Source organism: Pleurodeles waltl, chromosome 4_1 (assembly GCF_031143425.1).
Source record: "Pleurodeles waltl isolate 20211129_DDA chromosome 4_1, aPleWal1.hap1.20221129, whole genome shotgun sequence".
Taxonomy (NCBI): domain Eukaryota; kingdom Metazoa; phylum Chordata; class Amphibia; order Caudata; family Salamandridae; genus Pleurodeles; species Pleurodeles waltl.
The window spans coordinates 468,881,800-469,170,157 of record NC_090442.1 but is presented as its reverse complement, the minus strand read 5'-3'; positions in this window follow the sequence as shown (position 1 = coordinate 469,170,157).

The following is a 288,358-nucleotide window of genomic DNA, read 5'->3' as shown; positions in this document are numbered from 1 at the left end:
AAAGTATCTCAGTGAATACCCTCAGTATGAGGATAAGTTATATACACAAGATATATGTACACAAACCAAACTTAGGTAAGTAATAGCAAGAAAAGTAATGCAAACAGTGTAGAATTACAGTAGATTGCAATAGGAGCACATAGGTATAGGGGCAACACAAACCATATACTCCAAAAGTGGAATGCGAACCACGAATGGACCCCAAACCTATGTGGGCTTGAAGAGGGTTGCTGGGACTGTAAGAAAACAGTGAGGGTTAGAAAAATAGCCCACCCGAAGCCCCTGAAAGGTAGGTGTAAATTGCACCTACTACCCCCAGAGAGCACAGAATCTGTGATAGAGGGATTCTGCAGGAAGAACAAACACCAGCAATGCAAGAACAGTGGATTTCCAGACCTGAGTGCCTGTAAGACAAGGGGACCAAGTCCAATAGTCGCGACAGTGTCGAGAGTGGGCAGGGGCCCAGGAAATGCCAGCTGAGGGTGCAAGGAAGCTGCCACTGGTTGGAAGAAGCTTGGAGTTCTGCAAGAAAGAAGAGAGATGGATTTGGAAGACGGATGTCCCATGTCGCGATGAAGCTTGCAGAGGTGTTTCCACGCAGAAAGACCGCAAACAAGCCTTGCTAGCTGCAAGGGTCGCGGTGGAGGTTTTTCGGTTCTGCTGTAACCCAGGAGGGACCAGGATGTCGCCACTTGGAGGAGGAGACAGAGGGGGCACCCAGAAACTCAGGGAGCTCTCACAGAAACAGGCAGCACCCGCAAAAGTACCTGAACTAGCACTTGGAAGGAAAGTGAACCAGATTCCACGCAAAGTCACAAAAGGGAGTCCCATGACGCCGGAGGACAACTCAGCAGGTTGTGCACTGCAGGATAGAGTGTTGGGGATCCAGGCTTGGCTGTGCATGAAGGAAATCCTGGAAGAGTGCACAGGAGCCGTAGCAGCTGCAAATCAATCGGTACCCAGCAATGCAGTCTAGCGTGGGGAGACAAGGACTTACCGCCACCAAACTTGGACTGAAGAGTCACTGGACTGTGGGAGTTACTTGGACAGAGTTGCTGTGTTCCAGGGACCACGCTCGTCAGGATGAGAGGGGACCCAGAGGACCAGTGATGCAGTCTTTTGGTGCCTGCGTTAGCAGGGGGAAGATTCTGTCGACCCACTGGAGATTTCTTCAGAGCTCCTGGTGCAGGAGGAAGCAGGCTACTCCCAGAGCATGCACCACCTGGAAACAGTTGAGAAAGCCGGCAGGATGAAGCGATACAAGGTTGCTAGTAGTCGTCTTGCTACTTTGTTGCGGTTTTGCAGGCGTCCTGGGCAGTCACCGGTCGATCCTTTGGCAGAAGGTGAAGAGGGAGATGCAGAGGAACTCTGGTGAGCTCTTGCATTCGTTATCTAAAGAATTATCCAAAGCAGAGACCCTAAATAGCCATAAAAGGAGGTTTGGCTACCTAGGAAGGAGGATTGGCTACCAAGAGAGGTAAGAGCCTATCAGAAGGAGCCTCTGACGTCACCTGCTGGCACTGGCCACTCACAGCAGTCCAGTGTGCCCCCAACACCTCCGTTTCCAAGATGGCAGAGGTCTGGGATACACTGGAGGAGCTCTGGGCACGTCCCCTGGGAAGTGCAGGTCAGGGGAGTGGTCACTCCCCTTTCCTTTGTCCAGTTTCACGCCAGAGCAGGGCTGGGGGATCCCTGAACAGGTGTAGACTGGCTTATGCAGAGATGGGCACCATCTGTGCCCATCAAGGCATTTCCAGAGGCTGAGGGAGGCTACTCCTCCCCAGCCCTTCACACCTAATTCCAAAGGGAGAGGGTGTAACACCCTCTCTCAGAGGAAATCCTTTGTTCTGCCTTCCTGGGCCAGGGCTGCCGGAGGGCAGAAACCTGTCTGAGAGGTTGGCAGCAGCAGCAGTTGCAGTGGAGACCCCGGAAAGGCAGTTTGGCAGTACCCGGGTACTGTGCTAGAGACCCGGGGGATCATGGAATTGTCCCCCCAATACCAGAATGGTATTGGGTGACAATTCCATGATCTTAGACATGTTACATGGCCATGTTCGGAGTTACCATTGTGACGCTATACATAGGTAGTGACCTATGTATAGTGCACGCGTGTAATGGTGTCCCCACACTCACAAAGTCTGGGGAATTTGCCCTGAACGATGTGGGGGCACCTTGGCTAGTGCCAGGGTGCCCTCACACTAAGTAACTTTGCACCCAACCTTCACCAGGTGAAGGTTAGACATATAGGTGACTTATAAGTTACTTAAGTGCAGTGGTAAATGGCTGTGAAATAACGTGGATGTTATTTCACGCAGGCTGCACTGGCAGGCCTGTGTAAGAATTGTCAGAGCTCCCTATGGGTGGCAAAAGAAATGCTGCAGCCCATAGGGATCTCCTGGAACCCCAATACCCTGGGTACCTCAGTACCATATACTAGGGAATTATATGGGTGTACCAGTATGCCAATGTGAATTGGTGAATTTAGTCACTAGCCTGTTAGTGACAAATTTGGAAAGCAGAGAGAGCATAACCACTGAGGTTCTAGTTAGCAGAGCCTTAGAGAGACAGTTAGGCATCACGGAGGGAACACATATAGGCCACAAACTTATGAGCACTGGGGTCCTGGCTAGCAGGGTCCCAGTGACACATAACAAACATACTGACAACATAGGGTTTTCACTATGAGCATTGGGCCCTGGCTAGCAGGATCCCAGTGAGACAGCGAAAACACCCTGACATATACTCACAAACAGGCCAAAATTGGGGGTAACAAGGCTTGAAAGAGGCTACTTTCTCACACCTCCCATCAGAGGAGGAGTCCGTATCGCTGGTCTCAGCTCCTGTCCCCGCCGTGGAGCTCCCCTCGCCCTCCGTCCCACTGGTGAATTCAGACTCCGTTGTGTCGCCCTACAGGGCCATGTGGGATGCAGCTCCCTTCTGCTCCGGTGCCACTGTCCTCCGCCTGATGATGCTAATGCACACAAGAACAGGGAGACCAAAAAAAGGGGGGGGGGAGACAGAAGAAAGACATCTTGAGTGCATGCAATACCGCTACTGTTGGCGGATACTACAGACACAGAAGCCCCCTGCACTACGCCGTGCACTTGGAGTTCCCTAATCAATCCCAGGGACATGGGTTACAAGGCTGTGCCCGATTGCTGCAAACATGGATGTCACAGGAGCCTGACTAGGTGTAGTTGGCACTGTACACAGGTGGGGTGGGGTGCCACAGGGCCAGCCTTAAGAAGGGACCTTGCCTACTAAACTCGCCCTGGCCTAGGGGAACCCACAGCCCACCTCCCCCACCCAGACACCTACAATGCACACTGAATCAGCAGAATAAGAGTGTACTCACCCCCTTGTGGCTGCTGTGATGCCCTCAAGCGCCCATCCAACTCCGGGTATGCCACCGCCAGGATCCTGAACATCAGGGGGGGTCATTGTGCGACGGGCACCCCTCCCACGTTGGGAGGCCATCCCCAGCTGGGCCTCCGCCGTCTTCTTGCTCCAGCGGCGAATATCCTCCCATCTTTTCCAGCAGTGGGTGCTCCGTCTGTTGTAGACCCCCAGGGTCCGGACTTCCTTGGCGAAGACATCATTTATAGACTACATGAATGAAGATTACTTAATGAATGTTTACTCTAGACTAATACAAGAATACACTGAAAGTTATTGATATTAAGATTTGCTACATTTGTGTACACATGCCATCTTAAGCAGATGAACATGTTTCATATCACCATATTCCACTTTCCTCTGCTATTTCATCTAATATATTTCTTTGTTTAGTTTATTGACAACCACATTTTGAATATTATTACTCAAACTTTGACATGGTGGTTTCTAAAGGTCCGCAATGAAGAGTATGAATCTACTCACACAAGCTAGAGAAATTGATACTGAATGGCATTACCTTAGACTATTTCTATCTGTTAACACTGTTAAAGCACATGAGAAAAAACAAACATGCCTAATGAACTCACAAGAAAAGGCTTTTATTTATAAAAGAGAAATGAACAATTTGCAAAAGGTGTATATAAGAAACCAGATGTTCAAAACAAGGTATGCAAACAAGAAGAGGATGAATTTAGAAGAAAGATGTCTGTTCCTAAGCTTAAATTAGACACAAGGCACCAATGGAAAGTATGTGTGTTTAAGAGAAGAATCAGTGGAAGAAAGATGCAAGTGGGAAACAGTAAGTGTACACAGAAGATATGCTCGTAGTGAGAATAAGGGAACACAACTAGTGGGAGACATATTTGGAGTGATTATACTAAAAATATCTCTGATATTAAATTCGATCTTGAACCTTTAGAACTACAAGTATAATTCAAAGCTTTGCAAAAGGGTTTTCTTTAACAGCTACTTGGTTTAAGGCAGTAGGAGGAGAAATTCTCAAAGCTGTCTTAGTTCCTGTATTAGTAGTGATAGCATGTTTACATTAGCAATATATAAAGCAATACAAATAATACTAATAAAGAGAATGGCAAACGGTCAGGAATAAAAGAATGAATAAAGATTTAGAATTCAGTGACAGAGTGAATGAATAATACAAGAGATCCAAAGAAAGAGAAAAACTAAAACAAACAAGCATTTGCAATGCAGCGGGTCTCACAGTTGCTCGAGTTAGAGCTATTAGTGTTGTAAACTCCTAACCAGACTCTTTTTGCCACATAAATTACAAGAAACCACAGCGCAATAGCACCATGTAAAATGCAGTGTGATCGTGCTGAAATTGAAAATGAAAAAACGAGCGCAATTGCGCTATGTAAACCCCAGCGCCATCACGCTGCTTGGGAAATAAAAAGATAAAGTAGTCCGTAAACCATGCTAAAAACATCGAGCCTCAAATGGTTTCAGTTGTTTACTGGTGCTGTGTAGGTGGGCTAAACACCGGGAAAGGCATGACGTATGCATGCCTTTCACAAATAAAAGCAAGCGGATTTTAAAAGGCAAGCCCACGAACCAATGAAAGTGACTGATGTGACATGGTAGTGGTTAGAAGCCCAAAGAGAGATTACAGCATGGGTGGAGCGCTTTCCGCTCGCCCATAAAAAGGGGAGATATTGTGATGGTTCCAAACGATTGGATGGTGGAAATTGCTATAGATTAAATTAAAAAGTACAATTTGCAATTAATAACTTGTGTGAGTTGAGTATAGACCTAACTAGATGCTGCATTTTAAATTTGCATTTTCCTTTCTAAACTCTGCTTCACCCGCATTTGCTTGACTTCTTCAATTGCTAACGTTAACAAATTCCAAACTGCTTTAGGTCAACATAGATGTTTCTATTGTTACTTTTGCACGGCCTTTTGCATGAAGAACCTTTCCATGCTAACAAAGAAAGCAATATTGTTATATTCTTTTTTATACGTGACCTACATTGGCAGCTCGAAATTTAGTAAACTAATCTTAAACTTGATTCTTTATGAACAGGCTCCTAACATCAAAATGTATGAGAGTAGAGGTGATTTCATGCCAATATACGCAGAACTTACATGAGTGTTTTATCTTTCACAGACCAAGTCAAATGAGAAAACTCTGTAATGCTCCACTTTATTCAGAACTTTTATAAATTGTATCTTATGTTAGAACTCTGTCTAAACTTACCCTCTGAACGGAAACTGTTCTTGTCTCATGATGTTCTTACCCATTCATTGGTCAATTGTACAACTTATTTGGAACATTTGTTACAATTTTATTTTCATTGAATTCTGTTATAAAAAGTGTCCCAGGGATATGACACATTTTATACCTTTTAGAAAATCAAGGCTGGTTTTTCAAGTGAGCGAGACTCAGAATGTCTTTTTCGACTTTCAGACAGATTTTACTCTCTGCCTAGACTATTATCTACCAGAGTCTGATACAGTATTCTTTATGAGTACTGAGGCTTATCCTTTTTGCTATAATTCACTAAAATGATTTATTTCTGCTAAACCTCATATGTTCTTTATGAGGAAGCTTTACAGAAGTGATTTAATTTTGAATATACTTACTGATTTGAAATATTTCAATAGTGATTAGATTATGGGGCACAGTTTGTGCAATGTTCTCTTACTTATGCTTGACTAATAAAGAAGAGGTTTAAAACTTATGGTAAATAAAACTATTAAAACTCCAACTCCAACTGTCATTATTGACTCCTGAGAATTTACTAAGGTTATGAAAAATATGTACTTACGTTAGAATCTTAGTATCATTTCTCCTGCTCCATTCCAAGACCCTCTAGTAGGTGTCTAAGATTTGTGGAGTGTTTATAAAATTAGGGCTCTCCATGCCCCCAAATACTATAAAAGTGTAGTGTAAATATTGAGCAAGATTTGTGTGAAAAGCTTGTGACTCTTATGTTCTGTAAGAAATATAAAAGTATTGAATTACGATAATTCATAGATTGATGTTATCCTTCCGATCAGTGGCACATACAGATTTTGTGGAAGCATGCCCAAGCCAGAATTCAAGTACATAAATCTCTGCAGGTACACATGTATGAATTCAATTTTCTGTCTATGGATATCATCTGTGATTCTTTATTAAAACATGAAAATCTTCTCCCAGTACAGAAGAGGTATTAGGAAATGTTGTACAGATGCATGGTGGAAAACCAGTGGTGGACTTATCACTCCTTTCCAGAAGAACGTCTGGCCATCAACAATCATGATATTTTCCATAAACCTTCTGGTAGCAACATGCCATCCGTTATTTGCAGACCAATTACTGTTAATACTAAAGTATTACTCACTATTGCCCAGAACATAGCCACTGGACATGACTAGAGAAAACTGTAAAAAATGTTGAATTGACTTCATCAGTTTTATTCCCGCTCCCCATAGCCAATATCTGTGGTATGCATACCGATGTATTTATGCATCTGTGGGAGTGAAATAAGGGTGGAGAAATGATATAGAAGGTTGGGAGTCTCGACCTGGTCTATTAATATCCATATTTGACAATGTTCAGGTGTCCATTGCTACACTATGGCTATTGGAATATGGGGCCCATCTTTGACATATTGTGGGCATCCAAAATCACATTTTGACTATTCCTTGCACAATAGGGCTTTATCCCAGACATATTGTGAACATTGATGTCAACCTGGTGATTAACCTTCACATAACAGCAGCACACCTTTAACATAATGTGGCCATTCTTGTTAAAATTTTATGTTCCCTTGACATAACAAGGGACCATTCTTTAGATAATATCGGCACTCATGATGACATCGAACCCATCATCTAACTGTGCCCCATTCTTTTATCTGTCCCATTAATGTAGTGGCTGATTCTAACTATAATTTGAGCAATCTTGGTAACATTCTGACTACCCTTGACATAATAGCAGCCTATGCTTCACGTATTGTGGGCATTCAAGATGAAATCCACACTATTATTGGTATAACAGTGGTTCTTCCTCAGCATATAACTGGCAAAGATGAAGAAATTCTGGCTTTCCTTGGACTAGTGAAAATCATATATATTTGACATATTGAGGACATTTGTTATAATTTTATGGATATTGCTGGCACATTAGTGGCACCTTGTTTAAATAATGAGGAACTCTTGATAGCATTAAGGGTATCTCTGGCATAATTTATCCCATCTCTGAAATACTGTGACCATTCTTGGCTATTCAAGGCATAATGACACCCATTATTGACACTGTGTTGTATGACACAAATGTTGCTGTATGTGCATTGTATTGCATGGCAGTTTCCCTAGCACTACGGTGCTCACCCTTAACGTATTCTGGTCATACTTGACATATTATAGTATCTAACTCGTATGCTGGTGATGAAAGTTACTGCCATGCAGTGAATGACCAACATCTGCACTTGTATGATAGTAGTACAGTTGAGTGCTTGGTGAAAATAGCAGAAATGTTTGCAGACCAAACATTTGAAAAAAACGTAAATATTTTTTTCATGAAAATAAATGCTTCTGTGTTGGACAATCAGCCTATTTATGTAAAATAAAAAGCTGAATTCAGTGCAAAAGGGGATTTATTTACAGAAACTGGCAAGCTGATATTACAAACAAGATGGTTGCATTTTTAAAATACACTCAAAAATTAGAAAGCATATAGCCCCATCCTTTGGGCTTTAAATTGGAGCTCATGGGTCAGAGACTATAGCTTCCACCATCCTGGTGGATGATCATCTGTCCTAACTTTATTCTACGTAGCAGCAGCTTCTTCCACAGCACTGTAGGTTTGCCAATGGGATCCATGCTTAAAGCACCTGCTCAGTAATGTTTTTGTAATAAGACAATAAACTCCCAAAGTGGGAGTATCTTTTCCTAATACAGACAACAAATGGACGCAAGATGCAGGGAGTTTTCTCCCTGCACACGTTGGCCATTCTGCCTTTTCCTTGCCTGAGACCACTATGGATTAATCAATCAATCAAGCAATCAGTAATTTGTTAAATGCTCTACTCACCCAGTAGGGTCTCAAAGCGCTGGTTGGGGGGAGAGCTACTGCTCAAAGAGCCAGGTCTTGAGGCGCTTCCTGAAGGTCAGGAGGTCCTGGGTCAGACGTAGGTTGACGGGGAGGGACTTCCAGGTTTTGGCGGCAAGGTGGGAGAAGGATCTGTTGCTGGCTGTGGTACGGGGGACGGTGGCGAGGGCGAGGTTGGTGGAGCAGAGCTGACGTGTCGGGGTGTGGAAGTTAAAACGCTCATTGAGGTAGGCAGGTACGGCATTGTGGAGAGCTTTGTGAGCGTGGGTTAGGAGTTTTAAGATGATCCTTTTGTTGACGGGGAGCCAGTGGAGATCTCTGAGGTGGGCTGAGATGTGTTCGTGGCGAGGGAGGTTGAGGATGAGTCGTGCAGAGGCATTCTGGATGCGCTGAATTTTTTCTGGAGCTTGCCCGTTGTTCCCGCGTAGAGAGCGTTACCGTAGTCCAGTCTGCTGCTGATGAGGGTGTGGGTGACCGTTCTTCTGGTTTCAATGGAGATCCATATGAAGGTCTTGCAAAGCATGCAAAGGGTGTTAAAACATGAGGATGAGATGGCGTTGACTTGCTGGGTCATAGTGAGCGTTGAGTCCAGTATGAAGCTGAGGTTGCATGCATGGGTGGTGGTTGTTGGGGTGACTCCCAGAGTGGCAGGCCACCAGGAGTCGTCCCATGTTGCCTTGTTGGAGCCGAAGATGATGATCTCGGTCTTCTCCAAGTTCAGTTTGCGGTGGCTTGCCTCCATCCAGTTGGCAATGGCGTGAAGTCCGGTGTGGAAGTTGGTCTTGGCGGCTGCAGGGTCCTTTGTGAGAGAGAGGATCAGCTGAGTGTCGTCCGAGTAGGAGATGATGTTGAGGCCATGGGATCGGATGATGTTTGCGAGCTGTGCCATGTAGACATTGAAGAGGGTGGGGCTGAGTGAGGATCCCTGGGGGACTCCACAGATGGTCTTGGTGGCTTTTGACAGGAACGGGGGAGGCGGACTCTTTGGGTTCTGGCAGAGAGGAAGGATGTGATCCAGTCCAGGGCTTTGTGGCAGATTCCAGCATCGTGGAGGCATGTGCAAAGTGTGTGGTGACAGACGGTGTTGAAGGCTGTGGAGAGGTCGAGGAGGATGAGGGCACCGGTTTCCCCTTTGTCATGCCTGCTCCTGATGTCGTTGGTGGCAGTGATAAGGGCGGTCTCGGTGCTGTGGTTTTTGCGGATGCCGGACTGGGAGATGTCGAGAAGGCTGTTGTGTTCTAGGAAGCAAGATAGTTGGCTGTTGACTATCTTCCAGATGACCTTCGCAGGGAAGGCGAGTAGGGAGATGGGCCAGTAGTTTTTGAGGCCTTTGTGGTCGGCTTTGGGTTTTTTAAGCAGGGCTCTCTGAGAAGATGGCAGTCTCGAAGGAGCTGTTGATGATGGTCCGGAGCTTGGGAGCGATGATTTGGCTGGCTTTATTGAAGGCAGAGGTCGGCGGGTAAACCGGAGTGGATGGTGCTCATGTTCTTGGTGGTTTCCTCCCTGTTGGTGTGGGTCCAGGCACTCAGGATGTTGGTGTGGATGGGTCCGTTGGGGCCAGTGTTGGCAGTGGTGGTAGTGGGGGACGGTGGTGCGAAGATGCCATGGATGTCTGTGATCTTGCAGTGAAAAAAGGTGGCGAGGGAGTCACAGAGGTCTTGCGAGTGTGGGGGGTCGGCAGAGCAGGACTTGGGGTTGGTGAGTTCCTTAATGATGCTAAAGAGCTCCTTGCTGTTGTGTGTGTTGTTGTCGATTCATTCTTTGTAGAAAGATCTGTTGGTGATCCTAATGAGCTGGTGATGTTTGCGGATGGCGGATTTGAGGGGGGTGTGGTTGCTTTCTGTTTGTTCTTGGTGCCAGATCTTCTCGGCTTTCCGGCACTCCCGCTTGGAGGCCTGAAGGTCTGCAGTGAACCAGGGAGCTTTCTTGCTGGTGCGGGTGTTGGTGGTTTTCCTAAGTGTAGCGAGGGAGTTGGCGCAGTCGTCGAGCCATTACTTGAGGTTGAGGGTGGTGGGTTTGGGGTCGCTGCTGTTGGGTGGCAGGGCATGGGCGAGCGTGGAGATCAGTTAGTCCATGGAGATCTTGTTCCACTTGCGGTGAGGGGTCTGATGCTGTTGGTGCTGGGCGGTGGGTCAGGAAGGAGAAATGGACACAGCGGTGGTCGGTCCAGTGGAGTTCAATGGTGTGGGTGAAGGTGATGTGGCTGCTGGTGGAGAAGATGGCATTGAGTATGTGGCCGGCTGAGTGGGTGGGCATTGCAACGAGTTGCTTGAGGCCGAGGTTGGCGAGGTTGTCCAGTAGGGCTGCGGAGTTGCTGTCACCAGTGTTTTCCAGGTGAAAATTCAGGTCACCGAGGAGCATGTAGTCCGTGGAGGCAGGGGAGTGTGTGCTGATTGTATCGGCGTTGGTGTTGCAGAATTGTGGGCGGGGTCAGGGGTCTGTAGACGAGGGTTCCTCTCAGGGTGGTGTTGGCATTGACGTAAATCTGGAAGTGCAGGTGTTCAGCGGCATCTAGGGCGTTGTGGGTGTCGGTTGAGATCCTGATGGAGCTCCTGTGGACTATGGCGATTCCTCCTCCTGGTTTGTTGGTGCAGTCTCTTCGTGTGATGGCTAAGGCGATGTCAGGTTTCGAGGAGGGATTCATCCAGGTTTCGGTGAGGAAGGCGATGTCTGGGGAGGTAGATGTGAGCAGGTCCCAGAGTTCGACAGCATGCTTATGGATGGAGCGGGTGTTGAGGAGGATGCAGCTGAGGTGGTTGTGGTGGGTGGCGTTGTTGTGGTGCTTTGCTTGGTGGCTTGAGCGCAGGTGAAGTTGCACATCCGGCATGAGAAGGGTCCATGGATGTGCCTAGGGGAGGTCTGGATGCAGGCAGTGGGGTGGCCGGAGTTGAGCGCGTGGAGATTTTCTGTGGTGTAGCGGCATCTGGTGGCATGGGGCTATGAGGGGTAGGAGGACTGGCGCTTGGCGGTGGGCAAATGGCACCGCAAGGGTGCGGGGCTGCAGGGGAAGCAGCAGCAGGAACGGGGGAGTGGGACGAGACGAAAATCAGTGGAAAATGGGTCAAAAAAAGACGAGGAGAAAAAGGCACAGAAAGCAGAGTCAGAGAACGGAAAGGCACAAAAAGGCACAACAAGAGGAAAAACGGCACAAATAACACACAATTACAGGACAGACACACAATACTTACGGCAACCACTAGACACCAGGGAAGAGGCGCAGGCAGGTGTCTGAGGATGGTGGAGGGCCTCAAACTCACAGCAGCAGTGAGGGCGGGGTCAGGGGCACAGAGGCAGACAGTTGGAGCTGCACAGTGTGTTGAGTGAAACCTGGCCTTAAAACAGGGGTTACTCTCTGCACCGCGCAGCGTCCGCCATTAAGAAGGGTAGGTGGGAGGGAAGAGCAGCTGGGAGGCGGGGAGCGGTGGTCAAATGGGGGCATAAGGGGGCGGGCCACAGGGGAAGCAGCGGCGAGAACGGGGGAGCGGGACGAACCGAACATCGGCAAAAAAAGGTAAAACAAAGACGAGGAAGGCAAAAAAAGACGGGGAAAGTCACAAAATAGAGCCAAAGAGCAGAAAAGGCACAGAAAGCAGAGTCAGAGAACGGAAAGGCACAAAAAGGCACAACAAGAGGAAAAACTGCACAAATAACACACAGACAATTACAGGACAGACACACAATACTTACGGCAACCACTAGGCACCAGGGATGAGGTGCAGACGGGTCCTGTGGGTTTTGGAGGGCCTCAAACTCACAGCAGCAGCGAGGGAGGGGTCTGGGGCATGGAGGCAGACAGGTGGAACTGCGAAGCATGTTGAGTGAAACCTGGCTTTAAAATAGGTGTCACTCTGCACCGCACAGCAGGCACCATTAAGAAGGGGAGGTGGGAGGGAAGAGCAGCTGGGAGGTGGGAGGTGGGGAGCGGTGGGCAAATGGGGGCCTGAGGGGGCGGGGCCACAGGGGAAGCAGCGGTGGTAATGGGGGCACGGGACGAGCTGAACATAAGCAAAAAACAGGCAAAAAAAAACGAGGAAGGCAACAAAGACTAGAACAGTAAAAAAACTCAAAGAATAGAATGTCATGTCTATAATAGTAACTTGACGGCTCTTTGGTAGATGGGTGGATATGTCACTGATTTACACTGCGAATCCAGAGGGGAATCCACTGGTGTAAACCTGGCACTTCCCTCTACTTTAAATAGAGCAGGAAAACCATTAGTTTGGTGGGGCAGGAGTACGGCCAATTTACATGTGTGCTTCGCAATGCCAATCTTCAACATGGCCTTCAATCCTTACCCACTCACTCATACCATCCCGTCACCTCATAATTCTTTTATCATATATTTCAGAAACAGTGAATGAATGAATAACTTTGTTGTTTAGTTAATTGAAACAATTAAAACACATTAAAAGAAAAAAGCGCAATCAATGGACTGTAAAAAACCCACAACAAAAAAACACCACATTCTTTCTGCGTTTGTCTCATTAGTGCCCAAGCCCATGTCCCCGCCAACAACTTTTGTCTTAAGATATTCTTACTTTTGTTGCATGAAAGTGTGTTTTGCATGCCAAGCTACAAAACAAGGAAGAAAAAAAAGCGGAGTACAATAATTAACAGTAAAGTGCCCAAGCCTGTGTCCCTGTCAATGCCATTTATCTTAGACTGTTCTTACTTTTGATGCATGAGAGTGTCTAGTGTGTGATCACATAATGGTAAGAGGGTAGCCATAGACAGGGTGCAAGCAACTAGCAGTAAATATTGCACTTGTGTTAACAGAGGCTAACTAGATAAGGCGACAATTGCAATTGCAGATGCCTCAGTAACTAGTTAATTTAACCTAAATGCTGTAGGGTATGCAAAAGAGTGCTGATTGCTTTTGCATATTACATTGTAAATTGGCTAAGATAACCAAAGTGCAGTCAGTGCATTAGCGAAATAAATGTATGTCCTGTCACTATTGCAAAGTGCAGTCAGTGCATTAACAGGTAAAGTTAAAGTTCTAATTGTTTTTACAGGTTACAAGATACATGGGGAAAGATAAGAAAAGTGCAAACAGCGCATTAGCAATAAAAGTTATATTCTATCACTGTAGGACTTGTTTAATCAATTTTGTTTCTGTCAGTAACAAAAATGTCAACAATTTCCTGCAGAGCACTAAATCCTCTCCTTGTAACAAGATATTACTTCTGATAGGCACATGCAGATTCCATTACTCACGAAGTGATGTTTCAAAAGTCTCTTTTGCTCTGCCTTCAGTGCTGGGCAAATACAAACAATGTGCCAGATGTCTTCCTTTGCATTTTGGCATAGCTGGCATGTGGTCATGGTGGTTTGTCTCAGCCAGGTGAGGGAGTTACATAATGTGGTAAAGCAGCCCAGCAGATAGCTCAGCAGCTTCAGTTTTGGCCTTAATCCGAATTGTTCACCTAAATATGGCTGTGGCTTGAGGTGGTTATATGAGCCTATTGTCATCCATGCATGTCATTGTTTTGACAGCAAGGCTTCATCAGTGAGGGAAAACAACTTCTTGGCTGCTGAATTGATGGCTGTTGAAGGCAGCTTGAGTGAGAGAGAAGGCCCAGGGTGACTCAGCCTGCAATGTTGTTAAAGCTAGAGGCATATAATCACTTGCCTTGGTGCTATCGGGATAGACTATAACACACCACACAGTACTGCTTAGTGTGCCTGCCAACTCATTTTTCAATATGGAGCTAGTTTGTAAGCAAGAACCAGAGCTAATTAGGTTCTGCCACTGCAGCCTAAATTCAATCCTTACTTGTGCAAGGGAAATATACCCTAGGAGACTGAACACCCAGCGATAGATGCAACTGTTGCATTTCCAATAACTTTATCTGTTTTCCCCCACAGAGCTTCCACTTCTTATGCTATTGAGGTTTAGAATATTGCAGCCATGACTTGCGGTAATGGTTGAAGAGACAAGCACTTCAGGATGCTTTTGCGCAATGAGGAAGCTGACATTAGGGACATTAGGGAATTACTTTTCCTTTGGATAGAGCACCAAGGGATAGCAAAAGTGCCACTTGAGTCAAAAATTACCCCCAAATACTTATATTCTGTCACTGACTCCAAGGATGAGCCTTCTAGATGAAATGTTGGTGGTGGACATTGCCTTGTGTCGACTAACAAAGTTTTTGTTTTATTAAGGTTCACTTTCAGCCATGCGTTGCCGCAGAACTACATCTTCAGTGTACAGCATATGTGAGGCATTAAACCTGGACAGTGTCGGGGTATGCAAGTTAAATTTGTTAAGAGATGTATTCAGCTCAGCAAAGTGCAGGATGAACAGGAATAGGGAAAGTACACATCCTTGCTTCATGTCGTTGCTCGTGTAAATTTTCCTTGATATGGTTGACCTAGTGCCCAGTCTTATTCGTGTCCATTGGTTGGTATATGGCAATTGGATGGCTCTGAAGAGAGTCAGAAAAACTCCCCAGCCCAAGAGCATCTGCCAGAGAATGTTGTGCCGTACCATGTCAAAGGCAGAGCCAAAATTCACAAAACATAGGTGAACATTTTTAAAGGGAGACCTAGCTTTGTCAATTAGTAAGGAATGCATTAAGATGTTTGTGATTGTTCCTTTGTTTTTGACAAAGCCAGATTGGTTCACTGGGGCCAGCAAATTTTGAGCTGCCCAGTCACTTAATTCAGGCAGCAAAATTTTGATTAAGTATTTTTCCTCTCCATCTAACATGGCTATTAGTAGTTGGATGGAAGTTACTTTCCTGTTTTGTGGATTGGGGCAAATATCGATCCCACCAACCTTCAGGTACAGCCTGGTGAAGGACATAGTTATAAAGGTGGCACAGGTCTTCAGCCAAGTATTGTGGCTTTTCTTTGAAAGTGGTCTGTGGTAGGCAGTTGGGGCCAGGGGCTCCAACATGCTGCCCTGATGTGATTACTTTCATGACTTCCTCTGACAAGAAGGGATCATGTAGTCTGTTGTCCATCAAGTTTGTAGGGTTTTTTCAGTGTTAGGCAAAATGGTCTCACTGCCCACAAATATTTCCTGAACGTGAGCAATTCACGCTTCTGCCGCAATGTTAGAGAATGGACGGGGAGGTCAGGCTCCTGTAGCATGATTCACCAGTTTCCAAAATTCTCTGCTATCCTTTCTTCTAGTAGCTATGAGGAGCTTATGCCAAAACTGGTCTGTATTCAACTCCCATGTTGCTTTTTTAGGGGGATCTCAACTTGAATAAAGCTGACCACCGAGTTGTAGAGCTTGGGGCATTTCGAAAGAGTATAATTTAGTTTCTTTTTGCGATAATAAGTAGAGCTGTGGTCCTCCTATGGCATTCCCCTGGTAGAGGGTTTTGTTTTTTCAAGGGGTACCCTTGATCAGCCAGAAGGAGGACTGAGAGCTGAGCCCATAGCTCCAGCAGGTCAGTTGGAAGGTTCAATATGGACTCCCATTGAGTCGTAGCCTTGGCTTCCAGACAGGGGACAGAGTTTGCTGTCTAATTTAGTCTCAGGTAGTTGATAGCTAAGACTGTGTCCAAGTTTGGTTGAATTTGTCGTGGGTGGTACAGTGTAGGTTTGATGGGATCTTTTGGGGTTGATGGTCACTTTCCAGGTGAGCTCCAATCTCATAGAGATACATGCCCCCTGAGCTAGCTTTTGTGCTTGAAAGAACATTTATAATTTTACTGGCTAACCTATGTAAAATGTTAAAAAGTGCATTCTAAACCTAGGTAGGTCTCGCTGTAGGAAGGTCCACAGTGGCATATCAATGAGAGAAATACTATTTGTAACATTTATGGCCAGATTTAGGAAAAGTGGCAGTATATTACATGTAGCACCACTTTTCTTGCGGCCCTTGCACCCCCCTTCTACTATCATGTGTGCACCGTATTTAAAATACGGTGCACCATTGCACAGGGTAGGGGACAATAACATCAGTATATGAGAGACAAGATATTGTATAATATTGGCAATCTAGTTGTAAAAAGAGAAACTGCTGAATACTGGCATTCTCCGGAAATGCCCACACTGGCCAAATTGCTGCACACATTGACTGTTGTACACTAGCAGACGCCACGGTGCATAAAAGCTGTTGTGGCCCCAGTTAAAACTGAAACCTATGGGACAAATGGACAGAACACTTCCATGATGTATTACCAGGAACTCATTGTTGATGTACCCCAAGAACTGTGGGTGTCATCCTGTTGTATAATCTGATCTTTATTCATACTGCTTGATTTTAACACTGTAGCACACAGAGACACTCCTAGATACCTTGGTACCCACATTTGCTGTTGTTTTTTTTCCTTCTGAATCTGAAAACTGAAATAAAAAGAGATTTAAAAAAGAATGCAGTATTTTTAGAAGTGCAACATGTTCAAGCCTGAATCCTGATGATTTTGGAGGCTCAATGTGTACATAATTGCGATCCCATAGCTGAAAAAAACATTCCTTACATCCTTTCCCATATAATTATCTTTACCACAAGATTGCAATTGTGCAAGTCTGCTTAATTTTACGGTGTGTGGATCTATGCTATCTAGGCGGATCTTGAGGTACGTCTTACATTTAGATGCTGTCAGAATAGTTCCCTGGGACTTTTGTGACTCAGGCAAGGAATTCCAAATATAAAAAGCCGTTCTCTGCCAGGTTAATGGAGGCAATGGACTCTCTTGTCCTGGCCGGCTGGAGGCCACCCACCAGGGTCTATTTGACCCACGTTTTGACCGTTTGACTTCACTACCCTCTGAATTCCTCAAAGGGTGTTGCTTAGCAATTCACTGATCTTGCAGTAGTACCAGTTTCCTGGTGTCCAAGGACAATGAAAACACCTATTACAAGGTTTTCCTAAACACTGAGTCACAAAGATCATAGGGAACTAATCCGACAGCATCTAAATGTAAGACATACCTCAAGCTTCGCCTAGATAGCATAGATCCACACACCTTAAATTAAGTAGACTTGCACAGTTGCAATCTTGTGGTAGACTGCTTATCAAAGGGACAACTTGCCTGCTCATCTACACAGTGAATTCAGCATGCTTGCCTTGCAATACGGAGTTTAGACGTACTCAGGATGCTGAGACTGCTAGGTGCTGGCTGTGCTCCACGTGCCCATGTGCAGCCCCATCAACCCTGCAGCAAAGAACAGCAAAACCAGACTGATATTTTATTTTAATGATTTGAACACTAACAGGCTGGTGCTGTGCTTGGATATTGACTTAGTATTATCAAAGGAATAGTAAACTTTGTTCATGTGAATTAGTTTGGAACATAGTTAAGCTGCAGAGCCACATAGAATTCACAGTCAGAAGTCATTGTTGGTGCCATGAACACCTATTACAGTTAGTAGGCACAATTTTTTGTTATCATAATAGAAGTCCTCTATCATTTAGGAATTACATCCTTTGGAATCCTACTTATTTTACAATCATTTTCTGATGGTTCAGCTGGCAAAAGCCGCTGACCTGATGGCCCATCCTCCACATGGGAGTGAGGTAAAATTGATGGTAGTCCGACCTGTGTTATGGTGGGTGATTGTGACTTGTTTTCCATACTTGGGACTGCTGTGAGACATATGACAGCACTGTGATGTGAAAATACAAAATGGCACCCAGGAGCATGGAGAAACCTCCCTGTGTGTCAGGACCACTGTTTTTTGTCAAGCAACAACTTCCAGCAAGTTTGTTTCAGAAAATTAACAAACACTGCTGAATGGGTACAATAAACATGATGCCCCTTCAACAAGGTTGGGTGCCTTCAGTAAGGCAGCTTCAACTCTGTGACATCTGCCTACTGCATCTCACACAGGAAACTCGAGTTACGTTAACACATTTATAAATGGTGTAGATCGGATCTTCTGTCCCAAAGTGACCTAATCTTGGGATATGATTGCAGATGTTGGGTATTCTGAAGCTCCTCTTAGTATTTGGAGCATCGCCTTTTGACTAGTCTCCTCAAGTCCCTTTGTGGGTAAATTTGGGATCACATAGCCAGCTCTGTAAGGTATGGAGGTTAAATTAAACTAACATTTGCTGTTTTTCTAGATAGCAGGTGTGTAGGAACATTTCCAGGTAAACAAGAAAGAGTTGTTTAATTTTGTGGCAATCTGTCCATTTCCATACAGACCCATATCAATCTCTAGGCCCATGTTTAATATGCTCGATTAGTTCATAAGATTTACCTAGCCAGGGAAACCTCCTACTGGCTCACATGTCTATATCAAGTTAAATTTGGTTCAGTTAAAACATGGTCCTTAATTGCTTATCAATCACACAGCATCCACACTCTGAGCAGCAAGGGGACACTACTGGCTGAAGTGCCTTCTTTGTAGGTTCCACATTATTCATGGTTCTCTCTTGGTGAGGCATCTCTTAGTCTTTCAGAATTTCCAGTTTAATCATATTTAGCTTTGGATTCTGGTAACAGTTGTGGTTCACCTGTGATCAAACAATGGTTGCATATGTGGGTTTGAAAGTTGACTGTCTTGGTTTCTGATTCTAACGCCTTCCCTGTGTCCCAGAACTGGCTTGGGTTGATTGGACAAAGAATGAAGGGCAAGTTATTTTCACTCACTAAGTTGATCTGGCTGTGATATGAGGCTGAACACAAGTCTTCCATTGAAAAAAATTGAGATTTGTTACAATGTCAGTGCACTTAAATATGCAGTGGAAACAATTTTCTATAAACCAATCTTTGATAAAGCAAAACATAGAAAAATGTTCAATGCAGTACCTAGGAGGATGAATAGGAAAATGAGTGTACCAAAAACAGAGGAAAAAATAAGGAAATATAGAAAGAAAAACAATGATTATGAGCAACAAGCTAAATAAAAGATGTACAAAAATACTAAGGGGGTCATTACAACCCTGGCGGACGGTGTTAAAGGTGCGGCAATACCGCAAACAGGCCGGCGGACAAAAAAAGGGAATTATGACCCTGGCGGAAACCGCCAACAAAGACAGCCACTTTAAAACACCGCCCGCCACGGTGGTACAGACAAGCAGCGCGGCGGTCACCGCCAACAGACAGGTGGAAGACAATGTACCGCCCATAGTATCACAACCCGCCAATCCGCCACCTTTTCCGGGGCGGATTCACCGTGGATAAAAACACGGTGGAAACAGTTACTGCAATGGGAAAACGCTCACCTCAACACATCCCACGAGGAACGAGGACTCCATGGAGCCCGAATTACACATTCTTCCGGCCCTTGTATTCCTACTCATCTACAAAGACCAACAGCGGCGCGCCCGAAGACTACGGTGAGTACAGCACCTACGACATGGGGGAGGGGGGAGGCAAAAGTTAGAGGGACACCCACGAAACACTCCCACCCCCACCCCCACCCTCACAGATTACAACATACACACCAATGCATCCAAAAAGATCACAGTAACAACCCACAATCCCACCGGAAGAATGCAAAGACAAAGCGAAATCTGTTCAAACATTGTAATGTATCAATATACATGTCTGTCAAAAATATACAGATATATAAGAAAATCTGCCAGAAATATGTACATTACGAGAAGTAGTGCAGATATGCACATAGCAATGTCCGTGCACCACTAGTCCAAAAAAGCATGGGCGAGGCCCACAAAAGATACCTGTCCTCAATCGGAGAGAACACTGCCGGGGCATCAGATAAAAATACTACAGGCACCTCAGGGGGAAGCGAAGGGGGGCACCTCAGCCGGATGACTGCAAAGCCAGATCCACTACGGGGCTCCATGCCCATTGATGTATCCTGGGGAGTGCAAAGCCACAGTCTCTCAAGTCTCTACACTGGGTGGGTTGCCCACTGTACCATCCTGAGGAGTGCAAAGGCACAGTCTCTCAAGTCTCTACAGTGGGTGGGTTGCCCACTGCCATATCCTGGGGAGTGCAAAGCCACAGTCTCTCAAGTCTCTACAGTGGGTGGGTTGCCCACTGCCATATCCTGGGGAGTGCAAAGCCACAGTCTCTCAAGTAGATAACATCCGCCAGTGGCTCTGGAGGGGGACTGGTGGCCCTAGCGCACCGGGGCTGTGGCAAATGGGTCCCTCCTGGGCACTGACTCCGGCGGTTGTCTCCTGACCAGTGACGATATTTGGGCCCTCCTGGGCACTGACTCCGGCGGTGGCGGTGGTCTCCTGACCAGTGACGATACTTGGGCCCTCCTGGGCACTGACTCCGGCGGTGGCGGTGGTCTCCGGACCAGTGACGATACTTGGGCCCTCCTGGGCACTGACTCCGGCGGTGGCGGTGGTCTCCTGACCAGTGACGATACTTGGGCCCTCCTGGGCAATGACTCCGGTGGTGGTCTCCTGACCAGTGACAATACTTGGACCCTCCTGGGCACTGACTCCGGCGGTGGTCTCCTGACCAGTGACGACGGTACTGGCGGTGGCGTCTCGACCGCCGGGAATGATGCCGCCCTTCTCCGCCGTGAGACTCACAACAGGCTGGGCAGACTTCTTCTGGCCCTTCCCCACCTTTGGTGGAGTCACAGCTGACTCTGCAATCCCCTTGGGACCCCTGTGAGTTTTTTTCCCACCAGGAGTCTTCACACGGTCCTGTCGTCCACTTTCCAATTTCAGAGCCTTTACAGGGAGTGGGCTGCCAGTGCCTTGGCTCCGGGTCATACTGCCTGCCCTGGTGGCCGGTGCACTCCACATACCTTGAACAGGCACCACTGGTATTGGAGGCTTTTTGGCTGAGGCGCTACGACGGGACTGATGAATTGGAGGGGGGGTGGGGGCAAAAAGGTCAACTTTACAAAAGGGACAGTTTCTGACGAACACTGGGATGGGTAGTTGGAGGGGGTCTGGGAGTGGAGGAAGAGGAGGTGGTTGTAGGAGGTGTCACTTTAGGTGTTTTGGGTGCAGGTGCAGGTACTGGAGGCTGTCGTGAAGTGGATGGATGTTGGGTGTGTGGGTGCCCGGCGTTTGTGTACTTTGGGAGGGGGCGTCACAGACACACTGGGAGAGGACACAGGGGACGTGTAAATGGCAGTGGAGGTGGTGAGTGCAGGTGAGCGGCTTGTGGTGCTGGGTGTCCTGGTGCGATTCCTGGTGCCTGTAGATGTGGTGCATGCAGGTGTGTGTGTAGACGAGACTGGGAGGGAGGAGGGAGAAGAGGAGGAGGGGGACACAGTGGAGGCAGTGGATGTTGCTGTGTCTGTATGTGGGTGAGGCTTGCGTGAGTGCCTGTGGGTTGTGTGGTGCCTATGTTTGCTTGAGCTACTTGTGTTTGCTGACTTGTGTGCATGCTGGTCTGTAGGTGTGCTTGGGATGGGCTGGGGTACAGGGGATTGGGTCTGGGTGGAGGAGGTTGGAGGGGGGAGGCTAGACACAGGGACAATGGCTGCCATCAGTGCTGAGGCCAGAGATTGCAGGGTTCGCTGAAGGACAGCCTGACCAGAATGAATGCTCTCCAGGAATGCATTACCGTGTTGCAACTCTCGTTCTACACCCTGGATGGTATTCACAATGGTAGACTGCCCAACAGTGAGTGACCTGAGGAGGTCAATGGCCTCCTCACTGTGGGCAGCAGGGGTGACTGGGGCAGGGCCTGAGATGCCTGGGGCGAAGGTGATGCCCACCCTCCTGGGTGAGCGGGCACGAGGCGAACGCTGAGGGGCTGCTGGGAGGGCGATGCTGGTAGGGGAGGTGGCAGCTGTACCTGTAGAAGTGGGGCGCACAGATGGTGCCGCCACCACAAGGGAGACCCCATCGGCGGACAAGTCCGTGTCGCTGCTTGGTGATCCGGTGGCCGACGTGAAGCTCCCCTCGCCCTCCATCCCACTGGTGCATTCTGAGTCCGTGGTGTGGCCCTCCATGGCCATGTGGGATGCAGCTCCCTCGTGCTCCGGTGCCACTGTACCTCCGCCTGATGATGCTGATGCACAAAAGAACAGGGAGAGCACAAAAAGGGGGGGGGAGACAGAAGAAGAACAGGTTGAGTGCATGGCATACCGCTACCGTTGGCGGACAAGACAGACACAGCAGCCCCCTGCATTACGCCGTGCTCCTGGCCTCTGCATATGCAATTCCTGGGATATGGCCTACATCGCTATGGTGGACATCTGCACACATGGATGCCACAGGGGCAACTATACCTGTACTTGGCACTCTACTGAGGTGGGATAGAGTGCCACAGGGGCTGCATTACAGAGGGGCCTAGTGTACGCATTTCTGCCTGGCCTAGGTACACCCACAACCCTCCTCTCCCACCCAGACCCCTCTACTACGCGCACAGTCTGCAGAATGAGGTTGTACTCACCCCCTTCTGTCTACTGTGATGCCCTCAAGCGCCCATCCAACTCTGGTTAGGCCACCGTCAGGATCCGGAACATCAGGGTGGTCATAGTGCGACGGGCACCCCTCCAACGTTGGGACGCCATCCGCAGCTGAGCCTCCGCCGTTTTCTTGCTGCAGCGGCGAATGTCCTCCCATCTTTTACGGCAGTGGGTGCCCCGTCTCTGGTGGGCCCCCAGGGTCTGGACGTCCTTGGCGATGGCACGCCAAATGTCCCTCTTCTGGTGGGCGCTGACCTACATGACATGCACAAGGGAAGAAGAGAAGTCATTACCAACTGCACCGTCGATGTGAGTGGCCCCCCTCCCTACTCTAGCCATGTGGCCCATTCATTGACATGCATTCATGTTCCCTGAACTCTGCCCCCTTCCCTCTTCCACCCAGCCCTCTCCACCCAGGCCTAGCCCATTCAACGTGCTCCCTGTGTACTAACCTGTTGGTCTGGAGGACCGTAGAGTAGCGTGTACTGGGGGAGGACCCCGTCTACCAGTTTCTCCAACTCCTGAGCAGTGAAGGCAGGGGCCCTTTCCCCAGACGCAGCAGCCATCGTCCCTTCCAGACCGAGGTCACAGCAGCACTTGCAGTGTAGGTCCTCTCCTGTCGAAGGTCAGGTATCTAGTGATTGAACAGATAGAAAATGGCGGTGACGTCCGCAGCGGTGATGTCCACGGCGGTGTGTATCATCACCGCCGGTGCACCTGTTCATTGGCTCCTGTGACCCATAGGGTCCTATGTGAACCAATGCAGCATTGCGCCGCGGTCTACGACCGCCTACCGCGACGGCCAGCGCAGTTACCCCACAATCCCATTGTCCCAGTGTAGAGGTCAGGCAGCTGCCATTTCAGGGGCCCACATGGCTTCATTTGATACTGCTAGCTAGGCCTACACTCAACACACATACAGGAAGAGTTTTGTTTGTGGTGTTGTGTTCTGTGTAACTGTGGGTACATACCTGGATGAAAATTGACTTTATCGTCGCTCTTGTCCTTTGTAGGCGCCGTCAGCTGGGACATGTGAGAAGGTGGCGGAATCCTCCGGTGTACCGACCGCTGGTGGACCTGTTGACAATGGAAGAGCAACATGTCATCGTCACCTACAGGTTTGACCGTGCCACAAGCCAGGAACTATGTACCCAGTTGGAGCCAGACCTGATGTCACCGATCCGCCATCCCACTGGAATTCCCCCTGACGTGCAGGTGCTGTCAGTGCTCCATTTCCTTGCAAGTGGCTCTTTTCAGACAACAGTGGCCATGGCATCAGGGATGTCCCAGCCTATGTTTTCCAACGTCTTGTCCAGAGTCTTGTCTGCCCTGCTGAAACACGTAAGGAGACACATCATTTTCCCTGAGGTGGAGGATTTGCCTACAGTTAAAGGTGACTTCTATGCCCTTGGACATATCCCCAACGTCATAGGTGCCCTTGATGGGACCCATGTAGCTCTGGTCCCCCCCTACAGGAGTGAACAGGTGTACAGAAACAGGAAGAGTTATCATTCTATGAATGTACAGATGGTATGTTTGGCAGACCAGTACATCTCCCAGGTTAATGCTATGTTCCCTGGCTCTGTGCATGACGCCTACATCCTGCGGAATAGCAGCATCCCTGATATGATGGGTCAACTCCAGAGGCACCGTGTATGGCTATTAGGGGACTCTGGTTACCCCAACCTTTCCTGGCTACTGACCCCAGTGAGGAATCCCAGGACCAGGGCAGAGGAATGCTACAATGAGGCACATGGGCGGACTAGGAGGGTGATCGAACGCACCTTCGGCCTCCTTAAGGCCAGGTTCAGGTGCCTCCATATGACAGGTGCTTCCCTATTCTACTCACCGAAGAAGATGTGCCAGATCATCATCGCCTGCTCAATGCTTCATAGTTTGGCTTTACGACGCCAGGTGCCTTTTCTGCAGGAGGATGGTCCAGATGACGGTATTGCGGCAGCTGTGGAGCCTGTGGAGCGTGGGGACAGTGATGAGGAGGAAGCTGAGGAAGAAGACAACGACAACAGGGAGTCAGTCATACAGCAATATTTCCAGTGACACACAGGTGACAACATTTTCAGATTTTACATTACTTTCACTGTCACACGTCTTCCTCTATCATATGTGTAATTACTTGGGATTATTTGTTAATTGAGTTGTTTCTTTCCATTACGGTTTCACAGGTGTGGTTACCAACGTGTGTCATCTACTTGCATCCTTCAAGGACTTTTGATGTGTGACATTGGTGTGTTGCTTTTACATCTCACAAAGCATTTTCACACTGTCATTGATATTACATTTTAACAAATCATAGACTGACTCCAGATTGTTTTGTGTTTCAAGGGTGTTTATTGCAGGCTCAGAATTGGGAGGGGGTTGTTACATGGTGATGGGTAATGGCGGAGGAATGTCCATGGCAGAGTCCAGTCTATTAGTCTCACAGGTGCACTGCCCATCTGGGCATAGGAAGAGGAGCTGGGGCAGTTAAAGTATGGACAGGGTAACAAAGTGGGGCAGTGGGGGACAATCAGGGTGGTCTCATTTCCTGGCCGGGGTCTTGCCATCTTGCTCTGTCCTGTGCCTGGATCTCAGGGACCGCTTTGCGGGGGTGGTTATCTGTCTGCAGGGGGTGGGGTGCTGGTGTGGTGGTCCTGTGGCGGGGCGTCCTGTCCACTAGCGCCGGCGGAGGTGATGGGCAGTTCATCATCCTGGCTAGTGTCAGGGGCCCCTTGGAGTGCCACGGTGTCCCTCAGGGTCTGCTGTATGTCCTTCAGCACCCCTACGATGGTGCCTAGGGCATAGCTGATGGTCCTGAGCTCCTCCCTGAACGCCAAATACTGGTCCTCCTGCAGGCGCTGGGTCTCCTGAAACTTGACCAGGACCGCGGCCATCGTCTCCTGGGAGTGGTGGTATGCTCCCATGATGGAGGGCCTCGTGGAGAGTGGGTTCCCTTGGCCTGTCCGCCCCCTGTGGCACAGCAGCCCTCCCAGTTCCCCTGTGTTCCTGTGCCTCCGTCCCCTGGACCGTGTGCCCACTACCACTGCCCCCTGTTGTTGTTGGGGTGGTGGGTTAGCCTGGGTTCCCTGTAGTGGTGGACACACCGCTGATTGACCTGTCCTGGGTAGGGAGGTTTGGGCCCGCTGGGTGGGTGCTGTGCTGGTGTTACCAGAGGGTGGAAGGTCAGTCATGGGCTGTGCCTGTGCAAGGGGAACCGACTGTCCTGAGGCCCACGATGGTCCGGGCTGGTCATCAGGCTCCAGTAGGGCAGAGCTGCTATCGTCACTGTGGGCCTCTTCTGGGGGTGGAGTGGTGTTTTCTGGACGCTCTGGTGTGGTGACGGTCCTTCGTGTTCCTGCAGGGGCATAAGAGCATGATTATTGTATGTGTGTGTGTCATGGTGTGCAATGGGTGGGTGACCGTGTACCCCAGTGCTAGCATTCCTGTGTGGGGGCTTGTGTGATGATGGTTAGGGGGTTGTTCTGGGTATGTGCAGTGGGCATGCTTAGGTGATAGGTGTCCATGCTTCATTGTGTCATGCAGAGCTTGGTGTTGGGATGTGTAGTTTGTGTTATTAGTACATTAGTGAGGATTTGGGGTGATAGGGGAGGGTGTGAGGGTGGGGGTGTGTGATATCATGCAGGTAGGGTGGGCGATATGTTAGTTAAGATTTGACTTACCAGTGTCCCATCCTCCACCGACTCCTCCGAGGCCCTCTGGATGCATGATGGTCAAGACTTGCTCCTCCCATGTTGTTAGTTGTGGGGGAGGAGGTGGGGGTCCGCCGCCAGTCCGCTGAACCGTGATGTTGTGCCTGGAGACCGTTGAACGCACTTTCCCCCGTAGGTCATTCCACCTCTTCCTGATGTCCTCCCTATTTCTTGGGTGCTGTCCCACAGCGTTGACCCTGTCCACTATTCTTCGCCATAGCTCCATCTTCCTGGCTATTGATGTGTGCTGTACCTGTGAGCCAAATAGCTGTGGCTCTATCCGGACAATTTCCTCCACCATGTCCCTGAGCTCCTCCTCAGAAAAGCGGGGGTGTCTTTGGCGTGCCATGGGGTGGTGTGTGTGATGTGTGGGGCGGTGTGAGTGTTGATGTGTGTGGTGATGTGTCGTGGTGTGTGGTGTTTTGTGCGTGGATGTTGTGTTGGTGATGGTGTTGTGTGCCTCTGCATGGTGGGATTGTCTGATCTGTGCTGTGTCTCTGGCCTTCGTGATAAATATTTGGTCGTAGGGGTTTGTGGGTGATGTGGGTGTGTGTTTTATATTGCGTTGGGTGTGTGGGAGTGTTGTTTGTATGTGTGTCAGGTGTGTGTATTTTGAATTGTCCAATGTGGCGGTGTTTTGGAGATGTGTGTGTATTTTGAGCGCGGCGTTGTGTACCGCCAATGGAATACCGCGGTTGAAAGACCGCCATGTGGATTCGTGGGTCGTATTAGCATTGGCGTGTTTCTGTTGGCGTGGAGGTGAAGGTTTTGTTATCGTCAGTTTATCACTGACCTTTGGTGTGGCGGACTTGTGTGGGTGTCTGAATTTCGGCGGTTTCCGAGATGTGTGTCATAATTGCTGTGGCGGAATTCCACCGACGCGGCGGTGTATTGGCGGTCTTCTGCACGGTGGTAAGCGCCTTTTACCGCCAATGTTTTAATGACCCCCTGTGTGTTAGTGCTTAGATTCTTGAGAAGGTCATTCTGGTACAAGAAAAAAAACAAGGTCACCATCTGTAGTACCAGATGCAATACATTTACAAGGAATGCTATTATGCCATCAGGGAACACAGAAATATATAAATACACCTAAAGGACACTAAAATCACACATTACTTTTCTATATCTATATTCATTTGCACACAAAAGTTGCCATGCCTTATGTATGGAAATATGTACTAAGGCTTACTTGCATAGTAGTATCAATGAACTCGAGGGTGTCCACAAACTATGATCACAACTTTTAAGATGGGAATGAGTCCCATAGGTTGAGAGACAGAGAGTCATCACATAGTGGGGACAGCTCATAGTCAGGCTATATTGATATTTAGAAATAGTATCCTTATAAGGTAATGTTTTAGGCAATACCATAACTTTTGTTTTCCTGTGTCCCATCCTCTGTCTTCTGATTAAGAGGACTTATATCACCTTTGTTTGCTCTTCCTTGTGCTGCAGTTCATCTAGAATCCTTTTGTTGTTGGTTGTTTTCTGGTTTCATTGTATATGTAATCAATTTATACCACAGAATACTTGAAAAAGGGAGGAGGTGAATACAGAGATAACAGGCTGAATCAATATAGTTATACCAGTCCAAAGGCCTAGTAGAGGAGCTGGGTATTCAGATATTTACGAAATGTTCAGACATTTGCATCAAGTAAAAGAGGCAAAACAAGTACTGGGCCTGATTCACAAAGGTATTCTGAGATACTTTTGGTCTAGGTTTACCATTGTGAATAAGATACTTAAGCCCTCATTATGACCCTGGTGGTCTTCTGACCGCCAGGGCCACGGTGGAGGTTTCACCGCCAACAGGCTGGTGGTGAAGACCGCCACATTCTGAATGCGGCAGGTTGGCCTGTGCCAACCCCCCATGTCCCCACTCATACCCACCAGGATGGTGTGACCCGCTGGGCAGAGATGAGCATCTCCGACCCGGCGGTCCACAGAAGACCACCAGCAGTTTTAGGAGCCCCCTTTCCACCAGGGTTTCCGCAGTGGTAGCACCCCCACAAAAACACTGACAGAAAGGCTACCTGTGACAGGAAATTTCTTCCCTGTCACTGGCAGATGACCCCTCCACTCTCCCCCCAGCAAGCACATTACCCCCCACACCACCTCCAGTTACAGTGCCACCCTACCAGGTATAGCGACCCTCTCCCCATCCCCCTCCACGCATACATGCACACGCACACAGACGTGCACGTACCCCTATACACACATTCACTAACATGCATCCATACATGCATTCACTTCGACACCCATACTCATATTCACCACAACATTCATACACACATACACACTTATATTCATAGACGCACTCACATATGTATACACACATACATACGCATACACATTTACCTGCACACATGCAGACAACACCCACACACACACAACACCCCTCACCCTCCTATCCCCCTCCCCTGTTGGACACTTTACTTACCTTGTCCGGCAAGGAGATCATCCGGTAGGGAATAGGAAGGGGTGCCCAGCCATCAGGATATCACTAGACCGTATTACAGGTTGTAATAGGGTGGGCTGAGTCCTTTTGGTGTGACAGTGTCGATGGTGGTACCACCCCAGCGCCTCCACCCGTCAGCATGACTACTGATGGATTTCTGCCCAAAAATGTGGTAGAAATCCAGAAGTACTTGTAATATGGTGTGTGGAAGACTGCCAGCACTGGCGGTCTTCTGGCGCCCCCGTGGCTTTGGCGTGTCTTGCAAAAAGACTGCCAAAAACATAATGAGGCCTTAGACTTTCGATCTAAACTTAGACTTCAGGTCTAAGTTTATGTTTATGAATCAGGCCTCTTGAGTGTGCAGAGACCACCTTCCAAACACTTGCATCTAGAAGGGAAATTGCAAAAACTGTGGTGAAAAATATGATCCGCTCTGCCTGTTTCGGTAAGCCAGATAGACAGTGATCTTAGAAAGAAAAAAAGAGACACTTTCTTGCTGTCAAGTCAAGGGCATGTCTCCTAAATGACAGCTGAGGTGAATAAAGGGTCAGCCACTTCCTGATGCAATTAGAAGTGAAGCACATGGGGACGGCAGGCACTAGCCAAGATGGCCACACATTAACCGAGCTCCGCGGTCGACAGCATCGTAACCCCCACAATTTGTACATATGTCCGTCTATACCGAGGCAGCATGGCCCGCAGAGAGGGCTCATACAGCCAGTGAGAAGAAGAAGGATTGTGGTGTGTGCCCCCGGCGGTATATCCTGTGTAGTTGCCAGCCTTGTGAGGCTGCAGGCCATAAAATCTGGCCCTCTGCAGCAGCGGAGAGGGAAGCCAATGTGAGCTGTTCCTTACCGGCTCCAGACTAAAATGGCGCACCGGAGGACTGAGTCATGGCTGCAGCACACCCTGCCCTACACTCCAATTGACTGAAGGCACACCCTCCCTTTTCTTCCCTCCTTAGGAAACCAGTAAAAACCGGAGCAGGGCAATGCAGAAACCTGGCCCCAGGCAGTGAGACTCCTGCAGCAAACATAACATAACAGACATAACTTGGACCCCGACAGGGGGAGGTATAAAAGAAGCCAGCAACAGGCACCCGGTGGTGGCAGCTTGGGACTGCGAGTCCCCGGACAACAAGTAAGCCCAGATCCCCGTGCCTAAACAGCAGCTAAGTGGTCACAGAAGCAGTGGGGAGTGCTGAAATATCCCAGAAAGCCAGTGGTATTATCGCAGTACAGGAAACACAGTTGTTCCTTTGATGCCCCCTATTTCCACCCTTACTGATGAGGCTTCATAGGTGAACCGGCTTCACTGCGGCCTATTATTCTTCATTCCCACCTCCATCTCTCCCACTCTCCCCCAATAGAGACCATTAGAAGTTGAAGAAGGGACACATATTGGGGGAACTGGGGCACGAATCTTGTGCACAACACAGTCAGCACCTAACAAAAAGAGACTGTATCCATAGATCAGGAGGCTGAGGCCTACAAATGCACCCCGACCCAGTAATAGGCATGAGATTGCAATCAAAAGACCCCATGGGGGAGGCAGAACCGAGCACAACTAAGTGGCCCTGAGTGGGCAGAACCAGGCTGAACATTGAAGGGACAGATAGGACCTGGCTGGATTATACCGGTTGGGGTCCTTAGAGGACAAATACTGTGGGGCCCCTGGAGTGAGGGGCCAATGCTCCAAGTGGGACTGCAGGAGGTCCTCTAGAGTACAGTGGGGAGACTGGCCCAAATATGGCCTCTATTGGGTGGATGGTGATCGACCGATTTCCAGGGGGGGCTTCAGAGGCTGGAACTTTGGACAGGGGTGAGACAGACCCTGGGAGATCATTGCGGAGGGCTTTGGTGAGGAACAAGGGGCAGATGCCTCTACCAACCCACAAAATGGACAAGTATGCAGTGGCTAAGGTGCCCCCCCCATGGCCGCTGCGCCAGAGGCAACTCATCAAGGGGTAACAGAGCCCTCCCTGAGTGAAATCATGGCTGCCGTATGGGACCTTGAGGGCACCATTGAACCTAAGCTGGATGCCCTGACTGTTGATGTCACTCTCATTAGGGCTGACTTTAGAAAGATCTCTGAACAGGTGACAACAGCCAAATCCCATATAAATTCCCAGCAGTCTACTACTAATAAACTGGAGAAACAAATATGGTACCTAACAAAACAAAATGCTCTCATTGCTGCCAAATTCAGACAGTGAAGAACTGGTACTGAGGAAAAATATTGGTGTCATGATGGTCCTCGAGGGGGCTGAGGGTCCCAGGGCGGAACTATTCTTGGACGACTTCATCATTAACACCCTCCGACTCAAGCACTTCTCAAACTTTTTCACTAGTGAACAGGAGCACAGAGTACTGGTAGCCCCACCAAGACCAGGTGCCCGTCCACAAACAATAATTTAACTATTGTGACGGGGTCTTGCAAGCGGCCTACACACATGGCAACCTCAAATATGAAAATGTCACAATACACTTTATCCCAGACTTCACTCTAAAAGTACAGCATCAACGACGTAGCTTTGATTAAGTAATAAAGGTACACAAGACGAAGGAACTCAAATACATAATGATGTACCCAACAAGGCTGCTTGTGGTTGGAGGGAAGTCCTGGTACTTTATTACACTGGAGGAAGTCTGGGATTGGTTGGAGGGCAGACGTACTTCTGGCCAACGAAACCAGTGAGAAGAAGGGGCACATTAGCGGAAAGCCTGACAAAGATTGCGCCAATCATGGAGAGGCACAGCCAAGGGACCGCTCCCCTGGGGAACCATGAACAATGACCTTCACTGGCTCTTAGCCAAGGACCTGCACCATATTCAACAGAGGGTACTGTAAGTTGCACTAGCAATGAAGGACATAAGTATGGAAACTTTGGGCTGGGTCTTCCTTAAATACGTCAAACTTTCCTGTGGTGGGGCCACTGTTTGCTCAGGAAGGGAGGGACAGAATCATTCATGATGGCTTGCAATGCACAGGTATGGCAATGTTAAACTATAGTAAAGGGGTGCAGTCTAATGTTTATACTTGGAACAATTTGGCCACAGCACACAGAATGTATTGTCCAATAATATGACAAGGATGAATATCCCTGATGGTGTGTTGTAGGTTGGAGGAAGTATGAGGTTGAAGAAAAGTCTTGAGTCTTGTTAGTAGATGATGCCTTTATTCGTGGGTGTTAGAGATCATTGTGCCATCATAGATATACAGCCAATGTTTATACTTGCCCTGCTCATTGTGGCAGTGCCTGTCAACCCTGATATTCTACAATACACCGATCGTGGGACTGGCACTCTACATGTTGGCGAGGTGGGAAGTTTTCAGCCTTTGGTACTGGGTAGCTGGGAGGGGGATGCTTCATTGTTGGGTAAAGCATTTTACTGTTCTATAGTTGTTTCTTTGTTTAACAGTTGTTCAGTAGCGTTACACAGCTACAAATCGGGTCATAGGACAAGCAAGTGGGGCGCGTCTGTGGTCCCTATGGTCACATGGACAGCCTCACTCACACCACACCACTTGGTGAGAGCTCCAACACAACTGACATGGAAGGTCCTGACATGAAGCGTCTATCAACTGGGCAGTAAAATCAAGCACACTATAGTGCTTAAGTATCTTTGTTGACATGCCCCAGATCTAGTCCTCCTCTGGAGACTCATCCTAAGGGCAACCAATGTGAGGGGCTGGACCAATTTGGGTACCCCCTTTTGACACATACAGGATTAGTACGACAGACTCTAGAAAGTTAAGCATTCTTGTTACGAAACTGGTGCCCTCTATTCCCCTTAGAACCTGGAACGACCCACTTGTATGTTTGTGACGCTAACTGGGAGGGCCATACACTTAACATTTGTTCTGTATTTGTGCAGCCGAGGCTCCATGCAGAGACATTCCCACCGCTTGGCACCATGCTGCTAGAGATACCACTGGGGATACTCATACTGAGGGGCCAGTAAGGACAGGGATACCCAATTATCTAAAGCAGACGAGTAAGGCTCCCTACGAGCTTTCACTGACACAATGGGACTGGTAGACTTATAGCATGAGCATAACCCAAAGACAAGCCAGTTCACCTTGCATGGGAGCTACTCCCACCTCAATTACATCTTTACTCAGCACCTGCACGCTGGCAATTTTAGGGATGTGGCACGTAAACCAAGCAACATCTCAGACCACTCCCCAGTGGAGGTGATGCTCTTGGATACTGTATTGTATCCAAGAATAGACCACGGCAATTAAAGGACAGAACCTTCAGGGACAAATTGAAGGAACGGGCTAACCAATATTTCCAGTAAAACAAGGACACCGTTGACTCGTCCAGTGTATTCTGGGAAGCCGGTAAGGCTGTTATTTGCAGTCATGCACACGCTCTGATTGGGGGAAGAGGACATTTTTGAGAATAAAATGTGAGGTGAATGAGCATGAAATTGACTCTTTAGAAACCTGGGTCCTGGCAGGGGGAGCAGACAACCTCCAGTTTCATCAACAGTTAAGACTTAAGCAGCATAAGCTGTGGGAGCTGGCAGAGAATAGGGTGCCCGCCTATGCATTGGCTAATCAATGCTGTTTATATGATGTAGGTGACAAGGCCAACAAACTTTTGGCATGGTTGGACAAGAGGAAAAGGAGATGAAATTTGGTCCTTGAGATCTGAGGTAGTGAGGGAATGCTGCAGAGTGCAAGTGCAAGGGGATACACATCTCCATAACTTCCTGGTCTGGGGTGGACTATGCCGACTTTCTAAAAGATTTGACCCTCCCAACACTCTCAGACATGGGCACAGACACCCTGGAGCAAGACTTGATGGTGGAGAATTTAGCCAGGGCCATCTGGGACCTGCAGTCATGGATGGTGGCAGGGCCTGATGGCCTACCAGTAGAATTGTACAAATGCCTTATAGATAAAGTGGCCAAACATATGTTAAACATGTTCAAGAAGGTCCAAGGTGAGGGATGCCTGCTAAAAGATTAGGGGACCGCCACTATTGTGGTCATTTCTGAAAAAGGCAAACCAGTTGCAGAGTGCAGCTCGTAGAGGCCCAAATCACTGCTTACCTTGGAAGCTGAGGAATTGGCAAAGGTGCTGACAACCAGTTGCAGGGGATGATTATTGCTGTGGTCCTCCCAGATCAATCAGGCTTTATGACACATAGGGGAACCTCACTCAGTCTGTAGCACCTCTAAAGGGTGCTAAACAAAACTGCAGTGCCAAACGTTTGGCATTTGGCTGCAGCAAATGGAACTATCTTCTCACAACTCTTGACAGGATGGGATTTGGCCCCAGATTCTGTGGCTGGGTCAGACTCCTATATTAGGGCATGCTGATGAGAGCACAGGTCAACAATGCTCTGTCCTGAGTCTTTGCCCTGAAAAGGGGCATGGGGCAGTGCTGTCATTTATCCCCTATGTAATATTATAAAAGAGGCCCAGCTAAAATAACTACCACAGGATAGATAGTAAAAAGGATTTTTCTGTTAGAGAAACCCTCACCCACCAGTCAAACAAGAAGTGGCACCAGGGAGTCAACCTTGGTCCTGAAGAGGAGCATACGGGTAAGGCTCTGAAACATGTAGACTAGGAAGTCAGGTACATTACATTCCCCACTTCCGCAGCCCCTTTTTAATCATACCGCCTCCAAGAGATATATTAAATCATTGGAGTTACTAGGAGACAGGTATTTTTAACTCACCCAAGACCCCACCACTCCTATCCCTCCTGTGATTCACATTGACAAGACTACATCAGTGCTCCCACGTATCCCATAGGTTGTGGCACGCCCGCTCCGTAGCGGAACAGGAAGGAACCCAATGACGAAGCATGCCACCAAGGGGTAACCCTGGTGGGTGAGGGTTTTTCTAACAGGAAAATCCTTTTTCTTATCCATCCTGTGGTAGTTTTTTAGCCGGGCCTCTTTTGCAATGTTATATAGACTATAAGGAGGACAGACCCAGCCCCATAACCTTCTTCTCCCTCTTTGTTTTTTGTTTCTCTATCCCCTATGACCTTTCTGCTGGTGCTTGAACTCTTAGCGGTCTGGATTTGGCAAGGCCCCCTTATAAGAGGAGTGAGTGTGAATGGAGAGTGGGGGGAGCTGATCTCCCTTTACACGGACATCTTACTCTATGACATGCAGCCCCTCCTTACATTAGATAGACTACTACATATCCTTCAAGTTCCTTGGACTACTCCAGATATCACAACCCTTGTATTTCCTTTGCTGGGAGGGACCGCTAGGCTTCCATCAAGCTGCACAGCATCAGTTGAATATAATGGGTTTAAATATCTTGAAACATACGTTATGCGTAATCCAGGAGAAGTTCTTCAATCCTAACTATTCTCACAATTGAATCACCTCCGTAGAGACGATGTGCATTGGCAGATGCTTCCAGTGTCCTTGATGGTTAGAGCAGCCGTCTTTAAAATGATGACTCTCCCCACCTGCTGTATGTCCTGCAGAACACTCCTTACAAAGTCACACTGGATATTTTCAGAAAGAGTGACCATGAGTTATGACAGCTACTGTGGAACGAGGGCAGCTCGAGAATAGCGTTTTGTAAACTCCAGAGAGGGATCTATTGAGGGGTGCTGGAAGTCCTTGACTTTCTCAAATAGTATTGGACTGCGCAATTAGTGGTAGTTAATGACTGGGTGTTTGCTGACTGCTCAGAGTCCGTGTATCATGTAGACCGGGACAGTATGGGAAGCAGAGCTTACCTGCAGACTCTACCAGAGGAGGCGGGGTGCGCCCAATTGACACATACTCAGACAGTGGTGAGGGTGTTGTATAAATCCACCAAATATTTATGATGGGAGGGTAGGCTGACGGACAGGACCCCCTTCAGGGACTGCAACCTATTGCGAGAGGTCAGGAACCTTGAGGGTTTTTCCAAATGGGTACTGCTGGATATCAAACATTAGGGTGATGTATGGAGAGGTCAGGCGCTTGAGGTCCTGCAACAAGAATATGAGGTGGCAGAGTCAGAACATTTCAGGAATCTGTATCAGAGACACGGCATCCAAAGACACATCTTAGAGGGTCATAGCTACCTGGGCATAACCACTAGAAGACCATCTGTTACTGGAATCGAAGACAGCCATTTCTATGATGTACAAAAAAGATAATGAATAAATCCCCTGACCCACGAAAGGCCTTGAGAGAAACATGGGAAAGAGATATTGGGCAGATTGAGGGTAGTGCTTGGTTTGAGGCAGTGCAGAGACCTATGGAAGTGGCAATATTGGCCAGTTTTCGCATGACTAACCACAGAACACTCCTGCACTGACTGGGAAGCTGTGGAAAGGCCTTGGCTTTGGGGCTGCGGACAGGAAGGAACATTTTTTGTCATAAAATGGGACTGCCCTGAAATTCATCACTACTGGGAGGGAGTGGTGCAGCTATTGACCCAGAACACTTGTCTGACTGTCCCTCTGGAGGTTAGGTGGCATCTCCTGAGTATACCTGGTGAGATGGTCTGGCCTGCCTGCAAAACTATTTGGTGGGTGGTGACTGCAGTGGTAGCTAAGCATAATATAGTATGGGCTGAGGTGTAGGCACGCCTCCTCGTGTTGAGGACCGGTTGATGGACTGGTGCAGATGGGCAGAACAACCAGTCTACAAAAGTAGGGGCTGCCCTAACAAATGAGAAAAGTTCTGAAATGGTTGGCGTATATACAGGTGCTATTAACCACAGTGGAACTGGTATGAGAAGAGAGGAGGGTCCTGTCTCATTGCTTTTACCTCTAATGAGGTGGGTATCAACACACATGTGCATTGGGAAGCTTCCATACATGACAACTAATGCTTTTACATATGTAACTTCATCTGCTCCACTTCCTGCATAGACTGTATGAACAATCCAGCAACTGTATCTGCTGTATGCCGAGCAACTGTTTAGTAAAAAGTGTTTAAAGAAAATGAAGTGAAGCACAATGGAAGATAAGAAAACTGCATGCAAAAATAAAACCTTCCACCAGACAGGAAAAAAAGATGAATATGAAGGAAAACCAGCAAGTACAATGAGTCAACAATAGGTCACATTTGTATAGCCCAAAACCAGTATATTTTTATAGCCCAAAACAGGAGGTAACCCTGGGGGATAAGCCACTATCTTACTCTGTTGTATTTCAAAAACTAAGGTGGGGCATTAGGTGTTTGGTGGATGGCAACATCTGTCCATCAAACTCCAGACGAGGAGACCACCCACCAGCCCCTTTAAAATACTCCCACTGGGCTTAGCGGTGAAAAACAAGGTTTCTGCCAGTCATCCCAGTGGGAAAGGTGCGGCAGCATTGTTCCTGGCTTACAATTAAGCCGGCAGCAATGCTTCTGCACGCAGGGTGCACCAGCACTCTTGAAATGCACACTGTCTTCACAGCAGAAGTGTGCATTTCAAGGGTGCGGGCAGGGGGACCCCTGCACTGCCCATGCCATGAAAAGGCTGGAGGAGAACAAGGTTGTAATCAGCAAGGTGGCACTTCAGCGTCACTGACTTACAACCACGATCATCATGTTAGGATCTCTGATCCTGGTGGAGATGGTGGACTTTTGGTTGTCTGACTGCCAAACTCTTAATTTGACGGTCGGATCGTCAAAGTCGCCAGACTCATAATTAGGCCCTAAATACCTCCAGGATGAGGACATTTTATTATTGACTACTAAATTATTAAACTCTAATATTGCATGCTTGCAGTTTTACAGAGACACTGCAGGTAAAAACAATTTCATGGCATGCAATTCAAATAAAACGCTGTCATGAGGAAGCAAATTCTCCCAGGAAACACACTACAAAGAGATGTGTGACTTCACACCAGCAGCAATCCCCTGCTAAACACAAAGCACTGGTGCTTTTGATGATGTCGGAAGTGGCAAACTATGTCCCCAGGTAAGCCGGGAGCTAACACTTGCAAAGCATTAATTTTGTAAACTTGTTACATTTTGACTATTTTTACAGACCGATCAAGGGTCACCTCTAGTACCTTTACAATAAAAAATTGTTTGGGGAAAAAATACACAAATTTAGCCCGGATATTTTTTGGCAAACAATATGGTGGTTTATGCACAACTGCCCCAAATGTAAAAAAAGAGCTTAACACTGTGGGGCAGTGGAGTGGTCAAGCTCTCCACAAATGGTTTCTCGCTTTCAGTTGCATGAATAGAATGGCACAAGACTCACTTCAAGTTTTGAAAAAAGGCTTTTTTAATGCAGAATCTGAATATTTGTATGGCCACATAATTAGAATAAAATGCTTCCCAAAGTCTTTATATGTTAGTTGACCCTTGCTGTCCGTTTTACTTTCAAAAGCCTTGGTTTGTATGTTCTTTATTTAGCCAGCATTATTCTATTTATTCAAAATTTAAGACATTTCCAACTCTATCAAATGTTTTTAAGGGAGCATAACTTTCATGTCAGTACCTGCCTTAACATTACAGCATTACCAGCACTGCCAATTGGTCCTAATTCACTGCTGCTTTTAGTGATGGAGATACCTTACAGTAGTTTTCATCTGATATTATTCCCAGGGTCATGGTCCTCAACAATGTACACCTCACCTTTAGCTCAGTGTCTGTTGAGTAGAATATTGGTATTGTTACTCTAATGGTGCAGAAAGACAGTCTGGGCACTGCTATGCTAGAAAACACTCTCCCTATCATTTTAAAGCCTGTCTTGGGTAAAATCAATGGAACATAGTAGCTAAGTAACTATCCATGTGTTTAAAAAATGTGTCTTTTTAAGACCTTTGACAGTTCTGACTCAGGAGAGGTGCTTAAACATGATTGGACCTTGCGGTAGAAGAACATGTTTATCTATGCTTTTGACATAGTGGATCAGGAAAACCTATTGAACAGACTGAAGACTGAAGAAAGGGAATATTCTACCCTTCAAAGCATGGTTTAGCTCATTTGTTTTGGACCAAACTCAAAAATTCAGTCTATTGCTGTTGGGATGGAAACATCCTCTGCATGGTAAGAGATGTGTACCTATGCCCTGTGTTCCACACTATACTGTTGTCTGAAACCCTAATGCTGATTTCTTTTGTCATAGAAGAACACAGATCATGCTTGTGCGCCATAACATAGGCCTGTCTCACAGATGATGGTATTGCTGCTATGGGTGGTTGGCCACCCAAGCAGGGTTCTGTGCCTGGCACAGGATTGGCTGCCTGTGGTGGCTGAGTGCAGGGCCTGGCAGAAAGCCGTGCATTGTGCTGGGTAGGCCTACTTAGGAATGGTAATAGAATATTACTTTCCATTCAAAAAAACACCCTAGAAGGTCTCTGAATGAAAAAAATATTAAAGTGATGTTATAGTTAGGTAAAAACTATAAAATCCACTGATATCCACCAGTTAACTCAAGGATTTACAACGTTCCCCTTCGCCATGCATTGCACAAACCAGTATAGCCTTTGAAATAAGTACTAAATGGCACAGATGATCAGGATTTGTGTACAGGGTTTGAATGCATATACTTTTTCATCATAAAGGGCTTGAAAATTCCTTTTAGTTTAATTTTGTGATCTTTATTTTTGAAGCATTATGAGCATTATATGAAGTTCTACGATAGTACCCTGCACATCATGTTGGATTAAAGCTTGTACATTTCCAGCAGGCATTCCTGGGTGAGTGTCTTTCATTTCAGTTCCTGCCGGATATCTATCTATCTATCTATCTATCTATCTATCTATCTATCTATCTATCTATCTATCTATCTATCTATGAAAATATATAGAGAGAGAGGAGAGAAAGAGAGAAATTCTTTTAAAAAAGGTTACAGGGATCTTATAGTTTGGCTCTAAAATTACTCCCACAAAACGAGAGAATTTCTGCAGTTATAGTTAGAGTTATTTCAAAAGACTATAACTCGTGGCCTAAGTTAACTATAACTCATGACTGCTAAGGTTTCATTGATATTTTTATTGATGTTATAAAAGTTGTCATGAGTGCTGTAATATCTGGAGTAATTAGCAGTGCATGGTGAGGGCAAGGGTTATAGTTACCTCAGGCTACAAGTAATAGTTACTTGAGATAACTGACTATAACTGCTGAATTTCAGTAAATTCAGAACCTAACTATAATGTCCCTGTAACCTTTGTTTTTTTTAGTGAATTTCTATGTTTTTTCATTGTTTTTCCTATCCCGTCCCTGTAACCTTCGTGTTTTTTCAGGGAATTTCTATATTTTTGTAACATAAAGTAATATTCATTACTATGTGATAATCCAATCACCACAGTGCACGGCCTTCGGCCATTCACTGCAGCCAATGCCCATGGCCTCTCGACCCTACTCTGCACACGGCCCTCAGCTATGCATGGCGAGAGTTGGCTAAAGAGTGTGAGGGGAGGTCTCTGTCAGTGGGTGTCAAGTGTCTGTGTGGGTCTGTGAATGGGTGCATGAGAGTCAGAGTGGGTCTGTGAATAGGTGCGTGGATGTCTGAGTGGGTCTATCAGTGGGTGCAAGAGTGTCTGGGTCTGTGAGTGGGTATGTCAGTGTCTGCATGAGTCTGTGAGTGGGTACATGAGTGTCTGAGTGGGTCTGTAAGTGGGTTCATCAGTGTCTGAGTGGGTCTGTGAGTGGGTGCGTGAGGGTCCAAGTGGGTCCGTGAGTGTATATGTGATGGTCTGAGTGGATCTGTGAGTAGGTACCTGAATGTCTGAGAGGGTCTGTGAGTGGGTGTATGAGGTGTCTGAGTGGCCTGTGAGTGGGTGCATGAGTATCTAAGTGGGTCTGTGAGTTGGTGTATGAGTGTCTGAGTGAGGCAGTGAGTGGGTGCATCAGTGTCTGAGTGGCTCTGTGAGTGTGTGCATCAGTGTCTGAGTGGGTCATTGAATGAGTGCATAAGTGACTGAGTGGGTCTGTGTGAGGGTGCATCAGTGTCTGATTGGGTCTGTGAGTAGGTGCATAAGTGTCTGAATAGGTCTGTGAATGGGTGTGTGAGTGTCTGAGTCAATCTGTGAGTGGGTGTGCGAGGCGCTGAATGGGTCTGTGACTGGATGTGTGATGGTCTGAGTAGGTGTGTAAGTGGATGCATGAATGTCTGAGTGGGTCTGTGACTGGATGCGTGATGGTCTGAGTGGCTCTTTGAGTGGCTGCATCAGTGTCTGAGAGGGTCTGTGATTGGGTGGATGAGTGTCTAAGTGCTACTATAAGTGAAAGATTTAGTGCATGTGTGAGTCTGTTTTTAAACTTTTTACACCGATATGCATGAATTAATTGCAACCTTGCATGGGAGGTCACACTGAGTGTCACAACATATTTGTGAATATCGAATGTGATGAAAATAATAATTTTTAGCTCATACTTTGACCCTTAAAGACCCCCATGTTACAACCCTGAGGTCAGGGACCTCCACACTGACCCCTTATACCACTTTTTTTTTCACAGCCCAGGGTATGTGTCCAGTAACCTAAACTGGTGGCTGCATCTTTCTGGTCAGGTTGCGGCCAGCCAATCAGAGCATTCCTGTTGGCACACATATTTGAGAATTCACCACAATAATGATGAAAACATCACAATGGATCAGCGGCCTTAAAAAGACAAATGTTTTTTCCATTTAATATTTAAAATATACTGATTGTATTTGAAACAAATGGCTAAACACACAATCAGTGGAAAATAATCTAGCTTTCTGACAAATTTGGTTTAAATCCAACGGTCCAGAAGGGTTGGGCTGTAATCATGTTCAAAACCCCTGTGGGGATTAACATGGGAAACACACTTTTTTTTACTCCCCCACTCTTTTTCTTGGGCCCTGATTTGTCGATCACCCTAAAACTTTTTATGTGCAACAAGAATCACCGGCGAAGGCTTCTGGGTAAATTTCATGAAGACTAGTCAAATGGTGCCAGGGATATAGGCAAGTCAAAAATGCTTTTCTTATGGAAACATTGTCCTAACTATAACTACCTACTGGTGACTGCCAGTGTACCTACTGTTTAGCTATTTGCTTCAAATCCATTCATTATTTTTTAATACATGTGGACTTACCCTCTAGTTATAGACCTATAAGTTTATTGGACAACTCTCAAAAAATCTTTTGTAGACAGGTCTTGGCAAAGCTGCAGACCTGTATCTCGGACAACCACATGCTTGAGGATGTTGAGGTGGGATTTAGGAGTAAAGTTAGTAATCTTGACCAGGTCTTTCACTTTCAGCTGTTATGTCAGAAGTATGTTACCCTGAAAAGTGATCATTTGTATATTGCCTTCATAGATCTTAGGTCGGCTTTCGACCTGGTCCTGAGGGACAGTTTGTGGAGGGTATTGAAAGCTTATGGGATATCTGGTGATCTCTTGTGGATCATAAGAGCTCTCCATACAAACACATATGCAAAGGTGAGGTAGAATAAGGGTGGAGATTTGACTGACACTATCCCTGCCAGGAGAGGAGTAAAGCAAGGCTGCATACTGGCCCCAACACTCTCCAGTCTTTGTATTATTGGAGCAGAAAGGTGGCTGTCTGATTGTACGCATGATGCTCTTAAGTTGGCTAGTGCTTCTCTTCCAATACTAATGTTTGCGGATGATACTCTGCTTGTTTCCAGAACTCCCATGGGTCTCCAGGTAGAACTGGACTTTTTTTGGGCCTTCTGTAATTCAAGGGGCCTTGTAATGAATCCACTGAATACCAAATTCATGGGGATCATCACTCATAAGTCCTCTATAGGTAAAATGACAATTCATGGTTTCCTGACCAAACAGGTTAGACATTTTGATTATTTAGGGGTTCGACTGTTAGATACATTGACTTGGGCTCATCAGCTGGGAAGAGTAAATTAGTTCTTAAACAGAGAGCTTACCAAATCAGCAGGAAGCATAAAGTAACTGGTGGAGGGGCAGTGTCCTCGGTTCTCAATATATATAGAACTACGGTATTATCTGTAGCCTCCTGTGGAGGAGAGATTAGGGGTATGCTGACACTTCTGTCCTCAAAGTAGTCAAGAATAATTGTAATAAGCGTCTTGCTTAACCTGTCCATGGATATACCCCTGGTCCCACTGAGGTTTGATTTAGCATCAAATCCTATAAATTTGGTGGTGACATTAAAAACCTTTACTGTAAGGGTGAGGCTATGGACAACTATGAAGCTGTTGCCTTACAGGAATTCCTTAACTGAATTATCTCATGTGACTCACGGGTGGTCTCCCCGGGCTGAAACATGTTAAGATGCAATGCGAGAAGTTGGGGATGGCATAGCTCTGGAACTCACCATCAGTAGCAGCTAAGGGAATCAGACAGAAAGTGAAAAGAACACATTGGAAGAATGCCCTGCAGCAGATCTGTATGAACTATGACAATGAGAGTCACACAGGGCAGTTTTTATGTGTTAAATGCTCATTGAATTTCTAAGTTTATTTGAAGAACATCTACAGGCCTATTGCAAAGCGACTGTATGTTCTGTTTAGGCTGGGTATGTTGCCGCTAAGATCGATAACAGCTAAATGGAATAAACAAGGTGGAGTTTCAACATTTTATCCCAATTGCCCAGTAGTAAAAGAAACAGAAGAAAATGTTATATTCTTCTGCACCCAGAACTCACAGGAAATGGATAATTGCTGTTTGTAAGCTTGTGGGGGTAAGGCATTATTGGGATATTTTAAGAATTATGAAAAGTGATACAAAGGCAACAATAGGTTTTGCAGTAGCAACATTTCTAGAGTATGCTTGGTAGATTAGACAGAAGGGGCTGCCCTTAGAGAAGACATCATTTAAAAATGATGGTAGAGCGTACAAATCTTGATCTATATATTTTTTAGGGCAACTTCCTTCTTAGAAGCAGTAGATTCTTTTGACTTTTAAAAGTCTTTTAATTAATTTAGGACAGTGTTATGGTGCCCTTTTCTGTAAATGCGGTGATGCGTATCCTTTGGCTAGGCAAACATCATAATTATTATTTTTCTCTCCTTCGTAAGCCTGAAGAAAACACCCAGAATGCACTCATGGAGGAGCACTTGGTAAATTTTTATTTCATCAAAGACCAAGAAAACCCGATGCATTTCGGTCTCACAACCTTGATCACAGGATTGTTTTTCTAGTTGTTGCATCTTTATGCTGTATATGTTAAGCAAATGTCCTTTTTCTATTTCACTACTTTGTGTTACCTATTAACTTAACCAAACTTGAATAAAATGTATCTCCCCTATGTCTTTTGCTGTGAGAAAAAGTAGAATCACTGTTTTGCATGTTATCAATGTGTGTCCTGACAAAGGAATTTTTTTACATTATTGAAAAACAGATTCAGAACCACAGTGCTAATTGTATGTAACAACTTATAGTCCCCTCAAGGTCGTGAGACCAAAACGCGTCAAGTTTTCATTGTCTTTGATCAAATAAAAAATTATCTAGTACTCTACCGTGAGTGTGTTCTTGGTGTTTTCTTCAGTCACACAAAGAAAAGAAATAGTGTGTATGTATATATATATATATACATATATATATATATACACACACACACACACACATATATGTATACATATTCATATTCACTGAAAAAAACAAAGGCTAGAGGGGTGTTATAGTTAGGCTCACATTTCAAACCGACAAAACCATAGAAAATCAGTAGACATAGTTATCTTAACTATAACTTGCGCTCCCCTAATGAACTGCCTATGAGATCACATAACTCATGACATGCTCAATGACATCACTGATGACATCATCCAGTGACTGGAACTGATTGGAACTGATTGTATCCCTCTATTTCTTTAGAGATATGCCCCAGGGAGTGGCCGCCTTTTTTTCTTTTTTTTTTATATTTGCCCTAAGAATGGTGGTCCCCAGGGCTGTATTTCATTTTCTAAATGCCCCGGGGAGGTGGCCAGAAGGCCTCCCCAACAGTTCTAAAGAGATGCTCCCTGGACTTGGCCCACCCGGGGGCTTCAGGATAACGAAGCACAGTAGCCTGTGGATCCGTCCGTAAAATTTTAAAAAAATACTTTTTAGCCTTGGGCAGTCTTTTTGGGACCCCACCACCAGAGCTCAGGGGTCAGGGTGTATTTTTTTATTATTTAATAAAAAAAAATCTCGGACTCAGCTGAAGCCAATCCCAAGATGGCTGACTACACTTCTGGTATTGAAGTGTTATCAGCCAATCAGATCTCTGCATGAGACACTTCGCAAATCCATCGCATAGAAATTTGGATTTCTTTAATTTTCTTGAAAACTACTGAATGGATTTACACCAAATAACAAAAAAGGCTCTTTCCGGACAAAGAGATATCATTCTGCCAAAATTGGTGCAATTCCGTCCAGTGGATTTTGCGCTATAGCTGTTAATTTTTTCCTAAGGGAATTACCATTGGGAAAGCTCTAAATTTCACTCCCCCTTTATCTCGGCCCCCGCTTGATAGATAACCCCAAACGTTTTCAGACAGCAGCTCATGTGACTGTCAAACTTTTGGGAAACTTTTGTGAAGATTCGTCAAGTGGCGCCAAAGATATAGGCAAGCAAAAAAACAACTTTTTCTATAGAAAATAGGTCCTAACCATACGTAGTGCTGTCCGACACTACATAATATATATAGGTATATATATATATATATATATATATATATATATATATATGTATGTATATATATATAAAGTCTATTTATCTATCTATCTCTCTCTCTCTCTCTCTCTATGTTGGAAAATGGGTTGCTGTTAAGGGCAGGCAGGTACCTACACCTAGCAACAAGCCACTAACCTCCACTTAGGTCCAGTTAGGTCTCAGTAAATTAACCCCAGCTCAACCCTTGGTAGCTTGGCAACGAGCGTCAAGGCTTAACTTAGGAGACAGTGTGTAAAGCATTCAAATATCACAAAACAGTAATTAAATAAAACACAGGAAACAGTTTAAAAAACCAAAACCAATTTATAAAAATAGTTTATATTTTTATCTTTAAAATGACACAAAAACGACCGGAGATATGAATTTTTAAAGAATTATTATTTTTCTAGCGCTTAGAAACAAAAAGCGCCAATCGGGTCATCTGGTTGCACCTCGACCGGGGCAAAGTCAAAGTTTCAGGCCGACCGCGATGGAGCCCTGCTCGGCTACAGGTCGCGGGAGGCCTCGGTTAAAAGTTTACCTTCACACTTAGTCTTTATTTTGAAGATTTTCTTCAGCGGGACGAACCTGCCAGTCCTATCCCACCTCCTGGAGCCCTTCTCCGGATACGCGATGCTGGAATCCTCGGTGGAGATTTTTACCTTCGGACTTAGTCGATTTTTCGAGGTGAAAATCCTTCGACCGGGGTAAACCTGAATCTTGATCCGACGTCCATGGAGCCCTTCTCGGATACGATGGCAGGGAGGTCCCGGTCAACTTTTTACCTTCGGACTTAGGGGGTGATTCTGATTCTGGCGGGCGGCGGAGGCCGCCCGCCAGAATTCCGCCCCCATTATACCGCTCCGCGGTCAGAAGACCGCGGAGGGTATTATGAGTTTTTCCCTGGGCTGGCGGGCGGTCTCCAAAAGACCGCCCGCCAGCCCAGGGAAAAACTCCCTTCCCACGAGGATGCCGGCTCGTAATCGAGCCGGCGGAGTGGGAAGGTGCGACGGGTGCAGTGGCACCCGTCGTGTATTTCAGTGTCTGCAAGGCAGACACTGAAATACTTTGCGGGGCCCTCTTACGGGGGCCCCTGCCGTGCCCATGCCATATATTAAATCCAACAACTGGAAGTTGTGGGATTTATTACAACAATTAATTTGATACCAAATTCTTGGTATGCATCTTTTAAGGAGACTTTAAAATGTAAAACAAAGTCTCCCCATTCTAGCCTATGAAGGCCATTTACTACAAGGAGGGGAAAACGAATTTGGCTGTTTTTACCTCACCAGGGCTTATAAAACTATTTTTATAAAGTCCCTGCTTATAGTTACATGGCACCCAGCCCTAGGGGCACATAGGGCACACCTTAGGGGTGACTTATATGTAAAAATAAGGTAGTTTAAGACTTTGGAACTACTTTTAATTCCAAAGTCGAATTTGCATATAACTTTAATTTAAAAGCAGCCAGCAAGGCAGGCCTGCCTTTAACATGACACTGGGCACCTCAGCAGTGCACCTTTGGGTGCACTACCTAGGCTGTGGTCCCTAAACCTACATGCCCTACCATATACTAGGGACTTATAGGTAGGTTAACTTAGCCAATTATAATTAGCCTAATTTGCATATCCATTTTACACAGAGCACTGGCCCTGGGACTGGTAAGCAGTACCCAGGGCACAGCCAAGAGTCAGTAACCACCAGTACCTGTCCAAAAAGTGTGGGGGTGATCAGGGCAAAAAGGAGGACTTTCCTACACTCTATATATATATATATTTATATATATCTATATATCTATATATATATATATATATATATATATATATATATATATATATATATATATATATAAAGTCTATCCATCTATCTCTCTCTCTCTCTCTCTCTATATATATACGTACAGATATATATATTCAGTAAAAAAAACAAAGGTTACAGAGACATTATTGTTAGGTTCAGATTTTCCACTGCAAAAAACCATAGAAACTCAGCTGTTACAGTTATTTCAAGTAACTATAACTCGTGCCCTAAGGTCCTTGTGATTCTTTGAAAATCACTTAATCTCCCCATGCCCAAATCCAAAATGAATGTGCCATTGTGTAATGTTACTGACGCTCATATAAAGCACTCCCATACCTTCGGTGAAGTCTGTGCTATATAAAACTGCAAAAAAATGATGAAATTAAGGGTTATATTTACAAGGAACTGTGTCTCCCTGTGTCTCTCTAACAATACCATGGTAGCATTGTATTTACAATACAGTGTACCATGGCAAACTTTAGCACAATAGCGTCAAAATCTTTGATGCTCTTGTGGCGCTTTGCTGGACTAGCACCAAAAATGTTGACACTCTTCCAGCAAAGCACAGGGTAGAACTAGCGTCAATTTAACGCCTGCCCTGGGCAGGGATTAAATAATTATGTTAGAATGGAGCAGTGAAATCTTGTACATTTCACTGCACCATTATTTTGAGCCTCCCTGGATAGGAACACCTCCCCCACATACATTATACCTGGCTAGCATTGCACCACTTTGTAAATATGGGGCAAGGTGAGGGCCTGTTTAGTGCTGCTGTAGGATGAAAAAATGATACTTGGGCGGCAGTAAGGGGCGAAAGGGGCTTGTAAATATGCCCCTAAGTGTTTTGCACACTTGTGTCATTGGGCTATGCTTGGGCTACATTTGGGTTACATAACCTCTATAGATTTTAAGAATTGTGATGTGTTTTAAGTGTTTTTACCCTTTGAAAAAGCATTCTGCTGGGATTTCATGAATTATATTTAAGAGTAAACTGCTTTCTAATGATTTTCCCATAGAAAATCATGAGAACAACATTTACCTAGCAATCGTTAGCAAGCATTACACTTATCCTGCCATCTTTACAATGCATATACCTTTATATGTAAATATAGGGAGGTTTTTGTTCTAAAATGTTTATGTGTAGCTATATTTCTATGATAGATTTATAACTAAAGACGTAACCAAGGCTGCTGTGTCAGTCGAAACCCGTTGTGTTTGGATTAAAATTAACTTTGCTTTTCGTTGAATCCTGAGTGTGCGAGTTGCATTTGTTTAATTTTGATTTTTTATATATATGATTTGTAAATCAGCTTTTAAATAAGAATATAAAGTTTTAGAGGTGGGCGGGGAAGTGTATTAATTGTCAGGTATTAATTTTAATGTCTGAGTACTAGTTTTTAACTCATATTTATAATATTAATATACCTTTCAAAAAATCATTAAAAAAAATACAAAATAAAGTTTTAGAGGCAGAATGCAAGGTATATAGAGGTATTGGTGGGGGAGTGTAGCAATATTCAGGTACTGATTTTAATACCTGAATGTGATACCAGGTATGATACAGGTAGGGTGAGTTTTCCTAGGGAACTGTTGAATTAATTATGCCAGCCCTCCATGGCATTGTTTGTTTTTGCATTTCCTGCTGAGCACTGCTAAGCAGGTCAAGTAACAGTTCCACCAGTCAATGGGAAACCTTGGCTTGTTTCTGCAACCCAACCTGCTCAAGGGGCCTATCCAAGAGTCTTCGAAATTATTTGGAAGTGGAGCCAATTTTGGGTAAAGTTGTCCTCCACACATTCAGGAGGTACAAAACACAAAGCTGATAATTTTTTTAATTTGTATTCCAGTTTACTATTTGACATGTAATCCTCAGCGAAGGATATTTTTAAAAAAATTCTCTTATATGCCTAGGAAAAGTGAAACAATATCCTTGAATTTGTGTGACCGGATACATTTTAATAATTGTATTAATCCTCTGTAAATCGAAGTCACTTTTCCTAGGACATTTATTCTTTGTTTTGGATTTCTTTACGGATAAACATTTAGGGGTTGATTATGAGTTTGCTAGACAGAGAACTCCATCCACCAAGCTCCCGATAAGATGGACACCTCCAAAGCAGTGACCACCCCGCTGGAGTTATTATTGATTTCCTGCTAGGTCGGCGGGCAGAAACTTAGCAAGAAACAGGCAACAGCATTGTCCCTGACACGTAATCAAGCCAGGCTTAATGCTGCAAAGCAGACAGTGAACATTGTGATGGGACTGGCCAGGGGGGCCACTGCACTGCACCTGTTCCCCGCCAGCCTTAGCACTGCCATGAAACCGCCTGTGGAGAACGAGGTTGTAATCCCCAGTGCAGCTCTGCTTGCAGTGCTTCCCTGGAGGATTAGGACCTCAGCCAGAATGTCAGGATCCAAGATCCTGGCAGAGCTGGCAGTTACCTGGTGGTCCGACCATTAAAGTTGTAATGTGGCAGTTGGACCGCCAGATTGGCAGCGGTCCAGACCACCAAAACGAGTGTGGCAGTCTACAGACCGCCACACTCATTATGAGCCCCTTAGTGTAACTTAAAGATTGCTTGCCAAGGGGTAAGCTGTGCACTTACGGGCTGGTAGTGTTATTAATGTTGGCATGAATAGTGTAAAGTTGGGTGAATGGATAGGAAGTTGAGTTAAAAGTTCCATCCATCATCCACATTTCAGTAATCTCCAGGGTAAGTAAGTTAAGGACTGTACTAAAGAGTAATGTTTGAAATGGTGCTTCTTGACACACAGTAGGAAAGGTTTGTTAGTGAAAGAAATAGTCAGTTCAGGGGGTGTTAATGTCTGAGTAGGATTGTGGTGTTAATTGTTGGGGATAACTCACTGTTTTTGCCTATGAACCATTCTTCTCAAATAAGGAACTCTGGGCATACTGCTTGCAATGTGCATGGGGATGTTTTGGGCTGCCTTCTTCAAAGGTGAGCCTCAGGGTTCATTGGAGATGATTACCAGTAATTTTATTTGCTAGATATTTTATCTAACTTCACTTTCCATTGCAGAGGCAAAACTGTTATGCTTTGTTGTTCTTTCCACACTGTCACCCAGAGTAACAGCTCAGTCTTTGCAATGGGATGAAAAAGATTCAACACATAACCAGTGACTCCTGGGCTCAGTTAATCTCTCCTCACAATAAATGTAGCCATCAAACAATAACATCCTTTTCCTTGCTTGTTTGCAATTCTCTAAGCTTCACTGATCTGTTGGAAAAAATGAGAAAAGAAATTATGAATGCATTGTGCTAACTATATGCTTTATTTATGTCATGGAAAATCAATCTGTAAGAAACACAAATGCATGGTAATTTGATGCAGTCTTTTGAAGGTGAAAAGTGTTTCGTAATCCTTATGAAAAAAGAGAAAATGAAAGGTCTGGTTACAAACTTGGCAGTCTCATGACTTTACAACCGTGGCAGCTGCGACGTGGTCAGACTGCCATCAGCACCAGGATTAGTCGTCTGGTGGTCTGGCAGTCATGGCAGTCCTAATCTGCCAGTGGATTACGACTTTGTTCTCCATCAGCAATTCCATGGGGCTACTGGAGCCAGGGGGAGAACGGGTGCAGGAGGCCTCAGGGGGGGCCCCTGAACTGCCTATGCACTTGGCATGGGCAGTGCAGGGGCTCACCTGCCCAGCACCGTTGCAATGTTCACTGTCTGCTTTGCAGACAATAAACATTGCAAGGGTGCTGGTATACCCTGCAAGCTACAGCACTGCTGCTGGCTCGATCACAACGCCATTTCCTGCTGGGTTAGCTGGTGAAAACTGAGGTTTGTGCCCGCTGACCCAGCAGGAAACTCGTAATAGACCTGGCGAGGAGGCAGCCACAATGGCTTTCGGCAGACGGTCTTTTCTGTCTGCCAAAATTTTAATTATGCCCTAAGTGTTTGTTAGTGTTGAATTTTCTGGGAATAAAGTTGTTAGGATTGTAATTTACATTTATTGAAACACATATTACCTATGTGGACAAAAAAAGTCTGAGTGGAATTGCAGGGGTTTTCTTCCTTCTTGCATATCTATTATAGATTAGAAAGAAAATGGTAAAATATTTGCTGGTTTTTTTAGTTTCAGTTTTCTTTGTATTTAGCATTTTTTTATTTACTTACTCATGTTCTGTAGATTTCCTTTGAGTTATGACTTTTGCTTTTACAGGGTTTTTGTATTTTTTATAGTAATTCTTTCCTCTTTGAAGGTGTATTCTTTGATGTTTTATGCTGCAGGGTAAAGAAAAAGAGGTAAGTACTTGGCCAAGTTCGAATAGTAATTTTGTCCCTAAACTGTCCAGCATCTTCCCTGAGGTAAGTATTCGGTGGAGTTAGAATAGTAATTTGCCCCCCCTGACACTGCCCAGCACCTTCACTGAGTTAAGTAATCAGCAGAGTTAGAATACAAATTTTGCACCCAGGTCACTGTTCAGCTCTTGCCCTACGTAAGTACTTAACAGAGGTAGAACAGTAACTTTTCCCCCTCAGTCACAGTCAAGCACCTTCAGCAGAGTTAGAATGGTAATTTTGCCCCCAGTCATTGTCCAGCACCTTTCCTGAGGTAAGTACTTGGTGGAGTTAGAATATTAATTTTGTCCTCAGTTGCTGTCCAGCTTCTTCCCTGAAGTAACTACTTGATGGTAGTGGATTAGTAAATTTGTCACCCCATTGCTGCCCGGAACCCTTCCTGAGTAGTTCATATATTTTGATTTAATTAAGTATTGCTATCAATGTTTTTTTTTTTTAAAGGCTGAATTTTAACCTACTTTGTTGTAATAGTTGAAAATATACTCAAACTGTGTGTTGGAGATTATCTTGACAATGTCTGAAAAATGTAAAACTTTTATACATAATTGCTGCTATGATATTGTTAGTAATTTTATAGGGTGTTAAATATCAAGGTTATACTTACTTGCTTAGATAGCTAGCAGTGTTTGAATAAGGCTGTGCTCTACTCTCCTGGAGTGTGTTGTGCATGTGGTCATGTCATATGGCAGTGTACCACTGAATACAAAATGGTGGATGGCTGCTTTTTATGTTCTAGGTTTTATCTATAATTCTGAATAAAAAATATTTTTTTCTGAGACTTAAGTTATGACGAATGGTATAATTATTTCATTTGTGAAAGATTATGGCCCTCATTATGACATTGACGGTAAATCCTGCTTACCGCTGCAGTGACGGCCGCCAACATACTGCGATGGTGGCGGATATCCATTCTCATATTATGATGCACACACACCAATCCGACAGAATACTGCCACATGCACAAATCCGCCAGCCCAAAGGTCAGTGCTAAAGTGGCGGTACCAAAACCCATACCATGACGCCAACAAAACAACACCCACCACATTAAGGACCAGATGTATCAAAGGGTTTTTCCCCATTCTGTGTCTATGGGAAAACGCTTTAGTACATATGGCCCTATGTCCCACGAATCACCACAGCAGACATTCAACGGTGGTAAACCATTGGCGGTACACAGTGATGCGCTCAGAATGGACACCCAAATACAAAACAACACTACATTGGCCAAAACCAAAATCACACTCCCGACACTCATACACACACCACACACACGAATGTAAAGATTTTACGAAATTCGGGCAGTGAAATGCATGATGGGGCTCTGCCTGGGAGCCCCTGCACTGCCTATGCCAAGTGCATGGTGCAGTGCAGGGGCCCCCAGGGGCACCCCAAGTCCCCCTTACCACCAGCCTTTCCATGGTGGTGTTTACCGGCGTGGACAAGCTGGCGGTTGGGGATTATGACTGCCAGGCATAAGCCTGGCGGTATGTTGGAGGGGCCAGCGGTATGGCCGTGGCTATTGCGCCATGGTCATAAAAGCTAGCGGAACACTGCCAGCCTGTTGGCGATTTTACTGCAGGCTTACCGCCGGCCAGCAGGCTCATAATGAGGCCCATTGTGTCTCTCTTGATGCCTGCTTGTGCCTGCTGCAGTTAACTGTGGGGAGCTGGGAAAAAAGTGATAGACGCACCAGGAATGGCCATCAGCTTTCAAACCTGGTCTCCAAGGGCTCCAGGCCACCTGGGAAAAGTCAGGTGAAATAAAAGGCATGTTAGTTTCTATTGGCCCCTCTGTATTTTGCCCATCTTTCTGGTCTACGTTGACACTTTTCTGGACCACCTTCTTAAGCACACATATATTGCATGGCGAAAAAATTATCAGACAGGAGATTAACATTCTATTATTACATGTTACCTGAGACTCCTTTACAGGCACACAAATTCACCTTGGTATTTAGCAGGCTCGAAATATACACAACTAAAACCTAATTTAACTCCTTCCATCTATATTCTTTCGAGTAGAAGCAAATGTTGTTCTGTCAATGTTTACCTAAATATATTTAACAGATATATGACTTACATTTACAACTTAAATAAACGTGTGCTGTTTGGGTGCGCTTTAATGATATGTAGGTGTAGTGAGTCAACCAATCAATTTACTGCAGTACAGTGTTTTAACATATGTTCTTTATTTTGTTACGATCCATCTCTTAAATTCTGCTCCCTTGACTTTTTTAATTTGCCTGAATATCCATCTCATCTTTGAAACAGAAATTTTTTCTTGGCGAGGACATTTTATCCTCTGTAGTTTTTTCTCTGTGTTCTACTCCTCCTATATAGTGGTGTTCATATTGAGATATTCGGACAAGTTTCCATCATAGGCTATCCCTTCTGCATTCTGTCTGATGGAAGTTTCTGTGGTCCGTTTGCATTTTATCTAAATCATTCTCACCGGGTAACGGCCTATGCTAGGTCGCTGCATGACTTCTGCTTGACCCTCAGAAAGTACACCCACAACATGAACACAAGCTGCTCTGCTTGAATTCTAGCAGCAACTGACAAACCACTCACTGCCGGAACCCTGTCATGATCACATTCTGAATGGAATTCATACACTGGAATTCATGTTCCCACAATACTACAACACCTTCCCCTTTACACAAAACAAATAAAAACTTATAACAAAAACAAAATGAAATAATAATGATAAACAGCGATATGGGCAAAAATCACTGAATGTAACTTATCTAAGCTAAAATAAGGTCACACAATGTGATAATTTCTAAGCTTATATGTACAAATACAATTCAATACACTGAATAGTCTTCAATTTTGCATGACATTTTCACCACCAATGACCCCAACAGGGGTGGTTTCTTTATTAGGACATGGGGGCTTTGCCCCCGTTTGTTTTGTTGCTCCCAGGGTCAGGCTCCATGAATGTTTTGAATCAGTTTTCAGACCAGCCGGAGTGTACTGCTTTTATCCCAGCACTCCCAGATGAGCTTGCCTTCTACATGAGTGAGGGCAGATATGGGTTGGGGGAAGGGCTTACTTGATTGCAGGGGTGTCTCCTTCACAATGGCGAAAGAGCATTGCCACACTGGCTGAGAGCCAGCAGCTAGAAAAATAAAACAATATTTTGTTTCATTTTTCAGCTGCTGGCTCAACAGAGCCAGTGATTGAAGGGAAGGGTGGGCTCGGCTATGGGAGAGGGTATGGAGGAGGCGGAGAGAGTGCACTAAGTGCACATGTTATTGTGGTCAGCTGTCTTAGGCCGGCCAAACTGACATGTGTGCTTAGGTTTCTCCAACACCGTTATGTTACACAGCCGGGTTCGAGAAACTGCGCAGACTCCAGTGCACTATCTGAGTGGCAGACCAAGCTGCTCAGACCAATCCTAGCACTGCTCTCAAACTAGGTATAGCATGAGAACAGCACCAAGATTGCGTGGGGAGCCTGTGCTGGTGCTCCAGGGAATGCTGGGACACCATCAGAAGAGGAGCGCGAGGCGGCTCGCGGTCAGGGGCGTCAAGAAAGGTAAGGTTTTTTTAATTGCTGTTATTCTTTTTTAATTATTGTTTATTGCTACCCGTCAACACCCCTGCCCACCCACCTCTACCTTTGAGGGTTGCAGCAGGATTGATTGACAGTGACACAGGTTCAGCTGGGCCTTGGAGTGAAGTGGGCATGTCGGGTTGGACGGGTGCCTTGATGTGTCCAGCCTGACATGCGCACTTGAACCCTCTACTATCTGTGCAGAGTTAGGAGCCTTAGGGATTTCAGCCACAGCCCCCAGGTTTCCTAAGCAGCTCTGGGTTTGCCTGACTGAGCCAATCATCATGCTGCTTTCATGCTGTTTACTAACTTAAACAGCAAGGGAACAGCATGTAAAGTGGCTCAGGGGACAAAGGGGTAGGGCCAGAGGTCAGAGCTCTACAATGACGAGCATGGTCACAACAACTTCTATTAACAATGCATGCCTCACTCAAAGGCTGCTCATGAGTTCAGAGCAAATCACTAAATCAAGTAAGTCTTGCAACAGCCCATCTCCTAAGGAAACAGACTAGTTCTCAAATTGGCAATTTGATTACTTCGGGAAATATGCTGTTAATCCAGCCAGACCAGCTACCCCAATTAGGTAACTTGCGACGCTCCGGGACCGGGTAATGGGTTAATTATGAACCCAGGCCGCAGGACGAGAATGGTTGTATGCCTGTCTCAGAGAGATATGCAGAGTGAGTGGTGCCTATAAATAATGCCTTGAGTCGTTCCAGGGAGGATTCCTGTTCAGGGTAAGTCCTTCCCCTTATCATGGAAACGTATACTTTATATAATATGAGCACTGCTCTGCCCACTATGTACTATTGCACTTTAAAGAACAATTACCACCAGGTCAGGGTGCACACAGAGCTGTGCACTTTAACAAACAGGGAGAAAAAAACGGGACAAAGCGTCTTTGCTTGGAATGGCGCTCAGTCATACAGTAAGGGCCATTGCGTCCCTTGGTGTCTGCCCTGGTGCAAAAGAGTTAAGGGACAAAACATGCCTCAGGTTCAAGTAAAAACATCAAAATTAACCAGGCACTGACTAACAATACTACATAAATCATTTGTGGGTGCGGCTCCATCTCGCTGGAACTTGCTATCTGAGATCAGATTCACACCATCAGACATAAAGAAAAGCTGAGCAGCTTCAGAAAAAAAATGAAAGCATTTATTTTCAAACAACACCTGAGTGAACGACAGGCATGCTGTTTAGTTTTGTTGACGCAGATCTGCTAATTAGGAATTATTACTAAATTTTTTGTAGAGTTACATTAATGTGCATGTTTGAAAATGTGCCCACGGGGTGTGTCAGCCACTTATATGAACTTGTACTAAAAGAACTAAAAATATGTGAAATAATGAAAATGTATAATAATAATGTAGTAATATGTCATATTGAGATGTATAACCTATGTTTTGCATTATATTGTAGCATTAACTTAGCCTAAGTCGTGGCTTAGTTTTACCAAGCCTCATGCAGAAGTTGAAGTATTAGAACATGCTGGAGAGAAGTTGAGAGAGTAGACTGATCTTGAACCACCCAGTGTTAAAGTTGCCTAGCTAGAATTTTCTGCAGTGTACCACCGGACGGGAGATGATGGAATCAAATTTAAACAATTCAGTGAAGAGTAGACGAGATGTACTTTCCCAGGACTCGAACAATAGAAGCACTGACAGGAGAAGAAGGTGCAACATTTTCGATACCTGATGAGCCGGATGATGAGGGCATCGCACAGCAAACCAATCAACTAATTGGGGATGGAGAAATATTAGAACTCATAGATTTGTAAAATTAATTTTATAGGTCAGAGTCATATCTGCTGATTGACTGACCAATTAGGAATTAGAGGGATGGACTGAAAAACTATAATAAAAAGTCATGACATGCGGCTAAAACTTCAGATGCGAGGGCAGAAATACTGATGCCAGAAGATGTGATTCGAGATTCTGTTATTGGGCTCATGCTCTTGGCAGCCTGATGCATTGCTGGTCGACTGATGACCGGAAGACGAAGACTGACTTTGTTGCTGATCCATTTCGTGGATAGGTAGCTATGACAATGTGACTGATTAACTTTTTTGCCTTTCTTTCTAGGTTCCAACTGCGCTGTTTTATAATTCTTTTCTCTTAGCTAGATGTTTTCCAAAGTCACGTTTTCTAAATTGTTTTGCATGAAGTCCCACATGCTAAATGCTAATCCTTGTTAGCTTATGCTGAAGCATTCGAGCATATGTTTTCTCAAGTTCTGATTATATTATGTTATTGGTGGTCATTAATGAACTAATTCTGAGTTGATTGAATAACGTTTGATCTAACCTGATAACTTAGGCCCTCATTACAACCCTGGCGGTCGGTGTTAAAGCAGCGGTAATACCGCCAACAGGCCGGCGGTAACACAAATGGAATCATGACCACGGCGGAAACCGCCAACACAGACAGCTACTTTAACACTCCGACTGCCACGGCGGTAGCAACATACACCGCAGCGGTAACTGCCAACAGTCCACCCCATTACAACCTGCCCATCCGCCAGCTTTACTGGGGCGGTACTAACGCCATCAAAAGCACGGCGGAAGCAGTACTTTGAAGGGAAACCACTCACCTCTCGACACTCAAGGAAGAACCAGGACACCATGGAGCCCGAGCTGCAGGTCTTCCCCATGCTGGTGTTTCTGCTCATATGCCAGGAGTACCAACGGCGGCTGTGACGATCACAGTGAGTACTGCACCTAGCACATAGGGGAGGGGGGAGAAAAAAGAGAGTAACACACACACAACACGCAACACCCCCACCCCCACCCCCACCTTTACCCCTAACACCATACACACAAACACATGCAACAACATTACATATACACCCCGTAACCCTCTGGAATAATGCAAGGACAAAAGTAATTGAGTCAAATGAGTGTTATATTAGAAATAGTCAGAAATATGTTTAGAATTCAGAAACAGTACTTACAAAATATACAATATTTACAAAAGGCGGGACAATGTCCGCTCAAAATGTCCGTGGCCCACTGGGCCAAAACACATAGGCCAAGCCCACACTTGACTCCTGCCTCAATACGGAGAGAACACTGCAGGGGCATCAGGTCAAAAACACAAAGGCACCTCAGGGGGACAGGGAAAGGGAAGGGGAGCCACCTCAGCCGGAAGATGGTACAACGCCACTGCTCCTGGAGGGGGCTCCATGCCCACAGTCTCTCTATTGGGTGCCAGTTTTCCACTGGTTCTGGAGGGGGCTTGGTGCCCAGTGTGCTTCATCCTGGCAAGGATAGGGTGAGTGGATGCCTTCTTCCACTGGTTCTGGAGGGGGCTTGGTGCCCAGTGTGCTTCATCATGCCAAGGATAGGGTGAGTGGATGCCTTCTTCCACTGGTTCTGGAGGGGGCTTGGTGTCCAGTGTGCTTCATCCTACCATGGACAGGATGAGTGGATGCCTCCTTCCACTGGTTCTGGAGGGAGCTTGGTACCCAGTGTGCTTCAACCCGCCATGGATAGGGTGAGTGGATGCCTTCTTCCACTGGTTCTGGAGGGGCCTTGGTGCCCAGTGATGCATCACATGGGGTGTGCAAGGTCACAGTCACTCACCTGGGTGTCAGATCCACACGATTTTCTGTGGGCAGGATGTATGAAAATCCATGGATGCATGACTACAGTCCATCCGCCGACGGGGACGGCTGTACAGTGGTTGCAGTGCAGGTGGAGGTGCTGCCAGTGGTGGGGGAGGCTCCAGCCCTTCCCCTGCAGCTTCGGACCGCTGCCCACTGGGGTTGCTGCTTCTGGTGGCGGTGCTGCTTGCGACGGTGCTTATGACGGTGCATGTGGTCGTGCTGGCTGCAGTGCATCTGGCGGTGGTCACCACGGTGCAGCTGGCGGTGCTGCCAGTGGAGGAGGGAGGCTCCAGCCCTTCCCCTGCAGCCTCGAACGTCTGCCCACTGGGGCTGCTGCTGCTGGTGGCGGTGCTGCTGTCTGCGGTGCAGGTGGCGGTGCTGGCCGTGGGGCAGCTGGCGGTGGTGGCTGCGGTGCAGGTAGCGGTGCTGCCCGCAGTGCAGGTGGAAGTGCTGCCAGTGGAGGGGGGAGGCTCCAGCCCTTCCCCTGCAGCCTTGGATGGCTGAAGTGCACTGGCTGGTGTTTTGTGCCCCTTCCTGCCCTTGGCAGATGGTAGTGTCTCCTTGCTTCTGCCAGCTGGAGTCTTTGCCTTGGCCTTGCTGGCTGGTTGTGCCTCCTTCTCCTTACTGGATGCTCTCCCCTTTTTGCCCTTTTCTGGTTGCGGAACCTTCTTGTCCTTGGCAGGTGTTGGTGGCACACTGGCTGGGCTGACGGATGCCTCCTTAGAGCCTCTCAGAGCTCCAGAAACCACAGCGGACGTGGACTTGGTGGCTGAGGTGCTGGGCTGGGTTCTGGCCACCCTAGCCCGAGGTGAAGGACGTGGGGGGAGGGGTAGGGAATAGGTCAAGGGTGGTGAGGAAAATCTTCTTAGGGACACTGGGGCGGGAAGAGGGTGAAGGTTTGGGAGTGGAGGAAGAGGGAGTGGTTGTAGGAGGTGTCAGTCTGCTGTGTTTGGGTGAAGGTGCATGAGCTGGATGCTGTTGTGAGGTGGATGGCTGTTGGGTGGGTGTGTGTTTACGTTTGTGTACTTTGGGAGGAGGGGTCACAGACACAGTGGGAGAGGAGACAGGGGACCTGTGCCTGGATGTGGGGGTGGTGATTGTCAGTGAGGGGCATGTAGCGATAGGCGTGCTGGTGATGGAGGTAGTGGATGAGGATGCAGTGCATGCAGGTGTGAGTGGAGACGCTACTGGGAGGGAGGGGGACGACGAGGAGGAGGGGGACTCAGTGGAGGCAGTGGATGTTGGAGTGTCTGCTTCTGGATGGTGCTTGTGTGAGTGCCTGTGGGATGATATGTGGTGTTTGTGTTTGCCTAAGCCACTTCTCTGTATTGATTTGGGTGAATGCTAGTCTGAAGGTGTGCTTAGGATAAGTTGGGGTTGAGGGGATTGGGACTGGGTAGAGGAAGTTGGAGGGGGGAGGCTGGCGACAGGGACAATGGCTGCCATCAGTGCTGATGCCAGAGCCTGAAATGCTCTCTGTTGGGCCACCATGCCAGAGTGAATGCCCTCCAGGTATGCATTTGTTTGTTGCAAATGCCTCTTGACACCCTGGATGGCATTCAGAATGGTTGACTGCCCAACAGTGAGGGATCTCAGGAGGTCAATAGGCTCCTCACTCAGGGCAGCAGGACTGACTGGGGCAGGGCCTGAGGTGCCTGGGGCAAAGGAGATGCCCACCCTCCTGGGTCAGTGGGCACGGGAAACACGCTGAGGGGCTGCTGGGAGGGCAGTGCTGGTAGGGGGGTTGGCCGCTGTACCTGTTGTTGGGGTGGACACAGGGGTGTCCGCCACTGCCAGGGAGCTTCCATCAGAGGAGGAGTCACTGTCTGTAGTGTCCCCTCCTGTATCCGTTGTGGTGCTCCCCTCACCCTCCATCCCACTGGTGCCCTCACCGTCAGTGGATTCGGCCTCCAGGCCCAAGTGGGATGCAGCTCCCTCTGTCGCTGTGCCTCTGCTCCTCCTCCAGATGATGCTAATGCACACAATGCACACAAGGACAGGGTGACAAAACAAAAAGAGGGGAAAGAGACATAGGATACACTTGGTCAATGCCAGAAACACCACTACCATTGGTGTACACAACAAACAGGGAGCTGCCCTATGCACTAGGCCATGCACTACCAGTTACACAGCTAGTCACCACCCCATGGGGTACAATGCCTAATGCCATGAGCTGCACACCTGAAACCCACAGTACCCTGCCCAGTAGTAGATGCCCACTAACAATATTGGGGTTGGAGTGCTTCAGAGCCTGTCCAACAAGGGACCTACCCTGCCAGTTCACCCTAGCCTAGGGGCACCCACAGCCCACATCCCCCACCCAGGTAAAACCTTAACACACGCAAAGTCATGATTCTGAATCTGTACTCACCCCGGATAGGCCACCGCCAGGATGCGGAACATCAGAGGGGGTCAGGGTACGACGGGCACCCCTTCCTCGTTGGGAGGCCCCAGCTGGGCCTCTGCCATCTTCCTTGCCATAGTGGTGCAGGTCCTCCCACCACTTGCGGCAGTGGGTGCTTTGCCTGTCAAAGACCCCCAGGGTCAGCACCTTCTTGGTGATGGCATGCAAAATACCCTTTTTCTGATGGGCGCTGACCTGCAGGGAAATATGCATAGAAAAAAGGGATTAGTAATACCGTCTGGACTGTTACACTCAAGTCCCAAAATATCCCTCCCATCCCCTTACACACAGACATTGACCACAAGACATGCAGCACTCTACCCAGGACCCCTCAGCCCCACTACATGAGGCATACACACACAGCACTCCATACATTCATGGCCCACACATCATGCTCACAGTGTACTCACCTGTTTGTCTTTGGGACCATAGAGTGAACAATACTGGGGTTGGACCCGATCCACCAGTCTCTCCAACTCCTCCGAAGTGAAGGCAGAGGCCTTTTCCCCAGACACTCGATCTATTGTCACTTCTGGACAGAGGTCACAGCAGCACTTGCACTATAGGTCCTCTCCAGTTGGAGGTCAGGTAGCAAGTGATTGAACAGTTAGAAAATGGCGGTCACGTCTGCGGCGGTATGTACCGTCACTGCCGGCGTACATCGCCATTGGCTCCTGGAACCCATACGGCTCAATGATAACCAATGCGAAGTTGCGTGGCGATCATCGACCGCCGATCGCAACGGCACACAACGCCAGCGGAATTACCTCATTTCCACTTGTCTCTCCTCTGAGGTCAGGCAGCCGCCATTTCAGGGGGGCACAGGTCATGCGTCACAGCAGACATTGGCACATCAACTGATTTTCAAATTCACATACTGTTTCTGTAAAGGAAGAAATGCATTTTTATTGCAACATATGTGTGAATATGACCCTCGGCACACTGTTTTCCACCCTAGAGTTCTACCGCTGAGGATGAATAGGAGATGGAGACATCCCCGTGTACAGACCCCTTGTGGACCTGGCGACTATGGAGGACAGGCACATAACTGTTACCTACAGACTTGATCAGGCCGCAATCCAAGAACTGTGTGCCCAATTGGATCCAGACCTGATTTCAGCTATCGCCCACCCCACAGGTATCCCCCTTTAGTGCAGGTCCTGTCAGTGCTCCATTTCCTGGCAAGTGGTTCCTTCCAAACAACAGTGGCCAAGGCATCAGGGATGTCTCAGCCAATGTTCTCCAACATGTTGACCAGAGTGTTGTCTGCCCTGCTAAAACACATGTGCAGCTACATCGTATTCCCCCCAGGTGGAGGATTTGGCCACAGTGAAAGCTGACTTTTATGCCCTGGGACATATCCCCAACATCATTGGTGCCATTGATGGTACACATGTAGCATTTGTCCCCCCCCCCCGGAGAAATGAACAAGTGTTCAGGAATAGAAAAAGCTATCACTGTCTGAATGTGCAGATGGTGTGTTTGGCGTACCAGTACATCTCCCATGTGAATGCCAAGTATCCTGGCTCTGTGCATGATGCTTTTATGTTGAGGAATAGCAGCATCCCATACGTGATGGCTCAACTCCAGAGGCACTGGGTGTGGCTAATAGGTGAGCCCAAGGTCCCCACCCAGTATATGATGGTGTATGGGTATGGGGTTGTCACTAAGGGTTAGTGTGTGTCTAACAGTTGTCCCTCGATATTTGCAGGTGACTCTGGTTACCCCAACCTCTCATGGCTACTGACCCCATTGAGGAATGCCAGGGCAAGGGCAGAGGAATGTTACAATGAGACACATGGGTGAACAAGGAGGATAATTGAGAGAACCTTCGGCCTCCTGAAGGCCAGGTTCAGGTGTCTTCATCTGACAGGTGGATCCCTGTACTACTCACCCAAGAAGGTGTGCCAGATCATCGCTGCATGTTGCATGTAGCAGAACCTGGCCTTGAGATGCCAGGTGCCTTTTTTGCAGGAGGATGAGCCTGGAGATGGTCTTGTGACAGCGGTGGAGCCTGTGGACAGTGAGGAAGAGGAGGCAGAGGATGAAGATGTGGACAACAGAAGTTCTCTCATACAGCAGTAGTTCCAGTGACACACAGGTAAGACACTGTAACTTCACTCTACATTGCAGTTTTCTGTTGGACATTGGAAATGGCAGCATGATTTCCCTATGTCTATGGCCACTTACTGCACCCTTTGGCATCTCTATTTTCAGATCTCTGTGCCCCACTCTGGTTCCTGGTATGTTTACTGCTGCCCACTACAGGTTATACCAATGTATATATAACTGTACATATGAATTGCAATGTTTACAGATTGTTGAACTAATACATATTTCATTCAACTGACAGACTCCAGACTTGTATTTGTTCCAAGGGTATTTATTTAAGTGCTAAGAGGTTAAGAGGGATGTGCAATGGGCTGGGGTGATGGTGGAGGAATGTCCAGTTAGAGTCCAGTCTCTTTGTATCACAGGTGCACTGTCCAATGGGGCATAGGAAGGGGAGCGATGGCAGTTCAAGGTGGACAGGGTAACAGAGTGGGACAGAAGGGTGACAATCAGGAGAGTCTTATTTCCTGGCAGGGGTCTTGGCAATGTTCTCTGGCTTCTGCTTGGATTGCAGGGACCATTTGTGGTGTGGTTATCCTTCTGCAGGGGGTGGGCTGCTGGTGGCCTGTTGTTCCAGTGGCAGGGCCTCCTGTCCACTAGCGCCGGCGGAGGTGGAGGGCTGTTCTTTGGTGTGGCTAGTGTCAGGGGCCGTTGGTGTGCCACTGCCTCCCGCATGGTGTTGGACATGTCAGCCAGCACCCCTGCAATGGTGACCAGGATGGTGGGATGTGTTTGAGGTCCTCCCTGATGCCCAGGTACTGTCCCTCCTACAGCCGCTAGGTCTCCTGCAACTTGGCCAGTATCTGGCCCAAGGTCTCCTGGGAATGGTGGTATGCTCCCAGGATCCCTGCAAGTGCCTTGTGGAGAGTGGGTTCCCTGGGCCTGTCCTCCCCTTGGCACACAGCAGCCCTCCCAGCTTCCCTGTTGTCCTGTGCCTCAGTCCCCTGAACCGTGTGCCCACTGACCCCAAGTCCCTGATTGACTTGGGTTTGTGGGGTTGCCTGGGGTCTCAGTAGTGGTGGACACACTGCAGATTGACATGTACTGGGGACAGTGGTATGGGCCCGCTAGGTGGGTGCTGTGCTGGTGTTTCCTGAGGGGCGAAGGTCTGTGGTGGTATGGGACTGTGGCAGGGTAACCGACTGTCCAGAGGTCCCTGATGGGCCAGGTTGGTCATCGTGATCCAGGCATGCAGAGCTGCTGTCATCACTGTGGGCCTCTTCTGTGGGGGACTGGATTTTATGGCACCTGCTCTCCGGTGACGTTGAGTGGGGGTCCTGTGGGGATGTAAATGCAGTGTTATTGTATCTGTGTGTGCCATCTTGTGCATGAGTGTGTTTCCCTGTATGGTTGTTATTGCCCTGTCAGCTTTGCCTTGTGTGTGTGGTGATTTTTTGGGCTAAGTGATTCTCTCTACTGGGCATGCTTTAGTGATGGGTGTCCATGCAGGTCTGTGATGGGTGTCCATGCATTGGTGTTGCATGCAGGGCTTGGTATTGGGATGGGTGGGTTGTGATAGTGGGGTGTATGTGAGGTGGTGGAGTTATGGGGGTGAGGGTAGGGGGTAGGAGTTTGTGATGGCATGCAGGTAGGGTGGGGGATATAGTAGTAAAGATTTGACTTACCAGAGTCCACTCCTCCTGCTACTCCTGCGAGGCCCTCAGGATGCATAATCGCGAAGACTTGCTCCTCCCATTTTGTTAGTTGTGGGGGAGGAGGTGGGGGTACACCGCCAGTCCTCTGTATGGCTACCTGGTGTCTTGCAACCACGTAAGGCACCTTTCCCCATTCTGGGGTGCTGTCCCACGGCGTTGACCCTGTCCACCACTCTCCGCTATAGCTCCATCTTCCTTGCAATGGACGTCTGCTGCACCTGTGATCCGAATAGCTGTGGCACTACCCGGATGATTTCCTCCACCATCACCCTTAGCTCCCCCTCTGAAAACCTGGGGTGTCTTTGGGGTGCCATGGATGTGGTGTGAGTGGTATGTGTGAGGATGTGTGGGGTTGTCGCGTTGGCTCTCATTATCCTAAATGAGACTACTGGATTTCTAGGCAGCAGGATCGTTCACGGTGTGGGGGACTGTGTCTGACCCACTTGTAAGGACCTCTGTCACCCTAAATCCGGTTTTGCTCCGGCTAACTAGCAGTGCCTCATCTCTCCCAAGGGGAAGGGATGATTGGGCAACCGAGCGCATGACATCTTTGGAACTTCTCAGGGAAGTCGTGGTCGCTCAGATCCAAACCAGCTCTCTCATTTACAGTATGATCTCATATACAAATGACAAAGGCAGTTGAAGTTTTATATATTGTTTTAATAAAACGACTACATTTTAGATATTAAGGCGTGAGCCGCAATAACCAGAACCATACAACACAGTAGGATTGAAATAGTCATGAGGAGAGTGAAACCTAAGAATAATGCTATCATGGTGTTAACAATTTCTACTCTCTCTCAGCAAGTTCTATTTCGGACACAGCATGTTAAACTTGTAACTTGCCTTTCAGATTCCCTGGGAAGCCATCAACCCTCATACCTCAGCAAAGGCCTGTGATCTGGTTCAGCATCTGCAACGAGTCAGTCAGCGTCTAGTTGTGGTTCCCTGGTCGGAATCTCCCTCTCTCGTGTATTGGGACAAGGAAGTGTTTTTATAACTAACATGTCAGTGTGATCACAGAATGTCCCTACGCAAGAATGCCAAAGACTAAACTCCTACCACGTCTATCGGTAATGTACCAGACTGTATCCTTGACTGAAGCACAGAGTGAACAAGAATGTGTTATTGAGAACTCTAGTGCTGAAGTAGGCTAAACAGTGTGATATAAAAAATAAAGCAAGACCGTAGAACTGATTATTTTGAAAAATAACGGTACGAAGCCAAATAAAAAGCATTTAGAGCAAAGTGCACAGAGGCTCTAAGCTGCGAGCAAAGGAATAAAATACATCCAGGGCAAAGTGCACAAAGGCCTAAAGCCTGAAGCTAACGCGCAAAGGATACATAAAACTGACCACACTACACCCTCCCCTTGTCGGTAGCAAGTGGTTCTAAGAATATAAAAATATGCCCCAGATACAAAAAATACATCAAATATATTTCGACAAGTTCAGAGAACAGCAAAGCAGAAAACTAATTTAAATTGGGAAGCATGTGACGTTAAAGCCAAATTCGATACAATGTCAATTTTAGCAACAAAAAAAAATCCAATTTCTAGACAGAAGCCATGGAAAGCAGGAGATCCTCCACTTCGACAGATGTCAATATCGGAAAATCCACGCCAAAAACTATAATGGAGCAGGTGTGTTCCAAAGCCCCAGAACCATCCAGGGCGGCACCCCATGCATGGCCTATGAATGAGACAATACTATCTTCCTCCAGGAAGGGAATCTCATCAATTGCCTCACGAAGCAAACGCAACCATAGTGCACAAGTCTGGGAATGAGCCCTAATCGGGAACATCAACAGATCAGTATCGACCACTGGGGGGCGCTGCAGTGAGAGACAGAGAGCCAGTGCATGTTCAAATGGCACCGAAACACGGGTTGCACACAATCCAAAACCGGTCGCAATGACAGAGACCAGTCACACTCCAATTGTCCCAGGAGTGTTGCTCCAAAATGCTGCATCATGCGTTCACGACACAGCTGCGCTGATGGGAGCGCCAATATGGGATCTCGTCGCGGTGGGACAGCCATTGCGGAAGAACAACAGCAACAGCAAAACACCAGCCAACAAAGCCAAAGTAATCGGAAATCCCCCAAAAATGCTTCTGAAAATAGAATGAATAGCCGAAGGTATTAAACCGAATATGGAAGAGAAGGTATGAGCAAAACCAAGACCAACGGCTTTGAAAAAATGTGCAATTCCAGCAGTGCTTGACGCATTAAATATACGTCCCACGAGTTCACCAAGTGACTCGGAAAGTTAGTATTCAAAAGGGACTGTATTTCCGCTGATGACCTTGCTACCTGAAGTGCGTAGGTCTCGCTAGCAGATGTAGGGGCCACATGCTTTTGAAACAATAGAGCTTTCAGTCGACTCAACTTGTTGAAATTCACCTTGGAAGTAGCAATATGAGGCCAGATGTCCGCTACCTCCCTAATTTGAGTGGGGGGAAACAACACATTCCCGCAGCATGTAACGTCCTTGGTGACAATGACCATGTAAACTATTCCGGCACGCATGCCACAACAGGGTTCACTGTTAAGAAGGACGTAGCTGCTGTTTGAAAGCACCTGGAAAGTGTTTTTAATTACCGGGACTGGAACTCCCTTAAGATAACAAGCTAAGTTAGCAATCGAGGCATTACACGCCCCATGCAAAGACAGCTGCTTACAAACCATCGAATGTCTGACAGAAGTTTCGCATTCGCTACCGCTAAGAAAAATCTCCCTCATACCATTAAGCCATCTATATAGAAAGGGAAGCTTCCACACCTCATGTATGTAACTGTCTCCCATCCGTTCATATCTACCCACCGGAATGTGCATTAAACAAGAAGTAAATTGCAGAGTGGAGATAGGCAAATTAATAACCCTGTGAATCAACCACTCAGCTGACGGAATCTCAGCCACAGTAAAAGGCAATTTCTCCAACTTTTCAATATTTAACATAACATATGTTGCTTCCTTCTTAGCCATCAGCTGTTGTTGGCGTGTCAAATTAAAGGAAATAAATATCTCCCTGGCACGAATGTGCTGCCACGGAACGTGACCTGCCTTCAAGGTGTGTAGAGTCCAACCCAACTGCATGATGGACCGCGTTTGACTCTGCCCATGATATAAAGAAGACATATCAGATTTAATAAAGTCTATACCAGAGGAAACAATGTTGTCAATTGTGTATACGCAATCTGAAAGAGTATGCATCCCATTATCCACAACAGACAAAGCCTGTATCAAATTTTCCTGATCAATTTGCCTCAACCGGGCCGCTGCCTCTTGTTGTGAAAGCTTCCAAATCTCATTATATACTTCATACAAAAAACGTTTCTTCCGTGGTATTCTTGGTCCTGACAAGAAATCTTGCAAGTCAGTATCATTAGACAGTAACGTGAGATGTGTCTTAACTGCATCCAGCGTGGATGACTTCAACCATTGTTGACAAAGTTTCCCCACGCTGCATGTAGTAATGATATCAGCATGTTCTGGTGATATGTAGCGAGGGTCTGCCCTACTAGTCCTGAACCCCCCCGAAGAGGTGACAAAACGCTGATGACACCCATTAGTGTCTATGGGCCACAATAACCACCCGCCCGGACGTATCAATAAAGTGTTAAGCGTACCATTCTGGACCCAGTATGTAAGCTCACTAAACGTGGCATTAAGATATTGCTGCCAATTTTTCAATTTGGAAGGGACAGGTATGCTAGGCAAATTCAAGTCTCTAATTGTTGCTAACCCCAAACAGCTAGTCTGTTGTACAGTGTCATTCAGGAAAATCATTTGGACAGGAATAATACATGCCCTAAACAATGTGTCCCTACCCCGCATTTGCCAATTTTTCGTTCCCCAGACACTTTTCAAATCAACAGTTTTGGACCAGTATTCATACCCCTCAACTGAAAGTGTGGACACAAACAAATTTGAATACAGTAATTTAGTATCAGTCAATAACATTTGCTTATTAGCATGCGGAGTAACTCTAAAATAGTAAGACTTAGCACTCTGTTGATTATGCCCAGAAAAATATGCAAATTTATCAGAATCTTTTTAGAGCTCCCCTGTGGAGGAGTCGGGCAATGTTCCCATTGCATATATTCAAATATCGATTAAGGGCTACTAGCTTTATGAATAAAGTAGTGTCCAAAATAATTTTAGCAAAACATGTCACCATAATTATCTCTAAATAGGTAAGCATCTTCATTTTCATAGACAGTATAATATTGCAATTCCGTCAACACAGAATCCACTGTCTTTACATCCCAATCATCAGAAACAATGTCTGGTATAACGATATCATTCATTGATAATTTGAGTGGGACCATATATATCAAACATCACTCTGTCCCACACAATCCCATCCGGAATTGGCACTGCAGAAATGTTCACAAAGGACAAGTCCCTTCGAACCATATGTGACGAAAAATGTGGTTTCAACACCGTCTCCACGTGCTCAATGTCAGATCGTTCAGGAAGAAAATGACCATGTATCACCAGAAAAAAGGTAACTACAAACCCCAGCCATAAGAAAAGAGTCATCACAGTCATAAAAAGCCACAGATAGTTCCAAGGAACAATAAAATACGTGTTTCTGACCCAACACAGCAGCCGACATTGACCCAAGGCTGGTGTTGAAGAGGACGAGGAGTCCGTCACGGTATCATCAGTGGTGCTGAAGCAGCCAGAGGCAGTTCTCGCAAAAGGTGCAACGGTAAACAAAGAAGTGGATGGTGGCTCTCGCCTTGGCACGCTATAAACCACATGTTCAGTAATATCAGTAGAACTTACAGCAGCTTGATCAAAAGATTCCAAAGCATTCGCCATCAGTGGAACAATCGCAAGATCAGCTTCCACCCTCCCCAAGCTCGGAGAGGAAATAGCGTTGGTGCAAATCACCTGCAGCGGGACTTCTCCCCCAGTAGTGAGAGGGATTCCGGAACTACTGGGTGTCCCTCTTTGTCTGCTGTGCAGAATCGGCCACATGTTGAAACTTTACATTGTCAATGGAAACAAAGCAATTTCCTTTGGCCCCTTGCAACGGTGGCAATATTACAGTTCTTGTGCCTTGGATCCCTAGCACAGGGACAGGCACCCGATAGGAAGGACCAAACTCTTTTTTCACTGCAACCTTTTCACGCACAAGATCCCCAATCCTGGGAATCCAACCAGTAGGCGTTACTGGTTCATCCTTAATTCCTGTGGAGGCAGCACTGGCAGAAAAGTTATCTTCACGGAATTGTTGTAAATCCTGCAAAACAGTGACACGATCATTTATGTCAAAGGGCGTAACTGCCGTCTCCACACCAGGACCATCTAGATCAGGAACATACATTTGTGTTCCAAACAGGCACTCATATGAAGTACGACCCCCCAGGGACCTTCTAGGCAAGTTATTAAGGGCCATATTTATACTTTTTGACGCAAAATTGCGCTAACGCAATTTTGCGTCAAAAAAATTTGCGCCGTCTAATGCCATTTGGATGCGCCATGCGGGCGTCAAATTTATACTTTGACATACGGCGGCGCAACCAACAGGTGGGAGTCATTATTTCGTGACGCAGACAGCGTCGGTCTGTCGTAAAGGAAACCAACGTAAATGCGACGCACATCACTGTGGGTCGATTTACGACAGCGCAATCGTGAAAACGCTGTTTTTTTTCACGCAATTGCATCACATTTTTGCGCGAAAACTGCCCTTTCAGGAGAGGAGACCCAAAATGGATCCTAGATGCCCCAACAGACCGCAGGAGGATGAGAGCAGACCAGGAACCAGCCAGGAGGAAGCATACAGGAGCCCCGACATTTAAAAAAAAAAAGAAAGTGTCGCTTCAGTGCAGAGGAGCAGGAAATCCTGGTGAAAGAGGTGACGGAACACCAGCACCAACTTTTCATCACCTCCAAATTGCCACTCAGTAGGAGAGAGGCCATCTGGAAACAAATTGTGGACAAGATTAACAGTGTGGCTGAAGAACGCCGGACAGTCACCGAGTGTAAGAAATGCTGGCATGACTGCAAACGTAGGACCAAAGAGAAAATGGCCAGGAACAGGAAGGCAGCAATGCAGACTGGAGGGGGGAGTCCAGCACTACAGGAGGCCCTGGACCACATGGAGGAGATGGTCGCAGCCGTCATCCCGGAGGAGATCGTCACAGGGATTCAAGGACTGGACAGCGCAGACTACCACGACACTACGCACATGCAGGGTAAGTCGCATGGGGAATCCTAATACAATAATGGGGACTGTAAGCAGGGGGGGATACCTACTACACAATGCATGTAAGTCAGCACATATATAAAGTGGCATGGGGAAAGGGGCACGGCAGGGGGGCATGCCCAGTACTGACCGAAGCTGGGGCACGACAAAATACAGCAACCACAACAGTCCCACGGGGACATCCTGTAATTACAACAAGAGAGCCAAGGGAAAGCAGTGACAGGTGGGAAGGACACTACCTCAAATCCACATCCAGGCACTTGTATTGCAAAATCTATTCTACATCAACTAGGTCCCTATCTGTAATGCAGTAGCAAATACAACAACTGTAACTTAACTGCAAACACAGTTGACAATAACACCTCTCATCTCTGTGCAGCTATAGTACCAAATGGCAGAAACCCCACCATGGAACATACATACCTAAATTAGGGGGTGAGGGTGACATCTGCAATTACTCCTAGAAATAAGACAAAGGTACCAGTACACTCAAATGCCGAATGTCCATAACTGACACATACATAAGCCTAAGTAAACAGCAATAGGAGCCACACAGCACTAACGATACACACATGCTGCATACGTCAGGGTCCCTCACGTGCCTGGCTAACAAGGCTACATCACTAATGTCATACTGCTCAGACAACAACATTGAGGAGGGGACACAGGCAACTGGTCACTGAAACACACCTGCAAAGTCGGACAAACAAATAGGACCTTCATACGATAAACAGGCCAATCCAATTCAAAACACATCACCCAACATCATCTCAAAACATCAAGAATGTTTACATCCATACCACATCCTAACATTGACATGCATAGGTAATGCCACGTTACATGTACAGATCATGCAATGTGACTAAAAAGTGTATGGGGCAGGGCCTGAGAGGCAAGTGTGCTGGCAAGGCAGTCACAACACCCACAGTCAGTCAAAGTGTAGTGTGGCAAGTGAAACATATACTTTGCGCATTAGCCTCAGGCTGGAGGCCTTTGTGCATCTTACCCTGAATGTACTTATACTCATTTGCTCACATCTAAGTGCCTCAGAGCAATTTGCACTAAATGATTCTCATTGCCCTTCCTATCAGTTAATGTAGCAAATAGTCAGTCCTAAGGTGTTGTCAATTAGTCAAATCACACTGTTTTGCCTACTTCTGCACTGGAGTTTGCCAGAACATATTCACTCTGTGCCCCAGTCAAGGATACCGTCTGGTACGTTGCTGATAGATGTGGTAGGGGTCAAGGTTTGGCATTCCTGCTTAGGGAAACTTTGTCATCACCATGACATATGTCTTTTACATTCACTCCCTTGTCCCAAGACACGCATGGGGGAGTTTCCAAACAGAAAATAACAACTAGATGCTGCCTGCCTTGCTGCTGATGCACAACCAGATCCTAGCCCATTCCTCTGATATGAGGGATGATGTCTCCCCTGTGATTCTGACAGGCAACCTCGAAACTTAACAAGCTGTGCTATACATAGAACATGCAGGGGGAGAGTAGAAACAGTTAGGCACCATGAAAGCTGTGTACTAATGTATTACTCTCCTGCGGACTATTTCAATTCTAACAGTGTGTATTGTTTGTGTAAATGGGGCTCACACCTAAATTCCTACAAGTCAATTGTACAATGAAACTTCATATCAAACTAATACTGTCTATGTCATTTGTGTATGGGAACCTACCGGAAAAGATACAAATGTGTAGGACCTGAGTGACCACCACTTCCCTGAGAAGTTCCAAAGATGTCATGCGCTCGGATGTCTAAACATTCCTTTGATGTGGGAGACCAGAGGCACTGCTAGTTAGTCTTAGCTAAATTGAATATCTGGGTGACAGAGTAATTTTCAAGTGGGTCAAACTTAGTCCCCCACACCATTAGCTATCCTGCTGCCTAGAAAGCCAAGAATCACATGTTGGATAATGAGAGCCCACCCTACAAAATGTCCCTCCATAACAATAGTGAAACACCGAGTGAGGAGTAGGAGAAAAAAACGCCTATTCCTAAATAATTACAAAGCAACACCTAGAGGCGACCTGGCAGACATTTCTGAAAGATCCATATCAAACATGTGACACACAGGTGGGCCATAGGCCTACAACAATGCCCTATGACGGACAGCAGATACCTAGACAAACACAGAGTACAATGTTAAGGCATCCAAAGGCTTGTATCTTACTGCAAAATTGTCACAACACAGACACACTAATTGTACCCTGTTTCATTGCAGAGGAACACGGATCTCCTGCTGATCTGCCTGTCCATGAGTTCCCTGATGACATGGATGACGACACCATCAACCTCCCACAAGAGACCATTGACATGGTCCTTGAAAGCCTCCAAACCCCACCTTCAGTCACAAGGAGGAGCACAGAAGAAGCAGCCACCACAGTAGAACCACCCGCCACCCCAATTGTAAGACCTGCCAGCTCCAACACAGCTGAGGACTCTGACGACACTGGCACCAGCTTCGAAAGAACTGTCGTTGGGGTCCAGCGGGAGCTGGCCAAGGAGGTGCGGGTGGGGATGCAAAATATGGCAGCCAGCCTTGATGGGGTGCGTTCGTGCATGTTGTCAACTGCTGATCAGGCAGCTGCAATGCAAGCCAGAAATGTTCTCTTGGAGGACATTTCAAAAACACTGAAGGAAATTGGCACAGCTGTCATCCAGTTGACACAACAACTCAAACTGCAAGCCACTCAACGTGTGCACGAATGCAACATAGAACCCCTCAGGGCCGACCTGGCTGCCTACCATCGGGATGTGGCTGCCATTCTGAAAAACCAGCAGGCCCTCCTTGCTGCAGTACTGCCCTTCCTTACTCAACAGGGATCAGCCCCCGGGATGTCTGCCTCCATGTCTTCTAACACTGAGGTGTGTGTTGCCCCTTCACAACCAACAACAACAAGGACACACCAGGCAACACACACATCAGAAGAAGAAGACATGGAACAGATAACATTCACACGCAAGAGTACCCGGAAGCCCTAGTCCCTGCACCATGCCCTACTCTGACCAAGGTCCTACGTTTTGACACATGCCAGTCTCACTACAACTAACCTCAATGACTGTTCGGCAATCCACTGTCTGACTTGTCCACCTTGGCAGTGAATGTTTCTCTCCTACCATTTGGCATTTCATGTTCCTCTGCACTGTCTGTGACATCACCCCAGCATGTCAGGAGCATCATCCACACCCCTTCTGTAGGATCACCATGTAATAATGCACCAGAAAGGAGTCAGCAAACATGGTGAATGGACATTTTGCACAACACCACTTATGAATAAATATCACTTGCACACCTATTGTGTCTCTGTGTCATTTCAAAATTCAACTGTGCAGTAGATAACTCCAAAGTGGCTGTGTGGAAACCATGTCGATTCTCTATACTACTGTCCTGATTTCATGTATACTGAATCATCTGTGCAGTGGCCAGGATTGCATCATAGCTTTACTATACTGAGGAAAATAACTGATGAAGGGACTAAGCACACACAATCATGCTGTGTTGGACAGAATGATGCACCATCTATAGCTATTCTACACAACTAATGGTGGCAGAGAAATGTAGGCACCATGCAATACTAAAATTTGAAATTATGCTGTAGAATGAAAGGAATGATAAACAAATTACACTGCATCAATCACCCTTACGGCGTATACTTCCATGAAGGAAAGTCATGCTGAATCAGTACACACATGATGTAGGTCAGCAATGATAGCAACAAGACAAGAGTGTGAACAAATCATCATCTATAAAGCTTTCCCTGAACTTCACAATGCTGTCCGACCTATCTATTTACCTACAATAACAAGTCTGGAAGCACTCTTTGTGAAGTAGGATACATACCAACCCCAAACCTTGATGATCAATGCACACTACCAATGGTGGCTCTCCAACATGGTGGATACTTACCAAGTTAGCACACGGGTAGCTGGCATGTTAAACCTCATAAGCCTGGGGATAGGGAGCATGGAACACAAATGTCATACTTAACATTTCTGCTACACTGATGTCAAGGCCATGAAAAGGTAGCACCTAACGCATCAGGTAAAGGGTTAACAATATTTTTATTTAAAAGTAGTAATAAAAGAGGCAACTAAGGGAAAGGTAAACCTACACTAATCTAACCTGACTACTACTAACCCACAACTGTCCCTAACTAACCTAAGCTAAACTTACTCTACACATGTAACGAAACGATCTAAACATCAACCCCCCACCCACCATTAAGAGACAAGACACATGCAGGACAACACTTACTAACCTACACACATACTATACTATCCTAAAGAAACATATATTTTTTTGTATTTTTTATTTTTTATATATATATTTTTTTTTTTATTAAACAGGAATCCCAACATTGCCCCCCACCCACCCACCCACACAAAAATATTAGATAGAAAGTATAAGGACCCCCACCCTCTTACCTAACACTAACTAAGCTAATTACCTATACTTATCCTATATCTAACCCCCCAAACCCAACTAACAGTATGAAAAGAGGAAAGAGGGGAGAGGGGAGGGGTAAAAGTTCAGGAGGGCAAAATAACTAAAGATTTGCCCTCTGAAGTGTGCGCCGGATGGAGCGCACCTTCTTTTTAACCTCCGCCATGTCCTCCGTCAGGTTGTCCACCTTTTGAATTAACGTGTCCAGTTTCCTAGACAATGCCTGGAAGGCTGCAGGGTCAATTGGAGGGTTACTGCTGGTCTGCGTGCCGGTGGAGGAGGAGATTGTCGCTGGAGTGGAGTGGCCACGGGACAGCCCTGCTCCCAACACACGGCTGGGTCCAGGTCTTGAGGAAGATGGCTGGTCCGTCGCTGGGTCCCCTTGGGCAGACCTGGTGGTTGTAGGTGGCACCGTTGGTGGAGCCTGTGGTGTGGCATACCACGCCCCGGAGGCCCGATCGGAATTGTATCTGCGGGCCATCCTCCGATACCCACACTGCACCTGCAGGATGTGCCTGTACCTCATTGCCCTGTGCTCAAAATGGTTGCGCTCTGCGGCACTCAGGTTTGCAGCTGTGAAGAGAAAAGGGAAATATTGAGCATTGAATTTACAGTGGGTTGAATCCCACAATGGCTCATTTGTCCATTACTAGAAATATATTGTATGCAGCAATTGTTACAACATAGTTCACGGAAATGCTCAGAGGAAGTACATGTGAATCATGCATCCCTAAGGTCATATCACACCTAGCATATCCATGTCTCTACATGATGGATGACATCACCCTAAACTACTCATCCAAATCATACCTAAGGCATTTGACATTATGGCACCAGCTCTTCCGCATACTGACTTCAGTACATATGTCATTCTATGTGATTACACTCACACTCCTCACTCAAAAGCATTTTTAATTAGTTGTGTGCTAAGATTGAACCCCTGGCCCAGAATCATGTGTCCACACTAGGTGTCAGATGTAGGAATTTAGGAAAATCAACTAGCAAATTGCAAAGCAGAACGGTGTCTCTGACACCGTCTGCGAGTCGCTATTTGGTCCCTAAAACCCACCTCATGAACATCAATGATGTGGGTTCCAAGTTGCCCCACCTTAGCAACATGGGCACTCACGGGGATGGTGGCCTGCTGGGACCAGCAGAACTCCATAGACGTGACTGTTTTTAAATTAAGCAAGTTATTTCTCCCCAAGTGTAGGCCGTTTACCGGAAAGAAAAATGAGCTGCAATTATTTTTAAATCACAACAATTGTACTTGGAATTTTTCACGGTAATTATTGGTCCCTTAGACCACTGGCTTTTTTGCGCAGGATTTTTTTAGTCCACTCACAAAGGCTGAAGCTTTACAATGAGGACCCCTTCCAGTCAGCAAGGTGGTTACCATCCACTTCAAGTGGATGATAACAGCTACTCACTTTGCAACCACGTACTCGGTTGCAAATGGGATTGCCTACCACTGTGATTTGCAAGTAGGTCTGGTAAAACCCTTCATTATATCAATTTTGAAAAGCATTTTACTCATATGTACATGACCACCAAAGACATTTTGGATTAGGAAACAGACGTTTGCAAATCCCACACAGATATTTATGCCATTTGCAACGTGTAGACATTTTTCTCACTCTGGCCCAAGGTACTAACTCAAGTCACAAAAGGTGTTAAGTACGTGTAACATACTGGTTGCTACAGTCCTAGGTACCCTGTTTCACAGTAACATCCCAGTCTTTGTGGGTGGTGTGGGAAGAACAACCAACAATCCCATGTTCAATGCACACCCAGGAGTGTACAGAAAGTGCAACAATTATGTGCCTTCCCACACAACACCTATGAAGGGCTAGCAACACGTTATAGTCAGCCCAACCTTGTCACATCCCAGGTCCACACATGTCAAAATGTTATGACTTAGCCCAACATAACATACTATTAGTGAGGCATGTTTAACAACACACACAGGGGAGGTAGTACACCCATTCACATGATTCAACTGAACACCTAGGGCATTGCACTCAAGTCACACACACTTCGAGTTCACCTTGTGGAAGTACATGCCCATGGAAGATCCAACCTACAGTGTACACAGTCCATCCTCAACTAGGAAGAAGCACTTGTCATCAATGCCATGTGCCTAAGCTATCTGGGAGACTGTCAGTCTGATATGCAGACTCAGTTCATGGCAAGTCCCTGACCAAGTCTAACATTGACCAGTCTATTCGAAATGAGTCATACCATTCCCAATTGCCGCCATAATTGAATGGGCTACAGCCCCTCAATCTGAGAGATGACTACGTATTGCTTTGCAGAAACATAATTCTAATTTGATATCACACTAAAAGAACAAAGCCAATGAACGGCCAGCACATCAAATCATGAATTCTCTTGAACACACAGTAATCCATCATGCGTCATTACCAAACAATGTAAATAGCACTCAGGCGACACTCACTGTAGGTATCGGGGTCGTCAAAATGGGCCACCTCTCCCACGGTGTACGGGGCTGGTCCACCTGTAAAGCATGAAACAAAGATTATACTCAGACTGGGTGAACGGACAAAAGATTTCTGTTACAATGACACTGTGTGAAAATGACATGGTAATGATAGACTTTCACACATGCTCATCCTGCATGGATCACTTTGTATTCAACATTAACATTGGATGAGTCTCCTGCTCCAGTGTCACACCCTACTACACTCATGCAGTGGTCAGGACAGTCAGGTGTCGTCCAAGTTAATCCTCCATTAGTATGCCCCAACAATAATGTTATCCATACATCTCAGCATGTGCATCCCCGAGAGACATTCCAAAACTGGTTCCATGAGGACTGCATGACCACTCACAATTAAACAGGCTATTTGGACAGGGTCAACAGACAGCAAACAGACACACATGTGACATATGTGTGAACAACATGACTAACTTCATGTGACGTGACGGCAACACACATGTATAGCATCATCATGTGTTTCCAATTTTCTGTCTAGCTATGGTGTCTGCATATGTAGGTATGTTGTTTCTACATGACGTACTCACTGGCCATTATGACCAGTGGAGTACAAATGGAGCCGTTTACGTGTTGCTTTTCTGACACAAAGGCAACACTACATTACATGCAGCTACAGGCATCTGGTATGTGTTGCAAAAATGATCCATCGGACTGGTAGCATAGGTCTTCATACACATTCTGCAACAAATACACATTAGGACACATATGTATACCTTTGTAGCGCAGCATTTGAAACATTTTGGGACGCAGAGAGGGGGCGACTTAGCATAATACAAATAGATGTTGAATTTATAAAGCTGTCATTGCGTGTACATGTGTTGCAAGAATGGGGATTAATGTGTATAACCATGGGCCTAGGTTTCCCTGGCATTACACACACTCAGATACTTATTTTGCAGATTCGCTAACAATCATCACATGTTCACACACCGATTTCTGTCATTCCCATGTAATTGTTTTTTACTCAGCAACATGGCCACCAATCTGAAGTCCCAGGTGGTCCAGCAGGTCCTGTTCCCTGGTGATCAGATCTGCCCAGCGGTGCTTGAGTTGGTGTACATTCCTGAGACTCCCATAGACCCGGACCAGGTGATGGCGCACCTTCTCCCACCGGATTTTCCTGGCCTCCGTGTGATACCCCTGTATCACACGGCCCCCAGCTTCCAGCATTAGTGGGAGGAAATGGCTTACGAGCCATATGAACCCCCCCAATTCGTCTTCCCCCATCCTGGACAGGCGAGGCCTACCTGACATATTGAGAGGGATAAGAATGTACCAACAAAATATAAAATATAAAGGGGGAAATGGGGAAAGGTAGAGGTGTGAAAGAAAAAGGAGAAGTAGAAAAATAGCCCAACTAACCCCCCAAACTATGCTACCCACAACAGACTCCCACAGACAATACAAACTATCACAGGTATAGACAAAATAACACTAAACAGACTGAGACAATGTGATACAACAATAATAGATTGACACTAAGACAAAATACAAGGCACACAGGACACTAGAGCAGTAAAACACACGACAACACCTTTCACACAACCACACAGTCTAGAGAAATCTGAGACTGCAAAGTGAAAGTGAAAGTTACCTCCCAGTACAGATTTTGTAAACAGGATATCCTATTACATCACTTCCTGCATAAAATGGCCGCCGTTTTTATTTTCCCGTTATGCGTCATATTGTCACGCATACACAGTTGTGCGTCAATTTTTTATGACGCATTACAGTGCACATGATGCGGAGTGAAAAAATATGATATGAATATTAATAATTAATACTGTACATGAAATGACCAACATATTGTGCATGTAGCGTCAATTTCACCACGCATACATCATGGGCGTGTTTTTTTTTACACGTACAGTGGTGCACATGATGCGGAGTGAAAAAATATGATATGAATATTAATAATTAATACTGTACATGAAATGACCAATATATTGTGCATGTAGCGTCAATTTCACCACGCATACATCATGGGCGTCGTTTTTTTAACACGTACAGTGGTGCACATGATGCGGAGTGAAAAAATATGATATGAATATTAATAATTAATACTGTACATGAAATGACCAATATATTGTGCATGTAGCGTCAATTTCACCACGCATACATCATGGGCGTCGTTTTTTTTACACGTACAGTGGTGCACATGATGCGGAGTGAAAAAATATGATATGAATATTAATAATTAATACTGTACATGAAATGACCAATATATTGTGCATGTAGCGTCAATTTCACCAGGCATACATCATGGGCGTCGTTTTTTTTACACGTACAGTGGTGCACATGATGCGGAGTGAAAAAATATGATATGAATATTAATAATTAATACTGTACATGAAATGACCAATATATTGTGCATGTAGCGTCAATTTCACCACGCATACATCATGGGCGTCGTTTTTTTTACACGTACAGTGGTGCACATGATGCGGAGTGAAAAAATATGATATGAATATTAATATTTAATACTGTACATGAAATGACCAACATATTGTCCATGTAGCGTCAAATTCACCACGCATACATCATGGGCGTGTTTTGTTTTACACGTACAGTAGTGCACATGATGCAGAGTCAAAAATATTGTGGATGTAAATAATATTTTGAAGGCGAAATATCAAGACACTTTTGGATACATTTGTATCTGACTCTGCATTGTGTGCACTCATGTACGTGAACAAATTATGACGGCCATGCTGTATGCGTAGAATATGGAGCAAATTTATCCAAATGTCTTCATGTGTTTAGCTTTGGAAAGGTGATTTGTCATGGTCAAACGGTGCGATGTGAGACACATTTGTGTTTGTATATGACAAATGTCCGTACTTTTATGTATAGACGGCCTTCACACTGTGATGTTTGGGATACGTTAACTAATGTATTGACCATATTTGACAACATATGTGGTGTAATTGCTGATGGATATTTTGAAATGATGTTTTTGATACCATTATGTATTCCGTCTCCAAAATGTGCCCACCTTTATGATGGGGATGCTTTTATCTGTAGTCCTAACAGGGAGTGGGAGAGTCACTTTCAGTTTTTATGGGGCTGACCATGTCCCATTATGATTTTGTGTTTCTTATTTGTGTAGGACTTGTGACATGGAGGCCACACATGTGCCTTATGCATGTGTTTAGTTCACAAGTACATGATTCTTGTATGTTTTGGGGGTGGTAGAGGTGGAGTTAGGCCCCCAGCACCCTAGGATTTGACCATCCAGAATAGCTACTGTATCCATGGAGTAGTTTTATCATATCATGGCAAACCTGCAGCAGCGGGCGAATGTAAGGCCATATGGTATGAATGACTGTTGACCATTCATTCATCTCATTAGCCCATTTGACGTTTGCAGTAATGATGATTTGGAGCTAAGTTGCATACCATTTTCATATGACTAAGTTTGCAAGACTCTCAGCGTTCACGATGTGATAATGCGAAGATTTTTTTGCTTGTCTGTGTCCCTTTCTGCATAAACTGGTTTAGTGTCATGTTACAATCTTCCTGCTAGGTTCAAACTGGGACACAACTGTGATGGTCTACTTTCAAATATTAGGTTGGTTGTATGACATATGAGTACATGTGTGTGTGAATGTGGATCCAGTATGACCTGTCTGTGTGTATGTTGTCACTGTAACTTCAAGGTCTCCTCCTGAGTTAGTGGCAGCTGATGTTGTTGCAATTGTGTATTGCTCACATCATACACTTGAGAGAAGCCATTGATGACATGTTCACGTACACATGAATGGTCCCACCCTGTCTCTGAACACGTGTGATGTGACTTTCAAATGATCTCCAATTTTGGGCTGGATGAGAGACTGTTTCAGTTGTTTGGATCCGGCATGTGTAATTGTCACATTTGTACTCTTGTTGGGCTCTGTGTATGGTAATGTAACATGTCACATCCTACCCTCTGTGCATACAGTTGTGATGTTTATTTTTGGTGTGATGAATTTTAATGGCATTCATGATCAATGAGACGACATTCATCTTCAGCTATTTCAAACTAAAGGTGGTCAGAAATGAATAGGCCAAAGCATGATGTGGTGTTTGTTATCTGTGTTTATTTACAAGTGTAGAATACAAGTGATTATAATAACTTAAGTAAAAAAAATGTTCACAAGCTGTTGGCGCCTACGCACTCCTGCTGCGGTGTTAGGTTGTTCCCCCTCCTGTTGCAGGCCAGCATCCTCCTCATCATCATCCTCAGGCATGTCTGGGTCCGGTTCAAGGAGGGGAATGTTCCTTTTTACACAAATATTGTGTAATATGGCACAAGTGAGTATGATCTTGCAGACCATCTCTGGGGAGTATAGTAGGCTTCCGCCAGTGATGTCAAGGCAGCGGAACCTTGACTTTAGGATCCCAAAGGTCCTCTCCACAATGCTGCGTGTCCTCTTGTGGGCGTCATTGTATGCCCGCTCAGCAGCAGTATTTGGGTTCCCATATGGTGTCATTAGCCAAGGCTGGATGCCATACCCCTGATCAGCTGAAAGAGAAACACAGAATGGTATCAATTAGATGTAGGAGGCACTGTTGTACGTATCTTTGATGGCAGTAGTTGTGTTGTGTTGTCTGTGACTATTTTGTGTACTAATGTGACAACCTATGGTTGTTGGTGGAAACTTTGGCATTGTTTTTTTTCCTTGGCTGAGCAAGTGTTTGTTGTCTAACTGTTTGTCAGCAGGATGTATTGGTTTCTCAAGTACAGTGTGCCCTCCCTTGCATTGTGACTTGTGACACAGGTGTCCGTGTGTCCTCACTGGGGGTGTGATGATAGTTCCATGCAGAGTTGAAACATGAAAGGGTATTAGAAACGTTCATATGAACATACCCAGGCCATCCCATCCCTTAAAAGTTATGCATTGTATTAGTGTACAGGTTATTGTGAGACTTCCAATTTGCAAGGTGACATTTAGGCAACCACAGTCATGAATGTCTTCACACTAAGCTGTGGAGTAAATTCAAATGTGTGAGAGGTTCAATGGTGACTTGTGACACATGGCTAGTGATGTGAGTACCTCAGTGTGTTCCTGTCTAGGTGTTGCTATTGTGGTGTATGTGTTGTTTATCCTAGAGGGTTTCTGTGCAGTGAGTATATAAGTAGATTTTTGTCCTTACCAACAAGTAGTCCATTGCCATACCGTCCATCCTGGAAGTGTTGGTTGATGGTGGAGTGACGGAAGATGAATGCGTCATGTACACTCCCAGGATATTTAGCCACAATGTTGCTGATCAGTCCTTGGTGATCGACTATGGCCTGCACGTTGATGGAATGTGTGTGCTTCCTGTTGCGGTAGAGGTGTTCACTCGCAGCAGGTGGCACAAGGCGTACGTGTGTGCAGTCGATTGCACCAAGGACGTGCGGAAAGCCACTGATGGCGTAGAACCCCTGTTTTGTTTCCTGCTGCTTCTGCACTGTGTTAGGGAAGCAGATGTGGCGGGGTGTCAGTCCAATGATGGCATCCAGTACTTTAGGCAGGAATGCGGAGAAAGATGGTTGTGAGATTCCACCAACCAGGGCACCAGTTGTCTGAAACGAGCCACTTGCCAGCAGGTGAAGTACGGCAAGCAGCTTTGTTTCGGTTGGGATAGTGCGTGGAGTCACTAAAGTGGGGGCCAATTGCTGTTCAATATTTGTCAGCAGCTGCTGAATGGCCTGCCAGTTCAACCGGTACCTCTGGATGATGTCTCGTTCCCTGAGGCCATGCAGGGTTGTTCTTGGGCGGAATATCCTCTCCTGCTTTCTGCACTGTCTTTGGGGTCCCTGCTGTTGTTGTTGTGGCTGCTGTTGTTGCTGCAGGGCTCTGCGTCTACGTGCACGTTGAAGAAAAAGCACCTCCATGTCTCCCTGTTGCTGCTCTGCTGCTCTGCTGCTCTGTTGTTTGTTCTGTGTGTTCTGATTAAGTACAGGTGTGTTTGCCCCATTTTAACGCCTGCCCTGACCCAGGCGTTAAAATTTCACGACATTCGTGTTTTGCAACATTTTTTTGCGCCGCCTGCCGCGCGGGAGTGATTTTTGCCCTGGAGCATAAATACCACGCACCGCTATGTGCGTCTGTTTTTGGACGGGAACGCCTACCCTGCATGTCATTAACGCAGGGCGGGGTGCCGCTTCCAAAAACTGGCGCACATAGCGCCATTTTCCTGGTGCGCCGGATCGGGCGTCAGGGTTTAAATATGGGGCAACGTTTGCGCTGAAAGTGCGTCAAAATTTTTGACGCACATTCGGCGCAAACGGAGTATATATATGCCCCTAAGTGCTCTCTGTACTCCATATAGGTGGGCTAGCCAACTACGACCCGTACCTATAACTCTGGCCGTTAAGGATTGCTTTAAATCGCGATTTAAACGCTCCACGACAGAATTTCCCTCGGGATGAAATGGAGACGAGAACTGGAGCTGGACCCTCAACGAAACCATGGTGTCCCAGAACGCCTTAGAGGCAAAAGCAGGGCCCTGGTCCGAAAGAAAAGCCGCAACTGCATATGTATCGACAAAGATGCGCAGATCTTTAATAACAGTTTGAGCGTCAGCCGAGCGCTGTGGCCAGACCCACACAAATCTGGAGCACGAATCTACAGCAACCAATATATATTTGTATGCACTATCAGGTGTTAGCGGACCACAATGATCCAAGTACACACACTGCAAAGGTTTATTTGATATTAGAAGGGGCGTCTGCTGCGGGCGTCTAGCCGTGGAAACTTTAATTTGCTGGCAGACATCACAACAAAGGACATACTGCTTCGTCTCTTTATAGAGACCAGGCCACCAATAACGAGCCTGTAACAGTGAAATGGTGGCAGCCACGCCGGCATGTGCAGATGCCGCCCCCTCATGTGCTGCAGAAATCAATCGAGGTCGTTCAATTTTATTGGGCATTTCACGTACACCAACGCCTTGTATGTTAACTACAGCATTTAGCATACCACCCATGCAGTAACTATATTTTGAAGGAAATCCTTTCGGAAATGGCGTGCCATCAGCCGTAGCCTTTATGGCAGCCAAAATCGCTGTGTCTGGTTTGGAACTCGAACGAGTTACTGCAGACACAGTGGCAACTGCCACTGCCGATTTTGCAGCTTCATCAGCCAAAGTTTTACCAGCAACGTGTATTCCAACACGCTGGTGTCCAAGTGTATGTACAACATGGACTCTAGGAAGCGTCTCCTTCAGATCCGCAACCTTCCCCCACAGCAATTTGTGCTTAATGGTGTTACCTTTGGAATCTCTAAACCCATTCAACCTCCAGTAATGTAAATATTCATTGAAAGACTGAACACAGTACTAGGAATCACAAACCAGCAATGTAAATATTGCCGGATCCGCATGTTCCAACGCTTATAACAGAGCTTTCAGCTCAGCCAACTGTGCCGTACAGTCTCCCAAGGTCTGTGTATAAGTATGTTGGAGGCAGAACTTCTCCCCCTCCATATAGCCGCTCACCACCGCACATGCAGCAGAATACTGTTGTTTAGTCCCAACCGCTGGTTGCGCAGAGCCATCGGTATACATGACTACCTGATATTGGTGAATAGGCAATGTGCCAGCGGGAACTGGGTACTCCATTTCATATTGAAGAAATTCTTGAGTCTGCAGTTTAGGGTCAAATATGTAATCTACATCAGTGGCTGTCAAAGACGTTGCCCATTGTATCCATCGCGGGTGCAAAGCTTTTGAATTAGGAACACTCGCTTTTGTAACAGCCTCTAAGGCTGGAATCGGGGAAACGACAATGATGCGTTGGCCCTGGGCAAGAGGTCGTTCTTTAATCACAGCCATCTGTACAGCAGTGAGAATTTTCTCAGTTTGTGCAAAACGTTGTTCTGCAGCAGAATACAAGTGCGACTTGTATGCTATCGGGACTGTCTCACCCTCATTAAAGGTGACATATGTAAACCCAACGGCACCAGGTATAACCCTGATGACCAGATGCGTTTTATTGTCCCGAGTGTGTAAATGCTTTACTGCTAAGAGATCAGTTTGCAAATCTCGAAGAATATGTGTATGCTCATTCGTCCAAAATCTACTAGAAAAATTCGGGCGAATCAACTCGTATAATGGTTTTACACGTGTAGCGTAATCAGGAATGTAAGCTCTGCCAAAATTTAGGAACCCCAATAACGACTGGAGTTTCCGAACCGTATTAGGAGGTTGCAACTGAGCACATTTTTCCAAAAAGTGTGGCGCTAAGCTCTTGCCCTCATTCGACAACTCATAACCCAGGAAAATGACGCTGAGGAAGGCAATCTTCGATTTTTTTAAATTAAATTTGTAGCCTATTTCAGCAAATCCCACAACAATGCGCGCTACCCGCCTTAAATGTTGCAGTAACTCGTCGTCTGTCAGATAGATATCATCAACATATGATAAAGCTTCAGGGTCCAACTCGTGCAGAATTTCAGTTACACAAGCCGAAAATAGTCCTGGGCTATTCTTATACCCCTGAGGCAGACGACAACACTTTTTTTGAGAGCCAAACGCACTAAAGCTCATATTGTCCCTACTTTCGGGTGCTATATTTTGGCAGAAGAATCCATTCGAGATATCTAATGTGGTTTTGTATTTCTTACGCACTATATTATTCATGAGCGCTGCGCTGTGTGAATTTTGTATTGCATACGTGCGTGTATGTCCATTTAAATGTCTGTAATCCACTACTATCCTATAAGAATGGTCCGGTTTAGCTACTGGAAATAAGGGATTATTCATCGGCGAGACACAGGATTCAATTACTCCCTGGTACTCCAATTGTGTAAGTATTTTCCTTACCGATGCCCTCGCTTCAAATTTTATAGGATATTGCGGTTGCGGCTGAGGTTTGCCCTTTATCGGAATTACATGATAAAGTGAATCCCTATCCCACCCCACATTATTTCTATATAAGGCGGGTGCCTGTGCCAGAGCCCATGTTTTACTATAGGACTCTGCTAGTTCTCCCGGAACAAGTGGTGAGAATGAAGGCGTAATAACCTCCTCCCCTACTGGACAGTCACGAACAAAGTCAGGGAGCCAATCCTGTTCGGCCAGCAGAATGTCATACAATTTGACAACACGGTCCCAAAAGATGGCGTTTATAGTGCGCTCAATGTCCCCTTCTAATTGTAAAGTTACTGTATATACTCTATCGGGATCAGAGACACGCATATCTGCTGTTTCGACTTGTATGAAGTCATCAGTTGCTTTCACCTCCAGATGCTCTAGAAGATTCCGGCGAACTATTGTGACCTCTGCCGCGCTGTCTAACAGTGCTAACGCCCATGTCTTGTTCTTCAAGAGAACTCTCTTCTTGAGTGGCATGTCTAACTGAGACTGCCACCACCTTCTTCTTTTTAAACTGCTGTTTTTGTTGGATCGGTTTCTCTTCTTTCTTGACAGAAACCTCTGTTGAGCGTTGTGATTCCTGTCTCGGTTTCACGTACTCTGTTCTCCGCTCTGACTGCCCACCTCTCTCATTTCTCTTTTCCAATGAGTCCTGAAAGGAACAAGATTGGCGTGTATCAGTATATTGATATCTATCAGGCGTCTTCAAATTATCCCTATTCCTGAGGTAGCGGAGATTGTCCCCTCACTTTTTTAGGTGTCTGTTGTTTTTTCTCCCAGCACTTTTTAGTACCCTCAGGTTGCTGTTGTTTAGTAGTATCTTTACTATTCTTACCCTGTAACTTTGGTTTTTGCGGTCTAGCCCCTAGGCTATCACGACCGATACTCGAATATGTTTCCGCTATTATTCTCGGCAGCTCCCGCTCTTGATTAAGCTGCGGGACGTCTCGAAGACGCATACGCACCGCTAGTGCCACTGCCTCCCCTTTGAGATTACTCAATATAATAGAAGAAACTGCGGCAAAATTGCCCATCAGCTGCATCCCTAAATCTAAGACTGGGGCAGCCCCATATTCATCTTGAATTTGTTTTAGCACTTCCGGTAGATTAGCCAATGTTGGTGTACAGTGTGCTGTAGTGTAGAGTGCGGCAAACACCGTGCCCCAGGTATTACAATGGTCCACAGTAGGAACCATTCCATACGGTAAACACATAGTCAATATTCTATGTTTATCCTGAGGTCCCGTATGGGGAAATACTGCTTCCAGCGTATTCATTTTTGGCTCCAGCCAAAATTGAGTTTCCTCTCGTTTTGCCGGTACTTTACCCATAACTGAGTGTACAGTGGCCGGATTGATACCCGGAACCACCGCATGTGGTTGCGCCGGAGCAGCACGCGCTGCGTTTGTATTTAGTGTCTGCATTACAAACTGAACTAATCTTCTATATGTAGTCGCTAAGTCTGTATATAAACGACGAACTTCAGCCACTGCCAAGTTAGCAACCGCAGGATATGGTGTGTATGTAGTCAACAAAGGCCAGGTAGGACCATCATTACTCAGTGGACCTAACCTAACTTGTGCTACTGTGTGTGGGAGGGCGCCATCAAGCCAATTATGGTGTTCTTGATAAGATAAAGGTATCTCTAAGTATGCATTGTCCAGGGACATTCGCAATAGTGTAATCATGAAAAGTGTTAGTACCCCCATCAACTGCTGGAAATACGACCCAAGAATAAAAAGCTCTGTTCTATAAGCTGCATGGGCGTCCACCACAAACGTGACCGGACCCCCCTGGTTCGTCAGACCATGTGCTATCAGATGTCCTGTGAGCGGTTGTCGCATATTAAGCGCTATATTCACTACATTAGGATTTGCCATTTTAAAAACAGCATCAGGTCAGAGAAGGCACACCAATATCGGAGTTTTCCTTTCAAAGTTCAAGCTTGAACAACTGACCACAAAATAATAGGACGTACCTATATTGTGGTGGCGGAAACCCTCAGCGCCACGGACGTCTCCGTTAACGGAACCGAGGAGTCAATATATATATGAGACCGAGAGAGTCAGCCGGACCCGAAAATTAGAGCCAGACCAATCGTTGGCGGCGCCATGTCGCGTTGGCTCTCATTATCCTAAATGAGACTTCTGGATTTCTAGGTAGCAGGATCGTTCACGGTGTGGGGGACTGAGTCTGACCCACTTGTAAGGACCTCTGTCACCCTAAATCTTGTTTTTCTCCGGCTAACTAGCAGTGCCTCATCTCTCCCAAGGGGAAGGGATGATTGGACAGCTGAGCACATGACATCTTTGGAACTTCTCAGGGAAGTCATGGTCGCTCAGATCCAAACCAGCTCTCTCATTTGCAGTATGATCTCATATACAAATGACAAAGGCAGTTGAAGTTTTATATATTGTTTTAATAAAACAACTGCATTTTAGATATTAAGGCGTGAGCAGCAATAACCAGAACCATACAACACAGTAGGATTGAAATAGTCATGAGGAGAGTGAAACATAAGAATAACGCTATCATGGTGTTAACAATTTCTACTCTCTCTCAGCAAGTTCTATTTCGAGAACAGCATGTTAAACTTCTAACTTGCCTTTCAGATTCCCTGGGAAGCCATCAACCCTCATACCTGAGCAAAGGCCTGTAATCTGGTTCAGCATCTGCAACGAGTCAGTCAGTGTCTAGTTGTGGTTCCCTGGTCGGAATCTCCCTCTCTCGTGTATTGGGACAAGGAAGTGTTTTTATAACTAACATGTCAGTGTGATCACAGAATGTCCCTACGCAAGAATGCCAAAGACTAAACTTCTACCATGTCTATCGGCAATGTACCAGACTGTGCGGGTCATTCTGACCCTGGCGGTCCATGACTGCCAGGGCCGAGGACCGCGGAAGCATCGCCAACAGGCTGGCCGTGCTTCCTGGGCCATTCTGACCGCCGCGGTCAGAAAAGGGCAACCGCCGGTTTACCCCTGGCCCAGGGAATCCTCCATGGCGGCGCTGCTTGCAGCGCCGCCATGGGGATTCCGACCCCCTTCCCGCCATCCTGTTCCTGGCGGTCTTTACCGCCAGGAACAGGATGGCGGGATGGGTGTTGTGGGGCCCCTGGGGGCCCCTGCACTGCCCATGCCACTGGCATGGGCAGTGCAGGGGCCCCCTAACAGGGCCCCATAATGATTTTCAGTGTCTGCTTTGCAGACAATGAAAATCGCGACGGGTGCCACTGCACCCGTCGCACCCCTACAACTCCGCCGGCTCCATTCGGAGCCGGCTTCATTGTTGAGGGGGGTTTCCAGCTGGGCCGGCGGGCGGCCTTCTGGCAGTCGCCCGCCGGCCCAGCGGGAAAGCCAGAATGGCCGCCGTGGTCTTTTGACCGCGGTGCGGTCATTCAGCGGTTCCCTCCAGGCGGGCGGCTCCCGCCGCCCGCCGGGGTCAGAATGACCCCCTGTATCCTTGACTGAAGCACAGAGTGAACAAGAATGTGTTATTGAGAACTCCAGTGCTGAAGTAGGCTAAACAGTGTGATATAAAAAATAAAACAAGACCGTAGAACTGGTTATTTTGAAAAATAACAGTACGAAGCCGAATAAAAAGCATTTAGGGCAAAGTGCACAGAGGCTCTAAGCTGCGAGCAAAGGAATAAAAGACATCCAGGGCAAAGTGCACAACGGCCTAAAGCCTGAAGCTAACGCGCAAAGGATACATAAAACTGACCACACTACAGGGTGATGTGTTGTGGTGTGTGCTGTGAGGTGTGTGGATGGTGTATGGGTGATGGTGTTCTGTGTCTCAGATTGAGTGGGTACTCCTGGCTTGGCTCTCTCTGTTAGCAATCTTTTTCTTCATTGAAAGGGTTGTGGGTAATGTGGGTGGGTGTTTTATAATGGTTTGGGTGTGGTGTGTGTATGTGTGTCAGGTGTGTGAAGTTTGAATTTTCCAATGTGGTGTAGTTTTGTAAGTGTGTGTGTATTTTGAGAGCAGTGGTGTGTACCGCCAATGGTTTACTGCGTTTGAAAGACTGCCACGGTGATACTGTGGGTGTATTTCTGTCGGCGCAATGGTGTGGGTTTTGGTACCGCCAGTTTATCACTGACCTTTGGGCTGGCGGACTTGTGTGGGTGTCTGTATAGTGGCGGATTTCTCTGTGTGGGTCATAATACCCATAACGGTATACCACCGCGGTCACGGTATGTTGGCGGCTGTCAGCACGGTGGTAGGCGGCATTTACTGCCAATGTTGTAATGAGGGCCTTAGTATTGTAACTAATAGGGAAATAAAATTGATAAAACGTATAACTGAGTTGTGGTTATTCATGAAATGTTGATATATTGTCTCATGCTTAATGATTCTCTTAGTGGTAGTTGATTGATTACATTGCTAATTGATGTTCATCAATTACTACATAGCTAGGATACTCCATGCGATCCAAAATGTTCATCGGCCTATACGCGTCCCCTTGTAAGTTTACTTACTAAGGACCAGGCGCGGTTGCAGTTTTTGGTAGCAACTTGATGGTTAGTGTCCTTGGAGATCTAGTTATGTGGTGACCGATGGTTATGGTGGTAGTTTAAGTTAGGGTTTGTTGTTCATTTTTATGAGGTTTGAATTTTGTTTTTCTGAAATGGCAATTGTAGCAAAGATGATGTCCCCTTAAGCCCAGAAATGACTTTCCCAGATCCTGGATCCCGCTAGTAAAGTTGGGTATGTTCTCGGCATATTTGTGATAGTATGAAAGTGGTAGGTTGCACTTGCAAAGGCTTATGTGAATCGCAGGTGAATTGGGATGTATGTGAGGAAAGTAGGGAGTTTGTGTACTCCAGTTGAGGTTTAGTAGGAGTGTGCGTACTCCTCATTATGAGAGTATGGAAGTCGTCAAACTTCATATGTGTGTGGTGCTTTGTGCTAAAAAATTGTGCACGTGGTTGTTGGCGATGTATGGATCCTGCGTGGTCTAAGACTCCGGAGTATATTGACAAGTGTAGGAGACACTTGGTTATATGTTATAATCTGTCTGGTTTAGTAGGTTGATCGGGCGTGGTAAACAAGTCGGTGTGTGAATTAAGAGAGTAAGAGAAATTTTCGACTGAGATTTGGCGAGTCCTATGTGCACAGTACAGACCCATTGATCAATTGAGAGTAAAATTCACGGGTCGAATTTTTCTTGTGAATGTGGGAGACGGAGAAAGAGGAATAGCTACATGAGAGAAGGGCCATTAGTGAAAATCCATAAGGTCTCTGAAGCAATTGTGTACTTTTCCTGTAGTAAACACGCTGATTTGTTTTTGGTTATTGGTATAAGGTTAGTGCTCGCAACGGTTTTGTATTAGTTCCATGTGAGTTGAAGTTTAGGAGGACAAGCCGCAAGACTTTGTCAGCCGCAGTGTGTGAATGTGATGTCAGAGTGAGCCACGCTGGGATAGGTTGGTTAGTGAGAAGAGTCACAAGTGGATTGGCAGCCGTCTGTAAGAGACAATTGGTAGAGTAAGCGGGTGAAAGGAATCTTGGGAGTAAAATTCATTTGTTTATTAAATCAAATACACAAAAGATAGCAAAATTAAGTTTTTCAAAGCGTTCAGAAGTGCCATGAAGGGTGATTCTTACATTAACCCCTTCTGTGCCTTGGACGAGGTGACCTCGTCCAAGGCTACAGTTCCCGTGTTCTGAGGCGCCAGGGCAAATTTTTTTTGGTGTTTTTTTTTTTGTTTGTTTGGTTTTTTAGAGATGGGTAGCGACCCATCAGGCAAGGGTCTCTGCCCTGGGAGGCAAATTGTATTTAGACCATTTCTGCCCCCCTTAGGGGCAGATTGGCCGATTTTAGGTAGAAACCACTAGGCACCGGGGATTTGTTTTTTGGCGCCAATGTCACGCAGGGGGAGCGACCCCGTAGGCAAGGGTCGCTCCCGGGGGGGGGGGGTTTGAGGGGGCAAATTTATTTTAGGCCATTTCTGCCCCCAGGGGGGGCAGAAACCTCCAGGCGCCAGGGCAAATTTTTGTTTGTGTGGTTTTTTTTGTTTGTTTGTTTGTTTGCTTTTTTAGAGATGGGGAGCGACCCATCAGGTAAGGGTCTCTCCCCTGGGGGGCAAATTGTACTTAGACCATTTCTGCCCCCCTTGGTTGCAGATTGGCCGATTTTAGGTCAATCTGCCCCCAAGGGGGCAGAAACCACTAGGCACCGGGGATTTGTTTTTTGGTGCCAATGTCACACAGGGGGAGCGACCCCGTAGGCAAGGGTCGCTCCCTGGGGGGGGTGGGGGTTGGGGGGTAATTTATTTTAGGCCATTTCTGCCCCCCCTGTGGGCAGATAGGCCTATTATTAGGCCGATCTGCCCCCAGGGGGGCAGAAACCTCTAGGCACCAGGGCAAATTTTTTTTGTGTGTTTTTTTTTTTGTTTGTTTTTTTAGAGATGGGGAGCGACCCATCAGGCAAGGGTCGCTCCCCTGGGGGGCAAATTGTATTTAGACCATTTCTGCCCCCTTGGGGGCAGATTGGCCGATTTTAGGTCAATCTGCCCCCAAGGGGGCAGAAACCACTAGGCACCGGGGATTTGTTTTTTGGCGCCAATGTCACGCAGGGGAAGCGACCCCGTAGGCAACGGTCGCTCCCAGGCAGGGGAGGTTTGGGGGGGGTGGGGGCTCAAATTTATTTTAGGGCATTTCTGCCCCCCCTGGGGCCGGCTGAGCTAGAGGCCAAAATCCACAGGTAGGCACTTTGCAAAAAACACCTCTGTTTTCTGTGAAAAAATATGTTGTGTCCACGTTGTGTTTTGGGCCATTTCCTTTCGTGGGCGCTAGGCCTACCCACAGAAGTGAGGTACCATTTTTATCGAGAGACTTGGGGGAACGCTGGGTGGAAGGAAATTTGTGCCTCCTCTCAGATTCCAGAACTTTCTGCCACAGAAATATGAGGAACATGTGTTTTTTTAGCCAAATGTTGAGGTTTGCAAAGGATTCTGGGTAACATAACCTGGTCAGAGCCCCACAAGTCACCCCATCTTGGATTCCCCTAGGTCTCTAGTTTTAAAAAATGCACAGGTTTGGTAGGTTTCCCTAGGTGCCGGCTGAGCTAGAGGCCAAAATCTACAGGTAGGCACTTTGCAAAAAACACCTCTGTTTTCTTTCAAAAAATCGGATGTGTCCACGTTTTGTTTTGGGGCACTTCCTTTCGCGGGCGCTAGGCCTACACACACAAGTGAGGTATCATTTTTATCGGGAGATTTGGGGGAACGCTGGGTGGAAGGAAATTTGTGCCTCCTCTCAGATACCAGAACTTTCTGCCACAGAAATGTGAGGAACATGTGTTTGTTTAGCCAACTTTTGAGGTTTGCAAAGGATTCTGGGTAACAGAACCTGGTCAGAGCCCCACAAGTCACCCCATCTTGGATTCCACTAGGTCTCTAGTTTTCAGAAATGCACAGGTTTGGTAGGTTTCCCTAGGTGCCGGCTGAGCCAGAGGCCAAAATCTACAGGTAGGCACTTTGCAAAAAACACCTCTGTTTTCTGTCAAAAAATGGGATGTGTCCACGTTGTGCTTTGGGGCATTTCCTGTCGCAGGCGCTAGGCCTACCCACACAAGTGAGGTATCATTTTTATCGGGAGACTTGGGGGAACGCTGGGTGGAAGGAAATTTGTGCCTCCTCTCAGATTCCAGAACTTTCTACCACAGAAATATGAGGAACATGTGTTTTTTTAGCCAAATTTTGAGGTTTGCAAAGGATTCTGGGTAACATAACCTGGTCAGAGCCCCACAAGTCACCCCATCTTGGATTCCCCTAGGTCTCTAGTTTTCAAAAATGCACAGGTTTGGTAGGTTTCCCTACGTGCCGGCTGAGCTAGAGGCCAAAATCTACAGGTAGGCACTTTGCAAAAAACACCTCTGTTTTCTTTAAAAAAATGGGATGTGTCCAAGTTTTGTTTTGGGGCATTTCCTTTTGCGGGCGCTAGGCCTACACACACAAGTGAGGTATCATTTTTATCGGGAGATTTGGGGGAACGCTGGGTGGAAGGAAATTTGTGCCTCCTCTCAGATACCAGAACTTTCTGCCACAGAAATGTGAGGAACATGTGTTTGTTTAGCCAACTTTTGAGGTTTGCAAAGGATTCTGGGTAACAGAACCTGGTCAGAGCCCCACAAGTCACCCCATCTTGGATTCCACTAGGTCTCTAGTTTTCAGAAATGCACAGGTTTGGTAGGTTTCCCTAGGTGCTGGCTGAGCTAGAGGCCAAAATCTACAGGTAGGCACTTTGCAAAAAACACCTCTGTTTTCTTTCAGAAAATGGGATGTGTCCACGTTGCGTTTTGGGGCATTTCCTGTTGCGGGCGCTAGGCCTACCCACACAAGTGAGGTATCATTTTTATCGGAAGACTTGGGGGAACGCTGGGTGGAAGGACATTTGTGGTTCCTCTCAGATTCCAGAACTTTCTGCCACAGAAATGTGAGGAACATGTGTTTTTTTAGCCAAATTTTGAGGTTTGCAGAGGATTCTGGGTAACAGAACCTGGTCACAGCCCCACAAGTTACCCCATCTTGGATTCCCCTAGGTGTCTAGTTTTCAAAAATGCACAGGTTTGGTAGGTTTCCCTAGGTGCCGGCTGAGCTAGAGGCCAAAATCTATAGATAGGCACTTTACAAAAAACACCTCTATTTTCTTTCAAAAAATGGGATGTGTCCACGTTTCGTTTTGGGGCATTTCCTGTCGCGGGCGCTAGGCCTACCCACACAAGTGAGGTATCACTTTTATCGGGAGACTTGGGGGAACGCTGAGTGGAAGGAAATTTGTTGCTCCTCTCAGATTCCAGAACTTTCTGCCACAGAAATGTGAGGAAAATGTGTTTTTTGAGCCAAATTTTGAGGTTTGCAAAGGATTCTGGGTAACAGAACCTGGTCAGAGCCCCACAAGTCACCCCATCTTGGATTGCCCTAGGTCTCTAGTTTTCAAAAATGCACAGGTTTGGTAGGTTTCCCTATGTGCCGGCTGAGCTAGAGGCCAAAATCTACAGGTAGATACTTTGCAAAAAACAGCTCTGTTTTCTGTCAAAAAATGGGATGTGTCCACATTGTGCTTTGGGGTATTTCCTGTTGCGTGCGCTTCGCCTACCCACACAAGTGAGGTATCATTTTTATCGGGAGACTTGGGGGAACATAGATTAGCAAAACAAGTGTTATTGCCCCTTGTCTTTCTCTACATTTTTTCCTTCCAAATATAGGAGAGTGTGTAAAAAAGACATCAATTTGAGAAATGCCCTGTAATTCACATGCTAGTATGGTCACCCCGGAATTCAGAGATGTGCAAATAACCACTGCTCCTCAACACCTTATCTTGTGTCCTTTTTGGAAATACAAAGGTTTTCTTGATAGCTATTTTTTACTCTTTATATTTCAGCAAATGAATTGCTGTATACCCGGTATAGAATGAAAACACACTGCAGGGTGCAGCTCTTTTATTGGCTCTGGGTACCTAGGGTTCTTGATGAACCCACAAGCCCTATATATCCCTGCAACCAGAGGAGTCCAGCAGACGTAACGGTATATTGCTTTCGATAATCTGACATTGCAGGAAAAAGTTACAGAGTAAAACGTAGAGAAAATTTGATTTTGTTTTACCTCAATTTCAATATTTTTCTTTTTCAGTTGTTATTTTCAGTAGGAAACCCTTGTAGGATCTACACAAATTACCGCTTGCTGAATTCAGAATTGTGTCTACATTTCAGAAATGTTGTGGTTTCTGGGATCCAGCATTGGTTTCATGCCCATTTCTGTCACTGACTGGAAGGAGGCTGAAAGCACAAAAAATAGCAAAAATGGGGTATGTCCCAGTAAAATGCCAAAATTGTGTTGAAAATTTGGGTTTTCTGATTCAAGTCTGCCTGTTCCTGAAAGCTGGGATGCTTCTGAGTTTAGCACCGCAAACCCTTTGTTGATGCTATTTTCCGGGGAAAAACCACAAGCCTTCTTCTGCAGCCACTTTTTCCCATTTTTTAAAAGAAACAAACTTTTCACTGTATTTTGGCTAATTTCTTGGCCTCCTTCAGGGGATCCCACAAAGTCTGGGTACCTCTAGAATCCCTAGGATGTTGGAAAAAAAGGACGCAAATTTGGCTTGGTTAGCTTATGTGGAAAAAAAGTTATGAGGGCCTAAGCGCGAACTGCCCCAAATAGGCAAAAAAAGGCCTGGCACAGGAGGGGGAAAAGGCCTGGCAGCGAAGGGGTTAAGGTGACAGTTGGGGAGCCGACCCCAACGGAAAAGTCTCTGGTATTTATTGTGATATAGGAGTGAGGTGTCGCGCCATGTCTTTGATTAAAACAGTGGTCCAAATTGACAGAGATACAGGGAGCTTTAACGTTTCCAGAGCATGGAACGTATAATTTGAGAATTTTGGATCAGTTGCGAATGACATTATATGAGACAAAGCCACTTCCAAGACCCGCACAGTTTGAGGCTTTAGCTGTTTGGGAGCTCGTAGCCAGACAGCAGCAAGGGATGAAGATCCAAAGGAGAATAAGGAAGGTAGAGAACTCCTTGGCAGAAGCAAGGTGGGATTGGGAACAGAAGAAGTGGAGAATGACAACGTTACAGTGTGTTAGGTTGTTTCCTGCTATTGTAGAGAAAGATGAGTCAGATGAAAAAGAGGATGATGACAAGAGTGAAAAGGGATCAAGAGATAAGAAGAAGGAAAATACTTATGTAGACAAAGAAGACTCAGATGTTGAGGATGTTATTAACCAGATATTGAGCGATTGACCTCCGCCATATGCGGTGCATGAAGGCGGTCCAAGTACTAGTTCTGTTCCGACTGCTCCAGCACAAGTGACAGGAACAGTGGGACCACTGCAGACAGATAATGGACAGATTCAAGAGGTAGTGTAGAGTACTCCTAATGCAGTGACTACTTTGGTGGTCCAAGCGCAGATGCCCCCACCATTGATACAGAGAATTTATCCAGATGTACCAGTTCTTGAGGCAACTTCGAACTTAGTAGTGCTGTCGGATTAAGTGGTCCTGAGACCAATGCTAGTTCAGACTGAGCCAACTCCAATGTTGATGCCTCAGACACAGGTTTTGCCCAAGTTCACACCAATGACAGGGACACCGTCAGATGTGACACCAGTGATGAATCAGACTGTGGGAGTAGCCTTTCCACAAAATGTGAGTGTCAGAGCGGCACCAGATGCAATATCGCTACCGATCACTGTTGGTCCAGCGGTACCATTATTTGCATAAAAGAAGCTCATTGCAGGAAAACAGGGTAAAATGTCACAGAGCCTCGTGAGGGGGGGGGTGAGTGATCATGTGCAGGTGGTGTTGTCTATGGGTCAGACCTTTGATGGATCTAGACCATTGATGGATCTTAGTCCACTTGTTGCACTTCCAGATGCCGTAAATGGCCCGAGTGCAAGTCAGAGTCTGAAGCTTTTGACACCGCAGACTCCAGGTGCAGTGGTACAACAGGTACCATTGCCGAATGCGAGTAATATCTCATTACAGGGATTGACAGCACAGTAATTGAATGAGTGGTTGGATAGTTTGAATACTCCTCGAAACACTTCCAAGGGTGAAGAGCAGAGAAGAAGAGCTGAGATATTTGTGTCCGAAGATTACGAGAGAAGTGGGCAAGATACACCAGAAATTGGCAGACCTAGCAGATAAACATGACATAGAAATTGAGAAAACAAAGCATTTAAAACAAAGCTACAGGTTAGACTTCAAGGCAAAGGATTTTAAGCATATGAGGTCAGCAGGAATGAAGGTGCACCTAAAAGAATTACTGCAGAGTGCTCAGATTTGGGGAGCATTAGAAAAGTGGGAAGGGGATGGGCATAGAAGAAGGATAAGCAAAAATGAGATTCACAATGTTGGAAAATGGGTTATTGGTAGGGCAGGTAGGTACCTACACCTAGCAACAAGCCACAAACCTCCACAAAAGTACAGTTAGGTCTCAGTAAATTAATCCCAGCTCTACCCTTGGTAGCTTGGCATCGAGCGTCAAGGCTTAACTTAGGAGACAAAGGTGGTCATTCTGACCCTGGCGGTCTTTGACCGCCAGGGCGGAGGACCGCGGGAGCACCGCCGACAGGCCGGCGGTGCTCCAATGGGGATTCCGACCGCGGCGGTAAAGCCGCGGTCGGACCGGTACCACTGGCGGGGTCCCGCCAGTGTACCGCGGCCCCATTGAATCCTCCGCGGCGGCGCAGCTTGCTGCACCGCCGCGGGGATTCCGACCCCCCCTACCGCCATCCAGATCCCGGCGGTCGGACCGCCGAGATCCGGATGGCGGTAGGGGGGGTCGCGGGGCCCCTGGGGGCCCCTGCAGTGCCCATGCCACTGGCATGGGCATTGCAGGGGCCCCCGTAAGAGGGCCCCTACATGTATTTCACTGTCTGCTGCGCAGACAGTGAAATACGCGACGGGTGCAACTGCACCCGTCGCACAGCTTCCACTCCGCCGGCTCGATTCCGAGCCGGCTTCATCGTGGAAGCCTCTTTCCCGCTGGGCTGGCTGGCGGTCTGAAGGCGACCGCCCGCCAGCCCAGCGGGAAAGTCAGAATTACCGCCGCGGTCTTTCGACCGCGGAACGGTAACCTGACGGCGGGACTTTGGCGGGCGGCCTCCGCCGCCCGCCAAGGTCAGAATGAGGGCCAAAGTGTAAAGCATTCAAATATCACAAAACAGTAATTAAATAAAACACAGGAAACAGTTTAAAAATCCAAAACCAATTTATAAAAATAGCTTATATTTTTATCTTTAAAATGACACAAAAACGATTAAAAACGGTTCAGGGGAACCGGAGATATGAATTTTTAAAGTATTATTATTTTCTAGCGCTTAGAAACAAAAAGCGCCAATCGGGTCATCTGGTTGCACCAGGACCGGGGCAAAGTCAAACTTTCAGGCCGACCGCGATGGAGCCCTGCTCGGCTACAAGTCGCGGGAGGCCTCGGTTAAAAAGTTACCTTCTGACTTAGTCTCTTTTTTGATGTTTTTCTTCCCCGGGACGAACCTGCCAGTTGGATCCGACCTCCTGGAGCCCTTGTCCGGATACGCGAAGTCGGTTTCCTCGGTGGTGATTTTTACCTTCGGACTTAGTCGTTTTTTCGAGATGAAAATCCTTCGACCGGGGTAAACCTGGATCTTGATCCGACGTCCGTGGAGCCCTTCTCGGATACGATGGCTGGAAGGTCCCGGTCAACTTTTTACGTTCGGACTTAGTCTCTTTTTTGGATGTTTTTCTTTACCGGGACGAACCACGAAGTCAGGCCGGGTCGCGGTTGAGGCAAGCCGGCTAGAATTTCCGCGTCGGGTCGGTCACTTTATGGAGCTTTTTTCCAAAAATTCTCCAATCTTTTCCAAACTTCTGGGGCTTCACCCAGATGTTCTTTTAAGGTTCTTTTGGGGTCCACAGCTCACCCCAAGGGTCCAGAAGTTCTGTGATGGTCCTTGGGAAGTGCGGACTTCAACTCCCAGAATACACCTGGCGCAAACTCCTTTTTGGCCACTGGACAGTGGTCAGCTGGTCACTTTTTCAGGAGTTGGTGCAGGGGACTCTGGTTAGCAATTTTTCACCTGTAGCAAACAGGGAGTCCCTCCTTGAACCAGTGGAAGCCAGGCAAAGTCCTTCTTGTGGTGAAGCCCAAGTGTGCAGCTGGTGCAGTCTTTCTGAGTGCAGGGTCCAGGTGCAGGCCAGGGGTCCAGCAGGGCAGTCCTTCTTCTCCTTTAGTTCTTTTCTTCTTGAAATCTGGCAGGGATCTGAGGCGTGGGTGCAGGTCTGCCAGTTTTATCCTTGCTCCTGGGTAAAAAGCAGGGGGGCCCTGGTCCTCCAATCAGGGACAGGGTCGTCCCCCTGTGATGACCACTTCCTGGGAAGTGTGGCAAAAATCCATCCCAGAAGGCAACAGTCTCTAAAAATCCAAAATGGATGAATCTGATTTTTGGAGGAGAGATCTGGCTGAGCCCACCCACTGGTGTGGCTAAAAATCATAAACACACCCCTCTCCTGCCCTCTCCTAATCTAATCAAGGGGGCACCTAGCTGTATGGGGTTGCAGGATGTGGAGGTGTTGCTGGGTGCTCCAGGTGTCCTTCTCTGCCTTTGAAGACCAGTTTGGCAGCCCTCCCCCTTCCTGCCTCACCATCTGCTGAGGGGAGATTCTCTCCCCCAAGCACATTCCTTTGTGTGAAGTCAGGCCACTTCACACCTCATTAAAGTAGCCTGGCAGAAGCTGCTGCAGGCTGGCCAATCAGAGCACAGCAGCAAAAACAATGCAGAGCTGAAATTGGCAACTTTTTAGGTAAAGTCTAAACTTTTTACCTGCACTAGTTATATTAAATCCAACAACTGGAAGTTGTGGGATTTATTATAACAATCAATTTGATACCAAATTCTTGGTATGTAACAATTAAGGAGACTTTAAAATTTTAAATAAAGTCTGCCCATTCTAGCCTATGAAGGCCATTTACTTCAATGAGGGAAAAACGAATTTGGCTGTTTTTACCTCACCAGGGCTTATAAATCTATTTTTATAAAGTCCCTGCTTATAGTTACATGGCACCCAGCCCTAGGGGCACATAGGGCACACCTTAGGGGTGACTTATATGTAAAAATAAGGTAGTTTAAGACTTTGGAAGTACCTTTAATTCCAAAGTCGAATTTGCATATAACTTTAATTTAAAAGCAGCCAGCAAGGCAGGCTTGCTTTTAAAATGACACTGGGCACCTCAGCAATGCACCTAGGTGTGCACCACCTATGCTGTGGTCCCTAAACCTACATGCCCTACCATATACTAGGGACTTATAGGTAGGTTAACTTAGCCAATTATAATTAGCCTAATTTGCATATCCATTTTACACAGAGCACAGGCCCTGGGACTGGTTAGCAGTACCCAGGGCACCATCAGAGTCAGGAAAACACCAGCATAAAGTGGAAAATGGGGGCAAAAAGTTATGGGGCCTCTGCAATCAGCCCCAGTTTCTCACACAACCCCCCCCCCAGCCCACACGCCCAGGAGACTCAGCCCAACCCTGGGAGAGTCTTCCTGGCTTGTTAGGCGAGGAAGACAGTGAAGAAAACTGGCTGTCCCTTTGCAGGGCCTACTCTGCCTTATATCCTCCTGTCAGGGTCACTCCCTCTGGGTAGTGAAGCCATCCCAACAGTAAAAGGACCCAACTCAAACTGAAACTTCCCTCTAGGGGGGTCTTCCTCCTCTCTCTCTGCCAACTTGGGTAGTGAGGTGCCCACCTCCCCTACTCCTAACTTTGCTAGGGCAACACCTAGCTTACCCAAAGAAGTCACCCAACACTTGAGCAACCCCACCATGACCAATAGGGTCAGGGGGCCTACTTTGCTATTGGCCCTGGGGTCTGCCTCCCAGGCCAAGTACAGTGCTGCCAGGAAGGCTAGCACCCAGCAGAGGCTACTGACAGCTGTCAGTACCCAGAACCACACCCTAAGCTCTCCACTGACAGGTGGCTGAGCTGCTTTAGGGGCAACTTTGGGGTCCTGGCACCCCTCTTGCTGTCTAGAGTGGGGGGCTACCACCTCCTGTGGCAGACACCCTCCTTCCACTCTCCCTTCTGTCAGTGCAGGGGCAACACCTTGCATCTGGACAGCTGCCTGACTACTCAGGACTTCCTTGGGGTCAGGTGAGGCCTCACCAGTGCCAACTCTGGGCTCCCCCCTTACTGGGGCAGAAGGCCTTTGGCTCCCTGGAACTCTCTTTAAGAGTGGCCTACCCTTCCTTTTCTTCTTTCCTTTTCTTGGGGACCCCTGTCTCCTAACTGTAGGGACTGACTCCCCAGGACTTTGGGTTGGGGGGGCGCCCTGGGCGACCACCCCATCTGTGACCAGACTCTCCTCTGGGAGGTCATTGCCCAGGATACAATCTAGGGGGAGGTCAGCACTGACTACCACCCTAATCCAGTCAAGGATACCCTCCTTCTCTAGGGGCACTATGGCTACAGGTTTGGAGGTGACCTCCCCTGTGGCTATCCTGACTTTCTTTGTCTTTCCTGGGACATACATGTCTGGGGTCACTAACCGGTCACTCACTATAGTGTGACTGGCACCGGTGTCTCTCAGGCCAGTGGTAGGGATCCCATTCACTTGAATGTGGTGGAAGTGCCTACTCCCACCCTCAGGGATCACCAGCTTACCATCTGGTCCTGTCTCCCAGCACAATGCTAGGAGGACTTCATCATCTGAGGAATCCTCCTCTATGGCTACACTGGACAGCCCAGTGCTAACCACCTTCTTTGGACAGGCTGCATCTCCTCTGAAGTGACCTGTCTGCTGACAGTCAAAGCAAGCCCTACTGTCCAAGAGCTTTTTTAACCCTGGGTCTCCCTGTCTCTGCATGTCAGAGTGGGAGTGGGATTTACTCTCCTCCTTCTTAGGGTTCTGGGGTACAGAGGGAGTCTCTGTGGTGGGCTTACCACCTCCCTCCTTAGGTTTTTGGGGACCTGTCCCCCCCTTCTTGGAGTCTCCCCCCTGGGACTTGACAACCACCCTGGTTCTCAACCACTCATCAGCTGCCTCCCCTAGCTCTCTAGGGTTGGTCTGCTTAGAGTCCACTAGATGCTGGCGTAACCTTTCTTGGATACAATTGGTCAAGATGTGCTCTCTCATGATCAGATTGTATAACCCCTCATAAGTATTTACTTTGTTGCCAATAATCCAGCCCTCTAGTGCCTTTAGTGAGGTGTCCACAAAGTCAACCCAAGACTGGGTACTGACCTTCTGGGTGTCCCTGAACTTCATTCTATATTGCTCTGGGGTCAGACCAAACTTCTTGACTAAGCACCTCTTCATACTAGGGTATGAATCTGCCTCCTCCCCCCTTAAGGTCAGAAGCCTATCCCTCCCTGAGTTGGGGACCAACTCCCACAAAAGGGAACCCCAGTATTGAGGCCTAACCCTTCTCATTTGGAGTGCCCTCTCAAAGGCCCCTAGCCACTTATCTATGTCATCCCCCTCTACATAAGCAGGAACCACCCCCTTGGGTAATCTGGGGCAAACTCCCCCACCTATGGACACCTCAGCTTCTTTATCGCTGCTTCCATCTCTTTTCTCTTTGTATGCCCACTTTTTCTTTTCTAGGGCCAGCTTCTCTGCTTCCAAAGCTATGTAGGCTAGCTGGGCTTCCAGCTCTCTTTCCCTGATGGATGGGTTCTCTCCTCCTGAAAGGACCCTCTTCCTACCACTAGCTTTGGGTCTGCCCCTAGTGACTGTATCCAGTGAGGACCGTTCCTCCTCTTCCTCACTTGGGGTCTGATGCCTTCCCTCCCCTGAGTGGTTAGAGTTAGCATCTTCCTCTTTTTCTTCCCCCTCTGGAGCTTCCTCTGTGCCTAGCCCTTGGGCCTCAGCCCATGCTGTCAGGGATTTAATCAGGATTTGCTTCCTGAGATCAGTGGTTGCAGGCAACCCTCTCTCAATACACAACCTCCTAAGCTGGACTACTGTCAGTGTGGGTAGGCTAGCCAGATCAAGCTCCATGGTTCCCTAGTTTTGTGTCAACAAACACTTTTTGCAAAAATTGGAAACAAGAATTTAGAAAAAATTACAAAAATTCAATAATTGAAATTAATCCAAATTAATAAAAAAAAAAAAATTAAAATTAAAAATTAAAAACAATTTTTGCACTAGGACAATTTAAAGGATTTTTAATTTGTTTTATCTAAAACTGTAACGTGATATTGAACACAAGTACAGGATCCCGTCGCTGCTTCCAATTATGTTGGAAAATGGGTTATTGGTAGGGCAGGTAGGTACCTACACCTAGCAACAAGCCACAAACCTCCACAAAAGTACAGTTAGGTCTCAGTAAATTAATCCCAGCTCTACCCTTGGTAGCTTGGCATCGAGCGTCAAGGCTTAACTTAGGAGACAAAGTGTAAAGCATTCAAATATCACAAAACAGTAATTAAATAAAACACAGGAAACAGTTTAAAAATCCAAAACCAATTTATAAAAATAGCTTATATTTTTATCTTTAAAATGACACAAAAACGATTAAAATCGGTTCAGGGGAACCGGAGATATGAATTTTTAAAGTATTATTATTTTCTAGCGCTTAGAAACAAAAAGCGCCAATCGGGTCATCTGGTTGCACCAGGACCGGGGCAAAGTCAAACTTTCAGGCCGACCGCGATGGAGCCCTGCTCGGCTACAAGTCGCGGGAGGCCTCGGTTAAAAAGTTACCTTCTGACTTAGTCTCTTTTTTGATGTTTTTCTTCCCCGGGACGAACCTGCCAGTTGGATCCGACCTCCTGGAGCCCTTGTCCGGATACGCGAAGTCGGTTTCCTCGGTGGTGATTTTTACCTTCGGACTTAGTCGTTTTTTCGAGATGAAAATCCTTCGACCGGGGTAAACCTGGATCTTGATCCGACGTCCGTGGAGCCCTTCTCGGATACGATGGCTGGAAGGTCCCGGTCAACTTTTTACGTTCGGATTTAGTCTCTTTTTTTGATGTTTTTCTTTACCGGGACGAACCACGAAGTCAGGCCGGGTCGCGGTTGAGGCAAGCCGGCTAGAATTTCCGCGTCGGGTCGGTCACTTTATGGAGCTTTTTTCCAAAAATTCTCCAATCTTTTCCAAACTTCTGGGGCTTCACCCAGATGTTCTTTTAAGGTTCTTTTGGGGTCCACAGCTCACCCCAAGGGTCCAGAAGTTCTGTGATGGTCCTTGGGAAGTGCGGACTTCAACTCCCAGAATACACCTGGCGCAAACTCCTTTTTGGCCACTGGACAGTGGTCAGCTGGTCACTTTTTCAGGAGTTGGTGCAGGGGACTCTGGTTAGCAATTTTTCACCTGTAGCAAACAGGGAGTCCCTCCTTGAACCAGTGGAAGCCAGGCAAAGTCCTTCTTGTGGTGAAGCCCAAGTGTGCAGCTGGTGCAGTCTTTCAGAGTGCAGGGTCCAGGTGCAGGCCAGGGGTCCAGCAGGGCAGTCCTTCTTCTCCTTTAGTTCTTTTCTTCTTGAAATCTGGCAGGGATCTGAGGCGTGGGTGCAGGTCTGCCAGTTTTATCCTTGCTCCTGGGTGAAAAGCAGGGGGGCCCTGGTCCTCCAATCAGGGACAGGGTCGTCCCCCTGTGATGACCACTTCCTGGGAAGTGTGGCAAAAATCCATCCCAGAAGGCAACAGTCTCTAAAAATCCAAAATGGATGAATCTGATTTTTGGAGGAGAGATCTGGCTGAGCCCACCCACTGGTGTGGCTAAAAATCATAAACACACCCCTCTCCTGCCCTCTCCTAATCTAATCAAGGGGGCACCTAGCTGTCTGGGGTTGCAGGATGTGGGGGTGTTGCTGGGTGCTCCAGATGTCCTTCTCTGCCTTTGAAGACCAGTTTGGCAGCCCTCCCCCTTCCTGCCTCACCATCTGCTGAGGGGAGATTCTCTCCCCCAAGCACATTCCTTTGTGTGAAGTCAGGCCACTTCACACCTCATTAAAGTAGCCTGGCAGAAGCTGCTGCAGGCTGGCCAATCAGAGCACAGCAGCAAAAACAATGCAGAGCTGAAATTGGCAACTTTTTAGGTAAAGTCTAAACTTTTTACCTGCACTAGTTATATTAAATCCAACAACTGGAAGTTGTGGGATTTATTATAACAATCAATTTGATACCAAATTCTTGGTATGTAACACTTAAGGAGACTTTAAAATTTTAAATAAAGTCTGCCCATTCTAGCCTATGAAGGCCATTTACTTCAATGAGGGAAAAACGAATTTGGCTGTTTTTACCTCACCAGGGCTTATAAATCTATTTTTATAAAGTCCCTGCTTATAGTTACATGGCACCCAGCCCTAGGGGCACATAGGGCACACCTTAGGGGTGACTTATATGTAAAAATAAGGTAGTTTAAGACTTTGGAAGTACCTTTAATTCCAAAGTCGAATTTGCATATAACTTTAATTTAAAAGCAGCCAGCAAGGCAGGCTTGCTTTTAAAATGACACTGGGCACCTCAGCAATGCACCTAGGTGTGCACCACCTATGCTGTGGTCCCTAAACCTACATGCCCTACCATATACTAGGGACTTATAGGAAGGTTAACTTAGCCAATTATAATTAGCCTAATTTGCATATCCATTTTACACAGAGCACAGGCCCTGGGACTGGTTAGCAGTACCCAGGGCACCATCAGAGTCAGGAAAACACCAGCATAAAGTGGAAAATGGGGGCAAAAAGTTATGGGGCCTCTGCAATCAGCCCCAGTTTCTCACACACAAGAAGGGTCTGAAAGTACTCAGAAAGAAAAGGATCCAGTAAAAAATGTACCGATGAGGGAAATTCCAGGAGGGCAGTTTGTTCATGTTCCATGGCACAGGAGTGATATTCTGTCATTCACAAATTATTATCCAAAATTGAGAGAGAAACCAGTTGAGTGTTATGGGAAGACCTGAATACCTTGTTGGAAGTAGTGGTTCCAGTGGATTTGTGGGTAGAATGTAAGAGAGCAGTGGATTGGCCGATTAGTGAACCGGAAAGGGATAGAGTTACAGGTGCACCATCACCTGAAGTGATAAAACATTACTATAAGGTGATTGAGTTCCTGAAGACGAGAATCTTGCTAAGAATATTGACTGGCAGAGGATTGATAGGACAGTGCATGTGGCGAAAGAGTCAATATATACCTATTATGAGAGATTGCTGAAAGTGTTCAAAGAGTACAAGGGTAAAGAAGCAATTGAGCCGAAAGACATGTTGTACTTTGTGTTCAGGTGCGTTGAAGGATTGAGACCAGAAATAGGGCAGATGATTAAAAGTCATTTGATTTGCTGGCAAGCGAAGCCAATTGATGAGGTGTTGCAGTATGCAAAATACTGTAGTGATGAGATTGAGTTGAAGCAGAAAAAGCTGAAGGAGAAAGCGATGGTGATGCAAATTAAGGCAGCTCAGACAGGAGTGCAGGGAGCTTTAGTGCAACAGATACCGCAGCAGCAGAGAACTGTCATGTTCCAACCTCAGGTGAGAGGTAGAGGTCGTGGAGTCAACATGAATCACGGTCCGGATTTGAATACTGTAGTGGTTCAAAATTATGTGCAAGGGATGGAAAAGAAGTTACCGTGTCATCTGTGTGGAAACGTGGGACACTGGAAGCGGAAGTGTCCATTGATGGTGCAGGATGGTGTTGTTCGACAAGGTGGTGATGTCAATACATTTCAAACTGTGAAAGCCCCTAGAATGAGAGGACTTAATCTGAATGTGCAGAACCAAGAGCAGAACTTTCAACCCATGCAGCAGGTGCAAGTGCCACGTGCACAAGTAACACAATTACACCCAATGCAGCAGCAGGTTCCTATGGCACCTAGACAGCAAATGCAGATACCTCAAGCCCCGATGGAACAGCAACAGGTGATGCTTACTCCGCAGGTCACAGGTCACAGACAAGACAGAAATAATGACACAGTGCACCAATTCCTGTTACATAGTGAGAATGAAATAAACGATGAATGGATGAGTTTTCGTTCGGATGAAGAGCCATGTTGTATGCTTGCAGCGTCCTTAGAAGTAGATCAGAGAGGACCTTTCGTGAAGGGAAAGGTGATGGGTCACAGAGTCTCATTCTTAGTGGACACAGGAGCTACACGCTCAACAGTGAGAAGTGCAGAAGTTCCGAACTTACCTCTTTCAGGCAGAACAGTTCAAGTTGTGGAAGTAGCAAACAGACAGTTGACAAATCCAATCACAGATCCAATACAGGTTGAGATTGGCAACTTCCAGGGACTGCATACGTTTGTAGTCTGTGACTCAAGTCCGGTATCCCTAGTGGGGAGGGACTTACTGTGTAAGACTAAGGCGGTCATTACAACATTGGCGGTAAAAGCCGCTTACCGCCGTGCAGAAGACCGCCAACACACCGCCACGGCCGTGGAATTCTGCAACACAGCTATTATGACCCACATATGGAATCTGCCAATATTCAGACACCCACACAAGTCTGCCACACCAAAGGTCAGTGATAACCTGGCAATAACAAAACCTCCACTGTCACGCCAACAGAAATACGCCAACACTATCACGACCCACGAATCCATGCAACGGTCTTTCAACCGCGGTATTCCATTGGCGGTACACACTGCCGCGCTCAAAATACACACACTTTTACAAAACTCAACCACATTGGACAATTCGAAATACACACACCTGATACACATACACACACCACTCCCACACACCCAATACAATATAAAACACACACCCACAAACCCCTATGACCACAATTGAGAAAGAAGCACAGAGAGAGACACCACCATCAACAATACTAGCATCGACAGGCACACAAGACCATCACCCACATAACTTCCACGCACCTCACACAACACCCCACTACATATCAGCACACTTATCACCCCACACACCACCACACCATCGCACGGCAAAGACACCCCAGGTTCTCGGAGGAGGAGCTCAGGGTCATGGTGGAGGAAATCGTCCGGGTAGAGCCACAGCTATTCGGATCACAGGTGCAGCACACCTCCATTGCAAGGAAGATGGAGCTATGGCGAAGGATAGTGGACAGGGTCAACGCAGTGGGACAGCACCCAAGAAATCGGGATGACATCAGAAAGAGGAGGGAAGGTGCGTCCCGTGGTCTCAAGACACCACCTTGCAGTTCAGCGGACTGGCGGCGGACCCCCACCTCTTCCCCCACAACTAACAACATGGAAGGAGCAGGTCTTGGCGATTCTGCATCCTGAGGGCCTCGCAGGAGTAGCTGGAGGAATGGATTCTGGTAAGTCAAATCTTAACTATTACATCCCCCCCCCTACCTGCATGCCATCACATACCCCCACCCTCACCCCCATCACTCTACCTCCTCACAAATGTCCCAACATCACAAACCACACATCCTAACACCAAGCCCTACATGCAACAACAAAGCATGGACACCCATCACTAAAGCATGTCCACTGCACATACCCATACACACCCCTAAACCATCATCACACAAGGTCCTACACAGGAATGCAAGCACCGGGGTACATGGTCACCCACCCATTGCACACCATGCCACACACAGATGTAATAAACATCCTTTTATACCCCTGCAGGACCCGTACCCAACGTCACCGGACAGTAGGGTCCACACATGTCCACACCACCAACAGAAGAGGCCCACAGTGATGACAGCACCTCTGTCCAACTGGATCTAGATGACCAGCCCGGCCCATCGGGGACCTCGGGACAGTCGGTTCCCATCACACAGTCACAGGCCACTACAGAGCTTCCACCCTCTGAAAACACCAGCACAGCACCCACCCAGCGGGCCCATACCTCCGTCCCCAGGACACGTCAATCATCAGTGTGTCCACCACTACAGGGAACCCAGGCTAACCCACCACCCCAACAACAACAGGGACCTGGGGGCAGTGGCTGTGGGCACACGGTCCAGGGAACGGAGGCCCAGGAACACAGGGGAGCTGGGAGGGCTGCTGTGCGACAGGGGGAGGACAGGCCAAGGGAACCCACTCTCCAAGAGGCCCTCTCCAACATCATGGGAGCCTACCACCACTCCCAGGAGACAATGGCAACAGTACTGGCCAAGTTTCAGGAGACCCAGCGCCTGCAGGAGGAAGAGTATATGGGCTTCAGGGAGGAACTCAGAGCCATCAATTTCACCCTTGGCACCATCGTAGGGGTGCTGAAGGAAGTACTCAACATCAGGAGGGACACTGTGGCACTGCAAGGGGCCCCTGACACTAGCCTGGATGATGAACTGCCCACCACCTCCGCCAGCGCTAGTGGACAGGAGGTACCGCCACAGGACCACAACACCAGCACCCCACCCCCTGCAGAGGGAGAACCACCTCGCAAACGGTCCCTGAGACACCAAGACCCCTGCCAAGAAATGAGACCACCCTGAATGTCATCCTTCTGTCCCACTTTGTCACCCTGTCCATCCTTACCCTGCCCCAGCTCCACTTCCTATGCCCATTTGGGCAATGCACCTGTGAGACTAATAGACTGGACTCTGCCATGGACATTCTTCCGCCATCACCCCTCACCATTTTGCTACCCCCTCCAATATTGAGCACCAAAATAAACACCCTTAAAGCACAAAACAATCTGGAGTCAGTCTGTGATTTCGGAATAGTGTATTAGCAATTACAGTGTCAAAAAGCTCTTTCATTTGTAATGTCAACATACCTATGTCACACAGCTCTAGTCCATGAGGAATCAAAGCAGAAGTCACACTGTGGGACACACATCTGTGAAATCGGAAGGGAAAGTGACAACTCAGTGGCCATACACTGGGTGAAAACGACAGACAATAGAGAGGCAGTAGTGTCAAAGTACATGTAGTAGGCAGGTTTGTATTCTTACCTGTGTCTCACTGGAAATATTGCTGGATCACTGAGTCCCTGTTGTCCATGTCTTCTTCTTCTGCTTCCTCGTCTTCAGTGTCCACAGGCTCCACAGCTGCAACAACACCGCCATCTGGACCATCCTCCTACAGAAAAGGCACCTGTCGTAGCAAAGCCAAGTTGTGAAGCATACAGCAGGCCACGATGATCTGGCACACCTTCTTTGGTGAGTAGAATAGCGATCCACCTGTCATATGGAGGCACCTGAACCTGGCCTTCAGGAGGCCGAAGGTCCGCTCGATTATCCGCCGTGTACGCCCATGTGCCTCATTGTAGCGTTCCTCTGCCCTTGTCCTGGGATTCCTCACTGGGGTCAGTAGCCATGACAGGTTGGGGTAACCAGAGTCACCTGCAAATGGCGAGGGACAACTGTTAGACACACACTAACCTGTAGGGATATCCCCAGACCCAGACAACCATTCCCACTGTCTTGCTTCCAGGTGCTCACCTAATAGCCACACACAGTGCCTCTGGAGTTGACCCATCACATAAGGGATGCTGCTATTCCGCAGGATGTAGGAGTCATGCACTGAGTCAGGGAACTTGGCATTAACATGGGAGATGTACTGGTCTGCCAAACATACCATCTGTACATTCATGGAATGGTAACTCATTCAGTTTCCATACACCTGTTCACTCCTGCGGGGTGGGGACCAAAGCCACATGGGTCCCATCAATGGCACCTATGATGTTGGGGATATGTCCCAGGGCATAGAAATCACCTTTCACTGTAGGCAAATCCTCCACCTGAGGGAAAATGATGTAGCTCCGCATGTGTTTCAGCAGGGCAGACAGCACTCTGGACAACACGTTGGAAAACATAGGCTGGGACATCCCTGATGCTAATGCCACAGTTGTTTGAAATAACCCACTTGCAAGGAAATGGAGCACTGACAGCACCTGCACTTGAGGGGGGATTCCTGTGGGATGGCGGATAGCTTACATCAAGTCTGGCTCCAGCTGGGTACACAGTTCCTGGATTGTGGCACGGTCAAGCCTGTAGGTCTTTCCTCCATTGTCGACAGGTCCACCAACGGTCGGTACACCGGAGGATGCTGCCATCTCCTCACATGTCCCAGCAGTCGGTGAGTCAACCAACTCAGAGGTATGTACCCACAGCTTACAAAAAACACAAATCATAATCCGATATTTGGCCTGTATGTGTGTTGAGTCTAGGCCTAGGTATGTGTGACGCAGTTAAAAATGAAGCCATGAGGGCCCCTGAAATGGCAGCTGCCTGACCTCTAAAGTGGGACAATGGGATGTGAGGTAAATGCGCTGGCATTGTACACCGTCGCGGTAGGCGGTTGAAGACCGTGGCGCAATGCTGCATTGGTTAACATTGGACCCTGAGGGTCAATGACGATGTACGCTGGCGGTGACGGTACGCACCACCGCGGACGTGACCGCCATTTTCTATCTGTTCAATCACTCGATACCTGATCTTCGACAGGAGAGGACCTACACTGCAAGTGCTGCTGTGACCTCTGTCTGGAGGAGACAATGGCTCGAGTGCCTGGGGAAAGGGCCCCTGCCTTCACATCGGAGGAGTTAGAGAAACTCGTGGACGGGGTCCTCCCCCAGTACACGCTACTCTACGGTCCTCCAGACAAACAGGTAAGTACACTGGGAGCATGCTGTATGGGCTATGCCTGTGTGGAGTGGGGTCGATGTAAGAAGGGGGGGGAGATTGCGGCATGCATGAAACGACGGTGAGTGCATGTGCCACATGGCAAGGGTAGGGATGGGGGCCAATGACTGTGACGGTGCAGTTGGTAATCAGTTTCTCTTCCCCCTGTACAATTCATGTAGGTCAGCGCCCACCAGAAAAAATATATTTGGCGTGTCATCGCCAAGGGCGTCAGGACCCTGGGGGGTCTACCAGAGACAGAGCACCCACTGCCGGAAAAGATGGGAGGGCATTCGCCGCTGGAGCAAGAAGCCGGCAGAGGCTCAGCTGGGGATGGCCTCCCAACGTGGGAGGGTGCCCGTCGCACCATGACCCCCCTGATGTTCAGGATCCTGGCGGTGGAGTACCCGGAGTTGGATGGGCGCTTGAGGGCATCACAGCAGCCACAAGGGGGTGAGTACACTCTCATCCTGCTGATTTTGTGCGCAGTGGAGGTGTCTGGGTGGGGGAGGTGGGCTGTGGGTTTCCCTAGACCAGGGCGAGTTCCATAGGCAAGGTCCCTCCGTAAGGCAGGCCATGTGGAACCCCACCCCACCTCTGTAGAGTGCCAAGTACACCTAGTCATGCCCCTGTGTCATCCATGTGTGCAGATGTCGTCCATAGCCTAGTAGGCCATTTCCCAGGAATTGAACAGTGGAGCCCAAGAGCGCAGCGTAGTTCAGGGGGCTTCTGTGTCTGTCGTGTCCGCCAACGGTAGCGGTAATGCATGCACTCAACATGTCCTTCTTCTGTCGTCCCCCCCTTTTTGTGGTCTCCCTGTTCTTGTGTGCATTAGCATCATCAAGCGGAGGAGCAGTGGCACCGGAGCACGAGGGGGCTGCATCCCACATGGCCATGGAGGGCCACACTACGGACTCGGACTTCACCAGGGGGATGGAGGGCGAGGGGAGCTCCATGGCGGGGACAGGAGCTGAGACCAAAGACACAGACTTGTCCTCTGATGGGAGCTCCCTTGTGGTGGCGGCAACATCTGTGCCACCCCCCATCTACAGGTAGAGCCACCACCCCCCCTACCAGCACCGCCCTCCCAGCAGCCCCTCAGCCTTTGCCCGTGCCCACTCACCTGGGAGTGTGGGCATCACCTTCGCCCCAGGCACCTCAGCCCCTGCCCCAGTCACCCCAGCTGCCCTCAGTGAGGAGGCCATTGACGTTCTCAGGTCCCTTACTGTTGGGCAGTCTACCATTTTGAATGCCATCCAGGGTGTCGAAAGGCAGTTGCAACAAACCAATGCATTCCTGGAGGGCATTCATTCTGGTCAGGCGGCCCTTCAGCGAGCTTTTCAGTCTCTGCCCTCAGCACTGATGGAAGCCATTGTCCCTGTCTCTAGCCTCCCCCCTCCAACTTCCTCCACCCAGACCCAATCCCCTGTACCCCGGCCTATCACAAGCACACCTACAGACCAGCATGCACACACATCAACACACAAGGGAAGCTCTGGCAAACATAAGCACCACACATCCCACAGGCACTCACACAACCATCAGACACATGCAGACACACCAACATCCACTGCCTCCACTGTGTCCCCCTCCTCCTCGTCTCCCTCCTCCCTTCCAGTCTCGGCTACACTCACACCTGCATGCACTGCATCTACAGCCACTAGTGCCATCACCAGCACACCCACCACCACACCCTGCTCACGTGCAGTCACCACCCCCACTACCCCTGTGTCCCCTGTGTCCTCTCCCAGTGTGTATGTGACGCCACCTCCCAAGATACACAAACGCAGGCACACACCCACCCAACCGCCATCCACCTCACGACAGCCTCCAGCGCTTGCACCTTCACTCAAAGTCAGCAAACGAACACCTCCTACAACCACAACCTCTTCCTCCACTCCCAAACCCCCTCCAGCTACCTGTCCCAGTGTCTCCAAAAAACTTTTCCTGTCCAACCTTGACCTCTTTCCCACACCTCCCCCACCCCGTCTGTCTCCTAGGTCCTGAACTAGCACCTCAGCCACAACATCTACGGGACCAGTGGTGCCTGTAGTCACCGGAATCTGGAGTGCACCGGCCACCAGGGCAGCCAGTGTGGCACGGAGCCACAGCACGGACAGTCCCCCACCTGTCAAGCATCAAAAGTTGCCCAGTGCCCGGCGGGAGAGGGGGAGAACTCCAGCCACCAAAGCCGCTCCCAGGGGTCCCAATGGGAGTGTGGAGTCAGCTGCGACACCTTCCAAGGTGGGGAAGGGCCACAAGAAACCCGGAAAGTCTGGGAAGAGCAGCACGGTGGAGGAGACCGCCATCATCCCCGCTGCCCAGGAGGCCACAGCCGTCATCCCCGCTGGCCAGGAGGCCACCGCCATCATCCCCGCTGCCCAGGAGGCCACCGCCATCATCCCCGCTGGGCCAGAGAGGACCGCCAGCACAAGCCCCGCTAGGCTAGAGAGGACCGTCAGCACAAGCCCCGCTGGACTAGAGAGGACCGTCAGCACAAGCCCCACTGGGCTAGAGAGGACCGTCAGCACAAGCCCCGCTGGGACAGAGACGACCGCCAGCACAAGCCCCGCTGGGCTAGAGAGTACCGCCAGCATAAGCCCCGCTGGGCTAGAGAGGACCGCCAGCACAAGCCCCGCTGGGACAGAGAGGACCGCCAGCGCAAGCCCCGCTGGGACAGAGAGGACCGCCAGCAGTTGAGTCATTGCAAAGGACCCCGCCGCTCCAAGCACCACTGAACAGGGCACCGCCGCCTCAAGCACCGCTGAACAGGGCACCGCTGACTCAAGCACCGCTGAACAGGGCACCGCCGCCTCAAGCACCACTGAAAAGGGCACCGCTGAACAGGGCACCGCCGCCTCAAGCACCGCTGAACAGGGCACCGCCACCTCAAGCACCGCTGAACAGGGCACCGCCACCTCAAGCACCGCTGAACAGGGCACCACCACCTCAAGCACTGCTGAACACGGCACCGCCGCCTCAAGCACCGCTGAACAGGGCACCGCCGCCTCAAGCACCGCTGAACAGGGCACCGCCACTCCAAGCACCGCTGAACAGGGCACCGCCGCCTCAAGCACCGCTGGCCCATGAGCGTCAAGGGCACTGACGCTACTGAGTCCTTCACGAGCAGGATGAAGCACTCTGGGCACAAGGCCCCCTCCAGAATCAGTGGAGAGATACATCCACTACCTCTGTCCTTAGCAGGATGAAGCACTCTGGGCACAATGCCCCCTCCAAAACCATTGGAGAGATACATCCACTACCTCTGTCCTTAGCAGGATGAAGCACTCTGGGCACAATGCCCCCTCCAGAACCAGTGGAGAGATACATCCACTACCTCTGTCCTTAGCAGGATTAAGCACTCTGGGCACAATGCCCCCCCCAGAACCAGTGGAGAGATACATCTACTACCTCTGTCCTTAGCAGGATGAAGCACTCTGGGCACAATGCCCCCTCCAGAACCAGTGGAGAGATACTTCCACTACCTCTGCTTTAGCAGGATGAAGCACTCTGGGCACAGAGCCCCCTCCAGAACCAGTGGAGAAAGGCATCCACTTGAGAGACTGTGGCTTTGCACTCCCCAGGATTGAACAGTGGGCAACCCACCGAATGTAGAGACTTGAGAGACTGTGGCTTTGCACTCCCCAGGATTGAACAGTGGGCAACCCACCCACTGTAGAAACTTGAGAGACTGTGGCTTTGCACTCCCCAGGATTGAACAGTCGGCAACCCTACCCACTGTATGGACTTGAGAGACTGTGGCTTTGCACTCCCCAGGATTGAACAGTGGGCAACCCACCCACTGTATGGACATGAGAGACTGTGGCTTTGCACTCCCCAGGATTGAACAGTGGGCATGTGGCCCTCTCGTGGATTTGGCATTGTGCACTCAACCGGCTGAGGTGCCCCACCTTTCCCTCCCCCTGAGGTGCCTGTTTTCTTGCTCTCTGATGCCCCTGCAGTGTTCTCTCCTTCATGGTAGGGGTCTTGTGTGGGCCTCGCCCATACCGTGTGGACCCAGTGTTCCACGGACTTAATTGGAGCACTTCCTGGACTACTATGCTTGGTGTATATTTTGTTTATGGTGTATATATATATTTTTGCGTACTTGATTTTGATATATTACAATGGTTACACTCATTTTCTTTTGTCTTTGTATTCTTCCAGGGGGGTTAGGGGGTGTAACTATCATGTATAAATATGTATTAGTGTGTGTGTTGTAGTAGTGGGTGAGGGTGGGGGTGGGGGTGCTGCGTGTGTGTTTCCCTGTTTTTTCCCTCCCCCCTCCCCTGTGTCATAGGTGCAGTACTCACCGTGGTCTTCGACGCAGGCATTTGTGCTCCTGGTAAAGGAGCAGGAAGACTATTGCAGGGAGAATTTTGAGTTTCGGCTCCATGGTGTCCGGATTCCTCGTGGGGTGTGTCGAGGTGAGCGTTTTCCCTTCGAAGTCCTGTTTCTGCTGTGTTTTTGTCTGCGGTGAATCCGCCCTGGAAATGGTGGCGGATTGGTAGGTTATGATACTGTGGGCGGTACTTTGTCTTCCGCCTGTCTGTTGGCGGTGACCGGCAAGCTGTTTGTTTGTACCGCCTTGGCGGTTGGAGTGTTAAAGTGGCTGTCTTTGTTGGCGGTTTCCGCCACGGTCGTAATTGCTAATTTTTTTACCGCTGGCCTGTTGGCAGTCTTACCGCCGCTTTAACACCGACCGCCAGGGTTGTAATGACCACCTAAATGTTGAATTAGTTGTTCAGCTGCTGGGATAGAGGTTCAGACAAATAGGCATGATGAGGAAGAACAGGCACCTGAAACTGAGACTGAAAGTGTTAACGAAGAGTACCCATTGGTTGAGTTTTTCCAGATGTTTACAGTGAAAGAGTTGCATGCAGACTTGCAGGGAACAGTGCAGGAAAATGTGTGGGACCTGACAGGTAAAGAAGTGGGCTTAATCAAGGGAGTGGAACCGATTAAGATTACTTTGAAGCCGAATATAATGTTTCTGCAGCTTCCAAAGTATAACATGGCACAAGATGTTCTGCTGAAAGTGGCGCAGATAATTGGAGGTTTTCTGAAACAAGGAGTTTTGAAAGAATTGTTGAGTAGTCCATGTAATTCATCGATAATGGGCTTAAAGAAGCCGTGTGGGAAAGTGCACATTGTGCAGGACTTGCGAAAAGTGAACAACGTGGTGGTCAAGTGTTGTCCTGTAGTGCCAAACTCAGCAGTGATACTGTTTCAGATTCCTTGCGATGCTGCGCGGTTCACAGTGGTTGACTTGTCATAAGCTTTCTTTTCTGTGCCTCTTCATGAGGATAGTCAGTTTCTTTTTAGTTTCAAATTCCTAGACAGATTCTACAGCTGGGGCAGGCTTCCACAAGGGTATACGGAGTCACCGTGTCTGTTCAATCAGATCCTGAAAAATAATTTGGAGTCGTTGGAACTCCTGTACCAATCGACTCTAGTGAAGTACATTGATGATTTGCTGATTGCATCCAGGACAAGGGACGAGTGTAAGTATTACTCGATTGCCCTGTTAAATCATTTGGGAAAATTTGGACATAAGGTGTCACCTTTGAAATTGCAGTACTGTCAGAAGTCAGTGAAATACTTGGGACACCATTGAGAAAGGATCAAGGAGAATCTCCAGAGAGAGGATTACAATGATACTGCAGAGAAGTCCTCTGAATTCACAGAGAGATGCCAGAATGTTTCTGGGAACGGTAGGTGATTGTCGACAGTGGAGTCCAAATTTTGCTGAGATTGCCAAACCGTTGCAACAGCTGACACACAAAGATGGTATAGATCCCATAACTTTAGATGAGGGTCAGTTCACTGAGTTGAGGGAGAGTTTGTGCAGAGCTCCAGTGTTGGGAATGCCTGACTACACGAAGCCATTCACATTGTTTTGTCATGAACGTGATGCGTGTTCTTTGTCTGTTTTGACACAGGTCCATGGAGGTGCTTATCGCCCAGTAGTTTATTTTTCAGCTGCCTTGGACCCAGTCACAGTAGCTTTACCAGGCTGTTTGCGGGCAGTTGCTGTAGTTGGTCAAAGCCTTTCTCAATGTGAGGGAGTAGTGATGGGATACCCTTTGACGGTAATGGTTCCTCACTATGTTGAGATTTTACTGAAAAGGACGAAAACACAGTACTTGACTGGTGCAAGATTGACAAGGTATGAGACGAGCATACTACTTGCTCCAAATGTAACATTGAAAAGAGGCACAGTGTTGAACCCGGCAACATTACTTCTGAGTGTTACTGAGCATGATTGTCTTGAGGTAACTGAACTGTGTACGAAAACCAAGGCCTGATATCAGAGATACTCGATTGGAAGAAAATGACCAAATTGTCTTTGTTGATGGCTCATGTCTCATAGATGGTACAGGGACATTGAGAGCAGGATATGCTGTATGCACAATCACAGGTACATTAGAAGCTTCCTGGCTTCGAGGTGTATATTCTGCACAAGTAGCAGAATTGGTAGCTCTTACTAGAGCATGCCATGTTTCTGCAAGACTGAGAGCAAAATCTAAACTGACAGCCAATATGGATTTGGAATTGTTCATGATTTTGGTCAATTGTGGTCGCAAAGATGTTTCCTGACCTCTACTGGTACACCAGTAAGAAATGGCGACAAGATGAAGGAGTTGTTGTATGCGATACAGTTACCTGAAGAAATTGCTGTGGTGAAATGCAGTGCACATCAAAAGGCACAGGATTACATCACACTGGAAAATGGATATGCAGATCAAGTCGCAAGGTTTTGAGCGCTGAACTGTATATAGTTCAAAGACAAGTGGGAACTGATGTCAGAAGAAGACAGTACGTGCACAAGTTTTGCATTGAAAGTGACTGATACTCTGGAAGAGTTGAAGACATTGCAAAGTAATGTTGACTAGGAAGAAACATGCCTTTGGGCTAAATTGAAATGTGTTCAACAACCTGATGATATTTGGATTCCTGAAGAGGTTCAGATGGTCCTGCCAAATAGTTTATTGTCTCAAATGGCCAGGTATTCAAAATTGACTGGTTTAACCCTAAATTCAGGCAGGCAACAGAGGCAGTATGTCATCGCTGTATAATTTGTCAGCAACTAAATGTGGGAAAAGGGACAGTGGTGAATTTCGAGCCACATTGGAAGAACAGGGGGTCCATTCAGCAGAATGCAATTGGATTTCATTTAGATGCCTGTGTGTGGAGGTTTGAAATACGTGAAATACGTGTTGGTGATTGTGTGTGTTTTCAGTCACTGGATTGAAGCATACCCTACCAGAAGAAATGACAATCTCACAGTAGCAAAAGTTGCATTGTAGTTACCGCCCTGGAGCATCAGGACTGGTGGAACAGATGAATGGTACTTTGAAATCAAGAATTGCAAAGATGTGTGCAGCTACAAATCTGAAATGGCCAGATGCATTGCCTTTGGTGTTGATGTCAATGAGAAACACCCCTGATAGGAAGACAGGGCTGTCGCCCCATGAAATCCTCATAGGCAGAGCAATGAGATTACCAGCAGTTCCAGCCAATGCACTTGTAAACATTACAGATGATATGGTGTTGGACTACTGCAAGGGTTTGGCTGATGTGGTTCGCTCTTTCACTCAGCAGGTGTAGGCCACCACCCTGCCACCCATCCACGATCTAGGGCACAACCTGAGAGCCGGTGACTGGGTCGTTGTCAGAAAGCATGTTCACAAGACCTGTTTGGAACCACATTGGAGGGGTCCTAACCAGGTGGTGTTAATACTACGACAGCTGTGAAGTGTGCAGGACTTCCAAACTGGATACACGCGAGCCATACAAAGAGAGTGGTATGTTCACGAGATCATGAAGAAGCGTTGTTGAAAGCACCAACAACAGTGAAACAGGTCACCGCACCTGAGCCATAAAAGTGGCCAATAGAGCCTGAAATCGAACCAGAGCTCGTGGAAGATAGTGGTATAACCCCTGTAAGAGACAAAAGTGAAGAATTACAGGAGGGTGTGCAAGAAACAATCTCAACAGATACAGCAGGAGACCCTAGCTCAGAAGAGGTTCTCCCGGAAGCAGACAGTGCTGAAAAGCAGACAGAGCAAGTGCCAGATTAAGAGGGTGAAAGAGTTGAGACAGATTAAAGACAAAGTGATCCAACTCCTCCTGAGCCTGTTGCAGGTCCATCAAGAGAAAACACCATAGAAAAAGAGAAGGAGAAGAGTCCAATCCTGAGAAGAATATTAACAGAAGGCGCAAGAAAAGGAGATAATGGGCCTGAATCGCCGAAAGGGAAGAAAAAGGAACTGGTCATAAATGAAACAATAGAGGAAGAAGTGGATACTACGAGAAAAGGAGAAATGATTGAAGGAGAACTAAGTGGTGATCAAAGGTTGAAAAGAAAGAGAATAGCAAGTCGACGGTATGCAGCTCCTGAATGGGCGTATGCAACTACCAATGAATGGCAACTCAAGTTTATGTCTTTTTGTTTTGATAGAGAAGTTCTGAGTCAGTACTTTGTAACCTGAAGGAGATCAAGGAAGCTGAATTGTTGAGCTAATCTGAAAAATCCTAAAAGAGACTGTTGAAAATAATACTGGAAGAGACATTGATAACCTGATTTGACATAAACCTGGATGTGACAAGCTGCTAATTAATTTTGACAAAGGAAAAGGGTTCCTGGATGTGAAACGGAACTGTGAGAGAAGACGTTTTGATTTTTACTGCATTTTATATGAGTTACTTCTGCTTTCTGATTCTTTACAGATCATGGCTGAGCTAAATAATCAAGATAGAATTGCTAGGCGCTGTAGGTACAAGAGTTTTAGATTGGCAGTTATGTGTTGAATCCTGTTGATAATAATGATTGTGGGAATGTCTGTTCATGATATGAAAAGACCTACTTTTATTTCTGCCTCTGAAACTACTACACTAACAGCTTTAGAGAGGTTTAAGCTAGATGAGAAATAGTTGCATGATTATACTATTGCACAAGGAGAGCTTTCGTCTAACGTTTTCTAACGCTTATGGAGTGAGTATGTTGAAACAATGGATGTGAGGAATAGTCTTATGTGTACGCAAATTCCTTTGTCAGTAGAAGAGGGAGTTATGTACCATAGTCTTCCGCTAACATATGGAATAAGCTGCAGCTTGCTACTAACATGATTTTATAACCAAGAGTATATACAGTATTTTTATTCCAATCATGATGTCGTGTTTTCGTTTGTTCCCATCATTAGATATCTGAGTAAAGTAGCTAGAGAACATGATATAGTACTAGTTAGAGGATTCTTTGAGCCAACACTAACAATTGGGACAGCATATGCACATTGCAATAACCTTACATGCTTGCTTACACCTTTAGAAAAGAGCTTCATAGGGCACACTGATGATAGGAGAAAAGCATTAAAAGAAAAATTAGAAAAGGTTTTAGAGAAAGGGACTTATAAAAATGATTATGCTTGCACTGCAATTAAAATGCAAGGGAAATTAGCCTTAGACGTACTACATGTAGGGAAGCTTTGTATATATAGGCCAACATCACTCACTGACACTCCATTTGTGGGAACAAGTGAATGTATGCATCTGTTTTTGTTTCAGAGTAAGTGGATGTTTATGTTGAATGGTCAGGACCCTGCTATTCCTGGGATCTACTATATTTGTGGACTTAATGTTTATTACTGTCTTCCAAGAGGATGTACGGGACATGTTATTTGAGAGTAGTTTTCCCTAAAATTAACCAGATAGATGACTTAAAGAAGTTTCCAAAATTGACTGAATTTCATCATGAGCGACAGAGGAGGGAAACCTCTTCTGCATTTGTAGGAGATATCTTTGGTGCAGTGATTCCTTCAGTGGGAGTCATTCTGAATTCGATCAAGATACAAAAGTTGTCTACTATTGTGGATAACATGCTGACAAATTTTACGGGGCAATACTCCTGATAGATACTGAATTAACTGCAAATAGAGTTATGACGCTTCAAAATAGGCTTGCTTTAGACATTCTTTTAGCGATTGATGACGGAGTTTGTAAGATGATTAATGCTAGGCATTGATGCTCATTCATTCCAAATAATGATATGGAGATAAGAGACTTGCTCACTAATCTGACTAACTCAAGTGAGTATCTTAAAGAATTGAAGGAACTAGGTGTTTGGGAAAAGGTTGGAAAAGGATTTGCTTCAGTGAGAAATTGGCTTAGTCAAATTTGGAATGGGGTATTATTAAAAATCATAAAAGGAATATTAATTGTGATTGCTTGCATAGTAGGATTATGGGGTTCATGTAAATTATGTCAAAAGATAAAATTGTAAAGATCAAAAAATAATCGGATGAGGGAATAACGAAACAGGGAAAGAATTTATAGGGAAGATTTGAGAAGAAGACAAAATACAAATGAAACAGAACTGTGAAATGATGGGAAAAAAAGGTGTGATGACATATTTAGTCATCAGAGGAGGGACTGTTGATGCAGATATGCTAATTAGAAATTATTAATAAATGCTTATATATTATGGTTTATAAAAGTTCATAGAGAAATTAATCGTAGAGAAAAATTAATCTGCATGTTTGAAAATGTGCCCACGGAGTATGTCAGCCACTTATACGAACTTGTACTAAAAGAACAAAAAATATGTGAAATAATGAAAATGTATAATAATAATGTAGTAATATGTCATGTTGAGATGTATAACCTATGTTTTGCATTATGTTGTAGAATTAACTTAGCCGAAGTCGTGGTTTAGTTTTACCAGGCTTCATGCAGAAGCTGAAGTATTAGAGCATGCTGGAGAAAAGTTGAGAGAGTAGACTGACCTTGAACCACCCAGTGTTAAAGTTGCTTAGCTAGAATTTTCTGCAATGTACCGAATACAGGAGATGATGGAAAACAAATTGAAACAATTATGAGAAGAGTAGATGAGATGTACTTTCCCAGGACTCGAACAATAGAAGCACTGACTGGAGAAGAAGATGCAACATTTTCGATACCTGATGAGCCGGATGATGAGGGCATTGTGCAGTGAACCAATCAACTAATTGGGGATGGAGAAATATTAGAACTCATAGATTTGCCAAATTAATATTATAGGTTAGAGTCATATCTGCTGATTGACTGACCAATTAGGAATTAGGGGGATAGACTGAAAAACTCTATTAAAAATTCATGAGATGGGGCTAAAACTTCAGATGTAAGGGGAGAAATGCTGATGCCAGAAGACGTGATTCGAGATTCTGTTTTTGGACTCATGCTCTTGGGAGCCTGATGCATTGCTGATTGATTGATGACCTGAAGATGAAGACTAACTTTGTTGCTGATCCATTTCATGGATAGGTAGCTATGACAATGTGACTGATTAACTTTTTTGCCTTTCTTTCTAGGTACCAACTGTGCTGTTTTATAGTTTTTTTCTCTTAGCTAGATGTTTTACAAATTCACATTTTCTAAATTGTTTTGCATGAAGTCCAACATGCTAAATGCTAATCTGGGCTAGGTAAGGGTTCTTTGGGTGACTTTGACAGTGATAAATGATTGACGGACTGATTGCTGAACTCTGCTATTAATGCTGTTATATTCATCCTTGTTGGCTTATGCTGAAGCATTTGAGCATGTGTTTTCTCAAGTTCTGATTAGATTATGTTATTGGTGGTCATTAATGAACTAATTCTGAGTTGATTGAATAAAGTTTGATCTAACCTGATGACTTAGTATTGTAACTAATAGGGAAATAAAATTGATAAAACGTATAATTGAGTTGTGGTTATTCATGAAATGTTGATATATTGTCTCATGCTTAATGATTCTCTTAGTGGTAGTTGATTGATTACATTGATAATTAATGTTAATTGATAACTAAATAGCTAGGATACTCCATGCGATCCAAAAAGTTAATCGGCCTATACGTGTCCCCTTGTAAGTTTACCTACTAAGGACCAGGCGCGCTTTCAGTTTCACCATCCACCCTGTCCTGGACATCTCTCCCCACTTCATCACCACCTCCCACACCCATTCGAATCAAGTGTTGCTTAACATAAACGGACATTGTTTTGTTGTGTTTAACATAACTGTGCGCCACACACTTTAACAGTTATGTTAAACACAAGGCAACATCCATTTATCTTAAGCAATATTTGATTCCCTCTCTAATCAAATGCTGCTTAAGATAGACGTTGTTTTTGTTCTGTACAAATTATTTATCACAACTCAATTAAAATCACGGTAGTTAGATACTTTTAGTGACTGAAAGAAACATGACATTGTTGGAAGGGTAGGATTAGGCCCATTACGTAAGGTCCAGCAATGGTTTTGAAAATGAGATTTGTGCATATCGTCAAAGTATGGATGTTTTGACTACATGTAGCGCAGACAGAACAAATGAAATGGACAACTTGGGTGGGGGTTACTTGTGCAATGAACTAGTTTGCTTTGTGGTACTAACGCTCTCCTGTGCGGGCTCTTGCATCACCATTATGAGGGAGGTAAACTGTGCTAACTGTATGTTACTGCTGAGGGACGACTGCTGCATCTTCAGCCAGTCGATTATGTAGCAAACATGGTGTCTGCTGTGATAGAGTGGATTGCTGCAAATGCCTGACGTTAACTCTGCAGCCACTCGAGGGTCCGTTTCCTTTGTCACTTTGTGCTTTGAAGACAGTCTCAGTGGCTTCTCACATTCATCAGCTTTAATCTGCATCTCTGCATGTGTTAAAAAGTTACTTGTGTTTCTGTTTTATTTGTCTGGTTGTATCTTTTCTGCTATGTTGCTGTGCCTTTAACTCCAGACTATTTCACCTGCACCATCTATACTATTGGCAGAAGTACGTTTGTGTTTGCCGTCCAAATCACTGACACTACTTGTTTTAGCTTCCTACATCACTTACAGTACTCCTGTGTTTTGTAATTATATTACTGGCAGTAGTAATGAGTTTACTATCTAGATTAATTTCATTACGAATGTCTTTACTATTTAGATCAGTGACAGAACTCGTGTTTACTACTTTGATCATTACCAGAACTCCTGTCCATACTCAAGTGCTTAGCATCTACACCAGTGGTTCCCTACCTGTGGTCCAGGGACCAATGGGGATCTGCAAAACCTCCTCAGGGGGTCTGTGATTGCTTAGAAAATTAACTAATATTAACACATTAATAAAGTGTATATAAATAAAGTGACTAAGTTTACAGTTTAAATTTTTAAAATGTACTGTAATTGTCAAGGAATTTGAAACTGAAGGCTAAAAATTTAATTAGTATCATCAGATTGATTCATGGGAACAGTGCATGTGCATCAAACAGAATATGAGATGGACAATGTGTGCCTTCATTTGAAATTAGATTCAAATCATCAACAATATTTAGGCCTGGGTCCCTGGCTTCCAGTAATGACTCAATGAGGGTCCCCGGATTCCAATATTGATTCAGTGGGGGTCCCCGGGTTCCAGTAATGATAACTGATCTACACTGTTGATAGTGCTGCTACAGTTTTCATCTACCAAAGGCCACCCATCTCTATTGATTAACAGGAAGATATCTAGAGATGTGACACGTTCTGGTAGTTAACTTAATTCTACTTTGATGATTCAACCTGCTGTGGCTTTATTATTTACCAGCACGCACCAACTTCCATTCATTACTTTTACCGTCAACTCTTTTCTTTTCAGACCTCATGCTGTTATTGGTTTCCTTATTATTTATGTAGTCTTTTGTCATTATATTGTACTGTCTCATTAAATGTTGCAAAGTACGTTAGTATAAAAGTGCTTATAGAAGTCCAACATGCAAATACATAAAATAAATCAACTCTCCTGTCCCCTTTTGCAGAAGGGCCTTCCTTCAACAAAGATGTTCAGACAAGCAAGGAGCACTTGTGGAGACTACTCTCTGTCATCAGATGACTCTAAATGTGTAGTGAACATATGCATCCCCCATTTAAATGTAGAGCAGATGTGCAGCTTCCATTTTGGGCCTGAGGTGAGGTGTTTGCAAGTGCCACTTACCATCAGTACCCTTGGGCCCAGTTCCAGAATGTGCATGGGCAGGCATTAGGTGTAGAAAATGCAACATTAGCCCATTCTTTTTTCGAAATTTTCTCGGGAAGAAACAATCCTCCCACCCCCAAGCCACTGTTTTGTGGATCGGGCTTGCTCACTCGCCATAGGGCACTCATCACAATCCTTTACGCCCTACCACTTTAAAATTTCACCAGCTGCCACTAGACCACACTTTTCTTGTCAAACCTGATGAACCTAAAACTTCACTATTAGATTCCTCACTTACTGGAGCATGCACATCAGAACGATGATCATTTCTACTATTTTCTGATACTTGATTGGTCTCCGTTTGGTACACCGATCGGATTCCACATCCATACCGCTCCTTTGTCTAATAATACTTGCTTGTTCAGGTGACAGTTTGACTAGTTATCTCCTATTCCACCACCCTTTTCCCTCTATTAAAACAGCTCTATTGGTGCTTTTGGTAACTCTAACTGGACTAGAAAACCTAGATTAACTTTTTCTGATCTTTCTCTGATTTATTTTTTTATCATAACCCAATCTCCAGTGGAAAAATTACGTTTATGAGAATCATATTTCTCATCAAATTGTATCTTCATGGTTTGTTCATGTTAGCCTGCTTCAGTGCTACAGTATAAGGTTCAATTCCACTAATATGTTCCACATTTTCCTTCTCTGCTTTTTCTCTTATCCATTCAGGGTACAAAATAGTATGAACGTTTCGTCCCCGTAACCACATAAATGAGGCTTCTTTCATTTTACTATGTGGACTGATATTGTAGTTCCAAATTATTTCCCTCTAAAATTTAGAAAACATCCTGACTAGACGTCAAAGCTGTTTGGCTACCTTCCTTCATTATTCTGTTAGCTTTTTCCACTAAGCCATTAGAACTGAAAAAATACAATGCTACTTTTAGATGGTGTACACCATGCTGCTTGAAAAGTGAACATATTCTTTCATAAACAAGATGAGTGTCGCTATCTGTGACCACAACTCCAGCCAACCCTTCCAAAGTAAATACTTTCTCTAAATATGTTAAATCTGTACTGCGCAACCGAATAAACCAGAAATAAATCCATTTGGAATAATAGTCAATTAAGACAATTAGCTTTCTAATTTTAGCACATTTTCTGACCCTCAAAAGGCTATTTCTCAGACGTGCTCTACAAATACAAAAATCAAATCAAATTAAATCAAGGTCATAATTTCAGGAATGAAGCAGTCCAAGAGCCGCTTCAATTATCCTACCTAACAGTGGCCCTTAGTATGTCACTGACTGGTTTGTAATGTAAGGGCTTTGCAGTCAGGTGTCAACGTCAACTTAGAGAAACCGTAGTAATACTTCCTCCTTCTCAGTGGTTTCGTATTTTCAGTCTTAGTTGTTCATTCCTACCCATTGTGGATAGCTTATTCTTACCACACCAGTCCTTTCTGTGTAATTCGCATCGCCTCTCTTCAGTGTTAGCCACTCCTGACCTCAACTTACACCATCAAGCAAAGCATACATCTGGAAATGCTTGAATGTTCCACAAAATATCACAGCCTAGAAATGTTATTTTAGAACTAGTATTTTACATTTGGGTTACGTTTTGACAGAATAACCTGTACTAGGTGAGTTCAAAGAATGAACATAAAAAAATGGCGTACTTGTGACTTGAAGAGGTGTTCCCTTAATTCGCTGTCTCCTTCCTCCTATATCCCAGTTCAATCGCCCCAGGCTCGGTAAGTAGGCCTCCATGCAGCACGTGGCACCTAATAAATCACGAATAAATGCATAAAATATACATGTTATATTAATAGGCGCACAGATATAGTAATGTACAATAGTTCTGCCACTTAAACTACACGTTAGTCGGACCTTGTAGCGGAGATACCAGAGGGCCGGAATGAAGCTTTCCTGCAGGTACCACTGATGCAAAGTTCGGCCACTATGAGTTGTTTCCCGGAAATTAACAATAATTGGTCGGACTCGGAGTAGGTTTTTAAAACTTTATTGAAAAACATACAGCCATTTTCTGCCTGCTCTTAACAGGTGTAAAACGTCAGTGGTGCTGCTGGAGAGGGCCTTGAATGGAAGGGGCCAAGGTGAAGGGCTAGCTTTTACCTGTCCCAGGAGAGCATTACCTGCTCCCATACGACTGCCTGTCACAGCACCAGCCCCTGCAGCTTCTCTGAGAAGTCCGGGAATATCGGTTCAGAGATTTTGGGTCTGATACTTCCACTCAAGAAACCCCATAGTTGTGAACTGCATTATCTCTCCTGGTGATAACAGATGAAATAACACAACTTGAACTGAGTGCCAAAGTGGTTTTGTCATAGCACCATGGGACACGTGCACAGCTTGCTTTGCGAGCCTCTAAAATATGTATCTTAATATAACTGTATGGAAAGGAAAACGCATAAGGCAAAATCAGTGCCAGGGCGTAATTTTCACATCATATTGACATAGTTCAGTTTTACTGTAAAAAAGTCACAATTTATTGAGGGGAATGAAACTGTCATTCGATCTCCTCGGTTCATTGCAGAACTTTGCCAATTATTATAAATCCAAACTGTTGTTGGCATAAGCTTGATAGATAACCAAATAGCTCATAAAACCCTTGGGAGATCGTTAAAGCACCATTAGTACAGTGGTCACAAGCGAACGTGAAGAAATGGCAGACAATGCGCAAGCACATAAAACAATCAGCTGGTGGAGACAAATGGCCTGATTGGTCTCAAGAAGTAAAAGTGTTCTCTTCTCATCGGAGAAATGCACGTCATACAATGCCAGACTTTTAAACGTGTGGGATGCAAGAGAGGACATACTGAAATCAGGAGCCAAGTCAGAGATGTGTTTTCTCAACAGCATATATTTTAGTTTTCATTACATAATGACAAATGTCTTTAAAAGTGCTGTATATTCAGTGAAACTTGCAATGGCACCATACAATTTACAACTAATCAGATTAATGTAAGAGTGGAGTTTCTAAACTTTTGTCTGGCATTTTCAGCATGCAAAAACAAATTTGAAAAAAGGAGATTTCTTTCTATGAAATGGTGAATGCCATTCATACTGAAAAAAAGGTTTACATGAAATTGTTTCTCAGTAACAGTATTCTTTGAATTATCTATTAATTTTTTTTTTTTTCATGAAGTCACACACAACCAGTTTCTCGTGCTTTTGGATTTAGAGTATCACTCGTGTAATCTGGTCATTAGAAATGGTGTCTGGAATACACTGGCTGAGGTGGTTTTGGTCCTGCATTTGACTAGAAATCACTTTCAGTCACGAAATATATACATAGCTTGGGATCATGGAGCTATACACATGCTGTAATAAATGAAATACTAAGCACCTCAAAAGCTGAGCTGCTGCCTGAGTGCAATGGTTAGTTCTGAATAGGGTTCCCTGAGAAGAGTTTACAGTTTCCACTTGGAAATCTGTACACTTTTAGGTTCTGGGACTTCTTACCCGCTCATCTTAATGCAAAACAGTCTCTCTTTAGCTTCAGATGACATTTAAAAACTCTCCTTTTTGCTCCTTTTTAGAAATTAGACTATTCTATGTCACGTTTCTTATGACGTTTCTGTTCTTCACTTGGCTTCATGTCTCCGTTACAGTTAAACTTCTTGTTGCATTAAATTGTCAGTGACCATAATACCACTGCTGGTGCAAGTGTGCTAGAAAAAACTGAGTTTAAAAAAAATACAAGTAAATACATCTCTCTCTCTCTATATATATATATATATATATATCTACATATATATATACAGTATATATATATATATATGTATTTTTTTTCTTTTTATTCACTTAAAAAACCAAACGTTACAAAGGCGTTATAGTTATGCTCACATTTTAAATGTATGAAACCATAGAAATTCACCAGGAATAGTTAGAGTTGTCTCAAATAATCATAAAGCGTGCTCTAGAGTAACTATAATTCGCGCTTTCGCCATGCACAGTTTTTTCATCAAAAATGTTACTGCAAATATTACATTGATATTATCAATGATATTATCAAAGATGTAAAGTGTATCGTAATTTGAGGGGTAATTAGCAGTGCATAACGAGGGTGCAAGTTGTAGTTACATCAGGGCACGAGTTATAGTTACTTGAGGTAACTCTATAACTGACAAATTTCTATGGTTTTGTACGTTTAAAACGTGAGCTTAACTATGAAGTCCCTGTAACCTTTGGTTTTTAAAGTGAATTTGTATCTTTTTTTTAACGTATAGTAATTTTCATTCCTATACGTTAATCCAACCACTGCTGCGCATGGCCTTTGGCTGTGCGCATCGGTGGTTGGTCACAGCCAATCTCCTACAAAAGTCAATCCTGCACTGTACATAGCCTTTGCTCGTGAGCAACAGAGGTTACCTGCAAGACCTGGCCTGCAGCCAGACCCGGCTACCAGCACTTCTAACCACCCAACCCCATGTTGTGTTAGCCGTTTGGGACCTTCTCACTGAGCTATGGGTTTTTCTTCCCAACATATTATTTTATGATTTGTTTTTTTTAACTTTTTTTTAATAGAAAGTCCTTTACGGGCTACCTGGCACTGCCGGGGAAGCCTTAAAGCTTCCCTCACAGTGCTATTGCTTCAGCAAGCAAGGAGCTGCTTTGAAAGCAGCTCCGTGCTTGCTGAAGCATTTCATCTCTGTCCCCTGCACCCGTGCAAGGGACAGAAATGACAGATTCAAAATTTGACAGCAGGACCTGCTTTACAGGTCCCGCTGTCAGAATCCGAAGTGTTTGCTGTGGCTTGGCTGCAGCTGCAGAGCTGCGGCCAAGCCACAGCTAACAGTTTTGTCCCGGGATGGGCACCCCAGAACATAGCAGAAGCCGCCCTGGGGGTGTGGTGGTCCCCAGGGACATTTGTGGCTCTAGGATTGTGGCCTCCCTCCAATGCTTACATAGCCCCTGGGGGTGGTCCTCCCTGGGGCATGGGGGGCCATGGGCCCCACACATATATTTAAAGCAAAGCCTCAGGGGGTAGCGGTCCCTATGGTGCGGGGTCCCAAAGTGAACCCTTAACTATTTTTTTATGCTTTGTCCTGGGGAGGTGGTGGTCCCCAGGATGCAGAGGGGCTGTGGGACCCTGCATTTATAACATGCATTTGCAATGCAATGGGTCTCGCGTTTACTTGAGTCAAAGCTATTAGCGTTGTAAACTCCTAACAAGATTTTTCTTGCCAAATAAACTGAAAAGTAAAACAGTTTCACACAAGCGAGCCAACAGCCGCCATAAGCGCAAAGCAAGCACACAAAAGGAAACAGAAGTTCGCTCGCAGTGAAACGTTTTGGCAAAAGTGCAGTTATCCATGTAACTGGCAAAAGTGCAAATATGCATGTAACAGGGTTGATGTCATGCAAAGCACTCTCCTGCTGCCCAGTGATATCGTGCTACCTACGAAATAAAGAGAAAAAATAGTGCAGAAACCATACGGAAAACATGGAGCTAAGTATGTTTTCAATAGTTTGCCTGTGCGCTCAAGCAGGGCTAAACACCGGACATATGCATGCCTTTCTCTAATTAATTCAAGCTAATATTAAAAGGCAAGCACACAAACCAACCATACTGATGGGCTTGACATGGGCGTGGTTTACAGCCCACAGAGATATTATATCAGGGACAGAGCGCTTTGCTCTCGACCCTAAAAATGAAAGCCCTGGGTAGGTGGTGATCCTCAGGGCAGCGGAGAGGGGTTTGCAGCCCCTGTGCATACAAATAAATTAAAGCTCCAGGGAGGTGGTGGTCTCTGGGGCTGTGAGCGGGATCGGGAGGGCCACCCACACAACATTGTTAATGTCCCCAGGACCTGGCCCACCCAGGGGCCCATAAAAAACAAGGTTGTGTTTTTAAAAAAATAATAATTTTGTCACAAATCTGAAAATATTGCAAATTTGCTGCAAAAAATAATTTCTGTAAATGCTTTTTTGCTCTGGGGGGGTCCCACTGGACCAAGTCCTAAGATGGCTGCCAATACTTCCTGGTTTGAAGTGTTGGCAGCCAATCAGAGCTGTGCATTTCCCTGCACGAGCTTGTCCTTATTCACAAATACTTCGCGGCCAGAGATATACAAATTTGAATTTCCCTAAATTTCTCAAAAACTACTGAATGGATTTACACCAATTAACAAAAAGCACAATCTGTGTACTGTCAGCTAGCTTTCTGCCAAAATTGGTGTAATTCTCTCCAGTGGTTCGGGCTGTAGACTTGTTGACATATCCTATGGAAATTAACATGGGAAATGCAACAATTTTTATCACCCTTTTTCTCAGCCCCCGCTTGACGGATCACCCTGAAACTTTCCATACGCATCGGGAATCCCCGGGTCACTTTTTGGGGAACATTTCGTGAAGATTCATCTAATGGTGCCAAAGATATAGGAAAGTAAAAAAATGCTTTTGTATGATAGTAGATGTAGCATTAGTATGTCTCATAGTTTGGTAAAAGTTTGCCTTAGTGTATTCATGCTCTGCTTATTTGAATTTTGTGCTCAGCCAAATACCTTACTCGATGATAAGTTATTTCTCTGAAGGATATTCCATAGGTGTTGTTGATTATTAATCCGTTAGTTCAAAGCCGTGGAATTACTTCACAGTTCACGATACTGGAGAACTTGTGTTATAGCCACCCCTGCCACACTGTAATTCTGTCATTTTGGTTATTCTTTTTGTAATATGCTTATCTTTAGTTCATTCGTTTTTTTTAATTTTATTACCTAATTTCAATGGCCAGACAGAAAGGTACCTGTTAATGTTCTGCCTAAGTGATTTAGGGACCCAACCTCTGAGATATTTATGGCTCAGTGTCTGAATTTCAAAGTCCATCCTGTCCTGTTCAATATATGTCTTTCCAAAATGTTTTACTCGGTGATCTGTTTCTTGCCCTATGGGGACTATAGTAACTATTTATGTTTTACAGGTCAGCAGGATATGATTGTAAGTAGTATTTCTTATGATGTACTGGGGTCTCATGTTGCAACATGTAAGCCAATTTAAGATGTACCAAACTTATTTTAAAGGCAGGTCCTAATTCAAAGAAGATGGCTCTTTTTTAACTTGAAGCCTCATTTATAAGAAACTGATGCATCAGACCTGATGTATCAGATTTCTTGCACTGCCCAATGATTCCCCAATGACACCATTGAAGCACTGTATTTACTATATGGATCTCCATAGACACATTTTCACAGATGTGTCACAAATTCTGATGCATCTGTGGTGCTAAACTAATGTATTGATGTATTAGCATGAAAAAATGACGCTACTCCAGCAATGCAAGGAAGGCTTCCACAGACAAAACCCTGCATCCTTTTAATGTCTGCTCTGAGCAACCTTCAACTCCTTCAAAAGATCTTCAAGTGGATCCCCACCGAAACGAGGAGGACAGTCACCCACACACTCAGTAGCAAACTGGACTACGGCAACGCACTCTATGCCGGCATCCCAAAGGAACTTTAATCAAGACTACCAAGAATCCAGGGGATCCCCAAACACATCCACATCTCCTCCGACCTCGAGGACCTACATTGGCTCCTGGTTAACAAACGCATCACTTACAAGCTTCTGACACACACCTACAAGGCACTACACAACATAGGACCGGCCTACCTCAACCACCGCCTCACCATCTACACACCCAAGAAACAACTCCGTCCTTCCCAGCTTGCCCTCACAGCCATTCCCAGAATCCAAAAAAGCACAGTGGGGGAAGATCCTTCTCCTACCTCGCAGCCGGAACATGGAAAACGCTACCACTCAAACTCAGACAGACCGCATCACTGAAGCAGTTCAGAAAGGACCTCAAGACTTGGCTATTCGAGTGAGCAGCACTGGTGATAAGCCATGCAATAGAAATATTGATTGATTGATTGAGCAAAAGTTAAAATTTTGATGCAGTAAAGTCACAGAATGGCGCAATTAAAATGCTGTAAATTTCGCTCTATACATTCTGCTTGGCTTTTTGCCCAGGAACTCTTACCTTGCATACATTATACCCGACGCAGTTATAATGTGACGCAAGGCTTTACAAACTGACGCATTGGGCCCAATGCATCAGTTTGTAAATCTGGAGCAGTGTAAAGCTCAGCTTTGCGCCACTGCTGCATAAAAAAAATTATGCAACACTGGCACAAAGGCCTTGTAAATGAGGCTCTTAGTCCCCTGTAAATCTCACGAGTATGGACACATTACTGCGATTCTAAATTCTGGGTTATGTATGGAAATACAGGTGTTTTCAGGGGATGTTTTTCACATAACATTTGCACACAGCAAATTGTGTCAGTAAACACTGGCATAACCCACATATTTCATGGTTGCAGGTGAGGAAAGTTCTTCAATCAGAAAAATGATTACTAGTGGAGAAAAACGAATGTGTGCTAAATGTTTTTGGTTAATTTCTGCAACAGGTATACTGCAGATGGTCCACCGGCAATCAAACCTCAGGAGTAAATAAAAGATTTACGCCTGGCATAGTTTTCCTGTCTTCATCTAGGGATATCTGCAAATCTTAGGGACAAGTATAAATTTCACACATTTTCGACTTACTAAATGTATTGAATTCTATACATTTGCTCCAGGGTCTCTAGGCTCGGTTCCTGTGAAAATGCATGGGCCTCTATGCTTAAATATGCTCGTCATGAAGGAAAGATCATTGAGGCGCTGTTTGCCTGACTACTTAAAACAGCAATAATATTAGGTGAAAGGGGCCGATTCTGAAAGAAAACTGACGCTGTTATTAAAAGAACAAACATGCAAACGGGTCGCTGATAAATTCGATCTGTATGCTAATTAAATGAGATATTATGCTTCCTCCTTTTGTACTTAGTCTGATATTAGATTTCAAAACCGGATGCTGCAGCCACACCATCGCTCGCAACGGCAGGAAATCCCAATTCAATTTTCTTTTTACATTTTTGAAACTTGATTTGAAAGACCGGTAAAAAAAATAATTCCTCCGGGATCAAAAGCTGAAAAGCTCATTCTTGCTGTACTTTTCCATTAATTGCTTCAGATGTTACAAACAACGCATCTCATTTTTTGAAGTTTTTTTTACTTTAGTGATTTATTCCACAGTGGTGTTTTAGACTTCCTAGCTCCGCGCTGCTGTCAGCGGGTCTGCTATTCACTAGTTAATTCATCAAATCGGAAATTTCCATATAAAAACACAGGCCAAATTTGATTGACAGCTAGAGTAAATTCAGAAATAATTACGTATGTCTTTGCATCTCTCCTTTCCCTTCCCTCTTCTACTTGTCGTCCCCTATAGTATCTATTTTAATTTTGATTCTTCACAATGTACAGCTGGTCTTCAAGTACATCTCTGAGGTTGTTTTATAAAAGTTTAATTTTCACATATGCCTTCCTCTTTTAAAAACACAAGCATCTATTTAAAAAAACACATAGGCTCTCAATAAGAGTTTGGCAGTGTCCCGCCGAATTCATGGTTCACCGTCCTTATTCAGATGTAGGCAAAGCCCCAGGTTTCTGGCAGCGGAAGCTCATATATGGCTCTGCCACCAGCAACCTTCGAGTAGCTGACTGTCCACCACAGGGCCGTCAATCAATGTACGTCTGAAAGTCTATTTTATCAGTCGGTCCATAGGAAAAGCAGGAAACAACGAAAATGACCCCGCACATGCCAAAAGAAAACATCCCAGAGCATCATGGACATTTGATTCGTTTTTCAGAAGTAACCCCCTTCTTGGAAGTTTGTTTCTGAGAAACAACATTTTTTTTCGGAGTTGGGCCAACACAATACAGCCACCACACAGCAGTTGTTCTGAAGGCAGTGGCAGGACAGCAGGCAGATGGGGGGCTCAAAATATGTTAGGCAGGTCTCTGCGGGGAGGAGAGGCTATGGAGGCCGTAGCCTACAATGAGCTGCTGGGTTGGCAGGCCACCCTCCGAGGAAAAGTTGTTCACTTGAATAGTAACCAGAATGGGACCCTACTCAGGCACAATCAAAATATACGCCCACATTCACAAAAAAGATTGTTATGAGTAGGTGTGAGTTAATCTTGGATTATTCTAGGAGTAAGTGTTTGGTACTAGAAAAGTAACTTGAAGTTAAATCTTTGTGACCCCGACTAATTATGTTTTGTTAGAACTCATTGCATAGAGGGGCAGTGAGAGGCATGCTGCTGTCTGGTGATTTAAGCAATCTGATGTACTTCATACAGCTTTTTAGAATGATAAATTGGTGATGAGCGTATAGTTTTAGGTTAAATCTTTCTTTCTTAATTTCTTTCTTTATTTCGTTCAATTAAGGCACGGTGGTAAGCTTATAGCCATGTGCAAAGCAATGTAGGTGTGTATTCACTTTTTTAAAACAATTCTTTATTAATGACATCAAAATACCCACATATTTATATCACACTGATATCTATGATGTTCTGAATGCAGTACTTTATCTCAGTATCCAGCTCAACAATACAGCTCACAATCGCAATGTCCCCCAATGCTATTATCTCTGTCTGTTTCCATTATCTCCCTTCCCTGATTGTGTTCCCCTCTTCCCCACGCCTTCAATGCAGTATTGGCCCAATTTCCACTTCCCTAACTCCCTGTCATAGCTTGTCACTGTTCATGGAGATTGTTCCATCTTTCCTCAAATGTGCGCATTTGGGGCCAGATGTAGGTAGGCTTTTGCACCTCGCAAACGGCGAAAAACGCCGTTTGCGAGGTGCAAAAGCCCTCAAGCGATGCAGAAACACATTTTGCGAGTCGGAACCGACTCGTAAAATGTGTTTCCGACTCGCAAATAGGAAGGGGTGTTCCCTTCCCATTTGCGACTCGCACCGCGATTTAAGTTGATTTGTGACCGCGAAAGCGGTCGCAAATCAACTCGCAGTTACCATCCACTTGAAGTGGATGGTAACTCATTCGCAAAGGGGAAGGGGTCCCCACGGGACCCCTTCCCCTTTGTGAATGCTCACAAAATTATTTTTTCAGAGCAGGCAGTGGTCCTATGGACCACTGCCTACTCTGAAAAAAACCGAAACAAAAGGTTTCGGTATTTTTTTCTATTTGCAGCTCGTTTTCCTTTAAGGAAAACGGGCTGCAAAGAGAAAAAGAAAAACTGCTTTATTTAAAAGCAGTCACGGAGATGGTGGTCTGCTGTCTCCAGCAGGCCACCATCCCCGTGAGTGCCTAGACTCGCTATGGGGTCGCAAACTGCGACCCACATCATAAATATTTATGAGGTGGGTCTTTGCGACCCCATAGCGAGTTGCAGAAGGTGTCTGAGACACCTTTCTGCATTCCAAATTGCGACTTGCAATTTGCGAGTCGCAGGGACTCGCAAATTGCAAATCGCAATTTGGAATCTTTCTACATCTGGCCCTAGATCCTTTAGTTTGCAGATCAAACGTTCATACTTGGCCGTCTCATACATATCCGTCGTGCCATGAATCTTCTTTTGGGATTCTAGGTTTTCGGTAAATCTCAAGAGCCCGAATTTCACTACTGCAGTAGAAGTTGAAAACCATGGTCACTTCTGCAATGTGTGATGAGTTACTCAGGCATTGTGCTCAGCTGTGCTAAAATAGTTTGTGAGGGGACAAATGCCAATTGTGCAATATTTTAAAATAGCTCTATTTCAACCTTGCTTCCCTTCACCTTTTATCGTGTATTCCAAATAATGGTTCCATTTCTTTTCAGACTATTGAATAGATTATTTTCCCACAAGTCTTTCAATTTTTGAGCTAGTTGCAGTGAGAAGTTCTGTACAAAAATAGTTTCACATAGATCTAATGTTATGCCCTTGTAAGTACCCCATGTCTTTATGTATTTATGGGTTACATACAGGTTCAGTTCTCTTGGCTGGTGACCAGTGCCACTGGAATTATGCAGCATCCCCAAATTATGCGCAGGGTTGAGTAAATTATGCATCAAGAAAAAGCATTGCGAGTGCCAGCGGTTGGGGCACTCGCTGTGTCACTGAATGCTTCCTTGCTGCTGGAGCACGTATGACTTGATAATGGCCTGCAGGACCCTGGGGGACTTGCTGCTAAAGGAGCTGTGACACATTGACACTTTTGAGTACTTTATGTGATTTGGAGTGGACACTTAAGTAAGGCCTACTAGTGAGCGTTCCCTGGATAAGGCCATCAGTGAATGGGGGATAACCCAGACCACAGTACGAGAAGCAGGTGGAACAGGGATTTGTCATTGAAACACTGGAGTCATGACCTCAAGGGGATTCTATTATTGCTTATGAATGCCATATTATTTCTTTGAATGCTGAGCATTAGAAATAGGATACTTTTTTTTCATATGGAAATACATATTTGATTAGACATTGGTTAATTGACACTGATGTGTTTTCTTTGAGTTATGAGTCGGGTTCACTAAACTATATTGACACTTCCTCCCACATGGGAGCTTTCGATTTGTGAACCATAGCTACCACTGTTAGCACATCTGAACTTAATAAGTAAATTTACATGGGGACACGAATAGGTGGATTAACCTTTTCACTCACAATTGAGATGTTCTTACCATAGCTCCAGTACATACAATCAATAATCAATAACCAATACAAAATATCAACAATAATCAATAACATTAATAATCAATAGAGTGAATGATTGTCACGCACCATGTCCTTTCAGTCATGAATAACCACACCTTTTAGTAAAAGTTAGATTACTTGTTTCCCTATATTAACAATGCTAAGGTCATGTAGATTAATCTCAATATCAAATGAAACACATACAGAAACAATACTGGCTGTCCGAAGCGGCAGAAGAAATGTAATCCAATCAAAGCCTGAACGACAACACATTCTAAGGTTATAGTGCAAAATAATATCAAAGTCAACTGCATCAGAGTGATTACATACATTCAAGCTTAGCAAAGAAAAATCATCAAGCTTTATTCTCTATTAGTAGAATTTCATTAGTGAGGATCCTTAACTAACACCAGATTAGCATCAGCATGTTGTGCTTCATGCAAAACAATTTGGAAAAACATCTAACTATGGCTCTATCAAAACAGTGCAGTTGGTACCTAGAAAGAAAAAGCAGATATACATGATAATGAACAGTCTAACTCATAATACCTATCCTCAGTGTAGATCAGCAAGCAGAGTCAGTCTTCGTCCTCGGGACATCAGGCGATCAGCAAGGCATCAGGATACAGCATCAAAGTTCAGAAAACGTAAAGTCTTTAAGCAATAAAGCTAAGCATGTCTCCTGTCAAGGTGCACAAAAAAATATTGACCTTTCAGCCAACAAGAAAATGGACAATGGCCATCTCTTTACTCAGTGCAGTTAAGTTAAATCAAAACCAGTAAAACTATTTCCCAAATCCCCATTGGTCAAATAATCAGATGTTCACACTTTGTCCAATAAAACTAAAACTCCAAATCTATGAATTCTACTATTACTTTGTTCACATGTCATTGATTGGTTGTCCTGCAATGTCCTCATCATCAGGCTTGTCAGGTAACAATATTGTTGCAGTTTCTACTTCAGTCAGTGTCTCCATTGTTCTCCTCCTGAAAAAGTCAGTCTCACACACATTACACACAAAATGTTACATTAGCAAAAACAGCATCTTCTAATAGTCGGTTCTCATGAGAAACTTCTCATCTGCGAGCACATTTAAACAACGCAATGGAAAATCACAGTTTAACTCTCTAGGACAGCCATTTATTAAACGTTAACAAATACAGCTTGACATGAGACCTGGCCCCCAGGCCAAGACCTTCGTTAAGTAAAGGCCTACAATTAATAAAGCTAGTACATAATGCACAGCTCTTACTATGACATATTACTTCATTAGTCAAACATATATTCAACATTTCATAGCATTAGACTATTAAGAAGTATACTTTGTGAACATTGGCGGCAACTCATCATATTCACATCTTCAAATGCGTGCATTATTCTTGTACGTTATATTTTCTACACAAATCCATTATTCAGAATACATGAACACTCATTAATATTTTTAATGAGGACACCTGCGCTAGCAATCCCTCCTCTGATGACTAAATGTGTCATCACACTAAATACTACCCACACATGTTTGCATCAGCTAAAATTCTGTGAATTCAATCCCTTCATACCTTTGTTTCCCTCTTGAATTTTCTCTGTACAATTTTTCACTTTTCTTTTCTTCCCTCCTCTGATAATTTTTTGACCTTTTCAAATTAATTCTTTTGCATAATTTACACAATCCCGTATTCCAATTAGGCAAACCACAACAATTAATATCCCCACAAGATTTTCGATAGTATCCCATTCCAAATGTTGCTGAGCCAATTTCCCACTGAAGCAAAATCTTTGCAATCTTTTCCCAAACACCTGGTTCTTTCAATTCTTTCAAAGAAGCACTTTCATTAGTCAGATTAGTAACGAAGCCTCTAATTTCTTTACTATTATTAGGAATATACAAACACCAATGCATATAATTGATCATTCTACAGACTCCACCATCCTTCGCTAAAAGAATGTCTAAAGCAAGACGATTCTGAAGAGTCATAGCTCTATCAGCAGCTAACTCAGTATCTATCAGGAGTATGGCTCCTGAAAGATTTGTCAGCATGTTATCCACAATAGTAGACAACTTTAGAATCTTTATCGAGTTCAGACTGACTCCCACTGAAAGAATCACTGCTCCAAATAGATCTCCCACTATACCAGATGAGGACTCCCTCCTCTGTCTCATATGATGTAATTCAGTCACTTTCGGAAACTTCTTCAAATCATCCATTTGATAAATCTTTGCAAAAACTATCCCCAAATAACATACCATCCTCTTGGAAGACGGTAATAAGCATTAAGACCACAGATGTAATATATCCCAGGAATCGGTGGGTCATGTCCATTCAACATAAGCGTCCAGTTACTCTGAAAGAAAAACACATGCTTACATTCACTTGTTCCCACGAATAATGTGTCAGTGCATGATTTAGGCCTGTATGTGTTGAGCATCTAAAGCTAATTAACCTTGCGTTTTGATTGCACTACAAGCATAATCATTCCTGTAAGTCCTTTTCGCTAGGCCCTTTTCTAACATCTCTTTCAATGCTTTTCTCCTGTCGTTTGTGTGATCTAAGAAGCTTTTCTCTAAAGGTGCAAGCAAGCATGTTAGGTTATTCCTGTGCGCATAAGTTGTGCCAAACTTCAATGTAGGTTCAAAGAAAGCTCTAACTCTTACTATGTCATTATCCTTAGATGCTCTACTTCAATACCTAATTGTAGGGACAAACGAAAACACCATGTCATAATTTGAATAGAAATACTGGGTGTACTCCTGGTTATCAAATCTTGTTAGTAGCAGGCTACAACTTATTCCACATGTTAGTGGCAAGCTATGATATGAAACTCCTTCCTCAACTGATGAAGGAATCTGCGTACATGCATAACAATTCCTTGCATCCGTCGTCTCAACATACTCACTCAATAAGCGATAGAAGACATTAGAAGAAAATTGTCCTTGTGCATTAGTATCCTCATGCAAATACTTCTCGTCTAACCTAAACCTCTCTATTGCTGTTAGTGCAGTAGTTGTCGCAACAGCAGAAATATGGTTGGCTTCACTCTTATAAAGAACAGAAATACCCACAATCAACACCAAAACATTGTCCCATATATAATCACCAAACCAATACTCATATATTTACAGCGGCTAGTATTTCTACCCTGCTGGCTAATGTTACTCATGATCTGTAAAGAATGAGAAAGCAGAAGAAAAATTTAGGAAAACTGCAACAAAAATCTAAAACAAACAACTCTTCTTTCAGCTGTTATTTACAGCTTTCAGTCTCACTTCCAGGATCCCTTGTCAAAATTGGTAAGCAGCTTGTCAAAATCAGGTTTCAGAACTCAAATCTGGTTATCAATGTCTCTTCCGGTTACTTTCTACAGTCTCTTTTCTCAATTTTTTTTCTCAAATTGTTTCAACAGTTCAGTTCATCAGCTTCCTTCAAGTGCCAAAGTACTGACCCAGAACGTCTCTATCAAAACAAAAACACAAAAACTCTTGCTGCCATTCACTTGTAGTTGCATATGCCCATTCAGGACCTGCGTATCGTCGACTTGCTATTCTCTTTCTCCTCAACTTTAGGTCACCCTTCAATTCTCCTTCACTCAGATCTTCTTTCCTAGTTTTATCAAGTACTTCCTCAATTGTTGTCTCAACAACCACTCCTTTTTTTCTTTCTACTTGTGACTCCGGCACTTATCTCCTTTCAGTGGACCTTTTTTCAGTGTTCTCTTCTGAGTCGAACTTGAAACTTCCCCTTGTTCTGCTGTGTTTTCTCTTGACGGACCTGCAATCGGTTCAGGAGGAGTCAGATCACAATGACTTTGATCCACCTCAACTCCTTTCCCCTCTGGGTGTGGCAATTGCTCTGTTTGTCTTTTAAGATCATCTACTTCTGGGAAAGCCCTCCCCGACTAGGCTCTCCTGCTGCCTCAATTGAGATAGGCTCTCCGTCACCCTCCTGGAGGTCTTCTCCTTCATCTCTCACAGGAGTGACTGAACCGTCTTTCTGGCCCTGATACTTGTTTCACTGTTGTTGGTACTCTCAACAACTCTTCTTCTTCATGATCCAGTGGACATGCCACTCTCTTCGTGTGACTGGCATGGATCCAATTTGGAATTCAAGCGCACTTCACAGCTGTGGTAGTTGTCAGAACTACCTGGAACAGCCCTCTCCAACGAGGTTCCAAACACGTTTTCCTCACATGTTTCTGGATGACAACCCAGTCTCTGGCTCTCAGGTTGTGCCCGGGGTCATGGATCAGTGGAAGTGTGGTGGCTTCGACCTGCTGAGAGAAAGAGCGAACCACATCAGCCAGACCTTTGCAGTAGTGCAACACCAAATCATCTGTAATGTTGACAAGTGCATTTGCAGGCACCGCTGGCAACCTCATGGCTCGGCCCATAAGGATCTAATGCAGCGACAATCCTGTCTTCCTGTCAAGTGTGTTTCTCATTGACATAAAAACTAAAGGCAATGCGTCTGGCCGTTTCAAATTCATGGACGCACACACCTTTGCAACTCTTGACTCCAAGGTACCATTCATCTGTTCAACTAGTCCTGATGCTTCAGGGCAGTAACTACAATGCAACTTCTGCTCAATGTTCAATGCTGCACACAGTAGTTTAATTACTTCATGGTTGAAGTGACTTCCCCTATCTGCCTCTAAAGAGATCGGAAACCCAAAATGTGGTATCAGTTCCCTAAGCAGTAGTTCCGCTACTGTGAGACTATAATTTCTTCGTGTAGGGTAAGCCTCAATCCAGTGATTAAAAATGCAAACAAGCACCAACACATATCTCAAACCTCAACACAGAGGCATTTCAATGGAATCCATCTGCATCCTGCTGAATGGACCTCCCGCTCTTCCAATGTGGCTCAAATTAACCACTGTCCCTTTCTCCACGTTCAGTTGTTGGCAAATGACACAACAATGGCAAACTGCATCAGCAACCTGCATAAACCTTGGGTTGAACCAATCATGTTTAAACAATCGAATCATTGCATCCCTCCCAATATGTGCTTGACCATGATAGTACCTAGCCATTTGAGACAACAGACTATTTGGCAAATCTAATTGACCCTCTTTTGAAACCCACAATTCATCTTGTCTTGGCACACATTTCATTTTGCTCCATTAATGTTTTTCTTCCGTTTCAACATTATTCTGCAACATTTTCAATTCCGCCAAGGTGTCAATTGCTTTCGATGCAAAACCTGGACATGTCTTGACTTCTTCAGTTAACAGTTCCCACTTATCTTTTAACGATATACAGTTCAAAGCCCAAAACCTTGCGACTTGTTCTGCATATCCATTTCCCAATAATACAAAGTCCTGCGACTTCAGATGTGCACTGCATTTCACCACGGCAATCTTTTCAGGCATTTGAATTGCATGTAACAATTCTTTAATCCTTTCACCATTTCTCACTGGTGAACCAGAAGAGGTCATGAAACCTCTCTGTGACCATAACCGGCCAAAATCATGGACTATTCCAAATCCATATAGCCATCCGTATAGAGTGTAATCTTCAGCTGCGCAGAAACATGGCACGCTCTAGTAAGGACTACCAGTTCTGCTACCTGGGCAGAATACACTCTTCGAAGCCAAGAAGCTTCAAAATTTCCAGTAATTGTTCACACAGCATATCCTGCTCTTAGTATCCCTGTATTGTCCCTCAGACAGGAACCATCAACAAAGACAATTTGGTCATTTTCTTCCAATCGAGTACCTCTAATATCAGGCCTTGGTTTTGTGCATAAATCAGTTACTTCAAGACAATCATGCACAACGTCTTCCAATTGCTCATTTTCAACATTTTCATTTGTGAGTAAGGTTGCCGGGTTCAGCACTGTACATCTTTTCAGTGACACATTTGGTGACCCTAAAATACTTTTTTCATATCTGGTCAACCTCGCACCTGTCACATATTAGGTTTTCGTCATTGTAAGTAGAATCTCACTAGAGTGAGGGACCATTTTAGTCAGGGGATGTCCCATCACAATGCCTTGATACTGTGTAAGGCTTTGCCCAATGCTGCAAGTGCACGCAAACAACCTGGTAAGGCTGCTGCAACTGGGTCCAAAGTAACTGAAAAATATGCAGCTGGGTGGTTTACACCTCCATGGACCTGTTTCAAGACAGACAAAGAACATGCATTGCGCTCATGACAAAACAATGTGAAAGCTTTAGTGTAATCAGGCATACCCAGAGCTGGAGCCTTGCACAGACTCTCTCTCAAGTCAGTGAACGCTTTCATTCCAGACTGGTCTAACACTATAGGATCAGTGACTTCCTTATGAGTCAGCTTCTGCAATGGTCTCAAAATGACTAAACAATTTGGAATCCATTGGCGACAGTAGCCTACAAAAACATCCTGACATCTGTCTGTGTGGTCGGGGATTTATCTGCAATATGGCTATAATCCTTTCTCTGGATATCCTTCTTGAGCCCTTCTCAATCTGGTGACCCAAGTATTTCATGACTTTCTGACAGTACTGCAATTTAAGTGGAGACACCTTGTGACCATTTGTAGGAAGTTGGCTCTGTATGCACTATTTCAAAGTAAGGAATAGTATGCACAGAGTCCAAGGGTTCCCCTTAGAGGTAAGATAGTGGCAAAAAGAGATAATACTAATGCTCTATTTTGTGGTAGTGTGGTCGAGCAGTAGGCTTATCAAAGGAGTAGTGTTAAGCATTTGTTGTACATACACACAGGCAATAAATGAGGAACACACACTCAGAGACAATTCCAGGCCAATAGGTTTTTGTTATAGAAATATATTTTCTTAGTTTATTTTAAGAACCACAGGTTCATATTCTACATGTAATATCTCATTTGAAAGGTATTGCAGGTAAATATTTTAGGAACTTTGAAAAATCACAATAGCATATATACTTTTTACATAAAACACATTTATCTGTTTTAAAAGTGGACACTGCAATTTTCACAGTTCCTAGGGGAGGTAAAGTAATGTTAGTTCTTGCAGGTAAGTAAACCACCTACGGGGTTCAAATTGGGGTCCAAGGTAGCCCACCGTTGGGGGTTCAGAGCAACCCCAAAGTTACCACACCAGCAGCTCAGGGCCGGTCAGGTGCAGAGTTCAAAGTGGTGCCCAAAACGCATAGGCTTCAATGGAGAGAAGGGGGTGCCCCGGTTCCAGTCTGCCAGCAGGTAAGTACCCGCGTCTTCGGAGGGCAGACCAGGGGGGTTTTGTAGGGCACCGGGGGAGACACAAGCTCACACAAAAAGTACACCCTCAGCGGCACTGGGGCGGCCGGGTGCAGTGTGCAAACACGCGTCAGGTTTCCAATGGATTTCAATGAGAGACCAAGGGGTCTCTTCAGCGGTGCAGGCAGGCAAAGGGGGGGCTCCTCGGGGTAGCCACCACCTGGGCAAGGGAGAGGGCCTCCTGGGAGTCACTCCTGCACTGAAGTTCCGATCCTTCAGGTGCTGGGGGCTGCGGGTGCAGGGTCTTTTCCAGCCGTCGGGATTTTAGAGTCAGGCAGTCGCGGTCAGGGGGAGCCTCGGGATTTCCTCTGCAGGCGTCGCTGTGGGAGCTCAGGGGGGACAACTTTGGTTACTCACAGTCTCGGAATCACCGGAGGGTCCTCCCTGAGGTGTTGGTTCTCCACCAGTCGAGTCGGGGTCGTCGGGTGCAGTGTTGCAAGTCTCACGCTTCTTGCGGGGATTGCAGGGGTTTAAATCTGCTCCTCTGGATACAAAGTTGCAGTCTTTGTTGAACAGGGCCGCTGTTCTCGGGAGTTTCTTGGTCTCTTGGAAGCAGGGCAGTCCTCTGAGGACTCAGAGGTCGCTGGTCCCAGGGAAAGCGTCGCTGGAGCAGTTTTCTTCTGAAGGCAGGAGACAGGCCGGTAGGACTGGGGCCAAAGCAGTTGGTGTCTTCTTTCTTCTTCTGCAGGGGTTTTTCAGCTCAGCAGTCCTCTTCTTCTGTAAGTTGCAGGAATCTAAATTCTTAGGTTCAGGGGAGCCCTTAAATACTAAATTTAAGGGCGTGTTTAGGTCTGGGGGGTTAGTAGCCAATGGCTACTAGCTCTGAGGGTGGGTACACCCTCTTTGTGCCTCCTCCCAAGGGGAGGGGGTCACATTCCTATCCCTATTGGGGGAATCCTCCATCTGCAAGATAGAGGATTTCTAAAAGTTAGAGTCACTTCAGCTCAGGACACCTTAGGGGCTGTCCTGACTGGCCAGTGACTCCTCCTTGTTTTTCTCATGAATTCCTCCGGCCTTGCCGCCAAAAGTGGGGCTGTGGCCGGAGGGGGCGGGCAACTCCACTAGCTGGAGTGCCCTGTGGTGCTGGAACAAAGGGGGTGAGCCTTTGAGGCTCACCGCCAGGTGTTACAGTTCCTGCAAGGGGGAGGTGATAAGCATCTCCACCCAGTACAGGCTTTGTTACTAGCCACGGAGTGACAAAGGCACTCTCCCCATGTGGCCAGCAACATGTCTCGAGTGTGGCAGGCTGCTAAAACCAGTCAGCCTACACGGGTAGTTGGTTAAGGTTTCAGGGGGCACCTCTAAGGTGCCCTCTGGGGTGTATTTCACAATAAAATGTACACTGGCATCAGTGTGCATTTATTGTGCTGAGGAGTTTGATACCAAACTTCCCAGTTTTCAGTGTAGCCATTATGGTGCTGTGGGGTTCGTGTTTGACAGACTCCCAGACCATATACTCTTATGGCTACCCTGCACTTACAATGTCTAAGGTTTTGCTTAGACACTGTAGGGGCACAGTGCTCATGCACTGGTGCCCTCACCTGTGGTATAGTGCACCCTGCCTTCGGGCTGTAAGGCCTGCTAGAGGGGTGACTTATCTATACTGCATAGGCAGTGTGAGGTTGGCATGGCACCCTGAGGGGAGTGCCATGTCGACTTACTTGTTTTGTCCTCACCAGCACACACAAGCTGGCAAGCAGTGTGTCTGTGCTGAGTGAGGGGTCCCCAGGGTGGCATAAGCTATGCTGCAGCCCTTAGAGACCTTCCCTGGCATCAGGGCCCTTGGTACCAGGGGTACCAGTTACAAGGGACTTACCTGGATGCCAGGGTGTGCCAATTGTGTAAAACAAAAGTACAGGTTAGGGAAAGAACACTGGTGCTGAGGCCTGGTTAGCAGGCCTCAGCACACTTTCAAATCAAAACATAGCATCAGCAAAGGCAAAAAGTCAGGGGGTAACCATGCCAAGGAAGGGGAGGAGGGAGATGGGGCGGAAGTTTTTCAGGTCGCTTGGGTCAGCCGTAGGTTTCTTTAGTAGGGCGTTGACTTCGGCGTGTTTCCAGCTTTCGGGGAAGGTAGCAGAAGAAAATGAAGAGTTGATGATGGCTTGGAGGTGTGGGGCGATGATGTCGTCGGCTTTATTGAAGATGAAGTGAGGGCAGGGGTCCGATGGGGCGCCGGAGTGGATAGAGTTCATGGTGGTTTTGGTTTCTTCAGCGTTGATGTGGGTCCAGGCGTTGAGGGTGATGGCCGGGGGTGTGGGTTCGGTGATGCTTGTTTGGGTCTGGTGTCCGAAGCTGTCGTGGAGGTCAGTGATCTTGCGATGGAAGAAGGTGGCGAGGGAGTTGCACAGGTCTTGTGAGGGCGTGACGGCATTGGCGTTGGTGTTGGGGGTGGAGAACTCTTTAACGATGCTGAAAAGTTCTCTGCTGTTGTGGCTGTTTTTGTCCAGTCTGTCAGTGAAGAAATTCCTTTTGGCTGCGCGGATCAGGTGGTGGTGTTCGCGGGTCGCGTTCTTGAGGGCGGTCATGTTGTCAGCGGTGTGGTCCTTGCGCCAGGTTCTCTTGAGGGCGCGACAGATTTTCTTCGATTCCTTAAGGGTGTCAGAGAACCAGAGAGGTTTTTTGGTGTTGGCCTGTCGATGCGTGCGTCTGAGGGGTGCATGGTTGTCTGCGCAGTTGGTGATCCAGTTCGTGAGGCTGAGAGCTGCGTCGTTGGGGTCGTCGGTGGTGAGGGTGGGTTGGTTGATGGTGAGCGCGGAGAAGAGCTGTTCTTCGGGGATTTTGTTCCACTGTCGACGAGGGATGGGTTGAGTGCGGTGGCGGGTCTCGCGTCGGAATGTGAAATGGACACAGCTGTGGTCGGTCCAGTGTAGAGCGGAGGCGTGGCTGAAGGAGACGTGTTTGCTGGCGGAGAAGTTGGGGTCAAGCGTGTGTCCGGCGATGTGGGTGGCAGTGCTTGAGGCCGAGGTTGGCGAGGTTGTCGAGCAGAGTGGTGGTGTTGGGGTCATTGTTCTGTTCCAGATGGAAGTTGAGGTCGCCTAGGAGGATGTAGTCCGGCGAGGCGAGGGCGTGCGGGGAGACGAAGTCGGCGATGGAGTCGCTGAAAGGGGCGCGCGGTCCGGGGGGACGGTAGACGAGGGATCCTCTGAGGGTGGTCCTGGTTTCGGTGCGAATCTGGAAATGCAGGTGTTCAGCGGCAAGGGGGGTGTCTTCGGTGGAGGTGGTGACGCTGATGGAGTCTTTGAAGACAATGGCGATTCCTCCTCCTACTTGGTTGGTGCGGTCTTTCCTGGAAATCTTGTAGCCTTCGGGGATGGCAGTGGCGATGTCAGGGGCCGAGGAGGCGTTCATCCAAGTCTCTGTGATGAAGGCGACGTCCGGTGCTGTGTAGTCCAGGAGGTCCCAGAGTACAACGACGTGCTTGTGGATGGATCGAGCGTTGACCAGGATGCACTTGAGGTGGTTGATGGCGCGTGGGCTGGTGGTCGTGGTAGTTGCGTGGTGGAAGATGCATTTGGAGGAGTGGCAGGTGAAGGGTCCATGGGTGCGTTTGGGGTGCGCTTGGAAGCAGGTGTTGGAGCGCCCTGGGTTGAGGGCGTGGAGGGTGGTGGGGTCGTAGCGGAGCAGTGGGGTTTGGGAGAGCTGGGGACCAGGGGTTGTGGCGCTGGGCGCAGTCCAGGCGCGGACAGGCGCAGACGGGCTTGCCTCTGGCGCGGTCGCGCAGAGGCCGCCATAAGAGGGAGGAGGGGGGGAGGGGTCAGCTGGGGGAGAATGGGAGCTGGGGGGCGGGGGCGTGCAGGAGGTGGCGGCGGGAAAGCGGAAGGGAGGGGGGACAGGTAGAGGGAGAAGAGCTGGGGGAGGGGGGTTTAAGGGTGGTGGGGGGGTAAGTTTTAGGAAGTTTAGGAGTTTAGGGATAGAGATAGGAGTAAGGTTGGGAAGATAGGGGAGGGGGGTTGTAGAGGTGGGTGAGGGTGAGAGGTAGAGAGAAAGGATAGGAAGATAGGGGTGGTAACGGAGGGGGGTGGCGAGTGGGGGGGAAAGATAGAGAAATAGATAGGAGGAGGTGGTAAGAAAGGGAGATAGATAGTGAGATAGAGAGATAGGTAGATAGGAGGAGTGAGGGAGGCAGATAGCGAACGGGGTAGATAGGGGTGATACAGAGGGGGAGGCGAGTGAGGGAGAGAGATGAGACAGGAGCAGGAGGGCAGGCGCGGGGGGAGCAGAAGACGGAGGACGAAGAAGCAGAAGAACAGAAGACAGAAGATGAAGAGCAGAAGAAAGAAGCAGAAGAACAGAAGACAGAAGATGAAGAGCAGAAGACAGAAGACGAAGAAGAGAAGACAGAAGACAGAAGACGAAGAACAGAAGACAGAAGACCACAGAAGAAGGTACAGGAGATGAAGAGCAGAAGACAGAAGACTACAGAAGAAGATAAAGAAGAAGAGGAGCGCAGAAGACAGAGAAATACAGATGAAGGTGAAGAAGAGGAGCACAGAAGAGTACAGATGAAGGTGAAGAAGAGGATCGCAGAAGACAGAAGAATACAGATGAAGAAGGAGAAGAGGGGCGGCGAGCGGCAGAGGAAGGAGCCAAGAAGAGGGACAGAGAAGAAGAGGCACACGCGGGTCGCGGTGCAGAGGAGAGGCTGAGAAGCACACAGATGAAGAGAGAAGACGGGGAGCAGGAGCGAGAGAAGAGTACAGAAGAAGATTACAGAAGAGGAGCGAGGAGGAAGAACAGAGAAGGAGAAAAGAAGCAGGAGAGAGGGTGAGTAGCGCACGGCAGGGCGAGTGGCTGGGAGGTGGGGGGTACTTACTGCGAGGTGGCTGGGCGGTCTCAGGAACCGGGAGGAGCTACAACGGCAGGGGGAGCGACCTACCCTTGGGTCAAGGGTTGCTACCACTGTCGTGCAGCGGCCGCCATAAGAGGGAGGAGGGGGGGAGGGGTCAGCTGGAGGCGAATGGGAGCAGGGGGGCGGGGCGTGCAGGAGGTGGCGGCGGGAAAGCGGAAGGGAGGGGGGACAGGTAGAGGGAGAAGAGCTGGGGGAGGGGGGTTTAAGGGTGGCGGGGGGTGAGTTTTAGTAAGTTTAGGAGTTTAGGGAGAGAGTTAGGAGTAAGGTTGGGAAGATAGGGGAGGGGGGGTTGTAAGGGTGGGTGAGGGTGAGAGGTAGAGAGAAAGGATAGGAAGATAGGAGTGGTAACGGAGGGGGTGGCGAATGGGGGGGAAAGATAGAGAAATAGGTAGATAGGAGGAGGTGGTGAGTGAGGGAGATAGAGAGATAGGTAGATTGATAGATAGGAGGAGTGAGGGAGGCAGATAGCGAACGGGGTAGATAGGGGTGATACAGAGGGGGAGGCGAGTGAGGGAGAGAGATGAGACAGGAGCAGGAGGGCAGGCGCTGGGAGAGCAGAAAACGGAGGACGAAGAAGCAGAAGAACAGAAGACAGAAGATGAAGAGCAGACGAAAGAATCAGAAGAACAGAAGACAGAAGATGAAGAGCAGAAGACAGAAGACGAAGAAGAGAAGACAGAAGACGAAGAACAGAAGACTGAAGACCACAGAAGAAGGTACAGGAGACGAAGAGCAGAAGACAGAAGACTACAGAAGAAGATAAAGAAGAAGAGGAGCGCAGAAGACAGAGAAATACAGATGAAGGTGAAGAAGAGGAGCACAGAAGAGTACAGATGAAGGTGAAGAAGAGGAGCGCAGAAGACAGAAGAATACAGATGAAGAAGGAGAGGAGGGGCAGCGAGAGGCAGAGGAAGGAGCCAAGAAGAGGGACAGAGAAGAAGAGGCACACGCGGGTCGCGGTGCAGAGGAGAGGCTGAGAAGCACACAGATGAAGAGAGAAGACGGGGAGCAGGAGCGAGATAAGAGTACAGAAGAAGATTACAGAAGAGGAGCGAGGAGGAAGAACAGAGAAGGAGAAAAGAAGCAGGAGAGAGGGTGAGTAGCACGGGGCAGGGCGAGGGGCTGGGAGGTGGGGGGTACTTACTGCGAGGTGGCTGGGCGGTCTCAGGAACCTGGAGGAGCTGGAGGAGCTGCAACGGCAGGGGGAGCGACCTACCCTTGGGTCAAGGGTTGCTACCACTGTCGCGCAGCGGCCGCCATAAGAGGGAGGGGGGGGAGGGGTCAGCTGGGGGCGAATGTGAGCTGGGCGGCGGGGGCGTGCAGGAGGTGGCGGCGGGAAAGCGGAAGGGAGGGGGGACAGGTAGAGGGAGAAGAGCTGGGGGAGGGGGGTTTAAGGGTGGTGGGGGTGTTTTTGGAAGTTTAGGAGTTTAGTGAGAGAGATAGGAGTAAGGTTGGGAAGATAGGGGAGGGGGGTTGTAGAGGTGGGTGAGGGTGAGAGGTAGAGAGAAAGGATAGGAAGATGGGGTGGTAACGGAGGGGGTGGCGAGTGGGGGGGAAAGATAGAGAAATAGGTAGATAGGAGGAGGTGGTGAGTGAGGGAGATAGATAGTGAGATAGAGAGATAGGTAGATTGGTAGATAGGAGGAGTGAGGGAGGCAGATAGCGAACGGGGTAGATAGGGGTGATACAGAGGGGGAGGCGAGTGAGGGAGAGAGATGAGACAGGAGCAGGAGGGCAGGCGCGGGGAGAGCAGAAGACGGAGGACGAAGAAGCAGAAGAACAGAAGACAGAAGATGAAGAGCAGAAGAAAGAAGCAGAAGAACAGAAGACCGAAGATGAAGAGCAGAAGACAGAAGACGAAGAAGAGAAGACAGAAGACAGAAGACGAAGAACAGAAGACAGAAGACCACAGAAGAAGGTACAGGAGACGAAGAGCAGAAGACAGAAGACTACAGAAGAAGATAAAGAAGAAGAGGAGCGCAGAAGACAGAGAAATACAGATGAAGGTGAAGAAGAGGAGCACAGAAGAGTACAGATGAAGGTGAAGAAGAGGAGCGCAGAAGACAGAAGAATACAGATGAAGAAGGTGAAGAGGGGCGGCGAGCGGCAGAGGAAGGAGCCAAGAAGGGGGACAGAGAAAAAGAGGCACACGCGGGTCGCGGTGCAGAGGAGAGGCTGAGAAGCACACAGATGAAGAGAGAAGACGGGGAGCAGGAGCGAGAGAAGAGTAAAGAAGAAGATTACAGAAGAGGAGCGAGGAGGAAGAACAGAGAAGGAGAAAAGAAGCAGGAGAGAGGGTGAGTAGCGCGGGGCAGGGCGAGGGGCTGGGAGGTGGGGGGTACTTACTGCGAGGTGGCTGGGCGGTCTCAGGAACCTGGAGGAGCTGGAGGAGCTGCAACGGCAGGGGCATTGACCTACCCTTGGGTCAAGGGTCGCTACCACTGTCTCGCAGCGGCCGCCATAAGAGGGAGGAGGGGGGGAGGGGTCAGCTGGGGGCGAATGGGAGCTGGGGGGCGAGGGCGTGCAGGAGGTGGCGGCGGGAAAGCGGAAGGGAGGGGGCACAGGTAGAGGGAGAAGAGCTGGGGGAGGGGGGTTTAAGGGTGGTGGGGGGAGTTTAGGGAGAGAGATAGGAGTAAGGTTGGGAAGATAGGGGAGGGGGGGTTGTAGAGGTGGGTGAGGGTGAGAGGTAGAGAGAAAGGATAGGAAGATAGGAGTGGTAACGGAGGGGGTGGCGAGTGGGGGGAAAGATAGAGAAATAGGTAGATAGGAGGCGGTGGTGAGTGAGGGAGATAGATAGTGAGATAGAGAGATAGGTAGATTGGAAGATAGGAGGAGTGAGGGAGGCAGATAGCGAACGGGGTAGATAGGGGTGATACAGAGGGGGAGGCGAGTGAGGGAGAGGGATGAGACAGGAGCAGGAGGGCAGGCGCGGGGAGAGCAGAAGACGGAGGACGAAGAAGCAGAAGAACAGAAGACAGAAGATGAAGAGCAGAAGAAAGAAGCAGAAGAACAGAAGACAGAAGATGAAGAGCAGAAGACAGAAGACGAAGAAGAGAAGACAGAAGACAGAAGACAAAGAACAGAAGACAGAAGACCACAGAAGAAGGTACAGGAGACGAAGAGCAGAAGACAGAAGACTACAGAAGAAGATAAAGAAGAAGAGGAGCGCAGAAGACAGAGAAATACAGATGAAGGTGAAGAAGAGGAGCACAGAAGAGTACAGATGAAGGTGAAGAAGAGGAGCGCAGAAGACAGAAGAATACAGATGAAGAAGGAGAGGAGGGGCAGCGAGAGGCAGAGGAAGGAGCCAAGAAGAGGGACAGAGAAGAAGAGGCACACGCGGGTCGCGGTGCAGAGGAGAGGCTGAGAAGCACACAGATGAAGAGAGAAGACGGGGAGCAGGAGCGAGATAAGAGTACAGAAGAAGATTACAGAAGAGGAGCGAGGAGGAAGAACAGAGAAGGAGAAAAGAAGCAGGAGAGAGGGTGAGTAGCACGGGGCAGGGCGAGGGGCTGGGAGGTGGGGGTACTTACTGCGAGGTGGCTGGGCGGTCTCAGGAACCTGGAGGAGCTGGAGGAGCTGCAACGGCAGGGGGAGCGACCTACCCTTGGGTCAAGGGTTGCTACCACTGTCGCGCAGCAGCCGCCATAAGAGGGAGGAGGGGGGGAGGGGTCAGCTGGGGGCGAATGTGAGCTGGGCGGCGGGGGCGTGCAGGAGGTGGCGGCGGGAAAGCGGAAGGGAGGGGGGGACAGGTAGAGGGAGAAGAGCTGGGGGAGGGGGGTTTAAGGGTGGTGGGGGTGAGTTTTTGGAAGTTTAGGAGTTTAGTGAGAGAGATAGGAGTAAGGTTGGGAAGATAGGGGAGGGGGGTTGTAGAGGTGGGTGAGGGTGAGAGGTAGAGAGAAAGGATAGGAAGATGGGGTGGTAACGGAGGGGGTGGCGAGTGGGGGGGAAAGATAGAGAAATAGGTAGATAGGAGGAGGTGGTGAGTGAGGGAGATAGATAGTGAGATAGAGAGATAGGTAGATTGGTAGATAGGAGGAGTGAGGGAGGCAGATAGCGAACGGGGTAGATAGGGGTGATACAGAGGGGGAGGCGAGTGAGGGAGAGAGATGAGACAGGAGCAGGAGGGCAGGCGCGGGGAGAGCAGAAGACGGAGGACGAAGAAGCAGAAGAACAGAAGACAGAAGATGAAGAGCAGAAGAAAGAAGCAGAAGAACAGAAGACCGAAGATGAAGAGCAGAAGACAGAAGACGAAGAAGAGAAGACAGAAGACAGAAGACGAAGAACAGAAGACAGAAGACCACAGAAGAAGGTACAGGAGACGAAGAGCAGAAGACAGAAGACTACAGAAGAAGATAAAGAAGAAGAGGAACGCAGAAGACAGAGAAATACAGATGAAGGTGAAGAAGAGGAGCACAGAAGAGTACAGATGAAGGTGAAGAAGAGGAGCGCAGAAGACAGAAGAATACAGATGAAGAAGGTGAAGAGGGGCGGCGAGCGGCAGAGGAAGGAGCCAAGAAGGGGGACAGAGAAAAAGAGGCACACGCGGGTCGCGGTGCAGAGGAGAGGCTGAGAAGCACACAGATGAAGAGAGAAGACGGGGAGCAGGAGCGAGAGAAGAGTACAGAAGAAGATTACAGAAGAGGAGCGAGGAGGAAGAACAGAGAAGGAGAAAAGAAGCAGGAGAGAGGGTGAGTAGCGCGGGGCAGGGCGAGGGGCTGGGAGGTGGGGGGTACTTACTGCGAGGTGGCTGGGCGGTCTCAGGAACCTGGAGGAGCTGGAGGAGCTGCAACGGCAGGGGGAGCGACCTACCCTTGGGTCAATGTTCGCTACCACTGTCTCGCAGCGGCCGCCATAAGAGGGAGGAGGGGGGGAGGGGTCAGCTGGGGGCGAATGGGAGCTGGGGGGCGAGGGCGTGCAGGAGGTAGCGGCGGGAAAGCGGAAGGGAGGGGGGACAGGTAGAGGGAGAAGAGCTGGGGGAGGGGGGTTTAAGGGTGGTGGGGGGGAGTTTAGGGAGAGAGATAGGAGTAAGGTTGGGAAGATAGGGGAGGGGGGGTTGTAGCGGTGGGTGAGGGTGAGAGGTAGAGAGAAAGGATAGGAAGATAGGGGTGGTAACGGAGGGGGTGGCGAGTGGGGGGAAAGATAGAGAAATAGGTAGATAGGAGGAGGTGGTGAGTGAGGGAGATAGATAGTGAGATAGAGAGATAGGTAGATTGGTAGATAGGAGGAGTGAGGGAGGCAGATAGCGAACGGGGTAGATAGGGGTGATACAGAGGGGGAGGCGAGTGAGGGAGAGGGATGAGACAGGAGCAGGAGGGCAGGCGCGGGGAGAGCAGAAGACGGAGGACGAAGAAGCAGAAGAACAGAAGACAGAAGATGAAGAGCAGAAGAAAGAAGCAGAAGAACAGAAGACAGAAGATGAAGAGCAGAAGACAGAAGACGAAGAAGAGAAGACAGAAGACAGAAGACAAAGAACAGAAGACAGAAGACCACAGAAGAAGGTACAGGAGACGAAGAGCAGAAGACAGAAGACTACAGAAGAAGATAAAGAAGAAGAGGAGCGCAGAAGACAGAGAAATACAGATGAAGGTGAAGAAGAGGAGCACAGAAGAGTACAGATGAAGGTGAAGAAGAGGAGCGCAGAAGACAGAAGAAAAAAGATGAAGAAGGAGAAGAGGGGCGGCGAGCGGCAGAGGAAGGAGCCAAGAAGAGGGACAGAGAAGAAGAGGCACATGCGGGTCGCGGTGCAGAGGAGAGGCTGAGAAGCACACAGATGAAGAGAGAAGACGGGGAGCAGGAGCGAGAGAAGAGTACAGAAGAAGATTACGGAAGAGGAGCGAGGAGGAAGAACAGAGAAGGAGAAAAGAAGCAGGAGAGAGGGTGAGTAGCGTGGGGAAGGGCGAGGGGCTGGGAGGTGGGGGGTACTTACTGCGAGGTGGCTGGGCAGTCTCAGGAACCTGGAGGAGGTGGAGGAGCTGCAACGGCAGAAGGAGCGACCTACCCTTGGGTCAAGGGTCGCTACCACTGTCGCGCAGCGGCCACCATAAGAGGGAGGGGGGGGGGAGGGTTAGCTGGGGCGAATGTGAGCTGGGCGGCGGGGCGTGCAGGAGGTGGCGGCGGGAAAGCGGAAGGGAGGGGGGACAGGTAGAGGGAGAAGAGCTGGGGGAGGGGGGTTTAAGGGTGGTGGGGGTGAGTTTTAGGAAGTTTAGGAGTTTAGGGAGAGAGATAGGAGTAAGGTTGGGAAGATAGGGGAGGGGGGTTGTAGAGGTGGGTGAGGGTGAGAGGTAGAGAGAAAGAATAGGAAGATAGGGGTGGTAACGGAGGGGGTGGCGAGTGGGGGGAAGATAGAGAAATAGGTAGATAGGAGGAGGTGGTGAGTGAGGGAGATAGATAGTGAGATAGAGAGATAGGTAGATTGGTAGATAGGAGGAGTGAGGGAGGCAGATAGCGAACGGGGTAGATAGGGGTGATACAGAGGGGGAGGCGAGTGAGGGAGAGAGATGAGACAGGAGCAGGAGGGCAGGCGCGGGGAGAGCAGAAGACGGAGGACGAAGAAGCAGAAGAACAGAAGACAGAAGATGAAGAGCAGAAGAAAGAAGCAGAAGAACAGAAGACAGAAGATGAAGAGCAGAAGACAGAAGACGAAGAAGAGAAGACAGAAGACGAAGAACAGAAGACCACAGAAGAAGGTACAGGAGACGAAGAGTAGAAGACAGAAGACTACAGAAGAAGATAAAGAAGAAGAGGAGGGCAGAAGACAGAGAAATACAGATGAAGGTGAAGAAGAGGAGCACAGAAGAGCACAGATGAAGGTGAAGAAGAGGAGCGCAGAAGACAGAAGAATACAGATGAAGAAGGTGAAGAGGGGCGGCGAGCGGCAGAGGAAGGAGCCAAGAAGGGGGACAGAGAAGAAGAGGCACACGCGGGTCGCGGTGCAGAGGAGAGGCTGAGAAGCACACAGATGAAGAGAGAAGACGGGGAGCAGGAGCGAGAGAAGAGTACAGAAGAAGATTATAGAAGAGGAGCGAGGAGGAAGAACAGAGAAGGAGAAAAGAAGCAGGAGAGAGGGTGAGTAGCGCGGGGCAGGGCGAGGGGCTGGGAGGTGGGGGGTACTTACTGCGAGGTGGCTGGGCGGTCTCAGGAACCTGGAGGAGCTGGAGGAGCTGCAACAGCAGGGGGAGCGACCTACCCTTGGGTCAAGGGTCGCTACCACTGTCGCGCAGCGGCCGCCATAAGAGGGAGGAAGGGGGGGAGTGGTCAGCTGGGGGCGAATGGGAGCTGGGGGGCGAGGGCGTGCAGGAGGTGGCGGCGGGAAAGCGGAAGGGAGGGGGGGACAGGTAGAGGGAGAAGAGCTTGGGGAGGGGGGTTTAAGGGTGGTGGGGGGGAGTTTAGGGAGAGAGATAGGAGTAAGGTTGGGAAGATAGGGGAGGGGGGTTGTAGAGGTGGGTGAGGGTGAGAGGTAGAGAGAAAGGATTGGAAGATAGGGGTGGTAACGGAGGGGGTGGCGAGTGGGGGGGAAAGATAGAGAAATAGGTAGATAGGAGGAGGTGGTGAGTGAGAGAGATAGATAGTGAGATAGAGAGATAGGTAGATTGGTAGATAGGAGGAGTGAGGGAGGCAGATAGCGAACGGAGTAGATAGGGGTGATACAGAGGGGGAGGCGAGTGAGGGAGAGAGATGAGACAGGAGCAGGAGGGCAGGCGCGGGGAGAGCAGAAGACGGAGGACGAAGAAGCAGAAGAACAGAAGACAGAAGATGAAGAGCAGAAGAAAGAAGCAGAAGAACAGAAGACAGAAGATGAAGAGCAGAAGACAGAAGACGAAGAAGAGAAGACAGAAGACAAAGAACAGAAGACAGAAGACCACAGAAGAAGGTACAGGAGACGAAGAGCAGAAGACAGAAGACTACAGAAGAAGATAAAGAAGAAGAGGAGCGCAGAAGACAGAGAAATACAGATGAAGGTGAAGAAGAGGAGCACAGAAGAGTACAGATGAAGGTGAAGAAGAGGAGCGCAGAAGACAGAAGAATACAGATGAAGAAGGTGAAGAGGGGCGGCGAGCGGCAGAGGAAGGAGCCAAGAAGGGGGACAGAGAAGAAGAGGCACACGCGGGTCGCGGTGCAGAGGAGAGGCTGAGAAGCACACAGATGAAGAGAGAAGACGGGGAACAGGAGCGAGAGAAGAGTACAGAAGAAGATTACAGAAGAGGAGCGAGGAGTAAGAACAGAGAAGGAGAAAAGAAGCAGGAGAGAGGGTGAGTAGCGCGGGGCAGGACAAGGGGCTGGGAGGTGGGGGGTACTTACTGCGAGGTGGCTGGGCGGTCTCAGGAACCTGGAGGAGCTGGAGGAGCTGCAACGGCAGTGGGAGCGACCTACCCTTGGGTCAAGGGTCGCTACCACTGTCGCGCAGCGGCCGCCATAAGAAGGAGGACGGGGGGAGGGGTCAGCTGGGGGCGAATGGGAGCTGGGGGGCGAGGGCGTGCAGGAGGTGACGGCGGGAAAGCGGAAGGGAGGGGGGGACAGGTAGAGGGAGAAGAGCTTGGGGAGGGGGGTTTAAGGGTGGTGGGGGAGTTTAGGGAGAGAGATAGGAGTAAGGTTGGGAAGATAGGGGAGGGGGGGTTGTAGAGGTGGGTGAGGGTGAGAGGTAGAGAGAAAGGATAGGAAGATAGGGGTGGTAACGTAGGGGGTGGCGAGTGGGGGGGAAAGATAGAGAAATAGGTAGATAGGAGGAGATGGTGAGTGAGGGAGATAGATAGTGAGATAGAGAGATAGGTAGATTGGTAGATAGGAGGAGTGAGGGAGGCAGATAGCGAATGGGGTAGATAGGGGTGATACAGAGGGGGAGGCGAGTGAGGGAGAGAGATGAGACAGGAGCAGGAGGGCAGGCGCGGGGAGAGCAGAAGACGGAGGACGAAGAAGCAGAAGAACAGAAGACAGAAGATGAAGAGCAGAAGAAAGATGCAGAAGAACAGAAGACAGAAGATGAAGAGCAGAAGACAGAAGACGAAGAAGAGAAGACAGAAGACAGAAGACGAAGAACAGAAGACAGAAGACCACAGAAGAAGGTACAGGAGACGAAGAGCAGAAGACAGAAGACTACAGAAGAAGATAAAGAAGAAGAGGAGCGCAGAAGACAGAGAAATACAGATGAAGGTGAAGAAGAGGAGCACAGAAGAGTACAGATGAAGGTGAAGAAAAGGAGCGCAGAAGACAGAAGAATACAGATGAAGAAGGAGAAGAGGGGCGGCGAGCGGCAGAGGAAGGAGCCAAGAAGAGGGACAGAGAAGAAGAGGCACACGCGGGTCGCGGTGCAGAGGAGAGGCTGAGAAGCACACAGATGAAGAGAGAAGACGGGGAGCAGGAGCGAGAGAAGAGTACAGAAGAAGATTACAGAAGAGGAGCGAGGAGTAAGAACAGAGAAGGAGAAAAGAAGCAGGAGAGAGGGTGAGTAGTGCGGGGCAAGGCGAGGGGCTGGGAGGTGCGGGGTACTTACTGCGAGGTGGCTGGGCGGTCTCAGGAACCTGGAGGAGCTGGAGGAGCTGCAACGGCAGGGGGAGCGACCTACCCTTGGTTTCAGTGTCATCACTACAGTATTTCGCATAGTGCTACAAATCAAACTCATCAATCGGCTTTGCTTGCCAGCAAATCAAATGACTCTCAATCATTTGGCTAATTTCAGGGTCTCAATCATTCCACAATTATGAACACAAAATGATTCATGTCTCTCGCCTCAATTGTCTCTGTGTCACTGTAATGCTTGAACGCCTGAAACCATCTCTCATAATACGCATGTATCAACTCCTTTGCTTCCTGAGCTGTCCTGTCAATCCTCTGCCAATCAATATTTTGGGGCGAAATTCTCGTTTTCAAAACCTCCATCACCTTATAGTAATACTTCATTACCTCAGGAGATGGTGCACCTGTATTTTTGTCTCTCTCTGGTTCACTTTTAGGCCAATCTACACTCCTCTTACACTCTATCCATAGATCAGCTGGGACCACTATCTCTAATAAGGTGTTCAAGTCCTCCCACAGGCACTTCACAAGTTTCACAAATCTCTCTGTCTGCTGATACCACTCTACTGGCTTCTCTCTCAATCTTGGATAATCATTTGTAAACAATGGAATATCACTTCTGCTACAATGGAAATTAAAACATTTCCCCCCTGGAATCTCTCTTAGTGGTAAAATCTTCACTGGATCTTTATCATGCTGCACATTCGCTGTCAGCTCCACAGAATCCCTTTTTCTCTTGTCTCTTTTCTTTACCCATCTGCCTTCCCATTTGTCTAGTGCTCCCCAGGTCTGGGCACTTTGAAGCAATTCCTTAAGATGTGCCTTCATTCCACCAGATCTCATGTGTTCAAAATCTTTAGCCTCAAAATCTAATCTGTAACTTCTTTTCAAATGCTTCATCTTCTCTATTTCTACACCGTAATTCTCCGCCAGGTCTGCTAGTCTCTGATGCACATTGCTCACTTCCCTCATAATCTGCGGGCACAAATATCTCAACTCTGCCTCTGTGTAGGATTCAAACCTGTTCATACCCATAGTTCCCTAAATGAGTTCACCCGCTTCCATGCTTTGCCTATTACACTTCAAACACTCCTCTCCCTTTGGATCACTCTGTGGGGTATACAGCTTGTCTAACCATTCAGTAAACTGCTAAGCTGTCAAGCTTTGCAGCGAAATGTTACTTGCTTGGACTGATGGCACCTGCTGTGCAACTACATTCAGGGTCTATGGCGTCAATAATTTCAAATCTGGCTAACATTTGATCCTGCCACAGTATCTGGAAGTGCTACAAATGGACTAAGGTCTAACAATGACCTTGATCCATCAAAAGTCTGTCCCACAGGAGAGACTACCTGAGCATTTTCATCATGTCCTCCCCTGATTATATTCTGGGACATGGGACCCTGCTCACCTACAGTAGGTTTCTTCTGTGCAAATAAGGGTAGAGCTGGACCAGTAATAGGTAGCGATATAGCATCTGGGGTAGTTCTAGCACTAATGCTCTGTGGGAGAGTAACTCCCATGTTCTGATTCATCATTGGAGTCATATCTGGCTGTGTCCCTGTTACTGGAGTGAATCTTGGCATGACTTGCGGCTGCACTTGGGGCAGTAAATGTGGAGTTGGTTCAGTCTGAACCGACATCGGTCTTAGGTAACCTGTTCCATAGGTACCATTAAGTTTGAAGTATTTTCCATAATGGGCATATCAGGGTAAATTCTCTGAACCCATGGCGATTGCACCTGATTTTGCACTACAGGAATGTAGGCACATTAAGAGCACTTTGCATCGCATTCGGTGTTAGGCTTGCATTAACCTGCATTTGTCTAATTGTCCCATTCACCTGTGTCGGAGCTGTCGGATCAGCACTGGTACTCGGACCACACTCATGTGCTGTATATGGTGGTGGGTGATTTCTCAATAACTCTGTAATAAACTCATCATTATCTGACTCTTCCTCCAGTGTTGAAGATTTTCTAGCCTCCGTACTTTCAGACGGACTTCTGTTAGTCTTTCTGGTAGCTTTCCTTCTTTCCTTCTCATTGTTCTGTTTAATTGCCGGATACAACTTAATTCCGTGCAAAGTCTCCATCCTCCAAACTCTCTGATCACTGTCCTGCCTAGCCTCTGTTAAAGTCTTTTCTGCTTTTCTCATTCTCCTCTCAAATTTCTGTTGCTGTTGCTGTCTGGCTACCGGCTCCCAAATCGCTAATGCCTTAAACTGTGCTGGTCTCAAAAGGGGCTTCGATTCATAAGGCACCATCCTTATGTGCTCCAAAACCCTCAAATTGAATGTCCCATTTGTAGGAAATGCTACGTTTTAATCCTTCTCTGTCAATTTGCACCATTCCTTTAGCCAAAGACATGGCACGACACCCTTCTCTTCCATTACAATGTGACCTGGTGTATTTCCTGGCGGTGTGGCTTCGCAATATACATATCTCCCCTTAAAGCACTCTTTAAAGCTTTTAAAAATTTCATATTTTTGACCTTTTTGTTATTCAAAATAAAATCAGGAAGTGACTTTAATCCCAAGATTCCTTTCACCTACTTTCTCAACCAATTGCATCTCATGGACGGCTGCAAATCTGTGTGTGACCCTTTTCACTGACTGACCTATTTCAGCACGGCTCCAATGCAGTCCCACTCACACCAACTGCAGCTGATAAAGTCTTGTGGCTTGTCCTCCAGAACTCTGACTCACACAAACTAATGCAAAAATTGCAAGCACTAATCAAAAACCAAAAACCAAATCTGCTGGTTTACTAGAGGAAAGGTAATACAATTGCTTCAGAAACCTTACGCACTTTTTACTGACGGCTCTCGCTCTAACACCTACTCCTTCTTTCTCGGTCTCCCAGATACGCAAGCAAAATTCGACCCACAAATTTTACTCTCAACTGATCAGTGGGTCTGTCCTGGTGCACATAGGACTCGCCAAATCTCAGTCTAAATTTTTTTTCGCTCACTTTGACTCACACTCTGACTTGTCAACCTACTAAACCAAACAGATTACAACATAAAATCAAGGGTCTCATATAATTTTCAATATACTCTGGACTCTTAGACCACTCAGGGTCCGTACATCAACAACCACGTGGACAATTTTTGAGCACAAAGCACCACACACATGTGAAGTTCAAAAACTTCCCTACTCTCACACTGCGGAGTATTCACACTCCTTCTACTACTTCGTTAGGAGTACACAAACCCCCTAAGCCCTCACAAACTCCACAATTCACCTGGGATTTGAATAAGCTGTGCAAGTGCAACCTACTCCATTCACACTGTCACTAGAATACCGAGAACATCTTCAAACAACCATTAGCAGGATCCAGGATCCTGGGAAAGTCATTTCTGGACTTAAGGAAACATTTTATCTCCAATAAGCATCATTGAAAAATAAAATCCAAATCTCAGTAATAAAGAGCCTGCACCTGTTACTATCTCTGGACATCTATTATGGGCTCTTAAAGAGACACACCTTCACCTCTTTTTACCAACACTGTTAACACCTGTAACTCTGTACCGGACATCTACGATAGGCTCTTAAGGACTCTAATCATTTACCTCTGCTACAATCTCTGTTAGCGCGTCTGACCTTAATAAGTAAACTTACAAGGAGACGCGAATAGGTTGATGAACCTTTTGACTCGCAATTAAGATGTTCTTACCATAGCTCCAGCACATACAATCAATAATCAATAACCAATGCACAAAATCAACAATCAACAATAATCAATATCATTAATAATCAATAGACTCAGGATTGTCACGCACCATGACCTTTCAGTCATGAATAACCACACCTTTTAGTAAAAGTTAGATTATTCATTTCCCTATATTAACAATGCTAAGGTCGTGTAGATTAATCTCAATATCAAATGAAACACATACAGAAACAATACTGGCTGTCCAAAGCGGCAGGAGAAACGAAATCAAATCAAAGCCTGAACTACAACACATTCTAAGGTTATAGTGCAAAATAATAACAAAGTCAACTGTGTCAGAGTGATTACATACATTCAAGTTCAGCAAAGAAAAATTATCAAGCTTTATTCTCTATTAGTAGAATTTCATTAGTGAGGATCCTTAACTAACACCAGATTAGCATCAGCATGTTGGGCTTCATACAAAACAATTTAGTAATACCAATTTGGAAAAACATCTATCTATGACTCTATCAAAACAGTGTAATTGGTACCTAGAAAGAAAAAGCAAATATACATGATAATCAACAGTCTCATTCATAATACCTATCCTCAGTGTGGATCAGTAAGCAGAGTCAGTCTTCATCCTCAGGACATCAGTTGATCAGCAAGGCATCAGGATTCAACATCAAAGTTCAGAAAATGCAAAGTCTTTAAGCAATAAAGTTAAGCATGTTGCTTGTCAAGACTCACAAGAAAATATTGACCTTTCAGCCAGCAAGAAAATGGGAAATGACTGTCTCTTTTCTAAGTGCAGTCCCATTGAATCAAAACCAGTAAAACTATTTCCCAAATCCCTATTGGTCAAATAATTGCATGTTCACACTTTGCCTAATAAAAATAAAACTCCAAATCTATGAATCCTAGTATTACTTCATTCACATGTTGTTGATTCGTTGTCCTGCAACGTCCTCATCATCTGGCTTGTCAGGTAACAATATTGTTGCAGCTTTTACTCCAGTCAGTGTCTCCATTATTCTCCTTCTGAAAAAGTCAGTCTCACACAAAATGTTACATTAGAAGAACAGCATTTTCTAACAGTCGGTTCTCATGAGAAACTTCTTATCTACGAGCACATTTAAACAATGCAATGGAAAATCACAGTTTAACTCTCCAGGACAGCCCTTTATTAAATGTTAAGAAATACAGCTTGACACAAGGCCTGGCAACTAGGCCAAGACCTACGCTAAGTAAAGGCCTACAATTAATAAAGCTAGTATATAATGCATAACTCTTAATATGACATATCACTACATTAGTCAAAAATATATTCAACATTTCATAGCATTAGACTATTAATAAGTACACTTTGTGAACATTGGTGGCCACTCATCGTAATCACATTTTCAAATGCGTGCATTATTTTTCACTTTATTATATTTTCTCCACAAATCCATTATTCAGAATACATGAACACTTGTTAATATTTTTTGTTAGGACACCTGCGCTAGCAACACTGAGAGTCAAGTGCAGAAGGGGTACTTGGCTCAGTTGCTCAGGATCCATTGTAAGTTGAGCCTTGGAACATCAGGAGTGAAAATCATCAACCACCATGGTTGGGCCCAGGAACCCCTGCATGCCCTGCGGCCCTGTGAAAGGGGTTCTGACACTGACAATACATTTGGCACAGTAGCAGTACTATATTTGTTTTATTTATTTTGTAGTATTGCACTACATGTTGTTTTCCTTGTGTAAGATGTGGCTTTTATAAATTACTCTTCTCAAATCTCTCTGCTGTATTTGTCTCTGCTTTATTTAAAGAGTGAAAAATTTCAATTTCAAAAAAGCTATTGTCTATCAGGTCTGAGTGATGTCATGTGTGATAAAAGAAGGCAAAGGTATTAGTATTAGTAAGTACAACAAACAGGCCACAAACTTTCTTTCTGCTGCCTACTTAAGACCTGGTTATTTTGATCCTTATCTGCAGCTTGTGTTCTGAAGTCTTCCCTACAAGTGCTGGGAGGCCCGTTGGGTAGCCATGTGCTATATAAGACCTCTTAACATAACAAGACATAACAATTTCCCAAGGGTTCATCAATAGGTTACTTCCTCTACCTTAGACTGCTGAGATGGCATGCATCAGTTCTTTCACTTCTAACAGGATGGCCAATTATGTGCAAGACATATTTTCCTTGTTCCAAGTTTGATATGTGCTAGCATTATTTCTGCTCAGGAAGTAAGTATAGTGTTGAGATAATATTTTGCTTTAATTAATGCTCTTGGTGTGACTGTGTTGGTTGAGTCACTGTAAGCATAGGTGAGATCTTGTACATATCTTTCTGGCTGAGCTGGCTTTTCTTTCACTTTTCCTTTAGCTACAGCTGAATCAAGTATTATTATTACTCTCATGTATGCTTTCCACATGGCCAATAATGTCTGTGCTGTAGTGACTGAGACTTGGTTCTCATTCAAATATGTGGAATTTATTCTTGTCCTATGGTAATCTGTATTTATGAGTGTTCATTCTTCATGTATTTTTAAGCAGATATATGAGTCCAATATCTAAGTGAAGGACGATCATGTTGTGGTCATAGATACTTTTAGGTGTAATTGAAGCATCAATCACTCTTTTTAGAATTTGCCCTAATAGTAAAATAAATATGTTGTGCCAGGCCCATTTTACAGAGTTATCCCTAAACATTTTGCCTTCTTCCTCCTTTTTTTCTCTGACCTGTTTTTGCTGGCTTTAGGACTCTGGTCACTTTACCACTGCTGACCAGGGCTAATGTGCACGTGCTCTCTGTCTAAATGAAATTGGTGATTGGTTTATCCATGATTGGCATATTTCATTTACCAGTAAGTCCCTAGTAGAGTACACCAGGTGTGCCAAGGGCCTGTAAATCAAATGCCACTAGTCGACCTGCAGCACTGATTGTGCCACCCAAAGCAGTAGCTCTGCAAACAAGTCTCAGGCCTGCCATTGCAGTGCCTGTGTGTGCAGTTTTAAACTGCCAATTCAACCTGACAAGGCATCCACTTGCCAGGCCCAGACCTTCCTTTTACTAAATCTAAGTCACCCCTAAGGTAGTCCCATGGCAGCCCCATGGGCAGGCTGCAGTGTGATTACAAGGTAGGACATGTACTGGTGTGTTTTACATGTCCTGATAGTGAAATTCTGCTAAATTTGATTTGCACTATTGCAAGGATAGGGTAACATTAGGATTCCCATGAAATATCTTTTAAGTGTAATTTCCCTTTGGGAGCAGATATAGATCTGGAGCTTGGGGGTCTCTGAACTCACAATTTATAAATACATCTTTTGGTGAAGTTGGCTTTTAAATTCTTTTAGAAAGTGGACATTTTCTTGCTTAAACCATTCTGTGCCTCTGCCTGGCTGTGAAATACACGTCTTGGTCAGGATGACAGTTAGGCTCTTTGTGAATTCGCTCTAAACAGTCACACAAAGGGAGCTGAGGTGTGCCCCGCATATCCTGATGTGTCTTCCTGAACTAGAGTGGTGGGAGGAGCTTCCACCTGAATATGGATGTGCCTGTTCTTAAACAAAGCAGTCTCCAACCCCTGGAGTGTTTCAGGGGCCAGGGCAGGAAAGGCAGACTCTTGTGCACTACGAAGACATTTCTTTGAAGTTTGCCTACTTCAAAGGCAGAATGGGTATAAGTACTGGATCTCTGATCCCACAAAGTTAGAAAATTTCTGGACTGAGGAAATTCTGCATGGAAGAAGAGCTGCATACTGTAGGAGGGACTGGCACTCTGCCTGTTACTTTGTTACACTGGCTAGCTGCTTGCTGCTTCTGTCCTGGGAGTGAAAGGACTGGACTTTGCTTTCTACATCCTGCTTCCAAAGGTTCTCCAAGGACTTGGACTGAGCTTGCCTCCCGCTAAGAAGTCTCAGGGACATCAAAGACTTCATCTGCCAGTGCATGGGCTCTTCTGCTGAGAGCTCTGACTTGCCAAGTGCTGCCAACTCCAGTCCCTCTGTCCCTGGAAGCGTGAGCTGGTGACCTGAAAGACAAAATCCAAGTACCAATGAGCCGTGCCTGAAAAATCAATACAGCGCCTGCCTCGCAGCTGGGGAATCAATGCAGTGGCCATATTGTAGCCGCAGAATCGACACAGCGCCTGTTTCACCACGGCTCCATCAACACAGCGCATCTTGATTTTTCATGCATTGTCCCTGGTGCTTCAATTTCTCATTGGCCCCTCACTGCAGTAAGGAACCGAAGTTGCGTGTCTGGAAATCAATGCATCACTTTGCTTTTTGGCACCTCATCTCCCCTGTGGCCCACATCGTTTTTGACACACTCCAGGTACTATGTGCTGAAAAGATACAACCATTAATTCCTATGAAATAAGACTCATTTCAACCTTTAAAAAGTGATATCTTTATTTGTGTATGTTGGATGTTTGTTGTTTTGGCCTTGTTTTACTCTGATACATCTTGGCTATATTTCTAAACGGATGTGGAGTACTTTTGTGGTGTTTTCACTGTGTTACTGTTTGTGTGTACAAATACTTTACACATTGTCTCTGAGATAAGCCTGACTGCACATCCCAAGCTACCAAGGGGTGAGCAGGGGTTATCTTAGCTGTGGGGCTCTTTTACACTGACTAGAGTGAAGGTCCCTATTTGGACAGGGTGCAAACCACTGCCAACTTGAAACCCCATTTCTAACAAAATAAATATGTGAAGTGAGTCCCTTTCATACAGAACTTGAAGGTGTAGTCCCTTTCTACCAGGTGTGTTAGTCTCCAATGGTCTACGAAACTGTGATAATGTGCTGCAGAATGTGCCTGTCTTGGGCACCTCAAGTCTGATTCTTAATTTATCTTGTACTGGTCTGTAAACATGTTCCTTCCCCACCTATGATTATGTTTTGTTTTTCTATTGCTAATATCATTCTTGATACAACCATCAGAAAGTCTCCTTTGCAGTATGTGGCTGTATACCAATACTATCACCACCGTATAGCCCTGTATTTACAGTTTAGCAAAAGAACATGTGGTATTTTGACTGGTAGGAATTTGCATACTAGAATGGCTAATTCCCAGTTTCTATAGGAGTCATAAGAGCCAGGGCCTGAGTTCTGGCCTTCAGTCTTACTTGTAAATATCACTTTGCCTACACAGTCCCTTTTAATTATTCATTCTCCTTGTGAGATAGATGGGTTTCTATCAGTAGTTCTAGATCTGAGTGTTTGGTGCCGATAGAGGCCAGTGCCTTCTTTCGTTTGATAAAATATATCAAAACAGTGACATTCTGTAGGAGTATGTGTGCCCATGACTAAACTGAGTTTGTTGTCTAAGAATTGTCAGGTAATTGAATGTTTTAAATTTTTAGATACCGAGTTAGTGCACTGGACTTGTATGTACTTTATCAAGGTCAATGATTATTTCTCCCCGTCTGGGAGTTTAGTCTATGATTTCTCTATTTTTCTCATGGTCTATGGGTTGCAGGCTAACCTAATGATTACAGTCACTGCACTGTGTCTAACAACAAATACATTTCAAGCTATATCAATGGAACCTGAGCATAAACCATGTTCTTTTATCAACAAGCATTATAGCCACTTCTGTCTCGGGGCATGTCCTTGTATATTATGCATATGTCATCCTGGGAACCTTTAGTGAGTGCAGCAACATGGGAGATGACACAATAGTCACCAAACCTTGGTCATTAGAGTCTATAGATGGTGCTGTTGATTTGTCTCTTTGCCTTAGTTGTCTGTAAAGACTTTTCTATGGTTGTCTAGTATTGCAAAGTTAGGGGTGGTTTCTTTATTAGGGCATGGGGGTGTTGCCCCCCTATTTGTTTTGTTTCCCCCAGGGTCAGGCTCCAAAAATGTTTTGAATCAGTTTTCAGCGCAGCCAAACTGCACTACTTATTTTTTAGCACTTCCAGGCGAGTTTGCCTTATGAATGAGTGGGGGGAGATGTGGGTTGGGGGCAGTGCTTAATTGATTGATAGTGTCACAGGTTCAGCTGGGCCTTGGAGTGAAGTGAGCATGTTGGGTTGGGTGGGTGCCTTGCTGTGACCAGCTCGACATGCGCAGTTGAACCTTCTCCTATCTGCGCAGTGTCAGGAGCCTGTGGGATTACAGCCACAGCCCCCAGGTCTCCTAAGGACCACTAGGTTCGCCTGACTGAGCCAATACTCATGCTGCCTTCATGATGTTTACTAACTTAAGCAGCAAGGGAGCACCATGTAGATTGGCTTAGGAGATGCTAGGGTAGGGCTGGAGGGCAAAGCTGTACAATGGCAAGCATGGTCGCAACTGCTCTTATTAACAATGCATGCCATGCATGGATGTAGCTCATGAGTTCAGAGCAAATCACTAAATCAGGTAAGACTTGTGGCAACCAGTCTCCTAAGAAGGGAGGCTAGTTCTCAAATTGGCAATTGCATTACTTCTGAAAATATGCTGTTAATCCAGCCAGGCCAGCCATCCATATTAAGTACATTGCAGCGCTCCGTGGCCTAGTACTGGGGTAATGATGATCCCTGGCTGCAGCCGCAGGATGAAAATGGTCAGATGCCTGGCTCAGTGAGAAAACACATCAGCAGAGTGAGTGGTGCCCATAATTAATGCTTCAAGCAATTCCTGGAAGGATCGCTGTTAAGGCTAAGTCTTTTCCCTCATCATGGAAACGCATGCTTTATTTAATATGAACACTGTTCTACCCACTACGCATTGGTGAGATTAAAAGAACAATTACCACCAACTTACAGTGTACACACAGCTGTGCACTGCAACCAACAAGGAGAAAAAACTGGGACAAAGGCCCTCATTACAACATTGGCGGTAATAGCCGCTTACCGCCGTGCAGAAGACTGCCAAAACACCGCCGCGGCCGCGGAAAACCACCACAGCTATTATGACCCAAAGCACGGAATCTGCCAAAATTCAGACACCCACACAAGTCTGCCACACCAAAGGTCAATGATAAACTTGCGATAACAAAACCGACACCGTCACACCAACAGAAATACACCCACACTATCACGGCACACAAATCCACGTGGCGGTTTTTCAACCGCGGTATTCCATTGGCGGTACATACCGCCACGCTCAAAATACACACTCTCTTACAAAACACAGCCACATTGGATAAATCGAAATACACACACCTGATACACATACACACACCACTCCCACACACCCATTACAATATAAAACACACACCCACATAACCCATAAACCCTTACGACCAAAAATTCCAAAAGAAGGCGAGAGAAAGACACCACCAGCAAGAACAACAGCACACAACACCATCACCCACACAACTTCCACGCACCTCACACAATACCCCAATACATATCAGCACACTTATCACCTTACACTCCACCCCACACATCACCTACACCACCCCATGGCACGGTAAAGACACCCCAGGTTCTCGGAGGAGGAACTCAGGGTCATGGTGGAGGAAATCGTCCGGGTAGAGCCACAGCTATTCGGATCACAGGTGCAGCACACCTCCATAGCTAGGAAGATGGAGCTATGGCGAAGATTAGTGGACAGGGTCAACGCAGTGGGACAGCACCCAAGAAATCGGGAAGACATCAGGAAGAGGTGGAATGACCTACGGGGGAAGGTGCGTTCCGTGGTCTTGAGACACCACCAGGAGGTTCAGCAGACTGGCGGCGGATCCCCACCTCCTCACCCACAACTAACAACATGGGAGAAGCAAGTCTTGGCGATTCTGCATCCTGAGGGTCTTGCAGGAGTAGGTGGAGGAATGGACTCTGGTAAGTCAAATCTCAACTATTACATCCCCCACCCTACCTGCATGCCATCACAAACCCCCACCCTCACCCCATCACTCCTACTCCTCACAAATATCCCACTATCACAACCCACACATCCTAACACCAAGCCCTGCATGCAACTACAAAGCATGGACACCCATCACTAAAGCATGGCCACTGCACATACCCATACAACCCCCTAGACCACCATCACACAAGCTCCGACACAGGAATGCAAGCACTGGGGTACACGGTCACCCACCCATTGCACACCATGGCACATCCAGATGTAATAACCATCCTTTTATACCCCTGCAGGACCCCTACCCAACGTCACCGGACAGGAGGCTCCACACATGTCCACACCACCCACAGAAGAGGCCCATAGTGATGACAGCACCTCTGTCCAACTGGATCTAGATGACTAGCCCGGCCCATCGGTGACCTCGGGACAGTCGGTTCCCCTCACACTGGCACAGGCCATCACAGACCTTCCCCCCTCTGGAAACACCTGCACAGCACCCTCCCAGCGGGCCCATACCTCCGTCCCCAGGACACGTCAATCAGCAGTGTGTCCACCACTACAGGGAACCCAGGATAACCCACCACCCCAACAACAACAGGGACCTGGGGGCAGTGGTAGTGGGCACACGGTCCAGGGGACGGAGGCCCAGGAACACAGGGGAACTGGGAGGGCTGCTGTACGACAGGGGGCGGACAGGCCAAGGGAACCCACTCTCCACGAGGCCCTCTCCTCCATCATGGGAGCCTACCACCACTCCCAGGAGACGATGGCAACGGTACTGGCCAAGTTTCAGGAGACCCAGCACCTGCAGGAGGAACAGTATATGGGCTTCAGGGAGGAACGCAGAACCATCAGCTCCACCCTGGGCACCATCATTGGGGTGCTGAAGGAACTTGTGAACACCAGGAGGGACACTGGCACTACAAGGGGCCTCTGACACTACCATGGACGATGAACTGCCCACTACCTCCGCCGGCGCTAGTGGACAGGACGCCCCGCCCAGGATAACCCACCACCCCAACAACAACAGGGACCTGGGGGCAGTGGTAGTGGGCACACGGTCCAGGGGACGGAGGCCCAGGAACACAGGGGAACTGGGAGGGCTGCTGTGCGACAGGAGGCGGACAGGCCCAGGGAACCCACTCTCCACGAGGCCCTCTCCTCCATCATGGGAGCCTACCACCACTCCCAGGAGACGATGGCAATGGTACTGGCTAAGTTTCAGGAGACCCAGCGCCTGCAGGAGGAACAGTATATGGGCTTCAGGGAGGAACTCAGAACCATCAGCTCCACCCTGGGCACCATCATTGGGGTGCTGAAGGAACTTGTGAACACCAGGAGGGACACTGTGGCACTACAAGGGGCCTCTGACACTAGCATGGACGATGAACTGCCCACTACCTCCTCCGGCGCTAGTGGACAGGACACCCCGCCCAGGATAACCCACCACCCCAACAACAACAGGGACCTGGGGGCAGTGGTAGTGGGCACACGGTCCAGGGGACGGAGGCCCAGGAACACAGGGGAACTGGGAGGGCTGCTGTGCGACAGGGGGTGGACAGGCCAAGGGAACCCACTCTCCACGAGGCCCTCTCCTCCATCATGGGAGCCTACCACCACTCCCAGGAGACGATGGCAACGGTACTGGCCAAGTTTCAGGAGACCCAGCGCCTGCAGGAGGAACAGTATATGGGCTTCAGGGAGGAACTCAGAACCATCAGCTCCACCCTGGGCACCATCATTGGGGTGCTGAAGGAACTTGTGAACACCAGGAGGGACACTGTGGCACTACAAGGGGCCTCTGACACTAGCATGGACGATGAACTGCCCACTACCTCCGCCGGCGCTAGTGGACAGGACGCCCCGCCACAGGACCACCACACCAGAACCCCACCCCCTGCAGAGGGAGAACCACCCCGCAAACAGTCCCTGAGATCCAGGACAAAGACAGAGCACGATGCCAAGACCCCCGCCAAGAAATGAGACCACCTTGATTGTCATCCTACTGTCCCACTTTGTCACCCTGTCCACACTTAAACTGCCCCAGCTCCACTTCCTATGCACATTTGGGCAGTGCACCTGTGAGACTAATAGACTGGACTCTGCCATGGACATTCCTCCGCCATCACCCCTCACCATTTTGCTACCCCCTCAAATATTGAGCACTAAAATAAACACACTCAAAACACAAAACAATCTCGAGTCTGTCTGTGATTTCGAAATAGTGTATTAGCAAGTACAGTGACAAAATGCTCTTTCAATTGTAATGTCAACATACCTATGTCACACAGCTCAAGTCCATGAGGAATCAAAGCAGATGTCGCACAGTGGGACCCACATCTGTGAAATCGTAAGGGAAAGTGACAACTCAGTGACCATACACTGGGTGAAAACGACACAGTAGAGAGGTAGTAGTGTTAAAGTACATGTAGTATGCAGGGCTGTACTCTTACCTGTGTCTCACTGGAAATATTGCTGGATCACTGAGTCCCTGTTGTTCATGTCTTCTTCCTCTGCTTCCTCGTCTTCACTGTCCACAGGCTCCACAGCTGCAACAACACTGCCATCTGGACCATCCTCCTGCAGAAAAGGCACCTGTCGTCGCAGTGCCAAGTTATGAAGCATACAGCAGGCCACTATGATCGGCCACACCTTCTTTGGTGAGTAGAATAGGGATCCACCTGTCATATGGAGGCACCGGAACCTGGCCTTCAGGAGGCCGAAGGTACGCTCGATCACCCTCCTAGTTTGCCCATGGGCCTCATTGTAGCGTTCCTCTGCCCTTGTTCTGGGATTCCTCACTGGGGTCAGTAGCCATGACAGGTTGGAGTAACCAGAGTCACCTGCAAATGGCGAGGGACAAGTATTAGACACACACTAACCTGTAGGGTAACCCCAGACCCAGACAACCATTCCCACTGACTAGCTTCCAGGTGCTCACCTAATAGCAACACACGGTGCCTCTGGAGTTGACCCATCACATAAGGGATGCTGCTATTCCGCAGGATGTAGGCGTCATGCACTGAGCCTGGGAACTTGGCATTCACATGGGAAATGTACTGGTCGGCCAAACATACCATCTGTACATTCATAGAATGATAACTCTTCCGGTTTCTGTACACCTGTTTACTCCTGTGGGGGGGAGGACCAAAGCCACATGGGACCCATCAATGGCACCTATGATGTTGGGGATATGTCCCAGGGCATAGAAATCACCTTTCACTGTAGGCAAATCCTCCACATGAGGGAAAACGATCTAGTTCTGCATGTGTTTCAGAAGGGCAGACAACACTCTGGACAATACGTTGGAAAACATAGGCTGGGACATCCCTGATACTATGGCCACTGTTGTTTGAAATGACCCACTTGCAAGGAAATGGAGCACTGACAGCACCTGCACGTGAAGGGGGATTCCTGTGGGATGGCGGATTGCTGACGTCAGGTCTGGCTCCAACTGGGTACACAGTTCCTGGATTGTGGCACGGTCAAGCCTGTATGTGATTATGACATGTCGCTCCTCCATTGTCGACAGGTCCACCGACAGTCGGTACACCAGAGGATTCCGCCATCTCCTCACATGTCCCAGCGGACGGTGCCTATGAAGGACAACAGCGAGCACAGAGTCAAATAACTCAGTGGTACGTACCCAGAGTTTACCCAGAACACCAATCATGCACAAAAGGTGGCCTATATGTGTGTTGAGTCTAGGCCTAGGTATGTGTGACACAGTTGGAAATGAAGCCATGTGGGCCCCTGAAATGGCGGCTGCCTGATCTCTAAAGTGGGACAATGAGATGTGAGGTAACTGCACTGGCGTTGTACACCGTCGTGGTAGGCGGTCGAAGACCGCGGCGCAATGTTAACATTGGACCCTATGGGTCCCAGGAGCCAATGACGATGTGCGCCGGTGGTGACGGTACGCACCGCTGCGGACGTGACTGCCATTTTCTATCTGTTCAATCACTCGATACCTGATCTTCGACAGGAGAGGACCTACACTGCAAGTGCTGCTGTGACATCGGTCTAGAAGAGACAATGGCTCGAGTGTCTGGGGAAAGGGCCCCTGCCTTCACCATGGAGGAGTTGGAGAAGCTCGTGGACGGGGTCCTCCCCCAGTACACGCTACTCTACGGTCCTCCAGACAAACAGGTATGTACACATGGAGCATGTTGTATGGGCTATGCCTGTGTGGAGAGGGCTGGATGTAAGAAGCATGCATGAAAGACAGTGAATGCATGTGCCACATGGCAAGGGTAGGGATGTGGGCCAATCACTTTGACGGTGCAGTTGGTAATAACTCCTCTTTTTCAGCTTTACATTTCATGTAGGTCAGCGCCCACCAGAAAAAAGATATTTGGTGTGCCATCGCCAAGGACGTCCGGACCCTGGGGGTCTACCACAGACAGAGCACCCACTGCCGTAAAAGATGGGAGGACATTCGCCGCTGGAGCAAGAAGACGGCAGAAGCTCAGCTGGGGATGGCCTCCCAATGTGGGAGGGGTGCCCGTTGCACCATGACCCCACTGATGTTCCGGATCCTGGCGGTGGCCTACCCGGAGTTGGATGGGCGCTTGAGGGCATCACAGCAGACACAAGGGGGTGAGTACACTCTCTTTCTGCTGGCTGCGCGCAGTGGAGGTGTCTGGGTGGGGGAGGTGGGCTGTGGGTTTCTCTAGGCCAGGGCGAGTTCCGTAGGCAAGGCCCCTCCATAAGGCAGGCCATGTGGCACCCCAGCCCACCACTGTAGAGTGCCAAGTACACCTAATCATGCCCCTGTGACATCTATGTGTACGGATGTCATTCATAGCCTTGTAGGCCATTTTCCAGGAATTGAACAGTGGAGCCCAAGAGTGCGGCGTAGTGCAGGGGGCTTCTGTGTCTGTAGTGTCCTCCAACGGTAGCAGTAATGCATGCACTCAACATCTCTCTCTTCTGTCTTCCCCCCTTTTTGTGGTCTCCCTGTTCTTGTGTGCATTAGCATCATCAGGCAGAGGAGCAGTGGCACCGGAGCACGAGGGAGCTGCATCCCACATGGCCCTGGAGGGCGACACTTTGGAGTCAGAATTCACCAGTGGGATGGAGGGCGAGGGGAGCTCCACAGCGGGGAGAGGAGCTGACACTAGCGACACGGACTCGTCCTCTGATGGAAGCTCCCTTGTGGTGGCGGCAACATCTGTGCCCCCGCATCTACAGGTACAGCCGCCACCCCCCCTACCAGCACCGCCCTCCCAGCAGCCCCTCAGACTTTGCCCCGTGCCTGCTCACCCAGGAGGGTGGGCATCATCTTCGCCCCAGGCACCTCAGGCCCTGCCCCAGTCACCCCTGCTGCCCTCAGTGAGGAGGCCATTGACCTCCTCAGGTCCCTTACTGTTGGGCAGTCTACCATTTTGAATGCCATCTAGGGTGTAGAGAGGCAGTTGCAACAAACTAATGCATTCCTGGAGGGCATTCATTCTGGTCAGGCGGCCCTTCACCGAGCTTTTCAGACTCTGGCCTCAGCACTGATGGCAGCCATTGTCCCCGTCTCTAGCCTCCCCCCTCCAACTTCCTCCACTCCGACCCAATCTCCTCTACCTCAGCCCCTCCCAAGCACACCTACAGACCAACATGCACACACGTCAACACCCAAGGGTAGCTCTAGCAAACATAAGCACCACACATCCCACAGGCACTCACACAAGCACCACACACATGCAGACACACCAACATCCACTGCCTCCACTGTGTCCCCCTCCTCCTCGTCTCCCTCCTCCCTCCCAGTCTCGTCTACACTCACACCTGCATGGCCTACATCTACAACCACAACGTCCCTCTCCAGCACACCCACCACCACACCCCGCTCACATGCAGTCACCACCCCCACTACCATTCACACGTCCCCTGTGTCCTCTCCCAGTGTGTCTGTGACGCCCCCTCCCAAAATACACAAACGCACACCCACCCAACAGCCATCCACCTCACGACAGCCTCCAGCGCATGCACCTTCACCCAAAGTCACCAAACGTACACCTCCTACAACCACGACCTCTTTCTCCACTCCCAAACCCCCTCCAGCTACCCGTCCCAGTGTATCCCAAAAACTTTTCCTATCCACCCTTGACCTCTTTCCCACACCTCCCCCACCCCGTCCATCTCATAGGTCCCGAACTAGCACCTCAGCCACAACATCTCCGGGACCAGTGGTGCCTGTAGTCGCCGGAATCTGGAGTGCACCGGCCACCAGGGCAGCCAGTGTGGCACGGAGCCACAGCACAGACAGTCCCCCACCTGTGAAGCATCAGAAGTTGGCCAGTGCCCAACTGAGTCCGTCACGGGGTGAATGATGCACTCTGGGCACCATGCCCCCTCCAGAACCAGTGGAGTAAGGCATCCACTACCTCTGTCCTTAGCAGGATGGAGCACTCTGGGCACAAAGCCCCCTCCAGAACCAGTGGAGAGATACATCTACTACCTCTGTACTTAGCAGGATGAAGCACTCTGGGCACAATGCCCCCTCCAGAACCATTGGAGAGACACATCCACTACCTCTGTCCTTAGCAGGATGAAGCACTCTGGGCACAATGCCCCCTCCAGAACCAGTGGAGAGATACATCCACTACCTCTGTCCTTAGCTAGCGATACATCCACTACCTCTGTCCTTAGCAGGATGAGGCACTCTGGGCACAAAGCCCCCTCCAGAACCAGTGGAGTAAGACATCCACTTGTGAGACTGTGGCTTTGCACTCCCCAGGATTGAACAGTGGGCAAGCCACCCACTGTAGAGACTTGAGAGACTGTGTCTTTGCACTCCCCAGGATTGAACAGTGGACAAGCCACCCACTGTAGAGACTTGAGAGACTGTGGCTTTGCACTCCCCAGGATTAAACAGTGGGCAAGCCACCCACTGTAGAGACTTGAGAGACTGTGGCTTTGCACTCCCCAGGATTGCACAGTGGGCAAGCCACCCACTGTAGAGACTTGAGAGACTGTGGCTTTGCACTCCCCAGGATTGAACAGTGGGCAACCCACCCACTGTAGAGACTTGTGAGACTGTGGCTTTGCACTCCCCAGGATGGAACAGTGGGCATGTGGCCCCCTCGTGGATTTGGCATTGTGCACTCAAGCGGCTGAGGTGCCCCCCCTTTCCCTCCCCCAGAGGTGCCTGTTTAGTTGTTCTCTGATGCCCCTGCAGTGTTCTCTCCGTCATGGTCGGGGATCTTGTGTGGGCCTCGCCCATACCGTGTGGTCCCAGTGTTCCACGGAATTTCTTAGAACACTACTTCTACTACTATGCATGGTATATATTATGTACATGGCGTATATATATATTTCTGGCTAGTTGCTTTTAATATATTACAATGGTTACACTAATTTTCTATTGTCTTTGCATTCTTCCGGGGGTGTTGGAGGGTGTAACTGTAATGTATAGATATGTATTAGTGTGTGTGTTGTAGTGGGTGAGGGTGGGGGTGTTGAGTGTGTATGTCCCTGTTTTTTCCCTCCCCCCTCCCCTGTGTCGTAGGTGCAGGACTCACCGTGGTCTTCGCCGCCGGCGTTTGTGCTCCTGGTAGAGGAGCAAGAAGACTATTGCAGGTAGAATTTGGAGTTCCGGGTCCATGGTGTCCTCGTTCCTCGTGGGGTGTGTAGAGGTGAGCGTTTTCCCTTTGTGATTCCTGTTTCCGCTGTGTTTTTATCCGCGGTGAATCCACCCCGGAAAAGGTGGCGGATTGGCCTGTCATAATAGTGTTGGCGGTACATTGTCTCCCGCCTGTCTGTTGGCAGTGACCGCCTCGCTGTTTGTTTGTACCGCCGTGGCGGTCTGAGTGTTAAAGTGGCTGTCTTTGTTGGCGGTTTCCGCCACGGTCGTGATTCCATTTTTTTTACCGCCGGCCTGTTGGCGGTCTTACCGCCACTTTAACACCGACCGCCAGGGTTGTAATGACCACCAAAGTGTCTTTACTTGGAATGGCGCTCAGTCACACAGTAAGGGCCATTGCATCCCTTGGTGTCTGCCCCGGAGCGAAAGAATTAGGGATCAAAACATGCCTCAGCTTAAAGTAAAAAAATCGAATTTGACCAGGCACTGACTCACTATACTTCATAAATCATTTGCGGGTTCGTCTTCCACTCACTGGAACTTGCTACCTGAGATCAGATTCACACCATCAGACATAAAGAAAAGCTGAGCAGCTTCAGAACAAATAAACATTGGCAATGCAATAGGTCTCACATTTGTGAGAGTTGGAGCTATTGCCGTTGTAAATGACAATGGTGGTCATCATGACATTGGCGGTGACTGTTAAAGTGGCGGTATTAATATTCTAACTCCACCAAGTACTTACCTCAGGAAAGGTGCTGGACAATGACTGGGGGCAAAATTACCATTCTAACTCTGCTGAAGGTGCTTGACTGTGACTGAGGGGGCACAGTTACTGTTCTACCTCTGTTAAATACTTACCTAGGGCAAGAGCTGAACAGTGACCGGGGTACAAAATTACTATTCTAACTCTGCTGATTACTTAACTCTGTGAAGGTGCTGGACAGTGTCAGGGGGCACATTACTATTCTAACTCCACCAAATACTTACCTCAGGGAAGATGCTGGACAGTGTTTGGGGACAAAATTACTATTCGAACTTGGCCAAGTACTTACCTCTTTTTCTTTACCCTGCAGCATAAAACATCAAAGAATACACCTTCAAAGAGGAAAGAATTACTATAAAGAATACAAAAACCCTGTAAAATCAAAAGTCATAACTGGAAGGAAATCTACAGAACATGAGTAAGTAAATAAAAAAATACTAAGTACAAACAAAACTGAAACTAAAAAAACAGCAAATATTTTACCATTTTCTTTCTAATCTATAACAGATGTCTAAGAAGGAAGAAGGCCATCAGGTCCAAAACCCCTGCAATTCCACTCAGACTTTTTTGGTCCACATAGGTAATATGTGTTTCAATAAATGTAAATTACAATCCTAACAACTTTATTCCCAGAGAATTCAACACTAACAAACACTTAGGGCATAATTACAATTTTGGCAGACAGAAAAGACCGTCTGCCGAAAGCCATTGTGGATGCCTCCTCGCCGGGCCTATTATGAGTTTCCTGCTGGGTCAGCGGGCAGAAACCTCAGTTTCCGCCAGCTACCCCAGCGGGAAATGGCCTCGTAATCAAGCCAGCAGCAATGCTGTAGCTTGCAGGGTACACAAGCACCCTCGCAATGTTTATTGTCTGCAAAGCAGACAGTGAACATTGCAACGGTGCTGGGCAGGTGAGCCCCTGCACTGCCCATGCCAATTGCATAGGCAGTTCAGGCCCCAGCCCCCCCCCCTGAGGCCCCCTGCACCTGTTCTCCCCCTGGCTCCAGTAGCCCCATGGAATTGATGATGGAGAACAAAGTCGTAATCCCCTGGCAGATTAGGACTGCCACGACCGACAGACCACCAGGCGGCTAATCCTGGTGCTGATGGCGGTGTGACCACATCGCAGCCGCCACGGTTGTAAAGTCATGAGACTGCCAGGTTTGTAACAAGACCTTTAATTTTCTCTTTTTTGATAAGGATTACGAAACACTTTTCACCTTCAAAAGACTGCATCAAATTACCATACATTTGTATTTCTTACAGATTGATTTTCCATGTCAAAAATAAAGCATATAGTTAGCACAATGCATTCATAATTTCTTTTCTAATTTTTTCCAACAGATCAGTGAAGCATGGAGAATTCCAAACAAGCAAGGAAAATGATGTTATTGTTTGATGGCTACATTTATTGTGAGGAGAGATTAACTGAGCCCAGGAGTCACTGGTTATGTGTTGAATCTTTTTCATCCCATTGCAAAGACTGAGCTGTTACTCTGGGTGACACTGTGGAAAGAACAACAAAGCATAACATTTCTGCCTCCGCAATGGAGATTGAAGTTAGATAAAATATCTAGCAAATAAAATTACTGGTAATCATCTCCAATTAACCCTGTGGTTCACTTTTGAAGGAGGCAGTCCAAAACATCCCCATGCACATTGCAAGCAGTATAGCAGTATGCGCAGAGTTCCTAATTTGAGAAGAATGGTTCAGAGGCGAAAACAGTGAGTTATCCCCAACAATTAACACCACAATCCTACTCAGACATTAACACCCCCCCTGAACTGACTATTTCTTTCACTAACAAACCTTTCCTACTATGTGACAAGAAGAACCATTTCAAACGATTAATCTCTAGTACAATCCTTAACTTACTTACCCTGGAGATTACTGAAATGTGGATGATGGATGGAACTTTTAAGTCAACTTCCTATCCATTCACCCAACTTTAAACTATTCATGCCAACATTAATAACACTACCATCCCGTAAGTGCACAGCTTACCCCTTGGCAAGCAATCTTTGAGTAGAAGCTATAAACACAAGCAAAGCTGGGAAAGCGCCAGGGCCTGATGGTGTCCCAATTGATCTATATAAAGCTAACATTGACTTATGGGGCCCCCTACTGACGCAGGTACTGAGGGCCATTTGCTCACAAGGCCCACCATTAACATGGAGTCATTCTATCATCATACCCATATACAAAAAGGGCGATCGTCTAAACTCAGCCTGTTAGAGGCCAATCTCCCTCCTTGATACATCAGCCAAATTAGCAGGGAGAATAATTTTAAACAGACTTCAAATATGGGCGGAAGAAAATAATATTTTATCCCCAGTGCAGTATGGCTTCCGCACAGGACTAGGCACAGTGGAACAGGCTCTGAACTTAACTATTTTAGTGGGGAAGTATACGAAGACTAGAGAGGGTAATTTGCATCTGGCCTTCATAGACTTGTCCTCAGCATTTGACTGCGTCCTGCATGAAAAGTTATGGGACATCCTAACAAGCATGGGAGTTGAACCAACAATAGTCCATTTTATAAGAGAACTGTATACTGGGTGTGGAGCAAGTGTAAGGTACGGGATGAGAGGGGAATGCACTAAGTCTTTCCGTATATACAAAGGGGTGCGTCAAGGTTGTGTTTTAGCACCACTACTATTTTCATTATATATAAATAACCTAGAAAATGAATTGATAAACAAATGTAAAGATCTCCCACAAATAGGTAACCGCCCCGTCCCTGTACTTCTTTACGCAGACGATGCAGTACTCATGGCCAGGACACCGCTAGCCCTCCAGAAACTCCTAACCTCCTGTATAAATTACATGACAGCCCTGGGCCTCACAGTTAACCGTTCGAAAACGTTCATAATGAACTGTGGCAGGAAACTGAGTAAGCCCTATAAAACTACTATTCAAGAGGACAAAGTGAAGATAGCTCCCACCTTCTCATATTTGGGCATAATGTTTGACAAACAGGCCACCTGGGCACACTGTGTGAAAACAAAAAAAGACCAGATTATTAAAACAACGGCGGCCTTGAAGATCTTCTCCAAAAAGCTAGGGGGAATCTCCCCGTCAAACATGGTAAAAATCTACAAAGCCAAATGTAACCCGGCGGCTACCTATGGAGCATGCATTTGGGGGTACACGAACTGCCATGCGATACAGTTGGTGGAAAATGACTTTCTGAGATGTCTACTAATGGCACCAAATAGCACGTCATCATATATTAGCCATTCGGAACTTGGGGTCCACTTTGTAACTGATTTAATTAAGATACAGCCTTTATTATTATGGCACAAAGTGTGGACCTCTGAGCATACCGGACTAAACCAGGCCATATTATCCGACTGTATGAATCTAACACACTCGTATAGAGTTCCCTGGCTAAAATATATCATGACCTTTTTCAAAAATATGGGCTGCGAAGCGTATTATCTAAACCCACAATTACTGGAAAAAATAACCAGGAGAGACTTGAAGGCTCTGACTTTGAAGTATTTGGATGAACAGAGATGGGAAGTGGAATAAAAAAAAACAACAGTAATGTCTAACCAACTAATTCTGTCGACGGATGCAGTCCAGCCCTACTTAGTAAGCGTGGTAAATCCCCGACATCGATTTGTTCTCACAAGATTCCGCTTAAGTATCTTCCACCGGCTAGTAACTTTTCCGACTATGCGTGACTGGAGTTCAGTCTTAAGAGCATGTCCATGTGATGCGAAAGCTCCCCAATCTACAATGCATGTGGTCCTCTTCTGTAAATTTTAAGATATACCAAGAAAACGCTTTTTACTGCCTTTTTTAAGATCAACTAATATGCGCAAGTGTCGCGACGCGTATTTTAGCTTACAGATTTTATCCTTTATTGAAATATGTGGAATTTTAGCAAATTTTTTATGTACAGTACTCTCTGTAAGAAAGTCTATGGGTGTACTGAATTAATTTTACTTCTAAATCTGCAATTTCTGGCAAATTCCTTACTCCCAAAAAAAAAAAAAAAAAAAAAACACCGTAATTGAACTCGTCTTTGCACTGATGTATATTTATCAAGTTTTATATATACCTGTTCTTGAATGAATTAAGGATGTGTTTTATAATCTTACTTATTTTATGTACAACCCTTCTTATATTCATTTATTACCAATGTGCTATTACTTGACACTTTTATGGCTCGTTGAAAGCCGAATAAAGTTTTGTTTGACTTTGAAGATACACTAAGGGGCTCATACCGTTTGGTGGTCTGGATCGCTGCGAATGTGGCGGTCCAACTGCCACATTACAACTTTAATGGTCGGACCACCAGGAAACTGCCAGCTCTGCCAGGATCTTGGATCCTGACAGTCTGGCGGAGGTCCTAATCCGCCAGGGCAGCACCGCAAGCAATGCTGCACTGGGGATTACAACCTCGTTCTCCACAGGCGGTTTCATGGCGGTGCTAAGGCTGGCGGGAAACAGGTGCAGCGGGCCACAGAGGGGCCCCTGCACTGCCTATGCACTTGGCATGGGCAGTGCAGTGGCCCCCCTGGCCAGTCCCATCACAATGTTCACTGTCTGCTTTGCAGCATTATGCTCGGCTTGATTACATGCCAGGGACAATGCTGTAGCCTGTTTCCTGCTCATTTTCTGCCCGCCGACCTAGCAGGAAATCAATAATAGCTCCAGCGAGGAGGTCACCGCTTAGGAGGTGTAGGAAAGTCCTCTTTTTTGCCCTGGTCACCCTCACACTTTGTGGACAGGTACTGGTGGTTACTGACCGTTGGCTGTGCCCAGGGTACTGCTTACAAGTCCCAGGGCTGGTGCTCTGTGTAAACTGGATATGCAAATTAGGCTAATTAAAATTGGCTAAGCTAACCTACCTATAAGTCCCTAGTATATGGTAGGGCATGTAGGTTTAGGGACCACAGCATAGGTAGTGCACTGCTGAGGTGCCCAGTGTCATTTTAAAAGCAGGCCTGCCTTGCTGGCTGCTTTTAAATTAAAGTTATATGCAAATTCGACTTTGGAATTAAAAGTAGTTCCAAAGAGGGTCATTTCAACATTGGCGGCAAATGCCGCTTACCGCCGTGCAGAAGATCGCCAACACACCGCCGCGGAATTCCGCCACAGCTATTATGACCCACAGCTCGGAATCTGCCAAAATTTAGACACTCACACAAGTCCGCCACACCAAAGGTCAGTGATAAACTGCTGATATCAAAACCGACACCGTCACGCCAACAGGAATACACCCACACTATCACGACCCACGAATCAACGCAGCGATCTTTCAACCGCGGTATTTCATTGGTGGTACACACTGCCGCTCTCAAAATACACACACATTTACAAAACACATCCACATTGGACAAATCGAAATACACAAACCTGATACACATACACACACCACTCCCACACACTCAATACAATATAAAACACACACCCACATCACCCACAAACCCCTACAAACACAATTGCGACTGAAGGCCAGAGAGAGACACCACCAGAAACAACACTAGCATCCACAGGCACTCAACACCATCACTCACACAACATCCACGCACCTCACACAACACACCCCTAAATATCACCCAACACATCACAACACACACCACCCCACACATTACCCACACCACCCCATGGCACCGCAAAGACACCCCAGGTTTTCTGAGGAGGAGCTCAGGGTCATGGTGGAGGAAATCATCCGGGTAGAGCCACAACTATTCGGATCACAGGTACAGCACACCACCATAGCTAGGAAGACGAAGCTATGGCGCAGAATCGAGGACAGAGTCAATGCAGTGGGACAGCACCCAGGAACATGGGATGACATCAGGAAGAGGTGGAATGATCTATGGGGGAAGGTGTGTTCTGTGGTCTCTAGACACCAGATTGTAGTTCAGAGGACTGGCGGTGAACCCCCTCCTCCTCCCCCAGAACTAACAACATGGGAGGAGCAGGTCTTGGCTATACTGCATCCTGAGGGCCTCACAGAAGTAGCTGGATGAATGGACTCTGGTAAGTCAAATCTTAAATACTTCATCCCCACCCTACCTGCATGCTATCACATACCCCCACCCTCGCCCTCACCCCCATCACTCCAACTCCTCACATATGTCCCACTATCACAAACCACACATCCCAAACCCAAGCCCTCCATGCAACACCAAAGCATAGACACCCATCACCAATGCATGGCCACTGCACATACCCACACACCCCCCTAAACCATTATCACACGAGGTCCCACACAAGAAAGCAAGCACTGGGGAACAGGGTCACCCACCCATTGCACACCATGGCACATACGGATGCAATAATCATGCCTTTACACCCCTGCAGGACCCCTACCCAACGTCACCAGACAGGAGGGTCCAGACATGTCCACTCCACCCACAGAAGAGGCCCACAGTGATGGCAGCAGCTCTGTCCAACTGGATCTAGATGACCAGCCCGGCCCATCTGGGACCTCGGGACAGTCGGTTCCCCTCACACAGTCACAGGCCACTACAGAGCTTCCCCCCTCTGGAAACACCAGCACAGCACCCACCCAGCGGGCCCATACCTCTGTCCCCAGGACACGTTTAGCAGCAGTGTGTCCACCACTACAGGGAACCCATGCTAACCCACCTCCCCAACAACAACAGGGACCTGGGGGCAGTGGCAATGGGCACACGGTCCAGGGAACGGAGGCCCAGGAACACAGGGGAACTGGGAGGGCTGCTGTGCGACAGAAGGAGGACAGGCCCAGGGAACCCACTCTCCATGAGGCCCTCTCCAACATCATGGGAGCCTACCACCATTCCCAGGAGACGATGGCAACAGTACTGGCCAAGTTTCAGGAGACCGAGCGGCTGCAGGACAAACAGTATTTGGGGATCAGGGAGAACTCAAATCCATCAATACCACCCTGGGCACCATCTTAGGGGTACTGAAGGAACTCGTCAACACCAGGAGGGACATTGTGGCCCAACAAGGGGCCCCTGACACTAGCCTGGACGATGAACTGCCCACCATCTCCACCGGCGCTAGTGGACAGGAGGCACCGCCACAGGACCACGACACCAGCACCCCACCCCCTGCAGATGGAGAACCACCCCGCAAACCGTCCCTGAGATCCAGAACAAAGACAGAGAACAATGCCAAGACCCCTGCCAAGAAATGAGACCACCCTGATTGTCATCCTTTTGTCCCACTTTGTCACCCTGTCCATCCTTAAACTGCCCTAGCTCCACTTCCTATGCCCCTTTTCACAATGCACCTGTGAGACTAATAGACTGGACTCTGCCATGGACATTCCTCCACCATCACCCCTGACCAATTTACAACCCCCTCCACTATTTTGCACTTAAATAAACACCCTTAAATCACAAAACAATCTGGAGTCAGTCTGTGCTTTCGAAAATGTGTATTTGCAATAACTGTGGAAAAATGCTATATCCAATGTATTGTCAACATACCTATGTCACACAGCTCTAGTCCATGAGGAAACAAAGCAGATGTCACACAGTGGGACCCACATCTGTGAAATGGAATGGGAAAGTGACAAATCAGGGTCCCTACACTGGGTGAAAGTGACGGACAGATGAGAGGTAGAAGAATTATATCAGATGTAGCAGGCAGTGTTGTCTTCTTACCTGTGTCTCACTGGAAGTATTGAGTAATCACTGCGTTCCTGTTGTCTATATCCTCTTCTTCTGCTTCCTCGTCTTCACTGTCCACAGGCTCCACAGCTGCCACAACACCTCCATCTGGACCATCCTCCTGCAGAAAAGGCACCTGTCGTCGCAAAGCCAAGTTTTGAAGCATACAGCAGGCCACGATGATCTGGCACACCTTCTTTGGTGAGTAGACTAGGGAATCACCTGTCATATGGAGGCACCTGAACCTGGCCTTCAGGAGGCAGAAGGTGCGTTCTATAATCCTCCTAGTTCGCCCATGTGCCTCATTTTAGCGTTCCTCTGCCCTTGTCCTGGGATTCCTCACTGGGGTCAGTAGCCATGACAGGTTGGGGTAACCAGAGTCACCTGCAAATGTCGAGGGACAACTGTTAGACACACATTAACTCTTAGGGACATCACCAGACCCAGACACCTAGTCACACTGTATTGGGTCCATGTCCTCACCTAATAGCCACACACGGTGCCTCTGGCATTGCCCCATCACATAAGGGATGCTGCTATTCCTCAAAATGTAAGTGTCATGCACTGAGCCAGGGAACTTGGCATTCACATGGGAGATGTACTGGTCGGCCAAACACACCATGTGCACATTCATTGAATGGTAACTCTTCCGGTTTCTGTACACCTGTTCACTCCTGCGGGGGGGACCAAGGCCTCATGTGTCCCATCAATGGCACCTATGATGTTGGGAATATGTCCCAGGGCATAGAAGTCACCTTTCACTGTAGGCAAATACTCCACCTGAGGGAACACGATGTAGCTGCGCATGTGTTTCAGAAGGGCAGACAACACTCTGGACAACACGTTGGAGAACATAGGCTGGGACATCCCTGATGCAATTGCCACTGTTGTTTGAAAAGACCCACTTGCCAGGAAATGGAGTACTGACAGGACCTGCACTAGTGGGGGGATTCCTGTGGGATGGCGGATAGCTGACATCAGGTCTGGCTCCAACTGGGCACACAGCTCTAGGATTGTGGTACGATCAAGTCTGTATGTGACAATTACATGTCGCTCCTCCATTGTCGACAGGTCCACCAGCGGTCTGTACTCCGGAGGATGCGCCATCTCCTCACCTGCCCCAGCGGACGTGCTCTATGGAGGAGAACAGCGAGCAGAGTGTCAACCAACACTGAGGTACGTAAACACAACTTAATTCCATACGTTTTTAAAATCGATATATGCCTGTATTAGTGTTTATGCAAGGCCTAGATATGTGTGACGCAGTCAAAATGTATGCCATGTGGCCCCCTGAAATGGAGGCTGCCTGACCTGTAAGGTGGGACAAGGGGATATGAGGTAACTGCGCTGGCATTGTACACTGTCGCGGTAGGCGGTCGAAGACCGCGGCGCAATGCTGCATTGGTTATCATTGAACCCTATGGGTCCCAGGAGCCAATGACGATGTACGCCGGCGGTGACTGTACGCACGGCCGCGGACGTCACCGCCATTTTCTGTCTGTTCACTCACTTGATACCTGATCTTCGACAGGAGAGGACCTACACTGCAAGTGCTGCTGTGACCTCAGTCTGGAAGAGACAATGGCTCATGTGTCTGGGGAAAGGGCCCCTGCCTTCACATCGGAGGAGTTGGACAAACAAGTGGATGGAGTCCTCCCCCAGTACACGCTACTCTACGGTCCTCCAGACAAACAGGTAAGTACACTGTGAGCATGCCGTATGGGCAATGCCTGTGTGGAGTGGTGTGGATGAAAGATAGGGGGGGAGAATGAGGCATGCATGAAACGACAGTGAGTGCATGTGCGTTATGGCAAGGGTAGGGATGCGGGCCAATGACTGTGACGGTGCAGACGGTTATATCTTCTCCTTTTCCCCTGTACTATTTGTGTAGGTCAGCGCCCACCAGAAGAAAGATATTTGGCGTGCCATCGCCAAGGAAATCCGGACCCTGGGGGTCCACCACAGACGGAGCACCCACTGCCGGAAAAGATGGGAGGACATTCGCAGCTGGAGCAAGAAGACGGCGGAGGCCCAGCTGGGATGGCCTCCCAACGTGGGAGAGGTGCCTGTCGCACCATGACCCCCCTGATGTTCCGGATCCTGGCAGTGGCGTATCCGGAGTTGGATGGGCGCTTGAGGGTATCACAGCAGCCACAAGGGGGTGAGTACACTCTCATTCTGCTGATTCCGCGTGCATTGTAGGTTTCTGGGTGGGGGAGGTGGGCTGTGGGTTCCCCTAGGACAGGGCGAGTTTAGTAGGCAAGGTCCCTTCTTAAAGCAGGCCATGTGGCACCACACCCCACCTGTATTCAGAGCCAACTACACCTAGTCAGGCTTCTGTGACTTCTATGTGTGCAGCAATCGGGCATAGGCCTTGTACCCCATGTCCCTGTGATTAATTTGGGAACTCTAAGTGCATGGTGTAGTGCAGGGGGCTTCTGTTTCTGTAGTGTCCAGTAACGGTAGCAGTATTGCATGCACTCAACATGTCTTTCTTCTGTCTCCCCCCCCTTTTTGTGGTCTCCCTGTTCTTGTGTGCATTAGCATCATCAGGCGGAGGAGCAGTGGCACCGGAGCAGGAGGGAGCTGCATCCCACATGGCCCTGGAGGGCGACACAACGGAGTCAGAAGCCACCAGTGGGACAGAGGGCGAGGGGAGCTCCACGGCGGGGACAGGAACTGAAACCAGCGACACGGACTCCTCCTCTGATGGGAGCTCCCTTGCAGTGGCGGGCCCCTCTGTGCCCCCGCATCTACAGGTATAGCCGCCACCCCCCTACCAGCACCGCCCTCCGAGCAGCCCCTCAGCGTGTGTCCCGTGCCCGCTCACCCAGGAGGGTGGGCATCTCCTTCGCCCCAGGCACCTCAGCCCCTGCCCCAGTCAGCCCTGCTGCCCTCAGTGAGGAGGTCATTGACCTCCTCAGGTCCCTCACTGTTGCGCAGTCTACCATTTTGAATACCATCAATGGTGTAGAGAGGCAGTTGCAAAAGACAAATGCATACCTGGAGGGCATTCATTGTGGTCAGGCAGCCCAACAGCGAGCTTTTCAGACTCTGGCCTCAGCACTGATGGCATCCATTGTCCCTGTGTCCAGCCTCCCCCCTCCAACTTCCTCCACCCAGACCCAAACACCTGTACCTCAGCCTATCCCAAGCACACCATCCGACCAGCATGCACACACCTCAACACACAAGGGAAGCTCAGGCAAACATAAGCACCACACATCCCACAGGCACTCACGCTAGCATCATACCCATGCAGACATTCCAACATCCACTGCCTGCACTGTGTCCCCCTCCTCCTCTTCTCCCTCCTCCCTCCTAGTCTAGTCTCCACTCACACCTGCATGCACTACATCTTCAGCCACTACCTACATCACCAGCACACCCACCACCATACCCGCTCACTTGCACTTACCACCCCCACTACCATTCACACATCCCCTGTGTCCTCTCCCAGTGTGTCTGTGAGCCCACCTCCAAGGTACACAAATGCAGCCACACACCCACCCAACAGCCATCCACCTCACGACAGCCTCCAGCCCATGCACCTTCACCCAAAGTCAGCAAACGTACACCTCCTACAACCACTACCTCTTCCTCCACTCCCAAACTCCCTCCATCTACCCGTCCCAGTGTGTCCAAAAAACTTTTCCTGTCCAACCTTGACCTCTTCCCCCTCACCTCCCCTACCCCTTCAGTCCCCTAGGGCCCGCCTTTCTAGGTCCCAACCCAGCACCTCAGCCACAACATCTGCAGGAACAGTGCTGCCAGTAGTAACCGGCTTCTGGAGTGTGCCAAGCAGCATGGCAGCCAGTGTGGCATGGAGCCAGACCACAGACAGTCCCCCACCTCAAAAGCACAAAAAGTTGGCCACTGCCCGGCGGGAGAGAGGCAAAACATCTACCACCAAAGCCTCTCCCAGGAGTAAAGTTGGGAGTGGGAAGACAGCTGTGCCACCATCCGAGGTGGGGAAGGGGCACAGAAAAACAGGCAAGTCGCCGAAAACCTGCACGGCGGACAAGACCACCACCAGCACCACTGAACAGGACACCGCCACCACAAGCACCGTTGCCAAGGACACCGCTGCCACAAGCACCGCTGCCAAGGACAAGACCGCCACCAGCACCGCTAAACAGGACACCGCCACCACAAGCACCGCTGCCAAGGATACCGCCGCCACAAGCACAGCTGGCAAGGACACCGCCGACACCAGCACCACTAAACAGGACACCGCCGCCACAAGCACCGCTACCAAGGACACCGCCGCCACAAGCACCGATGCGAAGGACACCGCCGCCACCAGCACCGCTGAACAGGACACCGCCGCCACAAGCACAGCTGAACAGGACACCGCCGCCACCAGCACCGCAGGCCAATTAGCACCAAAATCTCTGATGCTACTGAGGCCGCCGCGAGCAGGATAAAGCACTCTGGGCACCAAGCCCCCTCCAGAACCAGTGGAGAAAGGCATCCACTACCTCGGTCCTTGGCAGGATGAAGCACTCTGGGCACCACGTCCCCTCCAGAACCAGTGGAGTATCAGATCCACTACCTCAGTCCTTGGCAGGATGAAGCACTCTGGGCACCAAGCCCCCTCCAGAACCAGTGGAGAAAGGCATCCACTACCTTAGTCCTTGGCAGGATGAAGCACTCTGGGCACCAAGCCCCCTCCAGAACCAGTGGAGAAAGGCATCCACCACCTCAGTCCTTGGCAGGATGAAGCACTCTGGGAACAAAGCCCCCTCCAAAACCAGTGGAGACTGTTATCCACTTGAGAGACTGTGGCTTTGCACTCCCCAGGATAGAGCAGTGGGCAAACCACCCACTGGAAAGACTTGTGAGACTGTGGCTTTGCACTCCCCAGGATAGAGCAGTGGGCAAACCACCCACTGGAAAGACGTGTGAGACTCTGGCTTTGCACTCCCCAGGATACAGCAGTGGGCATGGAGCCCCCTCGTGGATCTGGCGTCGTGCACTCATCCGGTTGAGGTGCCCCCCCTTCCCTTCCCCCTGAGGTGCCTGTTGTATTTCTGTCTGATGCCCCAGCAGTGTTCTCTCTCCGTTTTGATCGGGTGTCTTGTGTGGGCCTCACCCATGCATTTTGGGCCCAGTGGTCCACGGACTTTAATGGTGGAATACCTTGGACTTGTATTCTTGGTGTATATATTTGTTTATAGTATGTATATATATTTTTGATTACTGTATTTTAATAGATTACAAACGTTCAACTCATTTCCTTTTGCCCTTGCAGTCTTCCCGGGGGTGGGGGGGTTGGGGGTTGTAAATGTAATGTATCAACATGTACTTGTGTGTGTGTTGGAGTGGGTGAGGGTGGGGGTGGGAGTGTTGCTTGTGTGTGTCACTCTTTTTTCCCTCTCCCCTCCCCTGTGTTGTAGGTTTAGTACTCACCGTGGTCTTCGCTGCCGTCTTTGATGTTCCTGGTAGAGGAGCAGGAAGACAAAGGCTGGCAGTATCTGGAGCTCGAGTTCCATGGCATCCTGGTTCCTCATGGGGTGTGTAGAGGTGAGCGTTTTCCATTCCAAGTCCTGTTTCCGTCATGTTTTTGTTTGCGGTGAATCCGCCCCGGAAAAGGTGGCGGATTGGACTGTTGTAATACAGTGGACAGAACCTTGTCTCCCGCCTGTCTGTTGGCGGTTACTGCCGCGGTGTTTGTTTCTACCCCCGTGGTGGTCGGAGTGTTAAAGTGGCTGTCTATGTTGGCGGTTTCCACCACGGTCATGATTCCATTTTTTTTACCGCCGGCCTGTTGGCGGTTTTACCGCCGCTTTAACACTGACCGCCAGGGTTGTAATGACCACCAAAGTCTTGAACTACCTTATTTTTACATATAAGTCACCCCTAAGGTGTGCCCTATATGCCCCTAGGGCTGGGTGCCATGTAACTATAAGCAGGGACCTTATAAAAATAGTTTTATAAGCCCTGGTGAGGTAAAAACAGCCAAATTCATTTTCCCCTCATTATAGTGAATGGCCTTCATAGGCTAGAATGGGGAGACATTATTTTAATTTTAAAAGTCCCCTTAAGTGACAGATATGAAGAGTTTGGTATCAAATTAATTGTTATAATAAATCCCACAACTTTCAGTTGTGGGATTTAATATAACTTGTTCATGTAAAAAGTTTTAAACTTTACCTGAAAAGTTGCCAATTTCAGCCCTGCATTGTTCTTGCTGGTGTGCCCTGATTGGCCAGCCTTTGGCAGCCTGGCCAGGCTGCCTTGATGAGGAATTGCATGGCAGTGCAAGACCTCCTTCCACCCGACGGCCAACATCAGCGAAGTTACCTCACTTCCACCTGTCCCTAGATACAGGACAGGCGGTCGCCATTTTATGGTGGTGGAATTTACAGATCTTCCCTAACTGCTTCATTGATGAAAATTGCACATACCTTGCCATACTATTTGTCCCATCACATTAATGCAGTATGCACACTGGGGTGGGGGCTCCATTGTTCATATTGTGACGACCCACTCTAGTCAGGGCAAGGGAGTTACACGTCCAAGATAACCCCTGCTCACCCCCTTGGTAGCTTGGCACGAGCAGTCAGGCCTATCCCATAGGCAATGTGTAAAGCGTTTGCACAACACACACAAGACACGTGACACAATATCCCCACCACAAAGGAAAATATACTGTATTGTACACAACACAATTATCAGACCAAACATCATATATCAGTACTATCCTGCTACCTTAGCATTTGTCAGAACGTTACACATTAGTTACTCTGCAAATTAGCAGTAGTCACACATTACACACAAGTTACTCAGTATTCTGCAACATAAGCAGTAGTCAGGAAACACGTTATTACACCAAAGCACTTGTCATAAGAATATCATAAACATGCCCATAGTAGGAACATAAGAAAACATATGGCAAGTTATAAAAACATATTAGCAAGTAATGTCCATAATAGGAACATTTGCACACATATGTAAAAACATAATCAAACAGGCAGGCAATATATCAATCAGCCAAAGTCTGTAGGAAGAACTTGGATTGTAAATATATTAGTCTTTTAAGAGTACCTGGTTTGATGAAGGCACCTCCAGTGCCTATAGAAACAAAGAAGGGCCCCCGGCACTCTTCTGCACAACGTGGGGGCCTCCCTGGCAATTGTGGGGGGGAGGGGGGCTGAACGTACTCCCTCTATACTTCTAACGGGCCCCTCCTGGGGACCTGGGATCACTAGGGTCCCCCCGGGGCTCCACTGGCCCTTCCACACGGGGGGCAGCATAAAACCCAGAACACCAAACACGAGGCCCGGCGGTGCGGGGAGCCTCCTTGTGTGGGCTACGATCGGGGCGCGGCCCACACGAGGGTTATGGTGGGGCAGGGAGCCTTAGACGAGGCTTCTCTCCCTGCCCGCCTTCAACTTGCACGTTGCAGCCCGACCGGGCTGCAGTCAACGGCAGGCACCCAAGTAGGTGCCTGCTTGTGCCCCGGGGGCGCTCCCTAGAGCGAACCTCGCCCCTGGGGCATGCTAGGAGCGCGTTCACTCCAATATGTCTCCTGAAGGTGCCCCGGGGGCACAAACTTCAGCGCGTCTCCGACGCGCTCAGAACTACAGCGAAACCCGGGTTGCGGCGGTGAATCTTCCAGTTGTAGAGCACTTACGAGCGTGAGGGATTCCTAGTGAGACCGGTCATGGTGGTGATCACAATACAGCAAGGAGCCTACGAGCTCCCAGGGCTCCATAAGCATGCTGCAATCAGCGCTACGATGGCCACAACAAAAGTGAAGCACCCCTCGTGAAAAAAATGGATGCAGGGGTCAGGGGCCACAGCACCCTCCCCTGGGGGACAATGTCCTTCAAGAGGGCCCACAGGTAAAGGCGCCCAGCAACAGGTCAGCACATAGAGGATGCAAGCAGGGGGCAAGTACTTTCAGTGACCAAGCAGGTCGCAGGTCAGCACAGCAGCAGCAGTCCATGGCGGTTCCTGGTGAGTCCTTGAAGCCTTTGGTGTCCAGTTCCAAGATGATTCCAAGAGTCTTCAAATTGTGGGGAAAATTCCCCTATACTAATACTCAGTCCTTACAATGTTTTGCAACGTTAGGGAGAGGAGGTTCCAGCCAGTTACAACTGGTTCTGGGAGTGGCCCCTGTCTTCTTTCAGCACAGGCTCCAAACATCAGTGGGGGGTTAACATCCCTATTGTGTGAGGCTAGGGCACAGCCTTTACCCTCCCTGTGTACAGGCTGTTTGAAAAGTATGCATAAAGCCCCAACTGTCACTTTTCCCAGACGTGGATTGGAGTCAAGCTGCAAAACACCCGAGTCATAAGCACAGATAAATGCGCACTTTCTAGAAGTGGCATTTCTGTCATAGTAATAAAAAATACACCTACACCAGTAAGCATCATTTATTATCACCATCACAACCATACCAAAGATGCCTACGCTACCCCTCATAAATCAGAAAATACCCATTACACATAAGGCAGGGCATTTCTAATGCAATCCAATGAGAAGGCAGCACTCACAGCAGTGAGATACCAAGTTAGGCTGTTTGTCACTATCAGGACAGGCCACGAAACCTGGCACATGTCCTGCCTACTACAAACATGGCACCCTGCCCGTAGGGCTAGCTAGGGCGTACCTTAGAGGCGACTTACATGTAGTAAAAGGGGAGTTCTGGGCCTTGCAAGTAAATTTAGATGCCAGGTCCCTGTGGCAGAAAACTGCGCACACAGGCCCTGCGCTAGCAGGCCTGAGACAGGTTTGAAAGTCTACTTCAGTGGGTGGCGCAAGCAGTGCTGCAGGCCCACTAGTAGTATTCAATTTACAGGCCCTGGGTATAGAGATGCCACTGTACAAGGGACTTATAGGTAAATTAAATATGGCAATTAGGTATAAGCCAATCATACCAACTTTAGAATGGGAGAGCACCTGCCTTTTAGCACTGGTCAGCAGTGATAAAGTGCTCAGAGTCCTAGAGCCAACAGCGATAGGTCAGAAAAACCAGCAGGAAGGAGGCAAAAAGACTGGGGATGACCCTGTGTAAGGAAAAAAGTCCAACAGCCACAATCACAGAGCTGTGTGACCAATTGGAGCCTGACCTGATATCAGCTATCCATCATCCCACTGGGATCCCCCCACTTGTGCAGGTTCTATCAGTGCTCCATTTCCTGATGACTGGTTCATTCCAAGTGACAGTGGGCTTGGCAGCAGGAATTTCACAGTCAATGTTTTCAATCCTGCTGGCAAGGGTATTGTCTGCCTTGGTGAAGCACGTGTGCAGCTGCATTTCTTTCCTCCAGATGGAAGACTTGGCCACTGTGAAGGCCAGATTCTATGCAATGGGACATATACCCAATATTGTTGGAGCGATTGACGGTACACATATTGCGTTTATCCCCCCGCCAGAATTAACAGGTGTTTAGGAATCGGAAGAGTTTCCACTCACTCAATGTGCAAATGATGTGCCTGGCGGACCAATACACCTCACATGTCACTGCCAAGTATCCTGGGTTGGTGCATGACGCCTTCGTTCTGAGGAATAGCAGCATCCCAAATGTGATGGCCCAACTACTGAGGCACAGAGTGTGGCTAATAGGTGAGCCAGAGTCCCCATCCACTGTATGTCAGTGTATGCCTTCAAGTGTTATCCCCACAGGATTGTGTAAGGCTAAATTTTGTCCCTCACTATTTGCAGGTGACTCTGGCTATCCAAACCTATCATGGCTCCTGACCCCTGCGATGAAGGCCAGGACAGGGGCTGAGAACCGTTAGAATGATGCACATGGGCGAACCAGCAGAATAATCGAGAGGACCTTCGGCCTCCTGAAGGCCAGATTCCAATGCCTGCATCTGACAGGTGAATCCCTGTGTTACTCACCCAAGAAGGTCTGCCAGATAGTAGTGGCATGCTGCATGTTGCTCAACCTGGTCCTCAGACAACATGTGCCTTTTCTGCAGGAGGAGGGGACTGGAGATGCCCCAGTGGCAGCAGTGGATCCTGTAGACAGTGAGGATGAGGAGGCAGAGGATGAGGATGTGGACAACAGAACATCAATTATACGTCAATACATCCAAAGACACACAGGTAAGACAGTGCAACTGACCATTACTCTGAGTATTGATGTTTTCTGTGTGGCTGTAGCATGAAGGCATTCATGCCCTTTGCATCTCAACTTAATGTCACCTACGGCTTGTCCTTTTACATATGTTGGTGATATGACAACAGTGTCCTGATGTGTTTACTGCAGACAGCTACACGTAATTATTTGTATGCTATCACAGTGTTCAGATCATTTGCACTAGATGTGACTGTTCCCATAAATGCACATTTTCAACACATAAAACACTATTACTAAAATTGTGTTCAAGGGAGTTTATCGCAGTGCAAATAATTGACTGTAAAGTGCAATGGAATAGGGTGATGGTAGAGGAAAGTCCAGGGTATTGTTCCAGTCTGTTTGTAGCACAGGTCCAGTGTCCAAGGGGCCATGGGAAGGGGAGCAAAGGCAGTTCAAAGTGGACAAGGTGACAGGGTGGGAAACAAGGTGGACAATCAGGAGATTCTCATTTCCTGGGGGTGGTCTTGGCAAGTGTCTCTGGCTTCTTTCTGCGTCGCAGGGAACATATGCAGGGTGGTTCACCTTCTGAAGGAGGAGGGGTGCTGGCTGCCTGTGGGTCCTGTGGCAGGCCCTCCTGCCCACTAGCTGCAGCAGAAGTGGAGGGCTCGTCAGTAGACTGGCTAGTGGTAGGGGCCTGCTGCTGTGCTGACCATTCCCCCATGATGTTGGCCATGTCTGCCAGCTCCCCTGCTATGGAGATAATGGTGGTGTTGAGAGCCTGTAAGTCCTCCCTGATCTCCTGATGGTGTTCCTTCTGCAGTCGCTTGTTATCTTGCATGTTGTTAAGGATCTGGCCCATCGTGTCTTGGGATTGTTGGTAGGCCCCCAGGACATAAGTGTGTGCCTCCTGGAGAGTCGGTTCCCTAGGCCAGTCCTCCCCGGTGCACAGCGGTCCTCCCACTGTCCCTGTTGCCCTATGCCTGTTCCCATTGCCACTGGCCCCAGGTCCCTAATTGTCATGGGTGTGAGGTGGGGACTGGGGTCCCTGTACAGGTGGGCACACTGCGGATTAACGTGTCCTGGGGACAGAGGTGTGCATCGAGTGACCTGGCCACCAAAGCTTTTTATACAGGTTAGGTGCTCTGGTGTTGGATACTGATGGGGGAGGCTCTGTGGTTGACTGTGAGTGCGCTGGGGTGACCGACTGACCACTTGTCCCTGATGGACCAGGTAGTTCATCCAGATCCTCTAGTCCAGAGTTACTGTCATCACTGGGGGCATCTTCTGTTAGGGGACTGGTAAGTCGTGGCACCCCCTCTCTGCTGAGATTGGCTGGGGCACCTGTGGGGATGAAAGTGATGTATTATGCTTCATGTCTGTGACATATTGTACATCCCTAGCTTCCCCTTTATCGTTGCTGTTGCCCTGCCACCTTTGTTAGTGTATGGTGATGTATTGTAGGATTGTAAGTTCTCCATGTTGTGCATGCTTTTGTGATGGGTGTCCATGAAGGGCTGGGAGGGCTGTCCATGCATTGGTATGGCATGCAGGGCTTGGTATTGGGGTTAGTCATTTGTGTAGGTGCAGTGTGTGGGATGGAGTGGCGTGATGGGAGTGAAGGGGTGTGATGGCATGCAGGTATGGGGAGGTGATAAGTAGTAAATATTGACTCACCAGTGTCCAGTCCTCTGGCAACTCCAGTGAGTCTCTCAGGATGCAGTATTGCTAAGACTTGCTCATTCCATGCTGTGAGCTGTGAGGGAGGAGATGGGGGTCCACCGCCAGTCCTCTGTATGGCAAGCTGGTGCCTTGCTGCCACGGAACGTACCTTCTCCTGTAGGCCATTCCACCTCTTCCTGATGTCATCCCTTGTTCTTGGATGCTGTCCCACGGCGTTCACCCTGTCCACGATTCTCCACCATAGCTCCATCTTCTTGGCAATAGATATTTGCTGTACCTGTGCTCCAAACAGCTGTGGCTCTACCCTGACTATTTCCTCCACCATGACCCGCAACTCCTCATCTGTGAAACGGGGTGCCTTTGTGGGGACATGGGTGTTGTGTGGTATGTGTAAGTGTGTGGGTGTTGGGTACTGTGGTTGGGTGTGTGAAGTGGGGTACATGAGGGATGGGTGGGTGTATGTGGTGTGTGTGCCTAATTGTCGCTGTCATCTTGGTGTCAGTCTGGTGGCAATAATTTGTATTCGTAAAGGGTTGTGGGTAATGTGGGTGTGTGTTTTATAGTGCTGTGTGTGTGTATGAGTGTCAGGTGTGTGTATTTGGTATTGGCCAATGTTGTGTAGTTTAGTATTTGGGTGGCCATTCTGAGCGTGCCGGTGTGTACTGCCAATGGTGTACCGCCATTGAATGTCCGCCGTGGTGATTCGTGGGTCATGATGTGGTGGGCGTTGTTCTGTTGGCGTAACGGTATGGGTGTTGGTTCCTCCACTTTAGCACTGATCTTTGGGCTGGTGAATTTGTGTATGTGGCAGTATTTTGTCGGATTGCTGTGTGTGTGTCATAATATGGAGAACGGATATCCACCACCGCTGTTGTATGTTGAAGGCCGTCACCGCGGCGGTAAGGGGTATTTACTGCCAAAGTCATAATGAGGGCCAATGTCTTTTACCTATGTGTTTTGGTTTACAGCACAGTGGATGTATGTAGTGTGAAGTGGAATTTCAGTGGGTTGGATTGGAATTATTAGTTGTCGAATTGTGTGGAGTGGAGTGGTTTTGTGTAGTGGAATTATATATTTTTGGGATTGGAGTGGGTTTAATTGGAGTGGGGTAAGTGGGGTAAGATACAAAAAAGGAAGCAAATGTGATAATGAGCAATAGATAAAGATGGAGATAGGCATTGCAATAGTTATTGTTTGGCACTAAAACCTTTTGTGAAGTAATTTTAAATTTAATTGTATTTGTAGATGTTGATGGATACTGAAGAAGTTGAATAAATTAGTGGTTTTTGTTTGCTGTATAGAGTTTATAGATGAGCTTTTGGATTTGTAAATTGTTTTTGGTAGGTTTTATGCGAGTGTAGATTGTGTTTTTTAGAGTAAGGTGTTGTAGGAGGTGTAGAGTGTTGTAGAGTGGAGAAGAACTGTGTATAGTTTAGTGGTTTAGTGGTATAGTTTTTCATAGAGTGGAGTGGCATGGAGTGGAGTGATGTGGCATGAATAGTGTAGAGTGGATTGGTGTACTGGTGTGGTTTGAATTGGAGTAGATATGGGTGGTATGTGTTAAGTGGAATTGGGTAGTTTGGAGTGGTTAGATTGGATGGTCAAGATTGGATAGGAGTGGGTGTATTGTAATGGGGTGCATTGGATTGTCCTGGGTGGATTGTAGTGTGGTGGATTGCATTGTTTTGGGTAGATAGAGGATTGGAGTGAGGTGTATTTGGGTGAGGTTGTTTGCAGTAGGGTAGTGTGGGGTGTATTGAAGAAGAGAGGTAGATTAGATTTGTTTGGATTGGGGTGGATTGGGTGTGGCAGAATGTGTTGTATTGGAGTCTTGCACTTTGGAGTGGGTAATGTTGGCGGGATGTAATTTGTTTTGAATAAGAGTCCGGTGGATTGGTGTGGTGCATATTGGAGTGTGGCTTTTTTATTAGACTGAGTAGGTTGTAGTGGGATGTATTGAAATGATGCAGTTTTTTTTTGGTTTGGTGTGTGGTAGATTGTTGTGTTGTGGATTGGAGTTGGCTGGTTCTTTTAGACTGGAGTGGGTAAGATTGGAATAGGGCAAAATGTTTTGGATTGAAGTGGTGAGGATTGAAGTGTAGAAGATTATTTTAAATCAGAGGTTTGCATATTGGTTTGGTTTGGGATGAAGTAGATTGAAGTGGGGCAGATTGTTTGTATTTGAGTGTGGTAAATTGTTTTGGATTGACGAGGTGAAGGTTGTTTTGGATTCGAGTGGGTCAGATTGGAGTGTAGAAGTTTGTTTTGGATTGGAGCGGGACAGATTGTTTTGGTTTGGAATGGGATAGATTGTTTAGGAGTGTGGTATATTGATTTGGATTGGAGTGAGGATTATTATTTATTTGGTTTGTAGTGGGTTGAATTGGAGTGGGGCAAATTGGAGTGGTGTAGATTGGAGTGCAGTGTGTTGGGAGGATTGGAGTGTGGTGAATTGGATTGTGGTGAGTGGCTTTGATTAGAGTGGGGTGTATTAGTTTGGATTGTTGTGGGTGGATTGGACTGAGTGTGGTGAATTAGTAAGCGGTGTTGTAAATTGGAGTGGAGTGTGGTATATTGTAGCAGTGTAAGATAGATTTAAGTGGACTGCAATAGAATGGAGTTTGGTAGCTTGTAGTGAAGTTGGTTATTTTTAGTTAAAGTGTGGTACATAAGAGTTGTTTTTGTTGGATGTGATTTATTTGATTTTGGAAGTTTGGATTGTGTTGGATTAAAGTGAGCTGAATTAGGATGCAGTGGGTGCATTGAGATAAGGTGGTTTTGTTGTGATTGGTGTGTATAGTAGTGTGGAAGATGTAAGTGGTTTGTTTTGGAACGGGCTGATTGTTTTATATTGCAGTGGAATACATAGAACTGGGGTATATTTGAATGGGGTATATTGGAGTTTGGCTGCTTTGTTCTATTTTGAGATTGGAACGTGACAGATGGATATCGATAGTAAGATAAACTTAAAAAGAGTTTATGTCTTAGAGTAAGTGATAGAGTAAAGTGTTTTGTAGAAACGATAAGTTTGAAATTGTAGAGATAGAAGAGAGAGTAAAAGCAAAACCCAGAAAGATAGAAAGAGAAAAGCAAATATGATGATGAGAAATAGATAGACTGAAATACATAGATAAAGAAAAATGCAGTAAGAGAGACAGTTATAGTTTTGCACTAAAAGTGTTTCTGTACTAGTTATAACCTTATTCATGTTTGTAGCAGTTGATGGCCACTGATTAAGTTGATTTAAATAGTTTTCTTTGCTCTACAGAGGATATAGAATAGCTATTTGTTTGGAAATAAGTTGTTGCTTTGTTGTATACTAGTGTTGTAGATTCAATGTGTTGGAATATAGTATTGTAGAGTAGAATAGATGGAGTAGAGTTTTGCAGAGTGGAGTTGGGGGTAGAGTTCAGCGGTAGAGAGTGAAGTATTGTAGAGTATATTGGCTGAGAAAAGTGTTTTATGGAGTGGTGTGGTGTGGAATAGGCTGGAGTGGATTGATGTAGTGGGGTGGATTGTATTAGATTAGATTGGGGTGCTTGTAGTAAGTGGGGTGGATTGGAGTAGGTGGACAGGATAGTGTGGATTGTATTAGAGTGGTGTATATTGAAATGGGATGAGGTCGATTGGATTGAGGTAGATTGGAGTGGGGTGGATTAGATGTATTTGGGGTGGATTAGATTTGGTTAGCATGAAGTTGATTGGAGGTAGTTTGGAGTAGGGTGGGGTGGATTTGAGTGGTTTAGTATGGATTTGTTTGGATTGGGGTGGATTAGAGTGTGGCAGATTGGTTTGTATTGGAGTGGTATAATTTGGATTGGGGAGGATTGGAGTGATGTAATTTGTTTTGGATTAGAGTGGAGCGGATTGGAGCATATTGGAATGTGGCATATTGCTTTTGATTGGAGTGGGACAGAATGTAGTGGGATGCATTGAAGTGTGGCTGATTCTTTTGTTTTGGAGTGGGGCAGATTGTTGTGTTACATATTGGAGTTGGCTGATGGTTTTGGATTGGAGTGGGGAAAATTGGAATGGGGAAAATTGTTTTGGATTGTATTGATGCTGATTGGAGTGCTGAAGATTGTTTTGGATGGAGTGTGGCATATTCTTTTGGATTGGAGTGAAGCAGATTGTTTTTTATTGGAGTGTAGTAGATTGTTTTGGATTGAAGTGGGGTAGATTGTTTTGGATTTGAATGGAGTAGATTGTTTTGGAGTATAGTAATTATTTTGGATAGGAGTGGGGATTATTGTTTTGGATTGGAGTGGGTTGAATTGGAGTGGGGCAGATTGGAGTGGTGTAGATTGGAATGAGGTGTGTTGGGAGGATTGGGGTGTGGTGGATTGGATTGGATTGTGGTGAGTGGGTTCAATTAGAGTGGTGTGTATTGGATTGGATTGTTGTGGGGTGGATTTGATTGAGTGGGCTGGATTGTTGTTGGCTGTTGTAAATTGCAGGGGAGTGTGGTGTATTGTAGTGCTGTGGGTCAGATTTGAGGGGTGTATAATATAATGGTTCTCATTAGATTGTAGTGAAATTAGTTATTTTTTAGTTAAAGTATGGTAGATAAGAGTTGTTTGTGGTGGACTGTGATTTATTTGATGGTGGTATTTTGGAGCATGTTGGATTAGAGGCGGCTGAATTGGAATAAAGCGGGTATATTGGGATAAGGTGATTTTGTTGTGACTGATGGGGATTGTAGTGTGGCAGATGTAACTGCTTTCTTTTGGAGTGGGGCTGATTGTTTCATATTGCAGTGGGGTAGATAGCACAGGTGTATATTTGAATGGGGTATATTAGAGTTTGTCTTTTTTCCGTTTTGAGATAGGAATGAGACATATTGATATAGATACTAAGAACAACTTAAAAAAGAGTTGATGCATGAGAGTACGTGATGGCGGAAAGTGCTTTGTAAGAATGCCGAAGCTGAAATTATAGTGATAGAAGAGAGAGTATGAGTAACACATGGAAAGATAGAAAGACAGAAGCAAATGTGATGATGAGAAATGTAGCAAAATACATAGAGAAGGAGAAAGACAGTGAGAGAGAAATTATTGTTGTGCACTAAACGTTTTTTTGTACTAATTAGAACCTTGTTCATGGTTGTAGCAGTTGATGGCCAATGAATAAGTAGAATTAAAGAGTTTTTTTTTTTCTTGTTCTAGAGCATATAGAAGAGCTATATGTTTGAAAAGTATTTGTGGTATAGAGTGTTGCAGACTAGAGTATAGTGACAGAGAGTGCAGTGGTGCAGAAAAGTTGGTGTAGAGTGCAGTGGCATATAGTGCATTTGTGTTGAGTAAAGTGGTATTGAGTACATTGGTGTAAAGTTGTGTAGTTTAGAGTAGAGTGGCTTAGAGCGTAGTGGCAGAGAGCAGAGTGGTTCAGAGTTGAGTGGCACACCGTAGAGTGCAGTAGCATACAATGGAGTGGGGCAGAGTGGAGTGGAGTGACGTAGAGTTTAATGGCATAGAGTTGATTGTTTCAGAGTGGAGTGGAGCAGTGGCATAGAGTAGTGGCATAGAGTGCAGTGGTGTAGAATAGATTGTTTCAGAGTAGAATGAAGTGGCATACAGTGGAGTGGTGAAGGGTACAGTGTTGTAGCATAGAGTAGTGGCATAGAGTGCAGTGTCATAGATTAGAGTGGCACAGAGCAGGGTTGTATAGAGTGCAGTGACTTAGAGTAGAATGTTTTAGAGTGGAGTGGTGCAGTGGTGTAGAACACTGCCATAGAGTGCAGTGGCCTAGTGTACAGTGGCATGGAGTGCAATGTTGCAGAGTAGAGTGGCATAGAGTGGAGTGCTGTAGAGTGGAGTGATGCAGAGTAGAGTGGGCTGGCCTAGATTGGAGTGGTATAGAGGGTCATGGTGAAGATTGCAGAGGCGCATAGTAGAGTGGTGTAGAGTACACTGGCATAGAGTGGTGCAGAGTAGTGTGAAAAAGCACAGAGTGCAGTGTCAAAATGCAATGGTGCACAGATGTTTAGAGTAGATTAGAGTGACTTAGAGTCCATTGGTGTAGCCTGCATTGGTATAGAGTGTAGTAGAGCGGTATAGTGTAGAGTGGGGCAAAGTACAGTGCTGTGGCTCAAAGTAGAGTAGTGCAGAATGATGTAGAGTTCAGTGGCAGAGAGTGTGGTGTTGAAAGGTAGAGTGTTGTATAGTGCAACGTTGTAAAATATCGTGGTGTAGAGTGCAGCGGTATAGAATGGTGTAGAGTAAAGTGATGTAGAGTGCAATGGAGTAGAGTAGGGTGGCGTAAAGTGTTGCAGAGTAGAGTATAGTGGCATACATTGGAGTAGTGCAAAGTTGATTGGTGTTGAGTGTATTGGGTTTGAGTAATGTGGTGTAGAATGCAGTGGTATAGAACAGAGTAATAGAACAGAGTAGCATGGAGTGGAGTGGTACAGGGTGGTTTGTAGTGGCATAGAGTGAAATGGCGTGGCACATTTTAGAGTAGATTATAGTAGCATAGATTGCATTATCATAGAGTGCAGTGTCATAGAGTAGATTGGCGTAGAGTGGAGTGTCCATAGTGAAGTGATGCAAAGTAGAGTGAGTTAATGTGTAGTAGCCTACAGTGCAATGGCATAGAGTGCAGTAGAGTGGCGGAGAGTAGTACAAAGTAGACTGCAGTGGTGCAGAGAAGAGTGACATAGAGTGCAGTGGAAGAGAGTGCAGTGTTGCAGAGTAGAGTGCTATGGAGTGCATATGTTTTGAGGAAAGTGAGGTGGTGTCCATTAGTGTACAGTGCACTGGCGTAGAACGGAGTGGCACAGAGTAGAGTGGAGTGGTGCAGGGCAAAGTGTAGTGTCATAGAGTGCATTTGTGAAGAGTGGCATAAAGTAGAGTAATGCAGAGGTGAGTGGTGTAAAATGGTGTAGAGTTCAGTGGCAGAGAATACAGTGTTGCATAGTAGAATGTCATTCAGTGCAGTGGCATGGAGAGCAGTGGTGTGGAGTGCAGTGTCAAAGAGTGGTGAGGATAGATGTGGCATAGAATACAGTGGTGCAGAATAGAAAAGAGTGACATAACGTACAGCACAATGTTGTAAACTCTGGTTCGAGACAATGCCGTGCTGGGAAATGGTTGGGAGAATGAGGGGGTTGATATATGGAGGCCAATTACCGAGCATGGGTCGGGGGTTACACACTTCCAAATGATGCCACAATAGTCATAGCACCAGAGAGATTTCTTGCCAGTCTAGCATATCTGATGAGCTGGCAGGGCTTGGCCAAGCAGTCGCTTGTCAGGCTTTCTGAAATGGCAAGAATCTATCCGGGCCTTGAAGCTGTGGACACTGGGATTATTGGTGGCACCAGACACGGTACCTAAATATATGTCTGTGAGATGGCTGGGAGAATAAGAGGGTTGCGATATGGGGGGTTGTGGGTGATTTCCTGGCATTTGTGGGGGTGTTACGCACATTTAAAGGACTCGCAGTAGTCACAGCACCAAAGAAATTTCTTGCAAACCTACAATATCTGATGAGCCGACAGGGCTGGTGCACTCGCACTCTACATAATGACTTTAAAAGGTGTTTTCAAAACTTTCGGGAAGCGTGTGTGCATGGTTTAGCAACCTATTTGTTTATTTTCTGAACGTGCACACACGCTTCTCGAAACATTATGAAAAGCGTTTGTTTTCTAGTGATAATAAACAGTGTGTGTGCATTTAGAATGTCTTTGTTTAATCATTGATAAATGCATTCTGGGGGGAATACACACTTCCAAAAGACGATACAGTAGTCACGGCATGGGAGACATTTCTATCCAGCCTAGCATCTCTGATGAGCCAGCAGGACCGGGGCAAGCAGTTGCTTTTCAGGCTTTTAGAAATGCAAGAATCTATCCGGTACTTGAAGCAGTGGAAACTGGTTGGTAGTGGTACCAGAAACTGGAATTAAATGCACATCTTTGAGATGGCTGCGGGAATAAGGGAGTTGCGATATGGGGGTGGAGGGCAATTAGCGGGCATAGGTGGGGGTAATGCACACTTCCAAAGGATGGCACAGTAGTCACAGCACCAAAGGGATTTCTTGCCAGCCTAGCATATCTGACGAGCGGGCAGGGATGGGATGAGCAGTTGCTTGTGATCACTTTTTATCACGGTTAAGATAACACAGAGAAGAAAAGTCATGCACAATGCTTTTTTTATAAATTTTAAAAAGACGTTTTAAATGCACACACTTTATCACTTGAAAACAAAGCATTTTTTGGAAACCCATTTGTATGTCAAAAGTGCACACGCTTCCTGAAACATTTTTAAAAAACACTTGTTTTCTAGTGATAATAAACAGTATTTATGCATTTACTATGTCATTTTTAATTATTGAGAAATGCATTGTGCTTAATTTTTCTGTATTTATCTTCAGCACAATAACAAGTGTGTGTTTACAAAACATTAAAAAAAACTCTAGTTACAGACAAATCTGCATTGGGAAATGGCTGGGAGAATGAGGTGCTTGCAATATGGGGTGTGATTACCAGGCACAGGTGGGGTTTACACACTTCCAAAGGAAGGCGCAGTAGTCACAGCACCAGAGAGATGTCTTGCCAGTCTGGCATGTCTGACGAGTCAACAATCTATCCGGGCCTTGAGGCTGTAGAAAGTGATTATTGGTGGCACCAGGCACTGGGTTTAAATGCACATCTCTGAGATGGCTGGTGGGGGTGATGCACACTTCCAAAGGATGGCATGTTAGTCACAGCACCAGAGGGATTTCTTGCTTGCCTAGGATATCTGATGAGCCAGCAGGGCTCAGGCAAACAGTTGCTTGTGTGCGCTTATTATCAAGGATAAAATAAATACAGAAAAAAACAAGTGTTCTTGCCTCACATTTCAACAAAGCTCTAATGAAGTTAACAATAGTAGATCAGCCTGAGAACACATAGGGCCCCAATAAAGGAGATAAGCAATGTCCTGAGTGCAGATGTCATGAGAGCTGGCAGGGAGGAGTCCTGCAGAGAGAGACTCCAGATGAGAGGCTAGCAAAGTTTTACATCATTGCTTCTAGGTTTAGCAGCAGAAAGGGTATATTGTGGTTTTTGTGAGCAGTGAGCTAACGTTTTAGGCACTGGGTGTTTTTTTTGTAAAATAAGCTTACTTTATGAGTCAGAGGTAAAGGAGGACAGGACCGGAATAAAGCCAAAACAAATGTCAGCGACATGGGAGGAGGTGGGAGGAACAGAATGCTGCAATAACACGCAGGCAACTAGCTACCAGCCTAAAACACCCACAGTGAAACAAGAGCAGCAAAAATAATAAAGTAGTTCATCACAGCAACACATAAAGAAACCAAAGTGGAATAATACAGTAATTGGTTGTGGCTCTGAAACAGAAAAAAAGGGAGAAAAAGGCAGAACTGACCACTAGCGAGGAGGAATTTTTAAAGGACACTGCAACCAACAAAATGAATTTTTTAAGCCTTAAGATGTATACCAAAGTCATGCACGAGGTCAAACGCTTACGCTCAACCTAAAAAAACATAAAGGGGGTTATTCTAACTTTGGAGGAGTGTTAATCCGTCCCAAAAGTGACGGTAAAGTGACGGATATAACACCAGCCGTATTACGAGTTCCATAGGATATAATGGACTCGTAATACGGCTGGTGGTAAATCCGTCACTTTTCCGTCACTTTTGGGACGGATTAACACCTCCTCCAAAGTTAGAATAACCCCCAAAATGTTTAAAACAACACCTGAATGAACCATAGGCAGTCTGTTCACTTTCCCCATCCTTCTGTTCCCCCTCTTCAGGACATCTCTTCAAAACCACCTCCACACCCCTCAAATCAAGGCTGATTCACATAAATGGACATTGTTTTGTTGTGTTTAATGCAACTGTTAATGTGTGCCACACACATTAACAGGTATGTTAAACACAACAAAACAACATCCATTTATCAAAACATTTCATCACCCCGGGAATCAAACAGACCTTGTTTTGTTCTGTACACATATTTTCTCACAACTGAATTAAAATTGCTGTAGTTACATACTTTTAGTGACTGAAGGAAACACAACACTGTTGGAAGTGTAGGATTAGGCCCATAACATAGGATCCAGCAATAGTTTTGACAACAAGATTGATGCAAAGCTTCAAAGTACGTGTGTTATGACTACGTTTAGCGCAGACAGAACAAATGAGATGGACAACTTGGGAGGGGGGTGCCTGTGCAATGAACTAGTTTGCTCTGTGGTACTAAGGCTCTGCTGTGCGGGCTCTTGCATCCCCACTATGAGGGAGGAAAAGTGTGTGCTGGCTGTATCTTCCTGCTGGGGGCCGTCTGCTGCATCTTTAGCCAGTTGATTGTCTAGCAAACACAGGGCCAGATATAAGAAGCTTCTTGCATCACCTTGTTTCACATTAGCATCCTTTTTCTGATGCTAATGTGGTGTGAAAACATTAATGTGGTGTTAGGTTGACAAAAAGACCACACCATATTTACAAAGTGGTCCAATGCACGCTTTGTGCCACTTTGTAAATCCTTGTGCCACATTATGCCTGTGCCGGGCATAATGTATGCAGGGGGGACATTCCAGCATTAGGACACCTAGAAACATGGTGCAGTGGAATCTATGAGATTCCACTGCGCCATTTCTAGCATCATTTTTAACACCTGCCTAAGGCAGGTGTTAAAATGAGAGTCACGTTTTTTCAATGGGCCTCCTTTCACTTTGCAGGATTAGCGTCAATATTTTTGGTGCTAATCCTACAAGGCACCAATTTAGCATAAACATTTTTGTTGCTAGTTCCCTAACGTGTGCCATGGTGTGCTGCATCATAAATACAGCCCACACCTGGTGGTGTTAGAGGGGTGCAATGGTGTGCAAGAAAATTCTTTGATGAGACTGATGCCAGGTTGTGCTCTTGGAATAAACTTACCCGGAAAAAAAACCTCAGATGCGAGATTCATTCATAACACAGCACACAAAGAACAAGATTTGCAAATTTGCAACAGCCTACACCTGTTCCGTATAAACGTGGTAAGAATAGTATGTAGTTAGGTGTTGGTGCATTTGGGGCACACTGTCATAAATATTTTACTAAAGGGTGTCATAACTAAACTTTCACAGTTGCTTTGCTAACTTTCTTGCTTTCTCAAATTTGCTTCGAAAAGCACCCTTTGCTATACCCAGAAGTATTATTGGCCGGTGTAACATTATTGAAATTAATATTCTACCTAAGTTCCTTTATTTATTTTAGACAATTCCGATTAGAGTTCCATCTCTGTTCTTCAAGAAGTTGGATGGTGTTATTAGTAGTTTCATTTGGGGCTAAAAGCAAGCAATGCAGGCAATAGGACAGCTACAATTTCTCCATTGGCAGGGTGGGTTACAGCTCCCAAATTGTCAGCTATATTTTTGGGCAGCTTTTGCAGGTCATCTTCGCAGTTTATTAATCTTAGCAGAACCAGATCTATTGGCCTTTTGTGATCATCTGGCCCTCGGACCAGACCTTTGGCTTTTCTTTTATCGAATCACTGACCCTTTATGTTTGTCCAGGATACCATAACTATTTGGTGGGAGGTTAATTTTTCAGGAAACACCGATTTGATATAATCCTACATTTCTGGGTGTCTTTCACAACCCGATCTGTAAGGCATGAGCAAGACTAGGGTGGGATTCTGTGGAGCAATTATTTGATATTAATGCCTTCCGTACATTTGTAGATCTACAAAATCATTTTAGCTTGCCCAGCCATCATTTTTAAAAATTATCTACAGCTAAGGGATTATTTTCTCTCTACAGGGCTCTGCCCCGCAGATCTGGGTATCTCCTCAGTTATGTCAACATTTGTTAGACCCAGCAGGGAATTTCTAATCAGTGCTATGTACCAGGGTTTCTGCAAAAAGAGTAGGGATAATCTCTCTCGGCTTGCGTTCAAGTGGAGCAGAGCTCTCTCCTGTAATCTGCTGTCCAAAGAGATACGTAGTGTGTTGGTGACAGTGTAAGAGGCTGTTCACTAAGTGAATTTAAAACTGCACCAATTTCAGACTATTTGTATGCTTTATTTTACTCCTAAAAAAATGGTGAGCTAGGACCTCGATTGCAAATCAGACAAAGCTAAATGCCCTAAATGTGGACTATTGGCTGCAGATACTGTACATATGTTCTGTGCTTGCCCTGCCCTCAGGGAGTTTTGAAACGAGGTGTCTGTTGGACTTTTTGCCTTACGCAGGGTCATCCCCAGTCTTTTTGCCTCCTTCCTCCTGGTTTTTCTGACCTCTCGCTGTTGGCTCTAGGACTCTGAGCACTTTATCACTGCTGACCAGTGCTAAAGTGCAGGTGCTCTCCCATCTAAAGTTGGTATGATTGGCTTATACCTAATTGGCATAATTAATTTACCTATAAGTCCCTTGTACAGTGGTATCTCTATACCCAGGGCCTGTAAATTAAATACTACTAGTGGGCCTGCAGCGCTGCTTGTGCCACCCACTGAAGTAGACTTTCAAACCTGTCTCAGGCCTGCTAGCGCAGGGCCTGTATGCGCAGTGTTCTGCCACAGGGACCTGGCATCTAAATTTACTTGCCAGGCCCAGAACTCCCTTTTACTACATGTAAGTCACCCCTAAGGTACGCCGTAGCTAGCCCTATGGGCAGGGTGCCATGTGTGTAGAAAGGCAGGACATGTGCCATATTGCATGGCCTGTCCTAGTAGTGACAAACAGCCTAACTTGGTGTCTCACTGCTGTGAGTACTGCCTTCTCATAGGATTGCATTAGAAATGCCCTGCCTTATGTGTAAGGGGTATTGTCTGATTTATGAGGGGTAGCGTAGGCGTGTTTGGTATGGTTGTGATGGTAATAATAAATGCTGCTTACTGGTGTGGGTGTATTTTTTATTACTATCACAGAAATGCCACTTCTAGAAGGTGCGCATTTATCTGTGCTTATGACTCTGATGTTTTGCAGCTTGACTTCAATCCACGTCTGGACAGAGTGACAGTTGGGGCTTTGTGCATACTTTTCAGACAGCCTGTACACAGGGAGGTTGGAGGTGTCACAGAGGTGCATCTGCATACTGAATAGTCTTCCTGGGCTGAGAGAAGGGAGAGGCGGGGCATACCTGCATTTGTAAAGACTGTGCCCTGGCCTCACACAATAGGGTCGTTAACCCCCCACTGATGTTTGGAACCTGTGCTGAAAGGAGAGAGGGGGCACTCCCAGAACCAGTTGTAACTGGCTGGAACCTCCTCTCTCTACCATTGTAAAACACTGTAAGAACTGACTATAAGTACTGGGGAATTTTCCCCACTATTTGGAGACTCTTGGAATCATCTTGGAACTGGACACCAAAGGCTGAAAGGACTCACCAGGAACTGCCATGGACAGCTGCTGCTGTGCTGACCTGTGACCTGCCTGGTCACTGTGAAGGACTTGCCACTTGTTGCCTTTCCCTTGTGCTGGCCTGTAGCTGGGCCCTCCACCTGAGGACCTTGTCTTAAGATTCTGCTCCCCAGGGGCAGGGTGCTGTGGCCCCTGACCCCTGCATCCATTTCTTCACGAGGGGTGGTTCTCCGTGGTTGCAGCTGCCATAGCGCTGATTGCAGCACGCTTATGGAGCCTTGGAAGCTCGTAGGCTCCTTGCTGCATTGTGCCCCTTTAAATAAGATCACCGCAGCGGCCCGGGAAGCTGAAAGAACACTCGCGCACCGCATCGGGTGCAGGTGAGTGTCTGCTCGGGCCCCAGGAGGGGTCCGATCTTCTTGTGGCTTCACGGCAGGACCAGGGGAAGGCGCGGGGAGTGCCCCCTTCCCCCTGGCCTCTGCGGTAGGAGCAGGACGCTCCTTTTCTGCTGTTAGGTAAAATGGGCATTATTGTGCCCCCCCCTTGGTGGAAGGGCCAGTGGAGGCCCGCGGGGGCCCCAGAGATCGCAGGTCCCAGGAGGGTCCTGTCATTAAACCGGAGGGGGTGCGTGGTGCCCCACTCCTGCCCTAAGTTGTTTTTGCTGGCTTTGGCCCCCCTCGTGAGGGCCGGTTGAGGCCCTGGGGGCCCCCAGTAATCACGGTCCCCGGAGGGGCCTGTCTATAAAAGAGAGGAGGTGCATGTCACCCTCCTCTGACCCCAGAGTATAAGGGAGGCCCCCGTTTTGCACATAGGAGCGCCGGGGGCCCCATTGTTCGCCTTCTAGGCACTGGAGGTGCCTTCATCCAACCAGGTACTGTTTAAAGGACCAATATAGTTGCAATCCAAAGTTCTTTCTACAGACTTTTGTTTCATTCATATATTACCTACCTGCGTTTGATGTTTTTACATATGTGTATGCAAATGTTCCTTTTATGGACATGCTTCCTAATATGTTTTTCTAACTTGCCATATATTTTCTAATGTTCCTACTATGGGCATTTTATGATATTCTTATGACAAGTGCTGTGATGTAATAACGTGTTTTCCTGACTACTGCTTATGTTGCAGAATACTGAGTAACCTGTGTGTTATGTGTGACTACTGCTAGGTTGCAGAGTAACTAATGTGCAACGTTCGGACAACTGCTAAGGTAGCAGGATAGTACTGATATGTGATGTTTGGTCTGATAATTGCCTTGTGTACAATACAGTATATTTTCATATAATCTGGTGTTGTGTTTCCTTTGTGGTGGGGATATTGCGTCACGTGTGTTGTGTGTGTTGTGCAAACGCTTTACACATTGCCTCTGGGTGAAGCCTGACTGCTCGTGCCAAGCTACCAAGGGGGTGAGCAGGGGTTATCTTGGACGTGTAACTCCCTTGCCCTGACTAGAGTGGGTAATTTCTGCCTGGCTGAGGTGCATACCCTAGCCAACCAGAAACCCCATTTCTAACAGTGTTCAACACGATTCAGATAGCTCTTGCATTTATGAGATCCTGCTCAAACCAATGCAGGTTATGTTAATGAATAAGCAGGAGTTTTAAAATTGGCTAAGGCAGCTGCTGTCGATCCTAATCAGGTCAGCCAGGCAATGTGTTGCCAGATTGTAGGTGTCAGCTGCCCCTCCATGCCTTAAAGAATGGTGGGTGAATGTACAGCAAATATATAATCTTGAAAAAGCTCTGATTAAGGCAAGGGGGGCTGATGACATTAGAAAATTTAAGAGAATCTGGGCAAGATTTAATTGGGGGATTTGGCAGACTTAGATTGCCCACCACTCGGGTCTTGTGTGAGCTCAACCTTCAATCTAATCCAGCTGTGGTCTATATTTTTCTTCTTTTTTTTTCTTCTGACCAGTTTTCCCTCCTACTTAGAATATATAACCATCTGTGTGGGCAATGGTAATTATAATATGAATATTTTTCTATTTTTTGGATGTACTGAGTATCACCAATGTACTGGATGTGATTAATTCTGGATTAAGAATCAAATTAAGAAAAGAAAAAAAAAAAGAAAGAAAATGCACGCTTTGCCCATTCCTTTTTCAACATTTTCCCAGGGGTGAACACTCCCAAACCCACCTTATGTGGATCGGGTTCACTCACTATACTTGCTCGCCACAGGCACTCATCACACGCTTTTATGTCCCACCACTTTAAAATGTCACCATCTGCCATGTTGCAACTTCTCTCATTCTTCCTTATGTGACTCATATCTAAGTCCTTCTGTTGTCTGCCATATTGTTAATGTTATTACATTTCCTGCTTGGGACATGTCCATGTCTGACATTCCTACGGACTAATTTGCCCATCAATTTTGTTAATCATAAGAGCTGAATCTAATAGGTCAAATCGAATGTCGCCTAAGCACCAGAAATATCCTCCATTTTTATCTTAGTTGCATTAGACAATTCTTGAGAGATGTAAAGTTTAGGTTCCTCATAATGAAAAGGCCCATGCTTCTTAGCAGCCAGGGTTGCTTGGCATGCTTTTTGATGCCTTAGAAAGCAAGCTATCACTAGTCTTGAGGTTTCACATGCATTGTCATCTTTAACTCATCCAAGAGTGGATGAAAGGGCAGTTTTGTGATTTCTGGTATGACATTATTGAGGAACCCAGGCATACCATCCACCTCCACTTTTGTCTGCTGTGATTGAAAATAGGGTATTGTCTCTTCGATTTCTGGCTTCTAAGTCTGTCATCTTCTTGATTAAAAACACAATACAATAGTGATGGACCAGCATAAAGTGGCTAGATTGCATAGGTAGTGCATACACAAAGAAGAGGCCATGCTCAGTAATGTGAAGAATTATTACTCTGGATTGGATTAGAAAATTAAATTTGACCTTACAAATGAATTGCATAACAATACTAAATTGAACAGTTATCGTATTTCTATGTACTATTTATTTGATAACCATATAACAGAGCACTGAGGTATCTCATCATAACATTGCTAAAAATACTTAATGGTACAAAGTATTTGCATTAATTTACCAAATGTTGACTCAAGAAATTGTTAACCAAAGATATTACTTGTTGATGAAAAAATTGAAAATTAATTAGTGCTCCCTAATTGTGCTTAAATCAAAGAACTTACACCTAAAACACTTTAGTACATAACACTCTCTAGCAGGACACTAGTCCAGCTTGCTTCAATTCTAACTCTCAAAGTATAGCACAAGATATAGAAACAATGGTAGGCACAATCAATCAGTTCCTTTGCTCTTCTATGACAAACTGAAATGATGGCTAATCCAGCTTCATTTACCCCAAAATCGTTAATGCATTTCATCTTCCACCCTTTTGGAGGTCTCCTCAGGACATGGGCTGGTGTAATTGTCCTATAGAATAATATAGAATGTCTTAAAGAATTTTGGGGCGTAGTATTTGGGGGATGAAAAACAGCCTGATGTATTATACATTTATCTTGAAGAGAACTATATACCTTATTTGTGCTTTTGGTATAGTTATGACACTGCACTAAGAATAGAGAATAAAACCAGAAGGACACGAGTTAGTCGGGTGCGAGAGGCCCCAAAGGTGCTGTCATAATTTTCTGCAACCTAATTAATTTCTCACTGTTGAACTTGGGTTCCGCACCTTCTCTACATCTGGATTAGTTCACTGATCACCCAGTTTTGGACTTTTTACTGTGGGCGAGTCTCACAACCGGTGTCTCACCCACAGTAATCACACAGCAAATGGTCTACGCATGTTTACCTCCAGTGTCAGCATTTTAAGATAAGGCCATTCTGAAGCAGCAAGTGCGGTGGCCACTTGACTGGTTACACGTAAACACATGAGCACATGCGTGTGCACACAGGTGCAGGCTGCAGGTGAGACACTTCTGTTGTGAGGAGCCCAGTAACAGTACACAGGTAGCTTACACAATGGGGAATCTACAGGATTAGATATTCACCTGGAATAGGCCTTATGACGGCAGTGTACACTAATAGGGAAAGTCAGTGTGCTTTACTGTTTTATCTATAGTGGAACCCCATTATACACATAGGAAGTGAATTGCCTTAGAGTGTTGTGACACTTCTCCTTGGCCAATAGAGAACATTGATGTCTTGAATTGGAGTATAACCTGTGCGAGAAAACCAAACATGTAACTTCCAAAATTATAACTGTACATCTTATGGGTCATCCGGAGTTTCCATATTCATATTTCCAAGATCAGAGCTGAGGCCTTGTGTCACTCTGCTGTGTTCCGTTAATTACACTTTCTCCAGCAGCAGGAACAAATTCTGCCCCACACAAAAACACTAATTAGCAGGACTTCCTCCAGCTCCTGAGAAGGTAAGGAGTGAGCAGAACACTCTGTAGCAATCGCCCAGCTGCCACACTGAGCCAGGGATTGGCCTGCCCAAGCCCACTGGAAGAAGGAGAGTACCTAGACAACTGAAATCAACCCACCGGGGGTTTCCTTTGAAATTCTAGTGTGCAAGTCCCTGGCAGTGATGCCAGCAAGGGGTGGAGCTGAAATACCAGATGCTGATGTGACCAGTGGCTCCTGGATGATATAATTTTGGATTTTCTCACTCAGGATTGGCCAGGAATGCCTATCTTCTGGAACCTTTCTCTCCCCTTTCAAAACTTGTGCATAAGGGGGTGTTAGGGTTTGTGCACAGCAAAGAGCATGTCCCCTCTCACTGCAATAGTGGGTTCTGTAATAGCTCCCTTTTAAACCTACTATTGAAAGCCTTTCTTGTTATCTCACCTTCCCCCCCCCCTAGGCTTCTGTGTATGTTGTTTAATGTGCTGTTTTGTTTACACATTGGGCCTTGCTTTTACCAAGGCTTCTTTAAAACACTCCTCTCTAGGCCATGTGTTAATTTAACTCATTTGCATAATAACTGAAACTCTGCACACCTTTCAAGAACATGTGCAGCATGTGAGGACCACACCCAGCTCTTCAAACCACACCCAGCTCTGCACACCTTTCAAGAACATGTGCAGCATGTGAGGACCACACCCAGCCCTGTCTATAAAAGGCAGCCCCCGAGCCTCGCCCAGTGCTTGTGCTCGTCTACCTCCCGCTTACCTGAGGACAGATCCCTCGGCGCTGGCACTCCTGCTCTCTACAGACTTTCATTGGCTTCAATGGGCGCAGCTGCTGGCTCTTCCTTCTTCCGGTTTCTGGTTCCTCCTTGCCTCAGCCTCTCTCCTACAAGCAACCTGCAAAAGAGAAAGAAGGCAAGGTTAGACTGATCAGTATCTCTTGCCAGCAACAAGTAAGTGCAAAACTTTTATTACCTGAAAGAACTTTGACTACAATTTCTGGATTCGTGTATAGACAATTTGAAACAAGATACCTTCCACGAACATTGTGATTCAAACTCTTTGTTACAACAATACTTTGCAGAACTTTGTGAAGCAAACATTTTTTTAATGGAACTTTTAAGAATCAAACCGTGGAAACCATTAACAGCAAGGCAAACAGTAAATCAAGGACTTGCACAAATTACATGCTGTATTTTGACGTAAAAGTACAGTATTTGTTTTATAAAAGATTCTGGAAATATGGGAAAAGTGAGTCTGCTATTGGCAATTTAGGCTTTAGTTAAATTAAGATGAATGTTTGATATTGATAATTCTGATAACGGTATTTGTTTAATGTTTTAGAAGCTTTAGAGTAATAGAAAGCACATCCCAGAGCAGTAACACATTCCAAACCTGGAAACTAGAGACCAGGATCCAAGAGGTACTTTTAGAAGAAAATTTCTAATAAATAAAGGGATAGTCCGGAACCCAGTTAGGAATAGGATGTACTTATCTGTTCTTTGTTTATGTTTCATTAGGCACCAGTTTCTACAGAAGTCAGAGAGGGCCGCAGATTTGTGCAGCACTTCAACAGTGGAAACGCAAGAATGCTGTTGTCTCTTTATTTTATTTTATCCACTTCCCCCCTTCCCTTGAGCTTCTGTTCTTAGTGCACTGTTTTAAAAACTAGTGTGCTGGAACAAGCAGTTTCAGGGTGGGATCGGATTGTCTTCAACCTCCATCAGAACTGAACAAGGACTCAGGTGAGCTGGGCTTTGACAGAAGCACAAGCCTTAAATAAAAAATAAAAATTCAGTTCTCGTGGACGATGAATATCGGGGAAGAAATAGAGGGCATTGACGTCACGGATATGGCGCAGGCCCTAAATGAGGACTTGGCTCATAATGAATCAGTGTCTGGCATCTTGCAACATATGCAAGAGGAAATAGAGAGATTAAAGATGGAGAATACCTCTTTAAAACAGGATTTAAGCAGGTATAAATTTAGGGTATCTCAGTGGAACACAGCTTTTACGCCTTTGTTTAAAACCTCCTCAGAGACAGGGGCGCCATCAAAACATACAACTTTGCCTCCCCCAGTTGAGGTCACTGTTAATGTTCCTAATGCTGTGCCCTTAGCAGCACCTGAACGTTTTCATGGCGATAGTAACAAATTCCATGTTTTTATCAATCAATGTCAATTACACTTTGTTTGTAAGCCACAACAGTTCCCTACTGATGCTACGAAAGTGGCATTCGTCTTGTCTTATTTGGGTGGCACAGCAGCCAATTGGTCAATTCCTTTCGTGGAGAGAGATGATCCCATCCTCCATAATTGTAATCAATTTAAACGTACCATGACCAGCCTTTTTGCAAAACACACTTTCATGCAGGCAAGTGATAATGAGCTTTTAAATCTTAAACAAGGTAACAAGGATTTATTGACCTATCTCACTAGTTTTAATCGTTTACTCACCGAGACACACTGGCCAGAAGAAAAGCGTGTCTCCCTTTTCTATAAAAGTTTGAGAGACGAGTTAAAAGACGCGCTGGCTCATATTGTTGATTTGCCAGAAGACTATTCGGACTTTGTAGATTTAGATGTGAAATTAGAACATAGACTAGGAGAAAGAAAGGGAGATAAATACAAACTGGAATCACGGTTAACTTTTATTAGACACGAGAAGAAAGACCCAGATAATAAACTCCCTGAACCTGAGCCTATGCAAATAGGGACACTCAGAGGTTCACTCACATCAGAGGAAAAAGAAAGAAGGAGAAAACTTCAATTATGTTTATATTGTGGAAGGGCAGGTCACTTTGCCAGAGAATGTCCAGTAAAGCCTAAAAATCCACGAAAGGGTGCTGTTTCCTCCACCTCCTCAACTGAATCGGGAAACGATTAAGCTCGACAAGGGGAGAGGTTACTTGTTCGAGAAAACATCTTAATCAAACCTCTAATGCTGCAGCCTTCATGGTACCGCACATACCTAGACATTTCATAATTCAGGTCATTTTAATTGTTACTACCCAAGTGAGGCATTCTCTCCCTGTCCTACTGGACTCAGGCGCGACAGGAAATTTTGTGGATAATAAGTTAGCTGAAAACTTAGGACTTCCTATGTGCCTAAAGCCTTGTCCAGAAGCAGTATGTGCAGTGGATGGGTCAGAATTGACCTCTGGATTAATCACAAAACAAACAAGTCCACTTGTTATGGTCTGTCAGAACGGGCACCCAGAGGTGATTAGCTTTGATCTGATAGATACTCCTAATTTTGGTTTGATTCTCGGGGTACCCTGGTTAACAACTCATAACCCAAAAATTGATTGGGTGAATAGAAATGTTACTTTGGATTCCTCTTTCTGTAGAACCAATTGCTATCAAGAAGCAGGTACAGAACAGAGCACAGTATTACACTGTGCTAGTGTTATACAAGATGAACCAAGTCTCCCTCCTGAACATTCTGACTTTAAAGACGTCTTTGATCCAGTAAAGGCTAGTGTGCTGCCCCCACATAGGTCTTATGACTGTCGTATAGATCTTATCCCAGGGGCCCCTTTACCTAATAACAGAGTATATGCTTTGACTGACGAAGAAACCAAATACTTAAGAACCTACCTAGATGACCTACTACAGTCTGGGTTCATCCGTCATTCCACATCTCCGGTGTCATCTCCACTCTTTTTTATCCCGAAGCCGGATAAATCCCTGCGTGCGTGTATCGATTATAGAGGACTAAATAAGGCTACAATAAAGAATAAATATCCTCTTCCTCTAATACCTGTGTTGTTGGATCAGTTAAGACATTCTACTGTATACACTAAACTAGATCTGCGGGGAGCTTACCACCTGGTCCGAGTAAAAGAGGGGGATGAGTGGAAGACAGCTTTCAAGACAAAGTTTGGTTTATTTGAGTACACAGTAATGCCCTTTGGGTTATGTAATGCCCCTGCGGCCTTTCAGTTCTTTATAAATGAGGTCCTACACGAATTCCTGGACGTTTGTGTCATAGTATACATAGACGACATCCTCATTTACTCTAAGAACTCAGAAGAACATACCCAACATGTTCGTGCAGTATTATCAAAGTTAAAAGAAAATCATCTTTTTGCTAAGTTAGAAAAGTGTACTTTAAATGTCAGCAAGGTGGACTTTTTAGGATACTGCCTGTCACCTCAAGGAATAACTATGGATGTAAAGAAAATCAGTGCTATTGCTGATTGGCCAGAACCATCCTCTGTAAAATATATTCAGAAATTTCTGGGTTTCGCCAATTTTTATAGGAGGTTTATTGTACATTTTGCAGACATTGCGGCCCCAATAACTACCTTGTTGCGGAAAGGGCAACGATTTCTTTGGACTGATGAGGCGGCACACGCCTTTCAACTCCTAAAACAAAAGTTCACTTCAGCCCCAATTCTGAAACATCCTGATCCTGACTTGCCTTTTTTTGTTGAAGCGGATGCTTCACAAGTAGCTTTAGGAGGAGTTCTCTCTCAACGAGATGCAGTAGATGGCCAGTTACATCCTATAGCCTTCTATTCCAAAAAGTTATTACCAGCTGAACAAAATTACACTGTGGCTGAAAGGGAACTACTAGCCATCAAAGTAGCCTTTTCAGAATGGAGGCACCATTTAATGGGAGCCAAGTACCCAGTTACAATCTTTTCTGACCATAGGAACCTACAGTTTTTTGGATCACTTAAAGCACTAACACCACGTCAGATGCGCTGGTTAAATTTTTTTAGCACATTTGACTTTGTAATAACCTATAGACCAGGTGCACAACAAATTCAATCTGATGTGTTATCTAGATACGGACATACTTCAGACATGAAACAAGATAAAATAGGAGAACCCATTATTCCTCCCCAAAAGTTTTTGGCACCAGTACAACAGAAGGATTTCATCACAGATCTATATAAAGCACACATGCAAATAGCACCTCAGGATTGGTTAAAGGATTCCCATAACACAATACAACGAGGTTTATTGTATCACGACAACATGCTGTTAGTGCCCACCTCTGAATTACAAACACAGGTGATAATTTGGCATCACGCCTCACCGTTGGCAGGTCATCCTGGTTGGGTAAAAACCCTGGAAAATGTGAAAAAACACTTTTGGTGGGACACTATAAGAAAGGACATTAAGCAATTTGTCACTACCTGTCCAATTTGTGCAAGACATAAATCTTCTCATAAGGCCCCTGACGGTTTGTTAATACCAATGCCAACACCCAAGCAACCTTGGCATACTGTGAGCGTACCTGTAAAATCTTTCACAACAGTGTTGGTTATAGTGGATTTTTTATCTAAAATGGCACATTTTGTACCATTACGGAAATTACCCACGGCGGCAGAATTTGCCGATATTTTTATAAGGGAAATTGTGCGTTTACATGGTTTGCCAAGCAAAGTGGTGTCAGACCGAGGGAGCCAGTTCAACTCTAAATTTTGGAAAAAATTATGTAAAAAACTGAAAATAGATGTGGCATTATCCACTGCTTTTCACCCAGAGACAGATGGACAGACTGAACGACTGAACCAAACCTTACTTCAAACGCTACGTTGTTTATTGGCTGATTATTCTAGTGAATGGTTGGAAGCTCTCCCTGTAGCGGAGTTTGTTTATAATAATACTGAGCATTCAGCTCTACTTTGCTCACCATTCTATTTCTTGCAGGGGTATCATCCAAGAGCTATACACATTTTGTTAGAAGATTCTCTGTTACCTACAGTAACGGATAGACTAACAAGGTTAGGTGACATACAAGACAAAGCCAGGAAACATTTATTAAAGTACAAGGAAAGCATGAAAAGACAAGCAGACAAACACAGATCTGAGGCCCCAATGTATAAAATCAGTGACAAGGTATGGCTCTCCACAAAGAACCTAAACATAGAGGGATCCCGAAAGCTGCAACCACGTTTCATTGGACCCTTTAGTATAACTGCCATAGTAAACCTGGTAACAGTAAAATTAGATTTACCAAAAGAATATCCAGTACATACTACATTCCATGTGTCCTTGCTTAAGCCGTACAATCCAAAAACCCGACCTGAACCACCACCTCCACCCATACCAATTAAGGGAAATCTAGAATATGAAGTGAAAAGCATAAAAGACTCAAAAAGAATTAGTGGACGTCTGTTTTATTTAGTAGAATGGAAAGGATATGATGAATCTGAGAATTCATGGGAACCTGCATCATATGTACATGCCCCACAGCTGATTAGACGGTTTTATTTAAAAAATCCAGGAAAACCCTGTCCTGTAGGAGGGCCTTTGAGGGGGGCAACTGTTAGGGTTTGTGCACAGCAAAGAGCATGTCCCCTCTCACTGCACTAGTGGGTTCTGTAATAGCTCCCTTTTAAACTTACTATTGAAAGCCTTTCTTGTTATCTCACCTTCCCCCCCCCCAGGCTTCTGTGTATGTTATTTAATGTGCTGTTTTGTTTACACATTGGGCCTTGCTTTTACCAAGGCTTCTTTAAAACACTCCTCTCTAGGCCATGTGTTAATTTAACTCATTTGCATAATAACTGAATCTCTGCACACCTTTCAAGAACATGTGCAGCATGTGAGGACCACACCCAGCTCTTCAAACCACACCCAGCTCTGCACACCTTTCAAGAACATGTGCAGCATGTTAGGACCACACCCAGCCCTGTCTATAAAAGGCAGCCCCCGAGCCTCGCCCAGTGCTTGTGCTCGTCTACCTCCCGCTTACCTGAGGACAGATCCCTCGGCGCTGGCACTCCTGCTCTCTACAGACTTTCATTGGCTTCAATGGGCGCAGCTGCTGGCTCTTCCTTCTTCCGGTTTCCGGTTCCTCCTTGCCTCAGCCTCTCTCCTACAAGCAACCTGCAAAAGAGAAAGAAGACAAGGTTAGACTGATCAGTATCTCTTGCCAGCAACAAGTAAGTGCAAAACTTTTATTACCTGAAAGAACTTTGACTACAATTTCTGGATTCGTGTATAGACAATTTGAAACAAGATACCTTCCACGAACATTGTGATTCAAACTCTTTGTTACAACAATACTTTGCGGAACTTTGTGAAGCAAACATTTTTTTTATTGAACTTTTAAGAATCGAACCGTGAAAACCATTAACAGCAAGGCAAACAGTAAATCAAGGACTTGCACAAATTACATGCTGTATTTTGACGTAAAAGTACAGTATTTGTTTTATAAAAGATTCTGGAAATATGGGAAAAGTGAGTCTGCTATTGGCAATTTAGGCTTTAGTTATATTAAGATGAATGTTTGATATTGATAATTCTGATAAGGGTATTTGTTTAATGTTTTAGAAGCTTTAGAGTAATAGAAAGCACATCCCAGAGCAGTAACACATTCCAAACCTGGAAACTAGAGACCAGGATCCAAGAGGTACTTTTAGAAGAAAATTTCTAATAAATAAAGGGATATTCAGGAACCCAGTTAGGAATAGGATGTACTTATCTGTTCTTTGTTTATGTTTCATTAGGCACCAGTTTCTACAGAAGTCAGAGAGGGCCGCAGATTTGTGCAGCACTTCAACAGTGGAAACGCAAGAACGCTGTTGTCTCTTTATTTTATTTTATCCACTTCCCCCCTTCCCTTGAGCTTCTGTTCTTAGTGCACTGTTTTAAAAACTAGTGTGCTGGAACAAGAAGTTTCAGGGTGGGGTCGGATTGTCTTCAACCTCCATCAGAACTGAACAAGGACTCAGGTGAGCTGGGCTTTGACAGGGGGAGACTCTCTTCTTACCTGTAGATTTTTACACACTTCGCTGCTGGACTCTGGGACTGCCATGGAGAACTGGAAGGAGGAACCCCCACTCAAGACCAAGGACTCTGCCTAGTTGACTACAGAAACAGCAGGTCTTCCCAAGGACCAGTGAGGCTGCCCCTCTTACACTCTCTGAGGACCAGTTAGGGGAAATCCTTGGTTTTTTCAGTGCCCAGAAGTGAAGATCAAGAAGAGAGATGGAGCACGGAACCAGGAAGGCCAGCTCTTTGAGGACCGCACTACTTTGGAGGTGGGAAGGTATAATGCAGCTACCCCTGATGGATAGAGCTTGCCACCAGGAGTAAAATGTACACAGGATAGTCCAAATAGGTCCAAGAGAGCCCGAGATATTGCATCTGAAAGTTTGGCAACCTTTCACCTCTTTTCTTCTTCTCAAAGCAAGTGGAGCTCTACTGCCTGGCTGGTGAAATTCCCCAGGGATGGGCCAAGTTCCAGGGGATGGCACAAAGAAGCAGCTTGCTTTTGACTGAGAGAAGAGGACATGCTTAGGGCCCCCTCCCAGTTTCTTCATTTCAACCGGGGACCCCTTCCGCCAGGTGCCTTTCGGGGGCGGGTTCCCTACCCCAGACTCAAGTGCCAGTGATGCAGGGAAGCGCCATTGTGCTTCCTTGAAGCTCCAGGACATGGGAAGTGCCATTGTGCTCACCCACGAGAAGGGCCTAGGAGCTCATCCCTGGGCCCCATCGAAAAATGTAGAGCAGGGGGACCACTGCTGTGCTCCCTCCTTGTGGCCATCCTGCCCCATCCCTGCACCTGTGACTGGGGGGAGTGGGATGCCAGCCATACAATCACATCTGACGTGAGAGCGGGCAGAATAGACTGAAGCCACCACTTGCCTCTGCAACACACGGGATGGCTTGCACCATGGAAGTCGATGAGGGCAGCCCGGGATGGCCTACCCGAGCTGCCCTTCAACACAGATCGCTGAATGAGGTGCCTGAGTGGGACCGGGCACCACCCAACAAAGGAGACATGCAGCGCAAGGTTGCTAAGATGATAAACAACATAAAGGAAACCAGAATGTAGCGCAAGGTTTCTAAGATGATAAACAACATAAAGGAAACCAGAGTGTCTCTCCCCGGTGCAGGGGGAGATCCACTGCTGCAATATTCAGTGCACTTCACCAAAATTGCCCCATAATGCCTTGAGGGGCCGTGATTATTTAGAACACATTTTTGCCCATAACTTTGCTTGTTATGGCACCATGACCAACACCAATCAGCTCAGGTGGATCACTCCTTTCTCTTCCATATATCTCCAGAGCCCTCACCCTAAATTGAAATTATCCCCTCCTCCTCAAGTGCCTCAAGTGTTATGCCCTCTAGGGGGCATGATTATGGTGACATCTGAAACGCCTGAAAAAGCACAAATATAATATTGATATTGTTACGTCTTGTAGGTGCTGACTGTATGGTTGCAATGCTAAGCTACTTCAACATGATGCCTTCTAGGGGATGCTATTGTATTTGCAGTTTCATATCAAATACATGAAAAAATACCCAAACACAAGCTTTATTCTCAACAAATTTATTATTATGTTACCATAATGATTGCAAATGTGTTATTGCCTCATCACAATTAATTGAAAGATTTTATTTATAATTGCAATAATGGCAATGGCTTCTGCAAAAGTAATGTATTTATTACAAAACAAATGATTGCACTCACTTGATATGTTTGGGTGACCCCTCTAGCAGGTCACCAGTGATCACGCAATGTCATCTAGGGTATGTTCCATCTGCTAATATACATATTTGTAAATTATTGCATTGCAGTTAGTAGTGATTGTGCAATAAATGCATTTGTCTTTTTTCCTAAAGAAAAAGTACTGACTGTAAAATAATTTAATTAGTGATATTACTGTGTGCCAGTTATTGGTGATTACTAGACCACACCACCTCCCTTGCGTAGGCCTTGGACTGCTCCATTTTACTACCCTGTGAGATTTAAGCACTACAATGGGGTGCTCGGTTCCCAGTAAGGACCACTGTGGATCTATTACTTGTGTAGGCCACACAATTAGTTGCCCAATTTCCAACATTCACCTTAAACATTGGGCTGTGGGCATTATTAGGCATATAAATTCAAAATGCAGCCATGGCGGTGGCTATTGCGTGTCAACACTGGTACGTGGGTCTGCACATGACTCGATTTCTCCAGTGGGGGATATTTTGGAGAGTTCTGAGAAATGTAGTTGAAATCCCACCAAGGACAAAGTCACGCGACTTCACACCTCCAGCTAGAATATAGCTGCTATAATTTATTTCTATAATGTACACATGAAAAGGAATTATCTGATATAGGACCTTATTTAATAAGGATATCATTTGCTCACAATGTGTGGAATCAGAAAAGAATTACTGAAACATGCTTATGGAGGATATAGTTCCTATTGTCAAATGGCCGTAAAATCAATTACAGCTAGAGAAGCTGAGAAGTTATACAATATTTCAGGATTATAAACTTGAAATGGAGAGAGAAGACAACATTGGATGTATCAGGCAAAGTTCAGGGTGGGGCGTGCTTTTAAGGTTATAGAAAAAGAGTCATGGAAAGTTCATAAACTTTAAGATTGGGTCATCATGTTTAACCCAACTTAGATAGTGTTGTATTTCAGGATGAACATAGCTTACTTATTTAGCATAAATCTTACTGTCTCACCTCCCCAGAAACACTTATGACTCACAAAGATCATGGGCCTTTAAGATCCTGTTTGCTGTGTTGTTGTTCCATGTTTTTTTTTACTAGAGGCACGGTTGTCACTTTACACAGGATCCGGGATTTATATTGTCCAATACATTTGGGCACCTCTTGACTGGTCTGTCCTATGTAGAGTTTGTTGCTGGTGCAATTCCAAATACCACATTTTTACTTTTGCAATTGAAAAACATCTTAAGGCTGTTTTAATTCCCCTGTGTTCATATACATAGCCCCCTATAGTTTGGTCACACAAGTACATTTCCTACAACGATGATGCCCTGTAAGAGCTACAGACTCAAAAGATCCTGCATTTCTCTGAGATTCTCCCTGTGGGGTGTATGCTCAAATGATCTGAACTTTGATATTTTACCTCCTCTTGAGTGCAATAATGGGGGGTTGCATTGGGTTGCATAATGATGATAATATGTACCAATTCTGTTGAATGATTTTAAGTTGGTTCGTAGCTGGAAAAATATGGTCACATATACCATTGTCTCAAGATGTTTCATTTTTTCTAGTCTGTGAAACCACCTCCCTTGAGTGAATTTTTCCATAGTGTCTTTGAGTAACCTCTTAACAGACGTTTGTATTTAAGCTTTTCTGCATATTTGAAGTATTTTTCCTTGGTTGTGCAGTTCTTGTGGCTATTCAAAATTGGTTGTGTGGCAAGTTATCAGTCAGGTTCCGATGATAAACACTATCATATCTTTAAAGACTTTTTGTCAGTGATATTTGTATATGAAGTGGGACACAATCTGTTATTGTTAGGTCTTTCGGCCTTAGGGTGGTCTTTCCCCAACATTTTGCCATCTTCCTTTTGCTGATCTCGTTCTTGCTGGCCTTAGAACTCTGCACAGTTTACCACTGTTAACCAGTGCTAATGTGCATGTGCTCATTTTTTAAAATATGGTAACATTGGCTTATACCCAATTTGTGTATTTAATTTACTAATAAGTCCCTAGTAAAGTGGCACTACATGTGCCCCAGGCCTGTAAACTAAATGTTATGAGTGGGTCTGTAGCACTAGTGAGGCGACTCACTGTAGTAGCCCTTTAAACATGTCTTAGGCCTGCCATTGCATCATGTGTATATTGTTTCAACTTCCATTTCGACATGGCAAAATAAACCTTTCACCAGGCCTAAACATTCCTTTTTAATATATATTAATCACTCTTATGGAAGGCCCTGGATATCCCAGAGCGTAGGTTGGAATGCCTTTAAAAAGTAGGACATATTTTTTTAAGTTGTACCTGTAAAACTCTTAAATTCATTTTTACTGCTGCAAGACCTACCTCTCCTATAAGATAACATTGGGGTTACTTTATTACATTTTGGAAGTGTAATTCCCAAATAGGAATAGGTATTCAATTCATGTTTGGTGTCTCTGGAATCCTCATTTAAAATCCTTATGATGAAGTCAGATTTTAATTTTCAATTTTTAAAACCCCACTTTTGGAAAGATGGCATTTTCCTGCCCTGGCAATTTAGTGCCTTTAACCTGCCTCTGGTCACATGACTGAGTGCAGTTGATTCTTGGGCTTTGTGTATTCCTCCCAGATAGCCAACACAATAGGGAGCTTAGATGTGCCTGGATGGGCCATTGGTGGCAGGATTGGAGGGAGGAACGCGACACAGCCCTATTTATACCTTACTAGGCTGTGTCCTGCCTCCATACAGAGGGCTGCATACCCCTTGGAGTTCTTCTGGAGCCAGGGTAGGAAAGGGAGGATGCCTGGGGACTTCAAAAGGAAGCTTTTCCCCACTTCAAGGTCACAACTTGGTATAAATACTGGACCTCAGACATCATCATTTCAGTACAGTTCTGTACCTTTTAAAACTCCGCTGTGTTGCTGAAGGAATGCCACTCTGCTGAACTATTGCCTTATGTTGCTGCTGCTTGGCTGTGTCACCTGTGCCTGCTGCTATTCAACCCAAAACTGACAGTGACTTCAAGGGCGAGTTGGCTATCCTCCGCATCTGAGGTCTAAGAGACATAACAGACTTCCAACACCCTGCTCCAGCACCTGGACTCTTCCATCTGTGAGTCTGTCCTACCAAGGGGTGCCATTCCAGACCTGGATCCTTGGAAGTGGACCAAAGTTGCTTGCTTCAGCTGAACCGATGCACACTCAGCACTGCAATGCTTTTCCTAGCACAAGGTCTTCTCATCCCCATTAATGGCAGACTCAAACACAATGCTGAAACTCCTAATTGCAGCCTCTGCACTCATCAGAACTGATACATTGCCTCAACTGCACCTCAGTTCTTCAACGTCGACACAACAGGAACTCACATCGCAGCTTCACTGCACTGGCTAATTTGGCGTTTACTTGTACCTTACTTTGACTAGAATTGTGGTGGCTGCTGGACTAGGGCTCACACTCTAAGCAACCAACAACTCAATTTCTCGGAACGGATGCATTGTTGCTGTTGTGTGGGAAAAACCTAAACGTATTTCTTCCACTGCATGGTTTGGCACGGAATCATCGCTCTACAACCCGGATTTAAGGTACTTTTATTCAATGGGTCCAATGGGGTCCTTGAGGCTGTCCCGTGCTCTATTGTGGTCGGCCTGAACCTCTGACTTTGTCCCAGTCTGATGCGACCAGTTATCCCTGGTTGGCACTTTTGGCTTCTAAGTGCTATTTTACAGTTTATTCTTTACAAATTCATAACTCAAGTTCTACTTATTGGATTTTGTTGTTTTAGTCTTGTTTTATTTATTAAATCAAGTTCTATGTTTCTAACCTGTTGTGTGATCCTTTTTATGTGGATTTTACACGGTTTTACTGTTTGAAGTGTTGCACACATACTTTACACATTACCTTCAAGTTAAGACTGATTTGCCTGTGCCAAGCTAATAGAGGGCAAGCACTGGCTAATTTGGCATGTACTTGTGCCTTACTTTGACAAGAATTGTGGTGGCTGCTTGACCAGGGCTCACACTCTAGTCAACCAACAACTCAATTTCTCACAGTGAGAGTACATTGAGGAGCAATTTCTACAGTAAAGGCTAATGTGGAACAATGAGGCTGGTGTGGATTGCAAGCCAAACAGTGTGTGTCTCAATAGATATTTGGGCACTAGAAGGAACAGATAAAATAAAGGACAGTGTAAGACATCTTATAAAAAGAAACACGGCTCTGTGGCACCAGTGCTTGCATAATGAGGAAGCAGAAAGTGAAAGTGCCATATATGGATGAAAGATCCTAAGTGACCTAAAAGCTGATGACCCGATTACAGGGAAACAACAGAAAACAGTACATGCATTGATAATTAAATAAAGGAATAATATGATGCCTGATGTAAAAATGAAACAATTGGCAGGGGTGGAAGGATTCTGTAGTTAAAAAGAAAAGTAAGCAGAGCAAGAGACAAAAGACAAAGCTATTGGTAGCAGGTAGAAACAAAGATGAGCTAGCTCTACTTAGGAACAACTAATTGACTAAGCACAGAGATTGAGATTGTGAGAATGGTTGTACAAAGTTTAATAAAACAAGTGTATTGGACTGTTCGATGTGCTACCAAGGAAATCCCAATGTTAACGTAAGGGGGAGATAACCTTTCAGTAACAGGATATGTAAAATTGAAAAGTACATGTCCAACGTTTTAAATACACAGCTCCCTAACCCAGGGGCTCTCTTGGGACTAACATTGAGGTGGCATATGTATAGAAAAGGAAGATTTAGGCCTGGCAAAAGGTTTATATTGTCAGGTCAACATGGCAGTTGAAAAAACTGCACACACAGGCTATGCAGTGGCAGACATATTTAAAGGGCTACTTTGGTGGATGGCACGATCAGTGCTGCAGGCCCACTAGTAGCATTTAATTTACAGATCCTGCACACATAGAACTTGTAAGGAAATTAAATATAACAATGGCAACCTGACGCAACAGCTTTGTGAACCTGACACTTTCTGTATTTCCAGTCAAACATTTACTTGGACAGTGCTGCTCATTGTATGTGAGGAAATCAATGTTGATGGGGTCCTGTTTTTTGCAAGTGTGGTGATCGCTGGTCAATAAAAAAAAATATAATGATGTTTTCACAGATTTTGTTTTGGAACTTCCCAGCACAGCACAGGTCTCACAGGGGAACTCGATACATAACTGTCCTCCATTCAAACCCTCAATATTCTTTCCTGCATTTTAATAGTACATAAAACACCATTGTCACATTCTAATGCAAATATGAGAACACTACATATCTTCTTTTCCTATAAAAAATAACAACTCGCAACAACAAATGAAGGAGAAATTAACTAACATTTGCAACGGAAAACAACTTACAAAATACTTGAAATATTACAACAAAATATATACAAGTATACAGAAAAATAAACTGTGAAACACTGAAAAGCTGCATACCAAGTGCTTTATATGCTTTAATAAGATATATATAGATAAAAAGAACAATAACACTGAATCAGAGAAAAGCTTCACAATGCAATCACTCCTATACATATGCAAAGCTACACTGGGTGACTATACCAAGATGGCCCTTAGTCACCCATCAAATATCCAATGAAACAACTTTTACACACAAATGTTTATACGTAAACAGAAACTTAAGCCTTTCCACTGCTCTTTCACCCCACTGCTTTTTTTCTTTTTCACAACAATAAATGATTCATTTTCCTCATACACATTTACCAATATGCTTTAATCCCATCTCAAACTATCATTCAATTCAACATAATTCCTGCAATTATTTTTCCTGACAACCTTCTACATTGCAGTTTGACCTTCATTTTCTGCTATGCTTAACAATTCTTAGGGCCTGATTTAGATATTGGCAGACTGGTTACTCCATCACAATGGATATCCTGTCCTCCAAAATCTAAATCCCTTAGGACATAGGCCCTCATTGCAACATTGGCGGTCGGAAGGCCGACTGCCAATATTGGACTGCCAGTCGGCCGCCTATGCGGCCAGGAACCCACCGGCGCATTTGGACAGAGTTTCTGCCCACCGGCCCAGCCGGCGGCAATGTGGCCGTGCAGCGGGTGCAGCAGCACCCGTTGCGCAATCCACTGCCCGTAATTCAGGCAGTGGATTGCGCGATGTGGCTGTGTCTGAGGGCCCCTGCACTGCCCTTGCCAAGTGCATGGGCAGTGCAGGGGCCCACAAGGGCACCCTGTGTCCCCTTACCGCCAGCCTTTCCATGGCGGTGTTCACTGCCATGGAAAGGCTGGCGGTAAGGGGAGTCGAAATCCCCAGGGCAGCGCTGCTGGCAGCGCTGCCCTGGAGGATTATGACCGCCGGGACCATCATGGCGGTATTCCACCAGTCCCGGCGGTATGACCATGGCGCTTTCGCCATGGTCAAAATACGCTGTGTAGTACCACCAGCCTGTTGGCGGTACTACTGTCACATTTCCCCTGGCGATCACCGACCGCCAGGGTTGAAATGAGGGTCATAATATGATTTCAATTTCAGTGGGTGGAATATCTGTCACTGTTTTGACGAAGTAACCTGTCCACCAATAACTAGGTCAAGCCCTTAATCTTGAATCTCTGATCAAAAATCCCCTTATACGATTTCGGTTTAGCCACAACTTCACTCCTCAACATATCTCATCAATATCAACCTCCCCATCACATCTACACACCACGAAAGAGCTACTTGGGTTTCTTCAACAACTCAAAAGTAAGACATGTTGTACAATGTACACTTGCCCTATACAACTATCATGTGTTTAACATGGTCTACAATATGTTTACCATTGGCAACAGATAATTGAATGCTTTCTTTGACAATCATATTTACTCTCTCTACAAGACCATTGGCCCTAGGATGGTATACTGCAAGTTTGCAATGACAAATATTTATGAGACAAACACTCATTCATTTTTACAGAACATAACTGTGGGCAATTATATGTTTGTGCTGGATATTCGTCACTAAGATACACTCTTTCCAGAAACAATATAACTACCTTGCTTGTGACCGCATCTACAAATTCCAGTTCAAACCATGAAGAATAGTAATCTATCTCAGATATATATGTATCTTTGATTCTGTTTGAAGTGGAACCAATCATATTTAATTATATAAAAAAAAACCAGTAATCTACCATTATATGGGCAAATCTATGTCTTGGTTTGACTCCATAATATCCATGGCTAGCTTCACCTATGGTTTAGAATGAAAACTTACCGGATGAAGTGGTTGTTTGCTTGTTTTATTAACCTTTTCGCTGCTATTACACAAAGGGCACTCCTAGACAACTTTTTCAACATCCTTGTCTCTACTAGGCCACCAAAACAACTCTCTAATCCTGCTGCTGGTTTTATTCCTGCCATGATGACCTTGATGACCAGAATCCATAACCTTATTTCTCAATACAGCAAGGAGGGTCAACCTGGCACTTCTTCCCACAGCCCACACATCCTTAATAAATTCATCCTTCGCCATCACAAAGCCCTCATAACTGTCAGCACAAGATAGTCAACCATCCTGGATCTACTTGTGCAACAAGCTTATCTCAACAGCACTCACAACGCATCCAACCATTCCTTTGTAAATATAATTTGCATATTTACCCACTCCACAACTACAACCCATCCAAAGTTATCCAAATCATCTCACGCTTTATTACTTTACTCACAAGGTACCTTGATCCTTCATAAAGCATTTGCAAAGGTCTTTGTTATCACCTGACATGCTGCATCACAATATTCTGATCTTTCAGGTTCACCAACCATCTAACAATATTTTGTGAAATAACATCAGATTTTCTTGTAGGTAATATATGAATTAAAGGCTTATGATCAGTTCTCACATTAAACGGTATGTCCTATACATATGTTTTAAATATCTAATGGCACAGAAAAACTGCATGAGCTTTCCTGTCTATGACAGAATAATGCTTTTCTACATCTATCAATGTACACAAAGCATGCACAATCACAACTTCTTTGCTATCCTGAACTTGTGATAACAGAGCTCCTAACTTATGAGCACTCCCATTGTGTTAATAATTGTTTAGATTAAAACTATCTAAATGAGTTGCCTCAGAAACCTCATGTTTGATGTTGATACATTCCAACTGACATAACTCACTCCACTCAAATGTTTTCTTCTTTTTCAACAGATTTCTCATATTTTTGGTTTTGTGAGCAAAACATATGACAAGCTTAGCATAAAGTTCAATCACATCCCAAAACAATCTCAATTCATCCTTATTTTTGGGCACTGAAATATCAATGATATTTTCCACCAATTTAATTTGTGGTCTAATACCACCACAGTCAATAGTGTAACTTAAATATCTAACATTATCAACTTTACCTTTATGATTTGGCCTTAAAAGTTAAGCCACTGTAGCAATAATATCTGTTACCTTTCATCCTGGTCCTTTTCATAATTACAAAAAACATATATGTCACCCTGGAAAAGACAAACACCATAAACATCCTGAAATAGCTTTTTGCATGAGTCTCTGAAAAATTACTGACACAGATGCCAATCCAAATGTCATGCGCTTGAGACGATATGCGCCAAATGCTATGATAAATTATGTTAGAGGTTATGACTTAGGGTGCAGTTCAATTTGATGGTATGCTGGGGATAAATCAATTGTGGAAAACCACTTACTCTTACCAATGGTTGCTAACACCTCATTCATGTTGGGTAAAGGATATTCATTTACCCACATGACATTGCTCAGATCACAAAGATTTTTAAACATCCTGATTGACTTATCCAGTTTGTATGCTACAACAATAGGTGTTGATGATCCAGAAGAGCGGGAGCCGCCCGCCTGGAGGGAGCCGCCAAATGGCCGCTCCGCGGTCAAAAGACCGCGGAGGCCATTCTGGCTTTCCCGCTGGGCTGGCGGGCGACCGCCAGAGGGCCGCCCGCCAGCCCAGCGGGAAACCCCTCCCCACGAGGAAGCCGGCTCCGAATGGAGCCGGCGGAGTGGGTATGTGCGACGGGTACAGTGGCACCCGTCGCGTATTTCAGTGTCTACAAAGCAGACACTGAAATACAAAGTGGGGCCCTCTTACGGGGGCCCCTGCAGTGCCCATGCCATTGGCATGGGCACTGCAGGGGCCCCCAGGGGCCCCACAACACCCCTCACCGCCATCCTGTTCCTGGTGGTCGGAGCCGCCAGGAACAGGATGGCGGTGAGGGGGTCGGAATCCCCCATGGCGGCGCAGCAAGCTGCGCCGCCATGGGGGATTCCCAGGGCAGCGGAAAACCGGCGGGAGACCGCCGGTTTTCCTTGTCTGACCGCGGCCAAACTGCCGCGGTCAGAATGCCCTGCGGGGCACCGCCAGCCAGTTGGCGGTGCTCCCGCATCCCCACAGTTTGTTATAATATTCCCAAATCCATCAACTTTTTAATTACTTCCTTGACTGCATCCCTAACACTTAATGGCAATTCTGTAACTTATGAACACTGGGTTGACAACCATGTCATAGCAAAATCTTGTGCTTAAAGCGAACCAACTTTCCCAACTTATCAGAAAACACTCCTGGAAACATAAGTACAACCTTCTCAACCTCAGTAGTGGAATTCACCAGGACAATTTGTTCAACTGCTTTAGAACAAAGCTCCATACCCATGGCTGCCTGATGACTCAAACCCAAAAGGGGTGCTTTCTTTCTGGCAACATGCACGCCTCCACTAATGTTCTTGTTCCTTAAAAGTGATATCAGTAATGAAGAAAAACCAACAAGTCTACATAGTCCCCATTGCAAGTTCTTAAAATTATATCTGTGCAGTACAAACATGTACCCTTGGAGGGCCAATGTCTTTCAAAATCAACCAAGCATATTATGGTGTACTTAGTCCCAGAATCTACTAACATTTAAAATGCATTTCCATCAATCTCAATTTTACATGTGAAATCTTTTACATTTAGGCATCTCTCCTTATCAAAATCTGTTATAATCAACAGATGGGCCTTATTATGAACACGGCGGTAAACACTGTCGACCGCCGTGGCGACAGCAAACAGAAGCCCGCCATTGGCGGTAAACAGAAACCCGCCATATAATGATGAAAATATCAGAAACCAACAAAAATCTCCCTGCCACCAGTCACCGCCAAGACCTTGTCAGTGGAAATGGTAGACCTCTCACCCCGCCACCGCCGAGCACACAAACTCCCCGCCCTCCAAATAATGAAGCACAAATCACCGCGACGGTCAGTGGAAGCCGAACGACCATTGGCGGTACAGACCCCCACGGGCGGCAGGTGGACCCAACAGTAAGAAATGCATACATTGGCAAGTTTGAAACCCACACACCTGACACCACTATAAAACACTCACAGACACACCCCACAATCCTTTGCATCGCCAATAGGAGAAGGCAGACTGACAACAATACAGGCAGACACTGAACACCAACTCACACACCCTACCACACAAGAGCACCCTCACCTAGATCCACACTAGACACCATTCACAAAACACACCATGGCACCCCCCAAAATCCATGCTTCACAGAAAGAGAGCTAAGGACCATGGTGGACAAGATATTGAAGGTCGAGCCACAATTATTCGGGGCACAGGTCCAGCACACACCCATCGCCAGGAAGATGGAGCTATGGCAGACAATAGTGAACAAGGTCAATGCAGTGGGACACCATCCACGCACCAGGGACGACATCCGCAAGAGATGGCATGACCTGCGTGGGAAGGTCAGGTCCATGGCATCCAGGCACCACATTGCAGTCCAGAAGACTGGGGGAGGACCTCCACCAACACCATCTGACTTCACTGACTGGGAGGAAAAGGTACAGGCCATCCTGCACCCGGAGGGACTCACTAGACTCACTGGAGGAATGGACTTGGGTAAGTCATCTACATTTACCCCATATCCATCACACCTGGAATGCATGCACAATCCCACCACTCCAATACCCACGAGGACCACTACCCCACCCAGGCCACAATCACTACATCCAGTCCCCCTACATGCCCACAAACCCACTAACAGGCCCACATCCCTCCCCATGTGCACAGCCACCCACCCCTGCAAGGAATCACAATGGCCTACAGCACCCACAATGCACCTCCACATCCAAGGCAAAATGCAATGCTAACCTCACAAAAGCACTCTGCATGGCCCCAAAGTGTTAAAACCTGCACAAAACTGCCCAGCACCCCATCAGATCATGCAAGTGTAACAGACATGTCCATTGCCCCCAACAAGCACCACCACCCATGCCACCCTGATGGACAGGACAAGGAGTGGCAGTGCCCTACAGGGAGACAGAGGCACCTCCCAGGACAATGGAGATGGAACCCTGGACATTGATGATCACCCTGGCCCCTCACACAGTCCTGGACTGTTATCATCCAGCAGCCCCACCCAGGACACCACTGACACCCCTACCACTCAGCCAACAACATCAGGCCAGGGCAACCGTCCCCACACCTGTGTATCCAGGCCACAGACTGGTGGAACACATGGACAGAGGCCACAGTCACCCCCTACCAACAGGCAGGAAGACAATGGCCCCAGTACAAGTGGTACCGCCAGACCTGTGCAGGGGACACAGGCACAGGGGGCTAGGCCCAGTGGGAGGGCATCAATGGCCCAGGGGCGAGGCTGAAGGATTGATGCAGCAGTCCAGGATGTGATCCCTGAGGTCCTAGAAGCATATCATCATACCCAGGACAGATTGGCCCAGATAGTATCCACCCTGGAGCAGAGTCAAAGGATGCAGCTAGCACACCACCAAGAGGCCATGGAGCAGTGGAAACTGCACAATGCCACAATAGCCACCATAGCAGGTGCGCTGCTGCACCTTGCCCCAACACAGCCTGAGGCCCACACAAACCAGGAAGCCTCTACTACAGGCCTGGATACAGACCGGACAACAACAGCATCAGCAGCAACTGTTCCACCCTCTCAGGACACACAGGGGACATCCATCTCAACCCGTACAGGCCAACACCAGGCACCCAAACGGACCCTCAGGCCCAGATATGGCATTGGAACACCTGCCAAGACCAAGGACCCCTCAAATAAGTGACTCTGGCAATAACTGTCCTCAAAGTGTCCCACTGAATCAACAACCCAACCGTGTGATAACAACAACAAACTCTTGTAAACATAGATGGACCTACCACTACTGTAAACATCAGGACAGTGCGTGCTCTACGGGCGACGTAAATGCAAAAACCCAGTCCTTATGCAAGGGCATATTTCATGCATTGTGTTTTTATGCAATATGTTAACCTTTTGCATTGCAGAGCTTTTACCTTGAAAAGTCGTTAATGCTGTTTGTAATACATTGTTCATTTGCAAGGCTTGTTTGCAGGATTACAGGGTGTGGTCCTTATTCTAAGACATTCTAGAAGCTTTTCCTGCAGCATGGTTGGGTGTGGCTTGTGGGCGGGCTGGGCTCTATATATGGGAGCCAGCCCAGCTCCTCGTGCTCACTATTTAGAGGTCCCAGTGCAGAGCAGCAGCATTTTCCTAGCTCCTGTCCCGGAGGCTTATCAAGTCATTTCCAGGCCTGCCCTCATTTATTTGGGGATCTTCAAGCAGGGCGGTAAGGCGGAGGTCGTGTTAGGCCCCCCCGACTCTGTTTCCATTGACATTCGAGTTTTGGGCCAAAACATAAAACCGCATGTGCGATTGTTTTCCTGGCATTTGACTCTTGGCATTCAGGTCGGCAGTGTGCGCTATAATTTCATGGCAATTGCATTGTGATGTTCGAATCGGCAACAGTGTGCGAAATTCTTTCCTGGCAGTTAATTCTTGGTATTCAGATTGGCAGTGTGCGCGATCATTTCATGGCATTTGCATCGTGAAGTTCGAATCAGCACCAGTGTGCACGACTCATTCCTGGCATTTAACTCTTGGCATTCAGATCGGTAGTGTGCGTGATCATTTCATGGCCTTTGATTCTTGATGTTCGAATCGGCAACAGTGTGCGCGATTCATTTCTGGCATTTAATTCTTGAAGTATAGATCGGCAGTGTCCTCGATCATTCCACGGCATTTGGTTCTTGATGTTTGAATCGGCAACAGTTTGTGCGATTCATTCCAGGCATTTCACTCTTGAATTACAGATCGGCAGTGCACACAATTGTTTCATTGCATCTGAATCTAGATGTTCGAAACGGCAACAGTGTGCGCAATTCATTCCTGGCATTTTAACTTTTGAATTACAGATCGGCAGAGTGCGCAATCATTTTTAGACATTGAAATCTTGATGTGCAGTTTGATTAAGGTGCATAATAATTACTGAACATTTGAGTCTTGGAACTCTTAATCAGAGTGTGGCGTAGCAGTGTTATTCATGATTCTAGTACAGTTCATTCATGCAGAGAAAACCAGGTGGTCTTTGATTTTTATTGTAATGCAGTGATTATTCTAAGAATTATTTGGAGAGTGTTCATTGTTCAAAATATGATAGGTTAATTCTGGAATGTTCATATGAAACTTTGCATAACCTTTCTTGATTTCCAGGTACCTAGATTCTCGAGGCCTAGTTATAGTGAAACTTTAGGCCATTCATGTTTTCAGTATAAGTGTTATTTGAAACAAAGCTTATTGAAAGTCATTGTGACTAATCTTGCAATTGTGTTGTTCAACTCTTGCTTCCACAGGTCTCCTTCCCCGCTGTTCCCAACCCAAAACCCATTCCCCCACTTGGCCATTCTTTAACTCTGTGCTATAATAAATAGTGGAGTTTGGAGCTGCCAAGAGGTGGACATGTTCGGAACATGCGCAAGCCCCGAGGATCTGGTCTCCTTGACAACTACTGCCAACAAATGCTGCAACCATGTTGCCATATTGTAGAACTACCAGTAGCCCACTCCCATCACTTTAATCTGCACGATTGAATCCCTGCACGAAACAAAACACAATTTTACCTATTATAATGTCCCCTGTCATTGTGTTTAAAAAAAGAGAAGTATGGATGCAACTGTATTATAACTCAATTATTATTATCTAAGTAGCAGGGAATGCACCACACGCATAACAGTGCCTACAGATGTGTTGAACTATCATACTATAATGTTACCTGTCCTTTGCAGACCTGGTCGCAGTGGCAATGACTATTGACCCAACCCCCCTCATTCAATAGTCCACATAGTTACTGGAAGTAGAGTTATATCAGTTGGGTCCTGGAATTTACAACTTCCCCCTCCTCATCATCACCATCATTCTCATCCCCTCTCTGAGGAAGCTGGGCTGGATATACAGCACCCTCCTCCTCCAAGAGGGGGATTGAATTTCTCACAGCCACGTTGTGCAGCATGCAGCAGGCCACCACTATTCTACACACCTTTTCAGGCCCATAGGCCAGGGAACTGCCAGAGATATGTGGACAACAAAATCTAGCCTTCAGAAGACCTATTGTGCGCTCTATCACCCTCCTAGTACGTCCATGGGCCTCATTGTAATTCCTTTTTGCATCTGTTCCAGGATCCCTCACTGGTGTCAGGAGCCAACGCAAGCTGGGGTAGCCAGATTCACCTAGAAAATGGTGCAAAACAGGACTGTCAATGACAAGCCTCAGAGGCAGACAGCCTGGCTGTCTGCTATGTGGCAATAAGTGTCAGAAACACCTACCTATGATCCATCCTCTGTTCTCTTGAAGTTGTTTCATCATGTGTGGCACACTACTGTTCCTTAGCACAAAGGAATCATGGACTGATCCAGGGAACATGGCATTCACATATGAGATGTACTGGTCTACAGTACACACTAATTGAATGTTCCTGGAATGAAAGTTCTTCCTGTTTCTGTATACCTGTTCACTGACTCTTGGGGGGATGATAGCTATGTAGGTGCCACTGATGGCATCTATCACATGGGGTATGATGGCAAAGGCATAGAAGTCCGACTTGATGGCAGGGAGGTCAGCACTTTGGGGAAACCTCACATAGGACTGCGGGTGTCTTACAAATGCATTCAGGAATCTGTACAGTATAATGCTAAACATTTGCTGTGAAAAACCTGCACCCATGCCCACTGTCACTTGAAATGAGCCCGTTGCCAGGAAATGGAGTGCAGAGAGCACTTGCACTTCAGTAGGGATGGCATGCTGATTACGATTAGCTGGTCTCAGTGCTGGATCCAGAAATGCACAAAGTTCATCAATAGTAGCACGAGTGAGTCTGTAATTGATAATGATGTGATGCTCCACCATGATCTGCAAATCAACAAGTGGTCTGCATACTGATGGAGCCCTCCCTCGCCACAAGGGTCTGTACCTAAGAGGAGTTGAAAACATGTGTGAGGAACACACATACATCTGCACACATAGTTTATCATTCAGCACTGCTGGCATGATTGTCATCAACACAAATGCTTAGTGTGTGTGACATCACAACAACATGACCACAATGATATATCAGGAAAGGTCACGTGAGGTAATGTATATTGTTCCATGCCTGTGGGTGTTTAGGGGACCATAGGGCCTGCATTGTGCTGATGAGGGTTTTACAACTGCGTAGTTAGGGCCAAAATGTCTGCCCCCTGTAATCCAGAAGTGTTGTGGTGGAAGTGACCTCATATCGCTAGCGGTTGACGTAATAGCCTAAGGCGGTGTTTACCGCTGTGCACAAATTCCTTGGTGAACATGGTTGTCAATGGGCATTCTTAGCGTATCATGATCGCCGCCGGCGGTGACTGTGTACACCGCCGTGGTGCATACGCAAACTCATCACCATAACTTCACTTGACTCCCTGATTTCATGCTTGCAGGTACTCAACCGAGTATACTGCTGTGTCCTGCCACTGGTCATGGAAATGGCATGTGTTGCAGGTGAAAGGGCCCCGGCCTTCACCAACGAGGAATTGGAGAAGCTCATGGACGGGCTCCTGCCCCTGTATACCAAGCTCTACGGTCGTCCAGAGTTACAGGTGAGTAAGAAGATTAGGGGGCATGGATGTTTGTAATGGTGGTTGATGGCTGCATACATGTGTGCACGTGTGACACTGTATAGTCCAGGGTTCCTGACATGCAGCATGTGTGTGTGCTGTTAGGCTGTCTGAAATGTACATCCCATAGTGGACGTATAGCCAGCTGTATATTATTGGCCATTGTCTGTCCTCAGTGTTACTTTTTCTGTGTGTTCCTTCTAGGTAAGCGCCCACCAGAAGAGGGGACTTTGGCATGCCATCGCCAAGGAGGTGTGGACCCTGGGGGTCTACAACCAGTAGAGCACCCATTGCAGGAAGAGGTGGGACGACCTGCGGTGCTGGGCGAGAAAGATCTGTGAGGCCCAGCTGGAAAAGTCCTCCCAAAGAGGAAGGGGTGCCCGTCGGGCACTGACCCCCCTTATGCAACGCATCCTGGCGGTGGCGTACCCAGACCTGGATGGGCGCTTGAAAGCTGCACAGCAGTCACAAGGGGGTGAGTACATATACCATATTTTTGCTCCTCAATGGATGTGTGTGTGTGTTCATATTTGTGCTGTCTAGTGGCAGGGACTCTGACTGATGTCCATCTACATAATGGCCTCTGTGGGGAGTAGAGGTGTAAGGGTCAATTCTGCAGTACATCAGGTCCTTAAGTTCTGTGGGGAATGGCTGTAGAGCAGGGTTGTGGCCACTAGTCAGGGGCATAGCCATGTGTGTAGCGGTAGGTGCTGCCTGGTTGAATATGTTCTGGGTGGGTGTATGTGTGAACCGCTTATGTACCTCCATTCGGCTATTTACAAGTGTCTCTCCTGTTTTGTCTCCCCATCCCTGTTCTCTTGTGTTGTCTGTGTACATCAGCATCATCTGGCGAGGGAGCTGAGGCACTGGCGAGTGGGGAGGTAGCGGCCCATGGATCCTCAGAGGCAGAGACATCCAACATCAAGGGGACCAGTGGATTGGAGGGCAAGGGGAGTACCACGGGGGAGGCAACTACCACTGGAAGTAGTGACTCCGAAACCTCCTCCAATGGGAGCTCCCTGGCAGTGGCGGACCCTAGTGGGCCCACCCCTACTGTGTCATCTTCTGCCACCCCCATACCATCACCGCCCTCCCAGTTGCTCCCCACCGAGTTGCCCGTGCCCGCTCACCCAGAAGGGTGGGCGTCTCCTTTGCCCCAGGCACCTCCTCCCCTGCCCCAGTCAGCTCCGCTGCCCTCACGGAGGAGGCTATTGATCTCCTGAGAACCATCTCTGTAGGGCAGACAACCATTGTCAATGACATCCAGGGGTTAGCATCAGAGGTGCAGCAGACTAATGCCCATCTGTATGGCATTCACGGTGCAGTGTCTGGCCTACAGAGATCTTTTCAGGCTCTGGCCTCCTCTTGGATGGTAGCCAGTGTCCCTGGTCATTCTGTCCCCCCTCCAACCACCTCTACCCCTTCCAGCACCCCACAACCTTCACCCGTCCAAAGCACACATTCTGACACGCAGGCACACACCTCAACACACAAGAAGCACCCTCCAAATATAAGCACCACACCTCCCACCACAAGCATACACACAGCCAACATACACATGCACACACACCAACATCCACTTCTCCCAGTGTGTCCACCTCTTCCAACTCCCTGTCTGTCCCCTGTACATGCACACCCACAGGCACTGCACCCTTATTCAATGTTGCTGACCCTATTCCTGCAGTCACTACAATAGCACACATCCATTAATGCACCATAGGCACCACAACTGCACTCACCACAATGACTTTAGTTGACACATGCAGCACACTCACCAGACTTGCAGACACCCAGACAACATCCATTTACACTGGAAGCCTGTCTTGTCCCACTGTGTCCACCCTCCCTTCTCCCAAGACACTCAAACGCTCCAAAACACCCACCTAACACACATCCACCACACCTCAGCATACTGTCCAGTCACCTGCACCCACGTCACACACACCTACACCTGTCACGACCACTCCATCTACCTCCACTCCCACGCCTTCCTCCAGGTCCACCCCAATCACCCCTAAGAAACTTTTCCTAACCCGTGTTGATATATTTGAACCGACTGGCCCACCCCGTCTCATCCCTAAACGTGCTCACCTTCTTGCCCTGTCCACTCCTCCCACGTCACAGCCCACCCCTGTCCGCCCTTCCCATTCCCGTGCTACCTCCCCTGCGAGGAAGAGACCCAGTGCTGGCCCAGGAACATTTGCTGCACCCCCGGCCAAGTCCGCTCCACCAGCTGCAGGCACAAAACCCAAACCCCCTCCACCTTCCAAATGTATATCTAAGCCCACCCCTCCCCGTCGTAAGTCCACACCCCCACCACCCCCTGCCCTGTTCCCTGAGGTGCCTGGATGCCCCATTGTTGCCCCTATGAGGTGGAGTACCGTAGCACTTATGGGAGTCAAGTTGGGGCCATTGTGGCCCATCAGACTTCTTTACCTATGGACTGGCCATTGGCCTTATATGCACTTCTGTTGCTCATTGAGCAGATTAAAGGTTAATGTGTGGCCTGTGTTGTTTAAGGCACACTCTGGATCCGTGGTCTCTCATTTCATTGTTTGAGGGTGTTGGGCACATATATGTACTTTGGGCAAGTTGGATTTGCCTTGTGTTCGGTAAGTACCTCTTGCTGGGAGGTGTATGGCTTGTGCTGCTGTGAAGGGTTGTGGAAGCTTTGCAGGGTAGGTGGAGTGGGTGGGGGTATGTAACTGTGCCCTTTCTTCCCTTGTTTAGTAGGTTGCGGGACTTACCGTCGTCATCTTTGTCGGCGGTCTCGGTCGCGGAGGTATATGGCAAGGAGCAGGGCTGGCTTTGGTTGCCGGTGATTCCCACCCCGGAACTGACGGTGGTCTAGTGCTTCATTATTTGAGGGACGGGTAGGGACTTTCCGTTGGCCTGTGGGCGGGCTCTGCCGTCGTTGTTGGCACTCCTCTGCTGGTGGTGAGTGGTTTTCAGGATGCCTGTGTTTCAGTTGGTTCATTATTTGGCAGTTCGGACCACACGTATGGTGGCGGTTGTTACCGCCACCGCCGACAGTGCAGTGTTTACCGCTGTGTTCATAATGAGGGCCATAGTCATCATTGAATGCATAGGAAACATCTTCTTCAACCAGATTCAAAAGATGCACATCATTACTGCCATCCTAATCACCTTCTTAAACACCTATTTCATGAATTACACCAACTATTTTGCTGGAATGTTAGAATTTTTGCACCCTCAGGCCTAATACCCAAAGCTTATAGATGTTAGCGTGCTACATTCCCTGAAGGGCATGCCCTATCACTGGACTAAGGATTCACACTTCCACACCTAATGCAAAGACCCTTTAAAATAGCTTTGGATTTCCCTCTTAACTTGCTTCTGCCTTTACCTCCATTTCTATTTAACCCATTCATATTGTTGTCCCAACTGATGGCATTAACCTCATTACATTTGACATCTCTTCCTTCAGCCTAATAGTCACCATTTGACTTTTTCTCATTCAATCAATCAATCAATCAATCATTTGTAAAGCGCCCTACTCACCCGCTAGGGTCTCAAGGCGCTGAAGAGGGGTGTTGGAGGACTGCTACAGCTCGAATAACTAGGTCTTGAGGTGCTTCCTGAAGGTCAGGAGGTCCTGTGTCTGTCATAGATGGGTGGGTAGGATGTTCCAGGTCTTGGCGGCGAGGTTGGAAAAGGATCTGCCACCAGCTGTAGTTCGATGAATATGAGGGATGGCGGCGAGGGCAAGGTTGACAGAGCGGAGTTGGCGGGTGGGTGTGTGGAAGGTGAGTTGATCATTGAGGTAGGCAGGGCCCGTGTTGTGAAGAGCTTTGTGGGCGTGGATGAGGAGTTTGAAGGTGATCCTCTTGGTGATGGGAAGCCAGGGTAGGACTCTGAGGTGGGCTGAGATGTAGTTGCGGCGTGGGATGTTGAGGATGAGACGTGCGGAGGCGTTCAGTATACGTTGTAGTTTCTTCTGGAGATTGGCTGTGGTTTCTGCGTAGAGCGCGTTGCCGTAGTCCAGTCTGCTGCTGATGAGGGCGTGGGTAACAGTCCTTGTTTCGGTGGGGATCCATCTGAAGATCTTGAGAAGCATGCAGAGGGTGCTGAAGCAGGAAGATGAGACGGCGTTGACTTGCTGGGTCATGGTGAGCGATGAGTCTAGGATGAAACCTAGATTGCGTGCGTGGGTGGTGGGTGTGGGTGCGGTTCCTAGGGTGGCTGGCCACCAGGAGTCGTCCTATGCGGAGCAGTTGGAGCCAAGGGTGAGGATCTCTTTTCCGAGTTAAGTTTGAGGTAGCTCTTCTCTATCCAGTTGACGATAGCATACAGTCTGTCGTGGAGGTTGGTTTTGGCAGTGGCGGGGTCCTTGGTGAGTGAGAGGATCAGTTGGGTGTCGTCAGCGTAGGAGACGATGTTGAGGTTGTGGGATCGGACGGTGTTGGTGAGCGGTGCCATGTGGATGTTAAAAAGAGTTGGGCTGAGAGAAGACCTTTGGAGAACGCCGTAAATGGTCTTGGTGGCTTCCAACAGGAAGGGAGGGAGATGGACTCTCTGAGTTCTGCCAGAGAGGAAGGATGTGATCCAGTCCAGGGCCTTATGGCAGATCCTGGTGTCATAGAGGCGAGGGCAGAGGGTGTGGTGGCAGGAGGATGAGGACCGCGGTTTCACCTTTGTTGCGCATGGTCATGATGTCGTTGGTTGCGGCGATGAGGGCGGTCTCTGTGCTGTGGTTCCTATGGAATCCGGATTGGGAGGTGTCCAGCATGTTGTTGTCCTCCAGGAAGGGGGGCAGTTGGCCGTTGACGATCTTCTCAATGACCTTCGCCGGGAAGGGAAGGAGGGAGATGGGTCGGTAATTCTTGAGGTTTTCTGGGTCCGATTTGGGTTTCTTTAGCAGGGCGTTGACTGTGGCTTGCTTCCAGCTCTCCGGGATGGTGGTGATCTCGAAGGACCTATTGGTGATCATACGGAGTTGGGGGGCGATGATGGGGCTCGCTTTGTTGAAGACATGGTGGGGGCAGGGGTCTGCGGGAGATCCAGAGTGGATGGTGCTCATGGTTTTGATGGTGTCCTCGTCGTTGATGTGGGACCAGGAGAGCAGAGGTTGGAGTGGCTGGGTGCGTTGGGGTGGATGGTGGCCATGGTGGTAGTGGGGGGCGAGGAGTTGAAGCTGTTGTGGAATTCCATGATCTTGCGATAGAAAAAGGTGGTGAGGGAGTCGCAGAGGTCTTGCATGGAGGGGTTGTCGATGTGATCTTTGTAGAAGGATCTTTTGGTGGTCCGGGTGAGCTGATGGTGCTTGCGGATGGCTGTCTTGAGGCGGCGTGGTTGCTCTCTGTTAGTTTGTTGCGCCACTTCTTCTCGATTTTCCGGCACTCCTGCTTGGAGGCCTGAAGGTCGGCGGTGAACCAGATGGCCTTGGTGCTGGTGTGGGTGTTGGAGGATTTCCTGAGCGGAGCGAGAGTATTGGTGCAGTCGTCAATCCAATGTCTGAGGTTGAGGGTGGCTGTGTTGGGGTCGGTGGTGCTAGGTGGCGGGGCCAGGGAGAGGATGGAGATCAGTTGGTCTTCTGAGATCTTGTTCCAGCTGCAGCGGGGGATCTGTGGTGGCCATGGTGGTAGTGGGGGGCGAGGAGTTGAAGCTATTGTGGAATTCCATGATCTTGCGATAGAAAAAGGTGGTGAGGGAGTCGCAGAGGTCTTGCGATGGAGGGGTTGTCGATGCGATCTTTGTAGAAGGATCTTTTGGTGGTCCGGGTGAGCTGGTGGTGCTTGCGGATGGCTGTCTTGAGGCGGCGTGGTTGCTCTCTGTTAGTTCGTGGTGCCACTTCTTCTCGATTTTCCGGCACTCCCGCTTGGAGGCCTGAAGGTCGCGGTGAACCAGATGGCCTTGGTGCTGGTGTGGGTGTTAGAGGATTTCCTGAGCGGAGCAAGAGTATTGGTGCAGTCGTCTCTCCAATGTCTGAGGTTGAGGGTGGCTGTGTTGGGGTCGGTGGTGCTAGGTGGCAGGGCCAGGGAGAGGATCGAGATCAGTTGGTCTTCAGAGATCTTATTCCAGCTGCAGCGGGGGATCTGTTGTGGGCGGTTAGTGGCGGGTTTCTGGAAGATGAAGTGGACGCAGCGGTGGACGGTCAGTGGAGTTCGGTTGTATGACTGAAGGTGACGTGGCTGCTGGCGGAGAAGATGGGGTCTAGTGTGTGGCCAGCAGAGTGGGTGGGCGTCGTGACCAGTTGTTTGAGACCGAGGTTGGCGAGGTTGTCGATTAGAGCAGTGGAGTTGCTGTTGTTGGCGTTCTCGAGGTGAAAATTCAAGTCGCTGAGGAGAATGTAGTCTGTAGAAGCAAGGGCCTGGGTGCTGATCATGTCGCTCAACTGAGATCAGGGGCCTGGGGATCTGTAGACAAGGGTTCTTCTGATGCTGGTGTTAGTGTTGATGTGGATCTGGACGTGTAAGTGTTCTGCGGCATCGAGGGTGTCATCTGTGTTAGTTGAGATTCTGATGGTGTTCTTGTGGACTATGGCGATTCCTCCTCCCGGTCTGTTGGTGCGGTCTCTGCGGGTGATCTTATAGCCTTCAGGGATGGCTATGGCGATGTCAGGTTCCAAGGAGGGAGTCATCTAGGTTTCGGTGAGGAAGGCAACGTCTGGGGAAGATGAGGTGAGTATGTCCTAGAGTTCTATGGCGTGCTCGTGGATGGAGTGGGTGTTGAGGAGGATACAGCTGAGGAGGTTGTGTGTGGTTCTGGCGTGGTGCTTGGCGGCTTGGGCAGGCGAAACTGCAGACCCAACAGGAGAAGGCTCCATGGGCATGCCTCGGGGTGGCTTGGAAGCAGGCGGTGGAACGGCCTGGGTTGGGGGCGTGGAGTTCATTGGCACTGTAGTAGTGTCTGGCGGCGTGGGGAGCACGCGGGACAGGGGGTCTGGCACTGGGCGCGGTCCAGGCGTGGACCGACGCAGACAGGCTTGCCTCTGCCGTGCCAATGGCGCGTCTGCTCAGCGGCTGCCATTAAGAGGAGGAGGTGGGAGGGAAGAGCAGCTGGGAGGCTGGAGCGGTGGGTAAATGGGGGAGCGAGGGGGGTGGGGCCGCAGGGGACGCAGAGGCGGGAAAGGGAAAGGAGAGAGCGGCTGAAAAAGCTGAAAAACAAGCAAAGGCAACAGAGAAGAAGACAAAAAGCAGTAAAAGGCAAAAAAACATGAGGAAAGAAGGCAGAAAGCAAAAAGGCAAAAAGGCACAAAAAGAAATACAATAACAGGACAGACAAACAATACTTACAGCAACCACTAGACACCAGGGATGAGGCGCAGACGGGTGCCTGCGGGTGGAAGAGGGCCTTGAACTCGCAGCAGCTGCGAGGGCGGGGTAGAGGGCATGGAGGCAGTCAGGAGGAGCTGCGTGGTGTGAGGAGTGAAACCCGACCTAAAATCAGGTCTGTGCACCACGCAGCGGCAGCCATTAAGAAGGGGAGGTGGTAGGAGTAGCAGCGGGGAGGCGGGAGCAGTGGGCGAATGGGGGCGCGAGGGGGGAGGGGCCTCAGGGGACGCAGTGGTGGGAAAGGGGAAGGTGAGAGCGGCTGAAAAAGCCAAAAAATAAGCGAAGGCAAGAGAAAAGGAAGCAAAAAGCAGTAAAAGGCAAAAAACACGAGGAAAGAAGGCAGAAAGCAAAAAGGCACAAAAGAAATACAATAACAGGACAGACACACAATATTTACGGCAACGACTAGACATGAGGGATGAGGCGCAGGCGGGTGCCTGAGGGTGGTGGAGAGCCTCGAACTCGCAGCAGCAGCGAGGGTGGGGTAGGGGGCACGGAGGCAGTCAGGAGGAGCTGTGCGGCGTGAGGAGTGAAACCCGACTTAAAATCAGGTCAGGGGTCATTATTTTAACACACTTTGAAGTCGATTCCTCTCCTCAATCTGTAATCAGAGTCTTTATTAACGTTGGATTCCAGGCACTACACATTATTTTAACAGATTTGTTTGCAGTATGCATCATCATCTAATCGTAAATATACTTATCCTGATTACCAGTAAACTCACAATTCACTAACAATGTCCCTGTTACATAAGAATCTACTGATTGATCTTTTGCTTGAACCCTTGGGAAAAACTTGTAATGTTCTAGAGTATTTTTTTTAAGTTTAAGTCCAATTGCTTCAATGTTTTAGAATATAATGACAAGCTATCACCTTCCTCTTACACTTGAATCTCAGGTAAAGTGCAATTAATTCTTAAACCTTCTTTCCCCAAAGAATCCAACAACATAGCTTCTTCATTCCATCGGACAACCTCTGATTACCCACAGCAAGCATATACACTTTGAAGCCATAAATCCACTCTTTACACATACATGTGGAATCACCTGAACATGAGAAGAACAAAGGTGGAACAAATAGGTAATACATTATGCAAAATGGATATACTCACAGCTAATAATAAAAAACATAATAAAAGTAGTCACCAATGTCTTTTCCAGAACTTCTGTATCAAATTATACCCAGAGGTATTATGTAACATGTAGTTTTTGCACTGAACGAGCGTTATGCCAATATTCTGAGTGACTTGAATGTATTCATAAATCAGGGTGCAACAGAATTTTGCATCTAGAAACCTCTACTACATGAATTAATCAAATTCTACATCCACACGCGTCACTCTTTTGTGCTAAAACCTTTCCAATTCAAAATGATGCTCATCCAATCCATCCAAAACAGTGCATCCTAGTTTCTAATCCTCAATTCAAAATGGAGTTTAGTTTTGTGTGAAGTGTGACGTCACTCATTCCCGTTCCCTAAATGATCCAACCCAACCCAACCAACATAACCAACCCAAAATGGCATTGGTGCATGTGAACAATAGGGTGCATGTTCAACAACACAATCACTGTGTACTGCTGTTGGTGATTACCACGTGTCCTCATGCATGAGCAGTAGGGGGAAGCTGCTAGCGATATCACTCTGTCTCCAGGTTAAGCACACATTCCCCCACACAAGCTGTTTGAAAAAAAACAGGTCACGCTGTGCATCATGACTTATTGCTGCTCAAACAGGACAAACACAGACCTAGTCACAATAGTGGCTTAGTGCAATGTTACTTCCGAATCTCCAACATTAGTTTTGTGGTCACTTACAAGACCACAACCTTTATTGAGGGAAATAAGCAATCCGTACCAACAGTCACATGACTTCATATCTGTGGAGATCGCTTTTCACCACTGGTGATTGCCCCAGACTTAAAGAAAATCTGTTGATGGCTCCACAGAAGTTTTTTCTGGAACTCCCCAACACAGCTATCATGAAGAAGCTCTGACCATAACAGCCTGCCTTTCAAACCACAACATTTCTTCCCAGGTAACTGCATTCCAATGTCACATAAGAACACCATTATGACATATTAATGCAAATATGAGAATACTATAGCAAGATTGGGTTTTGAAATATGATTCTGACCCAAAACCACCACCCAGTATTCTTGATCCTGAAATTCTTTGTGTTTTTTGGAACTCTGCTATGAGTGAGTCACTCTATTGGTTCTCACATATGGTAAGCTTCTTTTTATAATGGACTTGACCTGCTACTGTGAGTACCTTCCTTTTACCACGAGCTAAACTGTTACTGGGTTAAAGGACTTTGAGCAAGTTGCATGTGACACAGTCTACGTGTGTGAGTGCGCACACATGTGAAGGCTGAGAGATTAACCGCCTGTCTAACTCACCCGGGTATCTGATAACAGGTAGCATTGTAGCAGATAGGACTCTGATTAAATTGGTTATAGCTTGCTAAGGTCTTACAGTTCACTTTGGAATCCAATAGGAAATATTCCTTTCCTCTTGGCTTTAGTTAGAATATGTAGTATTCTTTTACACTTGGATAAAAAAATGTGCCTAACATGCAACTACTCAGGAAAGCAATAGACATGAGTTTTCAGAATATTTATTGGGTCCTGAATGCCTATCCAGTATCAGTTTTGTCCTCTAGTCATTACATTTTGCATTTTAAAATTGGCCACATTCCGCTGAGCCAGGTTGAATAGGATTTATGTTTTGAATTGCACTGCTGGGCCAATTTAAGTACTCTGCTGTTCAGCTGTCACTTCAAACATACCCCTTGTATACTAGCACATCAGAAGGAATTAGTCATTTCCTTGGTGAGGAAGGTGCTGGAATGAAATCTGCATAAGGTAGCTCAGGCAGATTTCTAGCTCCAGTCTCAAAAGGGGTTCTCTAGTTGGACGGGAGAAACCAAGCCTGCTTGGGGATTTTGGTTGAGACAGAGAGACATTTTTTAATGTTGCTTCAAGCTGCCATTTTGAACATTCCCTTATTCCTGTGCCCAAGGTGAAGCATCATATACCGGGCAGTTGCATCTGATCTTGTGAAGAAAAAAAACTGGAAAAATTGAATTAGTCATCATCATTCACATCGACTGGAGCTCAAAAAGAATACTTCCTCAAGGAAAAATTTCACCCAAGTGTCCACTCAGGCATATATTTTTAAGGTGGCCCAAAAAGGAAGATGCCGCACCCATGGAGTTTTGCCATAGAATAGGGCTGCATAGGAGACCACCTGACTTCCTATAAAGTTCCTATAGCAACTTTTTAAATGTTCCTACTCTAAGTGTCCCCGGGAGACTATATGGGTATCCCCGGGAGACATTCTTCACTCATATAAGCTCTTTCATGGCTCAATGTGTGGGGAGGCTTTGGAGTGCATGGGCCCAGTGCATTTGTGAGTACTCTGCAGTTGCTATAAATCCTTGTTTAATGGTAGAAAATACACTTTCACTGTTATCTCTAGAAACATATGCTGCAAGATTTGAACCATTATTAGGCACCCAAACAAATCCTGAAGTTTGCAATTATTTTGCAATCAACTTGAAAGTGACCCTTCCCCTTCTCATGAGGTTTTACTTTCACTCTGAGGTTGCATTACATCATTATTTTTTTCATATTCTTTCATTGTTTTATAGACTCAGGACCAGGTCATGTTCCCTGTCAGTAAATCGCATGATTTGCATACTGGCTTAATTAATCACTCTTTGGTCACTCCTTAAACTAATTTAATAAGTATCCCTTAATTCATTATTTACATGAACAAACAATTTGGGTAACTATTTATATTCTCTAATACCTGTCTTCTGTATATCATTTACCAGCCCATATTTTCTCACTAGTACATAACTTATTTTTATAGGATCTACCTATGCTCTACAAATTGATTATTGCCCAATGAAGATCCTACAAATGCCGTCTGGGCAGAAACACCTTCGACATTAGGAAGCATAAAGTCAGTTCATAAGAAGATAGAGAACTAGGAGCTAGCAAGAGATCAATGGAATTTTTCATTGCTATGCCTATCCATTTTATGTATTAGCCCTGCAATGGACTAACTTATTTTCTACTGCCTACTTCACGATTACCTTTTATGTTTCTTCTATCACTGCACTCACTTGCACTATGTGATCACTTTACTTCACAAAGCACCATTGTTGTTTATTGTACCAGATACAGGTTTTCAAATATTAGTGGGAACATTTATTTGTTTATGATTGCATTAATTGACAATCAAATATTTACAATATCCATATTGGTAAATGAAACCTAGAGTGATATTTGTACATTCTTCTATACAGCAGCAAATCCAATTCAGTGGGAATTCATAGATAAGCTGTCTAGCCTAGTGGAGCCATCTTTGGCTACAGCCTGCAGCCTTGCCCTAATGGAAGAATTGGGGCTCCAAAAAATGTGACTAATTCCGAAGTTAGAAATATTCACCTTGCAAAGGTTCAAAAAGTATCTAGCTGGCAATGGATATTTTCTTGGTATGAAATTCATATTCCCCAAGCTTGGTGCTTATTAGACAAAAATCATTGGCTTGTCCAGCAGCTATCTGACAACATAGATCCCTTTTTGGCCACAAATGCTGCTTTGCCCTGCTGAGGCTTTTTCACTTCCATCCCTGAGACTTAGAGCTTCATTACGAGTCTGGCAGTCAGAAAGCCAACCATCAGACTCGCAGTGAGGAGACTGCTGCAGAGCTGGGGGTCTCCCCAGACCCATTACAAGGTTTCCACTGGGCCGACCAGCAGAAACCAATGTTTCCGCCGGTCAGCCCAGTGAAACCGGTGTGGCAGTATTGGTATCGGTTCCACATGCAGTGCAGACAGTGCACATTCTGATGGTGCTGGGCAGGGGGGCCCTGCACTGCCCATGCCACTGCATGGGCAAGGGCAGTGAAGAGGGTCCCCGGTGGCCTCCGGCACTGCCTTTCCACCTGACTTTTCATGGCTGAGTCCCCATCATAAAAAGGCTGGCAGAAAGTGGGGTTGTAATCAGCCATGCTGCACTGAGTTCAGTGCCACCATGGCTGGTTACAAGCCTGACCGCCGCCACCCCACTGGAATCAATGATCCTGGCGGTGGTGGTGGTCCCCTGGCAGTCCAACCACCAGGGTTGTAATCTGATCGTCAGACTACCAGGAGTGCCGCAGTCTGACCAGCCCCCCATGGGTTTGGCAGTCCTCGGACCGCCAAACTCGTAATTGGGCCATAAGTCAGAAGAAAAAATATTTCACCCGGACAACCCTGTTCTCTGTGTCTGACTTGTGCTGCTCACCGTTGGCCAGAACCTTCAACTTTCACCTGCCCTAGCATGACCAGAAACCTTAGTTGGCACTTAATGCTTTCTGGGACTATTTTGGGACTATTTTGAACCTGAACATGTAAAAATATATATCTTTGATTCTACTGTTCTGATTTTTGCCATTTTGAGTCATTTTATGAGTGTTTTATTTTATTTAGAAATTCTCTATTTTCTAACTTGGTTTGAGATTTTTCTCAAGTTGTGTTTTCACGTCATTACTGTTTGAGTGCTGGATAAATACTTTATATATTCTTAGAGAAATTAGGTTAGTTGATTGGTGTGTGAGCCTTGGTCAAGCAACAGCCACAATCCCTGGCAGGGTGAACCACAAAGTGTCGCTAAATTACCCTGTGCTTAACCCTAGGTAGCTTGACACAAAAAACAGTCAGGCTTAACTTTTAACACAAAAAACAACAAAAATCCATTCAATAGAACAGGAGTTATGATTTTTTTAAGTTGTAAGTAAACACTAGTGCTACAAGATCAAAGTGCTAACCATAGACATCTAGTCGCGCAAGACTGAGTCAAAGTTAAAAAATATGTCCGGCTGTGTTGGAGCACGGTTAAGCTGCAAGAAGTCGATTGGACCCTGTTTGCTCTTTCCTTCAGACTTAGAACAAATTTTGAGGAAAAAAGTTTTGAGAAGATAAAGCTCAGCGGGGCAGCCTTGCAGGCGGTATCCAAGGAAGGAGCATCATTGTTGGGGAGCCTGAGGTTGAAGCCACTGTAAAGATTTTTATGATCAGACTAAGGCACATATTATGGACTTTGTGGGAGAGGGCAATATAGCAAGTAATCTTGCTGTGCTGCCCTGCATCACAGGGAAAGTTCAGGAATGCATCTTATGTATCCAATAATGCACATTCCTGTCCCTGTCCCCTGTGCTTGCACCTTTTTGGCTGCCTATCGCCAATACAGGCATCCTTGCAACATGGTGCAAGGGTGCCTGCGTTGCATGCATGATTGTTCTTGTGCATGAAGAGACACCTTCCTGCACAAAACAATCCTGAGAGTCTTTTTCCTCTTTCTATATGTGCCACAGAAAAAAATAAATATATTTCTCCTTGATACTCCTCTCCTGGTGAGGCGTACATTTTTAGTGCATTTCAAGGTTTACAAGTTCTTGCATATCTGGGAATGCATCAAAATCCATGGATGTTGCATGGAAACAGTCACCCAACACTTGTGAAAATACCTCCCTGGCAAGGAGTCCTGTAACACAGTGATTTGCTGTGTGTTACATTAGTCAAGATTTATTAAGCCACACAGGGCCATGCAAGGTGGCCTTGCGTGGCTTCAAAAATCTCCCTTAAGCTTTGTGTCACACTTGCACCACATTGCATGCAAGAGTAACACAAAGCAGGCTATAAATATAGCCCTTAGTATCTTTTTTGAAAATCTAAAAATGTCCAGCGGGAGGAAACATGAAGCCGTAGCCAATGACAATTTTCAGGGCTCCAATACCCTTTTGGTGAAGAACTGCTGAACAGAATTTGCTGCTGCAGAGAAGAATACAGCAGGAGAAACAATGATATCATTCCGACTGGCAAAGCACCTCAGGTGGATCAGCGAGCTGGCACATCCCGGTCTCATCTGGCACCTTTAGCACCACAACCAAGGGTCTAGAACTACTGGACCACTATTTGGGAGTCCAGGATGCACTCATGCTGAGTCTAGGTGCGGCTACAAAATGGTGGTAGCCTTTTGTGTCCCTGTGCTCCTGAACAGGAGGCCAGCAAACTAGCCCTTGGAGTCACTCTGGTAGTCCTGTGTTCAGATGAAGTTGCAGGGTTCAACAGGGATGGCCTCTGAAGGTTCACGGAAGGTTGCAGGCAGCAAAGCAGTTCTTCCGGGTTCAGCAAAACAGTCTTGCAGAGTGCACAGCAGGTCACAGAAGCAGGCAGTCCTTTAGGAGCCCTTTCAAAGGTTCAGAAAGAGAACTGAAGAGTGGTTCTGGAGGTTCTATTTGTACTCTGGGTGCCTTTCCCTGTGGAAGGAGGAGAAACTTCTAATACATTTCTTTGAAGTGCATGGAATTTGCTGACTCCTCTGTCCTGGCTCCAAGCTGGCTGCAGTGACAATGTGGAGGTGCTAAGTCCTTTCTGTGAAGGCAGAGGACATCCTATCCAGTTGCAAGTGGGGCTGTGCTCAGATCTACCCCAATATCCTGCCAGCAAATAGCCTATCAAGGAACATCTCATTCCTCTATTCTGTGACTGTCTGGGAGGAATTCACAAAGTTCTACTTGCCTTCCAGCAAGTTCTGGCAGGTCACCAAAGACGGTAATATCCTCTAGGGTAGTCCCTTGGGTGACCTTCTCTGACTCCCCATCTACCTGTACCAGTGGACATTCAGGGGCTGGTTTTCCATGCCCCTTGTCCTTCCCTCTCCTGGCAGCTATCTGTGTCATGTTTTATGCTCCAGACCTTCTTGACTTCGCTCCTGAGCAGCTTTGGACCTGGTTATCACATAGACCCAGTCAGGCAACCCCAACATTTCGAAGTGTAACCTGAGCTTCACTTTCTTCCAGGCTGAGTGCTCCAGATTATTTCCTAACAGCCATTCCACAGGCCTGGCAGCGGGCACAGCAACTTTCAGAGGACTTGAGACCCTCCCCTGCCCATTACAAAGAGAATCAGAGCCACAGGGAATTGGCTTTCCTGGTGATCTGCTACTACATCAAGGTTGAATGTATTGGGTATCACCTGCTCTGAGGACATCAGATAACACCAGACAGTAGTAACACTGGCTCATGTGTCGTTCTGAGCCTCCACCCTCTGCCCATTGATGCTGAACCACTGCCTATACTTTTAACTATTTGAAGATGTGGGCTTGGGCTCCATCTCCTTGTTACCCAAGGACACTAGAGCAACCGCAGCTGTCTCCCACAATCTAAATGGGGCTTTCTTTTGGTGAGCTGATTGAGACCCTTTCCCCATGAGAACTATTATTGGGGTCTTGAGATAGCCCTCTCTTATTTTCATCTCCCCCTCTTTCTTCTGATGGGATCCATGACCACCCTTTTCCGAGATCCCCCCCGATGCCTTATTAAACACTCTGGTGCTGACCTAGAAGTCCGCCTTCTGAGATAGCCTGCTGGGGTCAGTAAAATTGCTCTCTACCAGTTGCTGGTGCAGCTCTTACAAAACAAATATTTAGCATGTGCTCTCTCAGAATCAAGCAAGTTGTACAGTTTAACACAATCATGTACCTTGCTGCCCCTCACCCAAGCCTTTAGTGCATTGCTGGAGTATTTTAAGAAGCTCACTCATGACTGGTTTGGGATTTTGTGGCTGTCCTTGAAACTCTGATGATATTTCTTAGGGGACAGCCTAAATTTAGACTGAAGAATGGCTTTCCTGGGGGCATACTTGGTGCTCTACCTCAAGTGTAAGAAGTGTGTCCCTCCACAGTATAGGCATGCACTTCCACAAGCTACCCCCACTACACCTCTGGAACCCTATAAACCCTCAGAGCTAACTCATTAGCTGAGAACAATTTATCAATATCATCTTGTTGGACCTGGCCCTTTTTGCAGAGTCATCCCCAAACCATTTGCCTCCTTCCTCCTACTTTTCCTGACCTGTTTTTGTTGGATTTAGGACTCTGGGCACTTTACCACTGCTAACCAGTGCTAAAGTGCATATGCTCTCCGTGTAAATTGTAGTGTTGATTGGTTTATCCATGATTGGCATAGTTGATTTACTAGTAAGTCCCTAGTAAAGTGCACTAGAGGTGCCCAGGGCCTGTAAATCAAATGCTACTAGTGGGCCTGCAGCACTGGTTGTGCCACCCACATAAGTAGCTCAGTAATCATGTCTCAGACCTGCCACTGTAGTATCTGTGTGTGCAGTTTACAACTGTAAATTTGACTTGGCAAGTGTACTCACTTTCCAGGCATAACCCTTCCCTTTTCCTATATGTAAGACACCCCCTAAGGTAGGCCCTACGTAGCCCCTGGGCAGGGTGCAGTGTATGGTTAAGGTAGGACATACTAATGTGTTTTATATGTCCTGACAGTGAAATACTGCCAAATTCGGTTTTCACTGTTGCAAGACCGGTCCCTCTCATAGGCTAACATGGGGGCTACTTTTAAATCTGATTGAAGTGTAGATTCCCTTTGGGAGCGGATGGACGTGTGGAGCTTGGGGTCTCTGAGCTCACAATTTAAAAATACATCTTTTAGTAAAATTGATTTTGAGATTGTGTGTTTGAAAATGCCACTTTTAGAAAGTGAGCATTTTCCTGCTTATACCATTTCTGTGACTCTGCCTGGTTGTGGATTCCCTGTCTGGGTCAGTTTGACAGTTGGGCTGGTTGCACCTCACACTAGACAGTGACACAAATAGAGCTGGGGTGAAGTCTGCATTTCCTGATGAGCCATCTGTGCTAGGAGGGAGGTGGAGAGTGGTCACTTACATCTGAAAGGGCTGTGCCTGTCCTCACACAATGCAGTCTCCAACCCACTGGTGAGTGTCTGGGGCCTGGCCTAGGCAAGGCAGGATTTCACAATCAAGAGAGACTTTGCTTTGAAGTAGGCCTACATCAAAGGAGAAAATTGGTATAAGAAGGGCACCCAAAACCACAGACTTTAGAACGCTTCTGGAAACCAAGAGGAACCTCTGTCTGGAGAAGAGCTGAATAACCGAGGAAGAAGAACTGCCCTGCCTGTGCTTTGTGGAGCTATCCTGCAGTTGCTGCTTCTGCCAGAGTAAGAGGGCAAAGACGGGACTTTGTGTGCCTTCCATCTTGTGAAGATCTCCAAGGGCTTGATTTAGAGCTTGCCTCCTGTTGTATGAAGACTCAGGGACAGCAAAAACTTCTCTCTGCCAGCACCTGGAGTCTCTGGAGAGACTCCTACTCTGCCCTGTGGTGCCGATCCAGTTCCTGGGACCCTGAAAGGAGAAGCTGGCAGCCTAAGAGGAAGAAATCCACGCACAGAACGCCGTGCAGGGGAAAGATCGACGCGACTCCGATCTGCGGCTGAAAAATTGACGCATCGCCGGCTTCGTGGCTGAAAATCGACACTCACCTGCAACCTAACCGAAGAGTCGACGCACGGAGCTGGAGAAACAATGTACAGCATCGCTGATGGAGGCTGGGAGTTCGCAACCAGCGCTGCGTGGTTTTCGGATCATCGTGCGGTTGGATTTCCGATGCAAACACCGCTGGGCATGTAAAAACAATGCAAGGCCTGCCCACACCTGAGAGTGCTGACTGGATTGACGCATCGCTCTCCTGCAGAGAGAAGAAAATTATGCGCCCTGATGCTTACGAAAGGAGAAATGACACAAGGTATCGCTCATGAGTGAAATCAACACATCGCAAGCCCTTTTTGATGCGCACTCACCTGCACGGGGTTATTTTTGATGCACCCAAGGTACATTTTCACGCTAACAGTGTTAGTGTGTGTTTTAAACTACATAAAGACTCTTTTTGCTTTTGAATTGATAACTTGACTTGTGTATTGTGGATTTTTGTCATTTTGGTCTTGTTTTGTTTAGATAAATATTTTCTATTTTTCTAAACCTGTGTTGTATCATTTTGTAGTGTTTTCATTAAGTTACTGTGTGTGTTGGTGCAAATACTTTACACCTAGCACTCTAAAGTTAAGCCTACTGCTTGTACCAGGCTACCAAGGGGGTAAGCAGGGGTTAACTGATGGTGAATCCCTTTTACCCTGACTAGAGTGAGGGTCCTTGCTTGGACAGAGGGTGACCTGACTGCCAATCAAAGACCCCATTTCTAACAGTGAGAATTAATTTTCTGAGTAGGAGGTACAGGCAAAGAGCTGAGAGGATTTTCAAGCAAAGAATTCACATCTTTGTGATGTCCAGGACAAGATGTGATTTTCAGATTCCACTTCCTACCTGATGTCATCTTGGACATTGGAGCAGATTTACTGAACTCTCACACAACGCAGCGCAGAAGTAAAAAAAGCTGATCTTCTTTGTGTGAGAAGGAGAAAGCAGGAGAGAGTCTTATTTATAGAAATATGGCACTCTCTTCCCCTCCCCCCAGCACTGGCACTTAACTTAGCTGCTGTGCGCCACACATACACCTTTGCTCCATAGTGCAAGGGTGTTTGCATGAGTCTAGCATCGGTTTTGTACTGGAGGGATACCCTTCCGGTACAGAATACTATGATTAGACTAACTTCAAACATTTCCCACTGTGTACAGTATGTGTGATGTAACACATGCAAAGTCCGAAAATAAAGGAGAAAAAAGCAGTTCTCGTTTATAGAGCCTATCTGAAATGGGCACTATTTTTTTATGCTAAACCTTGTCGACTTTTTCAAGTAACTCTTAGCAGCTCTACTTTGACTTTGCCACTGGATCCTTTCAGAGAGTGTCTGGTGACATTGTTGGTATTTCACAGGCAAGCCTGTCCCGATGTTTGCATGAGGGTCTGAGATGCATAAATAGGGGAGTGAATTTCTACATAGTCAAGCCAAATCCACAGGCATGAAGGCCAAGGGTTGCTAGGGATTTGTATCTAATTTCCCTCTTCCCACCTGTGCTACAAATGATGGAAGTCATGTGGCACTTCAGCCACCTCACCACGCTGCACATATCTTATGTGATAGACATTGCCAGCAATCCATCAACAGGCATGCTGGCTGTATGTGATGCTAGTGGCTGCTTCACTGATGTGTATGCTGTGTTCCCAAGCAGTACACACAACAGATTTATTTTCTGCAGATCCCATATTGCATTCTGCTTTTTAGCTGGAGAATTTGGGTACATGTGGCTTCTGGATAAGTACTAACTCACCATACAGGTTCAACATGTGTCCAAAATCATACCAAATGACCAACATCCAAACCACATAAATTACCCTATCCAGCACTTTATATAGCTTGCCATACATAGTTTGATACACAGACTAGAGAGGGCCATTTACAATGTTTCATGATTTTCCCCATCAGTTGACGCAGCACATGCACTCTCTCCTCACTCCTCACACCGTTCAACAACTGTATCTCAGCAATGGGACTATAGGGCACACATTCATACATGAGCCATCATAGAGCACACTTTCGGTCTCTTAAGGTTTGATTCAAGATGTCTGGAATGTATAGGGGGTGCTGCTGTACTCCTCTGAACAAATGTGCAAGATAATAGTAGCCTGTTGTGTTTTGCACAACATTGCAATGCAACACAGCTTACACATATCTCAGAATTCTCAGCAACGTCAAAATCCAAGTAACCTTGACGTTGTCCCAAACAAAGGGTAGGGTATGCAGGTATGTGACCAGCTGATTGACACTTTTATATCTTCAGCTACCTTTTGTGTTCCGGCATTTAGGTGTTTTCAAAGTCCGTTGTCAATGGTGATTGGTATACATTTAAAATCCTGTCAAGGACAACATCATCCTACCTGAGGCAACTACACAAGCAATGTAAAGGTTTATCATATTATGTTAGAGTATGTAAGTATAATTGTGCATGTACAGAATTTACCTTCCAGATGTGGAGCACAACGTCCCTCAAGTTTTGTTCACATGCTGCAATGCTTAACTAGGTTTCAGGGCCCCATAAAGCTGAGTGTAATTAGCAAGTAGCCCTTACTAATAATGTTTAGTTCATTCTTGGTGAAGGGGGTGCCTTCTCATTTAGATCCTCAGCTATTTTGGGGGCAGGATAGATGCATAGAGCAGCTGGATGGAGGAGGATGTTTCTCTAAGGAGAGAATGGCACAGAATTATATGAAATTAACCTGCTTCCTCTTCATGTGTGTCATATCCTACATGTCATATCCTGTATTTCATTTCCTATATTTCATATCTTGTATGTAATTTCCTGCATAATTGTGGTGATTTCAACCCGGATGAAGAGTCTCTGCCCAACGCATTGAGTCTTCAGTCTGTGTACAGGGCAGAGACTGTGCTGTTGGGGCAAAGGTCACCAAGTGTACACAGAAAATGACATTCAAGAAGATGAAGTCAGCCATTTTTAGATCATTTTGTGTCATCTGGGCATGCCCCGACCCCTTCTCTACCTCCTGAAGCCCCCATTCCATTCCATCAGGGCCTCCAGCTGCATTTCCTACTGTCAAATGCCCACCAAGAAGAGCAAGAGTCATTATGATACAATTGCCCCAAACACCGAACACCCCACATGTGAGCCGCAATCCCCTGCATGTGTCTCTGTTCCTGTGGCTGTAGGGTGATGACGGCCACTGAGGTTACCAAGACTGTGATCTCTTGGGGCTTCCAGGAAAATAGGGATGAGCTCTGGATACACTGAGAGAACCAGGCAGCTCGATTCCATAAATACCTCCATCAACAACTTGAGTGCAGCCAAACTGTCTGTGTTGGCTCCAAGACTCACTCAATCTCCTTTTGTTGTGTCTCCCAGTTCATCAGCCTTCTCTGCTTCCCCTGTGCCCCTCATGGCAGGGGCAGCCAGCCAGCCAAAGTGTGTCCATATCTGAGGAGGATTTTTGCATTATAGTGAGAGACAACAGTGAGAATGACCAGTCACTGTGTCCTGCCAAGACTGGATCCTACTTGCAAAACAACATGTGGCTTAGGGGCAGACATTGTTTTTCTAAGTTGATTATGAACCCTTGTATATGCTCCATGATGTGTTTTATTGTTTATGGACTACTGGTTGGGGGGGTGAAACCCTACTCAAGCAGCAACCACAATTTATGTCAGGGTGAAGACACAAGCAAACCCCAAATTAACCAGTGCTTAACTCTCTGATAGCTTGGCAAAAACAACTTAGTGGCAATGTGTAAAGTATTTATGCAGCACTTCAAACAGTAATAAAGTGAAAGCCCAGCACAGAACATCACACACCAATTTAGAAAAATACAGTAACATTTAATAAATTGTTCAACACATTAAATTACAAAAATCCAACCAGTACAACCGGCAGTTTGAAGTTTCAAAGATGTAAGTGGAAATATTACCTTAATCCACAAAGCGCCAACTGTGCTTCTCTGGATGTGACAGATTCAGCCAAAGTCACAAGTTCATGCCAATCACAATGGAGAGCAGGCTGAATAAGGCACCAAGTTAGGCCTGCTGGACAAAATAAATCCTAATTTGCAGATCACTGCATGATCCTGTGCCAAGAATGCATCATGCAGAGGCGGTTCGGAGGAGCTGCATGGCATGTGGTGCATGCATAGTCCCGTGTCGTCGTCAAGGATGCCATGGACGAGGGACTTGCAATGTGAGGGCAAGTGTAGAGGATGCATTGTGTAGCGTAGTTTCTGAGTAGACTGCTGGCTGGGATGTAAAGTCTTGCTGCCTGGGATTCAAAGTCTTGCATTGTGTATGTTCAGCAGCAGTTCCCAAGTGGCTACGAGGAGATGCATTGCGCTGCATCAGTTCTGCTCACAGGACCACAGATGGGCTGCCAGAGCACCTTCAGGCCCACTTACAATGGTCCAGGACTCGGGTGGTGCCATTTAGGATTCAAGACTCACAGCACACTGAGTCCAGGTGCCAAGTTCCAGGTGGTTGGAGTCTTTTCTGTCCTTGAGGCTCTGATCAGGAGGTCAGCCAGCTAGCCCCTGGAATTGCTTTGGGTGTCCTGTGAAAAAGATGCAGGTCTGATTCTTTCATGCAGCGAGCACAGCAATAAAGTAGCAGTTCTTCTTGCAGTCCTACTACGTCTTCTACAGGTCCAGGAGTGTACTAAAGAGTTGGGTTTGAAAGTCCAATATTTATACAATATTTATACCTGGCGCCCACTTGAAGTAGGAGATGTTTCTGGAGGTTCCCACATCAGAATTGTTTGAAATGTCCTACATCCATGCCCTGGAACTTTTTGTCTTGGTTCACAGTAGACTAGTGTAAAACCCTCTGTGATTGTGCTCAGGCAGAGCCTTTGTGATGTTCAAGTGTGGTAGGTGACAGTTTCTCCTCCTCATCAAGTCAGGGATGTCTCATCTTGCCAGCATCTGTGCTCATTTGCCTCACAGTCTGGCAGCAATACGCAAAGATCAACTGGCAGCGAATCCTAGTCATGTGACCCAAGATACAGGTAGCACACACCAAATGGTTGGGAGAAGAAAATTCTAACTTTCTAAAAGTTGCATTTTCAGAATTGTGACTTTCCGACTTTACCATTACAGAAGGTTTCAAATAACAATTCTTTAGACACCAAACTCAACTCTCCACTTGCTCCCACCTAAGTTATCCCTGTAACAAGGCAACCCAATGTTATCCTATGGGAAAGGTAGGACTTTGTAGTCGTGAGAAACGAGTTTAGTTTAAAGTACATGTCCACCTTTTCTAAAAAAAAAACTGCACACTACCCTAATGACTGGTTAGGGCCTACCCTAGAGGCAGCCTATATATATGAAAAAGGAAGGAAGGTTTAGGCCTGGGAAAAGGTTTTCTGCCAGCTTGAAATGGCAGTTTAAAAATGTGCACACAGGCTGAAATGTAAGGCCTGAAACATGTTTTACACGGCTACTCAAGAAGGTGGCACTATCAGTGCTGCAGGACCATTAGTATCATTTACTTAACAGGCCCTCGGTATATGTAGTGCTACTGACATGGAACTTACAAGTAATTTAAAGGTGGCCATGGGGGTGTAAGCCAATTTTACTATTTTTAAAGACAAGAGTATATGACCTTTAGCACTGTTAGCAGTGGTAAAGTGCACAGAGTTCTAAGACCATCAAAATTGGATCAGGAAAAATGGAGGAGGCAAAAAGTTTGAGAGACTGACAGGTCTAACATCTGTTCCCCCCAGCGCTGAAAGTGGGCAGAACTACCCAACCTCCTAGGAGCTCTCATCAATAAGGCAGAAAAACCTGGAGAGACCATTAGCACTGATGTGGGCTGACCCAGGATGGTGCTGCACCGTAAAGTTCATTGCCACCCCCCAGGGCCAGCTCCTGCTATTTCTGGGGTGCCCACACCTAGGATATAGCTGGTTATATATATATATATATATATATGTATATATATATATATTACCTAGTGGCGGTTGCCACTATGTAGTTATAGTTAGGACCATGTTCACATAGAAAAAGTTTTTTCACCTGCCTATATTACTGGCACTGTTTGACGAATCGTGACACAATTCTCCAGAAAAAGTGTGCTGCTGATTCCTGTTGTGCATGGCAGGTTTTGGGGTGATCCATCAAGTTGGCGCCGAGAAAAAGGGGGGGGGGTAAAAAAAAACTTGTTTCTCATAGGACATTTGAACAAGGCTCTAGTTCGAACCACTGGACAGAATTACTCCAAATTTGGCAGAAAGCTAAGGAAAACAAATTTGTATATCTAAGGTCACAACAACTTCACGAAGATTAGGCACTTGTGCACGCCAAATGCACAGCTCTGATTGGCTGCCAAAACTTTAAACCAGGAGTCCCACAAAAAAGTGTAAAAAACAGACAAGAAGAGTCACCCTAACCCTTTAGCTCTGGTGCTGGGGTCCCAGAGGGACATCGCCAGAGAAAAAAAAGCATTCTTTTTTTTAAAAATTATTGTGAAATCGCAACGCAGTCGCAAATTTGTGGGATTTTTTTTTTTTTAAAACAAGCACAGGCTCCTGCACCTTTTTCTTAATAAGCCGCTGAGTGTGCCACGCCCCAGGGGCATTATTTTCTTCTGGCCACCCTCAGCCCCAGACCACCACCTCCCTGGGGCTACTGTTAAAGTGGGTGAATACAGGGGTGCACAGACCTCCCGTAGCACCGGGGACCACTACCTCCCCAGGACTATAATGTAATTCTATGAGATGGTGCTGCGTGCCTCCCGCCCCCAGACCCAGGGACGACCTCCTCTCTGGGGCATAACTGAAATACAGATAGCTTTTGCCTGTTTGATGTAAATTCATTCAGTATTTTTGGAGATATTAAAGGGAAAATAAATGTGGCTATCTCTGGCCATGACAATGTTACGAAAAACGACAAGCTTCTGCAGGAAAATGCACAGCTCTGGTTGGCTACCAACACTTCAAACCAGGAAGTGTTGTAAGCCATTTTAAAACTCGGCTTCAGCCGAGTCCCAGAAAAAAAATGCAAAAAAAAGAAAACGGGTGAGGGTAGGGACACCCTGACCCTTTAGCTCTGGTGTTGGGGTCATAGAGAGACACCCCAGAGCTAAAAATCATTTAAAAAATGTTTTTTACTGCAAAATCGTGACAACGTCACAATTTTGTGGTAAACATTAAAAAAAACAAAAGCAAGCACGGGCTTCTGCGCTTGTTTGTTTTTTATTAACCCCCAGGTGGGCCAGGTCCTAGTGCCACTGTTTTTTTTATTTTTTTTATGGGGGGCCCTTCTGGCCACCCTGTGACCCGAGGACCGCCACATCCCCTTGGCAAAATGCTTTTATTATATGGGCGCGCTGCCCCCCTGCAGCCCCAGGGACCACCATGTTCCCGGGGCATTCAGAAAAATGGGTGCGGGTCCACACAGCCACCTGTGCCCTGGGGACCACCACCTCCTATGAGCAAGATGCTTTTATTATGTGGGGGATGCCTGATAGCCTCCCCGTCACCCCCGGAGACCACCAACTCCCCGGGGCGATAAATTAACATATGTGAGGTAAGGCCATGTGCCCCCCCTCCACACTTCGGAGAACACCACCTCCCTGGGGAATTGTTGAATTGAATGTGTGGGGGCCATGTAGTACCACTGCACCCCAGTGATTACCACCTCCCTCAGGCAAAATGCTTTTATTAGACCCAATGGCCTGTACCACAGCCCCGTGGACCACCACCTCCTCGGGTGACATATTAACATATGTGCAGGGGGGCTGTGCGCCCCCGTAGCGCTGGGGACCACCACCTCCCAAGGGCAAATAGTAACAAATGGAAAGGAGGTCCATTTCAGAACACCTAGCCCCGAGCACCACTACCTCCCCGGCTCCTGCTATTCTCAAGGAGCCGCTGAAGGCCCTGGGGACGGCCACCCCCCAGGGCTGGCTCCTGCTATATCCTGGGGTCCTAGTATGCTCCTGCCATGCACTGCTAATTACCCCACAAATTGCAGCACTCATGACATTTTTGACAACATCATTGAGAAAGTCACTGAAACATCTACAGTAAAATTATTGATCAGATATTGTGCATGGTGGGGGCATGAGTTATAGTTACCTTAGGGCACAAGTTATAGTTACTTTAGATAACTTTAAGTATGGCAGGTGAATTTCTACTATAATGTCCCCGTATACTTTTTTTTTCAGTTAATATAAACATATATATATAAATAAATATGTATATGTATATATATATATATGAGTGTGTATGTATAAATAGAAAATAGGCATGTTTCAGCCATCACTGCTGCCTTCATCACATGACACATAAACAGCATACACAGAGTATATGCACAACATAAACAGTGAAAAGGGACAAAACTTAACATGATTTGGTGGGCGGCATATTTGAATAGGGTAAATGTCATACAAGTTTCCTATGTGTATCAGAATACCACGACATTTACGATGTAATGGCCTTCATCAATACATCTCAATACATCATTTAATACAAAGCTCGTCACATAGTAAGTCAATCTCTACCCTCAAATGGAGGCATCAGAATAACCAACAAGATGCTACAATGTCAATTCATCCCACCCAAGTGGGTGAAAAAGGGAGCTTCTGACAGGTACCTGAAAGAGAGGGACATGACTCCGAAGGGATAGGTGTCACTAGCAACAAGTCAAGAAATCCTCCAACAACAGGGTAGCATTTTACAGTCATCACATGGATAGGTTATAGCACATTCAATATAATAAGAGAAAAAGAGAGCATATATAGGTGGACTTGCTGTACAAATAAACAAATAAACATATGGGCACATAGGTAATTCCCTGACAAAAAAGGGGTTTATGCACCAAGGGCAGAGATGCATACCCTGCCCACATATGTGGAGTCACAACCAGACAAATATAGGAGTAAAATTGATCTGTAGAGAAAGATTTCTGCTTATATGCAGGACCTCAAAACAAATAACATATGGCTTACAAAAGACCATAATAAAGAATATAATTGTACACTGTGGAACTTGGATCCTGTCCTACAGCCAAGAATGTAAATAGTAAATCATTAAAGCCCAAGTGGACACTTACAATGGTCCTGGTGGTTAATAGCCAGGAGACCCTAAACACAGGCTAGAAGAAAATAACTATCAGCACTTAATAAACCCCCATATCAAGTGAAATACACATGTATTACAGACATAAACAAAATTGGTCTCATGGCATATCAGTAATAACTCCATCAAGTTTTTATTAGAGCCTCTGGCTACATAGAAGGGTGGTGGTTTCCCAGCCCCACATCATGAGCTTCAATATCTAGAGTCAATGTTATCACATAAGTAATAAATAGGGAACCGCAAACATTGCCAATAATTACAAGGTCCCAATTACTACAAATCCAAGAGCTTAAGTTGTAATATGGAGATGCCTACACACACCCTAAGTGAACATTTGACCCAGACCCCAAAATACAGAATGTCAAAATTCAGAACAGAAAATTCTTAACTGTGAATGAAATGTGAACCACTGTGAACTTCAAGAAAGGGTAGGGGGATTCCTCCAAAGGACTCCAGTAAATGAGGATACCCCTTCCTTTTCTCCTTTGAAAAAAAAAACCAAAGCACAAAAAACATGATTAAAATACAGTATGAGAAGACATTCATCACAATGCATGAGAAAGGTATAAACAAACTACACAACAAAACGCAGAGTAGGGCAGCGAAATGCAGACAGATGCAGAAAAAAACAAAAACACATAAAAAGCTGCAAAAAGCAGAACACAGACAAGAACAGTAGGAAAAATACTGGTACAAAAATAGGAGAAATACAGGTAAAAGATAGGAAAAATGCAGGTTGGAAGGCAGGAAAAGAAAGGAACAGCAGGGCATGGAAAACCACAATAGGCAATACATATATAGAGATCAACTATCCCCTAGATGTGACCTTCACGGAAAACAAGAAAAGCCTCTGTACAAAACAAAATTAACTATCAAGACCCTTATTAGAGGGGGAGGCTGATTTTCTAATCGAGATTGGGGCCCTCTGGACTCAATGTTTCAAGATCTGTAATCAGTTGGGACTCTCTACATCTCATTACAAGTATGCGATTGCCCCCCTTTGGGTTGGATATCACTTATTCTACATCAAAAAAGACTGCCCTCAGACAAAGGGGGCAACATTGTGATATTGAAGAGCGAATCTTATATTAAGGAGGCCATGAGGCAACTTGATAACAAATTGTTTTACGAGGTTGTTGATAAATCTGTTTATGCTAAAAGTATCACATCCTTGTGGGATAAACATACAAAGTGGAGAGAGAAGGAGGTATTAAGCTGGGAGGAATACTGTTTTTTGAGAAAGGAGTTCCTGAAATTCCCCACGTTCTACTTGCTCCCCAAAATACACAAAGAGCCTAGGAATCCACCCAGAAGACCAGCTGTATCTGCTAGGGAGAGTGCAACTGAAAATGTATTGAAATATGTAGACAAAATACTGAGGGGATTAACAGAACTGGGTCGGTCCCCAAACATTGAGGGCTGCGCCTACGAGCATTTCCAGAGCTTCTTACTTGGGGATTCCAGGTTTGGGGTGGGAGGCTTTCCATGGCCTGTGCTCCTTCTCCGGGCAGGCTCTGCAACCTGGGCATGGTTGTACGGGGCCTGCCGAGGGGGCTTGCCTGTTTGGTGGCTGACGATGGTCTTCCTGGGGCATTGAGCCATGGATTGGGTGGCCTGCTCCCGTGTCTGTCACTTGTGACTGTGGCACTGGTATTCGGACAGTGAAAAGAGATTACTGTTCTGCGGTTTTCCATTTCTTCCAGCAAGATGCATCTGGGGAAGAGTCAGACTTTGACTTCACGCTATTGTACTTATATTCGAAAAATCATTAAAGGTTTCACAGAAATTCGACTTTCTAAAGGATTCTGGTGGAAATATTTTCTCCACTCCCTGTGAATCTAGCGTGGATCCTATACCTATTGAATTGAGAAAAAGCATCACGAGCCCAGTATGATTGTTTGCTAAGGATGCTTTGCCAGAAAAGATTTTGGGGAACTGAAAGACTGATGGAAGAGATAATAAGGAGTCCGCTTGAGATTCAATTAGTGACATGGATCTTCTATCTAAAATGCTGGATTCACTTCAGCAGCAAAATTTAGATACCATAGGTCTGTTATTAAGAAATGGTACTGGCACTGGAAGTAAATGTGTAAATTAATATGGAAGCAGTAGATTCTGTAATTAAAGCAGTGTCATGCGGGGTGAAAATAATTAGTTCAAATGTAATCTTGCCACAAAATCAATTATCATTAGTGAAAAATCGACAAGCAGACTGGTGCACAGAGTGGGTACACTTCCTCAAAAAGTGAGTCGCCTATAGAAGAAGACCCAAATACTGCCTGGGATATACTGCTAAGAACATGGCTATTGAAACTTGAAGTACTAACGTACTAATCAAATTGATTTAATAAATTTGATGGCCACTTCAATCTCTGGTATTGACTAGAAGCTGGTTGAGCTAAATAATCAGATTATTCGGTCCCAATCACACAGCACGTCCTCGTATTTAGATTGTATGTGAGGTCCAGTGGTTAACAAACTGGTGACAACACCAGAGGTTTTAATGTCAATAATAGAGGATCTAAAAAGAAACTTTAACCCTGCGGTCTCTAACTCTAGCTTAATTCCTCAGTGGTGTGAGATGTAGTAACATAAATGTACATCAAACCCCCCAAGAAAGCTGTAGGATGGCTGTAACAAGAAAGAAGGAGAAAGCTCTATAAAAAATGGGAGCGAAGCAGAGCAAAATGGATCTATAAAAAAGGAGGAAGAGATTAGGCATAAGGGGCAACATGTACGATGCTTTTTGCACCCCGCAAACAGCGAATCTGGCTGTTTGCTACGTGCAAAAAGCACTTCCCAATGCACAAACCCAGTTTTGCGATTCGGTAAGATTGTTACCGAATCGCAAAACGGGTTTGCGACTCGCAATTAGGAAGGGGTGTTCCCTTCTTAATTGTGACTTGCAGTGTGATGTAGGATTGTTTTGTGAACGTGAACGCGGTCACACTGGTGGTAACACATTCACAAACTGGAAGGGGTCCCCCTGGCACCCCTTCCTCTTTGTGAATGTCACTGAAAAAATTTTTTCAGAGCAGGCAGCGGTCCTACGGACCACTGCCTGCTCTGAAAAAATGAAACAAAAACGTTTCATTTTTTGTTTTTGTAATGCATCTCGTTTTCCTTTAAGGAAAACGGGCTGCATTACAAAAAAAAAAACTGCTTTACTGAAAAGCAGTCACCGACATGTTGGTCTGCTGTCTCCAGGAGGCCACCATCCCTGTGAGGGCTGCCATTCCAAAGGGGGTTGCAAATTGCGACCTACCTCATGAATATTCATGAGGTGGGCATTTGCGACCCCCTTGCGAGTCGCAATTAGTGTCAAGGACACAACCCTACATTTGGATTTGTGACTCGCAATTTGCAAGTCGCAAATCGGAACTTTGCTACATGTGGCCCAAGGAGTCTCAAACTGCAGTAAGTGAGATGAGAATGCTTTACCCACATTGGACCCACAGCAAGTCCCACTGAATGATATCGGACATCAAACTATCCATCAATTATCTTTATAGTGTGGAATGATAAAAGCAATTGCATAAAGCAAGAAATAAGACATGTGCAAGCACATTAATGATGCAGGTATTAAATGCTCAGAAACAGGTGGAAAAAGAAGCAGAGAGTATAGTAAAGATGAAACAAACTAAGGGGCAGATTTAAGAGCTGCTAGCACCTCCTTGCACCACATTAGCATCATGTTTTTATGCTAATGTGGCCCAACGAGGCCAAAATCGCAGTGCCAAATTTACAAAGTGGTGCAATGCATTAATTGCGCCACTTTGTAAACTTTTGCACTACATTATGCCTGTGCCAGGCATAATGTATGCAAAGGGGGTGCTCCCCCATTAGGTGGGCTGAAAAAATGGCGCAAGTGAATCTAAGAGATTTCTTGCATCATTTTTTAGGCACTTTTAATGCCTGCAGGTGTTTAAAGGAGTCACACCATTTTTTACAATGGTCCTCAATGGGTTTTGCAGGATTATCGTCAGAGTTTTTTCTGCTAATCCTCGTTGACGCTAGTTCCCTAACTACCGCCATGGTGAGCCATATCTTAGATACGGTGCACACATGATGGCGTTAAGGGGGCGCTAAGATGCACAAGAAAAATGGCGCTGCACTACCTGCAGTGCGCCTTTTCTTAAATCTGGCCCTAAGGAGATAGAGAAGGACAAGACAGGAAATAAATAAAAAAATATTTCCAATCTTTATAAAACAAGGGAGCATAACGCAGATAGGAAATTAAATGCAGAGCTATTAAATGTAGAACCAATAAATGCAGAGGATGCAAAAATACCTTCCCCTCACCCTAGAATAACAAAAAATGAAATCCACCAAGATAGGAAAGAATTGTATAAAGAAATATGAGGCTGCAGAAAAAAGCAATCAACAATAGTGCAGAACGGGATAAGGCTGATGACCACTGCAGCGTGGGTGTGATTCTGCAAAATAACAATTTAGGGGAAGCAGGATATACTGCTGGTTTAAACCCAAATTTGCTGGAGGACGTATATCTATTGTGCTTTGAAATAGATCACATGGCCGAAAATGAATTAATCTCCTATAAAAAATAATTTGTGCCATTGTATAAATCACGAGGGTCTCATGATACATTGAACCAGGGGAATATTTTAAATCTAAGCTTTCATCATCTAAAATTACTACAAGGGGCATTGAATTTAATTAATTTACAAGGCCACCTGAGGGACGATCCCAAGAATCAACATTGGTCACATGGCAAGGTAGCGCTACAGCTAGGTTGGTAATGCAGGAAAAAACTATACTGACAGGCCGGTGAATTTAAATTAGATCACCCCCTAAAGCTGCGTATCAAGCTACTTTTATTCTAGCAACATCCAATTTATCAGCAGGTTTGCATGGAAAAAGTAAATAGTCATATTCAATTTTCAGGAACTCATGCGGCAAAAAGGTTTCCAATCCCTGCAACTGAGCAAAATAAGGGAATAAAAGTAAATTTAGGATGGTTAACCACAACGTTTCATGGGGCTCAAAGTACATGACACAATAAGATACATAAAACTATTCAACAGACTCAAGTGCAAACACAGAAAAAGACCGCTCACTACTAGCAGGAGAGAATCAGATAATATGCCTACAAGAGACATGGGCCTATGAAGTATTCTAAATGAATGGTTGTTACGGCTTTTTCAGACCAACTTTTCAAACAAAGATAATGGGTCGCCCAAAAAGTGGTTTGGCTGTTTCTGTGGATATAGCTCTCCAAATTGAAGCTCAACATGTGCAATTAGAAGAGCAGATAATTCAAATAGTAAAACTCAAGCATTGCAATAAAAAAACTAAGACTCCGCTGTACATAATACATTTGTAAATACCATCAAATAGAAAGGGATGGTCTTCAATGAAATCCGCTCTCTTAACTGTAATCTTTGCATGACCGAAAGAAAGCCAACTTTCAGACATCTTAGTAACAGGGGATTTTAATATGTATTAAATGAATCAGTTTACACAGGACAAACAGGTAACTCAGGACATGTTATGGTCAGTACCACTACAAACAGCGAGGAACACAATTAGAAAGTTAAGAAATCAAAAGGCAATCACATTAGTAAAAGATTTAAGGCCTGATTTAAGAAGGCCCAGCTCAATTTTAGCGCAACCATGGCATAATTTCTTTACGCTAAGGCAGAGCTAAAGTGGCTTTTTACATGCACCACATTTACAAAGTGGCACAATGCCTGTATTGCTCCACCTTGTAAACCCTTGCACCATATGATGCCTGCGCCATGCATGATGTATGCAAGGCGGGCGTTCCCCTGTTAGGTGGAGCTGAAAAAAATGGCACAAGGAAATCTAAGAATAATGCCTGTTTGGACCAGGCATTAAAAGGGGGCATGCCATTGACTATAATGGGCCCCTATGTACTCTGCAGGAGTCGCGCCCAAATTTTGGCGCTACTTCTGCAGAGTACATCAATAGCGTCAGTAATTCTGATGCTATTGCTCCCTCCCTTGTGCTGTGGTGCGCCGTATTTTTAATATGGTACACACATGGTGGCCGTAGGGAGGCGCTAAGGGGTGCAGGAAAAGTGGCACTGCACTGCATGCATTAGCACTTTTCTTAAATCAGCCCCATATAATCTCTAGGTTTGTGAGTATTAAATGGCAGATATCAGGCTGAGTGGACATACTATTCATCTTTTTCAAATTCAATATTATACGATGGCTACACTTTTATTACTGAGTAGGGTAACATCTTATGAGATCTGCAAGACTGCTAGTAGTGATCATGGTCAGCAAAGAATAGAAATTAATACCCAAACAAATCTCCATCAAATGGCACTGTCCTTGACGGGAAACCAGGGCACGATAAATGTGCGGAAACTTCTATGGAATGAAAAAATAAGAGCTCAAAGCAAGGCATTAACAGAATCTGTAGTACACTCTTGCTTTACTCTTAATACTCTCACTTTTGTTGAGAAGTGGGTCCTCTTCACAGAAAAGTTAATTGAAAATCAATTAGCAATGAAGTGCCCAAAGATACAGCGGACCATTGAGATTGGTTTAGATTAAAAAATGATCAAATTATCTGCTCACTGCCTTGCACTTAAAAAAGGAGCGCAACAAACTAAAGTTAGGGATTAGGGAAGGTCCAGGAGATAAAGAAGTATCTAATACCTTCCATCGTTCAAATAAAACCTACCGGAAATCAGTATGGGATTAAAAAAAAGAAACTTTCTGGGCCAAGGTGTTATATCAATCTAAACAGAGGAACTCAGGGGAATTCTGGAAGTTAATCAACGGTTTGAATCACCCTCCAGGCCTAATAGCTGGTTCAAATGTGACAGAGGATAACTGGATTACTTTTGTTGCAGAGCACTTCAAACTTTCCCCAATACGAGCAGAAGACCAGAAATATATACTCAACAATAGTAAAGGAAATCGTGTGACTTCCACGGCAGCCATTCCATTTGGCTTCACAAATGACCAAATACATAACACTATGGGGGTCATTCTGACCCTGTCGGTCATGGACCGCCAGGGCTAACGACCGCGGGAGCACCGCCAACAGGCTGACGGTGCTCCCATGGCATTCTGACCGCGGCGGTACAGCCGCGGTCAGATACGGGAAACCGGCGGTGTACCGCCGGTTTCCCGCTGCCCAAGGGAATCCTCCATGGCGGCGCTGCAAGCAGCGCCGCCATGGGGATTCCGACTCCCTTACCGCCAGCCTTGTTCTGGCGGTTTTGACCGCCAGAACCTGGTTGGCGGTAACGGGTGTCGTGGGGCCCCTGGGGGCCCCTGCAGTGCCCATGCCAATGGCATGGGCACTGCAGGGGCCCCCTAACAGGGCCCCACCAAGATTTTCAGTGTCTGCCACGCAGACACTGAAAATCGCGACGGGTGCAACTGCACCCGTCGCACCCCTTCCACTCCGCCGGCTCCATTCGGAGCCGGCATCCTCATGGAAGGGGGTTTCCCGCTGGGCTGGCGGGCGGCCTTCTGGCGGTCGGCCGCCAGCCCAGCGGGAAACTCAGAATTACCGCGGCGGTCTTTTGCCGGCAAGATTGGGCTCCAAGGCCAAATGGCCTACCTCAAACATTTTTTAAATCAAAATTTGATATTATGGGTGCCAGTGTTAAAATCTGTTTTTAATTGTACTCTACAACAGCAGATAATTCTAGATTCATGGCTGGATTAAATTATCAATTCCACTTCTATGAACGGTAATCGACATATGCCAGGAAATTATAGTTTGATAACATTACATGATATTGAAGCAAATTGATCTGTTAAATTGGGCAGAAGGAAAACAATCATACCTTTAAACCAAACAGACTTTACACAAGGAGTAGGCACTGTGACCAATATATTAACATTATTTTTGATAATTAATTAGCTGAAGGATAAAAAGTAGCCACTTTACCTCTCTTATGTGGCCTTTAAATTGGCATTTGACTTTGTGGACTGTCATTTATTGTGGCAAAAGTTATCTGATATCTACTGCATATTTTAATGCAATGCAACTTTTGTGCACCTTTAGGGTATGTCTTGGAGACCTATCTCTTTTGTGTAGAAAAATTCAAACAAACCAGGGCCTAAAACAAGTGTGTGTATTTGCTTCATATTTATTTCATCTGTATCCTGCTGATCTATTGACTAATTGAATGCAGTTAATTCACATGCCTCAAAGATGGGCTATTTTCGCATCTCTAATTTATTGTATGCTGACTATGTCATATTGGTATTCACACAAAGACGGGGATACATTGTCTCATTGATGAATTACCTGTTTTTTCTTTGACAAATAGAATGATTGTAAATCTAAAAAATACTAAGGTCATGGAATGCAGTCACAGGATACATAAAAACCATAAATGGTTTTTAAATGACACTCAACTAGAACAAGTAGGGCCAGATGTAGCAAAACACCAATTTGCGACTTGCAAATTGCGAGTCCCTGCGACTCGCAATTTGCAACTCGCAAATTGGTATGCAGTACGGTGTCTCAGACACCGACTGCGACTCGCTATGGGGTCGCAATGACCCACCTCATTAATATTCATGAGGTGGGTCGCTAATTGCGGCCCCATAGCGAGTCTAGGCACTCACAAACATGGAGGCCTGCTGTCGTCAGCAGACCTCCATGTTCGTGACTGCTTTAAATAAAGCAGTTTTTTTTTTTTTAAGTGTAGCCCGTTTTCCTTAAAGGAAAACGAGCTGCACTTAAAAAAAAAAACGAAACCTTTAGTTTCGGTATTTTTTCAGGGCAGGGAGTGGTCCCTTGGACCACTCCCTGCCCTGAAAAAATATTTGTGGGTCCATTCACAAAGTGGAAGGGGTCCCATACGAGTGGGTTACCATCCACTTCAAGTGGATGGTAACTGCGACTCCATTTGCGACCGCATATGCGATCTCAAATGGAATTGCATTCCACTCCGAATCGCAAATAGGAAGGGAACACCCCTTCCTATTTGTGATTCTGAAATGCATATTGCGAGTCGGTCCCGACTCGCAATATGCATTTCTGAATAGCAAAGAGGCTTTTGCACCTCGCAAACGGCGATTTTCGCTGTTTGCGAGGCACAAACCCTTTGCTACATCTGGCCCATAGTGCGTTATACATACTTGGGTGTCCTTTTTATAATCGCGAAACATTTGAACAGCATAAACGAAATTTAAAGAGAAAGGGCACTACCCTGACCCAGGCTTTTTGCACTTTAAAAAGAAAACTACATGGGCCTAGTTTTTCACCACTGATGAAAGTAATTGTAGCCAAGCTTTTACCATCCATTAAATATGGAAGCGAAGCCCTTCGAGGCAGAGATGGCATTTGTATAAATACGATTATATAAAAAGTATGCAGATCAGCGTTTTGCTTTCCACTGAATGCTTCTCCTGCCCAAATAAGACTGGTGTTTTGGGTAGTAAATCAGCTAGTTAGTAGGAAAGGTATTTATGTAAAAGCTTGGTATAGAATTAGAATGACTAGAATGGCAAGAAATACAAGTAAGTCATCTCTTGTATGCCAGCAGTTATCTTGCAATAAGGGTGTCATTACGAGTTTGGCAGTCTTTTGGGAAGACTGCTGCGGTAGCGGCTGCCAAAAGACCACCTTGCTGGTGGTAATCTGACTGCCTTATTAAGTCTGTGAAGTCTGCCAAAAAACAGCCAAATTTCTGAAACCGCCAAGACACTGGATGATGGAAAACAGATGGTTCCACCACCAGCACTGCCACCTAGACAAAATTCTACCCATCAGCTTACGGTCCACAAATCACAACAGAGGTTCTTCCGTGGTGGAAAACCATTGGCAGTGTAAACCGCGGCGTTCTTTACTCACATCACACTGAACACAACACCATACTCTATTGGATAGCTTGAAAACCCCACATCTGACACACATCCACACACCGACATACCTACACACTGCACTTTATAACGCACCCCTGCACAACCCACAATCCTTTGCAAACAGGATGCCAAACACAGCCACAGACAAGCAAAGCCTTTTTCAGATATAGGAATCCATATACATTTTACCATGCATACATCCCACACCTGCACAACATACACAACATACATTTTACTACCACACACAATCCACAACAACCGTCACTCACTCAGATGATAGCACCTATACCCCACCATTTGCATATTTCTAAAGCCTTTTTCTTTGAACACTACTGCACTGTCTTCACCACCACTTCCATGTCCCTACAAAAACACCCACGTTTCATGGATGATGAGTTGAGGGTCTTGGTGGACGAAATTGTCAGGGTAGAGCCACACCTGTTCAGGGCACAGGTCCATCAAACATCGATTTCCAGGAAAATGGAGTTGTGGCAAAGAATAGTCCACAGGGTCAATTCTGTAGACAGCTATCCATGCACAAGGGAGGACATCAGGAAGAGGTGGAATGACCTTAGTGGGAAGGTACAGTCCATGGCACTCAGGCACCAGCTGGAAGTCTTCAAGACTGGCGGTGGGCTCCCAGCTCCCCCCTCTACTTTCGCATCTTGGGAGGAGAAGGTCTTGGACATACTGCATCCTGAGGGCCTGACAGGAATCCCTGGGGGAGTGAAGTCGGGTAAGTCCCCACAAAATCCATGTCACCCAATTGTCATGTCCTGCATGCTCCCTCACCACCTTAGCCCACACCAATTAAGAAACCACCCACTACACCTATGTCCTATTACCCCTCTCTGACATGCCACATGTCCACTAATCTCACCTGTCTCCCCAGCCCTTGGAAATGGCACGTGAAGTACTGGCAACTCATAGCACAACAACTCCCAGAATGCAATATCCCACCATTGTGAAAGCCTGAACAGTGCACCAAATTTGAGATGTCATGCATGTGAAACTAGCTACCAATCTAACCCATCTTGAATGTTCAAGTGTGAAACAGTTAATGCCAATGCCAATGGCCCACCCCCACTATTATCACAAGCAAAACACAGCTATAGCTGAGTGCCCAATCCTAATGTTTTTAGAATAAAATTTCCTAAGATTGAAATGTACTCACCTGGGGTGGAAAACGTGGTGCCAAAGTGGATGCAGTAAGTACCTCCAGATACAGTTCAATATCTATTGCTTACTTCCATACTGTGTCCCTACTCTGACACTATTGTGCATTGTACAGCTCTTTTTTGTTCCATGTATCATGTCAGACACTTCCCTAGGCAACAAAGGCGAAAACCCATGTCATTAAACAGACAACATAAGATGATATCAGCAGGGGGGCGTGGCCGAGCCGCTGAACAAGGCGGACACGAGCTGAAAGAGCTCTGCGCCGCGCCCGGCTTATCCGGCGCCATCTCCGGGGGTGGAGGACCTTGGAGATCCCATGGGTGCCCAGGACAGGACCCAGATGGAGTGGTGACAATCCTTGCCGGTGGTCCGATTTCCTGGGCTGGACTGTGGGCCCTGTGCTGGGGCTGTTCGGGCCTGGGCCTGCTGGGCTGTGCCAAGCGGTTGGTGGCTGCACCGCATGGAGTGAAGCGCGCAGTGCTGGTGGAGGTCGCGCGCTGGGGTGCCCCCGCGGTGGGGCCCCTGCACGACTGCTGCTGTTCGGGTGGTCGAGGAGGAGACCTGGAGGCGGAGAGACGCGAGGAGCGGCGGGGCTACAGGTGAGCGCCCCCCCCGGGGGAGAATCGGAGTCCCGGGCCGGCCTACGTGGCTTTCTTTTGGGGCCCGACGGAGACATTGTGAGGCCTGAGCTGGGCCTGCCTGGGCGGACGGGCGTTGGGAGGAGACCCTGCGGAGCCGAGCGCCCCTTCTGGAGTGCAGCCGTGCCACCTTTGAGTGAGATGCGCCCGAGGCCGTGTTGGACCTAGTGGAGACTGTTGGACTGGGTCTGCGCCCGCTCTGGGCTTGGCTGGCCTACCGCGAGCCTGGAGTTTGCGGCGGAGCCCGAGAGGGCTGGAGAAGGCAATGGAACCTCTGAGGCACTGTACTCACGGGCCAGGCTGCTTGTGCTGCCATATGGCGGCATCCTGGCTGCCCCGGCAAGCGGGCCTGACCCGACTTGGAGCCCAGCAATCGAGCAGCAGGAGTGGAGTCGCTGTGGGGTCCTGTGAGGTGTCCCACCTTTTAACGATTATGAGAGTGCAGCATGGCGGCTCATTCCCGGTGCCTCCTGTTGTGAGCTGAGCTGTCACCGGGCACTGGAGGAGTGGAATCCGAGGTGGATCTTGGCTAATTTGTCTGGAGGCGAGCAGCTGCCCTCTTGGTGGTGGGTTCTCGTGCCGAGGCCCCTGTGCTGTTTGGGGCCAGTCGAAGCCGTGACACAAGTGTAGCTAGTGGTGAGAGGGCGAGTGTCACCCGGAGAGCAAGCGGAGCCTATCAGAGGTTTAGAACATGGCGGGGACAGGGCGCCTGCGTTCTGGTACCGGAGCTGCGAGGACAGAAGACATGCCGGCCCATGACAGCCAGAAGCTCGATGCAGTTCTTGCCGTGGTGGAATGTATTGGAGAATCACGTCATTAGAAGCCGAAATAGACGAGGTGACCAGTGACCTTGTCCTGCTACACGCTGACCACCGTAAGTTGGTGGATAAAACTAGCGAGATAGAGGCACGTGTGGACGAGTTGACACCAACGACCTCTCGCCTGAAGTCAGAAATGGATGATGCGCTGTCCCGAATGGCGGAGTTGGAGCGCCGAGTGGAAGATGCAGAAGGGCGCTCCAGGAGGAACAATATCCAGGTGCTCGGCCTGCCGGAGGGCACTGAAAGTCAGGACGCGGTGGCCTACTCAGAAAGCTGGCTGCGAGGCCTGGTGCCGGCGGACAAGCTCACCCCCTTTTTCTCTGTGGAGAGAGCGCATCGGATTCCCACGCGGTCAAGGCCGCCGGGGAGCAGTCCTCGACCGTTCATCATCCGTCTCCTCCTTTATGTAGACAGAGACGTTATACTCCGAGCTGTGCGGGCCTCTCCACCCCCTCGGGTGGATGATGCACAGATTCTGTTTCCGGACTACACCCTGGCGGTGCAGAGAGATCGAGCATCTTACCTGCCTTTGAAACGTAGACTTCCGTCTCTCGGCCTAACCTACTCCTTGTTATTTCCTGCCACACTGCACATTGTGGCGGAGAATAAGTCGCACTTTTTTTCTACCCCTGAGGCGGCGTGGGAGTGGCTCGAATCAACGGTCTGTGCCACGTGCCGGGCGATTGAGCGGCCTGCGCCGATGGCGCGAAGCAGGCGCAGTCGGGCCAGACGTGCCCGGAAGAGAAGCAAAATCCAGGCGGGACCTGGGGCGCACGCACCAGACTTAGAGCAGCTTATACAGGAGAGGAGAGAAGGCGATCCACTCGGCTGTGGTGATCAGTGCCTCCCCGCTGGTGTCGGAGTCGGAGACGGAACTTTCGCAGCCGCCCAGTGATAGACCCAACATGCCTGATCGATCCTCCGAGTCAGGCTATGTTGTGGGCCCGGCGGTAACACCAGCTGTGGCGGATGAACTTTTTATAAGGCTGTCTGAAATGCGTTTGAACTTTTCACACCACTAGGATTGCAAACCTGGCCTGTCTGATGTGCGTGGACCCACTCAGTGTGTTTGATTCTGTGATCGGTTGGAGGATCTAGTTGTTGAAAGCAGACCCTTAGACCTGGAGCTGTGTGTGAGTGGTTGCTGGGTCTGTGATTGTTCTCCCCCCCCTGTTCACTATCATGGTTGCAGAGAATGGTTTGCCCCCTTCTGATCTCCCTTCCCTGTCCTCCTTCCTATTATCTGCTATAGCCGTATACCATGGTTTATGTTGAGAGCGTTTCCCTGCGGGATTGGCCTACCCCACACTCCTACTAGTGGAGACACATAATGAGCGGTTGTGTTGTTGCACGCTGCTGTTCGGGTTGTTTGGTTTGGGTGGTGACCTGTTGTCTATCTGCCCCGATGGTATTGTTTCTGTTTTGGTTGCGCTGGAGGACACATATAGAGCACCCGATCGGAGGCTGGACTACCGTTGGTGTGGCCATGGCGCTAAGCGGTGAGGAGAGGTGTCTGGGGGGAGGGGCGGTTGGCTGTTTGTGATATGTTTTCATATACTGCGATTACTTGGAATGTGAGGGGCATATGCACCCCCAAGCGCAGATACGCTATTTACTCCTATCTTAGATGGCACACAATCCAGTTGGCGTTTTTGCAGGAGACACATCTGGTGGGTTCAGAGATCCCCTGATTGCGGCGACGCTGGAGGGAGCTGCCTGCGAGGCCTGGTGCCAGCAGACAAGCTCATCCCCTTTTTCTCTGTGGAGAGAACGCATCGGATTCCCACGCGGTCAAGGCCGCCGGGGAGCAGTCCTCGACCGTTCATCATCCGTCTCCTCCATTATGTAGACAGAGACGTTATACTCCGGGCCGTGCGGGCCTCTCCACCCCCTCGGGTGGATGATGCACAGATTCTACTGTTTCTGGACTACACCCTGGCGGTGCAGAGAGATCGAGCATCTTACCTGCCTTTGAAACGTAGACTTCGGTCTATTGGCCTAAACTACTCCTTGTTATTTCCTGCCACACTGCGCATTGTGGCTGAGAATAAGTAGCAGTTTTTTTCTACCCCTGAGGTGGCGTGGGAGTGGCTCGAATCAACGGTCTGTGCCACGGGCTGGACGGTTGAGCAGCCTGTGCCGATGGCGCAAAGCAGGCGCAGTCGGGCCAGACGTGCCCAGAAGAGAAGCGAAATCCAGGCGGGACCTGGGGCTCACGCACCAGACTTAGAGCAGCTTATACAGGAGAGGAGAGAAGGCGATCCACTCGGCTGTGGTGATCAGTGCCTCCCCGCTGGTGTCGGAGACCGAACTTTCGCAGCAGCCCAGTGATAGACCCAACACGCCTGATCGTTCCTCCGAGTCAGGCTATGTTGTGGGCCCGGCGGTAACACCAGCTGTGGCGGATGAACTTTTTTGAAGGCTGTCTGAAATGCGTTTGAACTTTGCACACCGCTAGGATTGCAAACCTGGCCTGTCTGATGTGCGTGGACCCACTCAGTGTGTTTGATGCTGTGATCGGATGGAGGATCTAGTTGTTGAATTCGGACCCTTAGACCTGGAGCTGTGTGTGAGTGGTTGCTGGGTCTATGATTGTTCTCCCCCGTTCACTATCATGGTTGCCGAGAATGGTTTGCCCCCTTCCGATCTCCCTTCCCTGTCCCCCTTCCTATTATCTGCTATAGCAATGTGTAGCATGGTTTATGTTGAGAGCGTTTCCCTGCGGGATTGTCCTACCCCACACTCCTACTAGTGGAGACACATAATGAGCGATTGTGTTGTTGCACGCTGCTGTTCGGGTTGTTTGATTTGGGTGGTGACCTGTTGTCTATCTGCCCCGATGGTATTGGTTCTGTTTTGGTTGTGCTGGAGGACACATATAGAGCACCTGATCGGAGGCTGGGCTACCGTTGGTGTGGCCATGGCACCAAGCCGTGAGGAGAGGTGTGTGGGGGGAGGGGCGGTTGACTCTTTGTGATATGTCTTCATACACTGCGATTACTTGGAATGTGAGGGGCATATGCTCCCCCAAGTGCAGATATGCTATTTACTCCTATCTTAGACGGCACACAATCCAGTTGGCGTTTTTGCAGGAGACAGATCTGGTGGGTTCAGAGATCCCCCGATTGTGGCAATGCTGGAGGGAGCAGCTCTACGCGACAGGTCACTCTGCCTATGCCAGATGCGTTCTGATCTGGATCAGAGCGGGAGTTCCCTTTGCGGTAGAAGAGCAGATCACTGACCCACAGGGCAGATTTGTTCTGATTCGCGGCAGGCTGGCGGGCCATGCAGTGGTGCTGGGCTCCATTTATGCTCCGAATGTTGATCAGACGTCCTTACCCACGTCCCCGGTTGTGACAGCCGCGCGCGGCCTCGTGTCTTGGGCCCAGCATTGGCAGTTGGTTGATATCTGGCGGCAGTGGCATGGCGAGGATAGGGTCTACTTGTTTTATTCTGCCCCGCACTCGCTGCATGTGCGCTTAGACAGGATGTTTAGCACTCAGAATTTGGCTCCAGTGATTGTGGACAGGGATTATCTGGGGCGCACGCATTCAGACCATAATCCGTTGTCGGCGTGCCTGCGCGGGGACTCCTCTCCTCCGGCTGTTCCCACTTGGAGGTTGAGGCCGGAATTATTGGAAGATGATGCCTTTAGGGCATCGCTGGGCACTGCGATCCCAGAGTACTTTGAGCACAATGAGGGCACAGCCTCGTCAGGGTTGTTGGAATGGGATGCGTTTAAGGTCTTTATCCGTGGGCATTGCCTGGGGACCCAGTGTAGCCTGCGCCGCTCCGTTGAACGCGACCTGACCCAAGTGGAACATAATATGTTGTGCCCAGAGAGCAAGGTGGCTGATAGTTCGACAGACGCCCGGAAACTGTCTGCAGTGCGTACTGAGCACCAGTCGTTACTTGAGCGCTTACACTGTTTGAAATATGCTGCACATTCTGGGAGAACACATGCCTCCGCCGATAAAGCGGGCAGGTTGCTGGCTTTGCTGATCCGACGCGACTGCGACAGGGGTCCAATTGTAGAGATCCGTTCACGGGGTGGAAGGATGGTGCATACGCCCCGGGAAATACATGTTGAATTCACAAGGCGCTATGAGGCACTGTATGCTTCAGGCACGCCTCCAGAGGAGGGTCTCTGTAACTATTTTCTTGCTGCTGTAGAGCTCCCTTGTTTGGAGGTGGAGCAGAGGGAGGCACTTGAGGAAAAAAAGTTCAGTATTGGTGAACTGGCGTCCAGTAAAACCCCGGTAATACCGGTTGACTTTTACAAGGATTTTGCGCCCCAGCTGGCGCCCCGGTTGCTCCAGATGTATGAGGAAGCTTCTCAGAGGGGTTGCTTGTCGGTCTCTCAGAAGGATGCACTACTGGTATCCCTTCCTAAGCCCGGGAGGGATCCAGCGGAGATGGGATCGTACCGGCCCCTGGCGATGCTGAACATAGACTACAAAATTCTGGCTAAGGTGTTGGCAATGCGCCTTGCCCCGAGAGTGCCCGACCTGATCCACCCCGACCAGAACGGGTTTGTGCCAGCTAGAGACACTTCACACAATATTAGACGGCTGTTCCGCGTCATGCTGTACGCGAGGCGGGACTGGCCAAAAGCGGGATGTCTTGTCCTGGATTTGGAGAAGGCTTTCGACTCCCTGGAGTGGCCCTACCTGTTTAGGGTGTTGAGGCAGTTTGGCATAGGAACCTCTCTTGTCCGGCTGGTTAAGCTGTTATATACTCGGCCGCTGGTTCGGGTGAAACTAGGAGGTATCATATCGTATCCGATTAGTGTGTGCAGAGGCACGCAACAGGGTTGCCCTCTTTCGCCATTGCTATTTTTTCTTGCCATAGAACCCCTGGCAGCGACCCTGCGCAGTGAGGGGACCAACTGGGGAATCACCCTAGGGGAAGGTGTGCACATAGTATCGTTGTACGCTGACAACCTCCTCCTGTTCTTCCAAGACATCACGCAGATCCTCCAGAGGGTGGGTGTACTATTACAGCACTTCGCGTCGATATCTGGTCTCAGGGTTAACTGGTCCAAATCAAGTCTTTTCCCCTTTGACCCTAAACTCCGAGATCCAGGACTCATACTGGTTGGGAGTCCTGTCCTGTGGCAACCATGAATAATCCGTTACCTGGGTATTCGTGTTTACCATTGTGAACAGGACCTGTTTGATTGCAACCTCATGAGAGCGGTGACTTCGATTAGGTCCCAGATGTCCTAATGGAGGCCGCTGCCGCTGTCGGTTGCCGGTAGAATAGCACTTTTGAAGATGGTGGTTCCGCCTCGTTTATTGTACTTTTTCTCAAACCTGCCGCACTTTATCTCCCCCGGCTTCTTTAGACCCCTGGAGTAAGAGTTGCAGGAGTTTATTTGGAACAGAGGCCGTTGCAGGGTTGCTCTGTGGAAACTGTATTTGCCGCTTGACAGGGGTGGGTTGGCGTCCCTAACCTAGAACATTACTATTTAGCCGCGCAGCTTCAATGGGTGTCCAGGTGGCTGGCGGGCACTCAGCTCACTGACACGGCCTTTGAGCGTGGCCCTTGGACGCTGCAGCAAATCCTGCACCTCTTTCACCCACTTACGTGGGTACCGGCCCCGCGCCAGGGGTTCCTCTGGGTGGCGCACAGATGTTTTCATAGATCTCTCTGCCTTACTGGATGGGTGGACCCGTTTGCACCTGCCATAGCGCTGCTGGGTAGGCCACGGGGTCCCAAGATTGCGTCGGGATCGGAGCTGCGCGCGTGGCATGAAATGGAACTGTGCACACTGGGCGATCTCTATGAAGATGGCCAACTGCTCTTGTTCACTCAACTTCAAGAGATAGGGCTGCCACCTGGGCAATTCCTCCTTTACAGCTCTCTGCTGGGAGCCCTGAGATCCAAATGGGGAGATGTGTCGACGGCCCCCCTACCCATTTGCTGATTCAATACCTACACGTGATGGGTCAGCGTAGGTGTTTGATTAGCTGGTTTGCAGACGCGTTGCGAGCGCATACTGCTCTGGAGTGTGATACGTTGCGAGTGGCCTGGGAGGAGGACGTGGGCAGTTTAATTTCAGAAACATAGTGGAGGTCAGCCCTTTCTAGTCACCACGTTGTGCCCAGTAATTC